At 43.7% G+C, this 288,358-nt stretch overlaps 5 protein-coding genes and 1 long non-coding RNA gene across 10 annotated transcripts in view; 2 read left to right on the forward strand and 4 right to left on the reverse strand.

The window, feature by feature from the left end:
• ERI1 (exoribonuclease 1) overlaps positions 1-2,855 on the reverse strand; it is a 9,533-nt gene extending 6,678 nt beyond the window's left edge. Inside the window, exons 1-2 of one of the 3 annotated variants that reach the window (XM_038135181.1) lie at positions 2,668-2,855; positions 1,785-1,960 (exon numbers count right to left, since the gene is read on the reverse strand). In XM_038135181.1, coding sequence (XP_037991109.1) covers positions 1,785-1,960; positions 2,668-2,742 — 251 coding nt within the window. In that variant the 5' untranslated portion in view covers positions 2,743-2,855. The remainder of the gene's footprint in view (positions 1-1,784; positions 1,961-2,667) is intronic. The other 2 variants (XM_038135180.1, XM_038135182.1) reach the window with 2 other exon arrangements.
• Positions 2,856-4,699: 1,844 nt separating this feature from the next.
• Positions 4,700-39,787, reverse strand: MFHAS1 (malignant fibrous histiocytoma amplified sequence 1). 2 transcript variants are annotated; one of them, XM_038135177.1, is made up of 4 exons: positions 36,456-39,787; positions 10,319-10,445; positions 8,411-8,850; positions 4,700-6,912 (listed from the first exon to the last, which is right to left on the reverse strand). In XM_038135177.1, the coding sequence occupies exons 1-3, from the start codon at positions 39,646-39,648 to the stop codon at positions 8,847-8,849; spliced, it is 3,324 nt and encodes a 1,107-aa protein (XP_037991105.1). In that variant the 5' UTR covers positions 39,649-39,787; the 3' UTR covers positions 4,700-6,912; positions 8,411-8,846. The 2 variants fall into 2 exon arrangements, with proteins under 2 accessions (XP_037991105.1, XP_037991106.1); XM_038135178.1 differs by having other exon boundaries at positions 10,290-10,445.
• A 7,284-nt stretch (positions 39,788-47,071) lies between these two features.
• TNKS (tankyrase) lies at positions 47,072-177,218 on the forward strand. The gene is made up of 27 exons (XM_038136513.1): positions 47,072-47,620; positions 54,450-54,674; positions 75,327-75,422; positions 113,568-113,604; positions 114,468-114,543; positions 133,277-133,371; positions 136,320-136,386; positions 136,828-137,014; positions 138,979-139,100; positions 141,577-141,668; positions 141,760-141,838; positions 150,351-150,522; positions 151,715-151,794; positions 152,802-152,947; positions 153,920-154,085; positions 156,804-157,023; positions 157,291-157,400; positions 159,918-160,106; positions 161,428-161,665; positions 162,361-162,443; positions 164,180-164,300; positions 164,903-165,000; positions 166,391-166,465; positions 167,668-167,773; positions 168,628-168,814; positions 169,576-169,732; positions 171,752-177,218. The coding sequence occupies exons 1-27, from the start codon at positions 47,131-47,133 to the stop codon at positions 171,836-171,838; spliced, it is 3,801 nt and encodes a 1,266-aa protein (XP_037992441.1). The 5' UTR covers positions 47,072-47,130; the 3' UTR covers positions 171,839-177,218.
• A 74-nt stretch (positions 177,219-177,292) lies between these two features.
• On the reverse strand, positions 177,293-183,039 carry DUSP4 (dual specificity phosphatase 4). Its single transcript, XM_038136514.1, has 4 exons — positions 182,544-183,039; positions 179,665-179,801; positions 179,039-179,258; positions 177,293-178,902 (listed from the first exon to the last, which is right to left on the reverse strand). The coding sequence occupies exons 1-4, from the start codon at positions 182,935-182,937 to the stop codon at positions 178,517-178,519; spliced, it is 1,137 nt and encodes a 378-aa protein (XP_037992442.1). The 5' UTR covers positions 182,938-183,039; the 3' UTR covers positions 177,293-178,516.
• A 61,552-nt stretch (positions 183,040-244,591) lies between these two features.
• On the reverse strand, positions 244,592-260,379 carry LOC119700601. Its single transcript, XR_005256824.1, has 3 exons — positions 260,202-260,379; positions 246,163-246,291; positions 244,592-244,695 (listed from the first exon to the last, which is right to left on the reverse strand). It is a non-coding gene; the product is annotated as an uncharacterized LOC119700601 (long non-coding RNA).
• An 18,615-nt stretch (positions 260,380-278,994) lies between these two features.
• On the forward strand, positions 278,995-284,202 carry SPINK2 (serine peptidase inhibitor Kazal type 2). Of its 2 annotated transcripts, none has more exons than XM_038135819.1 (4): positions 278,995-279,098; positions 279,538-279,575; positions 280,092-280,201; positions 284,038-284,202. In XM_038135819.1, the coding sequence occupies exons 1-4, from the start codon at positions 279,047-279,049 to the stop codon at positions 284,081-284,083; spliced, it is 246 nt and encodes an 81-aa protein (XP_037991747.1). In that variant the 5' UTR covers positions 278,995-279,046; the 3' UTR covers positions 284,084-284,202. The 2 variants fall into 2 exon arrangements, with proteins under 2 accessions (XP_037991747.1, XP_037991748.1); XM_038135820.1 differs by having other exon boundaries at positions 279,078-279,173.
• Positions 284,203-288,358: the final 4,156 nt, after the last annotated feature.

The following is a 288,358-nucleotide window of genomic DNA, read 5'->3' on the forward strand; positions in this document are numbered from 1 at the left end:
TTTCCAAAGCTCAAGTCTTTGCAGATTACTCGTGTTTGACCTCTGGCCCTGAAAGAAGTACTGCTTCACCTGTATTCCCGTGTGCCCTCTACCTGAAGTGATTCATGCCAGAGGCCTTTCGGCATCAGTGGCACAGATAACACAGGATCTCTTTTGAATGCCCACACCTTACATTTTTCTCAATTTAAATTTCAAATTGAGCTTGAATAACTCAATTAAAATAAAGTATTTGAGATTTCAGTTGTCAAAAAACCTCCTGGTCAAGATCCTGCTTTTCAGGAGGTTTGTGGCTATAAATAAATTCACATGGCAAGCAACTGAAGTTACTTACTGTGTCCTTTTAATATAAACATTTTAATGTATGAGTGCATACGCCAGAACTGCCACGTACCAAACCAGAGCTGAATAAATGAGGATCATTTATCCTTCCAAGGAAGTTATTTCCAAAATTATTCATTACAAATGAACTCACAGAAGCTGTAAGAGATATGTGTAGCAAGTGGTATTATCAGAAAAGCAGCCCAGTGATCCACAAAGAACTGAAATCAAACTACTAAACATGCATTTGAGAGCATCAGCTGCTTCTGCAGAGATAACTCTTCTTCACTCTGGTTTATTGGTCTAGTTTAAGTCAATGACCAGTTCATTAAAAGTTGAGACAGTATGGGAGCTGATGGAGGGGGAAATTACCTCTTTCTTTACCAAACTTATTAAAGAAAGTTGAAAATAGGAAATTATCGACTATCACAATAACCTTGAAGGGAAGGATGGTGTGTGGTAATCTGCCCAATACTCTACATTGGAACTGATGCACTATTTGTTTACAGATAAGACATACTTGAATATATTGACAAAAGAAACCTAGCTTGGGTAAAAGAGAAATTTTAGGCTTTCAGCATTTACAACTGAATTAAAAAACTCATCTAGAAAACTTATAACCTAAGAGAAGGCCCCAAACACATCATATACTATTTGAATTCTGCTTTCAATTTTAAAATCAAAGCAACTGTTAAATAGCTATAGAATTCTACTGTGTTTTACCAAAAATTTTCCCAAGTAATGATAAGATTTTTCTCCTCATGAGGCGCAAAATTAATTTAACCAACCGGCTCCCCACCACTACTTCCTCATTCCAGCCACCTACATAAACAACATGCTATTTTTCTCAGCTGACCTCCTTCACAATATCTCAATATCTTGCCTGGACAGAATTATTAATCTTGCAGGTCATTTCCAGTACAGCAGGAACTACACTATACTCCCTTGCCTCTGCCTCAGTGAACACAAATCCAGCTCATAATACATTCATTTTTTCACATTTTTCTGGCACACGTATTCAGAGTAGCAAACTCTCCATCTAAAGGTACTTCTGCTCTGCAGAGATTATATCCTGAGCCCCATCACCAGAGTTTGTAGCAAGTGTCAGATCTGCACTGGCACAGTTAATAAAAATATGGATGTTCTGAAGCAAGTTGCTGTATGATGAAGGTCTGCAGCACCACCTGAGAACCACAGCAGTTCTTCTTTTCCCCTTGACCAAAAAGAGATGATAAGTACCTTACAGCTATGTATTCTTGCATTTCTTTGGGTTGCCAGTTGAGACAGCACACATTAAGCAGTTTGCATTAATCCTACAACAAAAGCTGCAACAAGATTGTACATAAAACAATTGGTGTCTGGTGCTGTGTCTGCTTTTCACTTTGTGCTGAGTTTCTAAACTTTAAAATAATCATCCCTCATGACTCTACTGCTCTCAAAGATAAATCAACATGTTTACAAATCACCTGGTTTCCAGCTTGAACTCTGCAAGTTTACTTCTGAGCTCTTCTCTGGTCATTCTGTTGATACAACCATTGGTTATAGCAATTTCTTTGTAAATGGGATCACTGAAGTCGTTTGAACTGGCAGCTGAGGTTTTGCCATTAGTTTCTTGGTCACTGATCCTACAATGCTGTCTACCCTAGAAGAAAGAGAAATCAGGGGGTTATTTAAGAACGTCAAAACAAGATGCTTGAGCATTTCACAGCTCGTTTTGGCACCAGAACGCAGTAAAGCGTCACACTGTTACACTTGTGATCAAACTGAGCGAACTAGCTTGTAGAAAGGTGCAGGAATCAATGCTGAAGCCTGCTCTGAAACAGTGTTTTCCTAAACAGCAACAAACAGAATAAAGGGACACTAATGCCCGTGTCTTGAGCCATGTGGAACAGCAGCTCTTGGAGACAAAACTTGAATACGCATCCTAATCTCAGCAGAAAGAGTTCTGTGGTGCCAACGGGCAAAGCCTTCAGGAGCAGCGAGATTTCTCTCGACGACTGAATTAACCAGAATCCACACCGACGGGGACACGCGGGCCGGTGCCCGATGCGCGCAAGATAAACAAAGCAATAAAAGAGAGGAAAAGCTACGGGCACTTCCCGGCTCCTGACCGCTGCTCGCGGCCTGCATGGGGCCCACACACGGCGCGACCGCGGACGGGCCCGTGGCACCGGCGGCGCCCCTCGGGAGGGGATTCCCGGGCAGCCCCGGGGCAGGGCAGGGCAGGGCCGGGCGGGCCGAGGCCCGAGGCGGGCGGGCAGCAGGGCCGCCCTGGGCGAGCGGGAGCGGGGCCGCGGCCCGGGGCCAGCACCGTCCGGCCGCGCCGCCCCCGCCGCCCCGCGCACTCACCGGCGGGCGGGCTGCGGGAGCAGCCGCCGCCTCGTCCCGGGCGGCCGGCGGGCGGCTCTCTTTCTGCTCCTCCATGGCGGCGGCCCGTCGAAGGCGGGAGAGCGCGGAGCCCGCCCCTGGGCGGAGCAGCGGCCCCGTGGGAGACGAGCAGCGGCGGCCGCGGCTCCCGGCGCTCCCGTCCGGCTTCAAACGCTGGGGTGGGCGTGTGCCGCGCTGCTCCGCCGGCCCTCGGCCCTGCCCCTCTGCAGCACCGCCGCCACCTCCTGCGCCCGCTCAGACCTCCAGGGCCTCTGCCCAGCCGTGCCCCCGGCGTTTGGGGTCGCGGCAGCTCGCTGGAAGCTCTCTCCGTGTTACGGGAAACACACACTGAGCAGACACCTCTTTTATGCCTCCGTCCTCCTTCCCGTGGCACTGATTTAGCACAGAGCACCCGAAACACGGATCTGGGACATCCGCGGTGTGTTGGGTGCCCGGTCACAGCCACCAGAAGGATCCAGATGACACCCAGCCCCTTCCTGCCAGGGAATTTGCCGTGCCTGCTGTTTCCCATATGCCTTAATCCACAGTCAACAAGCGGGGTGAGGTGGGCGACACAAGATGTGTAAAGTTCTCTGGATCTTCTTGGCCAGGAGGTGGAGGCAAAGCGATGAAGTCTCTCTGTCCATCACAAGCCAGTTTATTTTCCGCTGGTGCTTCCCACAGTCCTGAAATGCCGCCCAGTATCCTCAGTGATGGAGGCTGATGTGTATTGGCACCCAACTACAGCAATACCACGCCAATACCTCCACATCTGCCAGCCACTAAACAGCCCAGAATCTTCTCTCTGCCCTGCTGTGGCTGGGGCCCCAGCACCCACCCTCAGCCGGGCCTCCCATCTCTGGTACAGCAGCATCTCCTTGCAGATGATGACATCCCCTCCCCCAGACCTGCTGCACAGCGTTTGTCATCCTCGTGTGGGTGCACCACAGAGGTCTGTCTTCTCCACATGAGTGCTGACAGAAGTGAGATCACACATGTGCTTGGGGCTATATGTCCTGCATTTGGCTGGGACAGTTAGCTTTCTTGGAGGCTGCTGCAGTGCTGTGCTTTTTGGATTTAGTATGAGCATATTGTGGATAATACCTGATGATTTAGTTGTTGCTCAGTAGTGCTCATTCTAAGTCAAAGCCTTTCAGCTCCTCGTGCTCTGCCAGTGAGAATGTGCACAAGCTGGGAAGAAGGATGGCCAGGACAGCTGACCAGAACTGAGCAGAGGGATATTCCATACCATAGAACATTTTGCCCAGTATATAAATGGAGGGAAGAGGAGGAGTTGACTGGAAGCTGCTGATGCTCATCCCCCATCACTGGGGGAGGGGCTGGGCTCAGTCAGTGAGGGGCAAGCAATTGTACTGTGCATCACCCATCTTTCTTGGGTTTTATTCCTCTCTCTTTCATTGTAATTACTGTAATTAGTATTATTATATTTACTTTGCTTCCATTACTAAACTGCTTTTAAGCCAGGAGTTTTACTTTTTTCCTATTTTCCTTCCCACCAGGAGGTGGTGGTGAGTGAGCAGCTGTGATGATGCCTAGTTGCCAGAGGGGGTTAAACTGCAGCAGTGGGAAGGCATTTGCTCCCATTTTAAATTCATCCTCTTGGTGCTGCCACAAATGCTCCAGTTGCCAAGCAAAGGACCACCTGCCTTACTACTCTGCCTCCAAAACCTGCTCTGAACACGAGCAGGAAAGCTTTTAACAAATGCAAACAACATGGTATCAATGAGAGCTATTGAGCTGGCCTCACAAACCCATAAAATACTTTAAAAGGTAGTGGGTAAAAAAGCTGTTCCCCAGAAATCACCTGCCTTGCTAAAGCGGGCAGTGATTTACAGATACTAAATAAGGGGCTCCATGCTCAGATTCACTCAATGGCGAATCTCTTCATGACTTTGCTACAGCACAGATCCACAGCTAGGTGCAGACCCTTCCAGAGCTAGAGCCCAAGGAGGCACTGAAAGAGGAAAAACAAATCACACAGCCAGGACTCTCCTGGAGATTGAGATCACTTTTATTTTCAGTCATTTTGGCGAGGACGTGTGGGTAAGTGTGGGTGTGGTGCGTGTATGTCTGGGCATGCATGTGTGTGTGCGCAGAGTCCTGCCCAGTGATGTAGATTATATGAATACCTGCAGTTACAGTCCATGAACTGAGCCATGAAGCGTGTCGTGAGAGCTACACTGAGGCCCACTTGCTTGCCTCTTCTTGTGCTTACTGCAGTGCAGCATCTCCACCTCCCGGCACAGCTGTTCCAAGGATGCCAGCCCAAGATCCCATCCAAAGGGCGCGAGGGGAACTGAGCTCCGGGATCTGGCTCTGCAGGAGTGAGCCAGTGGATTTTCATCTCACTTAGTGAGTTCCTAAGTAACATTTGCAGTTCCCTTTGACACAACTGTATCTAACTCCTCACCGTGAGGAGCCTCAACTGCTTGGACAAACTTTAGCTGCCTCAGAGGTACAATGGGAAAGAGAACAGGGACCCCACGTAAGTTCCAGTGCTAGAGCACAGCCAAGCACATCTTGAGTTCCTGGGAAAGCAGCACCCAAATAGGCTACTGAGTTTTTACAGCCACTATGAAACTGTGGCATGGGGGATGCTGCAAGGGAGATGACCCATGCTTCTGCAGCCCCCAGTCTCTTCCATCCGATCTGAGAGATCATAAGGCAGGGTAAATCACAAACTAGCCTCTGTTTCAGTTTAACTTTCTAAGGCTGAATCTCCCAAGCTCAGAGCAGAGACAATGCAGAAAGAACAGCACTGCCATGAAAGGAGACTAGTCAAAGGGATCCTGGTCTCGTGGCGGACTGGAAACAATCTTACTTCTCTGACCGTTCTGCTTTATAGCAAAGTTAAAACAGAGATGTCCCATCACCCAGGACCCTCTACAGCTGCCAGAAGTCTCCAAGTACTCCTGTAAGCCCTAAAATGACCTAAATGTGCAGCATCACCCTTTGGGCTCACTCTCTCTCACCTCTACCTAGTTATATGCTGCTTAGGGACATGCAATTCCTCACATTACATAGACCCAGAAGAAGGCAAAGCTGCTATCCTGGGAGTTTGACTTGGACGGATGCAGTTTTGAATCCCAGGTTTTGCTTCAGAATGTAACACAAGGTACTCCAGGACATCTTCCAGCTGCTGAAAGTCCTGGAGTGCAAAGCAGCTCGCTAACTCTGGTTCCAAATCTGTCAGAACCAGTTTCAGCAGGAAATCAAAAACCGGTCAAGCAAGGGGTCTGCAAACCAATAAGCAAAACCAGTACAATCGTCTTGGGTGAAGTAGGCATCTAGGAGATTGCCAGGAGATTCTCCTCCTACTCCAAAGGAGTTAAATTCTTTGTCAGCTCCACAGGGAGACAGCTGATGCCCCAGTCCTTTCTGACCTCTTTATAATACATCTTCAGTAAAGGCTGCAGAGTGCTCCACAGAGGCCTTAGTAATTTCTAACGGTTTGGTAACTCTGAGCAGGGACAAGAACTGGAACATAATACGTACTCTGAATTCAGGTATCTGCTGTTAGGGCACTGCATCAAGCCCTCTTTCCTTGTGGCTTGATTCATGAAAAATGACAGATCCTTCAAAAATACAGGGCCCTCATCCCTGGGGCTGAAGGGTATTAAGTGAGGTCTGAGGCAGGAGCTCACCAAAGGGACACTGTATGAGGATCCCAGGGTGCATCCTTAAAAGACAGCAACAGCAAAATCAAAAGTACTATGAGCTGTTTGTTTGGTTCTCCTGCATGGATCTCCCACCTGGCAACTGCAAAGGCGAGATGTTTCTGAACTGCATAGAAAATTAAATGGCTTTTGCATATTAAAAAAATTTGGATGAAAACACAGTTACACCAGTTACTAAACAGTGGGTGGATGAGTAATCACCGTTTTGTATTAAATAGACCCAACTAGATTGATCTCCATACTGCCACATTCCCGGCATTACGGCTTCAGTGCACAGCAGCAGCCTGAGTGCCTGCAAAGGCCAGGGAACGCTCCCACGGAGGTGGCACACCCCGGCAGGAGGGCTGTGGTCCCAAGGAGCAGGCTGCAAGACGTCTGCTCTGTCCTCTCATTCCTTCAATGCTCACGCATCCCAGACCAGATGGGCACACTGGGAAACAGGCCTCCGGCTGGAAAAGGATTCCAGTTTGTGGTTTCTTTACAGTGCGGTTTCCACGCAACTTCACAGCAACAAATCGCTAGTTTCTTCCTATGGAGAACGGAAAGAGAGGTGAGTAGCAGCAAAACAGGAGGAGAAGGCCGCTCAGCACGGGAGGTGACAGTAGGGAATGCTCTAACACAAGTTCTGCCTGTACCAGGCATGGTTCATGGCCAGCAAGACTCAGGACAAGGGAGTTTCCTAGCATTATTCCTGAGCACCATTCAAAGATCTCACCTCCCTTTCACCTTCTCCAGCCACACAGACAATTCTGAGTCTCCAGTTTATCCACAGCAATACAGAAGCACAATCAATTAATGATTCTCACTGACGTAAGGTTCATTGCCAGAGGTAGCAGGTCAACACATGAAATCTGAGCCCAAGCTACCCTCCCAAGCTGGCATGGTACCCTGAAGAAACAGGAAGCTGACTGAGCTGCCAGCTTTTATTTGGCCGCTTTTCCCCCTGAAGTAAGGTACATGGCTTGATTTCTTCTACCTGGCCTCTGGATCTCCTCCTGGAGTGGATTCTGCCCTGCTTTCCCAGCATTAAGTTCTTGTCAATGGGAAGATTTACAGCCTTGTGCATAAGGCTGGCATTTGAAGGATCAGAAACCAGGGGAATATCATCTGTGCAACTGCAGCAGGTCCCAATAGGACACATCACTCTCTTGCAGTGGTTGCAGGCCTGGCCAGCTCACATCCTGGTGGGCACTGCCTGTATCACCCATCCCAGGTCTGCCATCACAGCCCAAAGAATTAAGAGCTGAATATTAACACAAGTATTTTAAGTCCCTCATCTCTCAGACCTCCCCCAGCATCTGATGAAGGGATTCTGGCTCTGGAAATGCATGCCTCCTATTGATTTACATTAAATAAATATTTGCATGGAGCAAGACTCACATAGCACAGTTACCAGGGCTCAGCTGCTGGGCACAAACTAACAGCAACATCTTAGAAGTCCTCAAAGCCACACAACTGGGGGAGAAACCACAACTTTGGTACCAGTGCTCAGCCTGCCCTTTTCCACATCTGGAGAGGGAAGATGGCTGCTCATGAAGCACGGCTGCCAGGGGCATCAGGATCAGTTTGTACCACACAGCCACACACTGTTCACCAGATGTCTACACAAAGATGCCTGGGTGGCTTTCCTAGGAGGGTGACCAAGATCTATATTTTTAGTGCTCCAGTGGACACAGTGCACAGAGAGTACCGCAATGGCAGTACCAAAGCATCCAGCCATGGCAGACCAGCAGCTGTTCAGGGATAATGGTTGCACTAGGGATAAGAAATAGCATGTGCCAGAGGCACACTGACTGCCTTGCTTTTGTCCCTGCAGGATCACAGCACATCCTCACCACTTCATGGCACAACAAATGTGAACGCACAGGGCAGGAAACATTTCCCAGCCTGCTTCTCTGCCAGCCTCCACTCAAGATTGCTGAATGGGACACAGCCAACTTTTTTGTGGTGGAGCAATTTTAAAGGCTTTGCAGTACCAACCCAGCAAACTCCCCAGCAAAGCTTTGGCTAACTGCCACAAAACTCACTTGTCCAGGAACAAATCCAGGGAATCCCGCTACAGCTCATTTCAAGAGACTTTCCTCCAAGCAGGTCTGAATTAAATGGTATACCAAGAACATTTTTACATTCATCATGAGATCCAAATGGGTTTTCAGCACGCGTTCAATGGGTCCACAGAAGCCTATCCCCAGTGTTTTCCCTCCGGCCAGAGGCCCTGACATCTGCAGCAATCATTTTCCTTCATGCCTTGTCATCCCCAACCTCCAGATGACTTCATCCACTCCAGCCATGAGGCCCCCACCTGGGAGCTGCCCCTGCCCCACAGCATTTCTTTCAGGGTCCAAAGTCCAAAGTCCCATTGATCCCCGTCAGCATCAACTCCACAACTGGAAAGATGGGAGCACTGCAGAGCATCGGCCATGTTCTGCCCGGTGGAAAACCTTTGGCACCAGCACTGACGGTTTATCTGGAAGAGGAAAGGATAAAGAAAAAAGTAATATAGCAGGGTTCATAGCGCTTATGATGAATAACATAAGACACATGATTTTCTCTAGGCTTCTAAATAGGGAGCGTGAAGTGAAGAAAAAGTAACACAGGCTTTTTTGAGAACACAAGTTTCCAGCCAGCAGAGTGACTGTGAAACTGGGACACAGTTAACAGACGTTGTGGAAGGCAGGCCAGAGGACAAGGAGGATTGGAGGCATAGCCTGACAGCACAGTACAATAAAAACGGCACCTGCAGGTTAGAAATGCACTGTGCCAAATACACACACACACAGGAGAACCAAATGAATAGGCAGAAATAACCTGTGGCTCAGTATCAGAGCATCTTTGTTTTCTGCCCCAGGTGGGCACTTCAACCTCACCTTCACACACAGCTCAACAACCAACCATCATCAGAGTTATTCTCTACCAGGAGTGGTATTTTGGAATGGGAGGGTACTGAACAGAGAGAACAGCATCTACAGCTACTGTCAAGACACTGAAGTGAAAGTAACAGGCATTCACATACAGCAGCAGACACCAGCAAGACACTCAGCTGCTCCTCTAAGCTCTCTACCAAATTCCCTTGTGCCACTCCAATTAGACAGACCCTGGCTGAATTTCTGTTTTTCTGGGAAACCCATGCATCAAAAAGCCAAGGCACTGTCTGCTTTTGTGAGTGTTGTTCCACATTTTTTTCCCATCACAATACAGCTCTGTTTTCCAAGCACATTCCCACTCTGTGGAGTGAAGTACATATAGGCTATAGATACACAAGAGGGTAGGGCTCCTGTCCAAGGGGACCTCACCAAGTTGGAGGACTGAATCAGCAACGGTGCTGTAAAATTCAACAAGGACAAGTGTATAACTCTACTCCTACAACAGGACAACCCCATGCACCACCACAGCCTGGAGTCCTGCTGGCTTGGGATCTGGTGGAGAACATGTTGAACACAAGCCAGTAATGCATCTTATGGCAATGAAAACCAAGTTAATAGAATAAAATAATAAGGGAGCCTCAGATGGAACAAAAGGAAAGAAGTTCTGTCCCAGAATAAAATCTGGAGAGGTGGTAGCACCTCCATCCTTGTCATCCAAGGATGACACCCTCATCTATACAAGGTCCCAAGGAATCTGACTTGCCAATGAGAGTGGTTCTGCTTGAGAAGGGGGTGTACAGAAATCTCCTGAAGTCCCATCCTACCAAAACCCACCTATGACTGCATTATCTCCTGATCTTACATCTGCCACAACACAGCTCAGAGAACACCTCAGCCCATATCACTGTACTTCTTATCCTCTGAGTGGGTTGTCTATAGCCACAAATCATTAGAACAGTCCCCAGGCTGTGGGGCTGCTACCTTCCAGAAAGAAGTGCTTAGTGAGGGCATGTTTTATGTAGGCTTTCTGGTGTCTACTGACAGGGGAATAGGTCTGCTTTCTGGTCTCACTTGGAACAAGGGCTGATCACAGTAGGAGTGGGGGGGTAAACCAAGGCAACATTAACTCGCTCGCTGCCGTTCTTGGGACAGATGATCTCCGTCAGTCCCTCTGGTCTCGGCTGACTCAGCAGTTCTCCTGTGAACAAAGGAAAACAATGAAAATTTTTAAGCATCAGCAAGGCAATTTTTGCTTTTAGTATGCCCTTCCTGACCCCCTCACCAGGTAAGCATCCATGAGTGACGCAGGTAAGCACTGCAAGAGGACTTACTGGTCCTGCAACACGAGCAGGTCCCATACATATAACCATGGTGAGTGTCCTGAGTACAGCTTAAGAGACATGCTGCTCCCCACACACATAACATCTGCCATCTTTCCACTCTCTGCTTTGAATCACTGCCTTGAGAGCTCCTCAGGGATTCATAGCATCTAGATGGAAGACTCCCCAATGCCTCTCTCCCTGGGTGCATTTGCCACAACTGCCATGGGACTGCTGCTGTATCCTGTCAGGACCCTTGGCTATGCTATACTCTGCTGAGCATGCAAATCCCAGCTCCCAGCTGTCAGCTCTTCCATATTGGAAGCCATACCAGCTCTGTATTGAGTCACTAGCAGTGGGGGGCTCTCACAACGCCTGGCATCCCTCTGTGAAATGAGTTGCATCAGCTCCACTGTTCAAGTGCCAAGTTGGCAGCTCCTCACTGCTGGCACCCTTGCAGAATGTAGTTCAGGGCAAGACACAGGTCAGCACAGTGAGAGGGGAAAGCCATTTGCTGAGATGTGCCCAGCCCTGGGGAACACTCCCCAGCAGCTTGCTCAGAGCAAATCAAGTTTCCTCCTGGCTCCATTCCACACATGACTGGCCCCAGGAAGGCAGATCCCCCAGCCATCAACATGCCATCTCCTCAGCGTAGTCCATCTACAGCTTAGACACCCAACAGCACCAGAAACACCTCTTGATAGCTGCCTGGGAGGTAGGGTCAGCTCTCAAAGGCAATATGGGATGACCAGCAAGGGCTCAATTCTTCTGAGTTGGCCTGCATGGGTGCCAAACAGACCTACCCAAAGCAGAGGCACCAGGTCACAGCTGGCTTGATCAGTGACTTTCTTTAAAGAGGCAGGCCAGCTGTAAGTGGGTCGCAGCCACAGGTCCACACAAAAATCTCAGGACCCACCAATCAAGCAGCCACTGCGAGTTGTCCCCACTTCCACTGAAACACTCAAGACAGGTGGTCCTTGGACTCCTCTATTTTTAAATGCACTTGCAATAAATTCCTCTACTGTTAAAGAACATCAGAAAATGTCTCTTTCTGTCTAGTGTCTATTGCTGGGCACCCCAGGAAAAATAGAAATAACACTTCAAAGCACTGCTCAGCCTGTGCAGTAATAGCACAACAGGCTGCCCCGTCACAGGGCATGCAACCCTACAAATGCTGCTTCCCTCTTCTCCTTCCCTCTTCTGCTTCTCTTCTCACTTTCAGAAAACAGCATGTCATTTCATATCATGAAAACAGAGGGGAGGGCTTGGCAAGGAATATGCACAGTTGCCCTTGAGAGATACTTGTAGGGCCAGCAATTCCAGTTTGCTCCCATAGTCTGCAGTCTGAATTCACATTTGGTTGGAGTATCTCCCCTCACCTCACACCTACACTTAAACCTGAACTGGCAGAGCAGCTTTTGAGCGAGGAAGATGCGTCTTCTAAACCAGAAGAAATGTGATGGCATTTGCAATTCAAAGTTAAGTCTGCAAGGCAGCGTCTTCAATTACATGAGCTGTCATATTTGCACCCCATCAAGCATGTACACCACAGGGCTTCAGCTCCCAACAATGCCCAGGTTTCCAACCCCAGGCTGACTTCTGAACTGCAGTACTGATAACTGTACTGAAAGCACCATCTCTGAAAAACGAGTCACAAAACCAGTGCACCATTATGCACTTTAAAGACAGGGCTAATATCCACTAAATCTTAAATCAGAGGAGTGCAATAAGACTGGTCTGTCTGCTTGAGCCTTCATGCCTATTTCCATCTTCCCACTTCAGAAATACTTAGATGGTGATTTCTCACACAGAGGAGATTGCTGCAGGGTAAAATAGATGTCTGATTTGCAGGCAAAACCCTTGCCCTGGCTCTTCAGTCACCCTCCTTTTCTTCATGGCTTTATCTTCCTCCCTAGGCTGTCTCTAGGATAAAGCTCACCTTACCCTGTACCCAGCCCCAACAAAATCTCTTCCAGCCCCACTCCCATTTCCTGCTGACATACATACTGCCCCCCAGAAGAAAGACTTTTCTTGCAATTTCTCAGTAAGACATATCATTCACCAAGTGGACAGAAGGTCACCTATGTGTCCTTACTAGTCTTCCCCCTTTCAGCTAAAAGATGTCCTGCTGCTTTACTGTACTGTTCCCATCCCCTTCTCACTGCAAACTGGTCATCTTTGCTGCACAAATTCATCACAATACTAAACTAGATATAACTATCTAAATCACACCTCATATCATTTACTGAATAAAATCCAGTGCAAATGCCATTGCAATATGCACTGTAATGTATGCTATAACAAACTAGCAGTGAGACACCCTGCTTGGATACAACTCTCCAGGCCCAGAATCTCTTGGAGGTTTTAGAAACCTCACATTTCTATTCAGAAATTATTCAAACTAGGAGATTATTATTAGATAACAAAAGTCCTCAGGGCCACAGCAGGATGGGAAAGAGGAGATCCAATGAGATATTGGACTGATTGATACAAAAGGAAAAGCTAAGTGCCTGGCATGGGGAGCTGTTTGCTTGGTTTAATTGCCAAGTTTAAATGCAGTTTAAATGTAGCACCTTGTGTTTGCAGTACTTGTTCTGCCCCTCTGTACAGGCTGTATTTTGCATATTCCCCTGTGAGCCTGTCACAAATTTTACTGGAAACCTCAGTTTTGCTTGCCCTCTCTGAAAGGTGCCTGCAATAGCACACACACAACCATGAAGCTTATCTTATGGACTTAGTTTTAATGTTAACTTCCACAGAAGCCAATAAGGTTTTAACCAAAACTCCAACTACTCTGTCTTAAGGCTGAAGACTACAACAGTAAAGTGTGTGAAGAACAACTTCATTTTTCAGTACACAAATCTGCAGACTAAGATTATTCATCTGATTTAAGAGCATAAGCCCTATTTTTAAAGGCACTTTAATGCTGAGTACTTGATGATCAAGGCCTGATGTTTAGATGCACCTAAATCCCACATCAGTTGATAGTAGAGAGGCACCCGACAAGCCTGGTTAAAAGCACCTGCAAATGCTTGAGAAGATGCTCCTTTGCTGCCTCTCATTTGCAATGGCACAAATGGTGCAGAAAAGCTGTATCTGTTCCATGGCCACCCTCCTGGTGTTTTGGCACAGAAATTGGTCTCCACAACTTGGTAAAATGTGCTGCCCAGCAAGTTAAGGTTGAGGCACAAACAAAACCAAGACCCTGTCATGAAACTACCATGGTCAGTTTGGCCGCTGCCATAAGTCGGTTTGTAAACTCCCCCAGGCAGATGAGCTGAGCGAGTCATGATGCCCATAACATTTAAAAGAAATGTGCTACACATGGGCAGTACAAAGGAAAGGCAGGAACAAACCTTCACCCTTTCCCAGCGCTTTACCAGAAAGGCCTGTTTCCTTTCAGCATTAGCCAGCTCACCTGAAGCAGTTACTTCTATGTCAGCAAGACGTTCTTCACTGCCACTGTTTTATCCCAGAACACACACAGGGCACAGGCTCACTCAAAGCTCATGCCAGTGATCAGACCCATGCATGCTGCAAAGCACACTTCACTGGCCTTTAGAAAATACCCGTGAAATGCCAGATACCCGTGACAAATCAGAGAGCTAGGAGAGAGACTGACAGCAAGAAAAGCGAGTACTTGTAGCAGTGTTTGGTTACTCCATGCTGGCAGCCAGACAGTGTCAGCTGTAAGCCTACTTGGCTGCCTAACAGAGAGGAAGGCTTGCATGCAGGAAGAAAATCCCACCTAGAGCACTTGCCTTCATGCAGTTCCCACTTGCAGTGGCTGTGCTAAGTGGGCCAAGGTTCCCCATTCATGTATCAAGAATCTGCTGCAAGGGCATAGGGATGAGATACTCTAATCCAGCCTGTCATGCCATCTCCTCTCCCTCAGAGCTCCCAGGACAGCACATTTGCACAGTATCAACATGACCATGTTTATCATTTTCCTGCTGTCAGGATCTGGGCCCCATTGGAACAAACAGCCAGAAGTAGATGAGCAGGACCTGGTCCCAGCTCTGTAGTGTTGCTTCACCTCTCTCTCTTCAGTCTGCCAGGGACCTTGAGGATATATTGCTCATGCTTTACAATAAGGGCATGAGAGCCAAAACCAAGCTGCTCCTACATCTTGCCCTGCTTCAGCACTGACCCACTTACTCCATCATATATCCTAGAGCTGCTCCAAGCAAGGACCCACTGTTTTTTGCAGCCTCAGTGCTCATATGTTCTCTTACCCTAAATCCCTTCTCACTCCTCCTCCTTGCTGAAGGCCTTCCAATACAAACCACTGCAAGTGTGGTTGACTAGAGATAGACTTTACATCTCAGCCTCAAGTGCTTCTCCCTCAAGCCTCCTTTGACTAATCTTTGCTTGTGACATCTCTCAGCATAGTACTCAGCAGTCATGCCTTCAGAAGAATAGAGAATAGAACACTTCAACACTGCCTGCACACCCAAAGCACGTGCCTCATGCTTGGTTTCTAACAGCAGTCAGAAAACTGGGCTCACATGAAAGCCCTGGCTCTCAAAACACCCCTCTGTGTTGCATGCAGTCCCATCCCCTTTCATCCATACAACTGCAAATAAATTGGGGCTGGAGAAGCTACAGCTTCTGTGCTTGGCTGTTTGTTGTTTTAAGGTTCAGTAGCTGGAGCACGTACACAATTACATCAAAGCTGTCACAGAGGCAGGGTGAGATGAATACCCGTGTGCACAGATTTCCCCTTCTGCTTTAAGCGCAGGAAATGCTCTCACACACTGGGACTTTACAGCCAGCTTTACAAGAAATCTTCCAGGAGTATTGGCAGAAGGAAAGGGAAGGAGATGGTGTCTCACAACAAGCCTGTATCTACTCCACACCATTTAAATCTTCTCTGCTTAGATGAAACTAATTACTTGCTTCATACAAATGTTACTGTGCATGACACACAAGCTTATTCTCAAGCACTGTGCACAGAAAATACTGCTCTGTACTGGTATGAATTTTTAATATGCTCCTTGCAGCACTGCCTACATGTCACGCACAAAAATATTCCCCAGAAAGATAGAACACTGCACTTGATTTATTTCTGGAGTCCTGAGCGACCTGATCTACCCGGCCTGCTTGAGGCAGAGGGCTGGATAGAGACCTCCAGGTTAGGATTTAATTTTTTTCTCACTGAAGGTCATTCTCCTGGCCACAAATCAAACAAACAAAAACAAAGCAAAACAAAACAAAAACCCCAAACAAACAAACAAAAAAAAACACCCAAAAAAACCAAAAAAAGGAAAAAAGGGAGCTGTGCAGGGTGAAATGCACATTATGAACAAAAGTTTCATAAGCCTCATGTTGCAGTCTCCAGTCTGAGGAGCTTAGAACTAGCAAACAAAATCAACAACAAAACTCCCAGTCTGTCAAAGAGCCCTACTGGGAGAGACTGCTGTGCAAAAAAGGCAACAGAGAAGAAAAACTCTGTGGGTCAGTAATCATCACAGCAGCAGGCCGGTGAGCAGAACCACCCATCAGGTAGAGCACATGCCTAGGAACAAATGAGCCTGGGATTTGATTTGGTTTAAAAAGAAAAGGAAGGCTTGAAAACAAAAAGAAAGTTTGCTCTGGAGATGTGGAGTGGGAAAGGCAGCCAGTTGCAAGGCAAAGGACTAGAAGACTAGGACTAGGTGAGTCCTCAAGACTAGAAGCTGACAGCACAGAGAAAAGGGTGCAGAGAGCAAGGGTCAGAGCTTTCCAAACATGCAAGAGGAACCAATTTCTCCTTTGAAGGGTTCAAGACCAAAAATACCAACAACTTCCTTGAGCACAGAGCAGTCTCTTGTGCCTGCCCAGCTCCAATCTGGAGCATTACAACTGTTAGAGGGGCAGGCTCAGCCTTGTTGTCTTGGCTGATCCAAGCACTGGACAACTGTCCAGCTCCTGCATTCATAGCATCAGCTGACTCTCGAGACAGCCCCTCACCTCCAGGCCTCACAGCTCTGGCTGTGGACATATATATGGCTCACCTTGCATACTTCCCTCAGATGGCTGCACAGCAAATTGTTTTCTCAAGGCTCTTAAGTCATGTGAGGTGAAGGAAACACAAAACTTTGGAAACAGACAGCAATGCTTCTCAGCTTGGAGCTGACAGGTCAAGCTTCAGAAACCAGAGCTGCATTTCTCCAGGCCAGGAACCCTGGAGGTGCTGCAGAAGCTGGGTTCTGCTCAGCTCAAGCCTAGGCAGCTTTTCCCCCAGCAGCTGAGATCACCCTGCACTTTACCTCCTACCTAAGGAGCTCCCAGGCTAATTACCCTGGCAGGAAGTCCAGGGCTGTGCCAAAGGCTAAGGTGCCCTGCAAGGCCTGCTCAGGAGACACAGGCAGACAGACGCTGTACCTGGCAATCACTAACTCTATTTTCTGCCACTCAGGGAATGGGAGAGTCACCAACACCAGCTATGGTCTGAAAGGCTTAAGGGGGTTAAATACCCTCCATCTTCCCCAAGTCATTATAGGGTCAGCTAGCTCTTAACGCGCATCGCTGTCACAGCAAAAGAGGACATTGACACACCTGAGCATTTGCAAGAGCTCTGGGGAAGCCCTTGGCACTGGACTGAGCACACCTCTGGGTGGAGAACTTGAGTGGAAAGTGTTCTGGATGTTCCACTCAACAGCTACAGGGGGTTAATTATTCAAATTCAAAATACCAAATTACAACTCACACACTAGTTTTCCCCTCATGAGTTATTTGAGATCATCCCTTACTAGTGTGGCCATACAAGGCTTCCAAGTACAAAACTTGGAAAACTCTATGTTTTCCCTAAACATTAGTTAATTATATTTTTCTCAGCCACATAGAAATTAACTATAGTTATAAATGGAATTCAATTAAAAGCAAATTAAAAAAACCCCTTACATTCCCCAAACCACACAATTTAGTGCTTCCCATCTGCAGACTCACAAGCACAAATGCAGAGAGCAGTAAATGATCAAAACAGCTCCATCAAAATAACTCCAGGAGCAGTCATGAAAGTTTGAGCCTTCTGTCTCCTGCTGGCAGTATGAAATAAGCAGTTCTGGGAAATAAAAGATGGTTGCCATCTAACCTGTTCCTAAGCCAGTGTGGGAAAGTGATTGACCATTAATGTGGCTGCACAATGAATGCAACTTCCCTCTCCTTCTGCAGCCCATGAGATACTGGGTGCACACAGCATGTATGCCAGGTAACACTGACATCTCAGCAAACTGCCATGAGGAGAGAAGGCTGTGACTTTTGGCACTACTGCTCCTTCCAAAGAGATGAGGAAAGGGGATGAATGAGATGCCATTTCTCCACTCTGTTCCATCAAACTCTATATGTTTCAAATAGCATTTCAGCATGAGTAGCCTCTCTCGTCCAGCTTCACCTCTACCTATAGGCACTCCAACTCTCTTCTCCCTGTGCAGCAGGGAAGGTGGGAACAAGCCATCTCTTCCCATTAGTGACCAGAGTAGAACAATGGACAAAGGACATGACCAAAGGGGACAAGCAAACAGCACAGCATAAAGTCTTAGAAAAATGAGAGGGGGCAGTGGGGAAAGACTGAGAAAATAAGACATCCTTTAAACTGCTGAATGTTTTGCTGTCCTTCTAATATCTGAAAAGCTTTTTGAATTGGCAGGCTGCAACACAGCACTTTCTGACAACTGCAATACAAAGCCATGAAAAATTGATTAGCTTCATTAACATTTTAGGACCTTATTAGCTGGAACGAAATTGACTGTCAAGGCATTTTAAGGGAGAGTCATGGTGTAATGAGCTCAGTGCGAATTATCCTCATCCCAGAATAGAAACAGGCCTGTCACTGAGTAACCAAGCCCAGAATCTACCTTTTGGTTATTTTTAATTCCACTCCTTCAGCCATATCTGCCATAAGCACTTTTTCAGTTTGCCAAGACAAGGCACCAGCTGGAGAGAAAGCTGCAGCCAGCCCCAACCTGTCTGTTCTCACCCAGTAACAGCGAGGGACAACTGCAAACGAGCATCCACCTGAACACTAGACACCACTGGCTGCAGACAGTCCAGACAGCAACAATTCCCACCAGCCCCAGCCCATCTTTCTAAACAGTCATTTCAAAGCTATTATTTCTCCATCACAAAGGAGATGCTGACCCTTTTTTTCATCTAGATGATCAGCACACTGCAGGTCCAAGGAAAGAAAAGCAGTTTAAAGGAGTTCTCAAAGCCATTACTATTGATAAACAGTTAACAGGCAGGGTCCACTGAAGTCCACAGGGAGTACCAGGACTTGTCACCATCCTGCTACCTCTGTGTTTAGGTCACAACACATTAATAGGTGGCCACGTGAGAAGCCAGCCCCCAGAGCAGGTTGTACAAGACTCAGTCCCACTGACTTCCAGCCTTATGCAACGGATGAGACAGAGCCCAGACTCTGCCTGCCCTTTTGCTAAATTCAGATAATTAGTTACGTCTGTGAGACATATTTCCTCACAATAGTCTAGCCACTAATATTGCACCCAGAACTGGCTGAATGTTTTCTGCCTGCTCCAACACAAAAACTAGAAAGCCTTAATGCAGGTACTACATGGTGCACTTGAGGAAAAACAAAAGGAAGCACCTGATGCAGACTGCAGATTGCTGCAACACAAGGGTTCATAAGCAGACCAGACTACTAACTGGCAAAGGGTCCTTAAGCATTACTAAAGAGACAAATCTGTGTGCTGATGTCATCTGCTGATGACAGAATAAGGCTGGGAAAGGACTTGAGACAAGTCTTTTCCCCTGTTGGCTTGCTCCTTCCTTGCAAGATGTCCATGCATGCCATGGCTGAAGGTAGGATTCTGACTAGGAAGCCCCTCTTCTAGAACTTTACAGGTGTCCAGCTGGTAAGTGAAAAACTTGGGAGTTTTTCCTTGTAGTAACCTTTTACACTCTGCCACAACATCCTTTCTTTTCTTCTCTTCCTTTTTATTTTTTTTTTTTCATTTACTTACCTTTTGCCAGCCAAGAAAAAGGAGAACAAACCAAAACACACATGCAAGACTTGCATCTACGTGTTCTGCCCAACAGTTTTCTCTGAGATTAAGTAAACTCCTTTCTGGATAAAAGTAAATTGACTCTGTGAGAATTGCTGTTGCCTTAGGGCCAGTCCAAGGTTTCAGTGTGTTTTGCAAACTGAACTGGAAGGAACTGTATTTTCAGACCTGTAGAGGTAAGTATTCTCTCCCAGATCACTTAAGGTGAGATGCATGCGCAGTATTCCCTCTGTAAAGCTATTCTGGTCACCCTAAAACACTCGCTGCTCATCAGGACAACCACAGAGCTCACTTAAACACAGGAACATTTATTTTTTACCCTGCAACATCGACTGGTCTAAGGAGAAAAGTTTACACCAAAGGTCTTACTCATATTCAAATGTTAAATCAAGTGTTTTACCTGCTTATTGAACCAACTTGAGGTCATCCCTGTTCTAATCTATCAACATGACTTTTTATTGAAGTATCTTTACTGGGGAATTTGGTCTATGCAGGTACATCACAAAATTTATTCTAGGCTCAAGCTTAATTGGAACAAAGTGCCTCCTTGGCATTTTTCCTTCAAAGCTATCTACTTTCTACATAATAACAACTAACTCCACACTACATGCTGTCCACAGGTATGGCTTTAGCTGACCACAAAGCTGCAGGATCAGAGAGGTTTCCTTAATTACAAGGACATCAGATATAACTTCCTTCTTGGCATATATTTGTTTCATTTACATTCTAGTTTGTTGAGTACATCCTTAGTCAAGTGTTTCTTCCTTATGAAACAAAGTGTGATGAAGATTTGCATCAAGATATATGGCTAAAATCAGAAGGAGCAGAGCACCGAGACCAGCCATTTCTCCTTTTGGAGGAGGAGAATTGCATAAGGCCACTATAAAAGCACTGCTGGCACACATGGAAGTGCCCAAGCAGCACTCCACAGAGCTCCGAGCCCAAGTCTCCCTATGCCAACAGAGGTGGAAACCTGACTTTTGTTTCAAATCTGCTCTATTTATTTGGCTTAAAGTATCTTTTGTTATTACCAAAATTGCAGTCTTCAAAGTTTGAGTGACCTGCTGGCTTTCTCTTGCTCAATGGTAGAATAAAGCTCTGTTTGTTCTTTTACTATTAACAGCTTTTACTTGCTCCCTTTTCCAGAGGGGATGAGAACTAATCTTTTCTTTTTGTGTTGATTTGTGATTCCTCAACACTCCAATAATTTAACCAGTCTTTTCTGACCCCTCTCATTCCCTAATATCCAAATAGATGACAGACAACTAAGTGCCGTAAATCAATGCAATAGCTAGCTTTTTCTTACAAATACCTTTTTCCCAGTGAAAAGTGCTTGTTTATGAACCTAATATTATTATCTCTGAAAAGACCAATGCTTATTGCTTTTTATTCTACTATTGGAATGCCTCCCAGTGAGAAGTCATGTGAATACAGAAACAACAGCTTTGCTACTTAACTCTTACAGAATTCATTGCCTGCTAAATGCCATCTGGTCTGAGTTCTCAGTGCCCAAAAGTCACCTGCAGCACCCATCTTTGCTGTTTAAAAATCACTTCTATGGTAGTCACATTTGTTACTGTAACAGGAAGGAGCTCTGGGGCCCAGAAAGAACTCATCAGCATCCCAGGGAAGCAGCAGTGCTGCCACGAGAACATATAACTTCTCCACAATTTCTTCTACTCCTTTGCACCTTTCTCTCATAGGGATTTCTGTCCTAGAGCTGAGCTCTCTCCTGGTACCCTATTCATGCTGTAAACCAGTATTACTTCTAGGTTTCCACCAGGTAGGTAACTCTGGGGTACTTACTCACCCGTGTCATTGTAACACAGCCCTGACCCCCCGTCCCTTCAGACGTTTCACCAACTCACTTGAACTGCAAGCTTTCTGGCTCTCCTCTGGATGGATCTGTCTTGGGGATGAACCACCTTAAAAGTTCCCAGTCATCAACTTACAATGATCAAAGAGGAGACTCACGGATATCTAAAGCGTACACTGGAGGTATCCCAAGAGCGAGGACTACTGGGATTGAAAAAAACCAGGAAGCATCAGCACACTTGCTCTCAAACGCCAAGTGCCAGAGTCCTCAGTCAGACTTGCTCTGAGGGGTAGTGAAGCAGGTGTAGCAGCTCAAGGGAGGCTACTGCCAGAAAAGTGGAAACAGGATACATTCCAGAGCCACGTAAGAGTTCACAGGCTGTTTTAGTCAGTGCACTTTCTTCAACACAATGGCAGAGCAACAGCCAAAGAAATAAGGTCAATCACACACACTGTATGCCATTGCCATTACCAGAGAAGTAACTGCTGCCCTTTGTCCAGGACCACAGTCTATTCTGACATGCAGGAGGCCCTAGAGGACTACCAACCAGTGTTTTGGACACAGAGGGTTAAAAGAAGTCAGACTGGACTAGACTGAGCCTTTCCTTCTCTCCGCCACCAGAAGTCTGCTCTGACAGTGAAATATTCTGAGAAAGCACAGACATACGAGCTGTGTTGATCTGGGCACGTAAGGATTTTGCATGCTTGGTGCCACTGGAATGTGTCCCACAGTTCTGGACTTCACCAGCAACCACCTGGGAGCCAGACAGAGGCACCTGCCTCCCTCCTCCTCAGTCTCCTGCATTTTGTTCTTAAACACTCAAGCCAGGAAAACAGTCCTCCAAGCAAGGCAAAGCTTTATTAAAAATGACTCCGATTAAAAAGGGGTTTTAAATCCTTTTGTAATGATGACCGGATTATCCGCATCACGCTGCATTACGCAACTGAGAATAAAGCAGCACAGTGCAAGGGGTGAAAGAGCTGTCTCCAGCAGAACCATAACTTTGTAGGCAGCTCTCAGTTCCAATGCTCACCTGCAAGGTTCAGATGGGATCGGGTGCACTTGGTACATGCCAGAGAAGCAGAATCATGCACAAACCTTGTTTGAGGCAGCAGCTGCAGAGCAGAGGCTGTTTTGCCACACGGCTTTCAACCAAAGGTACTATTTCAGGGTATACTGATGCTAAATGCTTCAGGAAGCACAGCTATGAGTAATAAACTCTGACCTGAAGCCTGGGCATGGGTCTGCCATAAAATGTGACAACTTGTGATCCCATACTGGTGATAAACCAGAGGCTGGTCAAGAACTGCCTTCAAGGTGCCCAACCTCACTACAAGGACCATGCTGCCAGTATCCGCCCTGGTGCCCAGGGGCAGCAGCAGCCATGCAGTAAGTGAACAGCCACACTGCTCAGCTTCCCTTAGCCAAAGACACCTGGCCACACTTGCACAGCTGCCAGCTTTTAATGGGAAGCACTGCAAAGTGCTGGGACAGAAGTCTAAGTTACAGATTCAGAGCACTTCCCAAAATGTCCCACTAAGCATCTCCTCTCATCACACCCTCTTCAGCACAATGGTTGGTTGTGGAGGTTTCTTTATTTGTTTTAACTTTTTTTTTCTTTTTTGAAAATTAGATCCTGTCTGAATCACTAAACTGAACATGATCTTGCTGTGTTCAGCAACATTTTCTTAACATTGTGTTAAACTTCACTGTAGGCACTCAAAAAATGTCCATGTGTGTATGTGCATACCATGCTAAACACTCTTTTGTCAGAGAAGTAAGATGTCCTTTCAAAGAAGGACAAAGAACAAGTTAAAACTAACAGACAGCTTCAAAAGCTTTGTGGTAGCTTTCCATTACAAAAGACACAGGAGAAAGGTTTTTTTTTTTTTTTCTGATTCCAACGGAAGGTGCCCAAACTTTTCTTTCATCCAAGGAAGTCTTTAGTTTGGCTGAGCCTTTGAGGCACAAGCACATTGCTTAGGAAAGGACGCACACAAGACTCAAGTCTTGATTGTTTATTTCAGCACCTCACCCTAGGAAGGCTCCAAGCTGACCACAGCAGCCACTTGCCAAGCTGAATTATTTGCCTATGCAAGCACCAGTTAGGACCTTTCCAAAATCCAGTAATGATCACTTCAGAGCCTGTAGGGCTCCCTCTGGGCACACACATGCTCCTTTGAGAAACTACAAACTTCCTGCTTACTCAAGCTGCCATGAAAATGTCACCAGGGCTGGATCACAGCATGACCCTTCATGTGACAGCATGAGTGAGACTCCCTGCCCAAAACTCCTGACAGTACAGGTTCAGGTATGCAGATCTGGCTGGACCTTTTAGTGAGGACAAAGCACACTGGGGTTTCACTCCCTACATAGCCCTCTGGCACCATCACGAACCTGAACAAAAGCACTTGGAGATGACCAAAGTTCCAGAGTGAGGGTCACACTGCCTCCATTTTCCACTGAACATTTTTACACAATTGTCCACCAGAAGCTTAAAATTATGATAAAGTAAGAAAAAATTCTTGCTCAGCAGATTTCTGGGATATTGAGGTCAGCAAAAAAAGGCATCTCTTCCCAACATCCCAGATGTCTTCCTTCACTCCGTCTCAATATGAAAGCAGGCGGGGGATGTTCAGAAACAAGTCAGAAGGCTGCTGAAGCAGAGCAGTTAGCTATAATAAAATATGAGCTTGAACCTCCACAGAGAAAGTTTTAACAAAATAGATGGTTTAAAAAACACCCAAACAACCCAAACAAATAAAAGCCCCAAACCAAAATGAGTAAGAAATTTTGACAGCTTGAATTACCTATTCCTGACACCAAGAGCTAAAGGTGCTCAGCAGGGCATGATTCCACCAGTGCATCTTCCAGGCAGGGATGCCTCAAGTCCTAACAGTGGTCCTTAGAGTGTACATTGAAAGATCCATGTATTAAAGAGACCTGTGAAACCAGAGGCATGACTAGTTCCCACGTAAAGTCCCATTGCATCTTCTACTTTTCTGCCAGTCAAATATCTTTCCTATACCGTCCTCCTTGAATTTGGAGGATGAGTGAAAGTACCGGGAGTGTGTGTGTTAAAATCCATCACCACTGCCACTCACTATATCGACAAGATGTTGAAGAAGTTCAGAGCCAAAGTTCTGAGCCCCAGAGACCCTCTACTGAGCAGGCAGGGCTCAAGCAGGGCTGTAAGGGGACCCCGACACAGCACTGGCACATGCTCAGCATGAGCAGGCTGCCCTCAGAGCCCTGAAGCTGCAGCACGGCCACCTGGCTTCACAGAAACAAATTTCTTCTTTCACACTGTAGCCATCACTTAGTGCCCAACCAAAATAGATTTAAGCTGTTCTGTAGTAAAAATAACAGCGACCAAGAAACATAATGTCAGATCACAGGAAGGGGAAGCTCTTTTTTGTTAGATTTTCTAAATTTAGGCACTTTGATATACCAGAGTCATATGGATATGAGACTTTTCCAAATCTAGTGCATGCATCACTGTCTGAAATAAGAGCATGAAAATCTCTCGGACAAAGAAAGAGGCTGCTCAAAAGGAAGATTTAGAGAAATGCACAGGGAGCTGAAAACTCATTTGATTATGCAACGAGTGTAAGTAGGCCTGGTGCTTGCTGCTGACTCCCTGGTTTGGAAACCTGCCACCAAGCATCCTCTGCTTCATTACATTCAACCCCATCCAGCAGTTCTGCCTATAAAATTGTGGTGGGTTAACCCTAGCTGGATGCCACATGCCCACCAAAGCCACTCTATCTCTCTCTTCCTCAATGGGACAGGGGAGACAAAATACAATGAAAGGCTCATTGAGATAAGAGCAGGGAGAGATCACTCACCAGCTGCTCTCATGGGCAATATAGACTTCAGAAAAATTACTTTAATTTTTTTACCAATCAAATCAGAGAAGGATAATGAGAAATAAACCTAAGTCTTAAAACACCTCTGCCCTACTCAGTCCTTCTTCCTGGGCTCAACTTCACTCCTAAGTTTTTTCTCCTAATTTTGCCTACCTTCTCCCTCTCCAGTGGCACAGAGGGTCATGAATGGGGTCTGCAGTGAGTTCATCACAGACTGCCTCTGCTGCTCCTTCCTCCTAAGGGAAGGACTCCTCACACTTTTGCCCTGCTCCAGTGCGGGGCCCCCTCCCACAGACCGCAGTTCTTCATGGACTGGGGTCCCCCATGGGGTCATAAGTCCTGCCAGCAAACCTACTCTAGTACAGGCTCCTCTCTCCATGGGTCCACAGGTCCTGTCTGAAGTCTGTTCCAGCACAGGCTTCTCACAGGATCACAACCTCCTTCAGGCATCTACCTGCTCCAGCTGCAATTGCTGCTGCAAGGGCTTTTGGTTTTTCTCCCCTTCTTATATGTTATCCCAAAGGTACTACCATCATTGCTGAGGGCCCTGGCCTTGGCCAGTGCTGAGTCCATCTTGGAGCCATCTGGCATTGGCTGTCAGAGAGATGGGAAGTGTCCAGCAGCTTCTTACAGGAGCAAACTCTTTAGGGCCCCGCTCCTGCTACCAAAACCTTGCCATGGAAACCCACTGCAAAAATACAGCCACACACAGCAAGGGTCTAAGAAGCACTGTGCAGATCAGGAGAGGAAACAAAATCCTCCACCTCTTCTCTTCACTGCAGTAGCACAGATATATAAAAAGGATAAGTTTGTCCATCTTCCCCTGCCTGGAATGCCCTGGAAAAGAGGAGAGGTCCACCTGCTTGTTTCTCTCTGAACACAGCATGCTGGCTTCCTGAAGATACAGTCCAGATGAGGCTTCCCCAAGAAAGTCAACCCATCCAAAGGACTACCCAGGGAATACTTTGAGCCAGAAGTGATTATTCCAGCTCTCACTGCTTGTTTCTAGATGGGGTGCTCAGCAACACAGAGGTGCAAGATAGAGTGATTTAAGAAGTTCAACAGTGGGACAGAGGCTGGCTGGCTGAAAGCCCACGTTAAGGGAGTGGAGGCCAGTCCAGCAGCTGTTCTCTCAACCTACAGCACACTTTAAAAAAACATTTTAGACCCAGAAACAGCTCTCATTAAATGAGAGTTTGTCACCACACAGCTGTTGCTGAGTCAGACACCAGTTTGTCTGGATTTGCAATTTCCCATGCCCTGTGGCTACTCCCGGGTGCGTCTGCAATTTGCAAGGCACGTTCTCTCAAAGGTGTGCAGAGCAGCCCGACTGCCACCCTACTGTCACTTCTGCTCCAGCTCTTGTGTGTCCCATCATGACTAAATCCCCCTGCAAAGGAAGGTCATTGCTCCTGTGAGCCACTCAGCTTCACAGATGAAGAATTCCGAAAATAAGGGGACAACTAAGTTATGTAGTTGCCTCTTGTCCCCCTTTGGTCCCATGTAGACAAAGTCCCAGCTGTTCAGCTCTTTTTCGGAAAAAAAAAAAAGAATTTTACATAAACAACTTGAACTATTCCCTATCACACATCACAATAAATACAGCTGCATATTATTATACATTGAGGATGTAATCCTGGAAAGTGCAAAGATCAGCAGTTTGTTAGACAATCATGCTTTTTTCCCCATAATGTAGTAAAAGAGAATATGTGTACAGACTGATGAGTTAGACATGATATAAATATAGAGAGAGGGTGGACTGATAAATATTCAAATATCAGGAACGTCAATATGAGATGACTGCTTCTCAGAATGGATCTTTATCACCAGCCATTACCCCATCTTTTGGTACTTCATTCTTTATTGATCTCAATTTATTTGAGATTTTTAATGAGAGATGAAAATGCAACTGTTCAGACATGGGAAACAGGAATATTTAGAATACAAGATGATGTCAGGCAGCCAGCCTCAGACAGAGGTCCCTGCCTCTCCATCCTCCACACCGTACAGCCTGTGCATTTCAGCTCGGCACACTGCTAAACTCTTGCTTTCTAACACTATCTGTTCAGAGAAAAACTGCTAGCCATCCATACCTGACTGCTGCTTTTAGCAAAGAGGCCAGAAGGAGTGGACAGAGGTACTAAATAGCCAGCAACAGAGTTCCACAACATCAGCTAGAGATGCAGCAGGGAGCTGCTGCACCATGCAGACTCATGGTCTGTACTGCAGGACAATTTTGCAGTTCTGCTGTGTCCATCATAAATTTTCAGAAACAGCATGATACAGATTCCTTTTTCTTTTGCTGAAAGAAGCTCTCCCTCTGTATGCTGCCCATGCAGCAAATGGAGGGGGGGGGGGGAGGGGAGTCTTCCTAAATGTGAGAACACTTGTTTTGGGATAGCCTAGGGACAAATCAGCCCTTCTAGCAGTCCTCTGCTGCCAACCTTGCACTGCACTGATACAGAAGAACCAAATGCAGCGCACATGTATCTCAAAGTCAAGCGAGACCAAATCACTGTACACCTTCATGGGGCAGAAACTGTTAGATGCATTGGAAGCAAATTAGGCCAAGCAGCCCTGTCTCAAATCAAACCCTGCAGATTTTGATGCTGTGGAAATCACGGCAAATTAATTTTTCAGGAAGTTGATAAACAGCCCTGCTGTATGGCAGGATCTGTGCCTTATCAGATACCATTGCTCACTGGGTATTGCTGGAGAGAAAAACACCTGCCAAAAATGAAGGTAAAGAACATGCTCCAAGAGAAATTCAGCACACAGACTGAAAAGTTACTACGTACACATCAAGAAAAAAAACTAAGTGTGCCATATTCTTGTATTCTGTTAGGACAAAAGCCTACAATATTAATTTTATCACCAGTCATTTGTGGGCTTGAGGCACGTAAACCCCTGTCCTACCACTGTTGTACCTTTGTTTTGTTCCTGGCACACTGCAACAGGAAGAGACTGAAAACTCTACAGAAAGTGATGGGTACCATGAAGGAAGGAGGAAGGAGCTTTCCCAGAACAGTGTAGGTTGTCTCAGATAACACAAATAAAAATGCTTCTCTAAACTGGACACTTGGCAAACATCATCCTAAAACTGGATAAAAGAGATATCCTGGTATTGCTTTCATAAAGAGTCTTGCAGAAATGCACTTGGAAAAGCTTGCGAAATCCTGCCAGTAAAAGCCCAGCAGAAGTCTCGCATCATCTTATCAGCACAATTCAATGTATCCTAGATCAACAACACTGCAGCTGCTTCCTGGAGTGTTCAAGCACCAAATCCGAGTCAGCACTTGGCAATACAAGGCAGGTCTGAACAGGATTTGAGACTGAACTTTATTTTGTGCTGAAGGTTACTTGCTCTCAAAGTTCAGTCTTGTCTGATCTTCACAAAGTGCTCAGTTTAATGGCCTTCCCAACTGAAGCACTTTGCTCATCTCAAAGCTGTTGTTTGGTTAATGCAGAGCTTGCCATGCTCAACTGCCAATTCAAAATGAATGCTACCTTGTGAAGTCATTAGGCCATTTTCACACTCCTCCCCCAGGAATCCACAGCTAAAACCAGTAAGGACTGTACTCGGTACACCTTTGGGTAAAGCTCAGAGCTCTTGAAAATAACCACTGGGAAAACAAAAAAACAAATCTGAAATTAAGGTCCTGCTTTAAACCACAACCAACTCAACAGGCAAGTACTCCAGCAGTCACAGCTCAGTCTGAGCACAGCCTCCATGCACTGGCCACAGACAAGTCACCCCTAACCACAGAACCTGGTAAGTCTGAAACCACAGTACCACTGACCATGTTGGCAACCCGATCAGTGTTGTCACCAAGCTTTGGCCAGGAAAATACCACAAGCGCAATATGTCTTTAGCCTCCGGCAGCCTCCTGAGCAAGAACCATAAGCCCTCCAAGGTGGGGGTGTTCAGTTCATCTGAACATCCCAAATTTAATTTCTAACAGAGCCACCAGCCATTTTATTTTCACAGGTCTTGCACCCCCAATCTCAGCTCTTACATCTGGTTCTCCAGAAAGAAATTGCTAGAGGACAAAACTCTCCCACCTGGTCTAGCTGGAACTAAGGCCACATTCACACAGGTGACCTTGCCATCCAAGACTGTAAACTTCATCCATGCAACAGCTTCCAAAAACACCATGGCCTCCTCATCCTCTGTATAAGACAGCTCCTTGCTGTGGTCACCAGAATCCCATCAGCTCTCCTGATGTAGGCAAGACCACCATATAAAACACCATGGAGGCAGGCTGAGACTCCTGTAACCCAAATGCATTACTTTCTTAGACACAGGTAAGTTCTTATCTAGTCAAAAGCACTGACAAATTTTGTTTGCAGCAGAGGAATTTGGTGGTTATAATTCACACTGTACTTTAGGCACTCCCACTCCTTGTCCCTACAAGGAGCTCCCTGAAATAGGTATCCCACAAGCTCCAAAGCACCTGAGAAGAGGTGATCTTGCTTGGCACCAGCCTGCTTACTCTCACAGTTGTCCAAGCACAGGTACCACAAATAAGGAGAGGGAGGTAAAAGGCCACAACTGATGATCTTGTCCTCAATCCCCAGAACACAATTTTCCGTACATATCTACAGAGGTTATTCTTCCTCTGTTCACAATGGGGGGGAGGTAGAAAAAACAATTGTACACTGATAACTTCCAAGAACTCAAATCCCACACAGGACTTTTCACTACACAAATTTTTCCCCTTCTTCTCTAGCAAATTGTTTTCAAGAGCCAAACAAGTAGCCTGCACTATTACTAGCAAATGACTAATTGGAGAGCATGCTAGGCTATCACAGTTGCCTGCTTAATTCTGCAAAAAACAATGGACACCACAGCATACAGGAGAATTACCTACCAGATGCACTCTTATTTTGTTTTTAAACTTTTTTTTTTAACACCTCTATCCCAATGTCAAGCAACATGTTCACATCCCCAAATGACAACAATTCAGCACTGTTGGTGCTTTCCCACCATCCTCTCCTGAGATGCAGAAGGTGTAGGCCCTTGTAATACACCTGCACATGGATCGTTCACGTGCTAAATCTCAACTAAACTTACACGGGAAAACTTTTCCCACTTCAGTGCTTGCAGAAGCAGGCATCATATCACTAGATGCGTGAGCACACAAGACAGGGCAAAGCATGTTTCATGACACCTGTGTCCACAGCATGCTGAAGCAGCATACAAATCAGTCCTCATGTAATCAACTGACCCCAGAGAGGGAAAAACCTCCAACCACAGCTTATCTCACCCTCACAGTCAGCAGCTTTTAAACAGATCTCACGCAATGAAACAAAGAATCATTTGGTACCCCGCAACTCTTTCATAGGTCATTTCCTGCAGGGACAAATTTCAGCAACTGTAATAAAAAATACAAACCAAAAACACAAACTAAAAAAAAAGTAATGCACTGAAGGCCAAGAACTCTGCTTTGCTTCACTAACCAAACCAAAAAGATCCACTCAACCAAATCTAGCATCTCCCTGGTTCAGTGGTGGCAGATCAAAGTCCAGAGGCTCAATGCCCAGAGATGACCCCCATGGGGAACAGGCCAGAGCAAGACAAGTTGTTAAGGGACAAACCAGAAGAGCTTCCCTGTACCAGAGCTGACATAGCAGGAAAGCTTTCTTTTATCAGACATGCATAGGAACTTCTTGAGTAAGGAAGAGGATTCCTTCATGCAAGAAAGAGGATTTCTTCATGCAGTGTTAAGTGTGCATGTTGCCATTCTAATTTCAAGTAATTTTAGCAAGTTCTATATTAAGAGCTTAAAAATAAAAGCCCCCAAACACACACAATATGAGTAACCAGACACAGCAGGACAGCTGTAAGAAGGCAATTCAAAAACCTCAGCCTTTCTTCTGGCATCCACATTCCCTCCTGTTCCTGCATCGTCCCAAGCCAGACTGTCAAGCAGCAGCCCAGGTCTGCACTGACTACTTCAGTTCCCTCCGAAGACTGATTCCCACATCCATACCCCACCAGGAACATGTCCTACGGCAGCCACCCACTCTGCATACCACTCTCTTCCTCTGGCAATTTCTCAGATTTCTCCAAGACCAGAAATATTTGTTGTTCCTTTCAACGTGTTGTTTAAATCAGAAGATGCCTCAGCCACGAAAGAAGAGGACTTCAAATACTGACCTTGCAACACACAGGTTAACATGAAGGAAATCTCTAAAAATCAGTGATGGCACATAGGCGACTACTGTGTTCCTACACTGTTACCTACAGCAAGTCACACCAGTCAAGACTGTCACTTCAACAGCACAGAAATCAGGTCTAGTCAGTAAACTTAATTATCCATACTAGAGCCACAGAATAACAGTAGCTTCTCCAAGTCCAGCAACTCATCTATGCTCTTCTCTTGAACCACAGGGCCCTGTTCAGCTTCATCCTGCCACCCAGAACATCCATGTCCAAAGCTCACATGGTGCTGAAGTCTTGTCCCGCTGTCTCCAGTTAGTACTCTGCTGAGTACTCCGCTGAAGCCACAGCCTGCGGGATAGTGTGACAACAGCCCCAAAACAGCCATAGCATCTACTTTGAAAGTCAAGCAAAAAAGACTCCACCTGCAAATGGGGAAAATAGAAGGCTGCCTAATATTAACATCAGGCTCTCTAACAAGCAGGTGTTGCTCTATTGCAATTGTCTATGAAAAGAACCCCAGCTACTTAAAGCATGACTACGAAGTGGAATTAGATACCTGACATGAGCCTTTCACTGAGCAGCAGCTCAGATTTTGAAGCAACTTCAGAGCCCTTCTGACAAAACCAGTTTCACCTGCTCTTGGCTTACCTTGCATGGGGTGACTCGACAGCATGACACACCACAGGATCCTCCAGCTCTCTGTCTCCTGACTCCATCCCAGCCACCAAGGGAGGTCATAATAGCTTCTGACTCCAACTCAGGGCTGGTGAGCATGGTTCACTTTGAATCATGTGCATATGGTGGCCTAGTTAGCCCTACTCTAGCCATGACAGAGAGACTTACAGGGGAACGACACTATGATACCTCCATCTGTACCCCTTAAGGCGACTGGCACTATGATCCCTGCTTCTGCTCACCATCAATGTGGGAGACAGACAGAGGAGAGGCTTGCGATCTCCTCCCTGCTCTGATACCTCAAGAAGGGGTTAGCAAGGAAGGTGGCAGATGTGCACTTTCTCTCCACAAGAGACCTCTTGCTAGTCCTCCAGAGCCTTTCAAAGCTCCCCAATAGCTGTGGAGCATCCTTTTGAACAGGGGCTGCTAGGCTCACACAGTATTTTTGCCCATGGCTTTCTATTTGTTGTCATGTTTTTACTCTGTGAAAACCTGCATCACCTCATCTTGCCCATCTTCTGCAATGGACACAGACCCTGGCTTTCTCATGTCTACACTCATACAGACCCTTCACAAGGCAGGAATAAAGGAAAATCACTGGTCAAACATAATCCCTCCCAGCCCAAAAACCAGAAGAATCATGCATAGGACATCAGGACACCTTGCACAAAAGGTGCACCTAGTACAAAAGACAGTCTGGAAGACCCCGTGGTGACCCAGACCCAGCCTAGCACAGGGCAAGGGGAAACAGCAGCAGGGCAGTTAGCAGGTGCATATGAACGCAAGCTTGGAAAATCCAGTCACATTTGTCCAAACAAAGCACACGTGTCTACTATCAGACAGATGGCAAACCACCTCCACCCTCCAGTCCCAAGTCACTTAATAGCTTACATGACATGAATAACCTAAGAGCTCTTCAGTCCAGGGGCTAAAAGAACATCACATACAAATGAGAGCATTCCACAATGCCTGTGATGACCCAACTGAGATCTTACTGTCTTGGAGAGGTGAACCATTCCTTTTGGTTACTTGAAGAGAGATATGACTTTCTTAGCCTGGTAGGGACACTTTCATTCATATATCATACAAATGTAAAAGAAAAAAAAAACAACAGTTTAACACACTGAGCTGTTATCAGCCAAGTGGATGACTGCAGCCTCAAAGCATACTGAAATTCCAGCTCAGATGCCAATTCAGTTACTATTTCGTCCAGCTACAAAACTGTTTCAAACACAAAAACTTCCTTAAAAGGACCCTAACAAGGCATTTTTATATCACTTTCATTCACTCTTTGCAATAAACCCTCAGAAAACTGAATCCAGAACCTCAATTTTTATTTACCATTTCTACGCACAGTAGCCCTATTCCTAGAGTATTTCTGTGTGTATTATCAATGGAAGCTGCAGAGTGCAGGACAGAGAGGAAAGGGAAGGAGAGGAAAAGCAAAAATTAATCCTCAACTCGTGAACTCCCTTTTTAAAAGGGATTCTAATAAAAATTTTGGATGACCAAAGAATGCACCATCAGTTTCATGAATGACGACACATATTGCACAACCACACAGAGAGCCAGACTGCACTTCCATTTTTGAGCACAAATTTGGCAGTGCCTACACAGAAATATTTCCCTTATTAAGGTCAACTGGCTGCAAAGCACTTCTTCAGTGCAGTCCTAAAAAGCCCACAGACCTATTTAAGTATTAGGAGTATTGTAATTGCCAGTGATTTCCACTAAAAGAGCTTGGAAAGAAACACAGACATCTCCCTCACTACATATTTTCGTAACATTAGACCCCTCTCTTTCCTACACCTTGTAAAAAATGACACCATCCATGATTCACTTGCATGACAGCAAGTTTGGCAGCATGACTTAAACATGCATGCCTCCTGATCAACAAAATCGGGAGGAAAAAAAAGTCTTGAGCTTCACGATTGCCACATAGGGGCTCCTAAACAATCTTTTATTCATAGAGCAAATACATAGCAAGGAATCTTTTAGATTAAATGCAGACATACAGGCCTCCCACGTCAAATCACAGTTCACATTTTTCATATAGTCCAGATCAAACCCAAGCTAGATTGAAGCATCATCCATGACAACAAGCAGGCTTCTCAATAAATTGATTTAATCACTCTTCAGCATTTCCACAGATCAGTTCTGCCTTTTAAACCTGTCTGTCTGCTGTTCTCCCAGCTAGAGTCACAGAGTATCCATGTTTAAAAGAGTCATTCCCTGCCCCAAAGCAGGGTCACACCTGGGATGCTATCCTGTGCCCCTGATAGCAAGGCCTGAATTCCCTGCTGGAGTGCCTCAAAAATGTTGCAACGCCCTTTCCACAGGCAGCATCACCCAGGTGTCATTTGGAGACCTGGCACACAAGCCCCAGCTTCTCCCATGCTTAGCACACTGCTTACCTGGGCCTTCCCTTCCCAGCACACCTGGCCTGGCTCCCAGGCGAGATAAATCCTTTCCCACCTCTAAGGAAACATACGTGGCACAGCCAAGTCCAAAGGAAAAGGCCCTTCAATGCCCCTCTCATTCTTCTGAACCTGCTCTGACCATCACTGGGGTCAGCAACAACACCAACTGCCTGCAGACAGTCTGGCTCCTCTTCAAATTTCCCTTTTAAAGCATCATCTACTCACAGGGAGAAAAGGGACAGCCACAAAGCATTCACCAGTTAAAAAAAACAATAAAGGAGATGCGTGACTGGAGACTGGAATTCACAAGCTAAATCTTCAATAGGTGCCCATCATACTGCACACTCAGTCTGCTGTCTTGACTAATTTTGGAGGGTTTTTAGGGAGGGTTGTTGGGGGGGGTTTCAGGGGTTCTGTAGCAGATTTGGTTTTTTTCAGTTTCCAGAGATTTTTTTTGGAAAGCAGATCACATTGCCCTACGCACCATGTCAGCAGCAAGCTATCACTCAGCACGTCTCACAGCATGGGTTCACCCCCCAGTCCAATGGCTCTTACATAAGTGAGCAGTTGGAGGGAGATACAGCTGATGGAGCCAGGACTCAGGCTGAGGAGCAAACTGCACCTCCTTATTATTAATGTCCAGAGGGAAAAAAAAACACAAAAAAACAAAAAACAGGAAACCAAACCCCAAAACAACCCCCAAAACCCCACACCTTATTAATCACATTTACTTATGAACAAATTCAGCACCACTGCTTGCTCTAAGTCAAATCATGCTACAGTTCCCTGCACAATTTCAGGCTACCTCTTAATGTTCCAACACACCTCCAACATGGTTGTTACAATGCAGATTTCTGGAGCATTGCTCACAGTTCAGAGTGCGGTTTGATTTCATGCAGATTTATACATCAAAGCACCTTTCCCATGGCACCCTGCAAGCCGCAGAGCAAACCCAAGCGGAGCAGGGAGGACACTAGTTAGGAGGCAGTACTTGCACACACAAAGTAAAACAGATGCTGCTGGAAAACATCACCGATAAAAATCACAACTTTAGAGGTGACAGCTTTAAAAAGCACCACGACCAGTCACGTTCCAGAGGAGAGAGGTTATGCTTTTTTCGTTTAAGGAAGGGAGAGAGAGGAAGGAAAATAAAATGTGCTTGAAAACAGCTCCAAAGGCACAGTTCGGGAATCACTTCTAGGTGAGACACTTGAACAAAGAAGATGGAGTATCCTTCTCTCTTTAGTGAGGAATGCTTCCCGCTAGAGACAGGGCTCAAAGAAAGCTCAGAGAATGCTCTTTTTACACAGGGCTATGGAGACCAACACACCCATTGTCTACCAGGAGGAGCTTTCCTGCATTCAGAAAGACCGCAGCACAGGCCAGGTTTTGGGGGTGGAGGGTTGAAGGGGGACACGGAGGATACCTGCAATGTTTTAGGCATCTCTATTCGTGTTTACAAATAGCTCCAAGGAAGTGGGAGCTGCAGGGAACTAAGGGGAGAAAGGAACTAAGGGGAAATAAAACCCCAACACCATTCAAAATAATAAATAAAACCCCAGTCCCATTCAAAGGAATCAAAACAAGGAGGACAGGTCAGAGACTTCTCAACAATGGCACTGCCAACCCTCAGGGCCAAAACCCAAAAAGCAGAGAGAAAAGGTGCAGACAAAGGGGGATGTAACACCCCCTCTTCTCAGAATAGGGTTATTTTAAGCCTGTCTCCTTGGAGCTACTCTAATATTTTCTCTCATGACTCAAACCACCAGGGAAAGGAGTTAGAGCAGAGAAGAAAAGAAAAAAGAAAAAAAAAGAAAAAAAGAAAAAAAACCAAGAAAAAGAAAAAAAAAAAAAGAGCTAGGGCTGACCTCATAAGACACCTTTCTAGAAGGGGCAAAGCTCCAAAAGAGATGAAAGGCAAGCTGGGCTGTGCCTTACCTGGAAAAGTGTGTGGGTTGGGTGACCCTCTTTTAAGGCACTTTGAACAGAGGACATGCACAGTGTAGTACAGGCCCGGCCATTCCTGGAGCAGGACATTCAGTTCTTCCACTAAAGGCGTAATAGCTTGCCAAGCTGTCCAGATATTTGGTAGGGACGCATGACTCGCGATAGACAGAGTGTCTGGCTGCAGAGCACCCCTGGCAGGCCGGTAACTCACCACCACAGGCACCTTTCCCCGGTAGGCATAAATCTGGTATTTGCCATCTGACCGCTGAACCACGTGGCTGTTAATCTGGACACTGTAGCGTGCAAACAAGCCGGGTGGGAAAATGAATGGAAAGCTATATTCAATCTGCAGCTGCTCAACCACGAAGGACTGTCCGCTCAGATTGGTGCCGTTGATCCATGCCTCTGCATGGGGCACCTCGTTTTTCACATAGCAAGGAAACTTGTACCAAGCAGCCGCCCCATTTAAGGGCTTGCATTTGGGTTTGTTGACACAGTAACATAGCCCCATCTTCTCCAGCAGCTCCAGAATGAGCTGCAGATCCTCTCGACTCTGGACGTGGGGCTTAAGAAGGAGACGGATAACGTGGGCAGGAAGGAGGCCATGCAGCAAGAAGCCCTCCACGTAATGATGGAGCTGAGTGGTCCTCAGTTCGTCAATCTGGGTGTCGCTGAGCAGTTTCTGGAGCAGCACGGTGGCATCCCGCTGGCAAAAGACATTGAGGATGTCTATGAGCCGCGGCAGGTTGTGGAACACGTACTCCCGCAAGGTGAGATGCTCCTCAAAGTAGAGCAGCTTTCCACTCTCGTGCAGGTAGGACAGGGCACTCTGCAGCCGATCCTCTGTCAGGCCTGCCTGCAAGCCCAGCCGGGCAGAGTCCCACCAGCTAAGCCACAACTGCTGAGCTTGAGGCTGGAAGTGCAGCTCCTCCAGCACTTGCCAGGACTTGGGTAACACCCGGTGCAAGTTTGGGAAGATATCCCGGTGCTCAGCCACTGAGAGGAGCTTGTCCCGCAGGCGACGCACCTGGCAACGGTCCTGGCAGCTGAAAGGCAGCACTGGAGACAGGATCTGTGGGCGGTGGTTGAGAAGATACTGAAACTGGGCTTTCTTTCGCCGCAAGTTCTTGTCTGAGACCCCGTAAAAGGCAGCATGCGGGCTGGAGCAGCGCAGGTCAAAGTCCTGTCCCAGAGCCTCATCCACCTGCTGGACTAAGCTCTGGAGTCCCTCAGCATCCCTCTTCTCCTGCTGAGCGATCTGGTGATGGATGTCCAGGCACTTCTCTTCCAACTCCCGCTCCGCACAGAGGTCAGCATGTGTTCCCACCATGCACACTACAGCATGGGGCACCTTGGAACTGAGCCAGTGTAAGAAATAGCCCACAGAGGGGTAGAAGTGCTGAGGGACGTAGGCACTCAAATTCACCACCAGCACGTACAAGGCTCCAGGGGAGAGGAAGAAAGACTGGATCACATCATAGCTTGGGTCCCCTGCCAGCTCATACACAATGAATGTCAGGCCCCTCTCTGCATCTGCTGTCCAGTCCATCACCTCGATGCCCTTACTGCCTCCTGATAGTCCTAGTCCCAGTGGTACTCGGGGCACATTGGATGGCAGTGACGGCACAGGGGATGTTGTGTCCCCTTTTGCTCGGTGAGAGGGCACACGAGAAGCGATGTCCTGCCGCTCAACAGGGAGATGTTCCACCTGCTGCATGACAGGTACCCGAGTTGAGGAATTGTCTTGAGGGTCTGGAAAGGGGCAACATCCAACTGCCACCCTCCCAACGTCCTGCTGTTGCCCAGGAAACCCTCTGTGCTGGGTGTTCCCTGCCTCCAGGCTTCCCATGTCCTCTCTCTGCTCATTTTCCTCCATGAGGCACCGTCTCAGCAGGGTCTTTCCTGCATCCTTTAGGCCCATGAGGACTAGTTTGAGGCGGGGTTTGAGGGCAGGCTGGGAGTGGGCCAGCTCCTGCTGGTAAGCTGCGATGTAGGGGATGCCTTTCATGCACACCTCATAGGGGGGCTGGATGAGGGGGTTGTCTTTGATCTTCCACAGGGTGACACGGGAAAGCTGCCCGAAGCCCTCAGGCAGGATGGCGATCTGGTTGCCTTGCAGGACCAGCTCCTCTAGGCTGTGGAGGAGCACGATGGAGTCAGGCAGGTAGCGGATGCGGTTGTTGTCCAGCCAGAGAGTACGGAGCTGGTGGAGCTGAGAGAGGTGAGGGGGCAGCACGGTGAGCTGGTTGCGGCTCAGGTAGAGCTCCTCCAGACTGGGCAGTGCCAAGATGGCAGAGGGGAACTCCCCCAGCAGGTTGGATGAGAGGTTCAGCATCTTGAGCCGCTGTAGTCTGCCGAAGCCGGCGGGCAGCGCCTGCAGCCGGTTGCCGTCCAGCATGAGGCTCTCGAGGGCACTCAGCTGGCAGAGACCCTCGGGAAGGGACGCCAGCCCGGTGCCGCTGAGCCAGAGGATCTTGAGGCGGCGGAGGGCAGCGATGCCCTCGGGCAGGGCCCCGAGGTGGCGGTTGCCGGAACAGTCGAGCTCCTCCAGGGCGGCCAGCTCCAGCAGCGGGGCAGGGAAGGAGGGCAGCAGGTTGTGGTCGACGTCGAGGGTGCGGAGGTGCCGCAGACGGCCCAGGCCCTCGGGCAGGCGGCGCAGGCGGTTGAAGCTGAGGTCGAGCTCCTCGAGGCAGCCCAGCTCGGCGAGGCGGGGGGGCAGCCCCGGGCCCTCGGCGCCCAGTTCGTTGTGGCTGAGGCTGAGCTTACGCAGGCCCCGCAGCCCCGCCAGCGCCCCGCCATCCCCCAGGCCCCGCAGCCGGTTGTGGCTGAGGTCGAGCTCGGCCAGGCGGCCCAGGTGGCGCAGGGCGGCGGCGGGCAGGCGGCCCAGCCGGTTGCGCCGCAGGCTGAGCACCCGCAGCCCGCTCAGGGCGGCACCCACCTCCTCGGGCAGCTCCTCCAGCCCCCGCCCGCTCAGGTTCAGCGCCTCCAGCTCCCCCAGGGCCGCCGCCGCCAGGGACGGGAGGCGAGGAGCGGCGGCACCGGGGGGCGGCGGCGGCCCCCCCGGCGGCCCCGCGTCCGGCTCGGGCTCGGGCTCCGGCTCGCCGGGGCCGCCCCGCAGCTTCCGTGCGCGCAGGGCGGCGTCGCGCCACAGCCGCACCGCCTTCGGGGGCTCCGTCTGAGCCATGGCCGGGGGAGCGGGCCCCCGCCCCGCCCGACCCTACCTGCCGCCGCCGCCGCTGCTCGCCATGGGCGCGGCCGCGCTGCGCGTCGCCGCCGCCGCGACGGGCTCGGGGCTCCCCGCGGCTCCGCGCCGGCACTGCCGCCGCGCCGCCCCGCGCACGTACCGCCGCCGCCGCCGCTGCCACCGCCCCGCCGGGGGCGGGACGCGGTCACGGCCCGGCCCCGGCAGCGCCGCGCCGCCCCCGCGCCGGGGAAAGCCGGCCTTGCCTCTGGGGGGACAACCCGCCCCTGCCTGCCGGGCACCGGCCCCTTCTCCCCGAGAAAGAAGGGTCTGCGTGCTGGCCTGAGGCTCCCGGCCTGCGGCTCCCACCCCCGGCAACGCCCGAGAGAGCGGCCCTTCGGGTGCCCCGGTGGGGTGAGCCCGCCTGGCCCCGGAGGCGGTGGGGCAGCAGCAGTGGCGGTGGCGGCGCTTCGCCGGGACCCCGGTGTGTGACAGCCGCCGTCCTGGGTCTCGCCCTACTCCTGGGCTCGCTGAGAGCTTTGCGAGCCGCCCGACTCACCACGGAGTTACGGCAAAAGCTGTCGTGTTGTCTCGTGTCATTTTTTCTCGAGGCAAGGGCTGATTTTTCATCCAGCCCTGCAAAAAACCGAGGTTAACCTTTCTTCCCATTCAGTAAATGTTCTTCCGTGTTGAGAGAGTGCGAAAGCTTGCAGCCCTCTGGTTAATCGGAGCAACTCTGCCACCTTCCTGCCGTGCTTTGTTTCCTATGCTGCATCCATCTGGCCAGACCCTAAACACTGCCTTCTTCAGGTTCCTCAGTCAAGCTTTGCTCCAGGGGGTCGCAGAAATAGGCGTGGAAATTTCCACCTCTGCTATCGAGGGGGAAGAGAGCCCCTTTACAGCGGAGCTGCGAATCAGGGTGACGGGGGCTGTGGGCGTTCAGTTTTGCCGTTTTCCCGAGATGTGTGACCTTACTCTTACAAATGTCAGCGATGCACCGTGGCCAAAGGTTCAGATTTTAAAACGTCATTGTCTTTGTTCGGCACTGGTCACTCCAGCGTGCCTTGGGGGCTTTGGTGCTTCTTTTCACCGTGGAAGCAACCCTTCACCTTGTTGTAACAGCTACCATTAAAGTGTGCTATAAGCTATTGCTTTAGACCCACGAAAAGAAAAAGAAAAAAAGGATTTGCAATGAAAAGTAGTCCACAGGGAAACCAGGTTCACAGCCTTTATTGTCTTCCTTATTGTGGAAAGCACTCACAAGAATGACACCTTTCCTTTTGGGTGGCCTTGTGCATCTGACTGCACCTGGAGAGGAGGAGAGAGCTGAACCAACTTCGTGTGGAGCCGTAGTCACTACACTAAATTATTAAATTTACAAATTACTAAAACTACAAGATTGCAAAGGTTCAGATTCAGTTTCTTTGTTTCCTATCATTAGCAGACAAGCAGGGATAAAAGAATTTTTCAGACCCTCTGAGTTCTAGGAAACCTTCACCAGGTTTCTGCTAAATGCCTGAGAATGACATCACTCTGTGTAGGGAAAATCTTCCTGTGTTGGCTTGTAAAGCCAGACAAAGGACACAAAGGACAGGGAGGAAAGTCCATGCTGAGAGAAAGTGTGGCTGTAAGAAGGTAAAACTGATCTCTAAGTAGAATTCAGGAGCTGCCCAAAGCCTGCAGAGGCAGTCCTGAGGGCTGGGCTCATGTTTTGGCTCTAGGGCCACTGTCTGACTTCTGCTGGAGAACAGGTATGCAGGGATACTCATGATCCATGAGACTCTGCTGAGAGGTCCTAAACCTGGGGATAAACTTCTTCCAGATCCTGGCCCTGGGAAACAGAAATACTTCATGGCCTCTTGCTAAATTGTGGCCATCTAGAAGTAGTTTCCAAGCTTGTACTAATTTATTTTCAGAGCATCCCTGCAGTGGGTCAATACATCTTTTATTTGGGCTAACCTAGTTTTTGTGTCTTTGTTTTTCTGAGGGTCACGTGGGAAGTAGCCCTTCTCTGTGCTCCAAAAGGAGCACCCTCCTTCCTCAATTTTAAAGTGGCACATTCAATTCCTACTGGGGAAAGAGTCATTCTCTTCTCCCATCCTCTTGTCCAATAGCTCTTGCTGAAATGAAACCAGGTTGATGGTTTAATTTCCAGCCCTCTACATGCAAAACCACCCAACCTGTTGCTATCAAAATTACATTTTTAAATCAAGACGGTGTTTCTAGAAACAAAAAATCTCTGCAGGGAAAATTGACCCTGGCTTCAAATTTGCAGCAAAATTTCTTCTTTCCACTGCCTTGTGCAGGTAAAGACAGCAAAAGCAGCATCATTATTGAGGGCCACCCACCCCATGATTCCTGTGGGCACTGCAGATGCTCTCTGAGGCCAGGGCAGGCTTCCATTTGCCATATGACCTGCAGCAAGTGAACTCAAAAGGCTGCCACTGCATTATCCTCTTGCTTCCCATGGGAAAACTGGAGGAGCTCCTCCACTGGGGATGCTCCAAGCAGCTGCTCCAGCCAGCTGAAAAACACCAGGGAGAGAAGTACTTATCTCCATCTGCCTGCTATTAGAGGTCATAGCCTGTATTAAACATATCTTTCTGGCAGCATGCAAGGACAGACAGGGTAAGTTTTTTTTCATGAAGCAGGGAAAGTTTTGACTGTCAACCTTCCTATCAAAATATGCAAAGCAGCAGGAGCTGCATTCCTCCCCATTGAGAGGGAGAAGTCATGCAACACTATTCAAAATTTGATAAGCTCCTGTAGGTGATGAATGACGCTAAGGCAGAAGAAACGTGATGAACAGCATGCTGACACAAAGACATCCCCAGTGCTGCTTGAAGGTTGTCCAAAGAGGAAAGCTCTGCTGCTTTCCTATGAACCTTACACTTTATCCCATTATGTCTGCATGAGTGTGCAAATCCGTGATGGTGTCAGCCAGGGATGGTTTCTCTTGGCTTTTTCAACACATTCACCACAGTCAAAGCTGCCAGTAGGGAATGAGATAGGTAGTTTCTGGGGAAAAGGAAGATTTTGTTTCTCAGAAAATGTGGCTTTTGGTACAGACCTAGATGATCCCTTATCTTCCCATCTTCTTAGGCAGAGGAGACATATTTTTCCAAACATGACTTCCTCATTTCCTCTCAATTTACTCATCAGTTTACTAGAGGTCCATTAAACATGAGCATCAGCATTCTGGATGCTGGTTTTGAAGCCATTTCCTTATTTTCGGAGGTTAAAAATACTCAGAAACCACACCAAACCCCTCTCTTGCTGCTCAGGACCAGCTGAGACTTACAGCCAGGTGGCTGTAAGATTGCCAGGAAATCTATAAAGCATTTTATGTATAAAAAAAAAAATCCCATTTCAGTGGGTTCCATTATATGTCAGAATTGCATTTGCAGTTATTAATTTTAAATAGTAGTCCTGCAAAATCCTATTGATGGAATTTAATTATTCAGATGAAATCTGAAGTGCTTCCACTTTACTGAGCCCTGCACCTGCATCATTAATAAGATTTCTATGTAAAGCACCTTCTTCCTGGGTCAGGCAAAAGGCACTGAGTAATCAACAGTATTTTAGGCCCTCGCAGGACAAGAGGTGCAAATGTAACCAGCTGCTTGTGACAGGACATGAACTTAAATCAGAAGCACCAAGCTGCTGTGGTAAGCGGATGCAGGGTGTGCTGTGGGCCAGTGCAGAGCTCACAGGCTCTGGCAGCAGCAGCGAGCGAGGCTGGCAGGCCCCTGGGAGCCTGCATGCCCTCTGCAGCACCAGACACGCAGCCCACTGGTTAAAAACCCCAGGGTCCTGCTTTAGCACCAATTCAAGAAGTCCTGTTTCCAAGGGCTCAGTGGCTGGCTGGGGAACAAGCAATAGGTTGACTGACTCCTTTCAAAGATCCTCCACATGTTCCTCCTCAATCTTAAACAGAAGCCCTGTGAGGACGAAATTTTGCCCAGAACTGCATTCTCCACACTATTTTGCCCACCCTTTCTGCAGGAGTGCTATGAATCTACCCCAAGGCTTACCAAGCCATACACAAATGGTGATGGCAGCACTTGAAGAGATCCTGGACATGCTTTGGGCAGGAGAAAGAGAGGGGCTGGGATGAACAGCACTGCTGTTTGTCTCAACCCTCTGTAGGGGAGGCGTGGAGCTGTACTTGTGGGGCAGGAAGACTAAGGAGAAGTTTGGGAATGCGATAGGATAGGGACCCCCACCCAAACGTGGAGTCTGAAGAGGAGGTGCATCCTCAGAACTGCCCCATGTAACCCACGACCTGGCCCCACTTCCCCATAGGTAGGTCTCATCCTGTGAATCCTAATTGCTTTGCTTGTTTCTTCCTAGGCATAGGAATTCCTTTCATAGAATCACAGGAAGGTTTGTGTTGGAAGGAACCTTTAAAGATTATCAAATCCAGCCCCCCTGCCTTGGGCAGGGACATCTTCAACTAGATCAGGTTGCTCAAAGCCTCATCTCACCTGGCCTTGAACACTTCTGGAGGTGGGGCATCCATAACTCCTCTGGGCAACCTGTTCCAGTGCCTCACCACCCTCATGGTAAAGAATTTCTTCCTAACATCTAATCTAAATCTCTCCTCTTTTAGTTTAAATCTGTTCCCCCTTGTTCTGTCACTACCTGCCTGTGTAAAAGTCCTTCTCCCCTTTTTCTTATAAACCCACTTTAAGTAGTGGAAGGATACAGTGAGGTCTCCCTGGAAGCTTCTCTTCTCCAGGCTGAACAACCCAGCTCTCTCAAGCTGTCTTAGTAGCAGAGGTGCTTCAGCCCTCTGCTCATCTTTGTAGCCCACTTCTGGACTTGCTTCAACAGGTCTAGAGGACCCCAGAGCTGGATATAGTATTCCAGGGGGGGTCTCACAGGAGAGGATTAAATGGGAAGAATCTCCCTTGATCTGCTGGCCATGCTTCATTTCATGCAGCCCAGTACACAACTGGCTTTCTAGGCTACGAGTGCACATTGCTGGCTCATGTCCTGTATTTCATCCACCAATGGCCTTCTTTTGAAGGTTGACCCAGAGTATAGCATTCCCTACTCAATCCTACAACCAACAATTAAATTTTAAGGCCACCATGGATCCCCAATTTAAAAAAAAAATATTACTTGCATTTTTAAAATTCTTTCAGGAAGTAGAATAAATGTTTGCATACCAATACATTTCATAAAAGTGATGTCTCGGTTTATGGGAAATACAGAGAGAGCAAAGGAATATGAGTTTTTTTTGCCACTGATGCCACAAAAGCAATTGGAAGATGACAAATAAACTGTGGGAAGGCAGTGGTGAGCTGAACAAGTGCATACTGTTGCTCTGGCCTCTTAAATACCTTACAAAGCTTGGTTCGGACAAAGGGGGACGTTGCAACTAGCTTGCAAAGTCCTTCTTGAGTTTTGAAATGAAAGGCATCTATGAAGCAGCAGCTGTAGAGATTAAGTGCCAGGAAGGTCTTGCTGAACTCTCTCAGTGCCTGGTCAAGGCCCATGCCTTCTAAGTCATGGGACAAACAAGAACTGAGCTGGGCACATTCAAATGGATCTTCTTTTACTTCTCCACTAGTCATGGGGACTGATTTAATGCCCCCCTTCACATTACCAGCAGAAAGGTTCTTAGTAGCACTAGACTAGATCCCAATTTCTTCTGATTTCCTATTTTCTGATTTTCTGTGCTCCCAGCACTAGACCTGTCAGTGCTTCTTCAGCACATCACATGGTGCTATGCAAACACTTCCTAAAGCCCTTTTGCTACCAAACAGCTAAGGCAGATGTACTTGCTAGGATGAGGCTGGCTGGCCTTGGCCATATTCACTCCTTTTAACAGGAATTCCTCATCACTCTTCCCATCTCTGTCCTGTGGCTGCTGCCCCACCAGGTGTACTGAGAATTTTCCAGAAATCGTTGCTGTTGATATTATTCCTGTCAATGGAACCCCCCTTTCCTCACAGATTAAAGTTAAGTGATCTCTCAGTAACAGCTATTGGAGCTTTCAGACATAACTGTAACTGGTGTTTATATCCTCCCTAGATATCAGAAAGCCAGGAGAACTGTGATCTCAGCTTTCTTCTGCTTTCCAAATCCAAACCAAAATCCTTATTTAAATGCTTCTGCTTATGTTGTTCAGATCTGCTCATTCTTACAGAGGGCATGTTTTGGTCCCTGATATCCCTAGATTTCTCTTCCTTACCTTTTAGCACTGGTTACCCTGGGTAACCTTCTGCCTGGCTGCCCCAGCTTCCTGTTCCACCTCTCCACACTGTTGTTTCTGAGCAGATGGAGTGTTCCCCACTAGGCCTCTCTCCACCATTTGCTCCGTGTGGCTTTTTAGGGACTGCCTTATTCTGGCCAATGGGCTCTGCGGCAGCACTGCTTTCCTCCCTGGAATGCGTGAAGAAGTGGCCTTTCAGCTTAGCTAATCAACTTTTAAAGAACTGCCAGGCTCTGCTTAGGTTTCTCCATCAGCTTTCTCTCCTGGTCTCATTTCCTGGCTTTAGGAAAGGAGCTGTACTGGAAGGAAGCAGCGTTCAAAGCCAGGTTGGATAAAGCCTTGAATGGCCTGGTCTAGAGGGAGGTGTTCCCTGCCTGTGGCAAGGGATATCGGGACTAGATGATCTTTAAGGTCCATTCCAAGCCCATAACATTCTACGATTCTGTGATTCCATGAAGCCACGCTGCTGGCTGGATCACCTGCAAGGGAAGGGAGATGAGCATCAGGTCAAGCGCTAGCTACCCCTGGGAGCCAGGCAACCCACCCTTTTCTGGCGTGACCGTAAAGGAGTGTGATTTGTTTGTCACTGATGCCATAATAGCACCTGGATGGTGAAACAAACTGTGGAAAGCCGGCGCTGAGCTGAACAATTCGTACCCATGCCTCTTAAGTACCTCGCAAAGCCTGGATATGGCAAGAGGGTGTTACAAGTAGCTTGCAAAGTCCTCCTGGAGTTTGGACACGAACAGCGGCTGTGAAGAAGCAGCTGCCCAGATTCTGGCGTCGCAGCCGCACCGTGCCGTGGAGGCGGAAGAAGGCTGCCTCGCCGCTACAGCGGGCTCCGCAGGGCAACACCGCCCCTCGCACTCCCCTCCCCTCCCCTCCGAGGTCACGCCAGAGGAGTTACCGCCCGTCTCCGGGCACCGGCAGCCGCGGAGGGGACGCGCTTCCCAGGCGGCGCCGGCTCCGCCCGGGGCTCCGCCCGGGGCTCCGCCCGCCCCGCCCGGGCTCGGTCCCGCCCGCGGCTCCGCCCGCCCCGTCCCGCCCCTCCCCGTGCCCCGCCCCGCCCCGCCGCCGCGGCCGGCAGGGGGCAGGCTCGCCCCGCGCGGGGCGGTGCCGGGGCCGGTGCGGCCGCGCCCCGCGGGCCCCGCGCGGGCGTCACGTCCGTGCGCGGCGCTCAGGGTTGGCGGGCGGGCGGAAGCGCGGGCGGGGCGGCGCCGTTGCCGCAGTGACGGGGCCGGGAGGGGCGGAGCGGCGCGAAGATGGCGGCGGTGCCGCCGCGTCGCTCCCAGCACCACCATCACCACCACCACCCGCCGCCCGGCCCGGCCTCCCCGCCGCCCACCGCCGCCTCGCCGCCGCGCAGCCCCAGCCTGGCGCCGGCCGCGCAGCGCCACAGCCTGGCCGGCCCCGAGGGCGAGGCGCCCCCCGACGCGGACCGGCTCCCGGCCGCGGAGTGCGCGGAGGGTTCGGGCGCCGCCGCGCCGGCCCCGCCGCCGGGCTCGGGCAGCAGCTCCAGCGGCTCTTCCTCGTCGTCGTCGTCCTCGTCCGCCTCGTCGTCGGCGGCGTCGAGCCCGGCGGCGGAGAGTCCAGAAGCGGCGGGCCCGGGCGCGGCGAGCGGGGCGTTCCGCGAGCTGCTGGAGGCCTGCAGGAATGGGGACGTGACGCGCGTGAAGCGCCTGGTGGACACGGGCAACGTGAACGCCAAGGACATGGCGGGGCGCAAGTCCACGCCGCTCCACTTCGCCGCCGGTGGGTACCGGGGCCTCCCGTGCCCGGCCGGGGCAGTGACAGCGAGCGCGACAGGCAGGGTTCCCCTGGGATAGCTTCGGGCAGGGGACCTCCAGCGCCTCGGTGACTCGGGAGTGGGCAAGCCTGAGCTGGAAGAGTGTGAGAACACTCTCTTCCCCGGCGGCGTTTCGGTACAGGCTGTTAAATCCCCTTCCTCTGGGTGAGACGAGTGAGAGAGGAGATCCTGGGAGCGTAAAGAGACTGTAAGATCTAAAAGTATGGACTTTTAAAAGTGATCTCTGTGTTTGATATCCATGGGCTGCTGCAAACTTGTGCAGTGGACTTAGGAAGCAAGAAAACTGAGATTCAGGACAGAGTTGCCTTGAAGTAAGGATTTCACCTGTGTTGTAACAGCTTAGGGACTCACTCCTGTGATGCACATGCACTTCAAGGAAATCAGTTTTGATGCCTTGTACTTTGTAACTTCTTTGATTTTGGCATGGTTGCTGGTTGATGCCTGCATTTCTTGTGGTCTGAGTAGGCTGGGGAAAGGGATCAACTGGAACAGCTGAACTGTGTAAGTTACAGATGCATCCAGGAAAAAATACACCTCTTTGTGCAGAGATGTCATTGTGATCAGAACCAGTGTTATAAAAGCAGTTTAGCAGTAAGGTCCAACAATGTAGAGTAACTGGAAGTAAATATTGGCTTTTGGCAAATAGAGCTGTAACAGATTACTGCAGTTCATACAAAATTATTTCTTACCGGGTGTATTCTTCACTGGGGGCACAAGGCACACACAATTCATGATAAAAGTAAAATGAAGAAAGTCTTTTAATTCATTACTCCTAACTCGGTGCTTGTACAATTGCTAGGTCTGTCGTCAGTCTGAGAGCTCTCTGAGGTGTGCCACAGTGTTACAGAATTGGACCTTATGTAGTGAAGTGCACAGATCTAGCTTGAGCTTTGTGGTGCACTGGTACACGTAAATTTAGATAATTAACTAGTATGTATCGAGTGATCAGTGTTCAAATGCTGGCATGTGGCTCTAAATCACTGTGGAAATCAGTAGCAAAATGAACATTTTATGGCACAGTGTTGCCTGGCACTCTGAATAGTGCCGTACAATTTATCAGATTACACACCCTGAAATTGTATGGGTTTGTTTTCATTTTCAAAGTATAAGAGGCATTCGACAATGCCCCTGAGGGAACTTTAGGTCCTGAGCTGTTTCCTTTTCTTTCTTCTCTGATCCCTGAGATCTACTGCTGAAACCGGACTTAAGCAAGTGGAGTTTAAAACACAGCAAACTTCTGGGGTATGGAGATGGACTTAATTTTGATGAACCCTGAACATAATGCTGGTACCAACTGCATGTGTGCTTATGAAGTTCTTAATGTTTTGGAAGGCTTGAGTCTGCTCTTCTAGTTTTAGATTCAGACTTAAAGTTAGATCTTGCTGCTTCCCCTAAAACTCTTGAGATGTCAGATTGTAACTTCAGTGCCTGTACAAACTGTAGTGCTGAAGCTGCCACGGGTAATGTCTGCTCTGATCGGAGAAGAAATGGACAAAACCTTTCTTGAGGGGGTAAGGTTTTGAAAGTTGATAATGTTATTAAGATGTTACTGTAATAGCAGTGGAAGGTGGTTGTAGCGTGAGGAAAATAGCAAATGCAGTTCTTGTATCTAACAAATTCCCATATCTATTTTTCTAGATTTAAAGACTTTCCTTAGATACCATACCTACTTTATCTCAAATTGCTGCTTGTCTGGTGCCAGGGGATTAGACATGTAAGAGCATTAGGCAGATTTCTTATTGCATAGCCCTTGACATCCTGCATTTTGGAAAGGCTTGTAAGCAAGCATGTTGTTTGAATGCAGCTGATCTTAAGCAGTGTATACCTGCCAGTGATGCAGTGTGTTAATTTGATCGCCTTTGTGGGCCAAAGGTAAAATAAAACTTGTTTGCTTATGAGCATAGCAGTCTGCTGTGTATAGGAAGCTGTGTTTTGGATAATAGCCCATGTTCATGAGCCATACCTAGGTGTGAATTGTATGGCCTTTAGTAGGGGAATGGGTGGATAAGAGTGCAGGATGTAGTGTTTTAAACTGCTTTTCCAAACTTCTTGAACCTGAACTCTTAGATGAATAGAGTTTCATTTCTGATGTTGTGATTTGTGAAAGAGAAATTCTTCTAATTTCTTCTTTATTTCCCGTTTTTGGGACTGAATTTTTTTTTTTTTTTCCTTCCCCCTCCCACCGGGTACTAGACTTCTCAGCTGTTTTTTCAGATGTCTATCTTGGCAGCCAGGCAGATAAATTCTTTTACTGTAATAGGGAAGGATAACTTCCCCGGTTATAGTTCCTTGTAAAAAGTACTAAGTTTGGGTTTCCTTAAGCTTTGTAAGGTTTCTGATTTGAAAATCACCTTTACGTCCTTTCTTGTGGCAGGACTATAAAAAGAGAGACTTCTGAGAGCAGAATCCTTGGCATAGGTGTAAGCTGGAGGTAAGACAAGAGCTGGAATCTGTTACCAATTATTTTAAAGGCTGGGGATAGGTCTGAATCTGTTTCTAGGAGCTGGAGTCACCTGTCCTTTATTCACTTCCAGATTAATTGTGCATGGCCGCATCAAATTGGAGCAACAGTTTTATCCACATTTTCTCTGTTTGGGTTACCTGAAGTACCAACTGAACTGAATAAATGGTTCTTCAGCTCTGTGTTGAAGTGTCAGGTAGTGTGCTGAATAAATCTGACCTGCTAGCTATTAATAAAGGAGAAATTAATACTGCGGTGATATCACAGTTATAGAGGCCTCTCTTGCAAGCGGGAAGAGGTTGAGCAAAGCATAATTTTCCTTTCATCCTCCTTGCTTGGAAAGAGGAAAACTAAGTACTGTCTCAACTGCTGTATGGATTGCAGGACATTTGTGTCTCTGGTACCAGTGCAGGCTTTGGATATTGTCCAGCAGCACCCAAAAACCAGGTTTTAAAGACTTGAAAGTGATTGAGTGGCTTTCAAACATGTACCAAAAAAAAAGAAATTTGGTGGAGGTATTACTGTATGCATAGCTTTTACATTCAGTTTATTTCAATAAAAACTAGCTTGCCAAAAAAAAATTAAAAAGCAACTGTGCTATGCATGGACAAAAGTATGTTTGGCTTAACTTTTTATTCATACTGGTGGCCAAAAGCAGATAGCTAGGGAAGAGTTATACACTTACCCTCTTCATATGATACTTCTCTCTTGCAGTTTGTAGCTTAGCAATTGTGTGAACAAAACCCAGTTTTTAAATGTTATCAGAGGGTCATCCTGTGCTAAGGAATTCGTTAAATAATTGAGCTGTTAACTTGTGCTAGAAGTAACTTGTTTTCTCTTGCACTTTGCCCTCTCTTCACTGGAATATTCTGTGTTCTGCTTAGTGATTTTCTTCTTCAAACTGGGTTGAATGAGACAGACTTTTTCACTCACTTGTCTTTCTGCTGCATTCCTTTGATCTAAACATGTTACCTCTTTCCCTTAGAGAAAGATCTTACTTGTCATTGTTTATTTCACCAAAATAAGAACATCTTTACTGTACTATATGCCCCTCAGTAGCTGAAAATACTTGTAACGGCAGTGCTTTCTATTCTTGTAAACTGGCATGACAATTCTGCATTTGATGGTGTTATTGACACATAGTTGATAAAATACCTCTTTTGCCAGCATAACCAAATGATTTGGTTTTTCTGTGTGTATGTGAGAGCTGGATTTTTTTTTCCTGTTGGGAATGCTATTGACTTTTTTTTTAATGGTTGGGTGATTTTAGTCTGTTATGAGGGTCACATTTTAGGTACAGTTTGTATGGGATATGGTGTGCCTTTACTTCTCAGTGTGAGATATATCCTGTACATCATTATGTGGTTTGTGAGTTGGAGTGCCTGTGTCGGTGCATTATGTTTGAAGCAGGCTGACAGTGGTGCATTCATGGCTCTGTGTGTGTCATCCTCTGCGCAGAGCGCCCACATACCAAAGCTGATATTCTGTGACTTTTCTACCATTAATATACCTGGATGGGGAGGATTCCTGTGAGCATTTGTCTGAAATCTGAGCTTTTTCCTACAGCCAGAGTGGAAACAGGCTTGCTTTTTCCCTTCTGAAACAAGGTTGAGCCCTATAAGATGATACATTTGTATTTCCTGCTGACACCTTGGTTCATATGTTTTTAGACCTAGTCCTTGCTGGTAAATCATTAATAATAGCACCTCTGTCAGAAGTGACTAGGTGGATGGACCTGGTAAAAATAAGCTGAGTCCTGCTCAATTTCTTCATATAGCCACAGTCATAAGCTTGTCCAGTTCCACACCCATTTAAGGGGAAGTTAACCTTTTTTTTGATCAAGAAGTTAGCTCCTCACATTCTTGTGCAATACATTCTTTTAGCTTTACAGGTGTTCTCTTTCTAGTGTTTTACCCAGGGATATAGAGAGTACTGCTAATAATTGCTGAACTGTGGCTTAATGACCACTTCTGTACCAAGAAGAGGTAGAAGCTTCCAGGAGGAGCTTTTGGAAGTTATGGAACTGGGATCACGGAGTGGAATGTTCTTGGTCTCACCAAAACTCAGGCTTGGAGAAACCTGATTTAAGGTGACTTGTTAAAGCATCGGTGATAGAGCTTGTTTTCTTTCCGCTTATGTGTGTAGTAAAGGCCAAAAGCGGTTGGGGGAAGCAGTTTTTTTTTCTAGAGCATGCCTTTGGTATCACTAGTAGTAACTGTTGGAAGTCGAATCACTTTGTGAAGGCTAGCATAAATAGCTATGCTCTAGAAAATTTCTGGAGTATACAGCTTTAATCCTGAAGGCAAAGGGATCTCACTTGGGTTGAAGCAGCCAGTGGTCAGAGTTTGAGAGCTGATCAAGTTGGTTTGTCAGCTAGCAAGCTGTTAATCATAAAAATACAAGCTGCTTTGACATATATGAGTAAGATAAGCAACTGCAGAGGCAGAGCTGATCTAAGTAGCGACTGAGTGTTCCTTGAGGGAGAGCCAGGAAATGGCAAGAGGTAGTTGGTAACTTATGACACACTTCCACTCTGCAGAGACACCTGAATCAAGCACTCCACCTGTGCTGCAATTCAGAGCAAATTAGATTACATTGCTCTGGAAAGCTTTGCTTGAGACATCATTCTGAAACTACTCTGACTCAACTTGTTGCAGGTGTCCCCTGCAACATCTATCTTTGTCATAGAAGAGATGTCTGACCTCACACAGGTGTTTGTAAAGCCAAGTCACTGTTTAATTCTGCCTTGTGCGACTTAAAATGGGGTCAATAATTTTCAGGTGGATTCATATGGATACACTGAAGAATGGAAATTGTGTAGTCAATTAGAAAACATCCTAGCTGTCTTACAGCCTCAGAGCCTGCAAAATGCACACATTTTCATGTAGAAAAAAAAGATTAATTGATAAATTACTGCTCTTGACTTTGAAACTTTTTCTTTTATGTTTTTGGCAGCATTTGTGGTACATTAACTCTGTTAGTGTCACAAGTGTATTACTTAGTAGAAAGTTTCAACTTGCTTTGTGACTGGTAACTTGTTCTCTTGAATTATCTTCTAATACTTTGTGCAGTATGTCTCCTTCCCATTTAAAATTTTTTGAAAGGAATTTACAAGAGGATATAAATGCAAAATCTTAAACCTTCAGGAATAGTACACCACTATTAGTACACCACTATAGTGCACTTTTTCCCAGCTTGAAGGCTTTTCAGTTTACTTAGTTAAATCACTCAGTTAAATTGTTTTCTGTCTAGTGAAGTGGGAGAGCTGCTTGGGAACGTCTTAGGGGAAAAGTCTGATCCTGCTGTGAGCTGTAGTAAAGCAGTGACACACAATGACTTAGCCTGGACTTCTTTCCCCCTTTGCCTATAACATAAAACCATTATGAAAAGGTCATGTCTCTAAGCGTGCTCCTCTACCTCAAAGGCTTCTATTCCCATATAAACTGTGTTTAGTGCTCTCACAAGTGGGATTACATTTAATAAGAGCATCTTTCCAGCTTTGCTTAAGATCTTGGTGATACCTACAGGTGTGCTTAACCTGTGATTATACACTTCTGCAAAATTTAACTCCTTTTGGAGTCTTGTTCTTAAATCAAGGAAGTGAAAGGAGGAGGAGAAACACCTAATGAGAATCATAAGTCTTCTGTGTCATAAGTCAAACTGTGCACATAGCAGCTTTGCAGAGATTGGACTTGGCATTTGGAAGAGTTCCTGCTATGTTGTGATAAAGTGTCATAAATTGGGTGGTGGGTGAAACAGTTCAGCTGCACTTAAACTGATCAAACTGGCTAGTTGATGTATTGTACTCACCAGGGAAAGCATTCTTCCAGCTCTTAAGGGAAGTCAGTTAGTTTTTTACCAAACTTTCTGAAAATTTGGCAAAGAATTGTGTCTTTTGTGAATATTAGTAATTAGGTTGTCTGTTTACTATTACCATGTGAAAGGTTTTGACTAACTGAAGGGAAGTTTAAAGCGGAAATCCTAGTGGGCATATGTAACAGAGGGTACAACTGATGCTCCTTTTTCCTTTCCTTGCATGCCTCTCTCATGATTCAGTGTGCTCAGCCTTTGTAGAATGTCTTGATGAGATAGAGTGGCAGGCTCTGATAGAACACAGTTCCATTCTGTCACGACTGTCAGTGAATTGTCCAGCTGTTGTTTGAGCAGGTGAACAGAGTCTGACTTTATGGTGAAATTACCCGAGAAGTAGATGAGGGACATGAATAATGTACAGTGAACCAAGAGTAAACAGGTTTAGGTACTAAATCGTGTTGTTTTGCCAGAAAAATGAACAGAAATGTGTTCTGTTACAGGTTTTGGAAGGAAGGATGTTGTAGAGCACTTGCTGCAGACAGGAGCCAATGTCCATGCTCGTGACGACGGAGGACTGATACCCCTGCACAACGCCTGCTCCTTTGGTCACGCAGAAGTGGTCAGTCTGCTGCTGTGCCAGGGGGCAGACCCAAATGCTAGGGACAACTGGAACTACACTCCTTTGCATGAGGCTGCTATCAAGGGGAAAATAGATGTGTGTATTGGTAAGTGTTGAAATTTTACCTGATTATGTTTTGTGAAGCTGTAATTATTTATGTGCTGAACTTGGGATGAAAGCTATTCCTTGTTTTAAAAGTGAACTACTTTTAATCTAGCAGGTAGGTATAGTGATAGTAGTTTAACTTTTTCTTGGTTTGTAATACAGAGTTTGTGGAACTTACATCAGAAAAACTATCCTGGAGAGATTGGATGAAGTCTCCTTATTTGTTAAATTACAGTATTTAAAACCTGAATATGTAGGTTTGTCTTTCTCTGTTTCTGTCAGGAAAACTAGCTTTACTAGATAGTCTTTGGTTTTTTTGGCTGCTCTATATGTTGTAGTAGTGGTTAAGAAGATGGTAAACCTTTCATTCCATGCAGTATGGGGAAACAACTCGGTCCTTTGGAGCTTTCCAGTACAATTTACAGGACACCATTGTTCAGTGGTGATCTATCTTCAATATGTGTTTTTTAGCCTGGAGCCAAAGCAATTTCAAATAAAATGGAACACTTCAACTGTTTAAAATTTGTTGAGAGCATACAAAGAGCTTTTCAGTCAGGATGTCTTTAACTTCTGTGGTTTTTTTCCTGTACTTAGTAGTACTTTGTTTCTAAATGGGAACTTCTATTTTTATTTTTTCTGCACTCATAGCAGTTTCTTGAGCTTACACTCTTTTAACATCTACTAACCAGAATAAAATTATCTGCTCGCCATTTCTTTTTAATCGAACATGTAAAAGAAAGCCTGATTTTTAGGCACTTCAGTTAAGATTATGAACTGTATTTTCTATGTATTATGCAGATGACAAGACACAATTATCAGGCTTTCAGATAATGTCTTTTTTTCTGAAAGTTTTATTACATAGAATTCCTTCATATACAGCTACAAAACTTACAGAATGAAATCTTGCATTAGCTTTATTGCAAAATTAAAGTCATTACTTTAAAATAAACACCATAAATTGAGTGAAGGAAAATTGGAGGAAACACCAGAGTATAATTTTTCAGTCTGTTTCTTCTTTTTACAAGCAATATGATTTCATCTCTGTATGCAAGGTAAAACATGGAGAATATTCTGTAGAAATCAGATATAGTTGATTATGCAGCAGTATGTGGGAAGAGATCCACTGATATAGTAGGTTCCAGTAGCAGTCTACTGTGACAATTTTGAATAGAAAAGTACGTTTAATTCCAGTCAGTAACTGGAGTGTAGTATGGGACTTAAAGGAAGTAATTACTTTGGTCTGTTTCATGCTGGAGTCAGCCTGATTTTGGGAACTGCTGACTGAAAATCCAAATTAAAGGGAAGAAAGTTTGACAGTAAGAGGCTGTATAGAAAATTGATCTTTTGCTTCGGCAAAGATTTGTCTTTTTCAGTTTTTGAAACCTTGTATTAGAGCAGGAAAGGGTGCAGCAGCATACTTTTGTCTTTATAGATTGGTTGTGACAGAGGTTTTAGGATTTGGCAGGGCAAGGCAGCAGGGGTAGTGTTCTTTGGGTGGTTTGTCTAAAGACTTTGATACTCTGGAGGAGTTGGGGTAGGTCAGATGAAGAGGCAGATTGTGATACATCCATTTTGATGAACAATGCTGGTAGAGATTTAAGCTATTTAGATATAAGTTCTGTAATCAATGAACTGATGGTACCTATCAAGTTCACTCTTAATTCAGCAAAAAGTTGTGGACTTGGTGAAAGGAAGTACATGATTAAATTTATGGCTTGTGTTACACAGACCTTCATTCTGTACTCTGTGCACAGGGTAGACCTGTGACTGTAAATGTTAATGCTAGGCATAGGGCATGATCCATGTATATGTAAATGTTCAGCATGTAGTACTTGCTGATCAAATCCCAAGGCTCTCCTGCTGTCTGGAACAGTTTTAGAGTTCCTTGGAAGCAGTGGGCAGGCTTGTAGCACTACACACAGTTCTTCTCCAATCTGCCTGCAAGTAGCTGTGGAGGAATTTTGGGGCATTTTTTATAATTATTTTAAACAAACAAGCATGATGCTGTTGTGCTTGGTTTAGTTATTCATGTATGTTGTACTTCAGTCAGATATTTCATTTGTCAGGGTGAGAGTTCCTACTAAAGGCAGTGGCACCAGTCACCAGATTATTATGTACTGTAGTATGATGCTACTTTGGGATTTACTTGATTCTATAAAACTGATAGGACATGAGTCTAGACAAAGAAGTCTATTCTTTCATGTTTGTAGTGATTTTGCAATTTATATCTAGCAGGCAAGCATGCTTTGCTGTCTTTGGCAAAATTCCTGGTTTCTTTCTAGCAGTTTTATATAAAACTTACATTTTAAGGTCTTCATCTTTAATTTTTAAGTCTTTTGAAGGAAAGACACCAGGATAATGCAACAATGTTTTTAGGGCATGAATTGTGACTAGGAGTATTTTAATAGCTTTTTGGAATGCATTGTACAGTACTGCCGTTTAGGTCTTAAGTGTATGCTGTTGCATCTGATATGATGGAAGAAACTGGTCTGTTAAGAAAAAAATAAAATTCAAGGAACATATCCTCGGAGCGCTTCTTTTTAAACAAGCAGGGTGTGCTTTTTAAAAAGCATTGGTTGAAGAACGGGAAATTCTGACATAACCTGGAATTTTTTGCTGAATTTGGATATCTGAAAAGTGATAGACTGTGTAGAAATTAGTCATCTAACCTCATTTTTGGCTACCTACTCTTGGCATCTTCTTCTTAATGATAAAATGAATGAGAATTTTCCACTTTACCTTCTCTCCTTTGCTTCTTCTTTGCCTCCCCAGCCTGCGTATTTTCTGTATCACATCTAGCATAGAACACTTTTTTGGGTTACTTTGCATGTTAAAAAGAGAAAAAGTGATAACTGAACAGAGTGTGGAGATGCAGCACATTAATGAATAATGATTTTTCTGAGAAAAATCTGAGACACTGAAGCCTAGTAGGAAGACCAGCAAAACACACGTAGTGACTCCAGCAGTAGAATACTCTTCTGTCTACCACAAGTGTTGGAATGGAGTGCCTGTATTTGTGCTAAAGTTACTGTAGGTGCTCAGCTTTTGTGCTGAGTTTAGAGTAATAGGAACAAACCCTGTCCCTGGGGGAAGCTTGTGTAGAAATAAGAAATATACACGAACTGATGAGAACTCACCAGACTGTGCATCCAGGAAACTGTAAGAGAGCAAATAGCTAATGTCAGTTCTTTTTCTTCTGTTTTACTGATTGCATATTGCAGTCATAGGACAGTGTAGGGAGGGATGCTGAGTATGGCAGAGGTATTGGCTCTCCTAGGTGGCAGTTGCTTTTGTGTTCTGCTTCTGGAGGGGAAGGTCTTGGTAAGCAGTACTCAGCTGGTTTGCTGACCATCTCTTGCAATGTATTCAGTCACTGCAGATCTGTTTAGTTGCCAAGTAATTACACTTGAAAACACTGTTTACTTTATGTAATCAGTTTTTAGACTAAATTTATTGAAGCATTGGAACCAATCATTAACATTCTTCAATATTTATGACTTCTAGGATTGCTTTATCTGTCAGGAAGATGCATTTTCAATGTCTGTGAACTGCTTCTAGAGCTAATGAAAAGTGGTTTTGTATCTCAGTGTTGTATTTTGTCCTGGAGTAGTGGATGAGTGGTGAACTCTGCAATGTGCATTTGCAGGAATGCTGTGACGTCAGGGTAGTGACTGTTCTGCATGTTGGGCTGTGGAGAAAGAATTATCTTTTTCTTCAGTCTGACTGCAGCATAGACTTTCACATGAAGATCCACATATCTCATTTTTTTTTCCAGAAATGAAGCTCATGATGTCAGAATGTAAAAAGCCTTGACTGTATCCTTCTTTCCCATGGCAATCAGCAATTTAGGAACTTGATAAAGAGGCTGCATTTGAACTGTGTTGCACAGCAATTCACGTAAAGAATTCCTGAAAGCTCTAATTCACTTCTTAAATGCTGCTGTCATACTTTTGGCTTTGAAGGTGTTCTGTGGCAAGAAAATTTTGCAGTTTAAAAGTCTTGCTGAAAGAAAACAACCCTTTCTTTTTTTTGAAAAGGAGATTATTCTTGATTTCTTGATGACTTTTATTGCAAGCTGTTCAGGACTTTAGTGAGAATTAGTGAGCAGTCATTTCTGTTTGCAGTTTGTATGTCCTTTGTGATTTTATAGATATCTATTTTTTTTTTCTGTCAAATGTCTCTTTTCCAAGCTGAAAAACATAGTCTTCTGTTAAGTCATCCTGTGGAGTATTCTGGTTTTTCTGCCCCCTGCCTTCCTTCACCCCCAGCCATTTTTTTAGGGGTGAGCACTTGGTGTGGGGGATATGGATGCCAAAAACGGATGAAGTCAATTTATAGAGTAACCTATTTTTTTTTTCTGGTTTGGTTTTCTGGTTGCTGAGCCCTGCATGGGAATATTTCAAGGTAGTTCCTATGTGCTAACAGCTCCTTTAAAACTATTTGCGTAGCACAGTTGGTTTTTTTCTTGTTAAAAAAAACTAGGCTAAAAATAACCTTAGAGAAGCTGCGCTTATGCAGTTTGTCTGGGTTTGCTTTGCCCTCCAGGGCGTTTGTTTCTGCAGAAGCTGTTCTTGCAGAGATTTTTTTTTTTCCATGTAGATCTCCAATTAAGTGTTGATATCTGTAGGGCTGCTGGGGTAAATATTATCTCAGGTGTCATACACCTGCTTAGGTTTTAAGGGCATCCTTCAAAATATGCAAACGCAAGCATATCTGTGGTGACGCCGTGATTTATGGATCTGAACATGCAGAGCACTGTAGTAATTTTAGGGAAATAAAAAATTCTATCTAACGAAAAGCTCCCTTCATCACTGTACAAAGCTGCAAAAGTTTTTAAAAATCGCTTTTAGTCCATGCAGTGTTAAAAGGATCCACCCAGAATTACTTAATGTGACTTGAGACTAGTGTTTTTACTGGCTTCCTTAGGGTAGTTATAAAATCTACTGCAAAGATCCTGTGGTATGATGAATTTACTGTTCCAGTGCTATGAAGTAACCTCTAATGGTACTGCCAAGGTGCATTTGTCTCTTTTTGACCTGAGAATTTCTGTGTAAGTTGATTTTTTTTCTTTACCCTTTTTGCACTTGAAAGATACAACAAGCAAGCAAGCAAAAACTTTTTTAAGGTAACAGCTTTTCTCATGTATAGGTTGTGCCCTTAATATAGGGATCACAATTATTTAAATGTCTCTTTGTAAGCATGTCAAAACATTCCTCATCCTCCTGTGCTTCCTCACAACTGAGGAAGGAGAAGAATTCATCAGTTATTACCTTCTGCTAGTATACACATTTTGACTGAAAGATGTGGAGGGAGTGTTATGTGACCCCTTTCTGCAGGGCAGATAAACCTTCTGTTAGGATGAAAAAAAATCTATGAAAAGTATTCTTGGGTAGAAGCAGCTCACAGTAAACCTCAGAGGAACTGTAGGAGTTGTAAAATCATTGAACTACTAAAAATCATTGAACTACAAAAATCTTTGAACTACTCGTTTGTTTGGTCACCTTGCAAATAGTGAAACTATTGTGGCTTATGGTAATTTTGTCCTAAGAGATTTTAGAATGCTTAGAGTGCTTCCAAGCAGAGGAACTGTATTACTGTAAAAGTTAAAGCACTGTCTAATTTTACTACCTAAAACAGTAATAAAAAAATAATAAGAAATGCTGTCAAGGAGCAAAATTGTATAGTAGCCAGTCGTTTTGGAGGTGGGGTAACAGGGAGAAGATTTGGTATCTTAACTGAAAAGTAATTAAACTGACTTAGATTTATCCACTGGATAGACAGAAGCCTGTAAGAAGACTAGTAGCTTCTTAACAAGAATTAGAGGGGATGTTGGTAATTGAGGGATCCCTCAGGGATCTGGTTGTGCATGGTCGTGGGAGAGATGTGCTGAATTCCTGAAGACTCTCTTGGAGAGCTGGTGTTCTAGAAGGAAGCTTAGATTCGAAGAGGCATCCTGGATATCTGATGTTCAGAGGCTTGTAAAATAATTGGAAAATACTCTCAAGTAAGTACTTTAAAATGTAAAATATTTAACTGTTGCTGTTTATATCAGAAGATTCTTAGTATTGTTACTATGCCTGCTTTGACTTTTGAACTACTGGAGTACTACTGTTACTGACTGTTCATAGTGTGTTGTGGGGAGACAGTGACTTGTATTTGAACTTTAAGTTGCAGAAAAATTTAAAGAGCTTTAGACTGTTCTTGTGTACCAGAACTGTGAGTTTTGCTCTATTAGGAGGCCATGAATTAATCCCTACAGTGTGGAGCTTTCCTATCTGTTAGCTGCAGTTAATATTGATATGAGAGGAAAGATATTTTGTATTTGATAAGCTTAACCACAAGCAGTCCTTGTTAACAGCATCTATCTCTTACATGTCCCAGTATGCAAAATAAAAATCCTAGCTATTCTTAGTAGTATTTATTATTCAGATACTGATCAAAGCCAAATCAGTTGTTGTGGAAGCAGGCTTGTCAGACTATAAGGGTTAGGAATTATTTTGGTCTGTTTCTGCCTGTGTAGGTTACAGCATTTGTTTGGAACCCTGCTTCTTTGAGTAGCAAAGTGGTTTTAAATTGATGCATACTTAGTGACTCAAACACCTAATATGCTTCTCATACTGTTTCTTTATGGGGCCTTTCTCAAAGGAACCTTACGTGACAGACACAGGATGGAAGTTTCATGTTTTAGCTTGAGTGGAAGAAAACTTTGGTTGTCTCAATTAAGTACTTGTTCCTGGTTTTAAATAGTTTCATGTCCTCTAACCACTTGTTTAAGCTATGTTAGCTTCTAAATGTCAATATTCATCACAGAAATGAAAGCCTCGAGGGCTGAGTCTCACATTTTTTGTATCTACATTTTTTGTATCTCTATTGAAAGAGACCTGAGAATAAGAGTGCTTTCTCTGTGAGCTGTTGGGGGTGGAGGAATCCACGACTGAAATAATACATTGGTAATTGGGAGGCATTGTGATACTGTTGTCATAGTTACAATGGACTGGAGTGTGAGACAACAGGGCGTTTGTCAAAAGTGACAACAGAAGATGGTTTGGGGCATTCTGCCATGGCATATACAACTACAGTGCTCCCTGGTGGACTTGGGCAGAAAGACACGAGGGAAATGGATCAATTCCTGTATGAGAAGGATACCTCTTCAGTGTGTGGCATCTGTGTGCAGATGGGTCTGTTATGGGGTGTCGTCTCCAGGAGTTACTGTATGCTGGTACCTGTGCGTGTGTATCTGTGATAGACACTTCTGGAAGAAATCTCTGAGCAGTGTCAGTCACACATATGTACCCAACAAAGAATGGTCTTGGAGTGCAAGGAACCTTAAGTGGATCATTGATGCAAGGTGGAAGTGCCAAACTACAACATTTTTTTACGAGCACCAAACATTGAGCTGGATTAATTCTCAGGTTAAATCCTCTTCAGGAACAAAATTAACAGTAAACTTTATAGCAGAGAGGATGATGCTTTGTACAAATCAGCTGGCTTGTCTGGGATTTAATGCAATGCATAACTTGAAAGCTGTCTTTCTTTCTGTTAGGTTTAAATTGTATTGACAGTTAATATGTTAGGACCTGTCTGGGTTTTAGACTTTTCCCCAGTCTTGTTTCTTTTTCAAAATTCAGGTGTCAAGAAAACAACTTTTTTCCTTGTTTGCTTGCTTGGCACAGGAGGATCTGTGGAGAACAGAGTAATTTATTTTATGATCTTTCTTTACAAGTGCTCGTCAAATCAGAACCTGATTTCTTGCAGTGAAGGAGGTGGTACAATAATATGCAAACACTACTGGAAAATTTGCTATAGGGTCTTTCTGGGAAGTTAAGGTCTTCAAAAATACTGATGTTAGCTATTTGCAAATTGAGAGGGAGGGGAAGAAGTTGCATATCATTCAGAACAGAGTAATGAAACAGATGTTCCTCTTGCGGACACTGAAACTGCTTTCAGATGTCCAGTATGAGTTTAGAATGGCTTTCTAAATATCTTGCAGAAATAATTAATGTTATGGGACAATGCTTCTGATTACTGTAGCAATATCTGCTTTTAGCTTCTCAGCGGAACCATGTGGTCCTTAATGCAGTTCATATGTGGTTCAAAAACAATCTGTAGATATATGTGTGGATGTTAAGGGCACAAATGAGTGGAGCACATTCCAGCAGAGGTCTCAGATGCTTTCTTAGTCTAATGGAAAACATTGATTAAAGTATTACTACAGGATATAAAAGTCTTGCTTTTAAAAATGTGTAGGCAAATAAATCTTTGTCATATAGTGAATAAACACATCTCTTTTTAATGATTTGGTTTTTCTGTAAAGCGTGTAAAGCAAGTGTGCAAAATATACTGGGTGCTTGAAGCCTACTGAAAATACTGAGCTCCTGCCTCTTGTTCTGGGTTGTCTTCACTTCAGCTATTCATGCAGCTAGGACTCGTGATTGATAAGCACAGATTCCTGTAATTCATTGTTTCACCGTGTTTATACAAATGCACCATGCAGCAGCAAGGCTGAGGTGTCTGATGTGAATCCGGCTATTCGTGCTGCTGTGTGTAGTCTTCATGTTTTACTGATGTCTTGTCCAAGCAAGCAATACTGAGCAGTTCCTTAGTTAGGCACAGTACTCTTGACCTAACTATAGTATTGCATACTGAATGTATATGTTGAGGGATGCAAGAAGAACATTTTGGTTTTGTATTCTTGATTGGGGTGGTACAAGGATGGCACAGGACATGGGTGACCCAGGAAAAGAACTCAGACTGATGTAACATGCATTGTTCCCTAGCGTGAGACCTGTAGCATTGACGATATCTCACCTGACAGACTGAGGTTTTTACACTGCAGTATATTTGCTTGTCAAGGACCTAATGTTAAATAACGCTAAGACTTGGACTGCTCTGTATCAATAGGCCATGCTGGTGAGCAGTTCTAGGGCTGCAAGAAAAAAAGTGGATATAGCGCTAGACTTTAAAAATTGACAGCAATCTTACTGTTTTACTTAATAATGTGATCTAAGGTAGTTGCTGGGGAAAGTTTACAGTTCTGATACACGTAGTCATTTGCTAGTAGAGCTCTAGGTCTGCTTGAACTTAGTATATTCTTAGCTTCCTTGTTTTACTTCCTAAACAGAATTTTTGAGAACACTCGTGTCATCTGGCTAACCTGTAGCTTTAACCACATTTTCATGGACTGAACAACTTGTTATTCCTAAGATTTCATATGTTACTTGTATCTCTTAAACATTTGTTAGCTGTGTTATGGACTAACAATGAGTTTACAGAATTGACATAAGATTCAAGTTTATGCAAAATATGTGAAAGTTATTTTACATTTTGGGGCTTCTTTAATCTAAAGAGTTTCAGGTCTTAATCCCATCAAAATAGCACTCTATGTGTGCCATAGGGTGTGTGTCTAAGACACCATCTATGTAGTGTTGGACTTGTGTACTGTTGAAGGCTGGTAGGCACTGAAATTCACCTCTGGAAAAGGAAGAATGTGCTTGTGGAATATGACAGTTATTCCAGGGTTTCATGGTTGTTTTTTTCCCCATCTTGTGCTCGTCTCACTGAATGGTGGCAAGAGAGCTGCTGCTAGGGTTTAATTCTTTTCAATTAATGTTTCTTCATATGCTTTTCTGTTTTGGAAAAATGATAGATCCAGAACAGATTCCCATAAGCTTTTAAGATCCCTTTGTCATGTTGGTTCTTGGGTGTTAGATTTTGGTTCACTGGCACATAGTGCCTTCTGATAGCCACACAGCTAGTTTCACGTGCAATTTGTAACTTGACTTCCACCAAGACTTTTTTCCCCTCAAACTTTATTGGGAAGAAATGGTTAGCTTATGCAGGAGACTGGAGTTCATCTTTGGTTTCTCTTAACTCTCTTCAATTCCTTTTCTTCCTAGGATGTTCTTTGTTGACCTAATTTGCCTCAGTGACTGCTTTTGCTTTTCAAGGACTCTGAAAGCAGGGCTCTTAATCTGTCAAGTGGGATGTCAGGATTATAGCTGACATTTATTTGAATAAAACTTGAAGTAGAAAGGTGAATTTGTTCAGAGAAAAGTTAAATTGGGACCAAGCAATGAAGAATTGTCCTTAAAGCAGCTTTCAGCTTGGGATATAGGGGAAAACATAAATTGCTCAGACAGTAGGGCAGCAGTTCAGATTTCTAGCTGTTCAGTATGGTATATTAAATCAATTGCTTGAAGCTTAAGTAGTTGCAGAATTGCTGCTTGCAAGAAAAGGGGTTGTGATTTCGTTGTCACATAGTGAGTCCACAATCCATACCATCTACAAATGAGCGAAATGGTTTTTGTTAGGTTTTTTTGGACATCTTTTGATTAAAGGGTCTGCTCTTCCATTTTGCACGCTTAACAGTATACATGTTCCAGGTGACTACTCAAACACACTGAGATGTGATTCTTAAGCCCTTTGTGAAATGGCCACAAATCAAAATGTGGGATGTTTCTTCTGAATACCAGGAAATACTTTTTGCCATCAGGACAAGTAATCATTGGTCAGCCAGAGAAGTTGTGGAATCTCCTTCCTTGGAGATACTGAAAAGCCATTTGGACAGAGTCCTGGGCAACTGAGTCTAGGTGGGTCAGCTGCAGCAGGGAGGATAATCTGCAGAGGTCCCTTTGACTACAACTGTTCCACGATTCACTGTGATTCAGTGTTAAAGGAGTGCATGTGCATGGCTACAGATAAATGGGATTAAATAAATGCTTAGTGTACTGTTTTTCATTGCTTGTTAGATAAATGAAAGGTTTTTCAGTTTGTGTTATTTTTTTCTTTTTTCTTTCTTTTTTTTTTTTTCTAGCCAAAGCTTCTAGAGTGCTTGCATTTTGCAGGTTCATTGTGGAACTCCTAAAACTTCCTTTACACTACACAGCTTTTTGTGCAGATAGTATTCTTGGGGAAAGTGTTTTGGAACGGCAGCACTGTCTCTTACATGATGTAAAAAAACCACAAACAAAAGAACTGCAATTGCACTTAGGTTTTGAGGTGGCTTTCTAGAAGACTGATTCTACATTACGTGTATATACTTTTGTTCTCACTCTTAGCTGGAATGGAAAATTTTAGCTTGAAAACTGCTACATCAGAAAAATGAAACAGGGATATTTAGTTCATTATGTCCAGGCAAGATCAAGGCTTTGAATTGCTGTTCATGTAGGCTGAGCAATCTACTCTGGCTCTTTCTCTGAGGGCAGAAGGATATTATGAGCCTCTGCTGTGCTGCCTACGGGCTCTGGAACCTTCTGCATGTTCTTTCTTTCTATGCATATTGAATCACAGGTAGGCAGAACTGGCATACCAGGGAGCAATTTTGTAGTGCTTCCTACATACAGAGAACTAATCATGGTTAAAATCACAGTATGAGTAAGGTTGGTAAGGACCATTGGAGGGGATCCAGTCCAACTTCCCTACTCAAGCAGGATTCCCTAGAGCATGTTACTCAGGACTGTGTAACTCAGGATGCACCTACTTATGGGGCAAGACTTGGAGGTAATCACAGAGGTAGGAGGGAGCTTTAAAAAAAAGTATCTTCTTCCCCTACTGGAAGAGCTCTTGTTGTGGCAGTGATACTTGTGGTTTTGGTTGTCTGGTTCAGATCCCTTCCCCCCACCTTGCTTTGATTAGATAAATCTGATCTCTGCAACATCTAGTGCCAGCTTAAGTCTAGAATGCATTGAAGTCTTGCAGTACATTGAGAAGTGAGGTTTATGGTATGTAGCTATAGACAAGAGGTCAGGTTGTCTTGCTAAGCGGTTGAAGCTTCATTAAGCGAAGTCTGAAAGTACTTCTGGGGTGAACAATGACTGAGACACAAGAGTCTTCCTGAAAAATTAGGAGTTAAAATAAGTTAAGATCCTTTTCAAAGTGATGATGTGTAATTTCTTTTTTTTTTTTTTTTTTTTTTTTTTTTTTTTTTTTTTTTTTAGATCCTTTTTTCTCTTCAAAACAAACAAGCAGAAAGGTGATACTGGGAGACCTTGTTCACAATGCTTTGTTTTCTTACTGCTACCTTGAAGCTTCTTTCTGTGAATTGCTCAAATAAGCTGAAGGACCCTGATCTCTAAGTGTTGTTTCCACTTAATCTTTTACTGGGCCTCTGCTCAATTTGGTATTGCATCTTGTAACTGTAGGAAAGAACTAGTGCAGTTTCCACAGAATATGGGGTCATGAGAAGCTGCCTTTTAAAGATCACATCTGTGTCCATCAAGGGAGATACTTCATATGGTTGTCCTCTGACCCTGCTGGACCTAATGGTCATTTTAGCTGTAAAGCAAGAAATGCCTCTACTAGCAGAGCCATATGTGTGTGTGTGTGTTGTCTTGTCCCACATACTGATGCCCCTAGCAGTTGCTGCAGTTATGTATCTAATGACAAGGTAACAGAAACATGCAAGCTGGTGCTGTATTTATCCAGATCACATCACATTTAGTCCAAGTAGCATTTTTAAATGAGCGCTAGCTTTCTTTTACTTTTAAAGGGACCTTTAAAGATCATGTAGGCCATATCCCCTGCCATGGGTAGGGATAGTGTTCACCAGATCAGGTTGCTCAAAGCCCTGGGGAACTTGACCTTGAACACTCCAGTGATGGGTATCCACAACTTCTCTGGATGTTCCAGCTTTGCAAGAGGTTCAGGTGGATGACATCTGTAGCTTTTCCTCTGTCAGCTGATGGAATAATTTCATTGTGGGAGGCTACCAAATGAGTCAGGCATGATCTGCTCTTTCTGTCTCTAAGCAGCTCCCTGTCTTCCACATGTTTTGATGTGTCTTCCAGGAGCATCTTCCATGATTTTACTGGATGTGGAGTGAGGCTGCTTGATTGGTAGCTCCCAGGATCTTCCTTTTTGCCTTTTTTCAAAATGGGTCTGATGTTTTTCCAGTCTGGGGATTTGTCTTACTGCTAGAACTTCTCAGATGTGATTGAGAATTGCTCAGCCATTTCAACATCAGCCTATCCCTTCAGAACCCTGGGATATATCTCACTGGGTCCTATGGACTGATGTATGTTCAGATATCTCAAGTATTCTTCAACCTGAGCTTCACTTAGAGGGAAGGGGTACTGCAGTCTACAGTCCCAGCCTTGAGGTTCAGGGAACTGAGAGATGTGGGAAGAGAGATTCATATTGAAAGCTGAAGTGAAAAACTGTTGAATAGCTCAGCCTTCTCTATGTTGGTTTTCGCTAGTTCTCATATCTTATTTATCAAGAGGGGGTATGTTTACTTTATTCTTCCTTTTTCTAGCCAGTGTTCCTGTAGAACTGTGCATTTCTTTCTTACACTTCAGTTTGATCAGGAGGTCCTTAGTTGGTCATGTTTATCTTCTGCTTCCCTTGCCTGTTTTCTTACTCATAGTGATTGAGAGCTCCTGGGCTTTATGAAGAATGTCCTTAAAGGGCTGCCAGTTCTGTTCAGCTCCTTTGTCCCTGAGGGCAGCTCCTGGGGGATCCCATCCATTAATTCATTCAGCAACTGAAAGTGTGCTCTGAGAACTTGGAGTCCTTACTCCATTCTTCACCTGATCTGCAGGGGTCTCCTGGACTGCTTATAGTTTACTGTGCTGCAGATGCCAGGGTGATTGGAGTCCCCCAGCAGGATCAGAGCCTGCAAACATGACACCTCCTGTAGCTGAAGGAAGGACTCATTATCTACAAGCTTCCCTTGATGAAGTAGACTGTAATAAACACCAGCCATGAGGTTTCCTTTGTTGGCTTAGCCCCTAATTTTTACCCATAAGCTATTAACTTTTTCATTGCTGTTTTTCCAAGGCAGCTCTCTAGAGTCAATGCTTTTTGCTGTTGTTTTGGAGGGCAGCCACCTGCTTGCTTTTCCTTCTTGCCTGTGACTTCTGAAAATTTTCTGGTTGTCTATTGCAGCATTCCAGTTGTGTGGTCCTTTGCATGATGTTTCAGTGATAGTGGTTAGATTGTAGCTTTCTAGCTGCAAAGTGGCTTCCAGCTCCTCCTGTTTGCCCCCTGTGCTGTGTGCATTGGTATGGAGACACTTCAGCTGTGTCACTGACCTTACCACCTTCTTAGAGGACCGTGCCATAATTCCTTTGAGGCATTTCACAGGTGTTTCCCTCCTAGTTCCTAATATCTCGGCAGTCCCTGACTTTTCTCTGTTGCTCAGAACTTTATCACTTTTTCTCAGCTGTTTGTCTGCTGCTCCCTCCTGCTGTCAGAACTCTTGTTTCTGGCTAGACTATTGGGGAACACCGCCTAATTCCCTTTAAATTTTTTGGTTTCAACATAGTGGAGCCCCACATTGCTTTTGTAAGCTCCTGCTTCATACTACTGTAGTCGGTGTATTTGACTCTTGCTCTGTCTGGCCCCAACAAAGAACAAAACCAACATGCTGGTTCATTGGGAACAAACCCATGTCCGGGATAATGGGAATCTGGAATGCCCTGAACAAGGGAAGTAGAGAAGGCAAAATGATGGGAAGCACTAAGCAGCTCACACTGACCCAGCAGGACTTTGGCTGGTAACGTTAGATGTACTCTAAACTAGAAACAAAAAATTACTCTTTTAACCTCCTATCGCTGGCATGTGTCTCTGTGCTGTCCTTGTTTGTGCCAACCAGAGCGTGTCATGTTGTTGCATGAGGCTTGGGCAAGTGATGGCTTCTCTAATCTGCTTTGTTGCCTGACCAAATGTTTGCAGCCACAGCCCCCCAAAGCAGGGTGGGCAGCACAGGGCCAGGTGTGGCAATTCTGCCAGTGTGGTCTAGGTGAAACAGGTTGCCCAGACAGGTTGTGAAAGTCTTCTTGTCTGGAGATATTCAAAAGCCTTCTGCACATCCTGTCCCTGACCTGCCACCAGATCATGCCTTCTTGCCAAAGATCTACCTGTAGTATTTCCAGGTATGTCTGGTTATTGCCTCTATCCTATCCTGACTCTGAGGAGTGTGCTTTAGTGTGCTTAGCCTTTCTACTCCTTAATCCTCTCTTCATTCAATTTTGATGGCATTCACTATAGAGGGGCAGTCAAGAGCATAGGACCTGTCTCTTCTTTTTTCCATCTCCTCTTGACTGAGCTGGCAGTGGTGTTTGAGGCTGTGAATGTCATCAGGTCCAGTAGGGATACGTAAATACTTAGAGCTCTGTGCAGCCTCTGTAGTGATACTGTCTCTCATGTTTTTTCCTTGCAGTTCCAATGGCTGATGGGTACTGCAGCTTGTTTCTCCATGACACAGACAAGACTGGGTTTGCTCACAGAGGTGGAAGTTAATCTGTGATACAGTGGTGGTTGATTTTATTACCCCTATCTCATGAATTCAATTTTATAAAGCTAAGAGTAGGGTGCTACAACTTTTGTTATATATGGTCATTTAGCAAAAAGGCTTATGTATCTGGTAACTTGCTAAAATTGAATTATTGGCTCTAAATCACAGAAGTATAATATCTAGGCAAGAAACTCGTGTTCTTGTAACATGAGAAAAGCTTCAAAACTTTAGTGGTTTGATTGACACGCACTGGTAGTTTGATTTACATGTACTGGTAGTTAGGGGGGAAGATGCATTTAGCATTGGCTGAGAAAAGTTAGTACTTAGGATTCCAGTGTGTTGTCTAGATGTTTTCAGAATGTGGAGGTAAATAAGCATGTTATGTTTCTTGTTAGCTTGGAAACATCCTACATAAGACTTAGACTGAGAGGTGTGTATGTTCCTGGGACCTAAAGTTAGTGTGAGATTGACCAGCTTTAGAGGTGTCACTTAGAGAAATGGAAGATAGTGCCTATGTTGTAAATCAAAAAGAGGCCTTTTTCTTAGGCTGTACACTCTGAACCTTGATTCCTCAGGAGTAAGTAGATAAAGCTCAAGTAGCATAGTTTGAAAGAAACCTTTGGAGATTGTCTTCAGAAGTTGAATTTGAAAAGGGGGAAGAAAGAATATATAGTAAAGCTGGGGTAGCTGGAAGGGACGCTAAGCACAAGGCAATGGGACAGTGATAAAAAACTGGTGGGGAGAGAGTAGGCAATGGTAGAGCTGTGAGCAACTCTTGAAATATAATTAAAAGCAGTAGGCAGCTTGCACTACAGCACTACAGATACTTCCGGGAGGTCTGCCTTTTTTTCTTGCATTTTTCACTCAACAGTCAAAAATTTGGATGTGCCTTTTTTTTTTTTTTTTTTTATGCATCTGATTTGAAAGCAAATGTGAACTTTTCCCTTTTCCATCAGCATTCTTGTAGGGACAGTCAGGAAAATTTCGGGCCTAGAGAAGTAATATCTGAACTATACTGATCTCTGTGCTAGTATGAACAAACATGTATTTTTATCCCTATTCTATTTCCATTGTATTTATGTCTTTCAATCAAAAGTGTTTTCATTTGGTGCACTTTCAGCTGTGGGAGTAAGAAGCAGGAAGGACTAAGTACTTGGGTGATGGTTTCTATGTAGACAAACTTCCTTCCCCCCAGCGCAGTAAAAACACACTTGTTGCTTATTGATAGCTACCAGGGAAGTTTTTGCCATACCTTGTGGGTGAAAATGTGAAGGTTGAAAAGAACAAAAGTAAAAATGTTCGCTCTTGACAGCCAAGTAAGGTTGTGTTGGTTAACTTCACAGTTCAATATACCTATGCCAGGAGGCTGTGGGCCAAGTGTATCATTTTAGGAGTCATCCTGTTGTAGTGAGTTGACAGTAATGTGAAATAATTAGTGGCTGTAGTATATTCTCTGTGCAATACAGTAGCTTTTAAAAAAATATGGTAAGACTTATGGCCTTACTTGTCTCTAGTACTGATCCGATATAATAGCAGTGTAATTATATAAGGTGTTTCAGATAGTGTGTGAAAATCAGAGCCCTCAAGTATTTTAGCAGTTGCAGTGAGGTTAAAAATTATAACTCCAGACCAGTCTATGTTTGTACTATAGTTAATGTTACAGGGTTTTGACATCTATGTGCAATAGGAAGATTCAGTAAAAAGGAGACCTTCTTTCTACTGTTTGTACAACATGGTCTGTAGAAAAGGCAGGGATAGTCTGTTAATGGTATTGCTATTATTAAGGGCACTGCCTCCAATACAGAAAAATAATACACCCCAATGTACCCATTGTCCAGAGGAAATAAACCAGCATTTCCAAGTATGCTAATTAACAAAGCTTCAGGAGTTAATTTTTGTGCACAGCATCCTTACAATACAAGGAACAATTCTGTTCCTTCCAGAACTGGAACAGAAGTTTCTTGATAGAAACTTATTTCCACATTTCCCTTTTCAGGCTACTCAGAAACCATCCTCTAAAACCAGTGTGCAGTGTTTGAAATCCAAAATAGCTACAATTATCTACAACTTGTTCTGTTGTATTTCTTTATAGAGGGAAAGTTTTTTTCCCTACAGAGGAGGTATGTCTTGCCATTTTTACACATCCCTAGTGTATTGAAAAGGAAATCTAGAGAGACACACTGTGTCTAGATCTCAAATGCCCTGTTGTTAGAAGAGACTTTGTCTTGGGCTAGAGTGTTGAAGGTTTTGAAGATGCAGGAGAACATTCAATTAGAAGTAGCCTGGGGTTCGCCAGGTATTGAGGTACAGCTGTGTTATACTGATAGCCTAAACATCAAATGCTGGATTTCTCTTGTTAATTCCTGTTGATGACAACATTGCTCACTGGGATATCTTTATGTGAAATTATGTACTTAAAAGGTATAGAGATGTTAGAATAAAATAGTCAGTAGAGGAAATAAAAGAATAAGATGGTCTTTGTGACCCATTTGCTTCCTTTACTCACATTCATTCTAATGCAGTCTTTATTTATATAATTGTTTTCTTTTCCCAAGATGCCATTGCCCTAATTTCATGGTGTAGATGTGTTTCTAGGCCTGAATAAGGGCAGTATCTGCAGGACCATACCCCTGGCTGTTGGAGAATCTGGAAGATGAGTGGGATGAATGATTGTAGAGACAAGAAGGATGAGTCTCATGGTTACAGCAATTAAGTTCTGATAGGTTATTTTTCTGAACCTCATTTGGTCACTTTAAATGTGTGTTCCACAGGCAGTCAATAATTCCGGGGTTTGCAGACAACCAGCTTAAGCCTTGTTAGTAAATTTTTTATGTATTTGCCTAGGTTTTAAAAAGCCTAAAAACTGGACACAGAAGTTTTATGTTGTAAGCCTTGGCCAAATCCTTCATGGTTCATTAGTATGACTGAACAGGTTAGATATACTGCATCATCCTTTGTAATTTTACCAGGAGAGGAGCTGGAAGCAGTTGTCATCTGTGTGTGCCAGCAGAAGTAGCAGGGAAGCACTCTTGATTGGTTTGCCTAGGATGGAAGAATCAAGAGACTCGAAAAAGTGCTTCTGTTTTTACACTGAGCTCAGGCAGTTGCAGATGCCTTTGAGAGTTCTACATCTGTTACTTGGCATTTTTTAAAGTCATCTTTCTTGCCCAAACCTGCCTCACCTTGGTGTCACATGCTAGTCCAAACCTCCAAACGGGTCAGATGCCAATCATTCCTCTCTCTTGGTCTTTCTCCATGGACTTTTTTTCTGGGCTATTACCTTTTCCCCTGCCACATCTTTTTTTTCAGTTTTCTCCCCTAGCTCTTTGTCTGAGGCTTTTTTGCCCTGTGAATCCTTTGTTGCCTTCTGGTCCAGTCAGTGCTGTGTTTCAGTATTTTGTACTGCCTGCTTTCTCTTAATAGACAATTAGTTGCTGGTAATGTCTTTCAGGCTACTACTCCTACACTGGCGCCTCTTGGGACAAATGGCTTTCCCTCTTCCCAGGTATATAGAGTCACTAACAGGGTCCAAGGGAAGAGAGATGGGATATACAGAATCTGTCTCTCCATACTCAGTTTCTATACTGCCTGTTGTGTTTAAAAAAAATCTGCAAAAGGTCTTGTTTGCCTGTGTCTACTGGAATGTGCCTGAGTGGCTTGAGAGGCTGGCTCAGTCTCAAACCTGTCCGTGAGTAAGATCTCTCAGTGGGTGGTGGCATGTATGGCACAGATGGCGTCTTCAGAAACGTAGGTGCTAGATCCTAACAAGATTCAGTGAGCACGTGCTAGCTGTTTTTTTCTCTCCCGCCCCGTTTTGGTGTTTTTGTCTTGACATGGGAAGAAAACCCCACCACCAAACAAAAAAAGCTTAGGTTTTTTCATAGGCTTCCTACTTGGGTCTTCTTTCAGATATATCAGGCAATTGTGCCTTCTCGTCCGAGTGTAAGATAAGCCAATTTACTTCACCGAAGCACCAGACTTCTGCAAAAATTCAGCTTGGGGGCAAGCATGTAGCATTGCACACTGTAAGTTAAAAAATATGAAGTTTGGCAATGTTAAAAGAATTTGAAGTCAGAAATGTATAAGAAAAGATGTTTGAATAAAAACAATACTACCAGTTAAATTTTTTTATTTAGAAAAAAAGGTTTTCAGAAAAGTGTTTAATAGTTAAAGGTTTTTTAAAAAATATATATATGTGTGTATATGTATATATATACACACAGTGTCAGTAATTAGTTTTGTTCTGAATTGGGTTATGTTTTTTCTGGAGAATTCTATGTGTGAGGTATTTTCATACTCTTAGTTACAAAAACTGTTTGCAACTATTTCTTTGTCTTGTGTTCTTCAGTCCAGCTGTATCATGACAAATGTTGTTATGTGAGCAACCATAAATGTCAGCTGTTTTTTATTACTCATCTCCATGACCTAAGTTTCTGTATACTGTCCTGTTATTCACACTTGTATAAAATAAGTGTGTTGCTCTGAATTTGTAATATGTTGTGCTTATTTTGCATGACATTTGGGGCCTTTTTGTCAGGCCTCTAATGCTGCCGTGGGCTTTGTTTTCCAGTTCTGTACAAAATGTCTTGGTGGTGATCTGGTTTGCATCATGTTGTTTCTAATCAAAAGGGTTCACAGGTGAAATACTGGGATTTTTTAATTGAACTTTTCTAGTTGATAGTTTATTGTATCAAGGCCTTCCTAGCCTTTTGGTTGTATATTGCATTGTAAGTGTTTTAATGTACTTGAACTTGCATGTGTTTGTAGGCTTAGTAGGGAAAAGAAGTACCAGTGAGTATAACAGCCTCTGAGAACGCAGTCTGCAGGGTACCAGGTTACAGATCTTACCCTATTTGTTACACTGCTTGAAGGTGAGCTGATATGCCATGGTTAAGATTTCCTATGCAAGTGATGAGCCACTGAAAGGCTGGAGTATTGCTGACTTACAGAGGCGGGGTAACTTGGAATATTCAGCTGGGAAAGGAACAGGAGTGGTAACAAGCAGCAGCAGTGGTAGTAAAGGCAGAAGCAGGTTCCACAGCAGAGTTCCCAGTGTGAGTCAGTGAATGCACAGCATACCAGCTAGCTGCCAGGAGGAACCCAAACCTGACTATTGCAACAGAGTCGGGGTTCATGTTTATCATGCAAAGTCATGTGGTCTTACTATATCTTAACTTGCCAACTTAGCCTTAGTCCGGAGAAGATCCTTTGCTGCAGTGCTTAACAAAAAAAAAAAAAAAAAAGAAAAAAAAAAGAAAAAAGAAAAAATAAGGAAGCGAGAGGAAGAAAAAAACAGAAGGAAAAATAAAGAAAATTGTGCAATGTTTGTTTATGCCTTCATCATGCCGAGGAGACACTTAACAGTCAATAATCTGTGTATACCTGAGGTAAGATACTGTTTCTGCTTTCCCTGCACAGTGCTGCTGCAGCACGGAGCTGATCCAAACATTCGGAACACCGATGGGAAATCTGCACTGGATCTGGCAGACCCTTCAGCAAAAGCTGTACTCACGGGTAAGATGCATACATCTCTCAGCACTGTAACCTGAGTTTATTTAATGTGTATAAGTTCAGCATCAGAAGAGCCTTCTGCCTTTCCAGATTTTCTGTTGTGTAAGAGCATTTTAAAAACTGTCTTTTTCCAGATTTCGTGTTGATGTAATTGTTGTTAATCTGCTGTGCTGCTATAGGTTTGCTTATTCTACTTATGCTAACGCTGTAATTTTCTGTTCCAATATAATTTGTTATTTACTGTATTTCTCTGGGTTTTTTCTTTTTAATTGATACTCAATAGACAGATTGAACAGGATCCCCTAGCCTCTGAAAAATAAACAGGAAAAAAATTCAGGTCAATTGTTTTAAGACCTTCACTGTTAGGCAAGCAAGGACGTTTGTGTAACTATAAAAGTACCTGTGATCTGAAAGACAACCTGCTACTGATTGCAGAGATCAATACTTACGTTAGCTTTTGCTGCAGATTCACATGCTGCGCTTTCCTTCCTCTTCCTTGTTAGTCATTTTGGGTTGAACCCTTTCTCATCTACCAGTTTTTTCCTTTTTTAGGGGCTGTTAGCTGCAAAACAATGTTTCATAAAAATATCCTACAGATATAACTTTGTTTTTACAGAGCTTTGATTTTTTTATAAATTAACTGTTGTGGCATACCAGTGAGCATGAAAAGTATAATATAGTTGCCTGTCAAATCGGTATCAAGAAATACATGGTCCTCTGTGCTGATTTTGTCATCTAGGAAATAATGCTTAAAATAAAGTAATATTGGATTTTAAAATATATACAATTAGATTTATAGAAAGGGATTCAGCAGCTGAGGTTCATTTGAAGGAATAGCTGTTTTTCTTTTGCCTTTATTTCCCCTATTCTCTCTCTCTTTTTATTGACAGCTTAATTGATGGGTTATGTGCTATGAAACACCCATATTCTTTCTTCAGATTATGTTCAGAGCACACCAGCTCCCTTCACTTTGTCGAGAACATTTCCTCATCGTCTTTCTTCAGTGCGCTGAGTGCTATACATAATTACCTACAGTGCTGCAGTGATTGGAGAGTGCCTTTGGAACAGTGTTCCTTAAATACATATGATTTACTTTAATTACTCTGTGTCAAATTTAAACATGTTCCTACAGTGTTAACACTCATGTTAGCTGTGCTGAGCAGGTTAATCTGACTTTTGGCTGTTAATGGGTACAGTTGTACAGATGCTGAAGATAGAGAGGGCGACAGGGAGTCAGTGTACCTCAGAAGTGTTAAAGGATATATGCCATTTACTTGTGGGGAGCTTGACATACCTACAGTGTGGGGGTATTAGGAAAGTCTGTGACCTCATGTCTGCTTCACTGATTTCTCTGGGTGCTGGATCACCTTGTGCTTTAGGCAGAGGAGAGGGCAATGTGTCATAGCAGACAAGTGGAGATGAATTTGAAGCAGCCCTCTGAGAACATCCTGTGAAAGGCAGCCAGCCCGTCTCTGGGCTCACCCCCAGTGCCTCACACACATCAGTGACTGAAGCTGTCTGCAGCCAATGAGTGTTACCAGGTTGTGCATGGAGACACACATGATGCTATAAATATGTTTAGTTGCTCATAAGAAAGCATCATTTTTGTATGTGTTTATTCTTCCCAGCAAGAAAATCAGCTTTTGTTTTATCAGCTTTGTCCTCAAGGTGGCTCTTGGCTACGCAGGGCTCTCTGCTGTGTACCTGAGTTCCAGGCTGTGCAAACAGGGCTGTAGCTGCCATGTGATGCACAATAACTGAAAAACCTAACACTGGAGATGTCATTTAAATGGGGACTAGCTATTAAGAGCTGTATTTTTCTGGGTGTTGCCCTGTTTTATACTATCTCTGTTAGGCTGCTATTTCTCGTGCATTTTCCATATGTTGTTACCTTCAGGTCTTGCTTCATCCCTCTGCAAGAAGGAGGCTTAAGGGATTTCTTAGGATCTATCTGGCTGGGGATAATCTTTAGCTACAGCAATGCTTTGCAATTAGGTGCATCAGAACTTAAAGGTATTACTGGATTAAGGATGAGGCGGATATATTAACTTGATTTTCAGTATTTAGTATTGAATGGTGGGGTTTTAGGAATGCTCATATTTCAAGATTTTGGAAGTGGAGCACAGTCTGTAATTTGTTACTATATTTGCATCTTTAAGCAGCATGCATGTCAAGGCTGCTCTCGTTGTTATTTTTGATTCCCTTTTCTATCTGTGTCTATCATAGAATGTCCTGGGTTGAAGGGACCTTAAAGACCATCTAGTTCCAACCCCCCTGCTGTGGACAGGAGGCACCTTTAATTAAACCAGGTTGCTCAGAGCTCCATCCAACCTGGCCTTAAACACTTCCAGGGATGGGGCATCCACAACTTCTCTGGGCAGCCTGTTCCAGTTTCACAGTAAAGAATTTCTTCTTAACATCAAACTTAAACCTACCCTCTTTCAGTTTGAATCCATTTCCCCTTGTCCTATACCTACACTCTCTTGTAAGAAGTCCTCACCATCTTTCTTGGAGGCTCCCTTCAGGTACTAGAAGTCCACAATTAAGTCACCCCAAAGCCTTCTCTTCTCAAGGCTGAACTGTTCCAGCTCTCTCAGCCTTTCCTCATAGGAATCATGATAAATCATATGGTCCTAATAGACTTTTCCACATTGCTGCTGTATTGGTTGTTGAAGGACACAGGTTCTTCTTAAAACTTTTTTTTAACCAAGTATTTGCATAGGTTGGTGCATCTGTGTTAATTGCTTTGTGAATGAACTGTGATTACAGTGTCCCTTTGACCTCCAACACAGCAAAAGTAAACAGAAAACTTGTTGGTAATTGATTAAAACTTTTCAATTTGACAAACAATTCTGTATGTGTTTTAAAAGGGAAATTCCTGCTGCATAAAAAGGATTTCCGCTGTTCTGGCAGCAAATGCTCAATCCACAATGACTTGTTCTTTTCTGTCTTTCAGACTAGAATAATGTATACGTTCCTTTTCACCTAGATTGCAGGAAGGACATGTAATGCAGTAGCTTCTGGCACAAATTCCAGCCATTTTCCTGCAACATCCTCTTAAAATATGTGTTTTATAAGGATACATAATGCAGATGAAAGTCTTAATATTTTGATGGAAATGGACTTTGAAAATTTCTTTGTAGAATAAAAGGAATGATATAGAAATTAAAGACCCAGTACCATCTTCTTAATAAAAAAAAGTTACATAATTGAGGAATCTGCTTTTTACTACCTAGAAAGTAGCCTATTTTCCTCCTTTTGCAGGATAGCCAGTGTTTGTGTGAACCAAGCACTTCATGTTTGAGAAAGTGAATATTTTGTTTCTTGCTTAGCATCCCATACTATTCCTGAATCATATTGTCAGGAAAAGGATTGTAATCCTCTTTTTCTCTGGGCTGAAATGGTACTACAGGCTCCAAAAGCATATCACATATAAGAACATCTAAGAACTGTTAAATACACCAGATTAATATCCTACTTTATTTTTTTTTTTTTAGTTTGAATTGTCTTTGGGGGATGTGTGGTTTCTGAGATGGGAACTCATCTTTGTTGCCGTACATAGCGGTGTGTCACTCCCATCCAAAACAGGGCCTTTGGGAGCTTTTGCACTGCTGCTCATATTAGTCTTCATTATTTCCTTACCCTGATTATCGCCTCTTTAAAGATTAACATCCTTTTATGTCTTCCCTGTACAGTATATGACGAGCCAACACTATTGTTAATTATGTGAATGATATTTTTGTTTGTTTTTTTTTCCACACAGTCATGCTTTCTTGCCACTTATCCCTTATATTATCTGCTATTCAGAAATGCTTTCTTTATGTGAATAGTTGTTCTTTGTACTTGAGCAGTTTCCAAAGGTGCTGTTAGCAGGAGCTGAAGGCATTTTTATTGGATAATATATTTTTGTCTGCTTCATGCCAGTGTTTTGTGGGGTTGGTTTTTGTTGGTTTCAAAGATTACTCCCTTGAAAAAGATCAAAATTAAGAAAGTCTGAAAACTGCTGCATCTCTAGATTAAAGGAAGATTTCTTGGGTATGGAATAATGTCTTGTTTGTTAATAGAATCAATTTTCAAAGTTAAACAAGACTGATCTTCCTGCTTACTATGGAAATAATGTCTTTTACAAACAAAGTGCTTTAGGTCCTATTGAGCATTTCTCACTTGAGTTTTTTGGAGGTGAAGGACAGCTTGACGAGTGAAAGTATAGCTGGGCTAAGGTTACTAGAGGTGTTAATGAGGAGTCATGTTTTCATCCATTTGTCACGTCAACTTTTTAATTTAAGCAGGAAGCATAGTTCATGTATTGAAATATATTTGCACAATTCTTTTTGAAGTGAACTGCCATTTATGTGTAATTTGCCTACAAGGAAAAGAAAGATCTGATATTTCATTACAATAAGTTTACTGAACTGCAGAGAATGGAAAATGGATTTTAGGTACAACTTACCCATTTTAAAAATAGCCGTAAGAGAAGAAATTTTAGTTTGTTAATTTTGTTTTTCCTATGGCACCTTTACAGCTTGATGGTCTCAAATCCTGAACTATTTTGGGTTGGTGTTATTTCCTTCTAGGTACTCTTGAGAGACAGTAGCCCTTCATTTTGGGAGGTGCTAACCTTCTCCAGCTTTCCTTTAATTGATCTAATTCTTACGTAGTGGGTACTAAATCAGATCATTTGGACAAGGTTTAGCTTGTCTTTCCAAAACTGTATAATAAACATCAGTACAAAAGAAAAAGTGATTTCATGGTAAGAAGAGCAGGTGCTGCTAGAATGGTTTGGGCCACCCACTTGTCCAGCCCATTGTCCTCTCTGACAGTAACACTGGATCTGCTGCCTTACAGAAAAGAGCAACAAATTCCTCTGTTGAGGAATTGACCTGCAGAAAGCGTTCACCTTATTTCATATAAGCTGTTGGTACACATCTTGCAACTTTTCCAAAACTTGTTTGAGCTTTGAATGTTTGTTTTTGTGATTGTTACTTGTTTAGCATTCCGGTAGGTTTACTCTTCCTTTTTACCAAGACCTAAGAGGAGGAAATAAGCCATATGCTCTAGTTCACTGGTATGACTGCCATATGATGATTTTACATTTGGAGTCCATCGTGGTCTGTTACATTTACTTCCTGGAGCATTTAAGCAATATCAGCGTTCCTTTGGGAATGCTGGGACCATTGCTCTTCCAGTCTTTGGAAAGATATGGGAAAAAGGTACTTGTGGCACAGACCTGGTGCATAAAGTCTACCATTTGGGTGGCCCTCATCTAGAAGCTCTAGTTCTATAGATTTTAAATCTCCTTTTATGTTTTTTAGATAATATTATAATGATAACTGTCTTGATGTATTTATAAATGTATAGTTTTAAAAATCTCATTTAATGTGTGGTCTAGTTCCCACTTTTCTCTTTGAAGAAAGTGCATAGCAAGCCAGGAGTGAAATGCCATCTTCTCTCCATTCTGACATGGTAACATTTCAGTTCTAAAACTGAAAAAAAAAAACATTTCCTTTTTTTCTCATTGAGAGGAACGTGGAAGAAACAGTTCTCTCTTTGTTCTAGACGTTGTGTCCTACTTGATGTGCATTTCTGCTATATTTCTTCTTTGAGAAGAGCAGTTCTTGATGTTTAGAATGTGGACATACGAAGTTTCACCTCAGTTAAAAGAGGTACTGTGCTGTGGTGGTACTGCTGGAATCGCTGATTCTCTTTCCGCTTTCCAGCACTGCATTATTATTTCAAGATAGTGTATCTTGGTTTGAGCACTGTGCTCTGGTACATACATCCCATTGACTTCTGCAGGGATGATTTAATAGCTTTCATGGCATTTTGTTATTCCAGGTTTTATTCAGGCTAAGTTTGTTTTTTATTACCTCTCTGATTGCAGAAGAGCTAAATGGTTTATGGGAGCCTCTAAAGCAATTCCGAATTCTGAAGTCTGTGGTTTATATTCCAGTGTAATTCTAGGTGATTTATATTATGCATACAGTGTTTATTGCTTTGTCAGTTCTCCATTTTGTTTCTCATTCCCTCAATTTGTTTTAGGTCCTTCTAGCTTCTGCTATTTTTTCTCTGGTAATTAAATAACTTAAATAATAAAATAATTTAAATATTTCCTTCAGTGTGGTAGGTTATTTAACACAAGTTGCAGTGTATTTTATCCTAAAGGAAATAAGTTATTCCAGCTTTTAAGTGTCTGAAGTATTTTGGTTCTGGCTCCATAAATGTGTAATTTCTTTAATCTCTTATTGAGGGACTTGTTAAAGGATTTGTGTGAGCTGATGCTATGTTCTGCTGCCTAAAGTCCGTTTCCATGCCTTAATGTGCTTAAATTTCTTCCTGTTGTAACTTCAGCTCTGGATGCTTGATTCATAGGGCTTAATTTTAGGATAATGAGAGCTTGTCTCTTTCATCCTGCTCCATATTTTAGAGTTAAGTGCTATTATCCTTATCTTTTGTTTAAGCTTAGATGTGTATCTTGAAGTGGCTTCTTTGGAATGTGGGTGTCAGCCTAGATCAGGCAACTTTTCATTTGTAACCTCAATTTAGGCAAGGAGTTAAAAGTCTGTAGTCTGTTGTGTAGGTAGTCAAGTAACAAGAAGCACTGTGGGATTTAGGATTGGTGCTTTTATGAAAAGCATGGTTTTGATTTACACCATCCCCCTAGCAAGGATTTTCACTCTTTTTTTTCTTTTTACTGTTATAACAGTTCAGTAGTATTTACTCTTCAAATGGAATCAAACTCTAAAGTAGCCAAAGGAACAAATTATCTTTTCAGAGTTTTCACAGAACACCTAAATCAGGTGTTTTGGTTTTCCATTTCTCAGTTCTGCTGTTCTATAGAGTTGTGGATGCTTTGAAAGATTTCAGAAACCTAATGTACAGAAATTGATTTGGCCTATACTTCACACTGAAGTTTTACAACATAAAACTGAAAAAAAAAAATTTCTTCCCAGGGTTTGTTGTTATTCATGTGGACAGAATAGCGAGTAATATCTCCGTAGCTTGTAAGTAAAGAATACAGAATATATTTTTCTATGCTGCACTAGGAAAAATAATAGTAGAAATGTGTAAGAAGCCTTTCTGTTTCCATAGTGCATTAGAGGACTCTTCTTTTTGTTGCTCTGCCTTGAGCACTGACCTATCTTATACTTTATTGATTTTTTTCCTTCTCTAAATGTTGATTAGGTAATTTAGTTTGTTGCTAATTTTAGGCTTTGTTTGTTGGGGTTTTTTTCATATTCTATGTTGTATATTTCTGATTTTCATAGCAATTTCTGCCAGTCTTAAGTAGAATTTTGATCTCTACTACATTTTTCCATTGTCCATGGGTAACCTTCCCAGATGATTATACCAAAATGGCCTTTTCACACTGTATACTGCATGTGATAATAAGCCAGGTGCAGTGGTAATAATTGAGTGGATGGAGAATATTATGTCATACAGCTTCTCATTTATTTAGTTCTGTTTGTAAGTAGGATAGTCAGGCTGCAATTTTAACTATTTTAATGTAGTTTTTGTGTATGCTTGATTCTAATATGTAATGTAGCCTGTAAGCAAGCATAGAACTCTTAGGAAAGAATTTTTAGCTAGCAGGACAATTCCTGCATACAAAAGCTCCCATTGCTTTTATATCTTGTGCTGTAGCTTCTAGAACAGTCTTTGATACTTGTTTTCTTTGTTTAAATATTGAAAGCGATGAGCCGGTCACAGCTGAAATCTGTGGGGTCTGTGAATTCACGCACAAAACATTTAAGTTGATGTTTTTCCAGATTTAACAGATGAATCTAAAAGAATATTAATATTGTGTAAGGAAAATATATGGACTAGGAAATGGGAGAGGAAGACAATCTTAATTTCACCTTTTTATGCATGTGTTAGGACAGAGCCTGCTTATACGACTGCGTACTGTTCCCCACTGCCTCATTCGACAGGAGGGATGACTGTGCTCTGGGGAGGAATCAAGAATGCACACTGTGGCTGTGCTGGGCATTCTTTCTGTACAAAGCTGTTGCACCAAATTTGTTATGGTGGGAGTTGGGTGTGTTCTTGCCACCTGAGAGGTGCTCCTGCTGTCATGGGAATTGGACGCAGGATGCAATTCAAGTTCTCTGCAGCATAGGGCACTGTGTTGGATCAGAAACTGGGTGTCCCCTTTAACTTCACTACACATGGGCTTGATGTAGTTTAAGTTCAAGTGTAGGACTTTGCCAAGGAGTTAATACTCTTGAAATTTAAACGGACTTGAAAATTCTCTCGTAGATCAGACAATTTGTACTGAAGACAGTAACGGTGCTCTGTGCGTTTGTTTGAAACTCTTTGCAACTTCCATGCCCCAGGTTTTGTTCTATGCTGGGCTTGAAGCACACCATGTGTATTTGTCTTGGATATCCCATTTCACCGTAGGATGCTCTGTCATAAACTGATTGAGGATGTGCACTGGATTCTGCTGCTGAGTTGCTCCTTCCAGCAGTTTCCATGTGGTTTCCCATTTATAAATAAAGCAGGTGTCCTGCAGATAAGATTTAGTTTGTTGTGCTGTCCTTATTCATGATGCTGAATGCAGAGAGTCAGTCAGGGATCCTGTGAAAGTGGTATGGTCATAGTGGAATGCACATACAGACAGGTTGAGTTTAGCATGCGTGGAAAGTCAACCAGATATTGGAGGGGAATATGTTTTAATATAAATAGACTCCTGTAGCATCACCTTTTTGAGACCTTCCCCAGAACTCTCCTTTATTTCTGTCCCTTATTTGTGTAAGTATCTACTCACTTTTTCCCTGGATCTGTGTAATCCTAGCTGTAGTCTTCAACAGTTTAGACGTATGGGCTTGGATTTATCAGGTTGGCCATACTAGGCATTTCTTATAAGTTAGAAATGTGGCAGAACTCTTGGGTCAATCAACTCTCTCTTCTAAAATATCTAGATATTAAAGTTTCTTCTCAAAGAGAGTAGAAGCGTTCTGTATTGTATTCAGATACATAAAACATTATGTATGAGCTTTGTGGACAGCACAAACACTCTTTGTCTTACAGATGTGGTGAATTTATAATTAAAAAAAAACTAGATTGAGATAAGCAAGAATTTCAGCCTGAAGGATTAAAAGTTGGCAGCATTATGATTGGGAACTAGTGTTTGAATCACAGTTGTTAAGTGTAACCTTTAGTTTCCTAGCAGCTATCACAAATGCTACCAGCTCTATCTACGATTGATTTATTGTAAAGAGACATTTCTTGAGTGAAGCTTGTTTTGCTTTCATGTGGTGCTGTGCTTAGACCACCTACCTTGAAGTCTTTCAAAATTAATTGGCATAGAGAACTTTTATAATTGTAGAAATATGTAATGGGAATGGAATTGACCCGACTTATTTGATGAGATGATCTGATTCAGCAGGCTCAGATGCAGTTTATATTTCATATGGCTATGGGTTAGATATTTCTTTGGTTTACAAAACTTTACAGAGATGAAGGAGGTAGGAGAAGCTTATTCTTAGTGCATGTTACTTATACTATCACACAGCCAAGCACCACAGGTCTGATGTGCATCTTTTGTGCCACAACACAAGCCCGGTATCCAAACACTTGAGGCCATCCACACGACTTGTTCTGTTGGAGGGGCAGTACATTGAGGAGAGAAGGGAAGGGGGGAGGAAGGTAATCTAAAGCAAATGGCTGTGACCTCTTCCTTATTGGACAGGTTGCAGAGAATAGTTGGAACCTGTAAGAGACTCTGTTTTCTTTCTAGAAATATTCCAGAAACTCCTCTAGAGCGGACTATGGCATCATATAGAGTGTTAATGTGCAGTCTTGATACATGTATCTCCCCATAAACAGTGTCCCACTTACAAGAATGAAACAGAACTGCATTGCTTCTGTTGTATTTTACATATGCTTTAAAGTCTGGAGAGAGTTTATGTTGTTTTATACTGGGGCTGTATGTGTGGGAGTGTTGTAATTCTCATGTGCACACACAGATGTGTGTGTATGTTTATATTATCAACAAAAATGAGGCACTTCTGGGGTTAGGTAATGACAGTATTGCTTTTATGTAGTTGAAGTCACAAGTATTATTTTTCATTGGTGCATGAAGAGGCCTCTAGAAATATGCTTCTCTCTGAGCAGATGTTTTAGTGGTACAAGTTTATGAATAAACTAAGAAGTTTCTGTTAAATTAAGGAGCCATTTCACTGACTAATTCATTAAAGCTGTCACAAATGATATAAGTATTGACTACTAAGTTTGAAGTCACAGGGTTTGGAATCTGGGGAACGTTGGCTTGTTTTATCTTTCCCTTTTGCAAGGGTGAAAGAAAAAGCACTCTTGATGACTGAGAATTAAAAAAAATAAATTGTTTAATTAATTTTTAAAATTATTTAATTGTCAAATAAAAATTATCCCCAGCTTACCTGCACTTAGAATAGAATGTAGCTTAAAAATGCTAAAACCTAAACAAACCAAACTATATTTATATCCTCCTAGGAGGCTGCAATAAGAAAGGGAAAAAAAACACTTCTATACTGTTTGTCTAATTTCCTAATTTATCATTGAAAGGCAAACAGATGCGGTGGTGGATAGTGCTGATGCATGAACTTGAACATTGTAGAATACAATGTATTTTCTATTGTACAGGTAGCACTAAAAAGATATCTTAAAAAAATTGTTCAAGTAGCTGGGTGTTTCAGTTTAATTTGTGTGGTGCCAATATGTGGATCTGAAGAACATGGAAAATTTAGTCTAAAATGAAGAAAATTGGATGGAACTGTTTTTGAAAACTTTGAGTACTTTTGTTTGTAGAAAATGTCAGGCTCAACAGAAGATTTATTAGCTTCATTTCATGCTTGCTAACTATTCGTTGTGATCATTAAATAACAATCAAGGCTCTTTCTGTGTGCTGAGAGATCACTTGTTATACTTCAATTTTCACTGGGAAGAATGAGTATTAGCATTTAAATGGAAATCACTAATTTCTTCTTTCATATCCTTAGGTCTCAAACCTGCCAGATGCTGAGCCACTCTAGCTATGATTCAGGAAAGTTCTAGGGTTAAGCTGGGGTTTATTCAGAACATACTGAAGCAGAACCACAATGCTCTCACCATATCAGGAAGGGAGATGGAGACCATTCCAGTGAAGGTCTCAGTGGGTGCTGTTCTCCTCTGGGCTAGAATGGGTAACATGAAGGCAGTGACTGTAGTCCACATCTTGTGAGGAGACAAAGCCTTGTTCCAGATTTTATAAAATGCAGCAAGTTTCTTGTAAAAGTTTATTTTTTTAAAATTTGTTTTTGTTTTTTTTTGTTTTGTTTTTCCTGCATGCAATTATTTAGAAGTATGATATGTGGGTATAAAGGAATAATGCAAGTCAAAGCAGTATTTCCCATCAGAGTAATGAACATGCAGATCCATTATTTTGCATTTTCCATTTTTAATGTCTTCATGAACAAAGAAACAGAGTGGGTTTTTTCTTTAAAAATGGAAGTTAAATTTCTGAGCTGTAGAGAGTGTGGTTGAGATTTTAACTAACTTTGAGCATTATCCATGATGGTTGTTTATGAAAATGTTGTGTTAAGATATGAAAAGGCAGAACTTTCTCTTCAAACCATATGTATTGATGTGAGTCAGCTTCTTCTTTGTGTCTGTCCAACATACTTCTTAGCTGCAAGATGTTTGGCTTGGTGCTTCCTGTGGAAATGGGGCCTTACATGTCAAATCCTGGGATGAATCTTAGATCTTTTTCCTCTTTAGCTTTAGCTTTGTCCCACAGCCTCCTGCAGTCACTGCAGTGCAGTCTTCCACTTGGGACATGTGGTTCCTCGTGGTAGCATTGGCAGGAACCTCTGATAATTCAAGGGCGTAGCACAAGCCTGGAAAATCTTCTGTGTTTATTTCTCCTCACTCCAAGCAGCACAAGGAACAATAGCCTTTTCTCTCACTGTATCTTTGGTCTCTTTTCAGAAGAGATTAGAAACATTGCTGCTTTTTCTTTTCAAAGTTCTTGAGTTCTTTTTTTATTTTATTTATTATTTCCTTATCTCATGGCTAGAGTTATGTCTAGGTGGCAGATGAGATTTCTTCTCATACTTACTGCTCGTCCTTGCCTACTTGATGAGGTTAATTGCTGCACTTTTGTTGTTGTTGGTTGTTTTTTTGGTTTTTTTCTTTTTCCTGTTTGTTTTTTTTTTTGTGTTTTTTTTTTTTTTTTTGTGGAATTTTTTGGTTGGTTGGTTTTTTGGTTTTGTTTTTTATTGTTTTTCCAAGGATAGGGAAGTATTTTATAGGTAGGGGGGGCTCTTGTCAGTCTCTTGTGGATGTATGATGAAGATTGTTACTGAGATATAGGAGTTTTCTCTAAAATTGGACTGAATTTGTCATTTGTATGTGGCTGCTTATCAGACTTGCATGAAGATTCAAAGTTCATAATAAAGCAAGAATTAATTTGCTATCAAGCTTTATGCTGAACCTCTATGTAATATTTTTTGAGGTGATTTTAAAAAACTTGACCTCACTGGGAAGTGAGAAGTCATCTGTGTCTTTGAAAATGCAACAGCTGTGGTCTTCCTTTATCTTTACATCTTCCATACATGGAAGACAAACTCTGGCTGAAAAAGACTGTTTTTCATGTCTCACAAGCCCATTTGTTTTCAGTGTGCTTTAGAGACATTTTAAAATTACATTTTTTATGATTTGTACCCAATTTAGTTGCATTTAATCATATGCTCCATAACTTCCCCCTGTAGTGCAATGCAACTGTTCTTATGCTTAAAAGAACTGTGTGATTAAGTGCTTTACTTGCTTGGTAGCCTTGAACAGTTTCTAATTTTAACATAATAGTTAATCTATTGTCAGTCTTGCACGAAGACACAAAATTTTGAATTGGTACCACATTATTAATGGAAATCTTTCATGCATCTGGCAAGCTATATTGTAAGTTAAGTAAAACCCTTTTGTTTTGGAAATGCATTGATAAATCATACTCTGTCGTGTTGCAACACATGCAGAACTAGAATTGTAGAACGGTAGACCATAAAGTATATGTGCTGTGCTATTGATTATCTCTCCTGAATAGTTAGTATGTATCTGAAACCTTTGTTTTCCTCAGTGCTTTTTCCTGTCCCACAAAGACAGATACAATTTTGTTCAGAGTAGAATAGTAGTTTTCAATGCTGATTTAGAGGCAGGGTCCTGAGACTTGTTACATGCGTTATAGATCCCATTTACAGCCATTGGAGGTATTTTTACTTTTCCTTGCAACAACTTACAGGCCCAAAACTTGGACAAAAGAGGTTTTATCCTGTGTTGCATTTCATGTAGTTTAATAATTTCATTTCTATAACAAAAGTGGGCTGTGTCTGATATCTTATTAGTCTAAAACGTTTTAAGATTAGGCTTCCCTCTTTATGGTTAATAAGCTTATTTCTCTGCTGCTTTGTTTCAGACTCTACAGATCCTGCTGCTTTGGGTGATAAGTGTTTCCATAATGTTAAGCACTCATTAGACCATAGGTGGCTCATGTATTTTTCATTGTTGCATGTATTAGTCCTTTAAACAGCTTGGGAAATGAATTTTGGGAACAGAAATTGTGGGATTAGGTCAGCTAAGTTTGATCTTTGAGAATTGATCAGAAGAAGCAAGTTGCAGAGTTAGAGCCTAGATTAGAAGCGACAAAGGCAAGCTGTCTCAGTGAACAAGAACTATTTTATAAAATAAAATATAAGATCAGCTCCCTCAGACTTATCTAGTAGATAAAAAGGAGTATTAAATACGTCCCCCTTTCTCTTTGAGAACACAGAAGAGAACCTGTGAGTTAAATCTTCCCTCTTCAGTTTTCCCATGCTTCTGTGCATGTATAATTGTTGGCTGAAAAGCACTTTGTCAATGAGCAAGCTGGTTTTAGCTGTCTCCTTTTAGCTTCTCCTTTTAGCTGTCTCCTTTTACTTCTTTGTAAAATTGTTTTCATATCCCCAAACTTATTCCTTTGGAAATGGCAATTTATATAGCTGTGTCTGTGAGAGTTAGGACAACTTAGGTGTTGGGAGGGGTACCCTTGGCAGAACATGGGGCCACAATACTTGTGTTAAATCTGGACAAAGTGTTTAGAAGTAGAAATGAAATAGCGCTGGTATTTAATTGACCCATAAATGTAATGGGCCATCTCTGCAAACCAGCTGCATCTTCCATTACTAAAACCTCAGGTCAGTTATCTTTTATGCAGTTATTCCAAGGAAGTTTCTACAAAGCTTTGCTTGTCAGTAACTTCCTTGTCAGTAAAAAGTTGCACCCATAGAAATTAAACTTGCAAGCACTGATCATCCTAACAAAGTCCAGACCTCAGAAGGAAGAAACTGACAGTAAAAGTTCATGTCACTGTGTCTCTCCGCCTGCACCTTCCTCAGTTCCCTACAGTACCTTCATGGTTTTCACAGCTTTCACTTGGTTAGAAATTGCAAGAGGGCCCTGAGGATATTCCCTTCATCCCTTCTTTTTAATCTCTTCACTTTTCTATTTGATACACCTTGTTTCTAGAGAATGTTCTCGATGGACTGCATAGTGGATGGATATCTGCTCTGGCACTGTGGGGAGAATCTTCTCTGGCACCTGCAACACCTCCTTCCTCTTCTTTTTCTCTGACCTGTGTGTCTGCAGGACCGTTTCTTTCACAAGTTCTCACTCCTCTTTCACAGGTGCTGTGCAGTGTTTTTAACCCTTTGTTGAATACATCAGCACAGAGGCACCGCCAGTGCCACTGATGGGCTCAGCTTTGGCCAGCGCTGGGTCTGTCAGAGCCAGCTCTGAGTGGCTGTGTCCAGCACAGGACAAGCCCATATCCTTCCTCACTGGGGCCACCCCAGCAGCACCTCCTGCTGCTCAAACCTTCACACCTGCACACAATGCATGCTGGAAGCTACACAGACAAAGTCTCCTACTGCCCACATTGAGATTTAAGCTTGTTAAAAGCACTGCTAACTTCAGCTCCCCAGATGAGCCTCTGTTGTAATGATTGACATCTGCTGTGTACCATGGATACATTGCTGTCAGGCTAATTTGAAATACAGCCATCTGGAGTTTACCCTCAGTTATTTAATACTGTCCATTCCAAAAAGGCCATTGGGTCCCTGGTGTGAATGTATCAGTCATTCTGCTTCGGTCCAGAATGTGATTCTTCTGCAATGTATTTGTCATTTAAAAAAACCCCCAAACCCAACATACTGATGTGAAGAAAGGTTCTCATCTCTTCTTTTTCACAGTAAAACAGCCTAAATTTGCAAATGGCTATCTTCATATTAAAACTCAGAATAATTGGAGATAGTGCAAAAATGGGTAGACCTCCACTGACCCCAAACTGTGCAGTTTACCTTTTGAAATTTTACATGTGGTCTTTTGGTAACATTTTTACAACATGAATTTGAGATTTTCTCTTTTACATTCTTAACTGTCTTGGAAAATACTTTGCCTCTACAGAAGTAAGACATGAAATATTATTAAATTTCTGTGATTTGAGCTTTCAGAAGAATGAATATGGAATGCAAGTAATGATACTATTTACTCAAGCTTTATCTCTCCTTGGAAGAAACATATATTACTCTACAAAATTTAAATAGATCCTTTCTGCAATAATTCATGAGATTTTCTTGAGAGTTTTAGCTGTAATTAAAGACACAGTTTATGTCATTATGAGTAGCATGATCTTTCAGCTCCTCAAAAATGACATCAATGTAGAATGTAATAGTAATTTGTCAGTGTGCATGAAGAGGAGCTGTAATTTTACATTTAGCATTCAGCACGTACACATTTTGACTACTGTGAATTTTAGTCATTTCTATTGCATTATGCTTTACAGTCTGGTAATAATTTAAGAATATATCTAAATTTCATTTGGCATTGCTGCAGTGATGGTTGTTAGTACTTACGTAAGCAAAAACATCTATAATGTTATAAGCAGAATTTTATGCTAATTAGGATAGCTCTTTCTATTCTAAAGAAAGCATTTAGTCCTCCATATAGAGCAACTCTAAATAAAGCGGAGATTATTAAGTATTGCATTCAGTAGGTAAGGAAAATGTCATGGTATGTGACTACTTACCAGAAGTTTTATTTCCTGGTATTTATCCTGTCCCAATACGTCTCTTAACATTTTCCAGAGGCTTCACAGCTAGTACGTCAGCTAATAGGTTTTGGATTTTGGTATCACAGCCAGAATAATCATTTAGGAGTTCACAAATATGCTTCTAAAATGTCCCTCACCTCCCTTTGTCCAAGAGCTGTCACTAGGAAGCACATAGTCCCCTGTCTGTTGTGATGTTTCCATGTCCATTCTGTTTTTCAGGATTAGTATGTATAGAGCTGATCATGGGTATATACTGTAATGGGGAAAGCACAGGGGGATCCACCTGTGCCTTTTTCTGGAGCAAGAAGAGACCAGTGTATTTTAACAGATTCCAGAAGGTGGGATCTGTTAAAATATATATGCCAGTGTGCCAGAAGAAATCCTAACCTGAGAAGCAAACTGTCATCTGAATACCTCAGATATCATTAAGAGTGCAGAAAGGGAAGTTTTATTCTGAGGCCCAGCTATCAGGGCTTAATGTGGTGCTACCACTTGTGTTTTTCCTTTGTGCTAGAGTATCTTGCATTTTTTTCTACAGTGGCATACTTTACCAAGAGGTTACTCCTTTGCCCTCTGTTAATGGTGTTCTATAAATCGTGTGTTAGGTCTGGTAAATTTGCTTCAGAGATATTCAAAAGTGTTAAGTCTAGGAAGTACAGGGGAGTGGTTTTTTGCCTCTCTTCGGTGTAGGTAATTTAGTCTTGCTGCAGGCCATGTGCACAAACCAGTAAATTTGAAGATTCACTACAAGACAGTTGTAGTCAGTTTTTAAATCAGACTTAGGTGAGCTAACTCTTACCCAGGGTGGTCCTTCTGAGAACATCATGGGCATGTCAAAGACATGATTTGGTATGACACTGCTGCATTGTATTCATGCCAGCATGCTGCATGACCTACAGAGGTGCATTTTTGAAAGGCTGCTGAAAAATCTCTTCTCAGTTTGGGCCTGCCTGTCTTGTTGCTGTAATGTTCTTCTTTTGGTTCTGATTGTTGATCCCAAAAATGCTTGTCCTGGTTTCCCATATTTGAAAGGAAGAGCAAGGAAGTGTTGTCAGGCTGTGAAGTTTAAATGGAAATTTGCTATAGGTCTGTTCAGAAAAGTCTGCTTAAATTGAAGCACTGAAATTATTTAGTTCAACATTTCTGCTTGATCTCATTTCTTCCTTCTTATTTGTCACTTGCCCTTGGGTTTAACAGAGATATGAATTTGCCTGGGAGCCAGAAATACCTGAGATTCATTTATTGCTGTTTCATTTAATCCTACTGTTAAAGTTAATGGGTTTATATCCTTATATCCTTTTTGTACTGTATAGTTTGAATATCTGAGATCTAAAATCTGGTCTGGTGTCACAGAATTGCAGAAGCTCTAGGGCTGGGAGGGGCCCCTGAAGATAAGTCCAGCCCACCTGCTCAAATCAGGGTTGACTGGAGCAGGTTGCCTAGGACCATGTGTGGCCAGGTTTTGAAAAGTTCCAAGGATGGAGACTGCAAGTTCTCTTGCCAGCCTGATCTAGTGTTTGATCATTCTTGCAGTTGAAAAAAAGTAAAAAAGGTTTAATGGCAACACAATAAGAACAAGTTGTTTTCTCAGTGTCTGAAATCAAATATTTCTGTTGAATTGTTTTAATATATCCATGGTTGGTGCAGAAACTTCAACTTTGGCAGGTGCCTGTGCTGGTGTGCCTTTAACTGCCCCAATGGAAGTCCACCTCAGTTTGAGTGACTGTAAGTTTCTGAAAAATTTCTTTTGCAAAACCTCCAAAGAACTTACTCTCACGTTATGGCCAAAAGCTTTATTGCTGCTGGAAGTATTTGTTCCTGTTGACTTCCTGAAGGTACCAGCTATGCTCCAGAATATGCTAGCAGGTATTAAAATGGTGGGAAATTGAGGAAACAGTGCAAATACACGCCAGCAAGCTTGACCATGAGCTGTTAAAGACCTGTTCAAATTATGAGGTCATTCAGTGTAAATAGGGTGTATAGAGTTAAGTAGTTGTTAGTGAACTGCTTTGACCACTTAGCAAGGTGACAAAGCAGCTAACAAGGATGATTTTTAAAAAAATTGCTGTTGTCAGAGGCATATTCATTTCAAATTAAGGAAGCAATTAACATGAAGCAATTAGAATGCTGTTGTATGTGCTATGTAAACTCAAACTGGGTTTTAGCTTCATTTACTTTGTATCTCTTTCCTGATAACAGCTAGGATCTTCGCTCTTGAAAAAAACAAAATAAGCTCTGTAAATTATATTTCTACGATTTCATGATTCTTCTAAATAAAACCACCAAATGTTGCAAATGACAGTTGGACAGTCACAGCATTTAGTAACACTTCTCCAAGACTGCTGCTTGTTACACCTCTGCTCTGGAAAGCGTGTAATCTGCCAGTGGGAAACTATATGATTAAAAGTTTGTCTGTAGCTTTGCTTTGGTTGAACCAAACTCAAACTTAGTGAAGTGCATATAGGAATGGGGGGAGGTAGGAAAATTGCAGAAATATCTTAGGGCTGAGAGTCAGATGTGAACATACTCAAAAATGTCAGAATTGAAGTTGCACAGGTAACCTGGGTCCAGGTCTTGGTATTTTTTCTGTCCTAGCCAGTAATTGGGGGTCATTATATGCTCATGGCTCCAGATCTTAGTTAAGGTAGAAGGACTTGTGTCTAGAGTGTAAATCAATTGATGAATTGTAAGTTGTAGGATTTTCACTTTGATTTAAGACATAGCTGAAGTAAGAGCTACAGTGGGAAGCATCACCTCTTTTTTTAAGTAGCTAGACTTTGTAAATATGGTATTGACAAAGGCTATTAAAATGTCAGGGCTGCTGGTTTTGTCCCTGGCATTTTGTTTACAAATGCTGGTTTCAGCATTTGGAAGCATCAGATTCTTCCCAATCCTTGCTCCAGGAAGCTTACTGAACTGTGTTAGAATGGGCAGGGAAGGGCAGCTAAATATTGCTAGACTCCTGGCACTGATATGCTGAGTGGAAGAATACTATGGGAGAGTGTGGGATAAAGGTTAATTTTCTTAGTCCTGGGAGACAACTTTGAAACAATCCCTTAGCATACTCTGCTGTTAGCGTTCTGCAGTGTCAGAAGAGCTGGCTTTAAGCAGGCCATACCATCCCTCTCTACATACTGGTGAAGTCTAGTTTTAGCCTCCTCTCTTAATAAAATGCTTATTTCTCTACTTCCAGTTTCTACTACAGGGTGAGATTATATAAAATACTGAAAAGTTCTGTCTTCTGTTGCTGCTTTGCATGAAAATTTAAAATGCTAACTCTGTTATTGTGAAGACGTTCATTTTTCTCATATTAATATGCCTGGAAACAATTGTCTTTACTTTTTCCCTGATTCATGTTCCTTCACCATTTATCTTTTTTCTGTTTTCTCCTCTGCTATATTGCTTTTTTTTAAAGTTAGGTTTTAAAATACTGAGATTTTGTGTTGCCAGGCATAACAACAGTCAGGTTCAGTTCCCTGCTTTGGAAATACAAAACCTTAGAGACCTTTGCTATCTCTCCTGTCAACAACTTATTAAATATAAGGGTTTTTGAGTTTTGTTTTTGGGTTTTTTCCAGTGTAGGGTAGCTCTGGTCTGGTTCAGTCCTGTGGACTTGGCGCACACACTAGCAGTTACTAAGTAAGGGTCTATAGTGCATTCTTTTGAAAACTACCAGAAGCATCTATGTGGTGCCCTCCAGGACTGCTGCAGCATATACACAAAACTGCAGTGAGTCAGGATTATGATTACTTTGAAAGCCCTCTCCAGATGTAGAATTAAATGCTTATGTAGATATGCCAGAGTTCAGAAGTAACAGAGACACCTTTGTCAATCTGTCTTGTTGCAGCCCTCTGGTTAAACTATTCTAGGTCATTGAACTAACCCAGACTTTTACACTAATTGTATGGATTGGCATTGCCATTGGCAGAAATAAGGGGAGGTGTTTCTGTCTGTGGCCAAAGATACTTTCTCCTTGGAGGATTAGGCTTTTTCAGTCACTTTGCTTTTCATTCTGTTAATGCCAGATTTATTGTCCCTAATTTATTTGATCCTGCCATGCTATGTTTAATGCTGTTCTTTGTTATTGAAACAGTCAAAGCTTTTTTAACAAATTGAAGAATGGCATCAGTATGAATTTGCTGGCCTTTGTGTGTTGCATAAGCACAGCTGTATGCTGCAGGCTGCAGTGTTGCTGTTCCTCTCATTCCTTCAGTCTTTGCAGGTGCTTGCCAAGCAAACAGAGTATGGAGAGGTGATGAATCTTCCTATTGTTTTGAGGGGTGAAGACTTTGAGGAATGTCACCAGGTCCTGAATATATTCACCTTACCATCTTGTTTGCATGTATCACAGCTGTCAGGTGAATGTTTTTAAAAGCCCTGCTTCTCAGTACAGTCTTGGGAGAAAAAGACGGCCTTGAGCAAGGCCTTACTGCTGGTGAAGGTAGTTTGAAGAACTGTATCTGTAACAAGGCAGTATGTCAGCAATGGCCAGTGTTTTATGACTTCAGTCCAGGGTGTCTTAAATGTTTGGAATGGATTTGGATGCAAAATCCCCATTTTTACTATTTCTTCTGTTTGTATATATGCTCATGGTATCCAGTGAGGTGTGCACCAAGGAAATATTTATACACCTTAATTCACCTGGAGGATTCTTAATGTCTCTCTTTGTCACTGTTGAGTAAAAAAGTGGCACAGGCTCCAGGAAGGCTGGTTTGCACAGCAGCAGCTTTAATATGAAAAACTCTCTTTTATAGACTGTTCTTATACATTCCACCTGATTGGTTAATTAACAAAAACACCTTTCTCACAAACAGTCCTTGAGAAGAACAGGAAAACAGAGAGCAGGAAAACACCACCTGCAGGTTGTTTATAATAACAAGCTATCATTGTTTCTCTACAACTCCCTAAAAGTCCGCAGTGAGAAAACTTACCTGGTTTTCTCGCTGACTGGGGTGTCACATCCACATCTCCATCTCTTGGTATTAAAATAGTTCCTGTCTGTAACTTTTCTTTCTGTTGTCTGAGACCAGCTCTGTCTTTTTCCTGTTTTGCTTCTTTTCCATGACTCTTATCATCTCTAGAACAGCTTCTTTCTATGTTTCTAAGTACCTATATACTTTGAGAAAGTCATGTCTGAAACAAGTCCTTATTTTTCCCCTTGTTTCTTCCTCCTGTAGTGGTCTCCAGAGGGTTGAAGTATACCTCCCCCTGCTTGGCAGTCAAGGAGAGGTTGGAGAGTTTTAAATGAAACTGCCTGAATGAATTGAGTCTGTATCATATAGAAGTTGAAAGAAGTGCATTTCCTAGCTTGTCAGAAGAGGATTTGGTACTTGATGCAAATGCGGGAAGAGTCCAAATTTTCATAATTCAGTACTCAGAGTTGCTTATTGTTCCCATAGACTGAGTGCTTTAGATAGACTGATAACTCTATTGCTGTTATTGTGTTCCTCCACCACTGTACAATGCATGTGTAAAACATTCGAGGAAGGAAGGCTGGCTGTGATAATGGCACCAGACAGAGCAATTGATTATGTGCTTGAGCTGAAGAGTAAGGCATTTCTTTTTTTGTGGTGAAGAAACATGATAGCTTGTCTTTGTAGCTCCATTAGACATGAGAATATCAAGGTCACTAGGACTGCTCACATGCATGCTTAAAGTTAAGCATGCTTTAGTGTTCTAACTATATTATTTTGGGGACCTGGAATTGTAATTTTATCATCTAAGCTTCCCAGTAGTGGAGAAATATAAATAAAATTTGAAAAGTTTGGATGAAAAGGAAAAGAGCTGAATTTAGCTTGAAAGACTGAAGCTAGAGGGTGCAGGTAAACGCAGAGTGAATTGATTTTTAATTTGTTTAAAATCATCTTGCTACTACTTTGGTGGTCTGCGAGACCACAAATCTGACCTTGATGATTCTTTTACCCTGCAGAGCAGAGTAAAACTTTTCTTCTTCAGAAAGGAAAAAGATACGGCACTTCAGTATAAATATGCAAAAGATGTGAGGACTAGTAAAGAATTGTGATGTACAAAAGGCTTCCTGGCCTCCTGCATGTTTGAAGAAAAATTGAATGAAGTAATGTTGTGGTTGTATATCCGTGGAGCAGAATTCCCTAACGTTGTCTGGCCTGGTCGAGTTCCTTCTATAGGCACAGACAGTGTGGTTGTTGATGGCTCTGTATCACCTGTCTGTCCATTTCACATCACAACTTTATGGATTTAATTGTGTTCATAATGATTTTTTTTTTTTTAATCTTGCGGTTGTAGTTCAGTTTAATGGCAGCCTTGATATTGCCATGATTATTGTAGTGATCAGCCTTGCCAGAGCACTGCATGGACTTGCACTGAAGTTAGTGGGAATAAGTAATTCAAACCACAAAGTAGTCTTCCACCTACTTTTGAACTCAGTGGTTTGTTGTGTTTTTTTTTTTTTTTTATTAATTTTTTTTTTTTTTAAAGATAACATGATTTGTCTGCCGTTCAGGTTCTTTGTTGTTCTTACAATACCTGTATTAATCCCCATCTGAACTAATAATTCCCCAGTTATCTCATGGATAAGGTATCCTGTGTTTTCCTTTCAACCATTGAATCAAAGATTTGTTTAGGGTGATTTACCTTTTTGATGCTGTCATATACTGTGTCTGTCATCTTTCCTTGAGAATTGTTTTTGACCAGTGTACTTGCTGTTGAGGTCAAGCGTGAGGATCTGCAGGTGCTTGAATTGATCTCGCCCCCTTAAAAGGAGGCACTGAACTAGCGATGTCACCTGTTGTGGTGAATTTATGGCAGTTTCTTGCCAGGTCTTCAATAAAAATGATGTACTGCTTTCTTCGGTGTTCTTGGGGGATACACAGATAGGCAGGTGCATGTTCAACTCTCTTTTACTTTTGTGATGTTGTACAGTTTCTATTTCTTCATAGTACTATTTTTCTTTTGTCTCCACATTCTGTATTGCTATCCTGATAAAAAACTGAGGCAAAGCTGGTGTGAAGAAAGCCAGTGCTGCCAAACAGAGAAGAATGTTCTGTCTTCAGATAGTGTTCAAGGCAAGAATGAGTAAAACATTAAAAGCACATTATTTATGCACAAAGGAGTATGTCTTTTCTATCCATAAAATGCAGCTGGTCCGCAGCAATGAAATGTCTGTAGAGCTTCACAGGTGAAGCATCTTCGAAGAGCAAAATGAAGATGGTGAGGTACCAGTCTAGAGTAAGTGAATGAGCCAAGGGAAGCTGAAAAACTGACTGGTGCTTGATGGTTTCCTTTTTGGCAGAAGAGCTACGTTTTATGTTCCAGAGAGAACATCATGACTTTTTAGGGGTTGGGATAATACAGGCATGGAATTTTACTCTGCAAAGAGTACAAGCAGTGATTTGAGGCTTTTTGGAGAATGCAGGGAGGAGGACTGGTTATATAAATGTCTCAGTATATAAGGACTATTTCAAATAATTTACAAACACAAAAAAGTTCTCAAAGGTATCTCCAGGAGACTGTTATTCATAGATAATGTTCTTTTTTTGTCAAGTATCTATTATTTGAATAGAAGCTTCATTCTGTGCAGTACTGCACTGCATACTGCATTGAGATAAGAGGACTGACTCTATAGCATTTTCAAGCATTTATTTTAAAATGTTGTCTTCAGAGCATATTTTAAATAGCTGCCTGTTCTGTAGGGTACAAATTTTGGGATGGCATGTTTCCTTTCTCTAGACCTGTATTTTCCTTTGGTCACCTAAAAAGTAAGTACTTTACTCTTCTGAAGGCATTCCCTTGTGTTTTGAAATTAAACCTTCTGTATTTTCTGCTGTTTCAGTAGCATTTTCAGTTCATAACTTAATTTGATTATTTATTTGCCGTAGAACATCATGGTCCGTATCCTTCTGTGCTCTGCAAATTTGTTTCTGCTTGCCTTTTAGGAATACAATGTTGTACTTGTCTGTTTGATGTTTATTTTGTATAATGGCAAGAACATTTTGGCATAAATTCACAATTCAGTTTGTTCTTTCAGTCCGGGCTGGCAAACAGCTCTGTCCTTACACAAGTAGCAAACTCATGGCAGCTTTCATCTGACTGCTACCTTCAACAAAGTCATTACCTCTTGCTGTGTGGATGTGTCTGGCGTGGCCAACCCGGGTGATAGAAGTGACTGACAAGGCTGCCAGCTGTTCTCAGGAATAAACTTAACAGACTTGCTAGAGGAGCTTGTCTCTATCTGAAAATTAGAGCTCCTATAATGCATATCAGTACCTTTGAATACCCCTCAGTTCCTCACATCTACCACTGTCAGCCCTAAAGTAGCAGCTTCTTATGATGAATGACTGATTCTGTGAAGAATTCCTTCATTTTCTGTATGCAGTCTACTTTTACTTTCAGGAAGGTAACATGGGAGAGGGCATAAGTAACAAAAGCCAAACATGTGATGTCATCAAATCCAGGGAAATTGGGCTATTCAGCTTTTGAATAGATTTATGTAGGGAGCTGGACTCAGTAAAATATGCACCTTGCCTTTACAAGCTCTGTTCCTACAAACAGTGGAAAAGAAGGGCAGAGCCTTGAGAATGTTTCTTCTGAATAGCTGAGAACTTAGAATCTGATTAATGAAATCCAGCCTTTACAAATATTTTTGTAAGTAATTTTGGATGATCATATTACTTCTGCCACTTCATTATATTGATAATTACTACTCTAGTAGACTCTACTTAGACGATTAAGCTCCATGACTTCTGCAGCTAAATACCCTTTTGCAGTCACTGACTTGCCCAAAGTCAAAAGGCAGGTTGGTGTGTGTTCTGCTCCCGCCTGATCTCCTGCTGTGAGCTTCCCTGGAGTGGTAGGCTCTCAGTACTCTGCTGAGGAGCGAGGCAGGGTGTAGGCTGCACTGGCATCTTGACTTCCATCCGCTGTTGAACTGGGCAGTCAAGAGCTCACTTCCATGTATGCTTAGTCTGAGTTAACCTTCTTCAGGACAGACTTCCTGCTGTGGCCAGGCCTATTGCAGGAATGAATGCAGGGAGTCTACATTTCATCTACCTTTGCATGCAAGGTAAATCTAGCACATTAAAGGCAATTTTGTGCTGAAATCGAACAGATAATCTGATGCTGACTGCTGCCAGTTTGCGGAACCATCCAAAAACCTGGATGTCTATTGTGCCGTTGTAAACAAACTTAGTTTTTTTGTTCTTGTTAAGCAAGTTCTTGTTAAAATGTGTGCAAGGCAGATGTGTGTGAAGAGGCATTATTTTCTCAGTAATATATTGTTTTATTTGTCGCTCTGCTGGTTAGTTTCTTGTCATCTATTGCCCTGGAAGTGAAGGATTTAGTCTATCTGGCAGAACAGGCAAAAATAACCTTTCCTTTGAAAGGAGGTGTGCAGATTTTATTTACTTTCTAGGAGTCATAGCTAAAAATCTTTTGTGAGCAACCTTTCCAGTAGAGAAAGATAATTTCTTTCCTATATGCACAAGAAAAAGGAATTTATTATAAAATTAGAGGGATGGAAAGAGCAAAAAACCCAAACCAGCATTGTATATAAGATTAAATAAACTTGTCTAAGAATGGAGACAATAACATTTCTGTGTTTGCATTGCTGATCTTCCCCACAAATCTAAAAGGTAAGTGTTTTAAGTGATGCCCTTTCAAATGGTGCATTATCCTCAGGGAGCTAGATGAGAACTCTGATCAGTGTTCTAGAAATTGTTGGTCTAATTATCCAGTAAATCTTCTTTTCATGGATCTCTCTTCTCTTGAAATCATGTTGAACTATGCAGGGAAACCTGTTCCTGCTCACTGGCAGGGCAAATGTAGCTCCATCTCCAGAATCTGCCTACTTTTGTCTGCCTGCACTAATGCAAGGCAGTAGGTAAGTGTTTTTCTCCTGAACAGCTAGCAGATCAGAAGGAAAATAATTTATGACTTGTGTGCATTGCAGCTTTTTACTGTATGTGGCTGTAATTTCTAAATAGGATATTCTGTCTTTGCTGAGGCTAGGAGCAGCATCTTGGAGAAGATAAGAGAAAGGGGAAGAAAAAAAGGAGTGTGGCTGTTTGTTGAGACCCTTCATAACTGCTGGCTAGGAGTCCCCCTGCCCAAAATCTGAAAGTATCATACTTCCAAGTGTGGTTTGAGTTGCTGAAGGACACCACTGAGGGAAATTTTCTTGTGAAGCGCCATCTGTATGCTCAAGAGTTTATGCGGGCTTCTATATCCAAGCAGAGCCCTCTATTTGGACCAAAATGGTAACTGTAAAATCTGTCTGACAAAAACCAGAGGCAGACTGACATCTTGGACTGCTCAACTCCTAGAGAGCCCGCCCCAAGGGTCAGGGCTGCTGGTGTGACTGTTGAACGGAAAAAGAGAATCCAGAAAATTTTTGTACTCTCTCTTGGACCTTGTCTGTTCCTTTCCTCGTGTCCTTCATCTAAATCCAAAACCATTTTGATTGCAGTAAAGGATGTTATGGCTAGAAGTGTTTTATTGGCACAGTGTGATCCAGCAAGAGCTGTCCTTTCTCTGGGCATTTGTTCTTCCTCCCTGCAGTTTTCGTTGTGCTGCTCTCTGAAGACAGACCCAATTCTCTTCTAACCTGTCTTTGCTCTGGTAAAGGATGCTCAGAGGATGGCAAAAAGGAGAGTCAGCATCAGGAAGTTCTGTCAGTGAAAATCTCACCATTTCCTACATCAGTAAGTGGGCTTTTATAGAAAGGGATAAGCAGGAATCCTAAACTGGTGTTGGGGAAGGTACAGTATGATTTCTCTTGATGGTATGTACTCTCTGGGAGGAGTGTAATACTGAGTTAGCTCCTGCTGAACTAACACACCTGCTGAACTAACACACCAGGTTCTCTCCACAGGCACAGTGGAGAGAACCTGTGTTAACTCTTGCATGGTCTTTCCTTTTAGGTTAAATGGAGATTTCAAATACTACTTTTTTGAAAGATTAACAATGAACTGTATCTTAGAATAACTTTGAAATAAAGCCATTGGAAAAACAGACTGGTTTATGAACTGCTGGTAATCACGTTACCTAATAAGAGAATCACTTAAACATATTTTCTTTAGTATTTTTAAGATCATTAGTGGTTGTGATGAATGAGGAATGTAGAAATACTTTCTGGCCAATTATATTTTGTATTATTTGAGGTAAGCAGAGTCTTTAAATCTAGATAGCTTTCTGAAAGTGAGTGAGAAAGCAGTATTTTTTCCTTCTTCATGAAGAATACAATATAACTACCTTTTACTGCAAGTTTACACAGAAACCTGCAGAGTTGTTATGCTGAAGATACATGCAGTTTATGTATTTCCTTTCTGTCCAGCAGCAGAGGAACACCTGTTTTGGAAGATGCTTTATTTATGGATATATCTGTGACAGTAGAGTTCTTGCACTTACTTTTCCAGTAGCAGTGAAGTGTGCATGGTGTATCAACAGTTTCCGTTTGGGCAGGGCTGATGACTGGTGTCCATGGTCACCTTGCACAGGACATGTCTTGAACAGACAGCCCTGTACTGCATGTGGTGAAACTTGCTGGGTGTGAATGGAAGTTGAAGAAGGATTGTCCCCCTTATAATGACAGCAGTCTGGTAAACTGAAGCTCTTTAATTAACGAGCTAGTTCTCTCAGACTTTTTTCCTGTGGTGCTATTTAGTTTCCAGTCTTTATAATGAACTATATTGTCATTTAGGGCAATAAATTATTCTTTTGAAGAAATCATATGTGTAATCCTGTTACTTCTGAGGGGCAGCTAAGGAATTTGGGTTTGTATAGTTTGAAGAAAAGGGGGCTGAGGGATGCCCTCACTGCTCTCTCAAGTTTCCTGAGGAGGGGAGGTGCACAGGAAGGTTCTGAGCTCTTCTCCCTGAGATCCAGTGCCAGGAAGCATAGGAATGGTTCAAAGTGTTCCAGGGGAGGTTTTTAGAGTGCATGTTAGCATTTCTTCACTGAGAGGGTAGTCATACACTGGAACAGGCTTCTACAAGATGTGGCCAATATCCCGAGCCTGTCACTGCATAAGAAGCATTTGGACAATGCTCTTAATCACAAGCTTTAGCTCTTGGTCAGCCCTGAAGTGGTCAGGCAGTTGAACTACAAGATCACTGTAGGTCCCTTCAAACGGAAATAGTTTGTTCTATTATCCATTTAACCAGTAAAGCATTTAAAACAATGAGGTTTATATAAGGGACTGAAAATGTTTACAGAACTTGAGTTGTGTTTAGTATTTAATTATTCTTTCATTGCTGGTAAATAATGTAACCCTTCTCAGACCTCCAGGACATTGGCAGTAGGTACTGTTATTGCTGTATTTCTGTCTTGTGGTATGTTATTCCAACAGGAATGCCTGAGTGAAAATAGAAAATTTATTTTTTCCCCAGCTGGTGTTTTAATAGTTATTTTTTAGTGAGGATAGCAGTTTGCAGGTTTAGATTTCAATCATTTTCTGTGAACTGCAGCTTTCTTTCATCTTAGAATATGCTCTTAGTCACATTAGGGCACAGAGCTGCTCTTTGCCTTAGTGAATATGCAGAGACCCTACCATGGCTCAGATCAGAAGCTTGAGTTGAGTTACTGTGACTGAGCACTACTGCTGCAAATGTCTTCAGAAAAGATGTTAAAATATAACTTTCAAAAATGAGGCAAAACCAATGGAACTGTTGTATTTAAGTCAATAATATCTTTATCATAAAATCTGATGGGGAGGATAAGGGAGGGGAAGAAAGTTCCAAGTTAAGCAGCTGCTTTTTACTCTGGGATACTGGCACTAGTTTCAGTCAGGGCATTGTCTCCTTTCTTCCCCTGATTTGTAGCAAACTTTCCCTTATTTTCAAACTGTCTTTTGACTCTTAGCTAGCAAATAAAAATCCCTGAAGAGGGACAATTTGCCCACAGCAGGAACGCAAATGGGTTAATTTTGTGGAGTTACTTTGTTGCCATATTTTTGTTGCACAGATATGCATGCTTTCCAAAATGTTTAAACTGAACTGTTGACAGATCAGTTTTGTGGTTTTTGCCGTGACAAAATGGTTCATTATAACAAAATCTATTGCCTCTGTTTTGTTATTCTTTTATTGAGGACTTCCTTGCTGTACTTTGCTTAAGTGTTTCATAAATATGTTGGCTCTTTCAGTGCTGTGTGTTTGACAGGTTTGCCCCATTTCCTCCAGTATAAAGGAGTTCCTCCCTTCTGCTCACTACTTTGGGGCCCAGCAGGCAAAGGAAATGTTTTGTATTTTTGTCTAGGAGCTAGAGGAGTGATTTAAGGATTTGAGTTCCTTCCAGGATGTGTGCTGCAGGGCAAGCATGGCAACGCACGTGCATTTTTTTATGAGGTGGCAGCCTGTGTTTCTTCAGGTTTGTCGAGTAAGTTTAGATACACAGGGCAGCTTCAGACATACAGAGGAAGGATTGTACTTTGCAGTAAAAAAAAATACTTTGGCACGTGTGTACATTTTATGTCTCCTGTTCATTTTCTAGCAAACATTAAAAACCCCCACTTCTTTAAATCTGTACAATTTGTTACTACAAAATCTGTCATGTTTGCTGTAGCTAAGAGAATATAGATTTTTTGCTTAAAATAAATGCTTCAGTTTTAAATCCAGCTATGGATTTTCAGACACACTGTCCCCAGCTTGCTAGCATGTTTTATCTACAATGGGAAAATTGGAGAAACTGCAAAATTTAGTCTGCCTGTATTTACTCTGGAGTTCTTTTCAGAGAAAGATGAAATGTTGAAGCATAATTTTGGAGCTTGCCATTATACAGTATGGCTTTCCTGAGGGTTACATTTTATATTTTTCTTGCTAGTTTTCTTCCATGCTTTATGTAAGTTATGTAAGGTATTTCTGTGGTCTCTCTTTAGAGAATATTCTGGGGAATTGAATGATTTACTTGTTTGTGGATATTGTTTGGAAAGAGAGGGTAGGGAACTGGCTTTTGAAAAAGATTCAGTAATACGAGAGCAGCTTGACTATCTATCCACTTTTACTGTACTTAAGTCTTGGACAAAGAGAGTTTCTTAGTCCTTTGTCTTCCCCTGGAAAGTTTTCCTTGAAATCCTGGAGAGAAAATGCATATGTGGGCATGTTACAGAAATGAGAAAGTAATTGTGACTGAAAAATTGAGCAGTTTATTAGTTATTAATATTGAGCATGGCCAAAGTAGTGGGAATTACAGTGGATTATTGTTTTTGCTGATAGCAGGAATTAATATAAGAAATGAAGGGGAGAACCATGGGAATGTTGCTTTTGCTATAGGCATGAAGGGGTGGATAATGGAGAAGGCTTTGTAAAAAAAACTGTCAAATTTATTTTCCATATCTAATTTCACAAAAGATGTCATGAGTATTGAACTTTGGTGAAAAGATGAGCCTCAACCCCTTCAATTTTTCAGTCACACCAGTGTGGTTTGAATTGCTGAAGGTTTGGGTTTTCTTCCCAGTCACTTGACATGATATTCTGCAGTATTTTTAAGTCTGCAATCTCAGTCTGAAAACATGACAGACGAGAGTGGTGGTGTCTTCAAGATAAGTACAGCATTCTAAAATAGTACAGTTGTAGTGAAAATACTAATTTTTTCACACTAAGAATAAAAAATGGATGTGTGCCTGGTGTTTATATGAGTAGCATGCTCTGAAACTACTTGTACAGGTCCACTAAACAGGTTCTAGAATGTTTGTCGGATTTGATATTTCAGCAGAAACTGTATGCTAAACTTGTAGCATGTGGTAATATCGTTGAAAGTTGTGGGGTTTCACCCCCGGATTGGGATGACCCCGAAAGATGGAAAAGTCCCTCCTCCAACCCGTGCCTTCGAAGAAAGACTCAGTAGTCTTCTGTTGTCTGTTCTCAAGGTTGTTTATTGTTGGTTATCTACAAGATTCTTCTCCCTGAGCTGCTGTGGCCCGTTCAGCAGCTCAGACGAAGGCACTCTGCCCTCCCAGGGGGCTGGTGCTATCTTTTATATCATATATTACGTACTACATGTTTATGCTTTCTCTCCAATACCTACTATCTATATTGAATGGTGACTTTCTACTCTAAACCAATCTGTGAGTGCCAACATCACCAAAGACATGGAGGCTAGGAAGGAGAAAGAAAGAGGACAGGGCACACCCAAGTCCCTCCATCTTAGAACTCCTGACCCCCATGTACAAAACCTGGACCCCTGCGTACAAGGCTTAAAACCCCCCTGTACAGCACTCAGAAATCCTACCCTTTACTTCGTGACTACTTCTACTATACTATCTAAACTTGTGTGTGTGTGGCTTGTAATTCTTCATACAGAGTTAGTAACTTGCTCCATGGGCTAAGATCAAAACCCCACGTGTGTCTTTGGCTGCATGCCATGGTCTCAGAGCCCCCTGCCAGCGGCTCTGGCCATCCAGGGCACCCAGAGGAGAGTCCTGGGTTCCGACAGAAAGTAAAATTATTTATATGGATTACCACATAATGGGTGGTTGTAGGGTTTTTTCAGGTTTGGCTTCATCTTTGATTTTGTCTAATGATTTAAAAGTTAAGACACTTGAAATCCTCTGACAAAGGGACTTTTTTCATCATTCCGCTACTTTATAGGAAATCTGATAGCATTGTTTTAACAAATTGGCCAGCACCACTGAAAAAAGGTGTTCTGAGAAACAGAATTGTTATATGTCAAACGTGAATTTACTGGTGCTGTAAGTGCACATGCACTGAAGACCCATTTTGATACACCACCTAATCCTGCTTAGTGACCAAAACCCTAATGTGCAATGTGTGTAATTTATGGCTCAATATGGAGGCAGCATTTGGTAACTGCAGTATCTTGTATTTGCTTATGTAATAGATGTGCTTTGAACTGATGGCTTAATAGACAAGAATCTCTTCTATCAGGTAAGACCCTGGCAGAGGTTTTGCCAATCTGCACTATATAAAGCTGCAGATTTTTTTGACGTAGAGCTTTCTGCCAGGCCTTAGAAGAGGCTTCTTTCTCTAGAGCTGTAAATCAGGAATGCTCTGCATTTGAGCTCTGTCCAGTTAACTGAAAGATGTTCCAGGTAGGATGCTGCTAGCTCAGTGGTTTGGTAGAGTTGTGGCCAAAACTAAATGATGCTTACTTATTTCTTTAATTTCTACACCCCCTTTTAAAACATATCCCTGAAAGACTTCACTATTAGCTGAGTCATTTTCAGTTTTTAAATTTCAGCTACAAATGTCTGATTTGAGTCCAAATGCACAGTGCCTGACTCATCTCATAGAAGAGGCAGAGTTAAGGTGCCAAAGCTTTCCTTCTTGCTAACATTCCTCCTTGCTGGAACTTGTTCTTGAAGGCATTATCTTCTGAGTTGCTTTTCTGTCACTTGCATATACTAGTGTTGCTTTGGTGTTTTTCATCTGTGACAAGAGCTTAAAATTAGGATCTTGCTGTGTTCCTGGTTGAACCTATTTAGACAGCTTATAAAATCAGCCCATTTACTTGTGAGAGACTGCTGAGCAGAGAAGTGCAAGAGGCATAAAGAAATTAACCCTAAACAAATGGGAAGTAAAGTATAATATAATTATTAATAAAACCTGAAATTGTTATTTTTTGCTCCTCTTTATTCTCATGTGTTTCTCAGAGGACTTAGTTAATATTGTTTGGGAAAAGGGATCTTATTTCAACATATCTTTTTTTTGTTGTTGACTCTTTTTTGGCAGTTATTCCGTCAACCTTGTGCTATTTGGATGGTTAAAAACCTTCTTGCTCTGATTTAACTACATATTTTAGTGTCACCTGCTGGTTTACATATAATAAAAGTTAAATGGGGAAGAAGGAATTGATGAGTATTTTAATGGTATTTTTGGCCCCTTCAAAAGCAGCCATGTTGAAAACAAAATTTAATTTTGCTAAAAAAATTTTAAAATTTAAGAAACCCCTAACCCCAAAATCTCATCCTCTCCCAATAACCTTAGCAGTCTGTCAGAAGCCCATAAAGTCTTGTGCTCTGATTATAACTTGAATATTTGTTTTAAATACTTAAATGTTACTGTGAAGACCTCAGAGGATTGAAAAGGATGGTATATGTGGATGCGTATCATTGATCACTAATAGGTGTGTGCAGGCCTGCAGTGTCAGGGAAAAGGTATATTTTAATTTACTTCTATAGAATTTATTTCTTTGCTGAGCTCTACATTGCTTTCTTTGTAGCAATGGCAGCCCAAATGTAGAGTTTCCATTCCCCTCCCTCTTGTTGCAGCGCCATCCTTGTTCAAGGTCTTCATTCTCAGGGACCTGTTTTGGTCCCTGGCCATGGTCTGAGCTGGATGAAGTAACAAACCTGATAAAAAAACAAGTTCTCAGCCCTCCCAGAAGCATCGAGACTCCGTTGTTTTCCCAACAACCCCATGAATTCCTGTGCTATATAGTTGGAAAGGCACTAGAAGCACTTCTAAATGAGGGAAAATGGGAGATTTTGATGCCTGCTGTCTCTGTTACTCTGGAGGAGAGCCCATGTCCTCTGCATTGCTGGGTAATCATGAATACTTGTTTGAAAAAGAAAAGAAAATAATTTGCTGGATGCTGACAAAGATCTTGTCAAGCTTCTCATGGGATGTATATTTTGAAGAATGGAAACTCAGATTTTCAGGGCAGGCAACCAATAACAAGTGTCTGATCTGCACATGGTCAAAAGTCAAATGTAGAGCTGCCATGTTTTTTAACAGAGCAAGATTTCTCCCCTGACTTCCAGTGCTGCTGGACCTGAGCTGCCAAGAGAGAACAGGAGGTCCTGAGGAGATGACTTGAGATTACCATGAAACTCAAGGTGTTGAGCTCAGTGGGACCAAACACTGGCACAGGTTGCCCAGAGAACTGGTGGAGTCTCCATCCTTGGAGAGATGTAAAAGCCACCTGGACACAGTCCTGAGCAGGATGCTCTTAGGTGACCCTGCTTGACTAGAAGGGTTGGATGAGAGACCTCAGAGGGCTCTCAATCTCAAACATTCTGTGGTACTCATGAATTTTCCTTCCCCAGCCTGTGGCTGTGGTTGCACATTCATAAGACTTGTGTTCTTTTGTCACATATCAGAAGCAGGGGACCATTGGCTAGCACAAAAATTTTCACTGTGTTTAAGTATTCTGGGGATTTAAATTTATAATTGTGATTCCATATAATGTACAACTTCATATGGAAAAACCTCTTTAATTTTTCAGTTTGGTTTAGAATATGTTAATCCATTTTGTTCCCATTATATGTTGCCATTGGATAATAATGGCTTGGTTTAATTTGTGACATTATTTTTTTAGGAAATTGTCTTCACTGTGGAAAGCTGACGTGATATTATGGTGAAACAAAACCTGCTATGTCCAGCTTGACATTTTAGGTCTGGCTGTTTTCTGTATTGGCTGATGTGTATGGAGGGAAAGGAAAGGAATTCACCTTGGTTTTGAGTGTAGATGCATTGAAAAAGCACTGTTGATTTATGCCATACATTCAGACAGGTTTTTCAGTATTCCATTGAAATTTCAAGACTTTCAGGAGAGAGTGAAATAGGGTTATTTGTCTGTAAAGATAGATTCATTATGTTATTTTTTCACAGCTTCCCGCTACTGATCTGCTCAACTGCCAGGTGCAAGCAGCCACTGATGTCTGATAGTTAATAAGCATTTGCTAATTTGCTAATCAGCTACTACAGAATGCAGCTAGGGCCAGACACAGTAGTGACAGCATAGCAGCAGCTGATCAGGAGTCTTGGAGGTAACTGGTTTTCTCCTGGGAGGGGAGCAGAAAGAGGGCTGGTTAGCTGCCTGATGGTAGCTGTGATCTGAGACACTGATTGTCTGTGGTTAGCAGTGGTGACTTTCTCATTCCAGCATAAATGGAGCAGCAGTGGTGTGATCTGGAGCTGAGATCAAGTAGAGAACTCCATTTAAAGACTTCTGAGCAAGCTGTAGACAATGAACTTGATCAGATGCAGTGAATACCACTGAGTGGCTTCTGCTTCCCTACTAGCTTTTGTCTGATGAGATAGAACAGGGACACTGCTTTGCTACGGTGCTCTCTGCTCCCCATTTCACACCTTGTCTTTGCCTTGAGAAATTCCCAGGCCAGCTGTCTCTGGGCTGTCTGGCATGCAGATGCCCTTTTGCAAAACTATGAATTCGAACCTGCCCAGAGGAGCTCTTTAAGAGATGTTATTAGCTTAGTTAAAGTCAGTTTGACATTCTTTGAACAGACGTGTTATGAGAGGCTGATGGTCTGTATTCCTGTACTTCTGCTTAGAACTTGAAATTCATCTCTGCCCATGCACGCATGGTTTGTTTTCAAATGCTCACAAATGAATATTTTATTAGGTAGCTGTGGCCAATTGCTGCAGGATGGCCTTTGATAAGCGGCGTGGCCAAGCGGCGTTAGCTGTGTTGGCAGAGCCCTCTGCTGGGAGCACAGCCTGTGCCAGCAGCAGTCGGTCCTGCGGCCAGTGCCACCCGCTTCTCCCAAATGCCATCAGCCAGACCCCTCTCGGCTCTGTGGTGTCCCACCAGCTGCCTGCTCCAGTGGCCAAGGGGTTTCTCTTCATCCCACAGACCCTGTGGAGCTCACTTGACTTTTTTTTTTTTTTTTTTTTTTTTTTTTTAGCAAACCTGGTGGTGCGCTGTAAATGCTTATGTGATTTTAGGTTTTGATTTGCAAAATACAGTGGCTCTTTGAGACTAATAAAGTTAGCCAATTACAAAATGTTTTCCTGATCCTAATCAGCATGGGAGAACCACGATGAATTTCAAAAATTGCATGTATGGATTCCAACCCTGCATGTAAATATATTTTTAAAAAAAGTACTGCTTAGTAAAACTAACTGGTCTAATTGGGCATACAGGGGGACATTCCTAAATCAAGAGCCACAGCTTTCCTTTGTCATTGGACAGTAATGCTTCTGCTATTCAACGTTTTAGAGGAAACAGCTTTTGTGTGATAAAATACTAACTTATTGAGCATGAAGGAAAAATGTTACTACTCTTCTCTAACCTATTATGTTCAAAAGCCGGGTAAGGACTACTAGATGCATTGCCAAACCAGAATGTGCAAAGAGATATTTTCATCTGGTTAGGTCTCTAAAGTGTTGATATAATACAGGCCAATAACTCTACTGCAGGAAATCCAGCTGTTTGAGATTGTTGCACAAACAATGCAGTAGTAATAAAGGGTCTTTTTTTCTTCTTCACATGCTGGCCAGAGCTTTTCACTTACCATTGATTTGAAACACTCACAACTGTGCCCAGTATTTTATCTTCATTAAAACAAAAAAGGAGAACATGTACCATGGCTTAGAAAAGGCTGTTGCCTGTGGTGGACAGGCCCCCCTTCTGATGAAGCTGGAGAGTGGTAGCAAGTCAAAGGTAGTCATATTTCTGTGTCATGTGATTTGTCTCATGATGAAGCTTTCCTTGACATAGACATATATTTTTTCAAAAGCTAGATTAACCTTCCTGGCCTATATTTGAAATCACCAGTTTCACCTTTGCTTTGAACTTACTTGCTCAATTGCTGGGGTTCAGCAACACAAAACAGCTCTGTTAGGAGCCCCACCATGTGAGTGGCATGATGGAACTCCTTGCTGCAGGTTGTTGTGTATTCCCAAATATTATTCAGAAAGCAATTAAACACACTTGTGAAAGGAAAAATCACCAGTATGAGGAGATGTAGATATTGCTTTTGAAAATTCCCCATCTACATCCAAGGGAATGGGCAGGACGTGCATGGCTGTGTCTATTCACCCTCCTCCTCCTGACCCGTGTGTGAAGGCAGGATGCTGAAATAAAGGGACCCCTTAAGGAAAGGTCTGGTTTTGTTGTGGTTCCTGTCACCCTCTGCTGTTAGCTGGAGGAGCTGTGGTGGGGGGAGGACCAAGCTCTTGGTAGTGGATGGGGAGTCCAACCCTCCTCCTGCACCTTACAGCTGTTCTTTAAGGGATGTTTTCAGATGAACCTTCCATCTTACCTGCCATCCAATCTGGCATTTTCCATGGCCCAGTGCCTTTCCTCACCTGTAATGAGAGTTTCACTGGAGGCTTATTACAATTACACATAGGAGGCAGCACAAAGGGTTTTTTTTTTCTTCTTTCGTGACAGCTTCTTCTTCCTGTTTTTCTTACAGCATTTTGGTTAGAGGCTTTAATTCTCTGGCAGATGGTATACAGTATGTTTTTCAAACCCTCTACCTTTTGGGTCTAGGATACACTCTGTTCTCTGACTGCATAAAGCTGCTAAACAGCTATTTTTCTGATTTCTGACTTGAAATTCCATTCCATTTGTATTGCATAATGTCATAATGATTCAGCTTTGTAGAATTCTCTCTTACTTCCATAGGTTATCTTGTCCCATGCTTTTTTAAAAATACTAACATGCAGTTTTAATCCTGTGCTGCATCAACCCTTGTGAGTTGTCTCTTTTAACTTAGAGCTTCAAATATAAGTGTTGCTTTAACATTACTCGTGGTTATCTCTAATCTCAGAGTCTCGTAGCAAAATCTGTTGCAGAGTTCATCCTCTTTTGTCTGTGCTTTTTATTTCAAGCGTGTATTTCGTTGCAAAGTGGCAGATGATATAATACCTGGATTTTAAAAAATAATCCGTGCTTTTCTAAAGAACTTAGTGAAGTGTAATATTACCATTCAGACAGGCAGGTGAGAGCCTTGGAGATCAGTAATTTGTACCTTTACAAAAGCCGCACTGCCTTGCTTTGTCTTGGAATTTATTATGCTTCCCAAGTATAATGTGACATACTGAATAGGGCAGGGGGTGGGGACATTGTCTTCAGCTGACATGCTGTTATCAGCGGGACTGTGTTTCTGGACACAAGATTTCGCAGTCATTGGTTGTCCAAAGAAAGCCTTTCCATCTGAGGATTGGACAAGAAGATGCGTCAATTTGCTGCCCGTCTCCAAGGTACTGGTGATGCTGCCTCCACAAGCTGGCTAACGTCACAGCTCCATCACCCAGCGGGGTGTGGGCTTTTTTTCTCCTCTTCTCTGTTTTAATTCTGTATTTGCTTCCTACTGCATTTCTTAATCTGTCTTCTGCCAAATGCTAACAGCATGATATTTTGCAATCATTTAGGTGAATACAAGAAGGACGAACTCCTGGAAGCTGCTAGGTGAGTGCTGCTTAGAATATAAAACATATTTTGGGGGTGGAAGCAGGCGAGGAAAAGAGGTTTTTAAAATAGTACTGTTTTGTCATTGCCTTTCCATGAAATGCTGCAAGCAAACCACTTAATTAGCATAAATCTCTTCAGACTTTAGTCTGGTACAAATGTAAAAGCCTGTTTATGTAATTGAAATCCCCCACTATGGTGGTTATAAGGTTAATATTGAGTTTTTGGTTTAAGCTGCTTAAATCCTCTTTATTGTTTTGTGACTGTTCTTTTTAGGGGCAATTTAAATATTGGAATCTTTCTTTTCTTTGGGCTTTTACTGCTACCGTAGGATGTATTTTGAAAATAGGTTTTATCAGAAAAGAGCATAAGGAAGCCTATACAAAAGGTGTAAAGTTCAATTGTAAACCAAAAAAGGTGCTTTTCATCCTTCCTTCTGACTGCACAAGACCATTTTATATAGCCTGTTAACCCTTCTAAAAAAATTTCTGGGTATTGCTATATAACTGTTTCAAATGTTATGGGCCATATGCGATGAAAATATGTTAAATTCTGAACATTTATTTTGACAAATGGCTTTCAGAGGATCTGTAAAATTAGAAAAAGGAAATGCGAGGTTAAGGAGAGAAATTGAGGTGGTTTTGTACGAGCTTTTGCAACACATTTAACTGCTAATGTAGTATTCTTTTTTGTATTTACCCTTGGTTTTGAAATGTTCAGAAGATTCTTTAGCCATCCAATATTCTCCCTGCCACAGTACAAATTTCAATATACTATACTTTGCAAAATACTTGCTAAGGAGATGGATATCAAAGAGCTCTGCCCTTTTCCCACCCTTTCCATAATATTCTCCTCATTTACAGGAGTGGTAATGAAGAAAAGCTGATGGCTTTATTGACTCCTTTAAATGTGAACTGCCATGCAAGTGATGGGCGTAAGGTAAGTTAATACCTGCTTTATTTTTCAATTATTTAAGAAAGGCCAATTTAAGCATAGATGTATAAACTAGGAGAATGTATGTGGGGGGGGGGGGAACCTGTGATGCCTTTTCACCATGAAATTAAACATTGGTATACCTGACACTGGCAGCTGTGACAGATTAAGTCGGCAGACATGGGTTTTGTGTGTATCTTTTAAATGTCAAACCCTGGTCTACATGTAAACAAAACTTTAAGACCTTTTGTAAGAAAAACAAAATGTACTGTTGCAGATTGATAAAATAACTAAGGGAAGAAAGTTATTATTTGTATTTGAACATTGTCTGGGTGAGGTGCTTGGTATTCAGCTTAGCTCCTAATACACTGCCACGTAGACTGGCACTGTATTGCTATGTTTAACACCTTCTGCATTTTCTTAAATTTGACATTATTGTTTTGACTTTCCCTGGCAGAGATGTTTGAATGAGTTAAATTAAGAATTAGGCTGAAACTGGAGGAGGGAAGAACATACGGAGTGAGAAGTAGATCCTATGATTTTGATGTTTTAGATTTCGAGATGATAGTCTGTCTAGACTGTTGATTTACAAATGTTGGGTTGTTGGTTTTTTGGTTTGGTTATTTTTTATTTTTTTAACTGTGTACCACAGTGTTTTTAATATGTATCTGTTAAAGTGTTTCACCTGTAACAGTACATCTCATTTTTGGAGAGAAAAACATGGGAGTGTTTTCTTTTATAGTTTTTTAAAATTTTTGATGGAGCGTGTTGGAGTATAGTATTAATCCCTGCCCATCCCTAACCTGTTGTGGAACAGCCCAGTTCCACTGAAATCGGTAAAGATGGGCTAGTTTACACTTCTGGTTAAAAGGCATGTTGTTACCGAATATAAAAAAAAATACAGCTCCGTTGTATAAAATTTCCTGGTATTTATACACATTTTTAAATGTTTCTCAGTTGTAATGTCTACCATACGTACTATGTGATGGAAAACCCAGACAGTTTTTTGCTTATTTACATTTATCACTAATTGAAAGTTGATGTATCTTCCAGGTTTCGAAAGCAATTGATTTTATGAGCTGAGGACAGGCAATTGAACAAAGGCTGTATTTAATTTAGCAGTGTTGAAACTGATGAAACACTCCCCATATTTTAAGATTAAAGATATTGCCCATATTTCTTGAATTTCCTTCTCTTATTTCAAGACTTTGCTGTTCAAGTAAAAGTGTATTTAGGTATTAATAGAGCCCTGTGTTATAATTAAATGGGGTGGTGTACAGCAGTGCATTACTGAATAATTCAGCCCCCATCACTATTGATCTAAGGCCAAATGCAGAGATGACTTCTGTCAGCAGGGCAAAGAATGAGCCCTTGCAGATGTTTTCTTGAACATTTTTCACTTCAGTGTAAAAATAAAAAAAAATTACAAAGCTTTAAAAATTCATATTGAGATAGCAGAAAGTGAGATAGCAGCCTCTGAATTAGTTAGAAAATTTATGCCGAAAGCTTGGAAAGCATATTGCAGTTAAAGCTCCTGTGTGTGGACACTTGGAAAATATGTTTGGTTGGTTGATTGGTTTTTGGTAAGTGCACTGGTTTTTGAAACACCTTTTAAGATGCCTTGCCATTGATATTAATTAGCTTTTTTAAAATTATGTCTACCACATAGGTACAGGAAGGTTGGAAAACCTTCCTCTAAACCTATGGAAGGTTTACTAATGCTTTGTAGTAAGCATCCTATATAACTTTTAAGTATTTAATTTGTAAAGCAAAGTGTTCAGGTCTTGGTCTAGTGCAAGATCATTTGATCATTTTAAGCTGTGCTGCAAATTAAGTGAGCTTGTAAATGGAAGTCTCCATTGGTGTAGCTGCCTGTAGTTCATCTGTGGTGATTTACACTAACTGAGGATTTGTCCATTTTGGAAGTTGCTTTTTGCATTCCTTTATGCTTTTAGTAATTATTTTTTTGCAGATCTTCTGAACATTCAAGCCTCAAACTTAGGACAGCATAAGGCCACAGTTTTAATGCAGCTCTCAGGGCCAGGAATGCAGACTCTGCGGATTGGCCCGAGATTCTCAGCATCATGCTTGTTCTGCAGTACAGCTGTACCCACAAACTCTTCCCTCAGTCTGCTTACCTCTTTCTTCAGTCTGTGCATTCATTGATTGTCTGAGATGTCCAGCTCTAGTCCAGTGATAAGGGAATACTTAGCTGTGTGGGTGAAGAAATTGAGTTCCAGTACTGAATGGGTAATAATTTTTTCTGTATTAGCAGATGGTAATATTTTTTTCCCATGCTTTGGGGTGCAACTGTATGCAGTTTAGTTTTTTCCCCCAGGGGGATTTCTCTGTGTCTCATGCATACTAACATCTGGGGTTCTGGATTTCTCAAACACCACCTGTGCTGTGAAGTCATGCTTTATAGAATGGGTAAAAGGAGTGGAAAACTCTGACAGTATCTTGCTTTTTTATTTCCAACCTTGGCTGGTTTCAAAAAAGATTTATTGCATTCTGGGTGCTGCTTGCAGCTTTTTTGAAAAGTATTGACAGCCAGCATCTGATTCCTACTGGACAGGATTCCATGAAACTAAACCATTTACATCTGGTGCTGATAACCATTGCTCCATTTGTTTATTTAGGATAGAGGTCAAGACAAATAGGAATGAAAACTGAACTTCCTTCTTCCCCTCCAGAGTCACAGTTTGGGTAGGTTATGGTCATTGTAGAAATGTTCACATTACTGAAGATTTTCAGCTGTTGTCTGAAGAGGGAATATATTCTGTGTGGCTTCTCTTTCCATTATCTTCTGGAGGGAAAAATGAAGAAGTGTGCAAAATAAAGAGCAATTTTAAACATCAGCTGAAGTCCTCCTGCATACCAAGGATCATGGTAGTTTTTGGGAGTTTTGATGACCAAGAAAATCAGCAATAATATCTCAGGAACTGCGATTTCATTGAGCTAGGTAATGATTGATTTTTGTGCAAGTACTGGCTTATGGGCATATTGAGTGTCTGTCAGGGCACAAATAATGTATAGTGCAGAGCTATATGGTACTGTGTAAGCAAATGAGTATTACACAAGGGTGAATTTTACAAAACCTGTTTTTTTAAAACTGTCTTATTTGTTTACTTTTTAAAAAGCAATGCTTGAGCTGAAATATAATAGTGATTTTTCATGGCAATTAGTCCTGCTTTGATGTTGGTGTTTTTTAACAGGAGACTGGAAATTTGCACAGTTGTTACGATGTGGTGTTGTGTGTAAGACAATATTTACATGTTGCATCATTTCTGTTTACATTGCCTCACCAAGTATCAGGACAGAGCTTAGACATGGTGCACAGCACCTGCGTATTGCTGTGGGTCTGAAATTTCCCTGCATCCTGCCTGTGAGTTCTGCTGGTCTCCTTGGTCTTTACGTTATCTATAGAAGTAATGACTTCTAGAAGACAAGCTTGTGGTGTTGGTGTTAGCAGATGGTAGTAAATTTCACACTGTTAAGCCGAGGCATCAATTTATGTGTCTATCTGTGTAAAGGTACATAGGCTTTAGAGCCCCTGTTATTTTCCCTCAAATATTTTCCTCTGGGGTTGTCTTTTTCAAGACTTAGTTATGAGTGAATTTCCAAAATATTTTTTTGGACTATTTAAAATCACCGTGTTCCTCTGCTGGAGATTAATGCTGTCTTACTTCATCATGGAAGCTGGATTTCTGACTTGTTACAACAGTCTCTGCTTGCCTAAATCAGTGGCAAGAGATAGGTTTAAAATTGCACATATAATGGTTGCAGGTTGAGTAGAAGCACTTAGTCCATCTATTTCCTTCAGGAAGCTGATGTGAACACTTGAAAGCTGTTTAAGGAAGAAATTGATGTTGCCTCCATTTTAAAAATGCAGAAGTATCTGAGCTGATAAGAAGGGATTGGTTTCAGCAATTCAGATAAGAACTCTTTTCTACAAGACACTTCCCACATGACTAAACATAGCTTTCCAAAGTGATCTGCATCCAGCTGACATGGTAGCTATTAGCAATAGGAGGTTGGATTTTTGGTTGTACATAATATCCTGCTCCTGCACTGCATTATGCACACTCAGATCATGTTGGCACTAAAATACTCAGGTGTTGGTTGAATAAAACCTTTTCTTATGCAAGGGAATCCAACTCCTCTATTTAGGAGTTACCCAAAAACCAGTTTGTTGGGTGGTCTTCTCGAGGTGCATCTCTTGAAGTGGAGCAAATAGCTAATATTTTGAGGTCGTAGGACCATAGAAAAGTCATTAACTGAAAAATAAAACACTTGCTTTGTACCTTGAAGTACAAAGTTTCTGTTGCAGCTGCGTTTTCTATTTACATTTTGTATCAACCATATGTAAAACAGAGAATACAATGGCATTACCTATGACAGCGTGATCTCAGGTATTAGTTCAACTTGAGACAGGAATCGCTACCAGAGGGCAGCACAGAATGCAATTCCTCCACAGCTGCATTGTTTTCTGTCCTGCACCTTCCCTCCCTACTTCCTTCTTTGGAAACTAGAAATATTATTTTTGCAACAGGTGAATCAAGGATCCTGCAACAACGCACTTCAGTTTTTCCTTGCATGGGACCATCCAGTACTGTGGATAATGTAGTGATCCCCTGGGAAGAAAAATAGGCAATTAATTAAAATGCCATTTCTATCATGCATGTGGTCCTACCTCACTTATTTGCACTGTTGCCTTCTGACTTGTAGTGTTTCTTTGTTTATTCCCAGTTTTCGGTCCTTAAGAGCTGCCAGTACCAGTCTTTGGTATTTTGCTTCTGCAGTGCCTTTGTTGTTACCTTTCCAAACTAGCTGTAGACAAGGCTGCATCCAGAATACCAGTAACAGGCCTTTTCATTAAATTTTATGAGTCACAGGTGACATACTTGCCTCTTGGGTTTGACTGAGGCTGTTGCTTCAGCCTGTTCTTTCCTGCCATAGGGATATTGGTTTTTCTCACGCATGGCCTCATTCTGGTTCATTGGCACAGGGTTCAGATGTAAGAAATCCAAATCTGAGAAGGTCTGCAATGCAGTGCTGAGAGGCAGCATCCTTGGCCTGAGGTAACCACTGCAAAAGATCTTGAGAACAAAGTGCCCCTCAGCTTTTGCTGTGGGGCATCCCTGATACCAGGTAGCATTGGTAGTAAGTCGTAGTTGGATAAAATTGTGGATTCTTTCTCTTGCTTCCTCTCTGTCTTTCTCTCTATTGAGAGATCAGCCTGTAAACAAAGGGCTGGTAAAGAGAAATTAAATTCTAGCAAGATCAGGTGAGTTATGTCTCCTCTTACCAGGGAGTCTCCAATTTGCTGCTGGTAAGTGAATTTGCCAACCCTTGTTCCACAACTCCGGTTGTTTGCAGCCATTTTCAAGAAAAATCCTGCACTTGGAAAGAAAATTGGTATACCTTCCAATTTCTGAGTCTGTATGGAACAATCGATCCACATTTTCACAAGCTTTCCCTTTACAGTTATTAAGCTTACAGACTTGGGTAGAGGTTTAAATTCCCTTATAATATGCTTGGCTCTAGGAGCTGAGGGTTGAAGAAAAATGCCACATACTGCAAGATGTGAACACATTGTGTGCTGGTGAAACTGTAACCCTTCAAAATTATGTGCATTTTTCTTGTGCTGTGAAATAAAAATAAAAATCAAAACTAATACCACATAAATCCATAGGTCTGTTTGTTCTGTAAATGTATATTGTAGAGATTATATTCAGATAGGTGTGGAATATATTTTGGAAGAAACCATTTCACATACAATAAAAAAAGTTGTTGGAGTATTGGGAAAATCTACTTTTCTACAGACAAAAGCTGTTTTTTTGAGCAAAAGGCTTGTGAACAAATAGCCAATGTAAGGCCTTGTCATGCCCAAGGGTATATCTGAATGTCAGTATGGACATAACATGTTTGGTTTTTTGTCACACATAGTATCTTACCTAGTTTCACAATTTGCATTTCATCTTTCTCAAAGTTTTATGAATTCTCCTGCTGGTACACATTGTTTGTTTGTGTGGCTTGTAAATACCGTCTCTACTCTTAAGACTTGTCTGCAACAAAAAAAAACAAAACTAGTGCAAATGGCAGGAGCAATGGAATCATCCAGAAAAATAGTTAACTGTGTATTATTCTTGGTTCAGAATGAGTGCCTTCTCCTTCATTAATCTAATAAAATGAAAAGATTAAAAGTTGTTTAATGAAATGTCATTTTGTTTCAGAAAAAAACTAGCTCCACAAATCCAAAACAGTTATTTCAGAGTAACTGGATAGACAAGCCCTTGCTAAATCTGCTCACTTTCTGCTTGCTAGTGTAAATGTCAGTCTGGTTTTGATGAAATGCTTTAGACTCAGTTTTGTGGGTGGGGAATGTGCAGATTTTGGTTTGTACATTTGTGGTCCTGCAAGGATTTGCCAGAAGTTTCCTGATGTGCAATTACAGCACTGTGGAACTGCAGTTATCAAAATAAGCAATAATCACGCAGGCTGTTAGCTGATGTTGGCTTGTGTAATGCTGGCTCTGGCTGATGGCTTCTGGACACTGCAGCCTTTGCTGGCACTGATCTTGTGTGTGTTGCATGAAACACATGTGTAGCAAGGTTATATCTAGGGGTGGGAGCTAGTAGATTGCTAAATAGAATCACAGAATGTCCTGGCTTGGATGGGACCTTAAAGATCATCTAGTTGCAGCCTCCTTGCTGTGGGCAGGGACACCTTTCATTAGATCACGTCAAATATTTGAGTCAAATATTTTAAATCAAATCCTGCGCACAAAATTGAAGATATTTTCTGGATTTAGTTAATGGTGTACTGTAAAAAAAAAAAAAAAAAAAAAAGGGTGATACTTCCAACATTACAAGAAGATTACAAAGCAAGTGTCATAAGGTTTGTGTTGTGCCTTGAGCAGAAGTGCCCAATGCCATATACATACAAAGAACGTTCAAAAATGGTCACACCTGTGTTTTGCCTTTAAAACACTTCTTATTTGTTATTAAAAGATAGTTCCCAGGCTTCATGCATGTTAGAAAAAGTGACAAGTTATGCACTTTGTTATGCTGTGATCCTATCTTACTTCGTCAAGCATTATCAAAGTGGGTAACACAAGAATGCCTCTGCAGACTTTGTATGGTATAGATGGCTTGGCTTAATTTCTAACCCTGGTGTTGCTTAAAACTTTTTATATCCAAGGATGATACCTTTGGAATAAAATGTAAAACTGATCTACTTGCTTTAACTTTCTGTTACAAGATCCTGAATATTTTCCCTAAAACATTTCAGTGAGTATTCCTTCTCATATTATTTGAAGTGTACTTTGTCATGTCCACAAATAGAAATTGTGCACCAAAGTACTAGAAAGAAATTGTTCACTCGTCATCATTCTCTTTGTATTGTTCTCTAAAATTCAGGAAACCTCTTTTGTTAGATCTTAATTAATGTGCTCTTCAGGAAGCCTCAAATGTGTTGAAGGCATGGGGGATTTTTATACCTGAACTGTTTTCCCCCTGATGATTAGCTTCACACAGGAGATGACTTCCCGCATTAGGCTGTTATCCATCTCTTGTCAAGAGAAAACAAGTCAAACTGGCAGATTTGGGCAGAGCTGCCATGTAATATTTTATGCACATTAACTAAAAGCTGTGTTCTGGATTTGGCTCTTAACAGCTCACAGAGCATCCAGAGGCCGAGTACCGATAATATTTCTTCTACTGTGATCCTAGGAGTGGAGCCCTTTCCTTCAGAGCTTGCTGGGATTGTTTTGAATTGAAATGCAGCAGCTCAATCCAGGGACTGAGTGCATTTGACTTCTGTATGTGGTTGACTGTAGTGAATACTGTAGGTGATATTTCTGTGCTTGGTGTCACTTTCCTTTCAGAATCCCTGCACGTGAGCATAAGAAGTACTGAGAAGCAAACTGATCTGCTTTCTTGTTGCTTTTTGCTTTGGAGTGTGCTTTGTGGCCTCCCTCTGTTGTGACATCTATCATTTTGTTGTTCACTGTTTCCCATCTCTGCATGCTGTTGTGCAACCACCTGAGGACCTAACAACATCTTCCTAATAAACCATTGGTGAAGATTTAGTCAAAAAGCTCATTGAGTCCCTATTGTAACTTGTATCAGTTGGCTTACCCTTATACATGTTACCCTTATGCTTGTGGACTACTTCAGAAAACCCAAGTTTTAAATGTAGAACTTCTTTTAACAGTATTTGAATCTTCCCAAGCAGGTTGTGTTTATGCAGGTGTTCACTAATTCTAGCTGTTATTATATTGTATTTTTGCTTGCACAGATATCAAGATTACAGGCCTCTATGTAGTTCCCCAAAATGTGTGCTAATGATTGGTTTGTAACTTCTGTGTCTTCACATACCAAAATAATCCTAAGTGAAGGTCACGTACAGCTAGTAATTCACCTGTTTTATTCTCCTGTGCTCTCTAGAGTGGATCCAGTTTGGTCCTGGCAATTTGTTGATGTTCATTTTGGTTATGGGGATGGCTACCTCTTCTATGCTTAATTTAGCTTCAGAGAGATCCTTTGCCAAGCGTCTCCATGCTCCCAAATATTACATGCTCACTCACCAGGATTTTGGAATAAGACTTACTGTTTCTTTTAAGGTGTATATCAAACAAAAAAAGTTTCTTCAGTTCTTTGCAGTGCCTTCTTGCCTGTAAGATCTCCATTTCTTGCCCTAGCATCACCTTGCCCCACTGAACTGGCTGGTGTGTTTTGTGCTCCTAGTTGGCTGCAAGAAATTGTCTGGTTTGAATCCATTTCACTGGTTACTACTTATACTGTTTTTGCCTGTCTACTTGCTTTTTTTTTACCTCTAAACTACTGGAGTTTGTGGTCCTTGTGTTTTTCTCCAGCTTGTAAATTCAGCTTTTTGAATGTCCTCTTAATTCTAGTAAACTCTTTGAGCTTGCTGTTGGTCATACTGGCTTCTTTCACTATATCAAGCCCTTCCCAGTAGAAGGTATGTATTAGCCAAATGTCTCCAGTATTAACTTCACTAGTAGTTTCTGTGTTGTCTGTAAGGACATAATTTTATTACTTACCAATTCTAGCTTATTTTTAAAAACTTGGCATTTTTTTCATAGCTCCACTTTATGAAGGTTGGTGCCTCATGTTGGGTTATTTTAACAAGCATTTCCCCTGTAGATGAGTTGAATCTGAGTGTGTTATCACTGCTATTAAAGACAACTTCTACTGAAAGGTTTTGCTTCAGGGGTCACTTGGTACCATCCCAGTAGTTGCATTTACCCATGTGGCATTCCAAGCCACTTTCTCTGCAGGAGAGTCACTGATAGCATCCAAACATTTCACCTCTTAGGTCACCCAAAGCCCTTGTGTTTTCTGCCCTTACTGTCTCTCTGATTTCTCCCAGCGCATCAGTTATCACTTGCTCATACAAACCTATAATTGACTGCAGAGGTTGTATGGATAATTTAAAGTGATCAGTTTAGTTCTTAATGAAAAGAACTGCAAATACTTATGTGCAAGGAGAGATGTATTTACATAACCATTTTTAAAAGTATTGTTTAAGTTGACTGAGCAGGCAGCAGATGAAGGATAAAAGGGAAGGAAAATGTCAAAATGCATTGTAATTGATGATGGATGTGTCATAGATGAACAAGAATATTGAGGTGATTTGATTAGTCTTTTCCAAGTAATATTATATGTGACTACTTATTAAAAAAAACTTATTTCTTACAAGTGAAATACTTTAAAATATTCATATTCTAGTAACCGTTGCTTTTCAACTGGAATTACAAGATAAATCCTCTGCCTTTTTCCCTGTATTTTGCAAGGCTGCTCTTCAAAAGGAATGGTAAAGGCTATTTGATTGGATTATAAAGTAATTTAATTCTAAAATTTGCAAATTATCACTGTAATGCAAAAAGAGCATTTTGTGTATTTAGTTGTATTCATTATTTTATATTTCATGTTTTAATTAAATTCCAAAATATAAGGTATGTTTATTTCATACTCAGCACTGGAGCTGAAATGCAGTCACTATGCAAGTGTTGCTCATAACAGATTATTCTGACCCAGGCTTCAATAAAATGAGTGAAGTGCTGATTTGACACAGAGAATGGTCAAATTAATTTATTCCGTCTTAATAATGTGAAAATATTATGAACTGCAGCCCAGAAAGTTGCTAGTTGGAAGGGGAAGGTAGGGAAGCAAAGTAAATACATCAAAGAGAAGTAGTAAAAATAACAAGATAGGTAAAAAGAATAAAAGATTGTTAGTTGATTATAGTAGGAAAAGCATTGATGTACATACAGACTGGGGAACGAGAGGCTGGGGAGCAGCACTGCAGAAAGGGAGCTGGGGGTCCTGGTCCATGGCACTGAATGTGAGTCACTGAGCCCTGGCAGCCAGGAGGGCCAGCCCTGTCCTGGGGGACATCAGGCACAGCCAGGCAAGGGGGGGGATTGTCCTGCTCTGCTCTGCACTGGGGCGGCCTCACCTCGAGTGCTGGGGGCAGTTCTGGGTGCACAACACAAGAAGACACTGAGCTGTTAGAGAGCGTCCATAGGAGGCCAACAAGGATGGCAAAGGGCCCTGAGGGGAAGCTGGGTGAGGAGTGGCTGAGGTCACTTGGTCTGCTCAGCCTGGAGGAGAGGAGACTGAGGGGAGACCTCACTGCAGTTACAAGTTCCTGGTGAGGGGAAGAGCAGGGACAGGCACTGATCTGTTCTCTGTAGTGACCAGTGACAAGACCTGAGGGAATGGCCTGAAGCTGAGTCAGGGCAATTTAGGTTTGATATTAGGAAAAGGTTCTTCATCCAGAGGGTGGCTGGGCACTGGAACAGCTCCCCAGAGAAGCGGTCACAGCTCCAAGCCTGACAGAGTTCAAGAGGTGTTTGGGCCACACTCTCAGGCGCATGGTGTGACTCTTGGGGTGTCCTGTGCAGGGCCAGGAGTTGGACTTGAAGATTCTTGATGGGTCCATTCCAACTCAAGCTATTCTATGACTCTATGGAAGATTTTGATAGTAAGTGGTAAAAGAAGAGATTGCAACAGCAAAAAAACCTGGCAGTTTTGGTTCTCTTGTGATTCAGTGTGCATCTTCTTCAGATTGCCAAAAATGGCTATGCAGGACACAATAATACTGTGAGGAGTTTCTGTGTAGTGTTCCGCCGTATCTTTCAAGTCAGCATAGATCTCCTTTCAGTGTTAAATAACATCAGCCACATTCCTTTAGGAGAAGAGAGTGGATCTTTACTGTAATTTTTTCCTTATGTAGCTCAGCAAGACACTATTCCCTCAGCTGTCAGTATCTATCACCAAAGAAACAGCATATACTCCTCTGCTGCTCTGATAATCCATCTCAAAGTTCCTCTCCCTGTGTCATTGAGTGCTGCCAGAGATGTATTCTGTGCTTCTGAATCTGGGAAAACTACAAATGCTACTTCGTGGTGAAAGCCCCAGAATTTCTTTTTCTGAGAGTTACTGCAGTTCCATCCCAAACTACACCCTCATCATATGCATGTAGAAATGGAAGAGATTCTTGTAAAGATCAGTCTTCTGAGAATACTATGATTTTGTGAGAAGTGTTACTCAATTTTTCTGACACATCCTCTGTGGAACTGTTTTGCCAAATGGTGTCTGAGATACTTGCATATACAGAGGATTTTCAGGGAAGGGAGGAGGTGTTGCATTTTAGTTCTTGTTCAGGAAGAGGTCAGAGATTACTAGTGCCCTATTTATGGGATCTGCTGTTTGTGAAATCCTTCAGAGATCAATGGTGTTCCTATTTAAAGATTTAAGTGTCTCTCCCAGTTCTCTGCCTTTTTCTGCTTAGTCTGTGTTTCTAGGTTTGTTTCTGAAAGTAATGACAACCCCCTGCAGCACTACAGGCTGAGGACAGAGTGGCTGGACACGGCCAGGCAGAAAGGGGCCTGGGAGTGCTGGTTGGGAGCAGCTGAACGTGAGCCAGCAGAGTACCCAGGTGGCCAAGGCCAGTGGCATCGTGGCTTGTATCAGGAATAGCGTGGCCAGCAGGACAAGGGTGGTTATTCTTCCCCTGCACTTGTCACTGGTGAGGCCACACCTTGAGTGCTGTGTCCAGTTCTGGGCCACTCAGTTTAGGAAGAATGTTGAGGTGCTGGAGCAGGTCCAGAGAAGGGCAACAAGTTTAGTGAAGGGTCTGGAGCACAAGTCCTGTGAGGAGCAGCTGAGGGAGCTGGAGTTGTTTAGCCTGGAGAAAAGGAGGCTCACAAGGGACCGTATCACTGTACAGCTGCCTGAAAGGAGGCTGTAGCCAGGTGGGGGTCAGTCTCTTCTCCCAGGCAACCAGCAACAGGACAAGAGGACAAAACCTTAAGCTGCCCCAGGGGAGGTTTAAATTGGACATCAGGAAGAATTTATTCACAGAAGGAGTGATTGATCATTGGAATGGGCTGCCAGGGAGCTGGTGGAGTCGCCATCCCTGGAGCTGTTTAAGAAGAAACTGGATGTGGCACTCAGTGCCATGGTCTAGTTGACAAGGTGGTGTTGAGTCATAGGTTGGATTCAATCTCAAAGGTCTTTTCCAGCCTAGTTGATTCCATGATTTCCTGTTCTACCTTATTTTAACCTTGAGATTTAGACACTCCAGTTATTTCTTTGTCTGCCCCTGTGCAAGATCACGCTTGTCATCCTGTTGGTCCTTCCCTACGCTAGGCACGTAGGTGATTGAAAAAGCTTGTCTCTCATAAATCTCCTGCCCCCTTATTTGTCAACACTTAGCCCAAGTTGCAGTACAACAGGGTCACTGTGTTAATGAGTGGAACTGATGCCAACCCTTGTCATGTGGTCTTAGAGGTTCAGACATACAATCAGAAAATTGTGTTGTCTCTCAAAGGTCAGATCTACTAGAGAAGCATTCAGTAGTCAGTAGTTTGGACAGTACAGCCCCCTGAGAAGGGACATTTTTGAAGACTCACTGGATATGAGGAGCTGGTCTGTCACCCAAGCAGACCTCTTCCAAATGAGGCCTTATTCTGCCAGTGTGTTTGCAGTATTTCTAGTCTTCTCTTTCTGTGTTTTTTAACTCTTTTCCTCGAGTTTATGGGAAAATAAACTGGATATTTGTGGATATTCTTGCCCATTGATGCTCTGCCCTAGCACTGCTGTGTCTGTGCAATCAAGCTGGTTTTGTCTTTGCTGGTTTACAGCTCACAACAGTTGGTTCCTCACCACCACCACTGCCCACCTGCCAAGAGATCATCTGATATACCAGACCTCTAAATTAAGATACTGTTTGCCTTGCAGATTCTGAATTGGTGAGCTGTTCAGTTCATTTTCCCTGTCATTAGCTGTTAGAAAGCAGCATGTGAAATCTGTGACATGATGTTTTTTTTGAATTTTACTATGCTAAGCCTGTCCAGTTCAGTAGTCTAATTAATTATTACTGTCTGTATTCTGAAGATGAAGCAGTTAAATTACCACTGGAAACAGTGGAGTGAGAAATGTCTTCTTTAAGCATTTTGTAATTCTTGTCTTTAGGAATTTTGCTTGTTTGTAGGGGTGTTGGTTTGTTTCTTGTTTATTATGGTTTTTTTATGTAAGAAAAGTAGTTTAAGCTCTTCATCTCTGTGCTTATCTCCAGAATTGCAGCTAGCTCATCTACAGTCAGCAGTCTGACATGACTTGTTTTCCTGAGGCAGCATCTATAATTTTGTCCCTAAAGCATAATTGTCAACCATGAATTTAAATAAATCAGTACTGCTATAAAATGACCAAGGAAGCATGATTAGGGTGACAAGTCATGTGGCTGGTGAACAGAAGCATGGACCCTTTCCTGCTCATTAAAATCTTAATTATTCAGTCAGGGATAGGGAACTTAATTTCTTTTGTACCAAATGCCTAAGAGCATTATAGCATGCATATAAAATAATTATTTTGAGTTATTTGAAATATGTGTTTATTGAAGGAAATATTTTGTGTCTAAGTCCGGTCTTGGCACAATACAAACAAATGTTAATGAGCTATTTCCCAAGAAAGCTTTCAAATTCATTTAAAATGAAGGTGTAAGATGGGTGCACTGGTTAAAATTAGAATGCAAGTTGGTATCTGAGCAGCAAAGGAAAAGCCTTATTGTTTCCACAGTGGAAAAGTTTAGGAATGTGTCTGTAAGATTTTAGTGTTGTTGCAACTTGTTTTCTTGCCCCATTTATCAGAATGATAAAGTGGTGACAGGAGGTACTCTGCTTGCATCCGGAATGTCTTCCTGATGTACCCTCATGATTGATGTGGTTCATTTTAAAGATGTCTGCAAGAGAGCAGCATCAAGCACAGGCTACTGTGATTGGAAAGAAAGATTCTGTCATAAATTGTAACACAGTAAAGAGAAAGTTGTTTGCTTTGCTAGGAGTCAGGACATCTTTCAAAACAGTTTTATTCAAAACTATGAAACAAAGGTCCCTTCTGTGATTAGAAACCCCTGTGCTCTTCCCTTAATTCAAAAGAGGTGAAATACTTCTCTTAAGGGAGTTTGTATGACAAGCTACAAGAGTTTTAAGATATTTTTATTGCTGTTTTCTAAGGGCAGTATGGTGTGAATGCTAGAAAAGTTTTTTTTTTAACTACATTTGTTAAATGGGAATTTGCTGCATACCTGCAATTTCCAAATCTACTAAACCTGAGGATAACTACAAGCATGATATAAAAAGTCACAGATATTTAAGTCTGCATGAAACATTTTAAAATCCCTCCCTCTTTTTTGTGTGTGTCCTCTGTCAGCAGGGTGTTGTAGAAGAGTTAACAATAAGCATACAAGTATCCTTAGGTACTTTTTTGCCAAGCTTTACTTGTTTCCCCATGTGTGTAAGAGCCACCCTTACTGGTGCATATCCCTGTGGGATGAGAGGAGCCATATGTCAAGGCCAGAGCTGGCCATCAAAATCAGTGTTGCCTCTTTATTATGAGAATGCCCTTCCTGCAGACAATTCAATGAATCTATGATAATTCTAAATCACTGTATGTTGATGTAAATAAGATGTGTGATGAGGCCTTATTTAAATAATAAGATTGTTGATGTTAATACCTTTGGGATGGCAAGTTAAGAATGAGAGAAACACATAGATTAAGATTTTTGTCAGCCTCATATAAAGATTTTAGCAGTATGAAACAAGAACAGGAGATACTACTTTTTAAAACAGTTCCTGCAGCTGTTATTAATCATGCAGATAATGCATAATATAAGATGGTTACATAAGATCCCTTGGTTTAAAATTGCCCTTAAAGTGTGTAATTTGAGTCTGAAATGAAACTTCTGAGGCAGTGGCAGCATTACCGTCTGAGGGCTGCTGAAGACTCTTTAGCAAGATAAGGGAAATGGATGGTGCTTGGAGCTGGAGCTCCCACATTGCCTATGGATACCTTGTTGAAATAAATTTTCAGATTTTAGCAGAAGCTGCTCAGAGCCTGCAGTGCTGGAGATCCCTCACAGCCCCTTTTGTTTGATGCAGGTGAACAGGGGATGGCAGGTCCAAGGCAGCTGACCTTGAACAGGGGTCATCAAATCAGCTCTTGGTAACAAAGCAGTGCAAAAATACCTAAGGCTCACTGAGAACAATATCAAATCTAAAAATGCATTTCTTGTATTCCCAGGCAACACATTATCAAAAAGACTGCAGGCAAAACCACCTACCTTACTATAAATAGTAGGTATATAGGTTGACAGCGATTGCCATCTTGTGTACAGTGATGTTCCTTAAAGTGCTCTCAGTACCTGCTTTGGCTCAGTTACAGCTGCCATAAAATTTTCAAATAATATGAGCATCTTGCATGATGGTCTACTTTACTTAATAAAAATGGAGTTATATCTTTTTAATTATACTAGCAAGTAAGCCAGTATGATTGGCCTGGTAACTGTGAATGTGAGTCTTGGAAGGTAAGTGCCCTCTAAGGATTTTTGTTAGTAAGACTTGCCAAGTTTTGCAAGATATGGGAGGAGGGGTTAATTGATAGCTTTATTAAATCTGTTTTCTTAATATTAAGTAATTAATTTGATATACCTTTCAGGTGCAGTAGACATTGCTGTCAATGGTATTTAGTTTTTACTTCCTTGATGCTATATAAATAGCATGTTAATTTTAAGAATATACTGCCATAGTTGGCTTTTTTTTTTTAATAAGGGCTCATAATGTCATCTAATGAGTAGTTCATGTAGCACAATATTATCTTTGAGTTACCTAGATTCTGTAATTAGCATACAAAGTTGTAACTCCAGATTAGTAGTTTTACCTATTAAATCTATAGTGGGGATGAATGCTCTTTCTTATGAGAAAGGAAGAGAAGTTTTTAAGACTCGTGGAAACAGCATCTTCCTGCTTTCTCCTTCCTGAAGCATCTGTAAGCACAACATCTGTAGGAGCCATTTAGCCAAACTAATGAGCAACTGGCTTATGGATAAAGAGGGAGCAGCACTCCAGGTTGTCTGTTTCTGCCCTGTGTGTGTGTTCACTTATTCTTGACCATCAGTTGGCTGGTCTCTCTGGCCCTCGGACTCCCTGCCTCTCCAGCACTGGGTGTTTGCAGTTGCAGAGTTGAAGCATGCTGTGTGGTGGAGATCTCAGCCCCGTCTCCAGGATGGGCACGGGGAGCATCAGTTGATGCTCCTTGGAGAGGTGGCCGCAGCATGGCACACAGCTTCGCTGGTGCTGCTGTGGGCCACAGGGCAGCACACCCAATGTCAGGTGCCTGGCTGCAGATAAATAATTCATTGTGTGCTGGACAAGACCAGATACTATGTATTTCAGGCGTGGGACTGGGGTGTCTGCATGCTCTTGCTCTAGAGAAGGAGGTAGCTCACCTTACTGAAAGACAGGGATATAAGTTGTCTTAAGATGTGGGTAAATGCTGACCATTTGCTGTGCAGCTATAAACTTGAAAAGCCTTGCATTTCTTCTCTAATGAAGTTATTTGGCAGATGCAGATCTATTAACCTTAGAAATACAAAGTGCACAGTCCCGGCCTGAGTCATAATAGTTTTTCTTTTAATTTTAAGGAGTGAGCAAGACTCTGGAGTTGTGTGTCTTTATTGAGAACATCTCTGTTAATAACGTTTCCTATTAGTAAAGCATCATTTTGGAAGTTTGCCATCATTGTTTTAGAAGTGGCGCGCAAACAAGAAAGGATGTAGTTTAATTGTAGTGAGGTTAAACGATCCTGCAGTGTTCCAGACATTTAATGCTTGGCTCCAATTTTTCTGGAGTCTAGACCTTTGAATGGACAGTCTTCTCTGTAGTCCATTTCAAATTAATTTTAGGTTTTCTGAGTTACTAATTCAATTGATAAAACTGGATTTAGTAATCAAACCAAGGCAACCGTCAGAAAAGATAGTGCTGAGGTATTCTGCTAGTGTCAATAGCAGCATCATCCTTATCCATATTTTCATTGATATTTATGATATGCAGAAGACAATTATCTTATAATAGGGGCAGATATAAATGGAATATATTGCTTTTTAGATCAGTCTGAATTGTTAATTGAGTAATTGTTAATCTTGGAATCACTCGGGGGATCTTCATGTTAGAATGTTAGAGGTCCTTATCTTCAGTACAGGTAATTTTGAAGACAGGTCTTATGGAAACTTGTACAACTACTTCCCTGAATTTAGGTGTTTTTGTAAGAGATACCCTCTGCTGTCATTTCTGACAGTACAACCTGTATCCTCAATATGATACACAGGACACTTGGTTGTTGTCCAAGTGGTTACTCTTTCTGAAGCCAAGTAGCAAAGTGTTGAGGCTTTGGTAAAATGTAATACAGACTGCTCTCAAGTTATGGACATATTAAATGTGTGTTCCTGGAGATCCGTACTGTTTATGGATATACAGTATTTCTTCTGTTTATCACAGATGAGACCATTTATCTTGATTTTTTTGTTTTTTAACCTCTTGATAATAGTGAAATGTGACATCTCCCCTTGTAGTACTGTATAATGATGTTTTAATGCTGACAGTAAATCTATACTTGGCATAATACAGTGAGATATGTACGTTTTCCCATGTTTCAAGCTGCTTTATGGGTGGAGTTTTACTGTGAGAAAATGGTATCATTTGGTTGTATGCCACAAAATAAATTGCAACAAAGATCCCTTTAAAATCCTCTGCTTCTCAGCCTTGGGAAGGAGGAAACAGCATCATCCATTTCTGTAAGAAAGCAATCCCCTCAGGCTGAGACAGCACACAAAATTTGTTTCATAATAAAAAGCTTTTAAAAATAAACTTCAAGGGGGATTACTGTTGTCAACTCAACTCAAAAGCTTTCAGTTAAGATTCATATGAGCTAGCCATGGAGAAAGGTGTTACTACTCTGTTATTATGCAGCAAGATGCATTACTGATGAAGACCTGTATTTTGCAGGAAAGTGCAATCTGCATACAATTTTCTCTTTGTCTTACCTGTACAGAACAGTACAGAACAAATATGGATACTTTTTTGGTGCAGAGATGATGATGATAATGATTTTGAAAATTAGCTTTAAATTAAGAGGCTGTTATTGCCTTAGGGGTGCCTGTATTCTTACTCACCTTAAGGAACGTTTTTTTTTGGTTTGACAACAGGAGGGGCCTGCATGTGCTGTGTATTTGTTAATTCAGCTAATCACAGAAGGGGATTTTAACTTGTCTTGGTGCAATGTATAAGAGTTACTGAGAGTATTTCAATGGCAGGAAGTACAGGACTTCAGATTGATGTGGCTCCCATTCTTCATCTTCTTTTGTTTTGCAGTCCACTCCTTTACACTTAGCAGCTGGCTACAACAGAGTTCGGATAGTCCAGCTTCTGCTTCAGCACGGTGCAGATGTACACGCAAAGGACAAAGGGTATGTAAAATTAATTCATTTATTTCCTGTTTGCAGCAGTGGTTTTGTATTAGTCAAGATATAGAATGATTTCTTTGGTTCATGTTGCAACACAATCTCAAATAGTTGTCTAAGAATGTGATGTTTGCTTCCAAAATCTGAGTGTGCTTCAGATTAGTTGTGATTGCACTTGTTTTAAGGCTTCTTTTACACCTTTAAATTTTTTTTCCATACTTGGAGCTTTACTTCCATTTACAGACTACCCTTTAAAATTAGAGACTAACAGCATTGTTTTTGGAAAGGTGATGGGGAGAAGATACAAGGGCTTAGTGAAAGATGTGCATTAAAAAACTTATCTATGGTCTCATTATCTTGTTTCACATATATGGATGTAATTCCAGGTAACACCACTAATACTTATGTGCTCTCAACTAGTGGTCCTCGTAGATCTATCTTCGTTGAAGCTGACAGCAAAAATCAAGACGTAGTAGAGGCTAAACTATTCTATTTTTGCATTAAGGGTGGTAGCTGTGTAAGATATCAGCAAAGTGCACAGCAGTCAGAAATCTGAAATGATGCTTGCTGTGTGTTGTTCTCAGTCATACATTTCTGATCTCTGAGATGATGATTTTCATGATGGTTGGATTGGAAGGCTTAGTCCTAACATGGTAGAAGTTGGGCCCCTAGTTGAAGGCATGCATTTTGTATTCAGAATCCACAGAAGTAAGATATGTGTGTGTGCTGTCTGCAGCAGCAAACCTGAGGCACTTCCTGTATTTTCATTTTCTGCCAGTGTTGGAAGTGATTTTAAATTTTCTTAGCTTCTTTCCTTTTTTTCCTTTCTCTCCAAAATGTACTTAAACTCTTAAAGTTTGACTAATTCTAGCTCTTTCATCTGTCCATTTACCCCAATGGCTTTTTAAAACAGTATTGTTGTTAAATGCATAATGACATATTATGCAAGTCAAAAAACAGAAATACACCCAAAAAAACCCCACAAAACCCACGGAAAACCAAAACACACCACAACCCCCCCTTCAAAAAAAAACAGAAAACACAACAAAACACCTTCTCCCCACCCCTCAAAAAAACCCCACAAATAATAAGCTACGAAAGTCCTACAGTAAAGCTCCATATAATACCTATTTACGTATATCCAGCATTATTTAAGCAGGTTGAGGTCTTTTGTACCTTTCCAAAATTTCAGCATCAGTTGGTAGAAAATTCCAGTGTAGATGCTGTAATGAGTTTTGAACAATTTGCTTGGGATGTGTGAGAGGTAGGTAAGTTGAACTTGAACGGGGGGCTGGAGCAGGAGGGAAAGGAAAGCAAACAAAGAAAGGAAAACCTTTGAATACTTACTCTGTACGGAACTTTGAAACAACCCAAACGTATTTAGAAACATCTAACATCCTAGTAAGCTCCCTGTTATTTAGTGGCACCACACATTTAGAATCAGTGTGGTGTTTTGTTTTACCTTGCTGTTTCTTATTTATACATAATTTATAAGTAAATAGGCTATAAATAACTGTCACTTTTCATTTAAGGCGCTAAATTAGGCTACATTGATTTTATAGAACTCTCTTCAATGGAATCAATTCAGAGAAAGTGCTTAGGAATTGTTCTGTATTTTCAAAATGGTCACCACTTCTAGTTACTCCCAAAGAGAAGCCCAGCCAAGGAAGCAGCTCTTTCTCCACTGGTCTTTCCTTTCCTTTACTGCTGTTGTGCTGGAAGATGGAAGGGAAGGGGACGCTGCAGAAGTGGGCAGGTGCATTGCTTCAGGATTGTCTTTGCTGACAGTCCTTAAAGCCCTCAGTCCTCTGAGATGACCATCATTTTGGAAGGGGGCAGGTTTTTTGAGTGCTCTGTGGAATAGATAGTCTCTCTCTGTCTCACACATGCACCCATAAGTTGTAATTCAGAAAAGTAATGATGGAAAAAACAGTCTGAAAAATTTTCCCCAAACAGATTTTCCTCTCCTGTGGCAAATGTGTTGCTGCTTCTGAGACCATCCACCTTAAAATTAAGTTTATTTAATTACTGTCTACTACGTGCTGTCCTAATTATATCTGAGTTAGTTTTGCAGTCCTGGGAATTACCCCCTGTATTTTTCATAGGTATTATGGGGTTAATTATGGTTTTCATGTATTGTGTGTACTGATCTGTTGAGCCATAACTAGCGTGTCATGCTTGGCTTGAATTAAACTCATTTTGTCCTCTGCAGTAATTGCCCATCTTGCATCTCCTTTTCAGCACGTGACTTTTATTACATCTTGTGCTTGTGACTAAATCCCTATTATTTACTTTGCTAGTGTCATTTTTTAATTATGGCCTGCAGTAATTTAACACTACAAAAATTACAGGGACTCTCTTATATGTATCTTGAGCAGTTAAATAGGTTGTACTGTAAAAAATGGAGGAAAATCAGGTCATTCCACAGTCTAGAGCAGCAACTTGAGTCTGCTTTCTACGGATATTTTTACATCTTCATAAAATACCCAGGAGTTAGGTTAGTGTTATCTGGGGAGTTTTGCCTTTCACGTAGCATTTTAAACAGGAGTTCCTATTTAGGCAGAAGCAGAACGCTGTTGAGGAAATTGAACGTGGAATGGGACTTTTCCCCCTCCTTAATAGCTTCAAGAAAGATCACGTCAAAGCCAGTTAATGCTAGTCTTAATGGTAGATTAAACATCTGTGGCCTGTTAAGGCAAAAAAAAACCCACAACAAAAAAACCCTCCAAAAACCATGCAACAAAACCCCAAGTTTTAATGCCACTCCTAAGTAATGTGTTGTTTGTGGAAGTCAGATTTTCTCATCAGTTTGTAAATCCTAAATTTTAAATGCTTAACTACTTAAATATTTTACCTTTAATTTGATCTTTTCATCTCAGTTGAGAGAAAATTGTTCCTTTCTTAAAAATGCCACTCTAAAAAAATTTTGTCATTTGCCTTCTTCTTCCATGCAGTGGTCTTGTGCCTCTTCATAACGCCTGTTCCTATGGACACTATGAGGTTACAGAGCTGCTGCTTAAGGTAGGCAGAAGGATGGGAAGTAATTACTGTTGATTTAGATGCGTTAGGTGAGACATGAACTGTTTATGTCAGAGTTGAAAAGTAAGATTATTTTTTTCCTGATAGTAACGGGTTTCAAACATCAGATTGTCATTTCAGAAACCTGAAACTGTAGGTCTTTGTTGAAACAGTATATGTGTTTTTTTCTTTATTTAATTTCTTTGGACTGATAGTAGAGTTGAATCTTTCTGTTCAAAAAATAGCTCACCTAAAAATTCCAATTATTTTTTGCAAATTCAACAGTATTTTTGTATATGCTGGTATTTTTAATTAAATTTTGTATGTGTGTGTGTTCATACATGACTGATTTGAACCAATTTTCATAATAAAATGAAAATTGGTAAGCTTTTCAGTTGTTGAAGCTGATTTCTTCCTAATCCAAGGCTTTTTTTGCTGTACTAGCATGGTGCCTGTGTGAATGCTATGGACCTCTGGCAATTCACCCCGTTGCACGAGGCCGCTTCCAAGAACCGTGTGGAGGTCTGCTCCCTCCTGCTGAGCCACGGCGCCGATCCCACCTTGGTCAACTGCCACGGCAAGAGTGCGGTTGACATGGCTCCAACGCCTGAGCTCAGGGAGAGGCTGACCTGTAAGTGTTTCCAGACTGAAAACACTTGTTGGTGGGTGGAAAGGGATGCTTTCCTTCCAGGCCAACTTCCTTGAGCTTCAGAAGTGGATGCAAAGCAGCAGAGTAGCTGCAGCTGTGCATGTGCTTTGAAATGCACAGGTACCTCTGATACATTGTTTGTCATATTGCCTGAAGTTTAGAATTATTAAGGCACTGCTGAATCAATGACTTTGGGGTTTTTTATGTTTAAAGTCCATTTCAGTCACACAGGAGCCTCCACATTGAGACTCTGTATTGCATTTAGAAATTTAGAGAAGGTAGGTAGCTTTGGTGTGCAACCTTGGAGATGGAAATTCCATCACCTTCTTTTATGGCAATCCTTATGCTGTTTACAAACCAATATTTCACCTCTAATTTTAATTTATATGTCTTTGCTTTCCCTCTTCAGGGGATTTGTTTCCTGACTCTTATAAAATGTAAAAGATAATTAAATGAGACATATATGGAAACAGAGCATTATGAAGTTACAGAAAACTTCTTGAGAATTAGAATCTCAATCATAAATAAGCTTCTGGGTTTGTCTCTCATCTTTCCAGTATAGCAGAAGCCCCCAAACACTAATAATGTGATCCTGCACTACTCACAATCACAGCTAGTCAGGTTTTAGTCTAGTCACTATTCTTTGCAGGGGAAGATGGTGAGATCATGTGCAGCAGAAACCTTTGGTCTAGAAGGAAAGAGGAGGGCATTAGTATCTTTTAGGTACTTCTCTGAGTCCTGGGCTATAGCTTCTGGCTCTGAGGAAGGTTAATTTAGCATTTATTTAAATTAACAAGCCAAAAAAAAAAAATCGGTTTAAATTTCAGTGTGTTTCTGTGTTTAGAATTCCTCAAGAGCAATGAGGGAAAATTCATGTCCATTAATATCCATTGAAATTTGTAAACAAATGTGAGAATTCCATCAAATTTGACAATATCTTGATGGGATTGCTTGTATTTGCATCCCAAAATACCATCGTTTTATGTTCTTGAGTTGTTTTGCCTTATACTTTGGGAATAAAGTTACATTATATTTGTTATTTCAAGGTTTATTTGCACTTGTGCTTTGAGTAGTGCTTTGCTTACAAAGAAATTTAAACCAGACATTAAAACAAAGGTGGGAGAAGAAAGCCCCTCATTAACAAACTTAGGATTCCAAGCTTGCTTATCAAACAAAAATATTTATATTTTTACTGTAATTGAGGTATTTTTTTCTAGTTCCCAGGGTCAGATGTAATTTTTGCTAACCTGCCTTTCATCTGAACATTTTGAGAGAAGCACTACTTTTCAAATTCAAAGTTATTTGAAACTAAAATGAACTAGTTGCTGAGCTAAACAATATTTGGTAATAGCAAAATTAGCCATCTGTACTTGCAAAGATATACCTGCTATCAAAACTTGTTTCATCTTTTGAGCAGACTGGCTTCAAATGCTTAGCTAGTTAGCTTTTTTAAGACCAATAGCTTAGTATTTTATATTTAAATTTTATATATTTATTATTGTTGGTTTTGTTGCTATTTTTTAATAATTTTATAGACGTTATATATACTTAAGCTTTACAGTGAATTCTTTGTCATGTAAATCCAATAAAATTTTTGAGAAACAACTGTAATGCTTTATTTTCTTAAGAATAGCTCATAGCATTGTGCTTATTTGAACACAGACATGGGTAATGTAGAGGTCACATATGCATTTCATGTCAAGTGGGTGGAGGATAAAAAGGAGAAAAGCTACAAGGACTTAACTCAAGCAATAGCTTCCCCTATCCTTTGGCATATCCCTTTGGTTTCAGCAAAGCTTCTTTCATGTTCTGTGTCCCAGGTCAGCTGCCACCCAAAGACATGCAGAAGCACTCCTCTTAACTGAGTATAATAGCTGTCTTTCTGCAATAACATTTATAAATGTGACATTTTGCTGAATATTAAATGTGTCTTTTTCCTCTAACAGATGAATTCAAAGGACACTCTCTACTGCAAGCAGCCAGAGAAGCAGACCTAGCCAAAGTGAAAAAGACACTTGCTTTGGAGATCATTAATTTTAAGCAACCGCAGTCGCATGAGACTGCACTGGTGAGATTATACAGTCAATCCATGTGTTTCGTGATAAATGTGCTGGGAGCCTGGAGTCAAGGAGTTTTAGTTCTACACTATGAAAATACATTCATCATCTGAGATAGAGAATTTGGCATTGAACACTTTCTATGCTTAAATAAAATCAACACTATAGAAAAAACATAATATAATTTATTTTATCACTTTTTTCCTTCCTTCTGGTAGATTACAGAAGCTCTCCAGCCACTCTTCACTTTTTCACTTCTCTTGCATTTTTTCCTATAAACCTCTTTTTTGTTGCACTGTTGCTGTGGTTTTTTATGGGGTTAAATTTTATTTCTGTAGCCCAGTGGTTTCCTTCATGTTTTATGTGAGCAAACTTTGATTACAAATTTTCTTCATAGGATACAAAAAATTGTGGTGAAAACAGGTGTATATCACAGGGTCTTACAAGTTTGGAATAGTACTGACAATGCCACATTAGCTGTAGAAACAGGATTCTTTTGAGACTTTGCTGGCATTATCCTGCTCTTATTTAATTGTTTAAAGAAGCAGTGGAAGCAAAGAACACAGCCAGTATCCCAGATGTAGTGAAAACTTTGAAGCTGAGACTGATGGTTTTATTAAAACCACTATAGTTATGATACTTTATTCCAATGGAACATTTTCTTCCCAGTGGCAGGTCTCAGCTGCAGGCATGAACTGAATATTTAGTGTTGGAAACATTGTGATTGTGATCAGAACATTGTGTGTTGGGTACCAAGCATCCATATGCTCTGTTTCCTCTGTGGAGGACTCGGCATCCTCGCCTGAAGTTAGAAGCAAGATAGAGAAGAGAGGTTTGATAGGCTGAATATGAAGACAGTATGAAATTTGGGATGATGTTATCCTTTTCTTTCTGAGTGTATCAGCTGCTGCGATGTGGCATCTCTTTAGCTGTGTAATGATCACTTCATAGTCCTCTGATGTTCTTTGCTCTTTTCTGCCTGCTGATTCTGCAGAGGCAGCTGGACCGAATGAAATATTTTAGGTCTATTGATGTATTTGGTTCACTCTTCACTAAGTGCTTGACTGTGATTTTTCAGTTTTTGGCTGCTATACATGAGCTTTCCAAATCGTCACCAGTCCAAATGAAAGGACTTAGCTTCCAGTATCAGAGGAGGTTATGTGTAATCTAACTGAGCTATTTTTGCCCTAAGCATGATAACATTTTCCGTGGGCCACTGGTGTCTCTGCTGTATTAGCCAAAAGGCCAAAGCAAGCACCTGACGTAGGTTTTAGTGTTGCTTTGAGGTTTGGCAATACTTCAGCATTTGTGTGTTTTAGGGCTTGTTTATCATTTAGGCAGGAAATAGAGACAGGATATTATCTGCAAAGCCTTAAAAATGCTGCCTCACTTCACAGCAGAAGTTGATCTTAATGCTTATTTACAAAGCTTGCCTTTGCAAAATTTGGATGTGTCCTGCTGATTAACAGCAATGTGGAAGCTTGAGTGAAAGTTACTTCATAATGAAGGCTGAAACTGGACAAAAGATGGTTTTTGGTACTAGTGCTACCTGTTAGCATTGGGTTTGGGGTCTGTCTAATTGTAAATGCTATCATTTTGCTGTTGGAAGGTTAGCAAGCTCTTCCAGGAGACTTTCTGCCTTTTATGGGTTACTGGCTTAAAATGTGGGTAAAGATATAAAAAGAAAAATCGGGAAGTTTCTCCTCTTCTCATTCATGGGCTATCTTGAAATGCCCAAACTTGAAATAAGCATTTCTGGACTTGATTTTAAAGCTGGGTATTTAATCTTCTTTGGGACCATGCTGGTAATTCCAGGCTTCAGGAATGTATTGATAGGGCCACTGTTGAGAAGTCAACAGATGCCAGCCACATTTAGGACAATAGTTACATCCAGCAAAGGGCTTTGTGGTCCCACAAGGGCAGGAATGGGCATTGAGAAGCCCTCTATTGGAGGCTGTATCTTTATCACAGCATGGGAAGAAAGATACTTTTAAGAGAAATGTATTGCCTGTTTACTTATTACATAATCTGCAGCTGGGTGCATGACACAAATGGCCATTAACAAGGTCAGTACACCTTGGAACAGAGGAAGAACCAAAGTGACGTTAAAGCCCTGTCAATTTACAACTGCAGCAGAATCCTTACAGACCCCTTTGGAGACTCACTGTAAAAAGTTAGGCTGTTTCAAACTCTTTGTCTTTCCCTCCTTTGTTCATTATGTGTCAGTTTTGTCCTGATAGCTGGTAATGTAGTTGGGACCATACTGCTTTTTTCCTAAGTGACAAATAGCTTTAAAATTAAAATACTTTTCTGAGTAGAATAATTTAGCATTGATCACTAATCTGTATTTTGTTAAGTATGATGAATTCTGTTTGTAAATTTTGTAGTCTGTTTTTAGCATAATAATTAAGTGATGAAGTTATGTATCTTTAAAGTTCTTTATTGTCTGTGTAGTTGAAATATGCTTTATATTTACTTCTTTTGCAGCACTGTGCTGTTGCTGCCGTGCATCCGAAGAGGAAACAAGTTACAGAACTATTGCTCAGGAAAGGAGCAAATGTAAATGAGAAAAACAAAGAGTAGGTTTCTGAAATGTTTTGAGTTTTCCAAAGGCCTCTGTCATACTAGAAATGTAAAAAACTAATGCATCACTTTTTTCCCCCCCTCTAGTTTCATGACACCTTTACATGTTGCAGCTGAAAAAGCTCATAATGATGTCATGGAAGTTCTGCATAAACATGGAGCAAAGGTAAATATACTTGCATGTATTTTATTTAAGACAAATAGCAAGAGGAAGGGTTATGTTGATGATATACCACGTAAGTTTTTGTGATAGTTGTTGCTTTTTATTCTGCCTTGTGCTTCTTGTGTTAACCTTGAAGTGTGTTTTATCTGAAATAAGTACAGGATCCTCAGGAATCCCATCTGAACAGTACTACTCTCCAAGTAAATGACTAAAGGTTTTTAGTATTTAAAAATACTCATTTTAATGAACCTTGATATAATTTCTAATACAGTTGTCTAGATGCCTCGCATTGCTTTATCTTGTTGGCTTCAAAATATCCAATGGCTGAGAGTACTGACACTGAGTTTAGTATCCTCATGCTGAGTATTCCTTAGCCCTTGCTTGCTTCTTATTCTTGGGGTCAGATTGTTTTGCTGTGCCCTTTAGCTATTGATAGGTGCCAACCTAAGTAATTTGTGAGCTTGTGAACACATTGCTCAGCAAGTTATTAAAGACAGAAAAACTAACTTTGTTTAGAATGTGGTTTAACCATCTTTCAGAAATGTTTTGGAATGATCTTTTCACAAGTTTACAGCAGCAAACTTAGTATTCATAGTAATGATATACATCAGTACTTAATTTTCTCAGAAACTCTTCTTGATGGATACTTTCTTTGCATTGACTAAAATGTAAAATATGTCATTGTTTCTGCTTTGAGTGGGGCTCAGATTACTCTTTTTAACTCTTCCTCTCCATTCAGGGAGCTAGAAATGAAGAACACATTGTTACAAATGATTACCTGTTATATTATGTTATTGCCTGTAATAGCAATCAAGTGTCACTCTTGCTGTGATAGGAGGTATGAGCAATGTAGTTGTATACACAGTCAAGTGTTTGTATTTTGAAACGATGAAGTTTAATTTATAAGCCTGTGTGAGAGCTCACTGCCCGATTTTTTATTCACTTCCATAGTACTTTAATGGATCATAAAATAGCTTAACAGCAATACCACAGCAGAGTTGATTGTGTTTGAGAGTCCTAATGCACTGGTGACTTTTAAGTTTTGCCTAAGGGAGAAAGCAAGGCCAAAGTTCTTGATTATGATCATTAAAACTGTTAGTTATTATTTTCCCAGATTCACTCTTAGTAGCATACCTATGCACTGAAAGTAAAAAAATTCATTTTGCCATAGGAATAGATACCTCATAACTTTTATGGATCTGCTTTTGCACAGGAATTCAGTACTGATGGTATTTGGGTAGGCACTGAGCTGGACATGCTGGAGTTTCAAATGTGCTGATACCAAAGTACTACCTGCTTTGAAATACAAGAAGCTTCTGTGTGCTGCTACTGTACTCTCTTTATTTAAATTAGTGCTTCCTTGAAAATCTATCTCAGTTGTAGTCAGGTTTAGGAGTAAGCTTAAAGATGGCATCCGTACTAGAGTGGACTCATTTTGTTTTCTCAGTAGCACATTCTGATGATAGCTTGTAATTCTTTTATCTGGTTCCTAAATTGTGATCCACGAGTCACTTGTGGACTGACTAATGGTGCTGAGCGGTGCACAGTTATCTACAGAATGATGCTGAGTGGTGTGTTCTGTCTTTTATTCCATGAACAGTATGCGAATAGAGGTACATAGTGATCATTAAACCTCCTTCTTCGTTCATATCCCATATCCTTTGTTATTCTGAGGATAGGCCATTCAGGTTCCTGATCTAGCAAAGCACTTAAGTGCATGGCAGGAGACTAATCAAAGTTAATATTAAGTGCATATTTCCATAGTGCAGTGGATCAGTGTCCAAAGTTTCTTAGCTGTAGAACAGTAAATAACACACCCATAATTTTCAATGAGGTAGATCATTAAGGCTTTATGAGGCACTTTGATGTTCCCAGATGGCATATGCTCAAGAATATTAGTTAGTTAACTAGGCATATTTAATCACTCTGAAATGTTTGTCTTGCTTATATCTTATCATTTGACCTGTTGCTCATGCTTTGACTGTAGGCATTCGGTTCATCAGATACTCTTGACATTGGGATTTCTTTGTTTCTGACTGTTGTGACATGGCAGCTTTCTTTCCTGAAGCATGAAACAGGTTTTGATGTTTTTCTTTTGTTGTGTGTTTGGAAGTTTTTCCTTTATGTTTTCTCTTTTTGTGTCTTGAATTTTAGTTACCTCATAAGATGTAATCAGTTATATTAAGCTCTTTGACCATGTCTGGTTGTATTTTTTACAAGAGAGGGTTCTCATGAGCTGGTGAGTCTAGTGTCCCTGCCATAGCAACCTCCCAGTGAAGATCCATTTGTTCTTTGAACTGCCCCCGTCTGCTTTTTAAATACCTCTCTCCTTATTTGATGCTTCCTTCAGTGAGGTATTTACATTGAACAAACTGATTCTTCTTAGCCTTTGTTTTGGTAGGCTAAACACCTCTAACACCTAATCTTCCCTCATAAGGGAATGTTACCTTTCCTATTCATCCTAATAACCCATTCTCTTTACTAGCACCAGAGGAAATCTTGGAGTTCAGGCAAAAGAATAGAATTGATTCCACCACTGCTTTCCATGATGGCTCTTCTGTAACTCTGTTGTGCGTGCCTGACTGATGCGTACTGGGATCAGATTTGCCTTTTTAATAGACATGAGACAGTGGTACTCAGATCCTTCCTGTAATCTTGCAGTGCACAGAGAATCTTGATTTTGCTAATATTTTATATTTGTGCCATTCAGCACAATTCTCCTGTGCCACTGTCATTAATGCAAATAGTAAAACAAAATTATCCCACAACCAGCCACCGAGCAGCCTTCCCCTTTTCAAAATATTCAGTTCTTCCATCAAACTCTATTTTTTCAATATAAAATAAAATAAAAATTTCCACTGTGATCTCTTAGAAAATGCTTACAGAAGTGTGTATGGATGATATATACCATGTAGGGTTTTTTCACTTTGCAGTCATTTCTTCTGTCAAAAGAGAGGTACTGTTAAATCCAGCTTTAATTCCCCTTCTGGAAACCACTACTGATTACTGAGAGAGTAACAATTTGAAAAAGATGTGTAATTCAAAGAAAGTAGAACTTTTTTCTTCCGAAATACTGTGACAAAAGGCAGACAGCTGACCCACAAAATAACCAGCGATAATAGCTCTAGGCAACAAAGTCATATGAAGTTCTGTAGATAGAAAATAATTTAGGATTGTTTTAGCATTTTATAGGAAATTCTTCTGTTTTCATGAGGAGCAGCTGTGTGAGACAGCAAAAGTGAGTTCACATACAGTGAAGTATGTGTGTGTAGCCTTTTTTAGTTCAATGGAAAGGCCTAAGCATAATAAAGACTGCTTTAGGGCATTTGGGATGAACAGAGGATGGTTTGTGGTCTTGGAGCTGGATTTAATTATCCATAATGTTATCGCTGTGTAAATTTGCTGTTTGAAGTATGTTAGATGATAATAAACACTGAAGGACTGCTTGAGTAACATGATCAAGACTTATTTTACAGAAAGAACGTCTGAGAACATCGATCTCTACACCCTGGTGACCAGTGACAGACCCTGAGGGAGCAGCATGAATTTGTATCAGGGGAGGTTTAGGTTGGAGATCAGGAAAAGGTTCTTCACCCAGAGGGTGTTTGGGCGCTGGAACAGCTCCCCAGGGAAGTGATCACAGCACCAAGCCTGACAGAAGTAAGAGGTGTTTGGGCAACACTCTCAGGCACATGGTGTGACTCTTGGGGTGTCCTGTGCAGACAGGACCCATCAATGATCCTGATGGGTCCCTTCCAACTCAAGATATTCTGAGATTTATATTGGCAAGAATTAACCTACTGGCAAGCAGTTAACCATTAATTGCTTATTTGGTGTGTCTTGCTGGCCCTTACTGACAGGACAGACTAGGGTCCTGATTTGAGCTGTGAAGAAGTCCTTGTGCACATTAGTTGCAGGCAGCATGTTGTGTCTAATCAACACACATTCCATGGAAGATGTTTTCATTAGCTTGGTACTTGAGTTTGCAGAAGTTGACTGTCAATTTAAAGAACAGGTGAGAAACCTTGGGATTCCTTAGAATTTTCGTCAAGAATGTTGATCATAAATATTGGTGGTTTTAAATGCCAGTTTTTTATTGTTTGCCTGCCCTGTTTGTGTGAGACAGCATTTCACACCACTGCTTATTTGATGTGGAATATTCTCAAAGTACCATATGAAAAATAAAAGCAGAGCATCTTCAAAGAATCCTCAAACATAAACAATTTTTATTAGACCCATAATGAAATCTTCAAATGCCATGATTTTGTCTTTGAAGATGATAAAAATCTTTAATTTAAAAAATGATTCAAAGGTGGTGATCTAGTGAAAAAGCGTGTTTCATCCTGTTGGTGTATTTCTAGACAGTTGAATATTTCATATGACTAAGTTGTTGTCCAGATTTATAGACACATGGGAAATTAATGTGTTCAGAAAGACACTCAGCATTCTAGCAGTGCAGAAGTAAAGGATTAGAGTATTTTCTGAACTGGAAGGATTGTTGGAAAGAAAGAACTGCAAGCATGCGACTTCACTCATGTCTTGGGCAAATGCAGAGATGATGATGAATGCTCTTTAATTATGATATGCCTCTCTTCTGCAAGAGAAAATGAGCCTTTATAAGGTCATGTCAGAGAGACAGTGTCCCTGTTCATGATGGTAGCAGAAGTTAATTCATTCTGCTCTGCTGGGAGGATCTTGCTGAGTGCATCTTTGCATAATGCAGTTATTTCTGTGCATTGGAGTAGCATGTTGCCAGCCTTTCATGATCATGGATTTGTAAATGTTCACCATCTATCTAGACCCACACAACAAACTGAAATGTTTTTGAATAACCTTGTTGTGTAACACATTCACTTCCAACATTTCAGGGAGAGGTATGATTTTCTCAGGGAACAGTAAGAATTGAAAAATTAAATTGCCTTTCAGCAATGCAGCAGATTCTAGACTATGATGGGTAACAACATAAAGACCTGTGTGGTCTGTTGTGATTGACCGGTTCAACTTTTCTCACTGCTTAGACATCCAAACATCCATCCATAAGCTTTTATGAAGAAGAGGTAATTGTGGAACATCTGACTGGCTCCTATTGGAGCTTTCAGAGTGAAACTGACCCTTTTTCCCCCCTGCATTTTTCTGCTGACTGAGCTTGAAATTGTCACCAATGCTGCTTCACTCCTATATTTGTTGTTGGACAACGTCCTGGTTTAGAACAAATTTTGGAGGAGACCTCTGCGCTTCTTTTCTCCCCGCCTTTGCTCTCGGAACAGGTCTTAAGGGTGCAAAACTTATTTCTGGGCTAAACAAATGAATGGGGATACAAGCATCATTAAATCACCCCAGGACAAACAACAAGACAAGACATACTGCAAGCTTGTCTTCAGAATTAATGCAGGAGGAGAGCAGTTAGAACACTTGCATTGCAGGGAAGCTTACTGTGATATGGAACTGCTGGCAGAGCACAAGATTCATGTGTGACCTTTAGAATGTACATCTTCTAGAAAGATTTCACACAGAAAATCGCAGTTCTTGGAAGCTGTTGCTTTTTGTGCTGCTGTTTGTAGCGTCAAGGAGCAGGAGGGATATTTAGGGCATTTGATCTTCATAGAAAGCCAATGTTATTAGGAAGTATTGCAAAAAATGTTTCCTGAACAGATCCGAGCTGTTGAGCTGCTGCAAGTGCCTGGCAGCCGAGGGAGTATTGCCGTAACTGTGTACACTGCTCCAAGAGCAGCAGTGAGGGAAGGGCAAATCTCAGTAGTGTCTGATGATATGTGACCATTTCCATTTCTCTACTGTGTCTGTTCAGGATGGAGAAAAGGAAATTAAAGGAGAGAGAGTAAAGAACAGAAGGAAGTCTGCATTGGGTAATACTGAATAGGACTGTATCTTTCTCTGAAAACACTTATTTAAAAACTCTTTCCAACTGATAACTGTATTCTGCTTTTACATTGTGTTTTGAGCAATGGAATGACTGCTTCCATGCTTAAAGGTGAAGAAATTGGATCCACAGCCAGTGCACTGTGGAATAAAGCTGTCAAACATGTCATTTTTAACTCCTTGCAGAAAACTTGTCTGTAAAATAATCCAGAGTACAGCCTTCTAATTTCAGACTTCTTATAAAGGGGACCAAATTGATATTTATCTTTTCTTTAATAAGTGCAGCTGGAACAATCTGGGTACTCAGAGCACAGTTAAAGCAGTACACCTTGCATATTTCGCATGTTGTCAAATAGAGTTTAGAGTTTGAATTTGAAATGGCATGTGATTTTGGACCTGGTATTGAACATTGTTTAACCAAGGCATATGTCTTACCAGGTCTGATTTTAATGAGACTTTAATCTCAGTTTTGTATTCCAATTTGTTGTGCTTAAGTTGATTTTCATTTGGAAGTAAGTCCTCTTGCTTTAAGCCTTATTGGAGTATATTCTTTGGTTGGTTTTAGAAAAGTGATGCCTTATTGGTGAGCGAAGATCTTCCCCAAAGTGAAATTCCCAATGAAATTGTCTTGCAAAGCCTAACTCTGCTCCTGAGGTAAAGAGCAGCTGCATTTGGTGCATGCATCTCTCTGTCAACTGCAGCCCTTTTTGTCTCAGAAAGAAGCAGGTATTTCTTCAAATGGCTGATGTTCCTCTGCCAGAAGAATTGATTGTTGGGAAAGATAATGGTTTAGAGGTGAGAGGAGACCTGGATAAGACATTTGAGATGATGTCTCTGATGACTCTGATAGTGTTCTTTTCAAATGAATATTAACATTTTTTCCAGGGACATAATCAGTATCAAATTGTGCACAGTGAATGCCTTGGTGCTATTGCTTCTACACTTTGTTCAGTGCAGGCCTGTTTAACACAGGAAGTCAGTATTAAACAATGCATTGCTTCTTTGAGAATCCACAAATTTAATTTCATTCTGCTTTTACCATTGCTGAACTTGTGTAGCCCCAGAGTTCTGCTTACCTCTGTGCCCTTATCGTGGTGAAAGGTATCCGGTGTCCTGAAACAGATGACAATCGTCATCTGAACAAAATGATGGATTTGGGACATACAGCATCTAGTTAATATCTATGATAGCAGTAAGTTTTTTATTTGAAACAAAACTTTGAGGGCAATCCCATTAGATTGGCATGAGCTGAGCACAGTTAGAAGAAAGCAGACCTATTCCCCTGTCCATCTTGCTGCAAGAGAGGTTTGTGTTCTGAGAAATTCCTACCCTGTCAGTCTGTAAAATAATTTCAGACAATATCAAATTACACTCTTCTTCATTTATTTGGTTGTTCTTTGTTCTTTTTTGTGACTTGATATTGCACTATTGCAGGTAACTCACTTTTTTTTTTTACCCTATCTGGTAGTAGATCTTCACATAGTTAATTTCATATAGTTTTAGTTAAATTTAATTTAGTTATAGAATAAGTGTCTTAACCAAAATGCTTTTTCACTGGTTTCGTGGAAGGGTAGTAGGGTTTGCGTGCTGCATTTTAGGTGAGAAATAACAAGCAAAACCTTTGTTTGCTGTCACCACAAAGATTTTGAGATGGTAAAAAGGTGTATTTTATACAGCAACTAAGTTTATTATGCATGCAGTTCACAGCCTGCAATCTGTAGGCTTGGAAACAGATAACAGGTTCTGAGTTGCTTGCAGAGACTATAGAGTAGTTCTGTATTTCATAAAGTGGTAAAAAAGCTGCTGGGCATTTGCATTTAAATTTGTCATGAATTGCTGCTAGGTACAGAGTATCTTCTTGAAAGGTTATTTTCATGGGGGTGTTTTTCCGCTTTTTAAAGCTCTCTATTATTCTCTTCCTTTTTTTGATAGCGCACTGGGAGAGATGCTTCTAGTTATTTAGCTGCTCTGTTAGATCTTGACAGATGGATATGTTTCCATTATATCATACTCTTTGAAAATTATACTCCATTTTGCCTGTTTATACAGCCTTGTATTGAGAAGAATTATATCCAGTTATACTTAACATTCATGTAAAGGCACAAAAAGTGAGGAGGAAATATTTGTGTCCAGCCCTCCCCCCCCCCAATAGAATTCTTCTTTTGACATCTTTGTTTTGCATTAATTCTTGGTACTGGGTAATGTTGTGTTATTCTCCTTCTGACAATGACAGATGGAAAGTTCCTTAAAGCTGTAAGATCTTTGAGTTGTTTGGTAACAATTTATGTCACTGCTGTGATAGTGTTTCTTTCCTTGCACAAGGTCAGTCTTCATCAAATTTCTCAAAACCTTGATCACTATTTAAAGTATGGTTCTGGGGATCCTGTATTGTGTGTTAGCCAGGCAGACAAATAACCTGTGTTGTTAAAAGACAGGAAAACATCTGTGGTAAATTATTTTTCCTTTGGAGTGTTTGCCTGTTTTGTCATTTGGTTTTGTTTAATTGCAGTGCAGAAGAATTGATGGGTAATTTGTATGCTGGAAAATTCTTCTTATTGCTCTTTTTGTTAAGGACAGGGACAGGTGCAGCCTTTTAATTACAAGAGTGTTTTATTTTACATTGCTGCTGCTTTTTCAGATGAATGCACTGGACACACTTGGTCAGACAGCGTTGCACAGGGCTGCGTTAGCAGGGCACTTGCAAACCTGCCGGTTGCTGCTGAGTTACGGCTCTGATCCCTCCATCATCTCTTTGCAAGGCTTCACAGCAGCACAGATGGGGAATGAAGCAGTGCAACAGATCTTAAGTGGTGGGTAAAAGTAAAGGCCTTGTGTATTTGAACTTCAGCTTCTCCCTTTACAGCTTTGAATCTTGTTTCTCTCTCAGTGCAAGAGACTTGAAGTAGTTTTCTCATCTCTTCTTTTTGCCATCAAGTGCACACAACTACAGTATGTATTGTGTGACACTTGCCAGAAAAGAAAGAAATAGCTCTGCTCAGTTCAGTGATTTGGTGCAAATGAGGAAGAAAATAACCACCTTGTAGATCTAGAATATGCTGGCTGTACAAGGAGGTTGTAGTAAGGCACATGTAGGGAGTTTTGGGATTCTTTTGGTAGCAAGTTCCAAGGCAACTGGAATGTTGCTGAGCATGTAAGAAACCTTTTTCCCTGCAGCAGCCAACCTGTTAGGTACTCCCTACTTCAGCAGTCAGAAGCAGAGTGTTACTGGCAGAAAAACACTGATAGTTGCTAAACAGTTTGAACTTTTACTTCAAATCTCTTGCTTGTCCAGTAGAGAAAGATTTTATTGTGAAAATGCCCTGGATAATGCTTAGGTAACAATTTGTTTATATCTTCTATTAAAAAGATGAATAGATGTTTGAAGGGGGTGGCACTGTTTTTCATGTAAGTGCTTAAGGGTTTGCATCCTCTTACCCACGTTACATTTGAATTTTTGCAAGTACAGAGAAGAATAATTGCATCAACAGCTAGTAAAGAGAAGTAATTCACCTTACAGTGAGATCTGCAGATAGTCAAACAAAGGCAGATATCCAGATAGATGAGAAGACATGTGGCTAGAAACTCCATTTCCTCTAGTGTTTTCAACAATATTGCCTTAAAACAGGACAAAACAAGGAAAAAGCATTTTACAGCAGTGCAAGGAAGGACTGTTTTGAAGTGTACCCACTCCTGAGATGTAGCTGGTTGCCTGGGTAGTGTTACCTGTTAAATGTGCACATGAATGTGTGTATGTGGATTGAGAGAGAAGAATGTTGGCAGAATCATATCAGCTTTAGAGTAAAAATCTGACTGATTTGCTCTAAACCTAAAGCTCCTCATTCAGACATGTTGGCAATATGAACTTGCACATCACAACCCCAGCTGCATTTTCAAAAGTAACAACAGACCAACTTCACTCCCCAGCTTTGGAAAACATGTTGAGCACAAGTTAGTACAACTTATGTATCCTAAGTAATCCTAAGCCATCTTTTCCCTATGTAGAAAGTACACCTGTGCGCACATCCGATGTGGATTATCGGTTGTTAGAAGCGTCCAAAGCTGGAGACTTGGAAACTGTGAAGGTAGGTTTGAACCGTTCATGTGAATTTTCTACTTGGCATTGCTGTGCAAGGCTTGTGGGAGCCTCTGCTAGATGAGTTGTGGAAGCAGTGCCCAGTGGATGATAAATCATAAAAAATGGGAAGTCATGGATTTTTTTTTTTCCTTCTAGAAGGTAGTACATTAAGATGTACTGAGGTGTGTGTCTCTTGGGCTTCTTCTTGTTTATTCTGCCAGTCCTTTACACAGTCATGTCTTTGATGGACTCAGATGTAGCCATAATTCTTTGAAGCAGACCCTGTGATTCTGAGAATCATAGTTTAGTAGAAACAAGCCCTCAGGTGCATGATTCAATCAGATGGCAAGTAAATACTGTTAACAGGTAGCAGACTTAATATTTTAAACCATCCTTAATCTGAAAGTGAAGGGGTCAGGCTGTGGAATCCCACAGGAAGGTTTGATCTTGTTTTTTATCTTTGGTCTGTGGACAAAACAGCCTGCAGATGGACTGTTGTGCATACTTTCCCACCTTGAACTTCAGCATGATATACATTAATATTCAAACAGCAGCAGTTTTGTGAATCAGCAGTTCCTTTGACTCCCAAGCTAAATATTTCTGGTTTTCTGAAGGCAGTATAGGCTAGAAATGGTAAAATATTTGGACAAAGCTACATGGCCTTGAACCTGGTACTTGATGATACAGAAGTTCACCCTTTCTTATACATTAGGAACATCTTCACACTGCTTCCAATATTTAAATCTAGTTTGTTATGGAAGTACTTTCAGCTGTAAATTTAGAACTGCTATTTTTTAAACTGCATAAGTGGAAATAAATCTCCTGATAAAATCTCCTGAAAAAATTTGTGTAAGTGGATCAAATTTTGTGTTGGGGGTCTTTGAAAGTGGTAGCTTAGTTATTTGCTTTTGGGTTGGTTTGTTTCATGTTTTGTTGTGGCTGTTTGGTTTTGGGGAGTTCCTTATTTGTTAGTTTTAGTTCTGTACTAGATTTTGTGTTCGTTTGTCTCCACAGCAACTTTGCAGCCCTCAGAATGTGAACTGCAGAGATCTGGAAGGCCGTCACTCAACACCACTGCACTTTGCTGCGGGATATAACCGTGTATCAGTGGTGGAGTATCTCTTGCACCATGGAGCAGATGTGCATGCCAAAGATAAAGGGTACATTTCATTCCTTGATACTTTCTGCTGTTCTCTATTGATGTGAGACTTCTATCCTTATATATTCATTTTGCTTCAGATTTCAGTGACCCTTGTGTTTTTCTGTTGAAAATTTTTCTCTTTCCTCCTTGTTTTGTTGTTCCTGTGCTGTAGGGAGGTTTATAGACCATTACAGCATACTTTGCTTCCTGGAAAAGCCTTTATCAAGTACATGCCTGGAACTGTAATACAAGATGCTTCTCTTCCCCTTTTTATCCATTTTGGAGACTTTGTTTTGCTTAAAAACAGGCTTTAACTTGTTTTAGGTGATCTAAATTAGTTTTGAATAAAATGGGTAAAATACCAGGCTTATCTCTGGGCATTTTTCTAATTATGTTAGCTTTTATTATTAATTAATTACTTTTACAGTTTATATTCAGTTTAATTATATAAAGCATTTACATTTTTTTCCATTAGTTGTGAAGCAGCATGGTTATGTTCACTCTTTTACTCCATATATTAGTTCAGGGTGGGGGATAATAAATTTCCAATACTGTGTTTTAAGGCTTACCCTGGAAGAAGTGTTTGGATCTCTTTCTGGATCTGTCAGATGTGCAATACTTACTAATGACTGCACTTCAAACACTATATAACGTGTTATGTCTTTCTTGAAATTTGCACTCAAATATCCAAACTCAGAACAACTGTGAGCCTTGCAAGTTTAGTTTTTTGTCTGTTATTTACAGAAGTTTATTAGCATTGAAGTTGCTTGTGGAAGCTGTCACATTGGGGCTTGCTAAATATTCAAAAGTCTTGTGGGTGAGAACTGAACGAGGATAATTAAGTTTTAATTGATTTTTTAATAGAGAAATAAAACCATGAAAACTTGAAAGACTGAAAGATAACAGTAATGTCTGGTGAAAGCGGGAGTTTTACCTACTGATTGCATATAGGATTTTATTCTCTAGCTCTTAATGCTTTCTCTTTGATTAGTGGCTTAGTACCCCTGCACAATGCCTGTTCTTATGGACACTACGAAGTGGCTGAGCTCCTAGTGAGGCATGGTGCTTCTGTCAACGTGGCAGACCTGTGGAAGTTCACTCCTCTACATGAAGCAGCAGCAAAAGGAAAATATGAAATCTGCAAACTGCTTTTAAAAGTATGTGCTGTAGATCTCAGATGTGTCTTTAAATGCATATATATTTATTTTTTCTGAAGATTCATTAATGCAAAGTTAATTGCATTCAGTGAATTCTTTGTGGTATCTTTGAATAGACTTTTATCTTGCAATTGTCATATGGTTTCTTGTGTAGTATCATTGACTTAAAAAGAATCATCTGTACAAGTACTGTTTCCAGCATGTGTATTAATACTGTTAGCCAAGTAGGACAAGACTCTGAAGCTGAAAAAACCAGCTGAATTCATGTGAAAATGACAACTCTCTATCTTATCCTATCCATCCCTCTCTGAAATAGTTACTGCATTTAAGTAAATTTTGTTAATACTTATGCAAGAGTGTGTTACAGAGCTATAGCGGAAGGTGGGTCCTAAATGCTGTTTGGTATGAGAGGAATTCAGAACTGTTATGTTAATGTATAATTTATCAAGCTCCTGGAGGAAATGCATGTTAATACACTGTGGCATAAATATTCATTATACTTAGAGGAAGAACCTGTAAAAAGCATGAGGTAATGCAAAGATATTTCCAGTGAGAAACATGAGTTTGAGAAACTTCTTAACATAAGGTCAGATCCTGCCCTGAGAGGATGAAAGGGGGTGCTAGAGTAGAATTTTTTGCTAATCCCATTTCCTCTTTCAGTCTTGCTTATTTATGTCCCTCTGAAGCACAACATTTAAAGTAGGAGAAAGTCAGAATATGGATAGTCTTAAAATAATGAGGATCTACCCCAGCCACTTTTCATTTGCTGCTGCAAAGCCCCACTATTTTGCTCTTATATCATTAATTATTTCACTTGATTACAAAAAAAAAACAGTCAGAGAGAGAAGAATGATAGTTTGAAGCACATCTACAGCAGAAACCAGGAGATTTTAAGAGATGTCTGTGGAGTAGGCATGGTGGTGGCCTGGAAATAATACCCTAATAGAGATGTTAGCTCAAGCTATAGGAACACCTGTAATCTCTCAAGCACAGTGTTGCATTATAGACCCTGGAGATCTCTGGCCTTTTCTGATCATTCCACAGGGAATTTGCCCATATTTTGTCTTCAGAGGATCCTGAATGGATGTACAACAGGAAATAGAAAAGTGCTATAAATAAAGCAAATAGAAAACAGGAAATAGAAAAGTGCTAAATAAAGAAATTTATTTTTTTAAAATCACTCTTTCACAAGATAAGAGCTAAATATGCCCTTAAGGTGACACAGATGTAAAGTCTCAGGGTGTCTGTGGATATGTGCTCACACTGCAGTTTACTCAGGGTTTCTCCTGCTGTGTCTCCTGTGCCAGCTGGCAGTGTTGTCAGTTCTGCTGAGTTGTGGATGTTGAGCTTGACCCCTCCTGACTTGTGCTCCTTCTCTCCTGATCTGCTTGAAGAAGGAAACAAAATAAACAGGCATTTTGGAGACAGTGTCTTTTAAAATCACCTTTCTTTGAAATGACCACCTTCATTTGTTTCTATGCCTTGGAAGGGATCTCAGAAGACACTGCTTCTTCATTCAGATATTTATATTGGGGTATATTTGAATAGTTCCAATTCTGATGAGTTTCAAATAAGGGATTGCAGGTCCTGTCTTAAAGAAGTCATTGTAGTCTAAACAGCTTTGCATGAAGAGTGCTCTCTTCCTAAAAGAACCACAGATGTGGAAACTGCTTCTATGTAATCAGTACTCTGTCCTTTCTGTCCCTTGCTCTTCATCTTTTGCACCATGAGCACAGTTGTACTGCTTCCAAATACAAAGCAGTTAATTCCCTCTGTTCTCCCATTGCTGTTCTCCCATTCCCAGTCCAGTGGGAAATGGCAGGGTAGACTTGATGGCAGGGATTGGAGCACTGTGTTTGACTGTTCTGAAGAGGTCAGCCAGAGAACTCTAGCACCAGCAGCTGCCTCTGCTTTATCTATCTTTGTTTTTTCCCACTGCTGCTGATTGAATAGGGAAGGAGCTGTCCTCCCACAAAACTGAATGTGGACGTGACTCACACCATATGCTCTACATAGTTGTATGTTCGCCTTCTCATCCCCTGATGCTCCCGTACTGTGTTCTTATCACTGCCTGATCTACATGTTTTACCAGCACAGATACACTCAGCAGTCATCCAACTCGACTTGTCCACAAAAATTTTTTTTCACTTCTTCCAAAGACCTGTAAACTGCTTAAGATGGTGCTTTTGTCTATTGGAAATTGTAGACAAGATTATTTTGCTAGTTCCCTTCTGAAACAAGTGCCTTTCGATATCGGGGTGACATTTTGTAGAACTCAGAGCCTGGTTTTGCTAGCTCAGAAGGCTGTGCTCAGGAAATACCTCTGCCAGCCATTTGATTCCTGCCAGTTTTCAGGAGAAGGGGAGGACTGGCAGCAAGACACTTCCAGTTGACTTTCCTTTCACACTGCTGTGACAATGAGAAATAGCTGTATGCAGGAAATGCTCCTGAACATACTTCAGTTGCAAGTAGAGCAGGTACAGCTCTTGCAAAGGGCTGCCATTCTTGCCTATGGAATTGAGATTCACACAGCTGTATTTCAGACTAGTGCTTTTAGGCCTCAGATTTCTCAATTTATTTTCTTGTGCCTACTAATCTGTACAATTTTTACTTCATTATGGTAGATCTACAAAATCCTATTTTATTTGGCAAAATAGTGACACAGGTGCACTGCTCTGTGCATGACTGTGACACTAGCATTCCATTTGCTCTTTGCAGCATGGAGCTGATCCAACAAAAAAGAATCGAGATGGGAACACTCCTTTAGATTTGGTGAAAGAAGGGGACACAGATATCCAGGACTTACTGCGAGGAGATGCTGCCTTGCTAGATGCTGCTAAGAAGGGGTGCCTCGCACGAGTGCAGAAGCTGTGTACTCAAGAAAATATCAATTGCAGAGACACCCAGGGAAGAAATTCAACACCATTGCATCTTGCAGGTGGGTAACATGCCAGGTTTTCAAGGCTTGTATATTTATGGTAGGTCTGCAGATGTAATTTGCCAAAATCAGGATTGGTATAGGAAGAGTTTCACAGAGAATTGTCCTGTACAAAGAGTTAACTAGGGCATCTATTTCAGGAGGTAATACAATTACTAGGGAAGAAGAACTTTTGCAGTTGAAAAATTGCCTTAGCTTTTCTGTTGAATATTTTTCTTCAGTTTAGCTCCCTAATACCTAATTTCTTTTCCTGTGCTTTTTCTACAGCTGGTTACAACAATTTGGAAGTAGCTGAATACCTTCTTGAGCATGGTGCTGATGTTAATGCCCAGGACAAAGGAGGATTAATTCCCCTACACAATGCAGCATCCTATGGGGTAGGTGCAGGCAGTCTTGCCATTAGTAGAACAGCAAGGGACTCCTTGAAGTCATATCCAAAGCCAGTTATTTTGCTGTTTTCACAGCTGTTTTGCTGTGAACACAGTTCAGGTTTTGATGAAGTATTTGTCAGGCTAAGTTGCTGTTGTGAGTCCTATTTGCAGTCCTACACATTAAATAGGACACAGATTCAGGTGTGCTGTAGCAGTTAAATGCTGCAGTTTGGAAAGATCACTACAATGTAGCTTTTATGCAGGCAAGCAGATGTGCAGGATTGAACAGTTTGGGGTGATATTCCAAACTGAAAAGACCTCAAGTTGTGTCTGAAAGACTTAGATGGAAGGAAGAGAAAAATATCCAGGGATTGTATGCAGATGATGACAGGGAAGTGGAGGTGTTTACAGCTGGTGTTTGGTGGGAATCTATTGCTAGAGTTGAAGGACAACTGTGTTTGTAATGTGGTTGTCCTCCAGGGCAAGCCATCTGCTGCAGGGGGTGCAGTGACAGATTCAAACCATTTTAGATGAGGTAGAGCCTCTTTCCTCCATATAGGAGTAAGCATCTGTGTCCCAGTTGCACAGTTGCCTAATAGATTGCTTATAAGCAGTTGTTAGTTGTGGATTGGGTGAGAAAGAAGTCTCTTGTAAATAATGGTTCAGAGACAGTGCTTGAGAAGCTTCTAGCACTGTGCTTACAGTCAGAGAGAGAATCTGAAGCTCGTGAAGTACTGGGTTTGATGGTCTCATGCTTTATCTGTTTCTTACCTGGCCCTGGAACAAGTACAGCAAAATCTGGGACAGGTGACTCTAACAGAACCATGATTGCTCTTGTTTGAGAGCAAATGAAATAAAAACTGCAGTGTTCACCTTGTTTTTAAAAAGAGCATCAATGGAACTCAGTCTACGCCATTTGGATTGGTTCTTTACATCGCTCTGGGATCCCAGTGTGCCAAAGAGCAAAAAGCCCCAAATACTGGTGAAAGATGAGAAAGCAGCACAGAATTCTTTTATGTTGCAGGGTCCTATTACCAAGTAATATTGTTTATCAGCATCTGCCTTTAAGCATTAATTCCCAGGATGTTGCTAAGATCTAGAAATAAATTCTGTTGGAAAGACTATGTTCTTTTCTTAGGCATGAGAAAGCAAAACATATTTTACACAAACCCAAAACATTTCTTATTGGCATAGAGAAATGTCAGACATTGGTTTTTGCTGATTATAATTTCTAAAAGTCATAATGCCAATCTAACCCGGTTACCTTGCTTCCTCTAGGAAACATTAAAAAGGCAGCGTTTGGTGCTTTTCCATCAGCTTATTTAGTTAAGAGTTGCTTCATACCTTTCCTGGCATCCCACACTTCTCTCTGAGCTGTCATCAGCCTGTTCAGATCTCTCTGATAGGAGGTAGAGAGGAGAGGAGTACTGGTTTCACAAGTTCATAGCTGACAAGATTCACAGGCTCTGCCTTTTCCTCACAAAGTTTCTTCAGTTCTCCCACCCAGTGCTTCATGCTGTGTGTCCCTCAATAGGGCTTTCTGTGACAGAAAAATCACAGGAACAGCAATTGCTTTAAAAGTTTGGCAGAGAGGAAAAATAAACTTGGCAGTATTTCCAAACCACACTTGTTCAGAGACCAAGCTGTTTTATGAGAGCTGCAAAGAGTCACTTAATTGCCATTGAGGGGAAAAAAGGAAATCCATTGGCAATTCTTTGTGCCTCTGCTTACAATTTCAGTGTTTCGTGCTCCTACCCATTCATTTTGACTACCTGCTTTTTTTTCTTTGCTGTCTTGCACAAGAAAAATCTAGTGGTTAGAAGCAGGCAAAAATTTCATTTGTCAGTTTTCTCTGATTTTTACTTGGGAGACTTCAAGGACAGTATATTGATGGAAGCATGGGGTTGTAAGTTCATTACTTTTATAACCCATGTAAAACAGCTGTTCCTTGTGACACTCATAATACATTTTATCAATTACAGCTCTCATAAAGCATGAGTGAAGATAGAACAGATCTGTGATGCCACAGATGAGTTCAAAGTCTTGCAAGAAAGAAAGTACAACAACAACTTCTGTGTACAAACGGGGGTGGCTCAGTAGCACAACACATCGATCTTCAGAGCTTCTAGTATTGTGTCGCAAAAGTTGCAGCCCAGTAAATTCACCAGCTCAAATTTGTCCACAGATAATTTTTTTATGCAGGGTTAAGTATCAGATCTGCTCCTGCAGCTGGCACAAACTTCATGCTATGTACTTGGGGTGATTTGACAGAAATCTGCTTCTGTGCCTGATCCCAGTTCTTCTGTGCTGGTGAATGATCTGGTCGTGCACAGACACAGATGACTGTGGAGCTGCAGTATGAATTGATATCTGGAGAAGTGTGCTGCTGCTGTGACACAGGAAGCAGAATGAGTTACAGGAAAGAGAATCCACAAGAGTCTCTAGGCACCATTACCTCCAGCATAAAAAGGACTGTATGTTTTATCAGTGTCATGTTGATTAAGATGTTCTTGTGTTTTCCAGCATGTGGACATAGCAGCACTGTTGATCAAATATAATACATGTGTAAATGCAACAGATAAATGGGCATTCACACCTTTGCATGAAGCTGCTCAAAAAGGAAGGACGCAGCTCTGTGCTCTGCTGTTAGCTCATGGAGCAGATCCAACCATGAAGAACCAAGAGGGTCAGACACCACTAGACCTGGCAACAGTAAGTTCATGTTAGCCAGCCACAGGCTGCTCTGGAGGATGTACTGTGCATATTAAATTCATTTATATGGCTCTGTGGCATGAGCAGTTCTCAGCTTCCATTGTGCTGAGGTGGAGAGAAGGGCATCTCCTGGATGCCTCTTTGTGGCTTTTTATCCATGGGACGAGGCATTTTCCTTTGGTTGAAATCTTAGCATGGCTTGTGATTTAAGGTTTGCTTCTCCTTAAGTATTCACTCCTGGGCTCAATCTCCTCATTCCCAGAAATAAAACTTTCTGAAATGTCTCTGATGATGGTCAGTGTGTGTACTGTTGGTGATTATTTCTTTGAACCTAGAAGGAATGCCAGATGGGCCTATAGAGGAATGGGAACATTTGGTGGATTATTACCTCAGTTCCTTTTTTTAAAATTAACTCCAGAAGAACATTCCAAAGAATTCGTTCTACCTCCAAAATTTGTAGGTGGCTATCAGACTTTTTCTAAAACTGGCTTCTGTAAACTTTCTTGTAAATGGTTTTAAAGCCTAATAAGGTTATATGAGCATGTATGCCCCAGTTTAAACAATCTTGATGGAATAGATAATGCAACCAAATCGGATTCTGTGTCTGGTCTCAGTGAAAGTATCATTTAGGGTTATTGATTTATTTATGGAGAGTTCAAGAAATATCCTCCAGAGTAATCTGAGCTCTAGAAAACTTGCTTTGTGATCAAGGATATGAAAATTATTTTATTTCTCTGAGGGAAAATAAGGGTTTCTGAATCATGTTCTACAAGAATTTTTTAAGGAGAAAGTTCTTGAAGATGAGGGTGTTGCTTAGTTAAGTCAGTAAAGACTAAATCCAGCTGTTAGCTAACATCATGCTTCTCCTGAGCTCCTGTCCTTTTTTTTTCTATTCTAACACAAGAAATGTGATTATAGCAAAGGCAGTGGTAATCTTTCCACTGAAACCTCGTTCCAGTGCACCTGAAGTTGAGCCTGACAGAAATTAAGAAGTGGCATTTCCTGTCCTAGGTTCTGAAGGATTTCAAATAAAGTTGCTGCATTGTTCTCCCTGGCTTTAGCACTTATAAAGCCATTCTGCTAGAAAAGAAATAGATATCGCTTCTTATATAGCTTTAGAAATGGGGAGAACGTGAGTCACCTATGTCTTGAGTGGTGAATCAAAATGTTCTTGCAACCATGAATTCCCCTGTAACAGAAGCTGGCAGTTTTCATTCTAAGGGGGACCAGAACAATCAAATAGAACAATTAAAAATTATTTCCAGAGATCAATGACTTGTGACAATAGGAGCTCATGTTGGGTGTTCTTTCTGTTTTTCAGGCTGATGATATCCGAGCTTTGCTGATAGATGCGATGCCTCCAGAAGCTTTGCCTACATGCTTCAAGCCTCAAGCCACTGTTGTCAGTGCCTCTGTGATCTCGCCAGCATCGACACCGTCCTGCCTGAGTGCTGCCAGCAGCATCGATAACCTCACGGGGCCACTGGCAGAACTGGCCGTGGGAGGGGCATCAAATGCTGGGGATGGAGCAGCAGGAACTGACAGGAAAGAAGGAGAAGGTGCATTTGCTGCTGGACAAGTTTACATTGCCAGAAGTACAGTAGTTTAGTATCAAAATAGGCATTGATTTATCTGAAAAGCATTTCTGACTAGCCAGAAAATACTGTGCAGTTTGAACTGTTACCAGTGTTTTAAAGTGTCTGATGCTTGTTAACTGTTCACTGTTAACTGTTCATCTGTGTTTGCTATCAGTCATTAGGTCTGACTACAAATGCAGATCTGATTAGGTGCCCAGATGTTCATTGACTTCATAAAAAAATCCAATGAGAATTATTTTGATGAAGGAGTTATGATTGTGATGGTTGGGGATTTTGCCAAGGCTTTTAAAACCCTTTGATTAGTATCTGGAGTCCATGCTTTAGGCCAGAATCTAAGAGGGGGGGGTCACATAGCAAAAATATACCCACCCCTCTTTTCCTTCTCTTTGCAGTATGAGCCTGTATTTGTCACAGATGGTTTGTGCTTTTAATAGTTGATTCTGAAGAGGGAATGGTGATGAGCTTTGCACAGAGCTTTGACACAATGGAAGTAGATTGTTTATTACAGACATAGACAAATTCATTATAAAAAGAATCAGAGTTTGGAATTTAAGAGAATCAGTGGTATCGCTTGATTTTTTTTTTTTTAAGGTGGTTGGTTTGGTTTTTGTTATTTCAGATGTATAGGATGTAAAGACTTGTTTCTTCTCTTACAGTTTCTGGTCTTGACATGAACATTACCCAGTTCCTAAAAAGCCTGGGTCTTGAGCACCTTCGGGACATCTTTGAGACAGAACAGGTAAGTGGCAAGCCTCATCTCTATTTCTGTGTTTAGGAGATAAACTAACGTAATAAATTTGAGTGACATTTTCATTTTCTAATTGAAAAAGGGAAGGAAAAAACCCACACTTTACATCTACAGAAAAACAAGTGTGTTCAAGTTTTCTTTCAGTTTTCTGCAAATGAATTGCTGATAAAATATGGTGAAGTTGCAAAACTTATGAAAATATCTTTTCTGGATTCAGGTGGATTCAGGTGTCAAGTAGTTTTCACTTACACATACACTGTGACTGCCAATTTGGCTTGTACTCTGAGTTACTTTGAACCCTGTGAACTTTGAACATGATGACTATAACGAAGTTGGATTCAAATGTCCCCTGTGTTTGTCCTTCAGCAGTCTTGACAGCCAAACAAGCCTTTCACCACCTCTAGTACTACATGTGATACTTAGATCTGGGAAACCCTCTACTTTGAATATATGCTGAAATAAAAATCTAGCATGGGAGTCGTCACACTACAGAATGCAGAAGCTACATTTCCTATTAGGTTAGGACCATGGCATTAACTGGGTTTTGCCAGGCTAACTTTCAAATGTCATTGAGAACTAGGGGAACAAAACCTGCAGATTTATCAATAATTCACAATATATGAAAAGGGTACAACTAATGTAAGTTTCTCAAGCTTACATTACGTTTTACAGCAGAAGTACCTGTAATGTATTTGTAGATTCCTTTTATGTACCATTTCTTAAATTTAACATGTTGCAGTTAAATAGATCTGTTTACATGACTGAGGGGGATGTACACATGGAAGTGAAAGATACAAGTGCAAGAGACTGGATTTGATGATTATTTTTTCCTCTGGCCTCTGCTGCTAATCTTTTATTGAGGAATTGGGAAACAAAGTTTGAAATATAATGTGTTGTTTACAGTTCCAGCTGTTTCTATAAAATGTTCAAAGATAAAATACCATAGAACTTTTTCCCTTCTGACAGATGAAGCATAAGCTCTTCTCTTTAATTTGGAACTCCTATTCAGAAGGAAACCAACCTGAAGCCAACCTATATGCTTCTCAGATTTTCTTAATTTTTTTCACCCCTTCCTGTTGCCTAGGTGGTCTTGTTCTGCTTTTGCTTCCTTAACTCCTAACCTGTTAAGATCTTCCCCTGCTAATAAGATTTAACAATGTGAATCGGATTCAATATATTCATCATTTTGAAATCATCTAGCTCTTCTTGAAGTTTCTTTGTAGAAAAAACAAGCTTATCTTCTTTAAGCTTATTCTTTTAAGCTGGTTTTCCAAGGACTACCTTCATGCACACTTTTTTCACCTTGGCTCATTTGTTAGTAAGGTTGTAGAATATTAATTTCTGCTTGTGTAGTGAAAGTAATGAATTGTACAATGCTGTGAAACGTTGAATGCTTCAAAAGCGCTCCCATATTTGTGCCAGCATTTCAATGTATCCCCCTTCTACCTAAGCAAAAATGTTTGTGAGAACCTTCTTCAAGAACCAGCTTTTGTTAATTGGTGTGAGAGAAGTGAAAGTTTTGCACAACTTCAGGCTGTAGCAGCCGGGTATGGTCCTGTGATAGGGACGGGTTTGCCAGAAGGTGGCAGCAAGTAGAAGTGAAGCAAAACATTATCTACCTTTATGCTTTTGGTTGCACCATGAATACTTTCCAGTTTGTGAAGTCTCCAGCCTTGAAAGTCAGGTCCGGTTTGACAAGTGATTTTTGTGATCTTTCACCTTTCCAGATAACCCTGGATGTGTTGGCTGACATGGGGCATGAGGAACTTAAAGAAATTGGGATCAATGCGTATGGACATCGCCACAAATTAATAAAGGGTGTGGAGAGACTTCTAGGAGGTCAGCAAGGTAAATATGACACTTCTACTGGCTCCCATAAGTCACTTTCTCTAAATGTAGGTGTTGTCACTAGACTTGAAAGAATATGAATGTCAGGAAAGTGTATTTGCTGCAGACATGGTGGCTGAGTGGGTTGTGATAGCTAAAGAATATATTAAGGAGATAGCAGACCAAGTGATCACTTGCCTTTCCAGAGAATGGATACCCCTGAGGCAGTTTTGGAAGCTGTTCCCATTTCTCAGGACCCTGTTTCACCCAGAGAGGAGCTTTTGTATATGATTTGCCCTCCATACCTGCCCACAGGCCAGTTATATCCTGAAGGATAGACCTGATAGAGTTTTAGCTGCCCCATGCTTCTGAGGTGTTTCTATGGAAAGAGGAAGCAATAAAGGGCAATTGTGTCCCACATGCATTTTTCTCCTCTCTTTTAAAGCCTCTGCTGCTAAAGAAAGCACTTTTATCTTTTTGAGGTTATGCTTATGCCTTGTGTTTATTTTGCATTGCCTGTACTGGGGTTGTTTAAGAAGAACAATGATGATGATGGATACAAATAGAGCCAGTATTGGTTTTTCCTGTTGATTTTTGCTCCTTTTCATTCCTTCTCTTTGCAGGTACCAATCCCTATTTGACTTTCCACTGTGTGAGTCAGGGGACCATTCTCCTTGACCTTGCTCCTGATGATAAGGAGTATCAGTCCGTAGAAGAGGAGGTAATCCAAATCCTTTCTTAATGCTTCAGGGGCTGTATATTTTTCTTTCCACTGATAACCTGTCAGAGCTAAAGTGTGCAATACATGTTGAAAGTGCTAAAATAGGCTTTGGTGTATGAATTGCATAGATCTGATATGAAGTTTAGGGTTCTTAATTTGTCCTTTCGTATAGAACAATGATAGAAATTATTTTGCTATGTCCTGCCAATTTTTTTAATAAGTGGTCTCTGCTCACTTAGTGTTATTCCAGTTTGATTTTGTTGTTGTGTTTTGGATCTTGCCTTGGATATTTTCTCATAGGGAGGGTTTGCACAGCTTTCTGTAGATAGGTGGACCTGTGAGAATTAAAAGGTGTGTGTGAAACCAAGGCATCAAGGCCTTGCAATTCTCTAAGCATTTTCTGTGAGCCAGCTTGTTTTCTCTTGTCTCAGTGGCTTAGTTAATCTGTAACCCAGATAAACAGCTCTTGGACAATTGAGAATTGACTGTAATTTTGCCTCCCACACACACACACATGCTCTTTTATTTAAGTAAACTACAGGCACATACCATTTTGAAAGCAAAAATCATAACAGAAAAGAGACTTCCTAAAGAGTTGTGCTTGGTAGAAACTCAGTTTTATTGTGCATTTGCTGTTTGTGTCATGTTCCTACACTACAGCACAGAAGTGTTCGGAGTAATTTAAAAAGTCTAAATCATCAGGATTGCTGCCAGCTTAGAGTAGCATATTTTTTATCATTAACTTCATAAACTGGTGTTTGTGCAGATCTTTTTAATAAACTTTTTGAAGGAAAGGGTCATTTGTCTGTCATAGTAAATTGGAATATTTATTTGAACTATTACAAAATATTGTTGCTGTAGCTATAAATACTTCTCTAAAAGACACAATGAAACTGTTTCTGAGGGAATAAGAAATGCTCTTCTAATGACATAGGAGAATTTACAGTGCAGTTGTTTCGTTAATACTAAGAAATGCAAACTAAACTCATTAAAATCATATTTATTATTACTGTGAAGTGATCTTTTTGTATATTCTCAAAGACTGGAGTTTTTTATAATTTTAAGAAGATGTTCTAGTTGTATATAATTTTGATAGCAAGTACCATTACTCTCTTTTTTCTTATGTGGATTTTTATTACAAGATTGGATAATTGCATCATCCAGCTTCCCTATTGTGGAACAGCATAATGTGTTGGGTGCTTGAGAAATTAGGGTATACCTCAATTTAAAATGGAGACTGATTTATTTATTTATTTATTTTTACACCTTTTAATTCATTTTCCATCAAGACTATCTGTTGTTGCCAGTGATATACTGAGATGATGCATGGATACTTTGCCTTGCTGGGAAGGTTTATGTGCTGAACATTCAGTGTTGTGTTTTTATGTAGATGCAAAGTACAATCCGGGAGCATCGGGATGGTGGAAATGCTGGTGGAATCTTCAACAGATACAATGTCATCAGGGTAAGTTTCAAAACCTGTTAGTTTTCTGTGGTGAAGTATGTTAGTATTTATACCACAGGCAGAATCAGTTTAATGGTTTGCCCTTTTGTATTTAAAGTTCTTTGTTGAAATGATATTCAGAAACAGAGTTCATGCAAGTGCTAAAATGAATGTGTGCTCTGCACAGGGAATGAGGGAGAAGTGTCCACTTGGGCTCCTAAAGGAGTCTGAAGGACTGATGTTGAAGACAGAGGTGGTGAAGAGCCTGACTGAATTTCAGAGGCCTGTATAACTTCTGTGTTTGACCCTTGCAACACAGGGTCAAAATCTTTTTTCTCAGTGTAGCCTTTTCTTGCCATTTTAAAGGAGATTTGGGGTATATGTGTAGGAAAGGATGATCATGACTTCTAATAAGAAGTTTCTATGTCCCTTTGCAACTTTCCAGTTTGACACCACCTCCTTTGCCCTTGCCAGCTAGAAAAATGCATTTTCCAAGCCATGGTATTCTATCAAATAGTGTCTTTCTGAGGGAAGGTACGCTTTCTGGTTTCTTTTTCTGGGGAGAAGGAAATAAAGGGAATCAGAACGGAACTTGGTTTCTGAGCTTCAGCAAACCTGTGCTGCCCATCTCTTTGAGAAGTAAGCCTGTGCAGAGCCTTTGCAACTTGATCCAATAGATCAAGTGTCCTGAAGTAAACTCTTCTTCCATCCTGCTCCCAACCAAGTAAAGTCCTTTACAGAAACCACTGTGGTATTAAAAGCATGTGGCTGAAATTATAAGAATAGATTAAACAGAACCAAAAGTTGGTTCTTTTTATAAAAAATAAACCTAAACTAGACAGCAAGTTTCAAAGAGCTAGACGAGATCAGTCAACAGAGCTCAAAGCAGAGAGGGAAGGAGTTTCAGACAGTTTGTAGTTCTTTGTGGTATTGCAGGCTCTGAAGCCTGAAAGTAGTCCTTAAACCTGAGGGCTTAGACTGCAGTTTCACAGCAGTTTCAACTATTTGTAGGAGTGGGCTACAGAGTTGTTGGAGAGACTTCAGCCTTGCATGCGGAACAGCCATGGGGTTTCTTCATGGCGTTCATGTGTCTTCTGTCAGTTTCCCTGTCAAATTAATGTGAACTCTGTGAAACTAGATTTCATTTCAATTGCAATTCAAATACGTGTGAGAGATTGAAGTGTTATGGTAACAGCATGGTTGGATCTGTTGCTCTACTGCAGATTCAAAAGGTAGTGAACAAGAAGTTGCGGGAGAGATTCTGTCACAGACAGAAGGAGGTCTCAGAGGAGAATCACAATCATCACAACGAGCGCATGTTGTTTCATGGTAAGGATGTAATGTCTCTTTGTATGTATTGGTATTTAACAAAAAAACCTCAAACCTTGCAAAGACCCACAGGCTATGTTATTGTTGCTGTGTCACCATCCTGTGCAAGTAATTATGTTTCTACACTAGAAATGCAGGGGGTGCATTGAGGGTGGGGGGGTGATGGACTTACTCTGTCTGGTTACTGCAATCTGAAAAGCTACTCTAGATAAGAAATACTTTTAAGGTTTTTAAGAAAGAGGAAGGTTTTTTTCTAAGCTGTATCTTAGTCATTTCCAGTAAAGCTGCTGGGATGATGTTACATTGCTGTGAGAAAGACGTGGTGCCTTCGAAACGAGGGAAGCAGCACACAATAAAAGTGTTTTACCCTGGTGCTTTAGGCAAGCATCAGGGAAAGGAATCAAAACCAACCATGAGTTTCAGCAAGATTTCTCTAGAAATGCCTGTAAAGGATAATTGCCTGAAGGTCCTTCTGTCCTAGATTCTTCTGTGATTTTGTATAGGAAATTGGTTTTGGGTATGATTGTCCTGACACCTTGCCCCACCTTCAGCAGTGCTGACTCCTGGAGAGGGTGTGCATTGACAAGATAAATTGCACTGAAATGTGAGTGGGGGGAAAGCCATTTAATGAGATCTGTGAAATGAGTAAGAAATGAGTCACACGTGGGATTTTGGTATATAATGATAAATCCCACACATCACTGCATCCTGCTGGGTATCGCCCCCTTCCAGCTGACTGAGCACACTTTCTGGTATTTAATGGTCTATTTGAGGCAGATAAACGCCTCTTGACATTGAGTCTTGTATTACTATACAACTTAACAAGTATGTGTCTTTTTGTGTCACTGTTCTAGGCTCTCCTTTTATTAATGCTATCATTCACAAAGGATTTGATGAACGGCATGCATACATTGGAGGAATGTTTGGAGCTGGAATTTACTTCGCTGAGAACTCCTCAAAAAGCAACCAATATGTGTACGGAATAGGGGGTGGAACTGGCTGTCCCACACACAAAGACAGGTCCTGTTACATCTGCCACAGGTAGGATTCCAGCAGAGTTCCCCACACATAATTCTGGCTGTCCTGGTTTTTATGATCCTGGCACAGCGTGACATGCAGGTAAAGAATGGCCACTTGAGCTTGGTCATGGCAGGAAAAATGCAGTTTTCCATTTGTCAGGGTTGAACAAAAACAAGTATATATGTGGCAAGTCCCACAGGAAGGTCAAAAATTACATCTAAGCAGGCAGTGAGTATAAATCAAAGTGAGCAGTGGCTCAGGAAAGAGGCTTGAAACAGCAAGTTTGAAAATGAAGAGTCAGGGGAAAATAGCAATTAAACTCCAGGCACTCTCATGACAAAACTGCAGTGCAAAGTGGTGGTCAGCAGTACAGTGTGGTACTGTGGATCAGATAATTTTGGAGGTAGATAATTTTGGAACAGGACTTAATCGCAGCTTTGTTTTGTCCTGGAGTAGATCAGTGTGTTTCTCACACTTTGACACCGGTCCATTCCCTGCTGGTAGGAGCACAGAGAGTTTCAGCTTCTTTCAACAGCTTTGTATAAAATGAACTAGAACGGGCTTCCATGTGAGGGCTGAACAAACTGTGTTTTGCCTTCTGAGGGTCATGAAAAATTTGTGACAGGTTTTATACAGTCTTAGAACCGGTTTCTTTAAGTGTTTCTCTAAAAAGCCTTGAGAAATTAATTGTAATGAAATAAACTCAAAAGATTGAAGTCCTTCTGGAAGCATACAACTCCTAGTAAGATATTTGAAAATGATACTCTCTTTTTTCGTTTTAGACAAATGCTCTTCTGTAGAGTGACCCTTGGCAAATCCTTCCTTCAGTTCAGCACAATGAAAATGGCTCACGCCCCTCCCGGGCACCATTCTGTCATCGGCAGGCCAAGCGTGAACGGACTTGCTTACGCCGAGTATGTCATCTACAGAGGGGAGCAGGTACGTGGCTTAGCTGGGACTGCCTTTATGCCAGGACAGAGCTTGGAGCTGGAGATGGGGTGTGGCTGCTTTCCAGACCTAGCGTGCTGTGATAACGCTGCTGATTAGGTTGTTGGGTTTTCTTTCATTTAAATGGGGAAATAAGCAGTGAACTGTTATCTAGACAGCAAATGCTACTCCTATCCACTGATCTACTCTGATTTATGCCATGCAGAATTGCCTAACTTCCCCTGTGCAGCACTGAGGGAGTCTATGAAGAACTGTAGCTTCTCTCAGTAAGCTGTCTTTCTCCCATTGCTTTTTAGTGGCATTACTGCAGCATCAAGGTCACATGCATTTTTGGGGCTCTAGTACATCTTGAGGATTCTGGGCTTTTTACCTGTAGATTCCCAGCAGTGACAGAGGCTACTCTTAAATGGTAGCTGGAGTAGCACAGGAGTCTTCAAAAGTTGATTGTTAATTTTGAATAACTCAGCTACACCTTGATTCTGTAGAAGTGTTTTGCTTACTACCATGGGTGGCTCCCAGATCACCTGATCAGACTGAATAACTACAAATTTGTGATTACAAACATCCCAAGTCCTGAGGGAGCTGGCTGATGGTGTTGCCAAGCCACTCTCCATCACACCCTGAGATTTTCTCGGTTGGTTGGAGCATGTTGCTAATAATACCAACATCATGGGTTTGATCCCTGTAGGGGCCATTCACTTAAGAGTTGGACTTGGTGGTGTCCTTGCAGGTTCTTTCCAACTCAGAATATTCTGTAGTTCTGTGGTATTTGAAAAGTTATGGCAGTCAGGCAAGGTCCTCAGTGAGTGGAAGAAGGGAGACATCACTTGGATGTTGTAAAAGGGAAGAAAAGTAGACACAAGGGAACTACAGACTCTCACCTCTGTAGCTGGGAAGATCATGGAACAGATCCTCATGGAAGGCACATGCAAGACCAGGAGGTGATTCAAGACAGCCAGCACAGCTTAAGTAAGCACAGATTGTGCCTGACCAGTCAGGTGACCTTCTATGATCGAGTGACAATTATGGTCTCACAAAGCCTTCTCTTTTTTGATCAAACAAGCGCATCTCTCTCTCAGCATCTTCTTTATCCTGTGCTCTCTGCCCCTGACTATCTTATTGGTCCTTTGCTGAACTTGGCTCCAGCTTGTTGGCATCTTTCTTGTATAGAAGAACCTAAAAGTTGTGTGAGGTTTTCTAGGTGTGGTCAGGGAAGTACTCAATAAACAGCAGTCACTGCTGCACCTGCTGATTTACCACAGGGTGCTCGTAGCCTTTACTGCTGCCAGGAAAACACTACTGATCCTGCTTTAGCTTGCTGTCTCCCAAGGACCCCATCATCTTTTCAGCTGAGTAGCTTCTCATCCTGCTGTGTTACAAGGAATTCCTCTCGGGTGCCTTTGCCCTTGCTGGATTCCATGAGGCTTCTGTAGGCCCAGTCTCATCTCATCTGTCGGACCCATCGGAGGTTCCTGCGAATGGGGCCCTGCCCTCCATCAACTTTAGCTTTGTTCTGGGACTGAACTGGGTACCAGCTGCCTCCAGGAAACACTGGACAGATGGACAGATGACTTACTGGGCCATGTGCTTTGGGTGGGCCAAGTATTTTACTGCCAGTAAAGGCCTTTGCAGGTTACATTGCAAGCTGTTGTCCCTTTTGAGGTCAGACTTTATCAGTCATCCGAGATTTTTGAGTAATTTAACAGGCACTGGCCGATTTGTAGGATTAGCTAACAAGGAGAGTAACTCTGAATTCCTATTGCACACAATTTCTGGCAGTGACTATGTGGAAGAAACATCTATTTGTGTATTAACCAAGGTGTTAAGTACATCCAGCAGTTCCACATAGTGCTGGCTAGGTTTGAAATATCCACTTTTTCTTGCGTGCTGTGAACATAGAGCTGGTTCTTGTGCTGTCCTTCCTGGTCACTGTTTAGTGAAATGCAAAAACCGGAACTTACTGAGTTACCCTTGCATAAACCAGGGTTTTTTTTCTTACTTTGCTTTCAGGCATACCCAGAATATCTCATTACGTACCAGATTGTGAAACCAGAAGCTCCCTCACAGACAGCAACAGCGGCAGAACAGAAGACCTAGTAGCTTCAGAGCAGTGGAGAAGGATGTGACTTCAATCTTGGACTGATGGATACATGTTTCAGAAAATCAGTATCACATAAAATTCTTAACAACCTGGAAATAAGCTGTATGTCTTTTATAAAGTATTGCTGTCTTGATGAAAATGATAATGAGTAACTCTTGCATACTCAACTGCTACTGTTCCTCTTGAGGAAAGTTTACAAGGGACTGCCTTTTAATAACATATCTCAGGCTCCTAGTCTCTGCAGATACCATGTGTAAAATAATATTGTTTTGATCTAGACCTTGGGAACATTATTGTGCAAATGGAAATCTTTATTGCTGCCATCTCACATGTTAAAATTTCAGACACTACTTTTCTAGTTATTTTATTTGCAGATAAATTACATTAAGCCCATCATTTTCTTTTCAGCATACACCATTCATTTCCTGTTTTCAAGAGATCCTATTTATTCTCCTTTTGTATTCTGAAGTTGAGCCAGAACTTTCTTGAAGATATTTTGCACAAAGTCAAGTCGACTAAAATCATTAACAATGCAATATAAATTTCATCTGAGGAGGGGCTAGGTCAAGTTATTCAGTATAGGGGTTTTTTTTGCACACCTCTGAGCAAGCGATAACATGAGTGAGTGTAACTTTAGAGTGGAAACAAACTATGTCAGTTTGCTGCCTTGTCTGTGTGAGTTTTCTGGGGGAAGCCCTGGGAAGTGTTTGCAAGGGTGGAACCAGCTCTTGTGCTTAGAAGAACTTCATGAAACAGGTCCATGCCCTCTGCTGGCATCCCTAAAAGAACATTTTAGAAGGCTCCTGTTAAGTACATGCAGCTTTTGAAATGTTCTCCAGTTACAGCAGGGTATGGTTTTGCTGGGAGAAGCAGGTGAAAAGTTAGATGATTTCATACAGGAGGGTGTATCTGGTTCATGTCCCTCTGTAAGATGAGACCCAGTAAATGGGTTTCGGGCTGGTAAGGGAGAGAGTGTATTACAGCAGTTTCCTGTCACATCTTTGTGTGTGACATCACAGTTGAAGAGCTTAAGGGATTTACAAAAGTAATAATTTTTTTAAAATATCAATTTTACATTTTGATGAGAACAAAATTTTAAAGTATCAGTTGGCAAGCAGATTTGTTTGCAGGTGTACCAGAGAACAAAGTTAGGATTTATTCACTTAATACCCTTCTTCCCAAATTCCCAGGTTTATTTTGCTGGGTAGGAGAAAGTTATTTTTAAGCATTGCATAGCACAGCATCAAACAGTTTCAAAAGTCCCCCTCATGGTGGATATAGATTAAACAAAAGTAGAAACTGTTTCTTTTTTATGGTGTTTTACAGTTTCAGAGAAGGTTGAAGATCAAGACCTGTTAATTTTTTTCCTAACAACCAATACCAGGAGATGTGCTTCAGTGTTGACCATGTAGCATCCGGAGGAAAAAAATGTTCCTTTGGACACAACATGTGGTACATTACCCTATCAACCAGCACTGTTTACTACCTGATGATCCAGTTCATGCATTCAGATTTTATCCCCCTTAAAGCAAGAAAGCAACAGAATAGTGTGCTCTTAGTTCATAAAAATATACGTGCTCCCCACAAGTGGGATTTTGCTAACGTGTTTGTATAAAACAGACTTAATCCTGAAGGGCATTTCACTTTCAGCATTAAGACACAACATTCTTATTTTTAATGTTAAGGCATTAATGTTGAAGCAAGTCATCCTCACAAGAAGTATCACTCACTGTAAAATCAGTCATTTGATGCAAGATGGCTACCTGAACATCATCTGTTTGTAGTATCTCTAAAGGAAACCTTAGAAATAGCAATACTCCAACAGAACTTGAACTCTGAGTTTTACTTTTCTTGAGCTGACAGTGGATATATGGTTCTCGCTTCATTTTGTGACCTGATTAAATATGTAGCTTTGAATTCCCAGCCAGGCTCTAGCCTAGTTGTCCTTTTAAACAAGTTTCATTGATAAAATTGGGTGCTTGTATTTTGGCTACTTGTTTCATAGTGTTAGAGGATTGCAAAGATCACCACTAGGCTTTGAAGCTTTGTATTCACCATTTAAGTTTGGGGTTTGTTTTTCGTTTAGTTAATAACGGAGTGAGGGGATGTGCCTGTCTGCTCTAGGGTTTCAGATAGCGGCCAGAGCGAGTGCTGCTCTCCATCCCCAGTTAGACATAGTTTTAAATGGTGAAACAGCTGTGCTGCTTAGGTGAGAAAAATGGTTAATGTGGGTGTGAAAGTTAAAAGCTTTACATCTTTCAAAAGCAAGAACAAATCTAAAAAGGAAAACCCCACCAAGCCCACACCGGATGCTGTTCTTGCTTGTTGTTTCCTATGTGCTGGTTGAACTAATGGCTAGTCTGGATTCCTTTTGCAGTCTGAAACTTCTAGAAGATAAAAATAGCCTGGAGGAGACTGAGGGGAGACCTCATTGGGGTTTTCAACATCCTCACGAGAGGAAGTGGATGGGCAGGTACCAGTATCTTCACTCCCATTACCAGTAACAAGACTGGAGGAAACAGCATGAAGCTGAGTCAGGGGAGATTTAGGTTGGGTATTGGGAGAAGTTGTTTTCTCCCAGAGGGACCCCAGGGAAGTGGTCATAGCACTAAGCCTGATAGAGCTCGAGAAGCTTTTGGACAGCACTCTCAGGCACATGGTGTGACTCCAGGGGCTGTCTTGTGCAGAGCCAGGAGAGACTCAATGATCCTGATGGGTCCCTTCCAACTCAGCATATTCTGTGATTCTACTTTCCAGTATCTTTGAACTGCCAGTGTTGATGTTTCTGATGTTCTGTGCAGAGTAAAGGTGCTGTGTGAGGAAATCATTTTGCAGTGGTTTTTGTCTCGTAATGACGTGATCTCATATCCCTTTGTGGCCAGACACAGAGGAATACCCAGGCCTGATGATGCATCTGTGTGTTATAGACACCTGTGCAGGAGTAGCATACGTTGTCATAGCTGCTCTTACAGTTCAAAGCAAAGTGAGGATCTGCCCATCAATACCAAAGTTACCCGTTAAAAACCCGGTGGGGGTTGTGGTGCTTTTGGCAGGCTGTTAACAGTACAGACGCTGCTGCTTCAGCTGGGAGGGTTAACTACAATGGGACCTTATAAATGCTGTGACCCCCTAACCAGGCAGTTGCTGCCTCCTGAGAAATGAAGTTTTTAACCTCCTGACAAGAGCAGTCCCCTGATACAGGGATGCTCATTTTGAGCATTGGATCACCAGTGGGAGGCACGGTAGGAGCTGAGGACGTAAGAACACTGGGCTAAGCCCTCATAGGCTTGGGAGACCAGGGACAGAACTTGGTGTCTGCTGGCACAAGGGACAATGTGTCTCTCAGGCCTGGTGTCTGCTGGCACAAGGGACAATGTGTCTCTCAGGCCTGTTGATTTTTGTCAGTGTCCCTTTGAGGCAGCATTTTGAAACTTCTGTGTAGTTTCGCAGTGGGACCTTAATAGGCAAAACAGAAAGAAAAGTCACCCCCTAACAAAGGAGGGAGGGTTCTGCTCTCCATTGCTGAAACTGTTTCCATGAGACTGATGACTTAGATACCTGGTGCAGAGTGACACTGCTGTCTGAGTGCTGTCAAAAAACTTTTGTTAGGATTAAAAGCAGACAGTACAGTACCTTAATACGGTATATTTTATTTTTTCATTTTTATCTACCAGTTGTGTTTGATCCCAGCTCCACAGAGACTGTTACAAACCTCTTATACTAGTTCCACCATGTTGCAGTCACTATTGGTTTTCTAACCTCTGTTTCAAGTGTTTGCATGAGATGCAATTGAATCCCACTGCATTATGTAGCAGGAATTTATTTTGCCTGCAGACTTAAACTTTGCTTGTTTGTTATGAGAGTACCCCAAAAGAAAATTCTGTACTGAAGCAGAGAGAAAACCCTGCAAAATGTTCAGCACTGTGGTGGCCAGCAGACGCAGAAAAGGGATGTGGTATATGGGAGGGAGTAGCTCCTAGAGAAGGGCACTTTCTTGGCTCTGGAAACCAGCTGCTCCTACTGTTTGTGCTAGGTTAGAGGAGGTGTCTGCTCCCTGTAAATGTGTGAGGTGCTGAGGGATGCTAACATGTTGTGCCATTGCATGGCCTGTGAGAGCTACTTAAGACAGTGGTAAATCTCAAAAAAGCCTCCTGCATCCCTGCAATGACATCAGTTTCTGCACAGTTCATGCACTGCCTGCAATTTCCATATGGGACTGTTAACAGAAATTGCCCTGAACAGGATTTTTCAAGATGGATATAAGGAAGGGTCCAGCCACAAAACACATTAGTTTGAACATTGCTAATCATTCTCAGAAGCTGAATGTCAGGAAATATGTGAATTTATTTTCAGTGGGATTTCTCTGTTTCCATGCTGCTTTGCTACAGAAAGTCTGACTCAAAAATCGAAGAGGACGTGCATGTAATGCATGCTTCAGTTACGTTAAGCTGACTATTTGTGCAGCATTGTAAGCTATGCTGCAGCCTGCATAGGGAAGACCTAGGAAAGCACATACTCAGTTCTTGCCTCATGTAGCAACTGGCTTGTGAACCTCCAGAGACGCGAATCCATTGGTGATCAGATGTGGGGGTTTGGCACAGTCCAGAGCATGTTCTCCTGGTCTTTCCGAGAATGGCGGGACAGATGTGCAGAGAGGGAGTGGCAGTGTTCCCACCTCTCTGAACACAGAGTAGATGTGAAACCCAGGGGATTAGGGAACACTGTATGTGTGTTAAAATCTCTGAAGCAAGGTGAATGAGCCTGGGAATCTGTATGGAACATGGGAAGCAGATGCATTTCCATGACACTGACACATATGCCTGTCAAGTCACATTATCTGACTGGTTTTGATGTATTGGTCTTGCTGAATGTGTTGGTGGCAAGTTTTAGTGCTGGTCCCATTAATTACTAATGTAGATTATTAGAATCTCTGTTATTACAAGATAATTTTGACACTTTCTTAACATCTGCAGAACTTGCTTCAGCTTTGGAAATTGAAATGGGGATTTTCTGTGGTGCGGTCCCATGAGCTTGTGCTTTGTCATTCCTAATTGCTTTCTCTGGCAACCCAGATGGCAATGTAGCTGGGGGTTGAATTTCTAGACCTTTTTTGTGTAACTTGTTTTCATAACTAGCCCTGTATTTGTCCTCTCTTGGTTGCCAATTACCTGGAGCTGGGATATCATTTATTTATTTCTTCTTTTACCTTCTCTCTCAAAGTTGAAGATGATGGGCAGTTTCTCAGCCTACCTACATGGTGGACTTTAGGTAACATCTCTGTAACAACTGAGTTTGATCTATAAGTGTGCTTGGCTAAATGTCTGATCTGCAATACTTGTAATAGTTTAAAAGTCAATAAATACATTTTTAACAGTTGCTCTGTGAAAATGGAATGTGTGCACAACCCGCTGCTCTGTCTTGGTTTTAGGACAAATTTGCTCCAGCCAAACTGTTGAAAACAGTTTTATTTTTATTTTCTCCAAACAATGTTTTCTCCCTCCCTCAGGCAATAAATAAAAAGTTAATTTCTAGAAAAAAAAAAAAGAACAAAACCATACATATGTACATCAGCCACACAGGCATCTTGTGTGTTGGACTGGACTGGAGGGAAGGACAGAGGTAGGGTGGGAAATAAGGCTCCAGGTGGGTTGAAGATGAGGCATTTTCAAGGCTTAGACCAAAAGCTGCAGAAATGTTGCACAGGTGAACAAGACTCAGCACAGGAAAAGGGCTGGTCATGAGGTGGGAGAAGCTTGAAAATGCTGGATGAATGACATCTCTGGGCCTGTCTTCCACCCCACAGCTTCTTTCTTCCATTATAGCCCACCCATGTCCCATCCTCCTGCTTTTGGAAGGAGAGCAGTGGGACCAGTGGAGAGGAAACTGAACAGCATAATCAAAACCAGCCCAGACTGCTGCCCCAACCCCTTCTTTCTCATCTTAAAGCCACAGGAGATTGGACCTAAGTTTTCTAGAAACCAGTGATCCACAGAGGCAAGAAAAGAGGCATTTCAGACTACATCTTTCCCTCCAAACCACTTCCCAACCACAGAGATTGCTCCTCCCCCCCCCCCAGAATAGGCTCAGCTGGTGACTTGCAGGTGCCTGCCAGCTCCTGCCTCATCTCCCCAGCCACTGGCAGGGCTGAGGTTGAGTGCAGGCAGCCCTGTGCCACCACTCCTGCTCGCTCCAAGGCCCTGCCTGCAGCTCTGCTTGTCCGAAGTGTTCCTGGCTCAGGTAAGCAGCACCCACCACACACACACAGGTCTCTCTGCAAGGGGGAAGGCTGCTGCACAATAAAAACAGGGAATGCTCCCTTGTCAACCTAGATCAGCTGGGGCCAGAAACATGGGGAGAAGGGGAGGTGTAAAAAAACAAGACAATAAAATAGGGATGGAAACACGTGAAGACCAGGCACTTGAGGAAACCCAGTATACTATTTTTTTCCTCCCCCAAAGAGCCTGGACAGTGTCAAGGTTTGTGGCTTTTACAACTTCGTGCTTTCAAAACATAACAATAAAAAGCAAACAAACCAAGATGAGGTAAGAAATTTCTCTACGAAAAAGATGGCGAGTCCAGGGTGAATGGCAGTGTCCGGCACTATTGCTTAACATCACAGGGCTGTGCGCCCCTGCACGCCTGGCACTGCCTGCCCGGCTGGCCTCGGCCCTGAGCTAACAGCTGGGCGACGTGGTGATGGGGCTGTGCAGGTAGGGGAGGCTGCTGGGGGTGGCATGGACACCGACAGACACTGGGAAGCTGAAGACAAACTGCGAGGTGGGGGTGGAGGTGGCCTTGCCCCGCTCCCGCAGCGTCCCCGAGGGGCTGACGGCCTCCACTGTGTATGAAGTGGCCAACACCTGCGACTCGAACTGCAGCAGCTGCCCCATGAAGCTGAAGTTGGGGGAGATGATGCTCCGGCGCTGCTTGACAAACTCGAAGGCCTCCTCTAGCTTGACACGCTTCTTCATCATCAGGTACGCCAAGCAAATGGTGGCTGAGCGGGAGATGCCAGCCTGGCAGTGCACCAGGACACGGCCACAGCACTCCTTCACCGAGTCTGGAGGGCAACAGGGGTGAGACGTGAGACCCACACCCTGCCACCACGGCCCAGCCCCTCACTAGACCTGCAGGTGGCGGCTGACCTCCCTCCCACCAGTGCCACCAAAGGACACAACATCTGCGCAGGCACTCACCAATGAACTCAATTGCCTCCATGAACCAGGAGCTGATGTCAGCTTTGTGGTTATCCTCCACAGGGATACACTTGTACTGGTAGTGCCCCTCGAAGTGGTTGGGGCAGTCTGAGGAGACGTTCAGCAGGGCTGTGATGCCCAGCGCATCAAGCATGTCCCGCCGGGCTGCGTGGTAGGCACTGCCAAGGTAGAGGAAGGGAAGGATCTCCACAGGCCCACCCTGTGACAGAGGAAAACAACAGGTTGACCAGGGGACAGTGGCAGGCAGGACACACATCCAGATGATTTGGAAACATCGAGCTGCGCAGTAAACTGGCACCTGATCCAGGGCCCGCAGCAGAGGGAGCAGAGGCTGCCTTCCTGAGGTGCTAAACCTGTTTCAGCCCTTGCTCTCCCTTTGCCCTGTTCAGAAACAGGCAGGTGTGGGTTAACAGGATATGGCTTGTCCACTCAGTGGACAAGCACCCTGGGCTTAGGAGGACCACCATGCTTTCCCATGAGAGGAGAGGAAGCAAGGCCCTGGCTCTGCAAGCCCCAGCTGAAGGAGAGCAGAGAGACTCCCATTGGAGAGGCTGCAATGCTGGAAGGGCAGTGAAGATAGCTAAGTGCTGGGCTTTTAGACATACCTGGTCATGGAAGGGGGTCCCACAGGAACTGCAGCCCAGATCCAGGGGCTCAGCGCTGGTGGGGGGTGACACATTGCTCAGGGACTTGGTTTTTGCGCAGAATTCAGGGTACTCCGAGGAGAAGCGCTCATAGCCCCCTGCAAGAAGAGAGAGGCACAAAGTGTTATCCCAGACCGCATTCACAGGACTGCAGAACGGCACAGCCGGAGATGCCCTTGGCCACTAGATGATGCTACAGCGATGGAGAGTGGTCTCCTGCCCCAGGAGGAGCAGTCAGGCTCTCGGCAGCAAGGCGGGAATCCCTGAGACCCCACCATTCCCTTGGAGCAAGAGCACCAAGAGCAATGATCTTGGCCACCCAAAGTCTGTGTCCAGGGTTCAGTCCCCTGCATACTGCCAGCCAAAACTACAGATGGAGGCCAAGGTTGCTCTCTGAGACAATGAAGAGAGGATTTATTTCCAGCATACTCAGACTTGAATGGGAAAAGCTGCTCCAAGGCCAAAGGCTGTTCAGTTCTCATCTTCCCTTGACACATAATTTTGTGAAAAAAGACAGGCAGGTCTCCCATTCCCTGCTTGACACTCCAGCTCAGAGCTCCCAAAACAACAGGCCAGGAAAGCCCTGGCTCTGGCCAGGTACAGCCAAGCTGACCCCACAGCCAAGCTGCCCTCTGAGAGAGGTGTCTGCTGCTTCCCAAGGACACAGGTGCAAACTGAACGTGGAGCAGCTTGCTCCTCTGTCCTGCTGCCAGGGGTATAAGCACAGGGGATGTCAGGGCTTTGTCACGGCAGGCAAAGCAAGAGCAAATCCCACTGAGTTCCCAGGACAGGGAAACTGCAGTGTTGGCCTGTCGATAAAACACTTCTGGTGAGATTTCCTTCTCTCATTCAAATCAAACCAACAACCCTGACATCCTTGTAGGGTCTGACTTTGAGCCTCGAAATCAATGAAAATCAAGTACTTTACTATCACCACAGGACTCCAGCTAGATCAAGCCCTGACTCCCAGGATGGTTCCTGAAGACTCAAGCCAACTGCAGGACCTATGCCTGCAGATTTTGGCTTACCAGAGCATACAGCAGGACACATCCTTCTTATCCAGCCTTAGCTCTGAGACTGCCCTGAACAAGGCTGGATATTCAAAACAATGGATGCAAGAGTCTCAAGCAGCCCAGGAATCCCTAGGCAGCTAGTGCCCCTCACTGCCAGCATCCTAGTGTCCTCTGTGGTTTCCTCCCCCTACAAAAGGAAGGGCTCTAGTACCCTAAAGCAGAACCGTGCAGATTTATCACTGCATTTGCATTGTCCCTCCCATGCAGCCAGGACAGTTTGCAGAGGCTTCATTTCCCTGGCCTGACATCCCTTTACAGTCCTACTGCTTCGATTTGAAAGAGCATCCAAAACCAAGTGCCTTTGTTAGACAACTTCCAGGGATCTGGTCCTAAAATCCTTGGATCTACCACATCCCACTCCAGTGGTCATCGTACCATGAGAGGGAAACGCTGCCCAGGGTGATGGGCAGAACTATCTTGGAAAGAATGGTTCTTGGAAAGAAAAAGAGACCTTTTCAAATGCACCCCTTCAGTGAATCTCATCAGATTCATTGATCCAGCAGCTCCTGGCTGTTCACGCCAGCCCTGCCTGGTGTAGGAGCCAGGCAGAGCAGGTGCCCGTGGCCAAGCAACCCCCAGCCAGGCCGTTTCACAGGGAGCCTGGCAGCAGCCTGACCTGCACAAAACACATCAGGATCTTCACTGTGACCTGCACCCAACAAACGTGCACCTGGGCATGCACAGCTCTGGGTTAGTGTAGCTCTCATGGAATCTGAGCAAGATCATTTTAGTGGCTCTGTGGAACACAAGAAGACCGTAGTGCTGAGACTGAGTCTCTCGGAGCCCATCCCTTAAAAGGGCTCCCATTCCAACCAGCCTCCCACGAGAACCACAGAGCCACCAGAAGCTCTCAGCTGACAAAGGCCACCCTTGAAGCAGAGCAGCATTTCCTGCCACATGCGTGGCTCCAGCACCACGCTGGCTCACGGGGAAGGAGCCTGCTCCTGAGCGAGCCCTTGCTGTGCAGGCACTCCCGCAGCAGCACATCGTATCGCATCCCTGGAACAGCTCCTGCTGCTTTTACTGTAACTAGTACAACTGAAGTGCTAGTTCCTCCATCTATCAAACCTCTTAATGGATTTGCTACTCTGCATACACATCCTCACCCCTGCTGTAAGCAAGCCAAGGAATAAATTGACTCTCAGGCTGTAAACAAAAAAGAAAGAGCCCCGCGGAGCTCATCCAGGAACCCCAGCTGAGCATCCCCCGCCCCTAAATCATCTCACAGCAATTCTCAGGACCAGCAGCTCCAAATGCGCGCAGCTTCCCATTTAACACACGGCAGAGGGGGAAGCCCTGATCCCTGCTGTAGTCGCAAAGGGAGCACAGAGGCACCCCCGGGTTTTCTGCCCGCTGCAAGGGGGCGTCGCAGTGACAGCAGGTATTTGCCCCTGCACAAATACCTCCTCTGCACCGAGGGGCTGGGTATGGACTCAAACAAAGCGTGGGGGAATTTCCCCCACACACTCACTTCCCTCAGGTCCCGGGCAGGGCCACGGCGCCCGCTCGCTGCCCCTGAGCCGGCTCAGACCGCCCGGGCACCCACGCTCGGGGCTGACTGCCGCGCTGCGACCGTCCCGGGACCCCGGCTCCGGGGCAGCGCGTCCCCGCAGCGTGCGGCCCCCGGCCCTCCCGCCGGCTCCCAACTTCGGCAGGACGGCCGGAGGCGGGAGAAGGCAGCGCCCTGCGCGGAGCCCCCCTGGCGGGCGGGGGCAGCTGTCCGCGCCCGGCTCCCCCCGCCGCTCCCGGTGTCCCCGCGGGCGGTACCTGCCAGGAGGCGGATGTCGGCGCGCGCCGTGTCGCGACGGAGCGCGCGCACCACGAGCGCCACGGTGCTGTCCTCGCGCAGGGCCTCGGCGCGCGGGCTGCGCTCGTCGTACACCACGACGGCGGCGTAGAGCCCGGCCCGCAGCCGCGCCCGCACCTCGCCCTCGGCCGGCAGGATCTGCTCCAGGCTCACGGCGCCCTTGGCCCGCCGCCGCACGATCGTGTTGCAGCGCACGTTGAGCGCCCCGCGGATGTGCCCGGCGCTGTGCGCCAGGAAGGGGCGGCAGTCCAGCACCAGGCACCGCGCGGCGCCGCCGGCCCCGGCCTCGTCGCGGCCCACGAGCCGCCGCAGCGCGCTGCCTTCCATCTCGCGCAGCCCCTCGGTGGCCACCATGGCGGGGGGAGCGAGCGAGAGCCCGCCGGGCCCCGCGCCCGCCGCCCGCGCCGCTCGCGCACCCCCGCGCGCGCCGCGCGCAGCCCTTTACTACCCGGCGGCGGCCGGCGCGCGCCCCGGCCCCCGCCCCGCCCCGCCCATCCGCCGCGCGCCGGGGCCGCATGAATGGAAGGGGGGGCGGCGCGCGGGCCCGGCGACGTCACCGCCTCCATTCACAAAAAAAAAGAGAAAATCCGGCCGCGCCGCCCGTGAATGGGGCAGAGCGGCGGGCCGGCCGCGCCTTTGTCACCGCGGGGCAGCGCCGTGTCACCCCCCCCCTCATCCCCCCGGGAGCCCTCCGGGTCGCGCACACTGCGGGGGGGTCACACGGGCGCACGTGCACATGCTGCGGGGCACGCGCCCGTCTACACAGACACACAGACACACAGACACACACACAGACACGCAGACACACACACACACATACAGAGACACGCAGACACACACACAGACACGCACAGAGACAGACACACGCACACAAAGACACACAGACACGCAGACACACACACATACAAAGACACACAGACACGCAGACACACACACACACACACACACACACACGCTGTCAGGCACACGCACACAGGCCGGGCACACGCTGCGCACATTCCTCCTCCTTTATCCCCTTGCTACTGTCTCGCTTGGAGACTGCTGCCGCGGCGGGGGGCGCTGAGCAGGGCCCGCGGGCGGCTCTGCAGGGTCCCCCTGGGTCCTTCTCATTCCGTATCTTTCGCGGCCACGCTTCCCCTGTCAGAAAACGGCATCTCATTAGCTGCAGAGCCCTGAGAATGCTGCAGCACCCTGCCTGTGATGCGACTCTGTGGAGGGGGCTCTTCGATTTCATTCCTCACGCAGAGGAGCTCTGTTTTCGCCTAAAAGCCTAAGGAGTAAACGCACAGCCCTGAAGCGTCCCAGGAGGGTGTCCCCATAATCACCGCCCAAATGCTGAGCCATCTTTTCACCCCAAAGACCCCTTTTGGACTGCTTTCGAACACAAGCAGTGTGGCAAACCGCAATGCCAGCAGCCGTGCTCAGGGCATTTCCTGCAAACTGATGCCGGCCAGTCCCGGGTGAGTCTGCTTCAGAGCCCTGGAGGTGTTCAGCTATCCCGGTGTGGACCTGGATGTGGTGGGAGTAAGGTTAGGGGCCCAATGGTTATTCAAGCCCATCTGCCCCGTCACTGCTTTTCACAGAGGGCAGCTCTTGGAGAGGCAGCTTGACCTGCCCTCCCCTGCACGCCCGCTCGCTGTTTACCTGGGCACGGCAGGGGAACACCTGGCCGTGCGTGCCTGCCTGGGAGGAATCCAGCCTGGCACACACGTGCAGGACCTACAGCTGGTGACACTCCCGCATCCTTTACACTCTGCTCTCTGACCGCTGCTGGATTCTCCCCTCGGCCTGCGTCAGCCCGATCTTTGCTCCTGTGGCTTCCGCGTGCCGTGCCAACCTTTCGCCGGCCAAGCCGAATCCGAGGGGCTGTGGGGGAAACGCAGCTGCCATTTGTGTAATACAGCCCACTCCAGGAATGCACTAGAGCCTGTTGCCTTATACAACAGGGGTGGAAGGCTAATCATCTCCCATTCCAACCTGCATCAAACACAAGAATAGCAAAACCCTATTTCTGCTGAAGTAAAGCAGACCCTGGGTGGCCAGTGACATACCAGAGACATTCTTTCTTCCTTTAGAGAAAGCTGTCGGAGACAAAAAACTCAAACTGAGAATTTGTTCACAAATTAATGGAAAATTACACCCTCATACCACCAGCACTTGAACTCAGGTTGGATCATCAAAACATCTTAAAAATTTTGGGCAAGGCCTGATGCCAAAATATGTTGTTTTCTTTGTTCCTCTTGGGCAGATGTTGGCCACCAGCACAGGATAAGCTAGCCTGGTGTCTCCGATGCCCTCTGCACTATCCAATCCAGCTTTCACACTAAAATTGGATAACCAAGGGCACAAAGTGTATGTCCTTGGAGGCAGGCCTATCATCCTGATTTTTCCCTCTCTTGTCCAGCATCTGACTGGGACAAACTGATCTGAGGTGGGACAGGAGGGCGATATTGTCAGGGGTGCAGGAAGGGGCATTTGGGCTGATGTCCCTGGACGTTTGCAAGAGCAGTGATGGAGGACATTATTTCAGGGTGGAGTGTGGAACGATGTGTGTGCATGTGCATCTGGTGGAGATTTTCAAGTAGTTCCATGTGCCTGAACCCTCTTCCCACTCTTCATCCCTTCCTGCTGCCCATCTGGATGTGGCAGGTTCTTGGCTATTTCTTCCTGGAAAATAAGCTGCACCCAGCCAGGCTGCTGGGAATCCCACTGTGCACCCACACTGGACATTGTCACAGCTGTGCTCCCGGCTGGTCACCTCTGGGGCTGGTGCTGCGCTGGGGCTGGTGGCTCACAGACGTGGAGAAATTGAACCCAAAGTCGAGAGTGCCCAGAATAAACCAAATCAAGGCCAGGATACACCGCTGGAGGAGAAGAGGGATCTCCCTTACTGCAGTTAGCTCAAGAGGAGGTCTAATTAACTTTATTTATAGAGGTGTTAAGATGAGAGTCACCAAAAATGCTTGCAAGGCAGAAGCCACAAGTCAAAAGAAGCACAGCTAGGTGGGGTGGAGGGGCAGGGCGTATGGAAAGGATTGGGGAAAGGGGGTGGGGATTGGAGGAGACCACACGGCTCCATGGCTGACTTGGTAAACCCAGAGAAATGTGAAAGCTAATATTCCTGTCAAACAGCATCCGTATGGTGCAAACTGAAATATATCCCGCTGGAAAACAAACAACCAAAAGAAAAGAGAGAGAGAGCAAAAGACATTAATTTCCTTTGCAGCAGAGTCAAGGAATCATCTTTTATAGGGCCCTGGCCAGAAAAGGCAATTGTTGAAAGGGTTGAAGGGAAATGAATTGTCAAAGGAGGCACATATTTGGATGATTAAATGTCAATATGTACCTTGAATTAAGAAAAAGGAATTTACACCTCATCTCACTGTGGCACTGAAAACCAAATTAGAGTCAGACTGTAAATTTGTCAGCCAATAGATACCGATTTGTTGGGCTACCTAAAGGGCTTTTCTGCCCAGAGAAATGTCAAAGCATAAGTTCCCCTGGGTGGGCAATAGTTGCTGTGGGCAGCTCTAAGCTGCTGAGCTCTGTGAGCCCTCTGGGCTCCTCCAGCCTTTCCTGGCTCTGCTCCCCTGGCTCCTGGCCCCAGCGTGCACTCAGGGAGTCCTGATGTGCTGTGTCACGCTGCAGGTCTCAGCTACCTGACAGATGTGCCTGCCTCTGTGCCACTGGGCAGGAACACCTGCCAGAACTTTGTTATGCTGGAGTTTTCCCAAGAGCTTGACTCCCTCCATCCTCCTGGTCAGCCAGCGCAGCTGTGGATGGACAAAGCACAGAGCTACTGTGCTCCTCACTACTCTTGGCACGTGACAGAAGTTGCAGCGTAAAGATGCTGCCACCTTTCCCTGGCTGCTCCCAGCAGCTGGCCAAAGGGTTGAGTGGTTTGCCCTGGCATGTGCAGGAAGCCTTTGGCAGAAATGAAAGGCAGAATCAAGGTCTTAACAACTTGCAACTCTGCATTTACCAACAAAACCCGACCCTCCCGGAGTGCCACAGGGGCATGGTTCCCTTCTGTCCTCTTGGAGCACCTTGTGGTTCTCCTTTCATGCAGTCTTCCTTCCTCACAGCTTTCCAGTCTGGGGAATGCACCCTCCTGTCCACAAAGGGAAGTGCAGCAGTGAAAGAGTTAAAAGATTCATGTTAATAAATTCAGGCTGTCTTTTCCTCTAGGGCATATTTACATATTAATGGATGGGAATTGTAATGAACCTGTCTAGGGAGGCTAAAGGGGAAATTATGCAAGGCTAGCTGAGAAGGTGGAGGAGGGGAAAATGTTCATTTTCAGTGCCTTCCAACCCCTCAGCTGCAAAAGCATGTGACCAGCCTGGGCTCCAGGGCAGCGCCTTGCCTGGCACGGGACACCCCCAGAGTGGGCACAGAACCAGAGGGCAGGAGCTTTTCGGGCCCACCTGCCTCCCTCCTGCACTGGCTTCTCGTAGCTAAGCTTCACGCTGTCCCAGATGTTATTTTAAGCCCAGGGTCACAACAGCATATTTCAGCAAGCATGTCCCAAATCATCACCCCATCCTCCAAGGCAGCTGGAGAAAAATGCAGCTCTCGGTGGGCAGTCACAAGAGCAGCTCAACCACAACTAGTTTGCAGCAGACAATCTCTCAGGGCTTTTCAACAACACTGTGAATGCTTGGAGCAAGAGGCAAGGGAGCCAAGGAAGGGGATTTGTTCCAGGCTGGGCTGAAGTGCTTCCCCATCCCATCCCTGCTCCTTCACACCAGCTTGCTTGAACCCTGCCACAATCTTTGTTGCCTCAAGCCCCAGAGCTCTCTGCATGCGAACCCAAAAGCCTTTGACAGCACATGAAAAATGCCAGGAGCTTTGCCAGGTCTTCTTTCTCTGCTCGCTGCTGAGGCCTCAGTGTGTAATCCCCACTCCAGCCCTACAGATTTTATCTCGAGAAGAACAAATAATCTGTTACTTTTGCCCTGCAATATCAGATAGAGCTATAAATCACTAGATAGGAGACTAATTACTGGGCCTCTGATCTGATTTAGATTGGAAGATGGAAAAAGCAGCCTTTATTCCTGAAAGCAAAGGAGCACTTCTTCAGAACATTGATGGGTTCTCCGTGTACCTCAATAACTACAAATGGTTTATGCCCATGCAAATGAGATCAGGGCAGAACCCACTCAAATTAGCAGGATACAAAGTGGTCTGCAGATTTGGTTTCTCCCCCCACTCTCTCTCTCTCTCAACCCCCTGCTTTTTGCCACTGCTTTATCTCTGCTTGTGAAAGTCAGTGCAGCTCCAGTTGCTCTGGGTGAGAAACGTGAGGTCTGATCCAGCACGGTCAGTGAATGGTAGCAAGATTTTAAGAAGCTTCTGCTAGGTGAGGGTTGCTCTGTTGCTCTGCAAAAGGCCTAAATGCTTCCTGCAGAAACAGGGAGCCTTCCAAAATCCTAGGCTATTTCTTTTTGACCTGCCTGGTTTTGGTGGGAATTGTGAGGGAATGCCAGCTGCAGGGTTTGGAGGTTTGCTGCTGGTGGGACTCCCGAGGACTGGACGGTAGGTAAGGGCACGCAGAACTCACGCATCCATCACTCCTGCTCTGAAGGACAGAGAAGCCCAATGTTCCCACAGGTGTGGCAGACTTGCCCCTCAATATCACCCCTCAATAGCACCAGGTCCCAGAGCCCAGCCCTGATTCAGGTCCTGGCAGGTGCAGATCCAGCCTGGCTGTCCCCTGGGCACAGCATCTTCCAGCAGGTGCTTCAGGCTGGGGGGTGGTTGGTTGGGTGACTGCTGAATGTTTCTGCAGCCTTGGTGCACCAGGGTAGCCCACACTGGGAAGCTTCTTCCTGACATAAGAATCTGCACGGGCTATGCTTAACATTTTGTCATTTTTTTATACAAATGTGGTGCTGTGCCCACTGTCAGACCCCACCAGCACCTTCTGCCAATCCCCTTCCCTCTCCTGCCTTCCACAAAACCCTGAGGCTTTCCCCATTCCAGGTGTCAGGACACACATGGTCTGTGGTCATGTTATTACAACGAAGGATTTTGAGGCAGATGTATGAGAGGTGGATAAAACAGGCACATGGGTCCCTTAATCCCAGAATTTTAAGTGCCACGGGGATTAGTCTTATATCTTTGGCTGCAGGATTTGGGGATGCAGCAGAGCCAGAGAAGTGAATCTGTGAAAGCAAATTGATCCCCTCCTCTCAGTTTGCTGTAAGACAAATGCAGTGTAAGGGATCTGCTTTGAGAACTAGACTGGAGGCAGTAAGGGATGTGGCATTTTAACCTTTACCATAGCCTGTGACATTTTGCCTCTAACACGCATTATATCCCCCATGGCTCTGAAGCCAGGAATCACTCCTGAAAACTCTTCAGCCCTGGTGCAGTATTTAATCATGGGCACAGAGATCCTAGCAGCTGCCTTCTTTGGGGACATCACTGTTTTCAAGTTGAAAGAGAAATGCCTCGCTTGAATTTCCCAGTGTTTGGTTAAGCATCCGGCCGCAGTGATAGGATTGAAGCTGAGCTTTGAATGACGTTTTTTGCTAGGAAGAAAGGGCTGGGGAAGAGACATTTCTCCCTTGGGCTTAAGATCATAAATAAGGCAGTGTTATATAAGTGTGACTATAACCTATTTATACATAGTGTCAGACTCATACACTCAGGCTATGAATGACAAATCTCCCACTAATTTTTATGAATGTAGCAGTGGTACCTGTATGAGTTTTGAAATAGCAGTGGAAATGCAGGTTTTTCTGTGCCAGCAGTAACTGGGACACCCCTCCGAGTTACACTGAGGGAGGCATGACTTGTGTCTGGCACTTCTTTTACAGACACAGAGGGTGCAGTTGGCTTCAGGCAGCTCCCTTGTACCCATTCCTGATCCCCAAGTGGCAGGCACCAGGGGAATGGAAACCTGCCCCTTTTCCTGGGACAAGCTCGGTCCCTTGTCCCTGAAGCAGTGGGCTGGGTGGGAGCTGGCCTCCTCAGAGGCTCTCTCAACAGGACTGTGCCCTCTTGTGAGGCATGGAGATGCTGAGGGTCCACCCAGGTGGCAGGACATGGGAACCAAAAATGTCATCTGGCAAGGTCAAATCCACAGAAAGAGCACCAGCTCGCACGAGTGTTAACCATGGCAAACACCTTGCTGCAGGCCCTGGGCATGCTCAGAGTTTACAGGGCGTCAAAAGTAAATGGGTAAATTCCTGGAAGTTAAGCACATGGGTGGTTACCAAACACAGGGAGATTGCTGAGCTGGAACTGTTCGGAGGCCAGAGGTGTAGCTGAGCTCCTCCTGGCATACACTAGGGCTATTTCTGTGTATCTGTGCCTCATACTGGTGTTGCTCAGGGAAAAGTTGCTGAGCAGAGGGGTTGGAACCAAAGTGGCCTCATGCAGGCCAATGCAGCCTTAGCCCTGTGTGTCTAACTTGGCTGGCATGGCCTGATGCCTGCCTGGGACCAAGACAATGGCAACTGTACATAAAAAAAAATCAAAGGAAGATTTATACCCAGAAATTACTCCTGAGGCACAGAGAGTCAATCATCGTAATTGTGACAAGACAAAACCCCAAATCAGCTTCAAGTTTAAAGACAGGCTTTTTCCTTCTCCATTGCCTCCCAGCGTGGGCTCTGCCTTGGGCGCTGTCTCAGCACAGCAAACAGTCACACATCCCTCTCATGGGCCCTGTGCCAGCAGCCATGGACCCCAGAGACCTGAGCATCACAGCCATCCACAGGAGGCTGCGACAAGAGGAGAAAGTCTGAAATCCCTCTGGGGCTTCTTTGTGCCTCTGGTTAATCTCCCTTCTCTGCTCCACAGATGATCTCAGCTCCCGCTGTGACCTGATCACACGAATGTGGCAGGGACACGTGGCCCTGGCTTGTCATGTCCTGCTGTCCCCTGCCGGAGATGAGGCAGCCACGGGGTCAAGCGTGGATGGCCCAGGGGGTCAGAAGTGACCACAGCTGCCGTGATTTTTCCCCAGACACCCCCAGCAGAGCCCTGTGACTGATTCACCTCCTGTCTCGGTGCATCAGGCATTGACTCACACCCAAAAGTACGTCAGATGATTGTGTCCGTGAAGGTCTTCGTGGACTTGCCCCAGGCGTCCCCACTGAACTTTAAAGCTGAGCCTTCTTTGAGAGGTGCAACAGATGGGAGACCTTGGCTGGCCATGCTCTGTGCCTCCAGAGGAACGTGAAATGAGGCTGGACAGCTGTCCCAGCCTCCTTCGATTTGCTTCTCAGTGGTTTCCTGTGCCAGTGTGAGGTCTCTCTTGTTAAGACAAGCAAAAAAAAAAGACCTTATCTGAGAAAGGCCTGATCCTGCTGCCTTTGCCTTGGTAGTTCCATCAGGAGCAGAGGCAGGCAGCAGAGACCTCAGGCTCTCAGGCTGCTGCCAAACATATGCTCTCAGGGCTGAAATCAACTTCTGCAGCAGCTGGCACGCAGACAGATAGGCACATGCCACAGCCTTGCTGGCAAGAGTTTATGCCCTTGAAAATCTCTCCCAGAAGCTCACTTTTTCTGCACTCTGCTTTGCCCAATGCGTTCAATAAAGGGAAAATAAAACCCCAGCAGAATAGGAAACAGTCTGACGGACTACGTGCCAGCAAGAACCCACCACTGACCTGGTGACTCTCTGAGCAGCCCTTTCAAAGGGCTTAGACCACCCCAGGAGTGTTGTCAAGCACCAGCAGCAGAAATACAAAAAAAAAACCTCAGTAAAGACAGTAAGTAGTACAACAGCAGGAACACCAAGACCAGTAAAACTGTGTGCTCAATAGTAGATGTCCCATCCAGTCCAATAACAGGGGGAGCACTCAAAGGATGTTCATACTCCAGCAATAATAAAGAGATGTAAAAAGTCCAGCTGGATCAATGACCTGGCTGCAAGGGCAGCTAACCTGCTTCAGGCAGTTTGGAAGCAGCATGAACCTGGCAAGTGAGCCAGTGCTTCCCAGGCGACTCTTCCCATCCTGTGCAATGTGCCTGGGGGACTTCCTGAGCCAGTGCTGGGATCTGTGCCCCTAATAACCCCTAATAGGTATTTCCTCCATGAATAGGCCTGGGTGCTTTTTGAACTCATGCAAATGTTCAGCATCCACAGCATCCTGCAGCGAGGAGTTCCACTGCTTCATTATGCCAGAGCCATTTCCTTGGGCTGGCTTTGAACTTGCCACCCCCTTGTTTCACTGCTCCTCTCCATTTCTGTCCTGCAAGAGACAGTCATCTCAAACCCATCTCCTCTCAGCTATGGGAGCAGAAGAAATGGCATCTTGCCGCCCTATTTGGGGACATAACAGTATTGCACTGAGCTACATGATAAAATCAAAGTGTAATTCTGCCCAGCAGATTGAAAAATATTGCTCTTTTTGCCAGGCAACTCGCTTTGTCACACGAAGGATGCATTGACCTGCTTCAACTCAGCATTTGTAGACTGCTCTTCTCCATCACGACCTGCTGCATAATTGTGTCAGGAGATCATCTTTGAGGCTGACGGAGTAGAGCACCACACTTCTCAGGGGGATGAAAACAATTTATGCCGGTGAGGGCTCCCCAGGTTGCTGGTTACTCAAGCTCTGTCATTCTGGGCTCTGAGCTCCAGCTCAGCGAGCTCATGGGGTGTAACACGACCAGCAGAGAGGAAGTTGTGTTTTTGTAGAATGTGGCATGACATGGGAGCCCATGCACATCTGGTCTGTGCTGCCAGCACATCTCACCAGAGGCTGATAAAAAGGGGAGACGTGGTCAAACAAGCCCCTCTGAAGGCAAAGATGAACGCACAGATAGGCTCCAGCAAGTTTTGCATAGGAGGCAAAATATCAGGGTGTGACAAGTCACAAACATACACAAATGGGTATGTCAAGTCTGGGGGTTGTTCTCACCTGTTTTCAGCATCACTGCTGAGAGCCTTCAATACACAGCTCCAGAGACAGGGCCATCTGTTTGGCCACGACAGCTGGCAGCTAGCAGAGGCCACTGTGAATAATCTGCCTCCTCTGGAGTCAAACTTGCTAAGAAAAGCAATTTCAGCCATGTCACATGAAAGCCACCTGCTGCCCCAGCTAAAGGCATGGCAAGTGTGGGCACCATGGCACCAGGTTATCCCAGCTTCCCACAACATCTCTCTTGTGCTGCAAGGCAGCAGGATTCTGGAACAGAGGAGGTTCCCAGCAACATCTCTTTTCACTCTTGCATTTTAGCAGGGAGAAGCTACAGTAGAGCTGTTTGCTCTGGGTGGACTTTCCCTGTTTCTTTGGGGTTTAAAATTTTTTCTTTTGAAAAATGGAGGGTTTTCCTCTCTCTCTCTCTCTCTCTCTTCCAGAATCCAGCATTGCTCAGTGGTTGAGAGAGTGTGGTGAGTAATGGTACTGGGCATGAGGAAAGACTGACATAGGAAATGAAGTGTGGAGAAGGAAGGGGTGCAGACAGTGCGGCCTCACAGGCTCTCCAAAGGGCAGAGTAATGGTGACAAAGTGCATGAAAGAGGAAGCAAAAATAAAAAAGGGGAACTGCCAGGCCTCCACTGGGCATCCTCTGGGGAAGACATGCAAGACAAAGTCCCCAAAGTGAGTTATGCAGCAATGTGTGGCCAGCTGTCACAGCTGCCTGCTCCAGTGTTGTGCCACCTCTGGAAGACTTCTAGGGAGACACTGACCTTGCTACACCACAATCCCGAAGCCCCCTTTGGCTGGTGTTGATTCCATATGCCTTGCTGCAAGTGGAGAGGGGTGGTCTGTAATCACAGGGACCCCTGGGGATGGCCCCTTCCTTCCCAAAATTTGCTAGGCTTCCTCATGCAGAGAAAGGACCTGGCACCCCTTCTGGGAGACACAGCTCCAGCTGCTGCCTTTGCAGCCTCCTACAACCTTCTGAGTGTCCTTGGGGCTCTGCTGAACAGAGGAACACCCAGCTGGTGGGCCTGGCCCAGGTCTGAATGCACTGCTTGGAGAAGTTAATCTGAATTATAATTTCAATGGTTGGCACAAAAAGATGGCCAGATACTTTTTAAGAGAAGTAGTCTTGAGACTACCCCACTAGAAATAGGATATTTTGTGAGGGAGGGATGGGCCCATCTGTCAGCACCAGTGATGGCACCAGGAAGCTTTGCAGATGGGAAATTGAGACAATTTTCCTAAAAGCAAGGACCTCAACAAGGTTACCACCACATTAAGGGAACCTCATTGATCAGGAATAGGGCCTGGGGTTTCCTGCTGAGGTAAATCCAGAGGTGCAATTGCAACCAATGCAGTCCATGGAGCTCCCTTGCACAATGTCTTGGTCTCAGTCCCACCCAGACTCCTGGGCTGATGTGTGTCATGTAAGCCAGAAGAGGAAAGGAACATTTCCGACACAGGGGTTTTTCAGAGCTGTCCCTTGGGTTTGTTTGGCCATGTAAAAAGTCACTTTTATCTGCAAGGAAAATTTCTGTAAATGTGATCACACAGCTACTTCGCAAAAAAACTCTGAGGGCCACAATGGCATCTCTCCTGCAGACCTCCTGGGCCAAAGGAAAACCTGCCTGGCTTCCCTTCCCTGCATTTGGAGAGCAAATTAGGAGGGATATACTTTTACTTCCTTGCATGAGGGCTGGCCTCCCTCGTTCTGCGTGCTTGGAAAAATCTGCAAAGGTCTCAGGACAAAACTGAGCTTTCTGATTCTCATCAAATCTGTTGCGATAATTTTCACCTTTTCCTCCCTGAGTTATACATGTCCCTGTCAGCTTTGCTGCCCTGTCCTGTCGGTTAGGACATTTCTTATACCACTCATTCATTTTTGCTGAACTTCCTTGACTGAGGCTATCGGAAGAAAAAACAGCTGTGCCAAAGCATTAGGGACTGTAAAGAGCTTAGAAACACCAGAACCTTGACGGCAGAGCATCTTTCTCCCCTGCAAGGTGCAACTAGGGCATGCAGCAAGCACTGACATGCACATGCCCACTGTGTTGGGGTCTCATGGGGAAGGGGACTGGGATGAATGAGTAGTTTTAATTGTACACACAACCTTTTGCCCCAGTCTCACCAGCTGAATGCTGGTTTGGGGCACACATATGCTCAAGCATCGCCGGCGCCTGTCGCACGGGGAGCAAAGGAACACTTAGCCAGCATGGATTGGTTTTGCATTAGTCCATTTCCTTTTCCCTGACACAGGAGAAATTTGTCTTGCATTTGTGTTGTTTCCTACCCACTTGGAAAGGAAGAAGTGGGTGGTGGCCACATCCCCTTCCCTGAAGGCCGTCCCTGGTGCAGGGGGCCCTGGGCCGGAGAGGAGGGAGCGGAGGGGGCCCAGTTCCTCATGGCATCCGCTCTAAGCATCCCAGACTGAGCTTTTAACCTGTCATCACACAGCCAAGGGTCAGCTCTGTCTGCCACACACCTTCTTCATCCTCATCTGACCATCACAGCAGCACAGATTGCTCCTTGCTGCCCAGCAATGCCGGCTGCAGACCTGCTGCCCCACCACAGCATCTCTTCCTTAGGATGAAATCCCTGGCAGGCCAAACGTCCTCTTTGTCCCCTTCTCCCCCAGAAGCTATGCCATCCTGCATTGTTCATTGCTCAGTGGGAAGTTTTCTGGCGTGACTGCAGGCACCGGCAGGGAGGTGGTGTGGCTGCTGTGGCTGCTGGCCATGAGACACAAAGCCTCAGCAGGGGAGGCTGGCCAGGCTCATGAATGACCGCTGCTTGCTCGATGTAATGAGCAAATATTGTTAACAAGCAGCTGTAATCTCCTGGCTTTGTGTGCACTCCCCCCTGCTGTTACACACACAGAGGTGATGTCAGGGTGTCAGGGAAGACATGTCCTTCCTCGACACCCGGTGTGCTTCCTCCCTGGGGTTCAGCAGAGATGCTCTCTGGAACTACACCAGCCAGTAGTCCCTTTCCACCTTCCCTTGGCACTGCAGCCTCTGGGCCAGCATGTGATGGTGTGGGGATGCATCCATTTGTGCCCAGACACCCACCTACCCACCCAGGCCAATTGAATGCCGCTCTCACTCAAGTGTGGGGTAGGGGTGAAGGGGGCAAACCCTTCAAGTCAAACAGATATTCAGCCTTGCTGGCATATTTAGGCCATAGATACTCCCTCTGAGGGACAGTGCTCTTTGGCATTAAGGGCTGACTACAGCATTATCATTTTGTTGATGGAAGAGATGTTAGGATTAGGGGTAGAGGAAAGAAAGGGATGGAAACGTGCTCCATTTCCTAGAGACAGCCGCTTTTTTTCTCCTCCCAAATTGCCCAGCCAACCACAAGATGAGTCACTGGTCTCCCGCATTTCCACCTGACCCACTTTTGGCTTGTCAGGGCTGACTGCAGAGCTTTTGTTTCTGGGATGCACATATGCACAGCTGTGCAACTGTGATGCTTTGGGCTTCTTCTCTGTGAAATAACCTGGAAGCAGGGAAGCTTTTCAGCCCTGGGCTTCCCTTGAAGGCACAAAATTATGTCCATCCCAGGCCACCACCATCCAGGCTGCGCTAGGAAGGTCCTGGGGGCCTTGCCTGAGCTCTGCAGGGAGCTTTGATCCCGGCAGCTCCAAGCTGAGCCTGGGGGTCCGGCGCTGTGAAGCCGTTATCCCATAGTTAGGTTTCCCTCTGGGAATAGCTGGAAGGAATAAACAGCAGATGGGACAGCTTGTTCTGCTTGCCTGCTAATGGGTTTCAGTAGGCTGTCCCCGATTTTCATGTTCCTGTCTGTGAAAAGGTACTATGACGTGTCAGGACACTCACACAGCCCAAAATAAAAGCACCTCAGAGCTGCCCAGGTAACTGTGCCCACCAGGTCACTGTTTGCCTCCTCAGTGCTGTCCCTGGCATGGACCTCTTCTTTTCCAAAACCAGGAGCAGCACTGTGTCGAACCACAGTCGAACTGGAGAGATGAGAAACCCAGATTAGTGGCAGAAAGTAGAAATAGCATTCCAGGCACAGGAACAGCCCTGGGCAGCAGTATAAATAGTTAGATGCTTGCTCTGTTTTGTGCATGGTGGTGTCATTTTTTTCCACCACCCAAGGGAAATTCCCAGGGGTGAAATGTCCATCCCAATTGTATTTTCCATGTCCAACTCATTGTACTTCCTCAGCCTTCACATCTTGAATGATGTTGCAGGGGACTTGCCTTGCAACCAGATCACGTCTTGCTTTCACCTCCCTTTGCTGGCCAAAGGGATGGCTTGTTCCTCTGTCCTGAACCATGTTTGTGTGCCTGTCTCTCTCTGGCTCCTGGTGCAGAACCTCTGTGGCGGCTTGAAAGGGCCCCTGCCCGGCCTCTGGTACCTGCAGCCAGTCCCTGGCTTACTTGCCTCTCACCATGCTTTGTTGCAGTGTTTTAGGATCTCAGATTCAGGTAAGTGTCTCAACACCTCTAGCCAATGGCTATGGCCCTCATGGCTCAGGTGCAGGGCAGCAAAAAAGTCCAAGCCTACCCACAAGGCCTGGTGGGATCTCAGGAAAAATCTGCTAAGAGAGGCAGCGAAGGGGAAGGTTGTGCTTATATGGCTGCTAAAGGTACGAGGAATAGTTCTTCTACCTTTGGGCTGCAAAAGCCCCATTTAATTCAGGACCTATCCCTCACACGGCAACATCCAAATTATCCCAGACCCAATTCTAGCTCCACTTGTTCTGAATGGAGGACATTTACGTTAGACTGAAAAACCTTCCTTAGCTAGCTGCCGACAGCTGAAGGAGGTCCATGTGCATGCACTGTCTGTTGTGTACCCCAAAGATGTTCACAGCCCCACTACAGCAGGGCAGCCATAAAGTGGCACCTCCTTTTGGCTGTCCCCCACCCTTGGCAAACCCTGAGAGCAACAGAGCCAGCAAAAAAACCATGCTGTTCCTGCCCACAGGGTGTAAAACGTGGGAGAAGGAGCCCACACATCCCAGCGAGCGGCTTCCCAGGCATCTGACCACAGCGAGGGCTGAGGGCCGGGCGCTGATGAAATGGCCTGTTTATGTTTTCAGAGCACATGGCACTAATTACTGGTGTCTGTGCTCTAATCCATGCTCTGCGGGCAAGTCAGGAGGTGAGGCTGGGCACACCTGCCCTGTGTGTGGGACCCAGCCCTGGCAGGGTCCAGCAGGGTGGTGAGGTGCCCGTGCTCTGTGTGTTCAAGGCACCTGACTTCTGCCCGGGTCCTGGTCATGTCCACCATCCCATGCAGCAAAGCCATGCTGCCCAGCATGAAACCATCCAGAGCCACCCTGAAAGTCTTGCCAAGCCCTGTCTCTCAGATTCTGGAAGGATTTGGGGTACCAGGAACTGGTACTGCCTGTGCTGGAAACGTGCTGATCAGGGCAGGGCTGGGGCTAAACCCGTGCAGGAGCTGGCTGCACCCTGGCTCCCATCCGAAGAGGTGGCTCCCTTGGCCAAGGTACACTCCTCCACAAATGCTTACAATATTTGGCACTGGCTGAGTCCCTGACTCTCTGCGCCAAGATTTTGGGTGGTGTGACAGCTATTCGTTACACCCTGGAAAAGTGGGAGACTGCATTTGTTTGGAAATCAGGGGTTGTTTATTCAACTCTTCCCATGATCATCTCTGACAAATGAGAGGCTGTTTCATGAGATTTTTTTCCTTTTTTTTTTTAAATGGGAACTACAATTTCTGACGTGACAGTTCTCAAATGTCAGATTTCTCAACCTAGTACCTATGATAAACTGAAGCTACTTGCAGCCTCATAACCCAAAAAGAACGAGATCCTTTTCACGCCTTTCCCTCTGCCACCAAGATCAGCTTGTGTTAGAGTCCTACCACATCCATTCCATTACTTTTCCTTCCACTCCAGAGCGTGGCACACAGACTGCTGACCACGTTTGCTTCCCAGCCACAGCCTGACACTGTGCCCCATTGCTGATGTCCACATCTGTGAGACTTGCAAGGATAAAACCCACTCCTTGTTTCAGGATCTGAAAGTACACAGCAAAGTGTTTGCAGGAGGTGCAGACCTACCTGGGGTCACTAACATACAAGCCACTGCACTCAGCCAAGTCTGGGAGCGTTAAGGAATGCCTGGATTTGCACTGGCACAGCAGAGCAAAATTTAGGCTTTGATTGAAAAAGAAAGAAATAAAGGAAATCCCACATAAATATTTTAGGTTTCAAAGGAACATGATGGTTTTTCAGTGGTGAGAAATATAAAATTGTGCTGGAAGTCAATTAAGCGAGCAAGTCGTATGCTTTTCTCCAGACTTCAATTTGGGAATCACATAAATTTGCTAAATCTCCCTTTGGGAATGACTTTTAGCTTCACTGTTAAATAACATTACTGGAATTGCAATGAGAAGAAATCAAAGGAATCCACTGATATACAGACCTGACAGAAGAGAATGGGGTTCATCTGAAAATGTGGTCATAATTCTTCTCTTTGCATTATTTCCCCGCTTCCTGCACTTTCCTGCTTCTCTCATTGTGCTAAAACCCTCAGCTCAGCTCAACTCCCTCAATTGCAGCAGGAGCGGGGCATCTCCACAGAGACAAGTCAAAGAGACACCCAGGAGGGGGACTGAGCAAAATTTGGGCTGAAATCAACTCCTGGGGCTCTCCTCAGTCTATAGGGCATAGCTGTTGAGTAGCCATCACTTAGCACAGCCCCCAGACCCTGAGGTGCACCCTGCCTGCCAGTGTCTCAGCTCACTCCACTCACCCCATCCTCGGGATGATGCCTGCAACACCCAGCTATTACTCATTTTTGGCAAGTAATTTAGCAGCCCCTGGTTGCTCGTAGTGCAGCGAACATCCTGTGAGTGCCAGAGGCGAGGGGGAGACCACAGGATGTGAAGAGCAGAGCTTATCAGAAATGCCCCCACAGGAAACGCAGTGATGAATATAGAAACCTGATCAAACCGCAGCCGGAAATGGGCTGCTGAAGGCTCAGGGAGATGCTGAGCTCTCCTGTGACCTGCCAAATAGCTGTCTGCTTCCTTCCAACAAAATTAAAGGAGGGGTAGCATTATCTGAGGAGGAAAGTTGAACACACACGGGAAGAAGGTGTCCGGCCCAGCAGAAATGCGTGTGTGTGCTTTTGCAGGAGCCTGCTGAATTTTAACCTTCCCTCGTTCACAAACCAACTGTGCTTCTTGGCTAGCTGCTGGGTCAGGTCCCCAGAACGGGAGGCTATGAGTACACCTCCAGGGCTGGCCCCAGCCCCAAGGTGCTGCACCCCACTCCCACCCATCTCCCACAGCCCATGCAGCCGCCTGAGCTCCTCCACGTGCCTGGGGCAGGACCCACTCGTGTTTGGCAGGGATGTCTGGAGGCGGTTCTGCCCCACAGTGGGTGTCAGCTGGTGACCTTCCAAGGCCAGTGCCTCGACAGACTCCAACAGGTGCATTGCTGAAACACAAAGAGTGGGACTGCCTGCAGGAATAACAGCCTCAGCTGGCATGCAGGAGGGCTCTGCTACCATGCCCCTGCTCGCTGAGTCTCTGCCTGACTCCACAAGTGGGATGTCCATCACAGCACCTTCAGTCCCAGCAGTTGCCACTGAACCAGCCCACCTCATTCGCCCTGAGAGCCCTGGACTAGAAAGCAAAGGGGAAAGAGACATCCTGGCAGTCTGGGCCCACAGGAGTCCATAATATGTCACTTAAAATGTCCCCCCCATCTCTGGGGATAGTCTGCTGGTGTTGAAATTCATTTGTGTTAACTATTTCAAGTGCTGGCCTCTTTCTCCAAAAAGCCCTGGAGCTGGAAAGCTTCTTGAGTTACCTCATGCACTGCTCCTCTCTGGCTCACGCCAGTTCCTAATACTTTCTGCCTCTCCAGTAAAACAAACAGGTTTTGCCTGCAGATCCCAACTTATCCAGTGCATGCTGCACAAACAGGTTGGCATTTGTCTTGCTCGCAGTGCTGTCTCTGCTTCCGCCATGGAGAGCCATGTTGTGAGCCCCCACACTTATTCACCTGGGCCTAGTAATGAATGAGCTTGTAAGGGCAATGGTTAAATGGCACTCAGTACCATACACAGGCACATAATGGCACAATTAAATCTCCTGAATAGATGTCAAATTACTTCCTTAAGGTAGCTGCTAAGCTCAGGCAGTTCAGAGAGTATTTAATACCAGATGCTAATGGGCTACGCTCAAATATAAGCCTGGGTTAATTAAATCGTGCCATATCAATCAAGAATGAAAGCAGTCTAGTTGGCATTTCCAGTTTATTGTTAATATGTGACCCCCAATAGGCCCAGAATTAGTCAGTACAACCAATTATTCTGCCCCTGCTAGTGACACCAGTGCTCACCAGGCCCGCTCAGGCAGGCACAGACCAAACACAGGCTGCCTGGTCAGCGGGTGCTGCCTCTCTGCCCCAGAAAAGCAGAGTGAGAGCCTGCAGGGCTCACCCTCATTTGGGGAGGACCTGGATCATGCTTTGGGGACTGGCACTTTGGCAGCGGGGAGGGGCTGGAGGGAGCCTGCCTCGCCAGGAGCAGCAACCGGGGAGGAGGGCGACCCAGGGGACGCAGCAGAGACGGGCAGAGGCTGTGTTCTGCCAGAGGATGGGAAGCCACGTGTCAGCAGGCCTTTCCACACGCTTGTTTCCCCATCTGTAATAAAATAAGTAAAATAGCACTTAGTTGCCTCATAGGGTGTGTGAGCTGTACTTAATTGATATGTGCAACCGATTTAAAGGTTCTGGGAACGGGAGAGCATTGAGAGGAGCTAAATGGTACTTCTGCTCCTGCTGTGTCCTTGTGTACTGCACCCTTCAAAGGGTGAAGTGTGCCATGTACCACTTCCCTTTAGCAGTAACCCCCACTTTGATGCCAGGCAGAGACAACCTGCCCTGTCTTGTCTCGAAACACGAGATCCCTTTGTAACTTTGACACATTGATCATCAACATGCAAGGGTCTGTCCTGACCCAGGGAGACAGGTGAGCTTTTTGAATGCACAAAACCACTGCAAGCTAAGTTGTATTTCAAAACAAAGCGCCTCAAGGCGCCAGAGCAGGGGGTTGGAGATGAACCAAGAGAAAGTTGGAGGGAACCTGGGCTTACAGAGTGCTGCTCCTCTCTGCTCTGTGCTGGTGTCATGAGACAGTACAAATATATCTCCATTTCTGGGACGTGGTTTTTAGTTTCCTTTGCACCGATGCACTGGTAATGCAATTCAAGAGTCATTCAAAATACAAAATAAGCACTCTTCTTCAGGTGTCATGGTATTCAGCCTGTTTGCTATCACTGTCTTGAGCTGCACTCTGAGGTGTGTTAGGACACCGTTTTTTCCCATGTGCTCCATCTCCCTGCCTCTCTGGATGATATCAAAGTTTAATTTTCCTTTGATTTGGCCTCATCCTGGCCTCCAGCATAGGTTGTCTAAGGCACCAGAGTTGCTGGCTGCAGGCACACCTTCACAAGGCATTCCTTGAACACACCAGCATCAGGTCTATCTGCAGCAGAGCAGGCTCTGGTGTGCCTGTGTGACAGGTAAGATGTGCAGAGGGACAAAACAGAGCTTTCAGGGTCCTTGCTGCCATGGCTCTTCCTGCCCAAAGGAAAACACTTGTGGGGATAGACACCACTGCTGAGACAGTCACTGGAATAGTCTCATTGGGGTGATGGGAGAGCTGCTCTGAGGGCTGGATCAAGTAATGACCATAAGAGAATCCTGTAATGAGATAATGGGCTAAACGAAGCAGGATTGCATCTGCCAGCTCCTTATGCAGCATGGAGCCACACAGTGACACATGGCTCCTCACAGAGCAGCTGTGAACCTCGAAGAAACGCAGAAGAAGAGAAAAGAAGGAGAAGGTGATGAATTAAAATAAAATCAGCTGAGTCAGCTTGGGCCGTCCACAGGCAGAGTCAGTCCCTGCCACAGCACCGACACAAAGATGAGCAAGTGAAGGGACAGGGCTCCTGCCATTGCTCTCCTGCAACCAGCCAGTCATCAAACTCAGGCAGGATACTCTTTTTATACACATGCAGGTAATTAACTCAGATCTCTGAAAGAAGTCACTGAAGAATTACTGCTCCCTTAATTAAAGAAAATAAAATGCTTAGCCATGGCTAGAGGTGTGCAAGCACTGGTAAAAGCCCTGCGAGATAGAGAGCCCTCTCAGTCCTGTGAACTGTTGGTATAGGAGTCAATTCATCTCTGATTTTATGCTGCCTTCCCTTCAAACCCTGCGGGGTGCTATCCCTCTCTACCCTAGGATGGAAAACACAGCATGGGAAGAGATCTCAAGGCAGTACCCAGAAATCAGTGATGGCTGGTACCTCTAGGCTGCTGTTGTCTTGCAGGGCAGCAAAGCATAGGTAGTTCAGCCAGTGTCTCAGGAAACCAGCAAAGCTCCATCAGTGGACACGGGGGACACTGAAGGCCACCTCACAGGTCATCTCACAGGCAAGAGAAAGAGACCCAGCAACTGCCAGCCAGTGACTCATCCTCCTAAGACTGCTCAGATGAATCATCTGATGCAGATATCTGCTCCTCTGCATCAGCCGCAACAGGGCTTCAGCTGTCCTGCTTTGAGACATTGGCTCTTTGGTATTACCTATCTTATGTGAGACCTTTAGCAAGATCAAGTCTAGATTTACTAAGTGTCTAAGGAGCTACTGAAACCTGACCTTCCCCACAGGTCTTCACACCAGCTTAAGGGTGTTGAGCCCTGGGCTGGGACAGAGGGTTTCTGGTGTTACAACAGCTTAGCTGAAGGTTTGCCTTTAGCATATCCCAGTTAAGCACCACCACTCCTCAGTGAAAGAGGGTTGCAGGGTGAATGGGACCTGGGCTGGAGGTGTTACTCAAGTCACAAGCCACATTGACCTGCCAGGGAAGATGGGCTAGGAAGAGGTGGCTAATTTAGCATCCTTCAGACCAGAAGAAAATTAATTCACTTAACCAACACTTTGCTTTCCATGCAAGCCTTCTTTGAAAGTTTATTATTAATGCAATTAAGCTGGCTTCTCTGGCTACAGCTGGGGTATCTCTACCACTGCTGTGTGTCACTTTGGGTTAGATAACACTATAAATAGCCAGAGTTGGCTGAAATTAGAAGTCTTGACTTGTTTGAGGGCAGCAGTATGGCTTGCTGGGTGCTTTCAGGTAAGTCATACCCTGAGTCTTTACCAGACTTTCCCCATCTGTCCAGTAAGGGCTCCTGCTTCAACTTCAGAATCCTCACATGACGATTGTCTTTTGCCCTGCCCTTAGGAAGAAAAAATCTCCAAACACTGGTTTTAAACTTCATGAGAGCTAGGCAGGAGCTCAGGGGGGCAGGAGTCTCCTTGAGGTGCAAAATGGGCACATCAGCCTGGTCAGAGTACAAGAATAGGAAATTCCCAAACGGAATGTCTTTTGTTCTCCCCACTATAGCTCATCCCATCTGTGACACTGTTTAGTCAGCACAGCACTCACAAACCTATTGGAAAAACAACTGAGTCATAAAAAAGAGAACCTAAAATCCCTAAAACTCAAGGCCACAAAATGCAATTATCCTTGCACAGCTCTCTCAGGCTTTGGTAAAGGGCCTTGTGCCCATCAGATTTAACATGCAGCTAAGATCAGCAATGCCTATGGAGAAAATAAACAACCTGTTTAGGCACTTAAAATGGAGAAAAACCCACCACTGTTCCCACAGCTAATGCCACTGTTAAATAAAAACATAAATGTTTAAATAGTTATGGTGCAGGTCACCATACAGTGGAACAAGTTGTTCAGTGAAGTGGTGGAGTCTCTCCCTCGGGACATATTCAAGAACTGTCAGGACACGATCCTGTGCCATGTGCTCTAGGATGGCCCTGCTTGAGCAGGGAGGTGGGACCTGATGACCCACTGTGGTCCTTTTCAATCTGACCCGTTTCTGTGGTTCTGTGAAAATGCGGGCAGCTGATTTGTACATAATGCAACCAGTCAGAAAACCTCACAGAAGTTTCTTGCCATTTCTGGGCATTAATCATGGGAGATACTACAGACACATTCAGCAGCATGGATCCACTCTTTCCTCTGCAACTAAGAGAAATAAAAAAGTGCAGGTAAACAGGGCCTGATCCTTGAAGGTGTCTGCACAAAGCCCCAAAAAGCTCATGTGGTCAATGAATCATCTTCAGTGATATGGTAAAGGCTTCTGAATTGTGCAAATGGATTAGGATTTACAAAATTTCTTTTTTTAAAACCATGCAAATGTTTATAAGACAATGAAAGGGCAGAGGAACTGTGTGGCAAGCAAGCCAGGGACATGGAGGACATCAATGTATTTAATAAAGGCTACCTGTGAATGCCAAGTTGATCCTTTTAACTGCATTAAAAAAACTACCTTTTCTAAAGAGAATGGATATTTAGGCTTTTCGAGAAACTTCCTTCTTAGGCAGGTCTTTCCCTTTGCCTGACCCTACCCCTGATGAGTACAGGACAGGGTATTGCAGCAGCTCAGCTGTGCAATTGGCACGCAGTGCATTGCAGGTAGTGCCCAGGGCTTGCTTGTGTTTGATGGCACCAATAATGTGTGAGGTTTAGTCTGCAAAAAGAGGATTAATGCATAATCATAATCATTATCCTTATCAATGATTTCAAATCGCCTACCATGTACCTTTTCAATCAGCAAGCCACGGATGTGACAGCTCTGACTCATGTTATAGCTACGGTTATGGAGTCTGCAAGTGACCTACGAGGAGTCTCTGTATGCTCCCAGACACATGGCCCAGGAGCAGGGCTTCCTTCAGAAGGGATTGTTCCTAATAAAATGTTCCATCAGAATTCAATTTCCTTCATGGCTCAAAGACTGCCTCTTCTAGTACCTATAAATATTCTGGTGATCCTGTCCTTGACAAGCTCATTCCACAAACTGATTGCTGCTGCAAAAGCTGACTAAGGCAGTAAGACCACAAAAGGAAAAATTTAGACTCAGAGCTATGCACAGTCTTAGCACTTGACTGAATCACACCCACAATGGGGTCCAGCTCCAAAGCTGGCAAAACTGATCAATTGTCTTAAATTGACTTTCCTTACCATATAAAAATTTATCTTGGATGCCGCAGAGTTTCTTGTGTGTGTGCTTGTGGCTAATCTCTTGAAGGAGAGTAGGCAGGAGGAGTGCCACAGGGAGGAGCACGCCTGGGCCTGTGCTCCTTGGCTCACATGTTGACGAGCTGGATGGAGCAGGGGTCGGGAGAAGCAAAGGACACCGTCTGACAGGTCCCAAAGAAGGGACATCTTTGCACAGTGCATAGTTAGAGCAAGGACACACTGAACCACAGGATGTTGTGCATGCTAAAAGCTCACACAAGTTCAAAGAGCAATTAGACAAATTCATGACAGAAAAATCCATCAAGGGCTATTAATTGCAAAGACAGAGCCTCTGCTTCAGGAACTGCCTCAGTTGCACACACCTGGAGGCCAGGACAGTACCCTGGGATAGCACAAAAACATGCTAGCCCCGTGCTTTTACTTCTTGCCAGGCATTTGTTTTCCAGCCCTTAGTAGAGGACGGGCTGAGTAGCGCTGCTCTCATGCCAATTGTGTGGCCAGTTGTGAGGTATTGGCCTGGGAATACCACAAACCTACACAGGACTTCCTGCCTGTAAAGAAAAAAGGTAGTGATACATGAGACTACAAACAAAATTGCACAGAAAAAAAAAATCTTGTTTTCTTGGAGGGTATCTGTGAGCTCTATGGAAGTCCCCAGGAGCAAGATCTACTGCTAACGGGAGGAGGCAGAAAGCGATGCCATTCTGGCTGAACTGCCCCTCTGATTTGAAGGTACCACCCCTACCTCGTGTTGATTTTTTCTTCCCGGAGGCTAAAACGCTCATGAATCATTAACAAGCTGGTGGAGTCCATGCGTGCTATCATAGCTTGCGTAATTAATCCCGAGCCAATGTGATTTGGTGAATTAATAAAGCTGCTGTTGCTGGGGTGGAAATTCCTGTTACCTGCAGCAGGGCTGTATTTGCTGTTCATCTGCATCTGCACATTTGCAGACGCCTGTGATCACAGCAGCAGGAGATATATAGAGGGTACATTGACGGGAGAAATATGCGCAGAGCAGAAGAGAATGGGAAGAAATGCCTCATGATCCATGGTTTTAGTGTCTCTGCTTTCCAAGAAAGAGGGTTCATCATCACTCCTGCACAGGAGATCAGCTTTGTCATGAGGAGCTTGGGTGTCTATGCACCACCTCCAGAGCTTTGGAAGAAATCTCCAACACTTTGGTCTTCTGCTCTTTCTAGCTATTCCAGCATGTTTTTTTATTTAACATCTTGTCTTAATCACCTTTATCTCAGTGATCCTTCTTGAGAGGGGCAGAGAAAACTAGCCTGGATAAGAGGGAGTAACTCTGTAATCCTAGGCAGGAGAGAAGTCCATGGCCTCTCATCTCCCTCCATTGTCCAGCAAGTGGATGAGATGCTCAGGTTTTATCTGACTTCCAGAGCTTGGTTTGATTTCAGAATATTCAGCTTTGGAAGCAAGTTGAACATGCTCCAGACCCTTAGTCTTATGCAAACCCCTCTTCAACGCTTGGCCTGTGATTCCTCCAATACCATTGTCCAGGTGAGCTGTCTGCATTTGGCCTGAATTTAAGACATTTCTCTTGTTGAATCCAAAAATCTGTCCACAACTGAGAACATCAAGACCCTGCTGACCACCTCCTCCTGAGGGTAATTTTGTTAATTCCTGCTTGGTAGCTGCTAAGGTACAAGTCCTAGTCCTGCCAGTGGTCTAACCAGGTATGAAAGCTCTCAGTAAAGTGCTGAGGATCTGTGTTGGAAATGTTGAATTTGATGATACCTCTCTCTCCCCATACGTCTAGGGCACTAGGTTAGATGCCTGTAGCTTTTACTGACCTTTTGTTTGATCTTTCTTGACAGTGAGCAGACAGAAAGTGTGTCTGGCACAGGCCGAGCTGCTCTCCCCACCCTGGGTGCAGAGCCCACCTGTACAACACGCGCCATCCCTGCTTTTCACACCAAGGCAGCTCTTCTGTGTCAAGAAGATGTTGTGTTTTCAGTGAGTGAGCAAGAAAGGAGTCATATAAATACAGTCACACAGCTTCCTTTCCCAACACAGGCTTCACAGACTCCTCGGTCACCATTTGCCAGATATGGTCTGTCCAGTCAAGCAGGAAGGTCTGAGTGTACACAAATCTTTTTCCTTTTTTTTTTTTTCTTCCTTTTTTTTTTTTTTTAATACATTTTGGTTTCTTTTATAGTCAAAAGTGAAACCTGGGCTTGAAGTATTGAAAAAACAGCACAGAAATGGAAAGCTTACAGAAAACCAGAGTGGTGAATTTTCTATCAGTGCTAGACTTCACACTGGTATTTGGTAATAAAAAACTCCACAATATGTCCTGAGCAGGCTTTTGCTCACCATCAAAGGAAGGAAAAATGTTATTTGTCCTAAACAGAGATGTGGTAAAAATAGAAATCAAATCCTAGGCCCCATTTAGCATTTCAATTAAATGACCTCATTTTTAACAAGCGTACCTAGATGATTCACATTTTAGAAAAATCAGGCTATATGCAGAGCTGTCCAAATGGGAAAATTTAGCTTGCCCAGATAGAGCTGGAAGATTAAATGCATCCTGGGATCAGATCTTCACTCCACTGACCATGGATTTTTCCGCCATTCCTTGCTTCTGCTTTTTCCAATAGATGTGGACTACAATCCACCTTGTGCTATGACAGCTTCATAGCTCCTCTCCCCAAAGTTAAGAGAAAGGAGGTGAAAGGCAGCCCTGCCAGAGCTGCTAGATCTAGAACAAAAGGGAACAGCACATGCTTGAGAGGCTAGCTGAGATCAGGGCAAAAACATGAAGTAAGGCAAACACTGACGAGGTAGGAGGAAATAAATCTGCTGCAGGAGAGCAGGACAGTCCTGGATGAGGCCTGGAGGCATGATGGCATCTCCATCCTTGGGGACCATCCCCCATCAGACTTGACCTGGCTGTGAGGGTGTGAGGGAGAGAAGGGGCAGAGAGAACCTCAGACCTCCCTTCCCACCTAAGTCTTCTGTAATTTTACAAACCTTACAACTGTCCCCATCTACCCCAAAGGCTGGGGTTGAATGCATCAGAAAATGAAACCTAGGAAGCAAAACTTTGGCCCTAAAATTATCACGGAAGTGTGCTGTGGAAACAAAATGATTGTATTAGGAGATTGACTTGAGCTTTAGTATAAGCCTATCATTCTGTCTGAATGGAAAAATATTTCCTGCAGAGTTAATAGAGCTCTACGGGGTTGCTCTTAATAGTTGTTTATTTTATTTTTCACTGTTCATAATAAACCTCTGTGCATCTGAAAATAGCTCTCTCTAATTACTGTGTGAGTACCTGTGCATTATCAGGGTGAGCATGGGTGTGTTTGTGTGTGCTGATGACAAATCAGGCATGTGTAGAGAGCTACTCAGCTTCATTGAAAAATGTGTATTTACTAAGAAATCTGAAATGTTCCTCGTACACAAGAGTTTCACCAAATCCAAAGCTGGGTTAGCACATGATTGAAAACCTTGGCATCCGCTGCCAGACATGGGACAGTTGAATAGAAAAATCAAAAATTTAGGGGAAAAAATGGCTTGCTGTAATTCATACCAAAATCAACTGTCAGAAAAAATGATGGCTCCCCTGAACATGAAGCCTTGCTGTTCTTTTACAGAAAGACTCCACTCACATGCTCTGCCACCTCTCTCTTGAGATTTTTGTCTCAAAATGCCCCCCTGATAAGATTAAAAATCCTGACATGTAAAACGAGACAAAGAAGATGGATGTGGTGGGCTGGTGATTTCCAACAATAAATCTTGGTGCTACATGAAAGTGTTAAGTAAAATATGGCATGTCTTCTTAAGGAACAAGTTGGTTTTCATTTTGGTTAAGGCATTTCAGTTCATTGAGCACCTGGACAACAGCTGGGCTGACTGAGAAGTAACATGTGCTCAAAAGCAGGATTGAACTCAAAAGTGGTCAAGGGGTGGGATCACCTGAGTAACAACAGACAAATTTGACCCAAAGCTTTGCACAGAGTTTGGACCATGTAGAGAAAACCAATGCTGGGGAAGGAAGATGGGTGACTGCTCATCTGTGGGCAACAAACAGGGAGCGTGGGTGCTCAACTGAACAAGGACAGATATTTTTAAAGGGAGCCTGGCTGAACTCCACACCTTTATTTTTGCCCAGTTGAGTGCAGCTGAAAAAGTAGCCGTGGACAGATTTGCACCTCATGAATCCCTGGGAGACTACACCAGGGACTGCCTCCATTCTGAGTAAAAGCAAGTTAAAAGAAGCCTGGGCCAATTTACTTCAAGATCTTCTCCAAGTCCAGTGTTGTCTTTGGATTTTATCTCTAAGGCCACCTTAAAGCTAGACTACCCCTTAAAGCTAGACTATCCACTGCATAGCATTAGATGTGCTTCTTTCTTTCCATTGCCTTTTTATAGGTGACTTACCTCTGGAGCGACCATCTATGCTGGGGCGTACTGCCACCTCTGTATTTTATCCAGGGATGTCAGTTGCAGCATGTTTTCACGTTCTTGAGTTCTTTAAAATGAAGTCCAGGACTGGAAACAATGATGCCTGCTGAGAAATGTGTGACCAGCTGACTACATTATTCAATGTCACCTTTGTTGTCTTTTTTCCCCTCAGAATTAGGAATGTGAGGGTAATGGATCCATCAAAATGGATGACTATTTCGTGGGATAATTCTATCCAGCTCTGAAACACCCTTATTTCTGTCCAAAATATCTCTGGCCTTTGCGCTGTAGCATCAACATTTCCTTCCTAGTGGAAATATTCAGAATTTTTTTTGGAATTGCACACATGGGATTGAGCGTGTGGGTCATATGTGCTGTCATTTGGTGATGGGGCAAGTCTGACAACGCCAGGGACATTGTTTCCTGTTCAACAAGTTTCTGAGGGTGCACTAGTGTACCTGTGAGAGAGAAGACTGAAAAGTGATCCTAATGGTGGTGGGGCCGGACACCTTCCACCTCTGTAGCGGGCTGCAGTGTGGGCCACAGGCTGCTGTACAAAAGTTGTCTCTTGCACTGCCTTTTCTCTGGCTGATGGGCTTTAAGCACCACCATTGCCAGATCCCGTTCTCTAGAGGAAGCAGAGAAATACCAGCTCTGTGCAGCCAGCTCAGCATTCAGGATAGGTAAGAGCATCCTTGTTCTCACTAGACTCAGGCAACTGAAAGCCAGAAAAGTAAAAAATAAAATAAGTGCCATCCAAGTCCCTATGATTTGCAGGCAAACACGGTTCAGTGCCACTGTGCTGCTGGCAGGGCAGAAGAGAACCCATAATTCAGCCCCAAAACCTTGTCTAGGAAATCAGCAAAAGTGCAGGATGCCCAGCTAAAGCCTCTATAAGGAGTGGGTACCTGAAAAGAAAGGACTTTTCAAAACAAAACCAGGAGCGTTTGCCTAATGTGAGATAACAGGAAGGTTTCTAAGCTTTGAAGGATGCAAATGGACAGAAAGAAAATCACTCCTTCACCTGCAGGAGTGGTTCATCTGTGCCCAGAAAGAAGGCTAAACCCCTGCTTGGTGTGATGTTTCTCTTCCTTCTCACCAAACAAAAGAAGTTGAGCTGGTGTCAGTCACTGCGAGTGCGTGTCTTGGGTCTCCTGCACAGCCTGGAAGGGGATGGCAGAGGAAACCCAGGGTCAATTTCTTGCTTTCTCTCTCTCTCCCCCATCCCAGTGCTGAGAAATCTGTCATCTTTGCAGGAAAGCCACTGAATGGAGATGAGGTGTTTGAAAGAAGAGACTGCCACGGCAGCACCAAACCCACTGAGATGCAGAAGCTGGCTTGTTTTTATGTAAACCAAAGCCACACAGGAGCTGACTGATGAGTTTGTAGGCATCTTGGAAATCCTCTTAGAACATGACTACCAGTCCAGTCTCCTGAAATCCACCTGGCTGGAGGCACCCCCAAGTACTGCCCCACTTCCCATGGGGAATTGCTGCCACTGCCAGAACACAGGGCAGAGCAGCAGCCATGCCCCAGCCTCAGGAATAAGGTATTGGGGAGGCAGAGTGGAGACGAAATTCCCTCTGACCCATTCGTGTTCACTGCCAGTGAGGGGAAACCCAGCCCTTTGCAAGCAGCTCCCCAACAATACCAGCTTCTCAGATTTCATCCCTTGGGATCTACCACTGGCTGGTCCAAGCACTGCACACAAAGATACAGATATGCAAACAAGTGATACTACCCAGCTCACAGCTGGTACAGCACCTTGCTCTGTCCTGCACTTCCTTGCAGAATTGTGTCGGGTCAGTTAAGCACCATTTCTCCTTTGTGAGTCTGTGCTGATTTCTCCCGACCACCTTCTTGTCCTTCATGAGCCTAGAAATTATTTCTAGGATTAGCTGAGGTAAGGCTGGCCGGCCTGTAGTTCACCATATCTTCCTCAGGATAGGAGTGGCACTTGCTTTCTTCCAGTCTTGAGCAAATGCTCCCACTTGCCATGATAGCTGACACACCAAAGTTGGGGGAAGCAGTGGACAGGCCCTGGATGTCATGCTCAGCAGCTCCTCACCTCTTTCCTGGTATTTCCTCTGCCAAATTACACTAAAAACCAGGGCTGCTAAGATATTACACAGTTTTGACCTCTGATACTGAGGATTTCCTTGCCCTGTGTGCTGCTTTCTCTGGAAAGCAGAGAGCGATGTGACATGCCACTCCAAGCTTTGTTGGAACAGGGTCTGCAGCTCATTAGAGCATGGGTTTGTCTTTAATTGCCCAAGATGCTTAAATTTAAACTCATAGTTAAGGACATTACTGGATCTGGATCTAAAGGAGTGAGAGACATTGCTGCTGTAAATGATCCCACTGCTTCTCCTGGCCACTTCTGTGGTCTTTGTTCTGACCCACACTCCCGACTGCCTCTGCACATATGTGTGGCCCCCTCTGCAGAAATAAGAGCAGCACTTTAAACCTTTAAGGTAATTATTGGTTTAGCTTCAAAGCATATACGTCCTGCCTAAAATAAGAGTTTTGCACTCACACCCAAAGCAAGAAAAGCCACATGGGGATCTCTGGAAGAGCTGAAGGAAAATTTCTTTAAAAGCCTCAGGTTTTGAGAAGATGAATAAACATAGGAAGTCAGCTGTTTGACATTCACTCTGGGCTCTCTCTGTGTTTTCTAAGTGCCTACCAGCCCCTGAGGATGGAGCAAAGGCTGACGCGGCTGGAAGGGTTGCTGAAATGACGAAGCTTTTACCTCTGCAGAGAATTACAAAGCTATAGGGCCATGGGGAAAACAAACATGGGAAGTCTAAAGAACAGGAAAAAACCCCACAAAATTTGACAAGAAAGCCCCCTTCTATTTTGTATTTTCCATGAGCCGTGATCTTCCATATTACTCTTGGTCCCATTTTTGGCATCTACAGGTTTCTGATTAACTTTACAATCCTCATTCCTCCTGTCAAACCAAATCAAAGACCAAATCCCAGTCCTACCCCCCAGAATTCCTGGACTGGACAGATATTTTGAATCTGAAAGCAGATCTATGGGCCACGGAGCTTGGGAGGCTATGTCGGGTCTCCTCTGCACGCAGGGCAACACGTGAGGAACAACAGGGCCCTGCCAGGGCTGGGCAACAGGGAAGGCATGTGGCAGAAAGACAGTCTCCGTGACCCATGTGGGTGGATTTGGCTCCTTTCTTTGGAAATGCTATCGACAGAGGCAGACACTCCCTCTGGATGCTACGAGCCAGGCTACCAAACCACCCTCACATGTGCAACGTGGCTCTCTCTGCTTCTGCCAGCCAGAGGCTCCCATGGGCAATTTGCCAGGTATGGAAGGGACAGGAAGCAAAGGTGGCATTAGGGTCTTCAGTATTGGCTCTAATCTATGGGGCAGCACCTTCAAAAAACATGGAAAAAGAAAGATCTGGGGCTACCTTTTGCTCCATTCCCCACTGCAGGATGATCTTTGAGGGATTTTGTGCCCTCCTGCCAAAGAACTGGGAAATCTTTGGGAAATATCCCTGCACTACACTGCAGTGTCCAGATGCACAATGTTCAGAGCAGCATCTGCCAGGATGAAGGTCCCTCATGGCCCTCTGATCCCCCAGCTAGGATGTGACCTCACCTTGGTGATAGAGCCAGCAACACATGTGTTGAAAAGCCCCAGCAATTTCACCCGTGGGAGACAGCAGTGATCACCTGGGACAGGTGAGTGCATCCTTGTGTATTTGCTTTCTTTCTGAAACTAGTCATTAGAGAGGGTGTCACTTGCTTTCAGCTGACAGCAAGCAAGGCGTTGTTACAGGAGTCTTCTTTGCATGTCAGAACTTTCTCACGGTCAGAAGCGCTCCTGGGCATGGGAAGGGTAGAGGAGGGAGTGGTGTTGCCCTCTGAATGTGTGTCTCATGCATTGAGGAAACACTCACACAAGCCAGGAGGAACAGGAACTCTGCTGAAGTGATTGCATCAGGTCTTCTACATCAGGATCTCACCAAAGCAGCCATTTCTGTATGTCTTTCTCACCTTAACTTTCTTGTCTTCCTGCGGATTTTTCAAGCTCTGCTCCCTGCTTACAGGGCACCTTGTGTTTTGACTTGAACGAGCCTGCCAGGCCCCGTGGTACCCTGGGAGCTGGTCTGCTTCTAGGTATTTCTGACATTTCAGAGCAATGGGAGCACCTCACAGCTGATCTGGAGAGGGCAACTCCAAGGGACAAGTCACTGTACTTGCCTCCACCACATGCAGCTCTCCCACTTAGGGTACCAAGGACTTAGTCCTCCTCCAATAGCTCTTCTTGCTCTGCTGTGAATCCTGACAAGCTGTCTCTCTGTGGAGCCAACTCTTCTTTCCAAATTCTGTTGCATTGCTCCCAGGCTCTCCTCCCACCTTCCCTCAGCACAGCACACCTTTCTGGCCAGAATCCACCCAGTATCATCATTAGAATGTTTGTTGATCCCCAGAATAACACCTGCACGTTCTTTAGCAAGCACTGAATTTACTTCATGGCTGTTTTGCCCTACGTGTATTTTCATTGAGTCACACTCTGCTTGCTGACTCACAGAAAGCATTGAGGTGGAAAGTGGCAAGAATGGTAGGATGCAGGCTGGATAGACTCTCTCCCAGTGGGAGGTGGATGAGGCTCATCTGTTTAGCTTAGAAAGAGACCACACACCTCTACATGCATCCATATCAAATGGAGGTTTCTTACATTTGAGATTTATGATTTTATAGGCAAACACAAAACAGAATCTGGAGGTTGGACATGGACAATGGACAAATGCAGGCTGAAAGAAGGGAGAAAGGCACACAAAGTACGAAATCTCAGAAGCTGCCCTGCCATGTAATCCTACTTAAATCTTCTTCCTTCCTTGTGTTCTGGTCGAACATTGCTGCTTTACCATAGACATGGCTCCTACGCTCTGAACCACTCCCAAAGGGGATAAGGCACTTGCAGGACTCAGGGTACACCAACCCTACAGCCCTCCATCCACACAGGCATCACAGCTCTACCAGGAGTGAAGAAGAAAAACACCTCTGTCCATTCACATGTACAGAAGGGACTGGCAGACTTCTTGTGGAGTATATCTGTGGCACTCCAACAGGGACAGGCCAGTCTGGGGCTGCTACTGTTCTCACAGTGCTCAGTCTGGGACTTTAGCACTGTAGCATCTCATGAAAGTTCCTTCCTGACAGGGTTTTGACATGACAGGACAGCCTCCACCAGAACGAAGGCTGGCGTGAAGACCAGATAAAGAAGGTGGAGTGATTTATCAAGCTGGAATAGCTATTTCATAGTTCCCGGCTCAGCCCTTTTGCATGGTGTGCAGATATTCACCGTGGGTGTGTGTTCCGAAGTCCCCTGTGCCTGCAGAATATCCATGCAGCTTTAGGGAGGTCCTTAATCAAAACATGAGAAGCAAAGCAGATGTAATTTCCCTGGCTAACAGTGTTGGACCCTGAGGCCTCTGCAAAACTGTAGTGAAGTCCCTACAACTTCTGGGATGAGTGAGGACCACGTTAGTGGCACTGAAGGGGTGACAGTGAGCTATGAGACTTGCTGGCTGCACGTGTGTTTACCTCATTCATTCACATCTCACATGTAGGGAGCTGTGGATTCAATTAGAAAATAATACCCATTTGCAGTTGATTGCCTGAGACATCAGCTTTAATAGCAGCTGGAGAGAGTTAGACGCCTGAATTGGTTGTGAGCTGCACTTCCTAGTTATTATGCTTCTAATTATGGCAAACCTGCTATTTGTCAACAATGTTTTATCAAAGGTGGGGAGACAAGACACTCATCTTTTGGGAGGTGGCTCAGACTTTCTATTAGGTATTACGCAAGATGGAGTCGGCCATATACCTGTTTGCCTTTCAAAGAAGCATCTGAGCCTTTCTTTTTGTGGCAGTGCGGGTGTGCAGAGAGCCCTCGAGCTGTCAGGCTGGAAACTTTGTGGCATCCGTGTTTCTCTTCTGATACACAGGGGCTTATGCATGCTCCAACATATTTTTCACTCCATCTGGACCAAATCTGCAAGATCTGTTCTAGAAGCCATTAAAATTTTCATTCCAATCAGGTCAGCAGACAGCTGTGAAATGGTCTAGAGCCCAGGACAGAACTTTGCTGATAGGTTATATGTGTGTAATGAGGGAGCAAACGGTACTTCTTGTTCCTGCTGCAGCAGCTCAGCAAGGACTGGTCAGTGGATCTTGGTAGCTTGGTCTTGGGGATGCCCCAAGACACAACCTTTTCTGGTGGAACCTGATTCAGAAGAGCTGCACTTGTCCATTACACAGGAGTTTGATATGTACTGCTTGGTTTGATGTAGAATGTAAAGCAGGTGGCTACAGAGCAATTCCAATGCTCTTAAGCAAGCTTGTCTACCAAATGGACCCACACCAAAAGCAACAAAAATCCCTACTCCAGGAAGGCAGCAAGATGAAGGGTTTTGCCAATGTCCTCAGGGCCTGCAAGGGAGAGAAATTTGGTAAGTGGAATTCCCATGGGTGCCTAGTAAACAGACCACATCCCTGTAGCAGAAAGCAAAACAACAACTAATCCACCCAGCCCTGCTTTTGCTATCCAATTTACTTCAAATGCCTCCCTGACTCCACATTTGATTGTCTGTTTAACTCCAGTCAAGACTTACCAGCTGGACACTTGGGAAACTTGCTAGCATCCATAGAGGCATCATCATCCTCCATACTTCACTGCAGTCAGCCTTCAATGTTCAAGCAATGTGTGTTCCACATCTTTCTTTCCAGCACTGGCTCTGCTGGCCTTTTTCCTGCGGCAGTCCTAATTCTGGCCAGTGCCTCAGACACTGACAAAGCGTATCTCAGGACATGCAAACACAATTCCTTTTGGAGTGTCCTTGGTAGTGTATCCCTCATGAACTTAATGATGAACAAGCATCTCACTTTTGCAGAGAGATATGAGCAAGTCCATTGGTGATACCAGACTCTTTTGGAAAAAAAGAGACCAAAGATCCCCAGGAACTGGAGCTTCAAGATAGCAGCACTGACATTCCCCAGAAAGCTCTTCCATGGAGAAAAAAAATGCCCTTCCTGTGAAAATCACAGGAACCAGTTCTGGTCAGGGCAGAGGCATAGTAAACAGCTTTCCCCTTCCTGTGACCCTACTGCACATCACTGTAGCCCATGTGCAATATATTTGGGATATATAGTAATCCCACAAAGAGCAGATGACTATAAAACCAGAAAATAGCAAAAGGCATGTAGTTAAACTATAAGCTTAATTGTTAACATGTAATGAGGTCTTGTGGTATTTCCTACAACATCTGAAACCCTGAGGCCTCAGGATCCTGTGGCTCTAAAAAAAAAAATCTCAATACTTTACTTAAAATATGTCCAGAAGATAGATATTTCTTCCCACTTCATGAAAAAAAACAACAACTTGAGTTTGTTCTGATGGCAATTGTTACCTCTTTTAGATCTGAATTTTTAGGGGATAGTAATACATAAGCCATCTTGTTCATCAGCTGGATTTATGAGACTGAGCATACTCTCTCCAGTTTCAAGGATGACTCCAAGCTGGGGGAAGCAGCTGATGTTGGCAGGAACACAGGGCTGTGATTCAGGGGGACTGCAGTGGGCCAGAATGCTGTGCCAGAAGGAACCTCACCAAGTTTAACCAAGGCAAGGGCAGACTCCTACACCTGGGATGAAGTGGCCTTTCACACCAGGACAGGCTGGGGACTGGATAACTGGGAAGCAGCTCTGCAGAAAAGGGCCTGAGGGTCCTGACGAACAAGACGTTGAGTGTGAGTCAGCAGTGTGCTTCCACAACAATGAAGCCCAACTGCTCCCTAGTTAACATTAGCTAAAGCACAGCCAGCAGACTGAGAGAAATTATTATTCCTCACTGCTTCACACTTACAAAGGTGCGTCCGAAATGCTGTGTCAAGATTTGAGCGTCTTGAGTGCAAGAGAAGTTTGAAAAAACTGGAGCAAGTCTGGCAGAGGCCACCAAGGTGGTCTGGAGCATGTGCTGCAGGAGGAGAGAAGCTGAAGAGCTGAGACACTTGTCCTTGTTAAGCATGGAGAAGAATCTGACTCTGTCTTTCTTGTAATTCCCCATTCTGCAGAGATGGACAGCAGCTAGATCGCTCCCCTACACACATCTTTCTCTTCTCCAGGTTGAGCATGCCCAGCTCCCTGAGCACCTCCTTGAACATCACCTGCTTCTTCTCATATCCCAGCTGGCTTCCCCTGCTCTGCTTGTGAGAGCTGCCAGCACTGAGCTTGTGAGTGTCTCCACGGGGCAAAGAGCTGGGGACTGGGGTACTAAGGGAAGAGGAACAAATGAAATCATCAAGAAGGCTGATGGTAGTCTTGCACCAGGGTCCCTTTGCTTTGCAAAAGCTGAGAGTTATGACTAAAAGAGTCAGAGAACCCACACTGCTTCCTCCAGCCCCATCACTGATGTGCACCCACACAAGTTGCCTTTCAGAAGACAGTGAGGTTTTTTTTTCACTGTATTTCAGGCACACCATGAGCTATGAGCAATCATTTGGACTGGAAGGCTGTTCTGCAATCCACTGCCTACTCTGGGGGATTAGAGTACCTAATGAGTCTCCTGCCTCTTCTAATTGTTGCCCCTATACAATTACTGAAAAACCTGCCTCAACATGACCCAATATTCTCTCCCTGCACTTGCTAATTGCCACAGGTCCTTAGTGTCATGCACGTGGCTGTAGCTACTGGGAAATGTTCTCTTGCTCAGATAAAAATTGTAACACAGGTATTTAAACTGGGTGGCTTTGTTTATTCATTCAGCTAGAAAAAAAAATAGCTGAGGGAAGAGCCAGCTAAGCAAACAGCATTAGATGAGCTGAGACACCAATGTTTGGTTTAGGCCTATGCCATGCAGTGGGGTCTAGAAGACACGTTCCTAGTGAGGGGCTCCAAAGGAAATCAGTCCTAATTAACCTATCTGTGGTCTAAGAAGTGGCCCAGTTTGGGATCCTGAGTCTCTTGGACTGTCTCCAAAAGAGCAACAAAACTGTAGGTGTTAAGTTCCTCTGAATGAGCCTAAGGGATGGCTGAATCTACTTGCGGCTGAGACATTGGCATGACTGAGAGAAGCTGGAATAAGTCCTCGAGGTCCAACAGAGGTACTCCATTCACACAGGAACCTCTCTTAGGAATTGTTTGCCATAGCTCACTTCCATTCTATTTTGTCTACTGATCCACCTGCCCAAATTCCTTAGACCTGGCTCTGACCAGTTGCTCCCCAAGGCTGAGAAGTGAGAAGCCACCTGAGATACATCCTCTTTCAGTATCCTCAGATGCTTCTGCAGCCGCAGTGCTGAGTTAGAGGATTGAAACAGGGATAAGGTTGTTTGGTATATACATTTAATTTTAGCCATGGGAAAGGACAAGGACAGGAAATTCTTCACCTACAACAGATTTGCTGTTGGGGCGAGCCAGGTCCCTGAAAAGATGGAAGTTTACAGACACCACATCCTACAATGCCCCCTTCTCAACAATAGTTATGTTGACACCAAGCAGCAACCTTAGACTGCCGACCCCTGAAGCCAGGTAGGATGACCCCCCTCTCCTGGACCTGCATCATGAGATTTATGTGAAACTGAATCCATCTCCTGTCTCTTTTGTTTTGTTTTGTTTTCATTTCATCCAAGCTTTCAAAGGAAAAACAGTCAACCAGGTGTACCACCAGGTACCAAATATATTTGTAGTGTACCATCCTAGAATCTTGCTCTGATCCATCTGAAAATTTCTTCTTCTCTCCTAACAATCTGGATACCAATCAGATTTGGTAGTACAAACATGAGGAGAGGCACATATGTTTCAGATACTAAGAGGAAGCAACCAAAAGATGCTTATAAAGAGGAATCACTGAATCTCCATCACACATGGATATGAATCTCCCCTCTTTCTACTTCAAAGGATTGGAAACTTTTCCACAACAGGCCACAAGCTCAGAACGTGCTGCACCTTGAAAAGCAGGATGAAAAGTACCCATTTTTTATCTGTTTGAGCCATATTGAACACTTCAGTGTATGCTGGCCACCCATGTATCTCAGTAATGACTGTTCAAATTACACCTTGAAGAGAAAGTAGAGCCACAGAGTATGACTCCTACACTGAACAGGCTGCATCTAAACACAGTAATTAAGGTATTGTGCAACCTCTCTGGTACTTAAGTGTCTGTAATAATTATGCACCAGGAAAGTAAGCCCAGCATATGCTCACAGTCTTCTCCTAGCATATGGATTGTTTACACATTCAAGTTCCCATCTGATCTTGATAGGTTAGGAGAAGCAGAAGCTGAATATGAGGCCACTGATGATGCCATTTAATTCATAGCTTTTGCAAAGGAAACAGGAAGCTAGGTTCAAGATTCAGATATGAATTTCTGCACTTGTACATTCCACTAACTACCAGCATTCCATGTACACCAGCATCAACATCTCTTGCTGGTGTTTTAGTCCAAGTCTTGTGCTCTTGTTTCCCCAGTGATTGTCACACTTGCATTCTCAAGTGAGAAGTTCCAGGGATCTGTCTTGCAGACTCCAGGATCTTTCTGTGAATCAAGTCTGGAAAAGATGGAAAAGTCTTGCCTTTCTGTGAGAAGGCTCAGTCATGGAGAAAGAGCAGCCAAGAGGATACAGAGACTGGGCTTTTATTCAAGACATGCTGTGGGCAAACAGAAGAGCCATAACTAGCCCAAACCAGCTGTGACTGTCAACTCAAGTCTGCTCAGATAGCTGGTCAGGGTTAGCCAAGGAATCCTACGATTGATAGCCTGGAAGCTGACAGCTGGTACAAACAAACAAAATTTCTTCCTTGTTTTAAACATGTGGTTACCAAGGTCCTCCCATTATCACCTCTCTCTCCTGTTTGTGATTTCAAGGTCCAAGATTTAACACACTATTTTAACATGGGAACACACCCAAAAAGATCACTAAGAAAAGATTACTATATACTGCACCAAATTACATAAGGCCTCGAATGACAAATACTCCTGAGGTCCTTATACTGATCTTTAAACATTGTTCTCTCCTTCACACACCAGTTATTTAGTTCAAATTTCTTATGAATCTTTTCCATTTCTTTTTCAAGACTGTTTCACATAGGTGGATTTATGCAATGCTGTGACCAGGGCAGAAGGCAAACACATGAAACATGGACTGCACTGTTTAAGTAATCAGGAAGACAAGGAATGGGGCTTGCTGAATTCCTTACAGCATAATTTCACCAATTTACTGCTTGTGAATTACCTACAAAGCTATCTTTTTCTTCAGCCCAGTATCTGCTGGATCTATCTGTGTCTGCCAGTGGACCCTCAACTTCATCTGAGTGCTAATGCACTTGTTATTGAGCTGTATGATTGGTCATTGAAGTAGTTTCATAATTTCTTCCAGCTCACTGCATAGTAATAAACCACAAATAAGAGCAGTTCCTGCTGAAACAACCTGAGCTTGCCCACAGACCTGAGGTTTTTCAAATAAGACAGCCTGTCCTCGGGGGATACTTGGTAAGCTATGACCAAACCCCTGCAAGCTGAACACTGAGTATTTTGATTTTCCACAGTGGTAATGCCATAAGCCTGAGCCACAAGATTATAAAGGAGGAAACCCTTCCTGGAGAAGTGGCCTCTGAAGAGATGGTAAGGAGATGAACCCATGTCATGCCAAAAAATGCACCTGTGTTTTGGAAGGACGTGGCTTTTTCTGGGCTAACATTTTGTGTAAGTTTGGGCTTAACTGTGAAGTCTGGAGGTCAAAGGTATATTTATGCTTAGCTATCTCTTCAGTGTCTAGGTTATTAAGAAGGAAGGAGAATATTTATGTTGTCTGAATTTTCATATTCTTGTCACCATTATTATTGTATATAAAATAGGAAAGGAAGGATTTCATTATGATTTTCTCTATTCATTGCTGCTGTTTACAACATCAATGGCAAGCTGGAGGGAAGATATTGCAATATTTTATTATTTTGGTGAATTCAAGATCAACTCAATGTCCCTGGGATGGCTGCTACCACCCTCTTTGCTTGCTGCATGTTCCATGCTATGTGCTGCCTCGAAAGCAAGATGGATTGGCCCCACAGAGAGGATGCAAGGTGTCCCAGACAAATCCAGATAAACTACCAAATTTGGGAATGCCTCATGGAGCCCAACCCACATTCCAGAACTTGTTGAGGTGCACTCCTCTTGACTCATAGCGCAAAGCTGACAAACTACCCACAAAGGGCTCTGAATTCTCTCTGTAATTAATTAGCCACAGGAAAACCTCAGAGAAGGGAGAAGGGAGCAATTCAACACAGCTCTCAGGATGACACAGGATGCTGAAATGCTGAAGAGTTAACCTGTCCCTTCTTCTCACCAACCTGCCCCTTAACAAGGTCTCCCAAAGGCTATCCCTCTGAAGGGAAGGTCCCTGCTCCAGAGCAGATGGTGATTCTGTGGTTAGTTTTCCAAGTCATGAGAATAGCTTCCCTCCAACCTTACAGGTTTTATACTGTAGATGACACAAACAAGCAACATTACTCAGTGGAAACCTTGCCACTAACTTCCATGGCAATTGAAAGAGGCCTCATCCTACTGCTCATCTTCCTGAGATGCCACTGCTGAGATATGGTCTGTCCCTTTGCTGCTTCAAATGCCTCCTGATGTCTTAAGATCCAGATCTAGATAACAACATGTCTTGTGTGCTAGACTCCCTGCTTTTCCCTCTTGCCTCCATCCTATTGTTTTATTCATGATACTAGTTTGGGACATAACAGCTGAGCTTTTCTTTAACAATTCTTCATCCACAGGCATCCTTGATCACATCATCCTATTTAGTTGGTATTTCCCCCAAAAACACCTGCTTAAAAGGTTTGAGAAAAGAGGAAATAGTAAAATGAGGGGAATTCCTCCTCTCCCCTTCAGCCTGTCTCTAGTGAGTGAGTCCACCTCATTCTGGGCTTTCATTTGTAACCATCTGTGACATTTAAGAAAAAGCTGAATGAATTCATCATCACAACATGGTGTGCAGCAAAGAGCTCATAATTTCCCAGTCATTTACTTAAATTACTACAGAATAAGTGAACTAAACTAAATTACAATGTGGAGAAATGAGAAAAAGGCCTTGTTGACTTCGATTTCAATACTCCACCTAAATGCCAAATTTACTACCTGATTATATCTTCTGCTGTGTTCAAGAAACAGGAAGGAGAGCAACATGTTTACAGTTTAATCACTTATCTAATCAAACTTTCTACTACATTTAGAGTGGGAAGTTTGGGAAAGAAAATATACATTTTCCCTTCCCAAACTCATACTGCTAAAAGGGCACTTGGTGTACAGTGCCCTCCTGCCCTAGACCATTCTCCTATCACCCAGGTGTAAGCCTCTTCTCCATGGCTCTGTAAGTCATCCCTCAGCACATCCTTCAGCGCTGTCCTGCCATGGTGAGGAAGCCCAGACAGTTCAGCCAGACATCCACCTGTGCCCTGGCTGCTCAGTGAAACCAGCCTCCAGAAGAAAAGGCACCAGGACAGATGTGGCCTTGCTGTCTGGGCTGTGAACATAAAACTTCTGAGGCGTGGCTCAGGTGTGGAAACAGAGAACTGCAGCCAAACCACCGCGGAACAAACAGCAGGGTCTTCACCCTGAGTGGTTTCTTTTAAATTTCCTGTGTACAACCCCTGTTTGCAGCACTCTGTTTGATTCCCCTGTCTCACCCAAGCCACTCTGATTCTTCTGCTGTCCTGACACGCAACAGCTGTGTGGACACCCAGCTGGTTTGGTATTGGTGGATTACTCCAGACCTTTGCCAATATATTGCTCCAAGCCAACCTGATCTCAGCTGCCTTTCTACAGACTTCTGCAATTGCGTAGAGCAGCTTAAAGGGCCAAACTAGAAGGGCACAAACGCTTGTTGATTTCCCAGAGCCCTCTGGTGGCAATGAGGGAGAGCCAAGGAAAGGCCCTTGCCTCCCTGAAAAACAAGAGAATTTTGGGAGGTGCCCTGCATGGGTTTTGCCATCCTACAATGGCACACCAAGGGCTGAACCCAGAGCTGACCTCAGCAGACACATCTTTGCTTGGCTGGAGCAGAAATATTTACACCTCAAGCTGGCTGATGCAAGATCCCAAACAGTCTGTTCTGGGTATCTGTTGCTGTCCCTTTCTTGCTTTAACAGGGAAGACGTTCTAGATGATGATGCCAATGTCTTTTCATGGCTTCACATTAGAAAAGGTGAAGCAATCCAGTAATTGTGAATGGGTTGGGATCTTAAAGAGGCTTATAAATTTTAACAGAAATGCCTCCTTTGCTAAATATGGATTGTTCACATTTGCAGGTTGACTTACGTGTCAGCCAACTGGGATTCAAAGTTTACTTCAGCCACCAAACCCAAACGACATCCCAGATTTTCATCCAGACTGAGATGTGGCATACCATACCTCGGGTGAAAAAGCAGATCCAAGACACTGACATCAGCTCCTGGAGCTGGTACCAGAGTAATATTGTACAGCAGTCACTGAGGGCATCCTACTGCTCCTGCACCATGCTTAGGAGCCTTGCAGGTCTGGTTCTCAAGGGAGGTATCCATTCATAGCTCTTCCCCACCTCAAGACACAGGTCTGCATCCTGCTTTTCGGCAGCTTACACTAAAGTGGCTGTGGGTTTTTTTTAAGGTTTATAACTGCTGTCAGAAGAGGCAAATTCTCCATTGCTAGGCAAATAAAGCAGAAAGCAGTGGTCTTTTGCTCCAAAACACAAAATGTCAGTGTCACAGGAATTCCTGCTCTGCCTCATTATTATATCTATGTAATGCCAACCAAGAAAAACATCTTAAGCAAAGTGGTCCAGAAAAAAATGTATGTGATTAAAAAATACCCTCACAGCTGCCACAATCCTGCCATTTTTGTACACAGAAAAGTTTGATCTGCCAGGAAAGGTACACACATCACAAGCTGCTATCCTTGCACTTGATTCTGAAGAAATCTCCACTGCAGGAAGACCAGAATCTTCAGCTGGAGCTAAAGATAAATTCTGTTTGGTCTTGACTCAAAAGGTCTACAGGACAAAGTGTCCTTCAAAGTGTCCTGTACTGGTGTGGTCTTCCTGTGAGTATTTAAATATCTGTGCTCTAAAAGATGCAGGTTTGCATTTATTTTTATTGGGCACATGAATTTTTAAATAGGATCCTTGTGATTTTATATTGCAGGATTGGAGACATGTGAAGACATTCTTAATTTATTCAGATCAACCTCTGTAAGCCAAAGAAATCCCATCATCATCTGATCTTGGGAGGAGGGAAATTTTACATTTAATGGATATAAAAGGATAAATTTTCCAAGCAACATGTTACATTCTTCCTCCTGAATGATAGTTTCTCTTTCCTCTGCCTCTTCAGAAACACTAGGTAGGAGACAGACAATGGTGCTGTTAAATCATCTCTGAGTCCTGCCTTGTTTTTACAGCAGGATCACATTGACAGCTCACATTCAGTCTGTGTTCTTCTACAACCCCCACATGTTTTTCTGAAGTACTGCTCAGACAGTTATTTTCCATTCATATGAAGACCATAGCTCACACATTTACAAGGTTTTTAATTCTGTCCAGCTAGCATGGCATTGGGAATTCAGCTTCTGAAGTGTTTACCTGTCTTTTATCAAACTTTATCTCACTGATTGCAGATCTTCTCTCCAGTTCAAGAGATCATGCTGAAATCATTGCTGTCAAAGTTCTTGTAATTTGGCCCCACAAATTAAATAGCATGCCACTTGCTATTTAATATGTCCAATTTAGTAACAAAAATTTGAAATTGTGATTAGACTGTGAAGATGGATCCTTGAAGGTAGATCTCTAAAGCCCTCCCAGTTTGACAGTTGCCAGCAAACTACTGGTAACAACTCTTTTTATTTTATTATTTTATTTTATTTTATTTTATTTTATTTTATTTTATTTTATTTTATTTTATTTTATTTTATTTTATTTTATTTTATTTTATTTTTCTAATAAAGACGCATGAGGAAGGCATATCCAGTAGGGAGTGGCTTTGGTTTGTACAGTTTAGAGAAAAGGAGGCTGGAGGGTGACCTCATTGCTCTCTACAGCTTCCTGAGGAGGGGAAGTGGAAAGGGAGGTGCTGAGCTCTTTTGCCACAGTGACAGGAAATGTGGGAATGGTTCAATGCTGCACCAGGGGAGCCTCAGACTGGATGTTAGGAAGCATTTCCTTACGAAGACAGCAGCCAAACAAGAGGTGGTCAATGCCCCAAGCCTGTGAGTGGTTAAGAGGCATTTGGACAATGATCTTAACAACATGCTTTAGCTTTTGGTCAGCCCTGAAGTAGTCAGATAGTTGGCCCAGATGATCATTGTAGGTACTTTCAAATTGAACTATTCTGTTCTGTTCTATTCTGTTCTGTTCTATTCTATTTTATTCTATTCTATGCTATTCTGTATTTTTTAAAATAGTCTAACGTGTGCTATCATTCCTGACTTGATTGTGAATCTCTCACCTGGGGCAGCATCACAACATCTTCTGTCAAGGCATATCACACTGATGATGTGCCCTGATTTGAAGGGCACCTGACCTACTATAGGGGAAAGTTTGGTTTAACTGGATATAATCTCCCAAAGTAGCCACAAATGTATTGGCAGCACTGAAATGTCTCCACAGAATTTCGGTTTCATACAGCATTTGCTGTTGATGGCTTTTGATAGTCAGACTGCTTTTCAGTGAATGCTTTGGTGGAAGCACAGTTTTGGATTTTGACCATGTCCATTCTATAGGTGCATTAAATGGTAGGACAGAGACAGAGAAAAACACATTATACATTTGGCTGCCCACGTGATATCCACTTGTTCTCACTCCCCATCTCAGAGGCCACCAACAAGAATGTCCCCACAGAAAGGTGAGCAGCTGTCCTGTATAACATCTGTGGCCACTGCAGGCCAGCAATGAGCACAGTGATTCTCATCCCAACATTCTTCAAACTCACATCAAAACCACCAAGAAAATATGCCTGAAAAAAAAATGTAAGCTTGGTTATTTTCCCATGCTGCAACACTTAAAGGCAAAATGATTTTCCTTTCCCGTGACAGATGGAAATAATTCCTATGGTTTCCATCTGTTAGTGAGTGATACTGCCCTGATAATGCACAAAACCACTCCAAGACAGAGGCATCGATTGTACTGAGAAGTACTTCTTAGCAAATAAAAATAAAAAATGTTTCCCATTTTTACGATATAATTAGAGCATGAGGGGAAGTGGTTTCTAGTCCTGCTCTGTGAATTAGCTTTTTCCATTTTCTGCTAGATTCAAGGAGGCTTGGGAAGCTGTTAGCATGCAGATAACTAAAAAGACAGTAATTCCAATTTGATTCAATCTGATGCCTAATTCTCAGAGAAGAAGGAAGAAGCTGCTGAGAGCTTTCCCAGATGTCAAGTTGCCATTTTTCCTGCCCACATATTTTGAAACCTTTATGACAACTGTTTCAGATGTTTGCAATAACAAAGCCAAGACCAATACAAATTCAGCCATTGGCCAGTGTTAAAACACTCCAGACTGTCTTCTGAAAATTCCACCTACCTGGTTATACTTTCATTCCTTCTGCCCCAGCTCATGATGTTACTGAAGACAATTTGCCAGCCAAATCTACATGGAGACTAGGAGAAGAAAGTTCTTTCAGAGCACTTGAGCACAGAGATCTCCCAGCAGTTTATACATCCAACTATCTTTGGATGTTTTTTTCACCACCTTCCTTAAAAACTGCAAGTTGCAGCAAAAACCTTAGAAGTTTTTAATTTGCTTTTTAGCTGAGGAAAGACAGATTTTTCCCAGAGGGGTTCACAAGTCCTGACAGCAAACCTGCTCCACTGTGTGTTTCCCACAGGGTCACAGTCTCCTTTGGGCATCCACCTCTTCCAGCAAGGAGTCCTCCAGGAGCTGCAGGTGGATCTCTGCTCCCCTGTGCGTTTCCATGGGCTGCAGAGAGACGGCTCCTTCACCATGGTCATCACCAGGGCTGCAGGGGAACCTCAGCTCCAGCAGCTGTCCCTCCTTCTGCACTGACCTGCATGTCAGCAGGGCTGCTCCTCTCGTGTATCCTCACTCCTCTCTCCGCAGAAGTTTTTTTCCCCCACTCTTAAATATGTTATCTCAGAGTGACTACCAGTATCAACCTTGGGCAGCCATGCATCCATCCTGGAACTGGCTGGCATTGGTTCTGTCAGACATGAGGGAAGTTTTTGGCAGCTTCTTACAGAAGCTACCTCTGTAGCCCTCTGTCACTACCAAAACCTGACCTTAAAAACCAAATATGCTCTTTGGGCAGCTGCTGGTACCTTTTTTCTTTGAAAAGATACAAAATATTTTCCCAGTAATTTGCTCTCAATTTTTCCAATGTGGGGATTTAGTGACAAGGAATTTAAAAGACAGTTCAACTCTCAGTGATCAAAGGCTGGCCCCATGACCCCCACACTGCATTTGGAGTTCATGGCAGCCTCACAGGATCACATAATGTGTAGGCACCACAGGGACACTCCCTGTTCACTTTGTGCACAATGTGGGCAAGATCTGATCCACTTTACTTGGGAAACAGTTGCTGAAAGTGTGCCTTCAGTCTCTGCCAGCAGGTACTCAATGCCCCATCTGCTCACGAAGCTCAGTGTCTCTTCAGATGCACCACTTTTTCATCACCTGCACTTTCGTCATTGCCTTTTCCATGAGCAATTTCCAGCCTTTCCAGGGAGCTACTGGGTCTGTTTGCCATCTGTCCTTCTCCTTCCCCTGAGAACACTTGGACAATGTTTCATTTACTGCTGGTTTTTTTAAGTAAGTTGAACATCTTTTGATAATAAATTGCTCTTGGTATCCCTTGGAGCCACTTACATCTCCTTTGGTGACCTCTTGCTCTTTCTGTGCATTACCATGTCTTAATGTACACTTTTGCCATTTCATTGGTCTACATCTGACGCCAGAACAAGTCATGATCCTGAGTCATGATCCTATTATTCTTCTGGAGAGTGCTTACTACTACCCAGGATTATTTTTGTCCTTAGCATTACTCTTTTCTTTTTTCTATGTGTGTGTGTGTGTGTGTGTGTGTGTGTGTGTGTGTGTGTGTTTTCTCCATTTCATTCCTTGATATTTCCCATCTTTACTTTTGACACTCCCCTTTCTTTTGCCCTTCAAAAACAAAGATAATTAAATCTATTACAGCTTTCTAGATAAGATTTTTCCTCCTAATTAACTTTTTATTGTTTTTGTTTGATTGATAGAATAAAAAGTATTTGTGTATGAACTGAACACAGAAAGGAATAAATATGGATAAACTTTAAGACTCATCTAGGTTAAGTTAAGGGAAGAGGTGGACAAAACTATGTTTAAGGTGATGCACAGAGAAAGAGAGAACAAGAGCAAATGAAAGAGGAATCTGGGAGTGTTTTCAATTAGCCAGTTTTTACAGACAAAAATAAAACAAAGCTCTTTAAATCTGATAATAAAATAGAACTGGGCAAATATATAACTTCATCTAAGACTGAACTTTGCCGCTCTGTTTTTTCCCAAGCTGGGATTGACAGAATTTTCCAAATTTCCTTTAAAATTTTATTTACTTAAAAACCAAACAGACAAACAAAATCCAGCCCACTAACCAACCAGCCAACCAACCAACCACCAGCTGAGATGTTCTCTATGAATGATAGCAGTATACAAACAGGAAGTAGTCTCATGAGATTTCTAAACTCCTCCTGGTTCCTGGACTCCCCCCTTCCTTCTTCCACTTTCTTTTCTTCAGAGGCCTGCTCCTGGCTTTTTTTTTTCAATGGAGCTAGTGAGAGCTATATGGCTTGAGTCTCTGGGAGCCTCCAATGTCCATGCTGTCCCCTCCCCTGGGCAACCCCCTTGCCACTGAGAGCTGCTATCTCCTCAAGCAGCAAGCAAAATTGAAGCAGGCTGCCCAGGCAACTTTCCCAACCTCCTACACCAACACAGCCAAAACTGTTCCCCAGCTATTGCATTTCAGTAGGGAATCCCAATAGTATCTGGCATTTTTTTGTTTGGGATTGTGACAGGGTGGGTTTTTTTACAGGGTGAGGGAATACAGCCTGTAATTGTGTATTAGTATTCAAGCACTGAGCTGGTGAACTCCTTCTGGCTCAGGTGAGTGACAGAGAAATTCTGACTCATTTGCAACCAGGAAGGAAGCAGAGTATACTGTGTGCTCAGAATTAGGGACAGCCGGGGAGATTATAGCTGGAAAGGCTGCCTGCTGAGAGCACAGTGTATTTAGAAGCATCTAAAATTATTTGTGTGACTCAGGACTGTTTTCCTAACACTGGCAGCAGCATGTGGTAACTCTCTCCCTTAGGATGCTCTTTTTATCCTCCTTGGTTTTTAACTTGTGGGTGAGGAGGAGGAAGAAAAATGAAGAAGAGGGAGACTTTCTCTGCTGTTTTTCAAAAACAAACAACACTTTGCACTTCTCCAGCAATTCAAGGTGATTTGCAGATGAACTTGGAGGTGTTGGACTTGGACCTGAGTCGGTATCACATAGTATCTGCTGTTGTATACAAGAGCAAAGTTGTGTGATTATCTCTGAGCTGTTCTGATTGAACTGAAGGGTTTGTTGTCCTGGAACAAATCCTTTCTTTTCTGCCAAAGACAATTTTACACAGTTAAAACCATGTCAATGTGTGGGTGGGTACCACTGTGAAATCTGGAATGTTTAATACATCAATTTGAGGAGCCAGGAGGACCCAACAGTAGCAGCACCAGGAAATGCTATAGGGAGATGCTAAGAACTCTACTACAACTTATTCACCTTTGTATTACAGAGATCCTTGGTGATCCAGTACTACCAAGTAGTGCTTGATTTTCGTCCTGTTTATGCCAGTTGCTCAAACACATTCTCCCATCACTCATAACAGTTTGCCCCTTCAGAAACTTTCATCTAATGGCATTATGTAGAAAGTGATACCTGTTCTCAACCTGTTCTCAACTCAAGGACTTTGAAGAGTCTTTCACATGAGCTGTCCCAGGATTTAATCTACTTCCCAGGCAATAAAGCTCAGTACCTCCTGCTTTCCCTAAACTGCTTCACATCTTGATCCAGTCACTACAGTTGCCTCTGCCTATTGGATCAAGCAGCACTTGGCAGTCAGGAATGCTCTGCAGGTTCCCAGTGGTTGGAGATCATGACTGAGCTACCTCTCTGCCAGCTCATTTGTGCCCAGAGCTTTCTGGGAAGCCTAAAGGAAAGAGAGTTTCATGTCACAGTGTGTCTCTGCAGGTCCAAATGGACCTCATGCTGGGCGGGTGAGTAGGCACAGAAACTGCTGTGCAGTCGTGATGATAACACGCCAATGCCTGAGCCAGCTATTCCCTTCAGTGATTCATTCTTTCCCCTCTTATCTCCTTCCCTAACCAGCTTTGCTGACAAAATTAGCAGCATACCTGCTGTATGCTTAGCGCTACTGTTCACAGCACAGAAGAAAATATTAATTCATTATAAATAGAAGCAAATGGACTCGCATTAGGCAGAAAGCAGCTTACACTTTGTATTACTGAATCGAAGTGAGTAGTATCCTTTGACTCATCTAATGGAGGCCATCACAGAGAAGAGCCTGCTAGGCAGAAAAGAGGAAGTCCAGATCTGCATGAGAAAGCATCTAGTGACACCAGGAGACATCCCTAAAGCTGTGCAAGTGTCAGCCACAGCATGTTTCTTTCTTCCAATCCCCTTGCACATAGTCATGTGGCTATCTGGAATGGGGCTCCCCCTGATCCATCCAAACCACAGAAAAAGCAAATGGGCCCACAGCAAGAGACATCTGAGCCTTTCCCTTCTCCATAACCACCTCTACTTGTACTCTGAAAACTAAAACTGAGGAAAGCAGAAGATCCAGTTGAGAAAGAACATAGACTAATGTGTGAGTCATGCAAGCAAGATACCCCACCTGACTTCTTTTGGATTCTGTTTTTGTCTGGGTACTTGCCAACCACCCAGGATCTACTAGTTGAAAGAATCTACTCTCCATTCATGGAAAGGACTCACTCTAGTTGTAGAGATAAATGAGTACTATTTGCCAGCAGGGAAATGAGGTCTGTCCATGTATTCAACTGCCTGCTACACACTCACAGTCAGAACATCTGCACAGAGATCATTGCACCAGTCAGTTCCTTTTCCAGCTGTCTTTCCGTCATACTGTAGAGGACACAGGGAGTCAACTAAATGCTCTTCTTTAGGAGCAGACATACATTGATGAAACAATTGTTCCACATCCAAAATGTTGTTCCCACCTTTCCTCCTTTCCCTAAATTGCTTTCCCCAAATTGCTTTCCCCAAAATTAGCATCCCAACAGAAGCGCATTTCAGCCCACAGAGACAAGCTCCAGACATGATGGACTTTCCTCCTTCTTCATTCAAGGTCAGCTTCAATCCTAAGGCACTGGCTTATTTTTTTTCAACAAAGCATTACAAAACCATGGTAATGGGATCGACCTCTGCCTGCAAGCTGCTAATGACTTCCTGGGTGAGCACCCAGGGAATGGATCCACTCTGGTCCGCACGCCGCTGGGGGAATTCATTCACTGGAAGAGCATTGCTTAGCTGACTTTCAGCACTTCCATGTAAAAAAAAAAGGGCTCGGCAATGGCTGGCTGAAAACTACAGCTTGCCAGGGGGGCTGGCTGTTGTCAGATGTTGTTAAATCTCACAGTGCTGCAGAGCCACGGCATGTCCCCAGCAGACAGGGTGTTTTCGTTCAACAGTTATTTGGGAGCAAAGTGCATCAAGTACCTTAGGCAAGCATTATTATTAACTCCGGTTATTCATCACTGGTTTTGCTATTACTCTACACCTAAGAGAGGGCACAATGACTCAGGCCCCAGAAGGCCAGTGAAGGAATGCACAGACCACAAAGCAGGCATGAGCTCATGTCCCAGGCAGGCACAGCAAGGCAGGTATGGTCCAAAGATCTTGCATGCTGCCTGTAGTCCAGGGCTGACCGCAGAACCCTCCCAGGGCATAAGGCAGGCATGTGGGAGGAGGCTGCATCCCTTGTTTCATATGATGCAGATCACTGAAAGAAGAGAAAGGGAAAAGGGTTTTCCTGACAACAACACACCACAAATGAGAACGAGCCAGACTTGTGTGTTAAGCTGCATTGTGAATAAGGTCTAGCACTTGAATTGTTTCTTCAGAAAAATAAATAAACGAAATGCATGCTGAAAACAGGCCTGTTACCATTGGCATTTTGGACCCAGCTCCTTTCTGAGCTCTAACCTGCAGAGACATTCTGTAAGTCCAGAGGATGGAGGAGATGTTTTAATTGCTCTGAACAACATGATGTAGCAGTTAGGGTGGGCCTGCTTGATGCAGATTTTGGAGGCAAATCTCCAGAAGTTCTGTTCCACCTAAATTGCTTTATGATGCTATGATCTTTCCTGCTGGAAACCACACGAAGGGAAAAGCACAATTCCTCCAAAGCTGCATACTTTTTTTTTTTTTTTTTTTTTTTTTTTTTTTTTTTAGCACAGGTGTCTTTAGCCGTTTACAGCCAGCACAGGCCTCTCAGGAAGGGTACTCTCCTCTCCAAAGAAAGATGCATATGCACCAAGCCTTCCATCACCGCTCATTAGCACCTTTTGAATGCCCTGTACTTTCCACAATTACTGGATAAGCAAAAAATCAATAACAGTTTCTCTTGTCCTTCAGCTAAACTCGTAGAAGGATCACTTTTACAGTGGAATGACTCAACTGGCTTTGCAGCCATCCAGCTGCACAGGGATTCCCAGGGACCTACAGAGAAGATCCAACTTGAATATTTCAAGTCAATAAATACAGGGATTCAGTGCACTTGATTTTCAAGTTTCCTGCTTTATTAACTCAACAGTGTGGTCCAGCTGCCCAAGAAGAGGGCTGTGAGCCAGGTTTCCTGACATGTCAAGGCCCTGGTTGCATATAAACGTAGTCACAACCAACGCTTCCATTTAAGCGCAGCCCTGGATTCTCCTTTCCTGTTTAAGCTGTCCTATGGTTCTGCTCAGCCACAGCTATGCCTGTTCCTGGCCACAGACCTGTGTGTCTGGCCTCTCATCTGCAGAACAGTCTCCTGAGTTGACCTAGGATGTGTCTTGTCACCAGGAACTTGACTGATGAGCTTCACTCCTGGCTGAACCTGGCCTTCATCGAGGCCCACCTTGCCCAGGTGCTGCGGGTATGGAACTGGGGTTTAGTTTTGTGAATGAGCACCAAATGTGTGGCTTTCTCATAAGAAAAAGGATCAACTTTAAAAAAACCTCAAGATCACAAACCTGGTTTTAATCTTGCTTCAGCGTTCAGCTCACCAGATAGTACCTCTCCTTCACAAAGAGGTGGTGGGCTTTTTTGGGCATTGATGTTAAATTTCCCAGGGCTGGCAGATTCCTCCCAGAGTTGACAGCCCTGTTCATCTTTTCCCCCATCAGTGAAGTCAACATTTACAGCTGATGGATTTTTCAAAAACAGAAAGAAAACAGAAAAGCCAAAACACAGATTGCTATGCCAGTGTGACAGCTCTAAGTTTGTAACATTAGATTTGCTTATGAACCTTTTCTCTTGTGTCTGATGGATCATCTGACATGCATGCATCCAAACTCAGGGAGCTGATGTAGCTATTTCCAGATGGGCTTCATCTCATCCCAGGATGGATGTATAAGCTGCGTGGATGATTCATTCTCTGCAGGTCTTTACAGTCCCATCATAACCTTCAGAAATGGTGCTTTGTCCTGTTCCAGCACCTACTGAAAAGAAGCAAGCACGAAAACAGTAATGTCTCATTGCAACAAATCAAATTTAGATTTGAGATCTTACAGCAGGGAAATGTAGGTGTGCTACACTGCCTTCCTTCTGCCACTCAAAAAGTTGAACAAATCAGATTTTAATGCTAACATAAATAGGAAAAAATCCTCACTGGAAGGAAGGAGTTAAATTCTAGTGGAGTCATCCAAAAAGAAGGACCAGGGTAACTTTTAAACAGGTTTGTTTTTTTTTTTTTTTTTTAATCTTCTTTCCCCAAACCTTTCCCCGAGTCTCTCTTTCTTCATTCCCTTGGAGAACAACAATCTTTTTTTCTTGGTCAAGGAAATAATAGCAAAAGCAAAGAACTGCCTTAAATTGCTTGGGCAGCAGGAGTGGTTGGTTCAGTTAATTGCCTTAACTTTGCAGAAACACCTGGCATGCTGTTTACAGCCTGTGAGAAGCAGACTTCCATTAGGAACAGAGTAAAGAAGATGAATGAAAATCAGCAAGGACTCACCTGCAGACTTTGGCAAGCAAAAGATCTTTAGCCTAGTCCTGCTGAAACCACCCTGCAAATGCATCTGCCCACACAGGCTGAAAGTCACGGTAATACAGCTTTCAGGTGCTTACAGGAGCTTTGATCCCAAGAATGGTGGCAAATGGGGATGATAAAAAGACTAATTATCCTTACTATGATGGCAGGGAGATGATCTAACGCTGGAAAGTGCTCCTGGACTTCATCTAGGTATGTTCCAACAAGAACGCAAGGACCAGAGACAACATGTGCAAACTGAACGACAGGCTCATGCAAAACCTGGACCTCTGTGAGCTCACTGAAATGCATGACCAGCAGGGCACAGTGGGCAGAACAGCACTGCTCATCATCAAATGGAAGGGATGATTTCTAAAACACAGTGGTGCTTCAAAAAGTCAGGCCAGGTTTTCTGGTCTTCCATGTGAGTTGGTATGCACTTGGTACTCTAAAAGGTAAGGTAACAGGCAGGTGAAGACCTTGGCCTCTCTGACTGATAGAAAGCTCTAGGGAAGGTAACTGGCTGGCTCAGAGACCCTTACAGACCCACAGCACATAAGCTGGCTCTCCATTTTTGAAACCATTTGTGAAACACACATTGTCCCCCAGGCTATGGATGATACAGCTGCATAGATGCGGCAGGAGTCATTCTCACACCTCCTAACTGTTCGAAATTCCTCATGCTCAACATTTCCAAGAGGGCAGAGAGGGAGCAGATCTAAAAAAAAATTTAAAAAAATTGTAAATAATTTGTTTACCAGTGGAGGGACTTTCTCCCTGCATCTGGCTTTGCTATTATCCTGAGCAGCCCACCAGCACAGAGCAAGCAGAGATGTGTAGCGTGGGTGGGTTGGAAAGACTTAGCTCATACATCATCCTCAGCTCACTGCTGGGACTGAATGGGGCTTGCTGGCTGCAGGAGATTTAATTAAGAGGAGATGTATGTTCCACTGGGGACAGGGCTCTTGCCTTGGCATGCTGTGTTTCTATTGCACACTTTTGACACGGAACATAAATGTTTTTCCTTCTTCCTAACATCAATTCTTATTCCAATATAACCAATGCCTGACTGGTCCTGTGAGAGCACAAGTCCCAATGTATTCCCTTAATGTGATGGGGAATCCATCTTGAGACTCTCAGACCCCCTTGTCCCTTTGTTTCTTGTCAGGAAGGCTCATGCTGTTCCCCAGAGCCAGCTTCAGGACAGAGCAGCAGGGGCACAGTGAAGCCTGCTGAGGTGTGGAGCCCTGATGGGAAGCCCAGGAACACTGCTTGCTGGGTCACAGCCACTGCCTGAAAGCCACCCCTCCAGCAAGCATTTGCTTCCCCATGTTCCAGTGCACTCCCACACAGGAGCATTCATCACGTGCAGGCAGGAAAGCCGAGCTAAAATTAGAAAGAATAATTTCTGCTAGATAATAAATTAAGGGTGTCTTTTGCAGGGCCTTACCCGGTGCATGTTAGAGGGTATTTTGGCTTCCATTTAGCCATGACATATCAGTCATCTCACCTTGTGCCTTACCTGATATTTTCCAGCTCTGCCTTCTCTGTCTTTCAGACTGCTCATCCACCTTCTTTCATTACTGTTATAGCCTAATTCAGTCCTCTTTCTTGAGGAGGCAGCTCATGTGCACAGTTTCTTCATCTGGCTTGTGTAAATGAATATTCAGAGATTAAATGGTTGTTCTGGAGTGAATACAGGGTAGTGACACCCTGAGAGGAGTCTGCTGACACCAAACACCGAGGCCATGGCACACACAGCTGGAGAGCATTAGCAGAGCCCATTCAGAGGTTTGCCTCTCTCAGGGCTGGTTTCTGTTCTTTTTATTGGTGGTAAATTACTTTCCAAGCTCCCCTGTGAACTGAGGAGACACCACTTAATTTTAAAATGATAGATTGTTTAATGTCTCTCACTTCCTCTCTGCTCCCTCCCACAGGAGCAGAGTGGAAGCCCCAGTGACCGGCACTTTGAAGGCTGTGTTGGCCCCCACATTAAGGTCTATCTTTATCAGAAGCAATCTCTCATTCTCTGAGTGGACAAAGATCTTCCACTGCCTGGAGGTAATTCTCACTGCCATTTTTAATGCAATCTGTGCTCAGCCAGGGTACGGCAGTCATCAGCTCAAGTTCAAACACTGTCAGTAACACTTCTTATATAGAGAGTCTGTAGCCTGCTCCCTGAAAGGCTGGATCCCAGAACCTCCTCTTTCCCTAAACTTTCAGTGCAAATGGACTGCCACTTTATTCACCAGGGTGATGAGGAGTCTTCCCACCTGCTTTCAGCCATCTGCTTCAAGCTCAGTATTGTGAAGTCCATGAACAGAGTCAGGCTCTTCCAGATGGGGAATCTTTTTCCTTACCTGATATCCAGGAGGGAAGAATTGAACCCCTTCAGGAGATGAAGTATTTGGATTAAAACCCATGCCTGTGCTGTTCTAAGGTACAGATGCCATTCCCTCCAGGAGTGACCTAACAGTAGTGAGTTCCCTCTTTCCACAGTCATCTTCTGGCCAGAGAGTAAAGGATGAACTTTTCTTGGGTTCCCTCAGGTCTTCTCCAAGCAAAGGCTGAGCTCTGGGACTGTTTCAGGGACATGCATTTCACAGGCAGGGCACCAGGGCACCTGAAAAATCTCCACTACTGGAGGCAATCTCAACCCCAATCCCAATCCTTTGGGCTCAGTGACCCCAAGCACTGCTGGACTCCTGCCTCAATCTACTTCGCAGAACTATATAAAACAGAGTCATAATGTATAGCCCAACTGGACTCATCCAGTAATGGCAAACATTTTGGTACGCACCCCTTGGTGCCAGCTTTGACCTCTTTATCTCATTCTCATCAACCCACTTCCTAAAGCACAAGCCAAAAATAGACAGTGGCAGTGACTCAGAAAGGGAAAGAAGAGTCATTCTGACTCAAATACCAAGGTGGGCCTCCAGAGGATGGCACATGGGACCCTGCACCAGCACTTGCAGCTCCTCTTGTCTCAGCTGCCAAAGTTCCCTCCCTAGAGACTGCAGCATGTTGGAAATGCTGCTGCTTATCTCTCCAGCAGCGGAGATGATGCTCTGCTGACTCTATAGTGTGACTCAAAGGCATCACTGCTTCAATAGGTCTTGACCACGGGCTGAAATCTGAGTAGCTTTATCTGGGCTGGGAAATAATGTGGGCCAAGGTTCCCTCTCTGGCCTGGAGCAGCACAGCAGAATTTACATCCATACAACTGAACTCTCTGGTCTGTCTATCCATCCAGTGGGCACTCCCTGACTGTTGTTTCACCTGAACCACAGCCAGGCAGTGCTGCAAGCTGGGACAGCCAGAGCCAAGACAGAGATGTGGATGGGTTCACAACTAAGCTCACGATCCAGTTCTAATTAGGAAAGCCAAGGTTATAGAGCACTTCTATTTAACTTTCCTAAGCTGGTCTGACTCTTGTTAGCACCAGTGGCCTTGCTAACAAGCATCTTGTCTTCAGGTATCATTCCACTGCTCTTCTCTCTGAAGGCACAGCTGAATGAGAGGTTTTTCCTTGGGAAAGAGAAGACAATTTGCAAAAAGATAAGAAGACACATTCCCCTAGAAGGAGAGAGCAGACCTCCATTCTGTTCAGACCTCAGTTCTCCCATCAGGGAGGCAGGCAAGGAAAGCAGGTTCCCAGAGGATGCAACTACATCCTCACCTCTTACAAGAGCACAGTTGGTTTCCCTTGCTTTCCTCACCATCTGAAACACATCCCACAGCAGTGTTAGTTCCTCTGACTGCTTGTAAAACTTCAGGAGAGGTCAGTCCTGGCTGAAGGAGCTGAGGAGTCCTCTGGTTCCATTGATACTCATCTCATCCATTTAAATGTCCTCTTTTTTGCAAACTGGAGACCCTGACTGAGGAAGTATCTGCCCTAGCCATCACCTCCCTCCAGCAGAAGCCAAGAGAAAATTTCTTCTTTGAATTAGCTACAGCAGTACTGAGAACAGTTTCGTGTCCATGATCACTCATAGCTCCTTCAGCCCCTTCCACTCTGGAATTGCTCTGCCCAAAACATTTAGAATCAAGATGCTCTTTGCATCCTCCAAAACACTAAGACATCTGTGGTCTGAGCTGAGCACACTTACCCACTCTCAGACTCTCTGCTTGATAATTTACAGCAGGAGGTTTTGACTCAAAAAAAAAAAAAAAAAAAAAGCTTTGATCAATGCAACCCCTAGTTAGAGCTAGGAAAGCATGACCCTGAGCTGACCTTCTTCTACCAAATATCACATTCTGCTTCAAAGCAGAAAGAGTCTTGAAGATGTCAGAATTTTTTTAATCCATCATTTTGCCTCACCTTGTTCTGGGAAAGAGACAACTCCTCCGAGCTGCAATTTTGCAAGTACATCAAGCCTGGGCCAGGCAGGCACCAAGGACATAACTGCTTGAGTCAATAATGTATTCCTAAGGAACAACTCCATCTTTTAAATGGAAATATCAAGGAAGTACCTGCACCCCTTTCTGCAATCAGACCAGTGTAGCTCTTTCAGGGAAAGAAACTAAACTGCTGCCCAGTTCACTACTCTGTGCAGAACCACAGCCAAAGGCTTTCCCAGATGGCAGTCCACATCCATGCAGGCAATGTGCAGACATTGTAGTGGCTCTCTCATGCTTTTCCTCTCTCAGTTTTCCCTGACTTTTCAGAAGCAAGCAGCATCTAACATATCAAAGATCAGGTCCTCTGATTTATAAAGAGCCACACTTTATAAGTCCAGGGCCACTGTTCCTTAATTTAAAAAGCCATTTAGTGTCTTATCACAACAAATGGATCAATATTTTCAAGGTGCTGCTGAGTAACAACAAAAAAACCTGAAACAACTTGAAATACAGACAGATCACTTTTCTCAGGAAATCAGAGAGTTTCCTGAAGTGTACTTAATTCAGCAATTTTGGAGCAACATTCCTGGTCAAACCAGCAGTGGATATAAGTGCACACAAGTGCATTCCTCTGATTTGTTTCTGACCTTGGTTATGCCTCTGTTAATCCAAGTTTGTCCATTGCTGGCCAGGAGGGGCTTCAAACTGATGCTGTGATTACAAGAGTTTCCTCTGAGAACCTTGTCATCACATAAGCAGCACACAGCAAAACAAAGCACATCAACTTTCTGCAGTGCATTTGTCTCCCCTTCTTGTGACTCCCTAGTTTTGAGCATGAGCCAAGCCCTCATCATGTGTGTAATTGACTCTGCAGTCTATTCAGATGGACATATACTTGCTTTTGTTACTCTTATCTGCAGGTTAACCACAGCTGACCCTTAGCATTTTCCCCTGTGCACAAAGGACTTTCAGCTTCTGTGCTCTGAAACTCTGACACAAAGCTTTGCTGCTAAACAGAAACTAAGCCCGTCACAAGGCTCTCAGTGCCCAAGGGAGCACATCACTCCTTCTCCTTACTCTCCCACTGCACTGGCTTATAATTAGCACAGTCCAACTAATAAAGTGGTGTCTGATTGCAGTCAGGCTTCTGGAGACTACTTATTGGTGGGACCACACCACTAACTGCCCTTCCTTCCCTCAGTCTGATGTTCAATTCACTAACCCCATGCCGTTCCTCATTTCAGCAGACCAACACAAAAAACATGCCTTTGGCATCTCGGTAGGATGTTAGAAAGTGAGAGAGGTGGAAAGAAATCAAAACCTTCTTACTATATGTCTAGGAGTTACAACAACAAGGGCTGTCACTCAAGACATCATGGGTGGGAGGGCTGACGACCCCCTGTAGGTGCCTCTCACAGTCTGGTGTAAGACTTCCTTCATTTTACCCACTGAATGTCTTCCCCAGTCATCCTAGGAAATGGCCGTCACTCAGTCCTGACCCACAGGTAAGGGAATAGACTCGAGGGTAACACACTGGCTGGGGGAAGAACCAACCCTTTGCTCAGTTTATGTCTTTCCCAAGGTTTAGACAGCAGCTGAGCAGGATGGTGGAAGATCTGCCTGACGGCATTTTTTTGTGTCTCTGATCCTCTCATTTCCCTCTTTACTTGCTTGCCAGGTGGAAGACACTATCAGGAGAGGCGAGGGAAGGTAACTGAAGTGCTGAGCTCCCACAATAAAAGAGGCCGTGCCCATAACTCAGGAAAGCAACTTCCCAGCATCTCACATCTAAGGAACACCCCTGAGCCTATTTATTTGCTCCTCACACCATCCCATGCTAACTGAAAGCTTGAGTTGCCATTTGGAAAAGACTTCCTGAGAAAAGACTTTCTGGGCCACTGGGAAGCACCTGAGGAGGCTGCCATTGTTTGTGAAAGCTGTCCTGGCTGAGGCCCTGACATTTTGTTCCTCTTCCTGACACAGAATTGACATACACACAGTGTTGAACCATCATGGACCACCAGCCCGACCTGATACGTGCAGAAAGATGCATGTCCCTGCTCATCCCTGAACCTGGCAGAAAATTGCCCCCAGAAGAACCCAAGGTTTCACTTGCTTTGGAAAAGCTGCTTAATCCTGTTTGTTTTGTGTGAAAATTCTTACCAAAGAAAAGGCCTAAAATGAATTAACTTAAAGCAATCAAAGGCTGAAATGTCTTATATCTCAGGTACCCATAACGCCAGCTGGCATGTGTACTTAATGGTTTTTGAATGTATCAGAAAAGAAAAAGCCACAGCGCTGATATCATTAAAGACAATAAATCCATCCTAGGAAAGACAACAAATTTAATCTGATTCTAACATTTCTGATTAGCTTTTCTCCTTATGAACACTTTGTTTATTGGAATCTTGCCCTTTTACTCACTGATTATTTAATGCAATTAATACTCATTTCAACTTTGCCATTGAGAGCATATTTTCATTTGCTTTTACAAGCAGAAAGCTGATGTCTGCTCTAATCAAAAGATGCACTCCAGGCATGTGAAATACAGTACTACAATGTGCATTACAAGGATCAATGATAAATTACATGAACTCCTTATTCCCAGGAGGGATTTATTACTGAGGTAAAAGGAACAAATGGTTATAGCAAGAGATGGTTTGTTTTCTCTTGCTGATTTATGCAAAAGGTCTGTTCCAGCACTCACTTAAATGAAAGTGTTAAGGAAAGAATACAGCGTCACATTAATTCATATAGAGAAAAGCTGTGCTGCACATAGAAGGGATGCTAACAATGCCGTTTTCATCATTTGGTTTAGTTAGTTGCTTCTACCAGAAAAAAACCCCCAAAGCTGGATTGTTAAATGTGGAGGTAAATTGAAAGAACAATATAAAAAATGCCATAAATTTAAAAAAAAAGTAGAAAATATGTAAATATGTTTTAAAAGCAAAGAAAAAAAGCATGGATTCAAAATTACTCTAAAAAATTTCTATCTCATCATGATATATTTTTCACTTCCTTGTCTCATCTTTAAGATCTTTTCATTATCATTCCAACCAAGTTGCAAGAGAAGAGCAAAGATTCACCATAACCTGGAGAATCATTACCTGATTTCCTCCCCTTGTCGTTGCTGTTCTCAGCAGGGCTTGAACAAGAGCTGATACCTTTGGTTAAGACTTCTACAGCCTTTATTCCCACCATGGACACCCAGAAGAAATCCAACCTCTCCCTCAGCTGCCTTGCACACATAGGCAATGCTTCAGGGCAGTCCTGGTTGTTGGATGCATGTGCTGCAGTCCTGCATTTGAACTGCAGCAAACAGACAGGTCAGCTAACACACAATGACCACAAATGCAGCAGGATACTAACATCTTGAAGAGACCACACCTACTTGTAACTTTGACTGGGGAACATCAAAAATCCAGTATTTTTAGGCTCAATGGAACTGTCACATGTGGTAGGGAAAATCAGTATATGATTTCAGTTCCATCTCTCCGTGAGTCTTCACACGCCTTTCTGAGCCAGCCTGTATTTCTGCAGTGTACCTCATCGTTTTCTGAATACTGGACTGGACGTTCACCTGGGAAGCCATTCCTGGCTCCCTGCCATCATCTTGCAGTAATGAACTCTTTCATAGGAAGTTGCCTCAGCCCCAGGCTGAGGTCTCTCCTGGAGTAAATTCTGCCTTGTCTCTTAGATGGCATCAATCATTCATAGCCTTGTCCTGCTCCATGCATCTGCTTCCCATTCTCTTCCTTAGTTTCCTTCTGATTAATTGATGAAATTGTTAAGTGTGGCTGCCTCAGAAACTGCTATTTCCTTAAGTATTTTTGGCCCCCTTTATGGTAGAATGTCAGAACCCAGGACACCCCTCTGGGTACCCTGGACGGCCTGAGCTGCTGGCAGGGGGCTCTGAGACCCTGGCATGCAGCCAAAGACACACGTGGGGTTTCGATCTTAGCCCATGGAGCAAATTACCAACTCTGTATGAAGAACTACAAGTCACACAAGTTTAGGTATTATGGTAGAAGTAGTCACGAGGTGAAGGGAAAAGTTTTTGAGTGCTGTACAGGGGGGTTTTGACCTTTGTACAGGGGGGTCTGAGTTTTGTACAGGGGTGTCAGGAGTTCTAAGATGGAGGGATTTGGGCATGCCCTGTCCTCCTTCTTTCTCCTTCCTAGCCTCCATGTTCATGGTGATGTTGGCACTTTTAGATTGGTTTAGAATAGAAGCTGACTGTCTAACATAGGTGATAGCTATTGGAATAGAATTGTAAATACAGTACACGTAGTTTTTAGTATAAAAGATAGCACCAGCCTCGTGGGCAGAGAGTGTGCCTCTGGCTGACCTGCTGAGGGGACCTTGGCAGCTCAGGAGAAAATCTTTTAGATAAGATACAATAAACAGCCTTGAGACCGGACGACTGAAGACTATTGAGTCTTTCTTTGACGGCGTGGGTTGGAGGAGAGACTTTTCCACCTTTCAGGGTCACCCTGACCTGGGGGACACTCTGACAGAAGAAAGCAGAAAATCTTCACAGCAACCCTGAAGGGACAGAAAGGTTGAATAGGACTCACCCTTCACCAGGATAACACAGGCTAAGACACCAAAATAAATCCTGGCTGCTCCCAGGCTGCCATGGTGTCTAAGGGCAGAGAGCACAAGGAAAGGAAGAACCATGTGCTTTTCCTGTCATACCCAACATCCAAGTGACAAATACACCATTCTCCAGGCAGTTTGCCCTCAAACAACACCTACAGCAACTTTAAACTCCTACCCATGGCATCATATGGGCAGCATGAAGGCTGATGCAAGTGCAAATGGGCAACATTGCAGAACCACGGCCTGCCCTCTTCTACTCTCGCTGGTCAGCACCTGAAGTCCCTGGCTGCAAAAGCTAGTGCTCCAGGACAGCTTGCATGTGATCAGCCCCTGAAACAGGGAAACTCACCCCCAGGAGAGATGCAGCTGATATGAGCACAACAGCATGGCAACTTCTCCAGGAGCCCATGGCAATGCTTCCTCTTCCAAACAACCCCAGCGCCTGCACAGTGATGGTTTGCAAAGAGGAGCTGGGGGCAGAAACAAGGGTGATATTAAAGCCCATCTTCACCTGAAAAGCTAGGAAAGAGGCCCTGGAGAGCCTGAGCTCCAGGTCTGTGGTGTTTTCTCCTTCTCCAACACTCACACATCATGCTTACTGCAAGGCCCAGGCTGCACCAAGAGAACTCTGCAGCATGAGCCAAATCCTGCCTTCCAGGGTTGCCAGGGGACCTGTTCCATCCAACCTTTGCAAAGGCACCAGGCATGCCTACCCTGTGCTGAAGAATGAGCATGGAGCTTAAGGACATGGTGAGATAACAGACGACATGGAGACTCTATCATAAAACTTGATTTATGGGCAAGGTTCATTACAATAGAGCAATTGAGACAAAAGACAATAAAAAAGATGAGTTCTGTCTCATGGCAGAACTTCACCACTCCTGAGAAGCCCTGTGAACCAAAGTACCTTCTCTGGATGCATTCTGGCTTCACTCCTGCTTGGGACAGGAACCAGTCTCAGGAAGAACCCAGAGCAGATGCAAGCTGGGGACACTCTCTCCTTTAGCACAAAAAGGAGGAGATTTCACTCTGTTCATCTCACTGCTAAGATTCAAAGCTATTAGTGCCAGTGCCTTTCTGCCATCCTTCCTTTTCAGAAGTGTTTGCTGATCATTGACAAAGGCTCATGATGTGCTGTTTTATTAGGCTGACTCTCCCTGATTTTATTTGGCTGAAAGAAAGAGCAAACAACATTCTGGCAGCCTAGAGATACTTATGGTCCCACTAGCTTTCACTCACAGAAGCAGAATAATCACTAAAAATGGGGCTTACTTTCTACTTGAAATTAAAATTAAGTGCTAAAACCACTAGAGGCTGATGAGAGATGATACAAGATAGCAAAATCACTGAATTTTGGTATTAGTCAACAGAGATGTTGCAAATCACAGAATGGGTCAGGTTAGAAGGGACCACAGTGGGGCATCTGGTCCAACCTCCCCGCTCAAGCAGGGTCATCCCAGAGCACAGCATTGTGTCCAGAGGGTTCTCCAATGTTGGAGACTCCACAACATCTCTTGGGCAATGTTACCTGCACAGGAAAGAAGTTCTCCCTCATGTTTCACTGGAAATTCCTGTGCATCACTTTCTGCCTGTTGCCTCTTGTCCTATGTCTCAGCACCACTGAGAAGAGCCTGGCTCCATCCTCTTGGATGTCCCTCACCAACTTTTCTTTCTGAAGCAGGCACTCCTTCAGGAGAACTCCTAGGAGACTTCTGGATGAGTCTCAGAAGGCACAAACACTGGTGAGTCACCTGCCATGGCTGTAAATGGGAGGTGACTTGTACCAGGGGCAAAATCAACTATCTCAGGGGCAGCTCAAATCAGTGGAGAGGGGCCTTGCTCCCCTTTCAAGGGAAGTCAAATTCAGGAGCCTGGTGTATGCATAGGGAGTGCTGGTGTGAGAACCAGGAGTTCAAATTTCTAGTTTTGCCACTCACCTTGGTAGTCTTGGTCTCCTCTTGCAGTCTCTCCCCTGGCTGCTCAATCTTTGGGCTGGGACTGCTTCCCACCCAGCATATTCACTCCCCACAGCACTCTGAACACCGAGACACCAAACCTAGTGCAAACTGAAAACAAATAGGAAAATACATGCCAGAGCTCTCCTAATGCCACGCAGCAGTAAGTGCTCAGCCTAGGGGATGGAGGCTTGCTGAAGGAAAGAACCTGCCTGCTTTAGAGGAAGAAATCCGTGAGAATTCTTTAATGAGGATTTCAGGGGATACAAATTGTTTCCTGGGCAATGGCTAATGACAGCTAATAGGGACCCCAGATACAACTCACAGCGCCTTCTTATTTCCTGTGGCCTTATAATCACAGTGTTCAGCTGTTATTTTCATCCTTTTAAGCAGTATAATGCACAACTGCATTCACATTTCCACTTCCTTTTTTTTTCCCAGAGATGTCACCACTGCTGGTTTTTTTTCTATTAACATAGAAAAGCAAGATTTCTTCTTCCCGATTGCTTCAGTTCCTAACTAATGTAAAGAGGCAGAATCCAGTGAAAAGTTTATTAGCTAACCTCTCTGGAGAATCAATTTAGCATAGTTCTGCATGATAAAGCTTTACTTCTTTTATTTTTCCTTAAATAAAAAAAAAGCTAGGAAAGAGTTGTTTTAAATTTATGAGCTGATGCGACAGTGAGTAATGGTGAATCACTGTTTAATATTTTAGTCAACCATCTGCAAGGTGAGCTGTACTCCCATTTCACATTTCTAGAGCTAAGAAGTCACCTCAAGTTTCATGAATAGAATCAATCTTGCATCAACCCCAAAAAACTGTATTCAGCACCAAACCCGATCATTGTCCACCCAGAGATCTCAAACACACAGCCTTAGAACACAGGAGAAAACAAGCACAACGATAAGCTGAAGTGGGAGGGTGAATAACACACTGCATAAAAGAAGCTGCAAGGATGAAGCTGGCTTTTTTGTGAGCTCTCAGTGATTCTGCAGGCAGAGTTGGAGGGAAGAGCACCTTCCTGGCTGCGCATGGAGGACAGTGGTTATCACCGTCTTTGTGCTGGCTTGCGATTGTCTTGTCTTCTTGTACTTCCAACAGCCTTCCTAGCACTCCAGAGGCCAAACCTCAGGCCGGCTTGGGATTTCCAGCCAGTTTCCCCGGGAAATGGGGACAACACAAGCTTCTCTCTCCAAATACTTCTTCCCCCAGCCCAGTTACATAAGCAGAATGTCTCTGTGTCTCTGTCACAGCCACCCAGGAGAAAGCAGTGCTTGCAGGGAGGAGAATGCAGCGCCGTCCTGTGCAGAGCAGGTTTGTCAGCACTCGGGCACCTGCAGAACCACACAACCAGGGAACACACACCTTGGGCAGCTCCATCACCTGCCACACCTGCAGGGACAGCACTGGAGCAGAGAAGCTGCAGAGTCAGAAGAATTCCTTCTATGGGAGGTCTCCCATTGGGAACAACCCAAAGGTACCAACATCCCAGATGGCTCAGGAAAGCTTCCTTTGGAGCTGCTGTTTCCAAATATCCCCTTCTTCCTGCTTCCAGTGCTGAAATCCTCATCAGCCTCTGTGTCTTAGCTGTTTCTATGATAGCATGGTCTCTCCAGAATGGCTACTGAACTATCTCTCACCCACTGCTCATATCCAGCCATCTGCTGCCATTGACTGGAGCTGTCTCTTGAAACTCTCTAGCATGTGCCACCAGCAAAAACAGCCTCTAGGCCCAGCCTCTCAGTCTGTCTTTCTCCAAGGGCATCTTCAACTTCCTTTCCTAGATTAATGCATGTTAAGACTGACTAATTTCATACGTTCCATCGCTGTAGCTGCTTTACAGTGGGGAAAAATGCAATTTCCTCTCACTTGTCAAGTGCCACGAGTTTGTGAACCATGACAATGTACATTGCTACTGCTGCACACAGCCTTCCCCTCCCCCAATCTAATGGAATGTGAATAGTGGTTTTGCAATAAATGTGAAGTTATTGAATGACTACAGAGAGCCAGTGCTACAGAGAAGGGTACCAAGAGCCTCTGTGACCCTGCAGAAACAGAGCTCTCTGTACAGCCTGGGCAGAGCACAACTGCTCCAAAGGAAACTGTGTCAGTTGCCTTGGGGCTGATTTCTATGGAGAGGGGAAAACCCTCACGTTTTTCATTCCTCTTTTATATCTGAAGGAAGATCTCTTATGTCCCTTATCTTTACATTATTGCAAATGACAGAGCAACTGACACATCCAGCTCCTTCACAGGGCTTCATACATATTAACGAGCAGTTCAGTCTCAATATTGGTTTGCAGACCTTTCTACCACAGCACCTGCTTCAACCACAACGCAGCAAAATGAGACGTCAGCATGAAGTCAATGGTTCTTCCTTCTCTCCTTAAAAACAGCCTGCTTCACACTGTGTTATAGATTTTGGAAAGCTGAGGTGAGCTGCCTTTGACCAGAAAGATGTCTCCCTCACTTTTCATGCCAATGGTTGGCAATGGGTGGTTTCATGCCACCCACCTGTTAAATAGAACACGAGCTTTATTTGCCATAGCTATTTCTCATTTTTTATTGGACCTGACCCTGTAAGCTGAAGGAGCCTTCTGGCATGTAATGTCTTATCTCTTACAACACATGGAGACACCATGTTCAGGTCACCTTCTGGACTTCTCACTTAATTGGTGAGATTTGGCACTGGTCTAGTGCTGAAGAAGTTCCTGATATTGTGGCAGGATTCATGCATCGGAGATATTATATGGCACTTAGAAAAGTGTAGATTTATTTTCTGAATCCTCCGGTTCCTCCATAAAAAATTCAAAAAGCTTGTTCATAAGCTTGAAGGACACATCTTGAAGGACAGTAACAGAACAAAACCAAATATTCAAAGAAGTACATTCTTTTGTGTTTTTCAGGTCTTCCAAGTGAAGCAAAATAAAAAACAAGAATGCTTTCCACCCTCTCAATTTTTCAGACATAGAAGATCTCGAAGAAAGCACATTTTCCTGTTTTTTGAGGAGAGAGAAGCAAAGGAAAGTAGAGAAAAGAAGACTATATTCTCTATCTCTTTAACATGTAGGAGAAAGAATATTATGGATTTTTAAAAATGAACATGAAGCTCTGTTACTTTGGTCCATCACCCAAGTATCCATCATCACCATGTGCTTTGGTGCTTATCACCATCCATCACCATGTGCTTTGGACCTTCTTCTCAAAGTCCGCTACCGATGCCACTCTCCAGGCATTCACACACTCTGTGGTGCACAGTGTGGGTGACAGTGACCACACAGTGAAAGAAGGGTCCCCATCTTCATGCCACAGCAACCCCCTTTTCTCACTGAATCCACTACAAGGCAGGAGCAACACAAAAAAAAAAAAAAAAAAAAAAAAAAAAAAGAGGTGAAAGCACTCTTATAATGCTCCAGTTCTGCCAGGATAGTCCAGCATGTGAGTGGAAAAGACACCCTCCTACCAGCATGTATGGCCATTTTTCTTCCCTGTATTTGTCTGAATCTCTTACTGCTCCCCTTTCTCCACTCATCCGTTGTAACACGCAGAGCTGCGATCTGAGCGTCTCGTGTGTATTCATCAGTGCTTCAGAGCAGATGATTCACCTACCCCTCTTTATAATTTTATCTCCCATCAGTTGCAAAGTCAAAGTCTGAATAATGCACCATTGTTGTTCTCAGGAGCAGGCTTGTCACTGTGACAGGAATGACACCAGGAGAGAGGTATGACTTGAATCAAAACAGAGGGTCGGCAGGTAGCATCCTAAAGCCCCGGAACCAGCAGGTTAAAAATAACAACAATGGAATCCTGTCTCCTAACAATGGGGAGGAAAATAATCATAATAATAATAAACACAATAGCCCTGGCTGTGGCACTGCGTGGGAAGGTGAAGGTGTATTGTCTGTTCTGGGCAGAAAGTAAACAGTGCTGCTGGTTTTATGTCCTTTACCACCAATTGTATCTACAGCCAAGCTCTGCCTCCTCCCCGGTTCCCCCTCGCTGCATCTGAGAGAGCTATTCTGTCCCCAAAAGAGGAGTTTCAAGAGGGGCACCTGCCCTGAGGGCCAGCAGCTGCCCAGCTGCAGCAGTCAGGGACAGGGACAGAGAGTCTGTCTGTGCCAGATCCAGTTCAGGCTCTACCATGGGTTTTTAATCCCTGAAGGTGTGCAGAAGAAGGGATTAGCTCCTACAGCAGGGAAATCTGACAGTTCTGAGTGATGCACCAGAGACTGAGGTTTTCTGCATGTTGAGCAAACACCAGTGGGGTTTGCTCTACATCAAAGTGCACTCCTGTCACAGACGGACAAGGAGCAGCTCAGGTATCAACAGTCAAGTATCAACAGTCAGGTATCAACACTGCCTTGCAGCTCTTTGGTGCTAAGCTGTCCTCCCCCAAGCATCATTGTGCTTTTTGTTTATCTCAGATCATCTCCTCAAGTTCATAGTAATATCATCTTCCGCCAGCTCCAGGTTCTAGGCTGGTCCTTGAAGGTCAGAATCCCCAAAGATGGGCCTTCAGTTTTAAAGCCTGGCCCAGCTCATGGCTTCTTTTGACAATGGTGGCCACTGCCCTGAGATGTATAGTTCTACCCACCATTTCCATTGCATTAATCCTGAAGTTTGTGAGATGCAGGGAGCAGAATCAGGGAAGTGATATTGCTCTGTGTGTAGGTATACGTGTGTATGTAATCAGCTCTCCAAACTATGGTTTGGTAAAGGGAGATGAAGGGAAGCAGGAGAACATAATCAGGGGAAAAGGAAATCTATGCTACTTCAGGCACAAGACCTGTCAAACTATTTCCTAAGTCAGAAAGTGGCCCCTCAGCTCCACCTGTAGTTAGAGGAAGAGAAAAGGATGTATAACAGCTCCCAAGCTGGGCTCTGGCTCAAAACCATCCTCCCTGGAGGCAACATATGATAAACATCTTAAAAGAAAGAGGTGGTGTGAACATCCTCCCACAGTGGCAAGAAATCATTCCCTGCTCTGAGTTGTGGTTCTGCACGGGCTGGATTGATCCATCAGTCCCATTACCATCAGCACAACCATAATCCCCTCTAGTATGTGCCAGCCTTAGTGACTACAAATCCTCAGCAGCTCCTGTAGGCAGCTGCATCATGCACCCCTTGCTGCTCTGTGGCATGAAAGAGAGAGTAACCTGAAAAACAATGACTCGCTTAATTTAACCACCTGATGTTCTTGGAAAATGCAAGCTTTGAAACACAAATTGGCTGCGAAACAAACATCCCACAAGGACGTCCAAGAATTGGCATGCTCCTACATGAGGTGCTCAGGAAAATATAACAGTGTGTTATCCTGCTTCACACAGCCCAAAATTCATCCCGAAAACCAAAACAAATACTACTCTAATAAAACAAGCTCTGAAAGCAGTTTTTCTGGTATAGCCTCCAAAATAGTCATCTTTTAACCTCCTGTGTCCATCAGGATCACTTCCTACCTTCCTAATGATCAACAGAGCAAAGCTGTCGGGTGTATGTCATGTAGACCTGGCCAAGAGAAATCTGAAACAGGCCAGGAGAAGCTCCATCCACTGTTGTGACTGTTGCCTGTTCACCACAAACGTGGCACATCCAAGAAATCACATCTGCACTTATTTCCCTATGAGAGCCACCCTGCAAGACAAACTAGAGCACAACATAGTGTTTACTATCTCCCTTTCTCCTTAAAATAATTTCTCCCTTTGCCCTAAAATTCTCAGCAGACTTCCTCTTATTCTTTGTTTGGTAAAGCCAGTATTTACTGCTCAGAACATACTCTGGCTAAAAGCCTCCCTACACTTCATCACCAGGTCAAAGCACCTCGTAACACCACCATTCCAATGGAGAGCCCATCATCCACTGCTTTCTAAGGTTCCTCTGCCTTCTGGGAGAAGTCTCTGTGGCATGGGAATCCTCTGTAAGGGATGGATCTGTTTATGTTCTTTTGGCTGATGAATGTGGTGCTGATCACCAGCTGCAGTTCCCCTGCAGCGACTGTCTCCAAAAACTTCTGGTTTTGGAAACACAGTCTGCTGGGAGAAAATAAATGGGTTAATTTTTCTTGAGAAGAGCCCACCAGCAGATAAAAGACCTGCCTTAGTTTACTGTCTGCTAATTCACCTCAAATCCATAGGAAGCTCAGCTAACAGCCAACAAAGACTAGCATGAGTACGTGCAGGGTTTCCAAGCCATGCCACAGAGATAAACAGAGATGCCCAGAGATAAACACAGAGCTGCTCTGAAAAGACAAGGATTTTGCAGTTACTGAATGAGCAGGTCAAAGCACACCCCATGTGTGCTCCATTTTCTGCAGAGAAACTCCAAAGCAGTGCTACAAGGTCTTAAACCTTCTCCATCTGCTGCCCGCGATGGCTGCCTGGACTGCAACAAACGTGTTGCCACTTCCAGCACCCAGCAGTGATTGATGCTGTGTTAAGAGGACACCAGTGGTTCCGGGCTATTTACATTTCCAAGGAGCTTGGCTGGGTTTTGTGCTGGCGTTTTCTTTTGGTATACCAGCTGTGGGAGACCAAAGGGGACAAAAATTACTGCGGTGCTCAAGCGAGGAAATGCTACTGTTGAGAAAACATCCTATTTATGCCACATTTTAAAAGGAGCCCGTCTTTAAGAGTTTTAAAGAGCTGCCACTGGCAACAAATGAGGCTGCTAATTTGGCCTGGCAAGCAGCGTTTGCTAAACACCATTTCAGGTTTTAATTCATCACATGTAGATTTGGAATTGGAATTCTCCTAGCAAAACCATCATCAGTGTGTTTTTGCAATTCCAGCTCCCTTTCTTTTCACATCAAGCCTCCCTCTCTCCCTCTGTCTTCCACAGCTGTCAGCTGTCACCAGCCAGGAAGGCAGATGAGCCAGTCACGGCCCTCAGATCTGATCCAATCTCCTGTAAAACAGATGCCCAGGCCCCAGGTCCTCTTTGCTCACCAGCCCCTTGTTTGTCTACAGAAACTGCATGTGCTGCCTGCCCCCTGCAAAGTGGGGAAGAATAATTGACTTCCTGGGAAGCGGACTAGAGATAAAATGCTTTGCACATCCGCTCACAAGAGCCTGCTTGTGCCACTCAGATGAGGCAACTACTGTGTATCCTCCCTTTCACCCGAGCTGCCACCAAGCAGCTCCCACAGGAAGCTCTCCTATTTCCTCAGTCTCACTGCTGTGAGGTTGCTCAGAAAATGATGCTACTGATGCTAGCTTGATTCCAGCTGAGTCAAAGTCATGGCAATTTGTGGGGAAAACCTTGAGGAGTTCGCTCCTTTCTCCAGCACAGATCTCTTCTTCTCAACTGAGTGAACCCTGCCAAGAGCTATGTGGATAAAATTCTGCTTTTGCCCCACACAGCCACCATAACCACAGTTTGGGGGAAGGCTGCAATGGTGACAGCACCAAAAGTTCCCTGTGAAAATAGTTCTGATAGCAAAGAGAGGAAATGTGAGGAATTTTCTCTGAGGAAATGTGGCCCTGTTTGGGCTGTCCTCCTACTCAGCCATCTTGATACTTTGATTGACCCAGTAGCTTTCCCTGATCTGCCCACAAGCAAAAAAAAACCTCCTTAGCACCTACAAAATAGACATAGTGTTGTCCTCTGGCTAGGAACTAGATAAAGGATTCCTGATTCATTCACACAAAAAGGGCCATCCAACACGCCATGCTGTCAGCACCCTGCCTCCCACAGCAGCACCAGTACATCTGTGTGTACAGAGCCTGCGGTGGTACCAGCACAGAGCCACCTCCTGGGACAGAATTTATATGTTTAAAGCAGGCAGTTAGATTTACCTTGCACCAGGCTCCTGTCTTCATATAGAAGAAACCAATTGTTTAACAGGAGAAAAACGGAACCAGCAATCTCTTTTGTTTAATGTTCCTTGTATTTTTAATAGCTATTTATTTACTGGTTTTCATGGCTTGCTACCCTAGAGCACAGGAGATGAACATCACATTGGAACAACTTCCAAACGCCAGACCGCAGCTTTTTATGCAATTGTGCTTTTGAGAATTAAGTGCACACCAAGGAGTGGAGGGTGCCTGTGCCAAGGAACCTGAGCCAGAGGCCACTCAAGAGCAGGAGGAGGGCAGGTTTCCCAGCCTGCCTTTGCTGACTGGGGCAGGTGGGCTGCTGTTCCCAGGGAAAAGAGCTGTCTAGATACAAGAGAAGGAGTCGTGTTTTGAAAACTGCTTTCTGAATGAGTCAGCAGAGCCGTCTCCCAAGGCGCTGGAGCCTGCCAGAGGGAAGAACAGATAGTTTTGTTGTTTTTTTCCCTTCTGCTGTTGAGGTCGATCACTCACTATCTTGAAGTACGTCACCAGCCTTGGGAAGCCTTTTTCTGAGTAGAATACTTCTTGACTTTTCTATTTCTGAGGAAGTTTTCCAGCCTGCCTTGCTTCTGTTTTGTCAAAGCCTGTATGTGACAGCAAGGTCTGGAGGAGAAAACAGAGCAGGCTAACATTTTATCCCTGCAGGCCTGTCCTGAAGGTGCTTTTCACTTCCAGGCAGGGAAAGCTGCAGCCATTACAACCCTCTTCATCAGGACACACTGATCTCTGTCCCTTCAGAGACATCCCCTTCTGCTTCTCTCTTCCCTCCTCTATGTCCCAGGTATCAGACACCTTTTCTTGCAGAGGTGACCTCACTAGTACATACCTAATACGATACTGAGTAGCTTAAGTCTGCTGCTTCTATTTCAGACATGAGGAAGGATAAAAAATGAGTCTTTTATTGAGTGATACCTATTGCTTTAAGAGGGGTGTGCTCTTCCTTCGCTTGTGTTTTTCCAGTCAAGGTAACTGACGTAGATAAAATGACTTTCAAGGGACACAGTAAATGCTTCAGCTCTGCAAGTCAAGAACACTTTTGGAAGAGATGCTTGAGCCCAAACACTCTCTCCTCTGTGCCATTCCTTCATCCTGGCTATGCAGATTTTTACCCCTCAAAAGGTAGGCATTTCTCATCTGCGCCATGGCACAGGGCTCCAAGGGCAAACGTCTCAATCTTGGTCACATTTTGGCCTGTCATTCTCCTGATGATTTTGAAACCTTGGCTGTGCCAGGCACAAATCACAAAGGTGAAAGTCAGTTTGTGAGTAGCTGGTGCAGAAGATAATGTGATCGCTCAGGTCAGGGATATGCACAAGTTTGGCTAGGGGATGATCCAAACGTGATCCAACCCTTTGGCTGTCATGATGACAAATGTGAAATGGTCCCAGGGATGAGCTAGAGCTTTCTCAGTCAGTGTGGGGAGAGGGCAGGGATCTCCTGTAAAACAGATAAACAAGTACACTGATATTCCATGCATCTGCCAGCACCAGTTCAAAGCAGGCTGCAGCCAGAAGAAACTATATCAGTGTACCTATTCTGACACATGGCAAAGTGTGGGCTCTGCATAAGCCCAAAATCTAAAAATCATAACCCCCATAGCATCTAAAGCCATAGACACAATCAGAGATTTTTATATCAATCTTCCCCACCACCTCTACTCCCAGCCCAAAATCAGCTGATATCTAGCCAAAAAAGGCAAGCTACTTCATTGCCCCCACAAGTCAGCATTCTTATCCCTCTAATTGCTTGATTGATTAGCATAATTAAGTTGAGCTCAGAGTAGTTGCTCCTGACCTACCTCCACTTGGAAGAAGCATCTTCATGCCTGACCTGGGAATGGACTTTTGTGCTGGCAAGCCTGTCTGGCCCCTCCCTGGTGTATCTGTCAGCCTGGTAAAGGATAGGAGCTCTTCCTGCAGACCACACTCCAGTGGCTTCCTAAAGCAGGATGCTCGGCTGCCTTTTGTAGGCCCTGTGCCATAAATAAATGTACGTCACTAAGGAACAGCTTGATAGTGAAATGGTCAGAACGACAATGTATGAAAATTGGTGTCTGGCTGCACTTGGCTAGGATTAGCCCCATCGGATGAAGCACGATTAATGCTAATTAGTTGCTGCTGCAGCCAGCTTTCCCACCTCTGTGGGAGTAGGGATTACCACTGAGCTAACAGGACCATCTAAAACCAGCTGTGGCTTGCTCCTGGAAACAAGTTTTACACCCAGTTCTTTGTAGTCCAGTGCCTCTTTCTGTGATCTTTTTAAAACTAAGCAGAAATAATGCGATTCCTTAGTCTGATCTGCATAGCACAAGGCCAGATAATTTTGGCCATCAGCTTCTGCACCAACTTTATTAATTTATGATTGCTTTGGAAAGCCAGCCAGTACCACATTATTTCCTGTAAATGACTATTTTTTCATACAGATCAGTTACTGAGGTGTCAGATACTCTGCACTATCACTCTCCGACTCTAATCTGTACTCAGACTGCCTTGCTTTGGTGTGGAAAAACAGCTGAAGGTGTACTTTTTCCACAATTCCCACTTCCCTGGGCTCAATACACCTGCAGCAATCAGAAGCCACAGAAACAATAGATGTAATATTAATATCCAAATTCCATTATAACAGAAGGCTCCTCTCAGCTTTTTCCAAGTTAGTATGCAATGGAAGTTGAGAAACAATGTCGTTAAAACCCACAGCTAATGCATCCTGTGGGCCACAGAGGAAGGTTCTGGGTACACTGGTATATCTCTAAGGGGTTTTTGTGGGTTTTGTTTTTTTCTAGTTTCTCCTTCCCGGGATAACCTTTCACCCCAGGCTTTGTGCTCTTTGTGTGTTTATCAGCAAAGCACATCCAGATGCCCTTCAAGGGAGAAATGACTCATACCTGACTCACAATCGCTCAAGCAAAGCTGCAACCTTTAGTTCATTTCCTGGGAGAAGCATCTGTTAGATTCATCTTGGAAGATTAAGCATTTCTCACTGTCATTTTACAGATGGAGGCATTTGTGACTGTGACTGGCTGGGGAAGGGTCAACTGATTCTCTGCAATGGATGGAAAACAAATGTCTTTGGGCAGCCGAAGCAATGCCCCAAGGACTGTGAAGATGCTCTTTAGCAAGTGCTGTCAGTCTCTTCCCGGTACCTCTCGCCTTGCAGAAGGACCTCCAGTTCCAATGCACACCTTCAAAAGGGATCACCCTTCCCACAACAAGTGTGTAACTGTGCAGAGCCAGCAGCTGGCACGCTCCCTGCCCACACTGTCCCCTGCTGTCGCTGTCTCTCTCACTGGCTGATTCACTGGCACTCAGGAAATGCAAACTGCCCCCTGCCCGCACCCCGGACTGCAGTCCCAGCTCCTAAGATGCCTACCTGGCAATAAATAACAAACACACTGGGAGACCACTGCAAAAGCCACCTTGTTTCACAAAGCCAGCAACCCCTCACTCCAAAAGGTTTCCCAGCTGTTTCTGCACAGCCAAGGCCCCTTCATAACACGACCTTTCCTTCCCAGAGGACATAAAAGAAGCAGATCTAATAGATCCCTCAAAAAAGCGCTGTGCTGGAAATCTATTTTTTTTCCATCTCCCTTTGAAGAAATCTTAGTTCCCCATTAGGCTAAGTCCTCATATACAAGATTTGCTTCACATAAATTTAGAATTCTAAAAGATAGATATGTATCTTCCCCTACCCTTTTTTTTTTTTTTCATTTTAGAAACAGAGAAAGACCTCGCAATGTCACTTGTGTGCTGTCCTTTGGATGCACAAGTCTTAGGATCAGAAAGAAAATCACCTGTTCCTCCCCATGAGGACTTGATCACACAGATGTTTACACACAGACATCCCAATAAACCCTGCCATAGTATATGGTACTGCTTTCCTCCTTATGCTTCCTAATAGCATGGAAATGCTAATAATAATGTGTAGCCCATGGTGTGCACATTCCTCTGCTTACCACTGTCTCCCTTCTTGGCTGAATAATCACAGATAATTCACTTGTCTGGATATGACTCACAGCTACTTTATTTCACACAAAGCAATTTCTAATTGCATGTTGTATGTCTGTGTTATGAAATCCAGCGCTAACTGTTATTACAAAATTAGTGCAGAAAACTGAAGGGGAAGGAAAACCACAGTGAGAAACCAAGTAACAACCTACAAAGGGGCAGGCCACAACCATGTCCGTTTCCCCCTCTCTAGTACAGAACATTTTCTCAGACAGAGCTAAGAATTTCCTAGTCACTCATACAGTAACTTACAGGCAGTGAGACAACTGGGGTGCTTCTTTTACCCTCAGATGGGCTGAAAGCACTTTGGCAGCCAAATACAATAGAGATATGGTCTGGCTCTGCTTGTCCTCATATCTGTGCTCAACAAACCTTACATCAAAACCAGCACAGCCATGTGTGACAGCTGTGAGCTACCAGACAGGCAGGTCCCGTCCTTTGCCTGGTGTCTCAGTTGTTATGGCACTTTCAGGAAAGTTTTATGCATCCCTGAAAGGACACACAGCCAGAGAGAACACAGAGAGAACACATTGTGGCTGGAAAAAACCACAGTTGATGCAGAGCCCTGGCAATTTTTCACATTTCTGGGTAGGGCCAAGTCAAAAACATATGGATTTTCAATTTTGCTCAGCCCCTAGCTCCATCTGCTTGAGAGACCTCCTTCAGAGCACTGCCACTGCTAAGAGCTTCAGACAAAGTTGGGTGAAGCCTGGTAGTACAGAGACAAGGGATAATCCATCCCATGGGCTAAATTTTACCCCCACTTCTAATGCCATGTCTAGACCTTTATATAAAACAGAGTCAAGGAGAAAGATAAACTCCAGAGTCCCCACCATGCAAACAACCTAACATTCTTACACTACAGGTGTGATTTTGGCCCCTACCAACTGTGTCGCTCCCAATGACATGGCTCAAAGGACAGCACCCACCAGTGACCACTCCCAACACCTATACGGGCAAGGTCACTTCAGGCTCTGGGACCTGTGCGCTCCTCTGACACTGTCCCAACAGGCTGTACTTCCTCACAGTTCTACAAACCACATGCTCTCAATTTTGTGCTATGAAAACATTTCTTTTGACATTGAAACATCCATATTATTACTTTGAATACTTTGAACTAGAAAAACATTCTTCCGAAATTAATACAGACATATCTTGCTATCCACTGAGGATTATTTTCTTTTCTAGATATCTACAGTGAGATGTGGGCAGAATGGTGAGCTCAGGGCAAACCATCAACCAGCCATCTGCGTCCATGGGGACTAGGAAGGATCCAAACTCTGTGAAGAAGAGAGCTGCTAGATGTCATAACAAAGAGCCCACAGGCAGTCAAAGACCATGAAAGAGAAGTAATGCCAAACAAGACTCACCAAGCATGCTGGGGAAGCAGATTCTTAGCAGTGAGGGGTGCTTAAACACCTGGAAAGACTACCACAGCACAAATGTTTGCCATCACAAGTAACATCTATACAAAGATGAGACTTCTTCTGACAAGGAAATCACAGCTCCACCAGAAGCTTTCAGCACAAAGCAGAAGCCATTGGAAGGGATTCCCTGATCTGGACTATGCAGGTGGCCAGTTTTGAACAGCTAATGGTGCTTTCTGGCTTCAGAGCCAGAGGAAATATTGTGATTTAATCAAGCACAGAAAACCCACATGGGCAAAATCTCAGCTCTGGAAGACTGCCAAGGCTCTGCAGTTGGACTGCAAATGAAGTGCCCAGTCCTTCCCTTGCAGCAGTGAAAATGAGAGGAGCCGGTCCTAGGACTCCAGAATAACACAGGTGCTCAGGATAATCAGGATTTGACCTAAAAGCAACAAATGAAAAAAAAAAAAAAAAAAAAAAAGGATGGCTGTGAGGCAGATTTTATGTACACAAGAAAAGCAAAAGATGGGCACAGGGCTGAGTGTTCATTCATGCCCACAAGGTGACAGGCGTGGTGGAAAACCGGCATTATCTTTCCTCAAGTACCTCTCTGCCTAGCCCCATGATTCCCTCTGGTTTCATTCATGTAAAACACAAGGCTATGAATGAGAAACCCTGTGAAGCGGAGAGGAGGAGGGGGAACGGAGGAGAAAGGATTTCATGCTACCAAGGCAACCATCACCATGGCAACTATTTAATTAATGAGCTGGTGATGAACCCCAGCAATATGGCTCTAGTGAAGTCATGCTGTAGTAATTACCAGTGTTTCATTCATGCCGTCCTGGCAGGGGCTGCCCAGAGAAGCCCACGAGCTCTGACAGACAGACGGGAGCAAGCAGCCTGCTGAATCCATGGAAGGCGAGCGCGTGCCTGGGAGCGTGCTCCAGCGCTGCTCCGAGCCAGCTCCCCGGGCACTGGAGCACGGAGACCACATGCCATCCAATCCATCTTCCAGCCCCACGCTGCCAAAGGGCAACCCGGCTGGCCTCGTGCCGCCAACACGGGCAGCATTCACAAGCAGTCTGCAGAGCAAGCAGCCGGCACGGCTACTCCCCCTGCTATGCCTTCAGCCTCCAGAAGATGATACAGAAAATAAACAAATAAGCTGGTGATTTGCCTTCTCTGGCTGGAGGATTTATCTCTTCACCCAGCAGACAGCAGCGTGACAGCTGCATGGGTATCCCAAGTGAAAAAAGAGCTCCTGATAAACACTGTGGGGTTTTGACGGGCATGTATGTACCGGGGACTCTGAGGAGACAAGGAATATTTCATACAAAGGGAGGATAAATAAAATATCACAGGTGAGATACTTAAAGAAAAAGACACTCCTAAAGGTGAGCGTGAGGATAGTTAATACACTTGTTCTCATGACATGAGATGCTCCATGTTGCTGCAAGTCCTGAAACACATCTCACCACTACTCTGTGGTGTTACCTGCTCCACTAAGAGGCTCAAGCTTTGTGGGACATGGATATGATTGACACTGATCATCAGGAGAGGACATCTTACAGTCATATTTGATTGAAAGATGAGGAAGTGTACAAACTCATGCTGCAGGGCATACCCTATTTTAGCACTTGCTATCAACAAGCCCACTTTGTCCACTTCACAAAACACAAATTATTCTGTCAAATATTTTCATGGCAACTGAGAGAAATCACAAGGATATTCTCCTCATTCACCTAAACCTCAGCCCTCAGGACTAGCTTTGCACCCAGGAACTGTCACCACAATAAGAATACCCAAACACAGTAAAGAAATACACAATTTATGAGTACACAGAAATTGTCTGTTGGCTGACACAGAATGGCTGGGACAGAGTGCTCTCCGTTGAAGGAGACCCAGCACTGACTGCCTGGGCAGTCAGCTCAGTCAGATGAAAAAGGGTTAGTTTTTGCCACTCATTTCATTGGGATCTGTATTCATCTTGTTAAGTTGCATCTTCCAATTCCCTCCTGCTTTTTTCTCATGGTTTTCCTAACTTTTCCCACCAGTATTTGCCCACTTGAACCAGGAAAAGCCAACATATCTTTCTGCCCAAAAGGCAAAACTCAGCTTTTCCCTGTGCATTGTCAGCCATGGAAATCAATACCGGTGAGTTCCCAGTCTGCGTTATTATAAAGAATATCCATTTAAAAAGCCACCTAGAAACACCAGTGCCCACAAGGTAGTTCATGTTGTCTCACCACCATAAGAACCTGAACTTCCATTGCTGTAACATCTGTAACTCATGTCTCCCCTCTGAGTTAGGGACTGGATACGAGAGGGGAGTGACCTCACCCGACTTTAGCAGCCCATGTTAGAACCAGACAAAGTGCTCATCCCCCCACAGTCTTTAGGAGGAATTCAGACCACTGGCCCAGGGATAGAGCACAGTAATGGAGATACCTTGGTCTGAACAAAGTAATCATAACAACAACAGAGAGTTACACTGAGCAATGGATGTAGGCAGGCATTGCAATGATTAGGTGGAAATGAAGTGTTACATTACATCCACACTCAGAATCCAAGATCTCTAGCCAGCATCCTTCTCAACCCACTGACATGTAACCTACCTGCCAATCCTCCAGCCTAGCTGGACCACTACTGCCAAATCTGAGTGTGGTTTGTTCAAGATCAGATCTACACCTGAAAACAAGGTGTTCTTCTAGATGATGTCCTGAAAGGTATGGGCAGAGAAGAGCATTAAAAGTGTCTCTACCATGGTGCCTCTCTCCTTTTAGTACTGCACACTGCTGGTTCTTATAGAAGATTCTGGTTGCAACATTGCTCAAATCCCACAGAACATAAATTCAGTTTCCCTTAAACTTCATTTTGGGGCTCTAAATAAAAAAATCTCTGTCCCTCTGATCCTCATCTGGAACCACTGCCTCAGTCTTTAGTTGTCTGGTGAAAAAAATAAAGTCAGAAGAAACCTTTCATCTAGCTTTGAGGATCATTCTTTACAACATTTGAAAATAAGGCAAGACAACATCCTCAAAAATTTCTCTTGAAGAAAGTAATCTTGTCTTTTTACAGAAAACTCTCTCCTCCATGCCAATATTAAAACATCCTTGGTAAAACACTGCATTGAAGCAAAAGCCACCAAAACCCCTCAAAACCCAGCACATGCAGGGTCTGCAGTGGAGGTCTGCCATTTCTTCCCTGAAAGCCCTTCTATTTATACTCATCTTGGCAGGCTTGAAAGTACCTGCCAGATGGACAGAGATAACTGACATCCAGAAAAGACACTCCACCAGCTGCTGTTAGCAGGGGTTGGGAAGCGTGGGGGCTGGTTAATAAGAAACCACTCACTTCCTCATGGCTGCTAGCTGCCCGCTGCCTTCCCGGAGCTTAATGAAATTTGGAGAGAGTATTTCAAGTCAGACCATCTGTCAGCACACCCATAGATCAGCTCAGGCCCAGCACCTTGCCTGCACATCAAGCACGAGCTTTGTTTCCTTGCAGGAATCTTTGCTGGTGCTCTCTCCCTCATCTCTCTGACTCTGGCAGTGATTCCCACAGGGCAGGGCTTGACCATGGGTGGTGCTTGCTGCTGAGAGCTGCTGAGCTGAGACCGTGCCAGCAGGCAGAGGGCTCCTGGTGTGGCTGCAAGCAAGGGGCAGCTGTGCCCAGCGGAGAGGTAAGAGGAGGGGACCAGATTTCACACCACACAGAAGCTGTGAGCCCTCAGAGCACAGGCGGTCCTGGGTGGAGAAGCCCTGGGGATGACAGCTGGATACAAAGCCGAAGGAGCTGGCAGAGCACAAAGCTGAGCAAACTGTGCCCTGGCCTACACTAGATGCGTGGCCAGCAGAGAAAGAGGAGTTGTTAAAAAATCATGTCAGTTATTACCCTGCAAGAATCACAAAAGTTAAAATGCACTCATATTTGGGCATTTTCTGCAGTGTTACTGATTTTATGGTCTTTGACACATCTTAGTTTTGCTAAGCATTTCCTATCAGGCAACACACTGAACAACTGTTCATCAACATCCTAAAAGAAGATTTCTTATACTTCCCTCTGTTCAGTTTTCCCTTTGTAATTTTAAAACCAAACTCACCTTTTTTCAACTAAAGCAAGGAGCGAGCCTGGCATAATCACAGGATTCCAGGAACTGAGGCTTCAAGACCAACTGAACCTTGTGGGAGCCTCCTGAAAGACTCACAGGCATTTCCTAACTAAAGTGAGTTTGACAGATGGACTGATTTGCAGCTATTTTTGCTCTCCATAAACCCAGACACGGGAGCAAGTCTTCTCTTCTGACGCAGTAACGTGGCACTTACCTGTAGTTCCATCACTGCATTTATTTCTGTCTTATTAATACACTTGCTTGCAGAGGAAGAATAAATGGGAACAAACAATTGAGTATTTCTTCTTCTGGGACACGTTATTTCAGAGATATGCCTTGTACTAATAAGACACATAAGTGACAAACATTAAAGCTTTTCTGTATCTCTGATCTCATTTAAAACTAGAGCAATCTTCAGTAACTGTTGAAATCAAAGGAGCTGGTGCTTGGGTCAGAATGCACCCAATGCAATACCAGTTACAGAGTTCACTGCTCCTTGACAGCTGCAGTTTCACTCAGGAGTGTAATTTTTATTAAAGCATCAGATCGCAGAGTCTTAATCTGCTCTTCTGTTTTCCTTTTTTTTCTTTTAATTTCAATCCCATTGTGTTAGAAAGAAGTTTGAGACACTCCAAGGCTAATAGACAATTAACAACAAATTATTGTAGATAATTTCACATTTTCCCAGGTCATTCACCTCTCTGAAGGTGTATTTGAGTTAGGAATTAGCCAGACTAAACCTCTGAGGTGCTGCAAGTCACTAAATCACCACTGCTGACCTGTTGAGAGTAATATTGTTACAGGCAGGGGCATCAATATCAGATACCTTGGACAGCCCTGCAATTTAACAAAGCTGATGATCACGCTTCAAAATTCTTTTTTTCAGTACATTGGGTCCAAAAAAACCCCCAAAGCCATTCTTTGTCTCTCACCAAATCCGGCCTTGAAAATCAATTGATTTTCAATTCCTTTTATCTGAGAGAGGTCAGGGTTTCATTAAAAATCACACACTGGCACTGATTTGAAGCTTTAGTTTTGGTAACCTTACTATGCTGACAAAAGGGGACATGTGGGGTTAAAACTCACTATTTCCTTGTGGTTTGTTTCTCTCACATGTTTGTGTCTTTCCTGCTGTAGCAGCATGACCTTCAAAAGACCTTGCTGCACCCACGTGCTGTCAGAAACCCATTGCCCACATTCACCCCTTTCATGCCCAGGAAGACACTCTGGAGGGTATAAGTAAAGGGCTCCTCACCCACAAGATGTAAAAGCACGTCTGGGATGGCAAGAGCTGCCCTGAACAATATGTAGCTGCCTGCCTGTCAGGGAAATTGGAGTAATATGCAGGTGAGCACCACCAAGTGAGCGATATTCTGGAGGTAGAAGCCAAAAATAATGAAATGTGAGAAAGTGAATCCAGCCTCCCAGCGAGGGGGTCACATTTAAAGGTGGATCAGCTGCAAACAGGCCCTGTTCCTGAACAGAGCTGGCTGAGAAAAAAACCTGGGTTTCCAGTTCCTTCTGACAACATTGGCTACTGTTCAAACTTGGTTTGTTTTTACGTTCTGCCTGTGCTTCTCAGCTGTCAGCACCACACACACTCCTGTACTCTCAGTTCTATTGCCAACACACAGGTCAATGAGAATCTTCCACTACAGTGTCATTCTGGGAAAGATGAAGCCAGAGCTGTAGGTAGTCACTAGAAGGAGGGCATAACTATTAAAAGTTGATGGTTCATATAATTTTCTCTCATTTTTGTGTGAAATTTGCCATAAGGACATCATCTCAAGTGTTCTGGAAAAATAATCTACTGCACTGCAATTCTTGAAGACCTCTTAATGAAGAGAAACACTTAAAATTAATACTTGGCTACTAGAGGAATTGGCCAGTTCATCAGGGCTTTATTACTGTTAACATATTATCTTTCCCACATAATGTTTAATAATGCAATAAGAGAAAAAAGACTGGCACAAGCAGCAGCAAATCCTGAAATGCCAAAAGGGAAGTAAGCCCCACCAGTCATCCCAGACTTGTCCTGTACTGGGATGGCTGATAGAAGGTAATGCCATGAGACAGTCAAGATAAATTTAACCTATTTTTACAACAGTTAAAATCTCACAAGCAATGTTCCTTACTTAGAGAGTTAATATTTCAAAACAGTCCAGTGGAAACACAGTGAAGAAGATACTGAGAGATTATATATCAGTCCTGGAAGATGTGTGCACTTCCCTTTAGAATGTTTTCCATTCCTTTGAATTCTGGAATTCAAAGTAGAAGGATATTCAACACAGAAATGTTTGTTTGGGGTTTTTTAGCAGTTGTTAATTTATTTATGGTGGAATGGTTTGCATTAGTCTGTCTTTTTTTCACTGTCAGTTTGGTGATTTTGGAACATGCTACTGAATTTAAAGGAATATAAATCTATATGTATTCAGAACACTTAATTTCATCATAGAATACACAAGAGTTTTTAAAATCCTGCTTCTAACTGAAGCAAGCAACATTTCCAAAAAGTTTTCAGAATAAAACTTGTATCTCAAAATGATCTCTTGGTTTCTGTGACAACACTTGAAGCCATTAAGGAATCCCTCAATATACCTGCACCTCTCCTTTGCAAAAAAAGGACTCTGGCAGGTCCAATTTCTTCTTCTTGAGTGCGTGCCTCTCCCAGTTTGTCAGTACAAATAAGTGATCAAAAAAGACCACTGCTTAAAACTGCTGCTCAAACTGATTATGTCATTGCCTTTGCAGGAAGATGTGAGCAGGCCCTTTTGTATGTGCGTAGACTCGGAAGAGGGAAATAAGGACCAAAATAAAACCATATGAACACAGAGATATTCAAGGACAGCATGTTGAATGGAACTGTCTGCACTGAGCAACACCCCCAGGTGAGGGGCTAGAGAGCCAAGAGCAGATCTGGTGCCCAGATCCTACAGGCTTCTGCCGACAATGGATCAAGCTTTCAAGTTCTTACTAGCAAAGTCAATGCATTAATCCATGAGAGCAAATGAATTGTATGCTTTGGTTCAAATAGAGATGAGTCTCCTTTACCTATCCCTGAACAGGATTTACACAAAATGCAATTCTTTCTTATGCCAAACTCATAATTCAGTTAAATTACTTGCTGTATTAAATTGCTGAATACAGTGATTTATAGATTCAGTCTTAATTGTGACCTTATTTTCATCCTTGTCTTGTTCTTCTTTAATTAGTTTCATGAAACTGCAGTAAATTAGCCTAATAATGTGCTTGATAAGCATATACTTGCTCACTTTTTTCCTTTTAGTAAAATCCATAGAGAGTACCTGGGGCTGGTCAATCCCTTCAAGTCATAAGAACATCCATTTCTGCCTAATATCTAAAGCCCAAATTCACAAAGCAATTGTAGGAGTCTAAACCCCACGTTAATAGAACTCGCTCTCATTCATTTATTTCATTATTTATCTGAATGAATCAAAGTCTATTGCAGCCTTTCCTGCAAAAGTGCAAAGCCTTCCCTCACTGTAGGGCCAGCGAGCCCAGCATGAAAAAATTAGTGCTGCCTCATTCCACCCAGGACCCCTGCTTGTCTGTTAGTTGAGTTGGCATTGGCTGCTTCCCAGGCATCACACAGAAAGTAATGCCAAGGGCTATTGCATGATCTCCACAGTCACAGGCTGTTCTAGAAAAGGTGCAAGTTCTGTGGGGAAACAGTCCCAGCACCCATGCCAGAACTAGGTCTGAATTCTCTAGATGGGCCCATTATCAGAACAAACCAAAATGCTCAGTCTGCAAGGTCTCTAATTCCCATTATGTCTATGCTGCACTTTCTGCACTAAATCAGAGCAAATTCTGCTAAGCGGGGTCCATGACCAGCTTGTCTTCTTTCCACTTCAACACTCATCACCCAAAGGTTCCAGGACCTCTTTCCAGATATCTGGAAAGAATTTATTTGGTTTCAGTACCTCTTTCCTGATATTTTACTGCACTGCACAAGTACTACACATCATGTCCCTGAATTCCAAAGACTGGGGACCTTCAAAAGGAGCCTGGAACACCAAAACCCTGAAAACATCCTGTGCCCCCTTCCACTTCCACCTGAAAAAATACACCTTCTACTCTGCAGGAAGGGGAGAGTGCAAACATGTCTGTGCAGACAGGCAACCCAGCTCCAAGTGCATCAGAAAGGAAAGTTCAGTGAAGAGTGGTGTTCATAACCATCCTTTATTCTTTGACTGTGTCAGCCTCTGATATAGGTTATTTTCTTTGTCCAGAATAACCAACCTAAATACATTTACAAAAAAAAAAAAAAAAAAAAAAAAAAAAGGGAAAGCTTCTTTAATGAAAGAGAAATCTAGCAAGCACTGTCAGAAGAGTTAAACCATTTAAGTTGCATTTTAAGAAAGGATGGTGTTTATTAGCTTTTGTTCCAGATTTTTGTTGTTGTCTAGTGCCCGAAGGAACCTTATGTCAGACGCTCATACCAGAGATAAAAATAGAGGGCCAATGTTCCCTGCTTTTGCTATTAGTTTAACTCCACTGGCATGTTCTATCTAGGTAAATCCCTCTAAGATCTGTCTCTTCCCCCATCCAAAATGAGTCCTTAGCCTCACTCTGTCTGCCAAGCCGAAGAACAATTATTAGCAGAACGATCCCCAAATGAGCACTGAACAGGAAACAGGGCTCATTAACTGAGCAGAAAACTCCCCAAAGCTCATTCAAAAGTTTTTTTGTTCACTTAGGGCTCTGCCTGGCACCACTGGGACCACCACCAACATGTTCACACCACCCTGGTGTAGGGAGGATTTCTGTTTAGCAGAAGGGAGTCAGACAAGGGGAAGCTGATTCCCAACATAGGTGCAAAATGAGATTCACATTTTTAGTAGTCTGAAATTGCCAGGTGGGTCTGAACACCCTGGAAACCATCACTTGGAGTTTTTGAGTCCAGACTGAGCAGCACACACCCTTAGGGAAATGCCACATAGGGAAGTCTCATGATCCAGACCACTCCAGTCCTCTCAGACCTTCTGATCTCTTTCTGTACAGCCCTCACAAAGCACTGTGGCCATTTTTCTTCTTTTAAAAAGTGTATTTCTCATCTACATCATATTACCTTGTGATGAGAGAACGCCTGAGGTCCCTAGGCAGTGACCACAACCAGCCCTGAGAACTGGACACAAAGGCTCAGCCAATCAGGAGTTTTGCCTTCCAGGCAAAATTATACAACGACAATTTAGCCATTTGTTGCCATAAGCAAATGGTCATCTCTAGCAACAGAATGATCACGCCAAATAGCATTTCCAATTTGTGAGCCTTCCCCACAAATGAATCAATTATCACTTCTAGTTGGGATCATTACACAGCCTTGTTCCCTTCTGCATTGTTTGTTCAGTAATATTGCTGTGTCTTCATTAACTAGCAGTGATTAGAAAAGAAACAACCATAATTCATATTCCAAAAGTCATCCTCCCATGTACCCATTCACTCACCATTCCTAATTAAGTTAATGAAAGATTAATTCCTTAATGGTTATGATTTGTAATGTTAATTAATTAGCTGCTTTTCCATTAAACATTCAAAGGTTTCCAGCATTACATAGATTCCTTAATTAGCCCGTGGCGAGTGTAAAAAAAATAAATAATTCAGTAACTTCTCTTTGTCCCTTAGGCAATTTATCAGCTGCTTGGTCTTCCAGTCCACCTCCTTTCCCAGTCCATGCAGAATCCCTTTCTTTCACTGCTGCAAATGCAAATGTACCTGCTCGGCTCATTCATCTTTCTCAGAGGATAACACAACCAAGGAACAGGCACAGCTGAGTGACCACACTTTTACCCTGGGGAGAAAGTACTTTGATATGAACTCTGCCTCTCTTCAAGTTCCCTAAGCTGTGCAGACCTGAAACTGAAAAGCTGCCTAGGATGTGGCTTGGGATGAGCATCCCCAGGACTGTTGAGCTCTGCCTGATGCCAGAAGTGGGACGGGTATTTACGTTGCAGTTCCAGTTAGCCTGGCAGGAGCTCCCTGCAAATTCAGCTTCGTCACAGTTTCCAAGGCAACTTCTTTGGCTCCTGGTTGTGATAGGTTTTGAGGGATGCCCACAGGGGGTTTGCAAGCTCAGCCTGTCCTCTCTGCCCTGATGGCAGTGACTGGAATCTCCCACAAAGATTACTGAGAGGCTTTTTTTCCCCAGACTCTTCTGGAAGTACAGTGGAATATAGGACTTCTCTCCAGCCCTTCTTACCTTGTTCCATGTAGCTTTGCAGCCTCTGGTCACCACCTGCTCAGACTCAGAACTGGGAGCAACCAAAAAAAGTCAGAGTTGTGTTTTTAGGATGTATCCATGGCCCCTTTCCAAAGCCACTTTTAAAGGTAACCGAACCATGTTCTGCTAACACCACCATTCCCAAAACTTCTCTAGCACAGGGCTCTGGGACAATGTCCATGACCCTGATCACACCAACATAGCAGGCCTGACCCAAAGTAAAACGAATTTTTAAGAGGTCAGAGCATTATAGCTGAGGAATGGTGTAATCTATCCTTGACTTCAGCTCTGCACTTCTCCATACACCTACTCACAGAAAGAAGGCTTCCCACATACTGGAAGCATCCAGGTGGGCTGCTCCACATGCCAGGTCACTCCCTGCCTCTCCTGCAGGTGCTGTAACCACAGTCCTCAGGGGCAACCTCAGCATTATTCACCAGTTTACTTCCAGAGTCTGGTAGATAAACCTGGTAATGTGCAAGGAACTAATGGGAATCACAGTCGAAACAGGAAGCATCCCATCCTGGACCAACACCCCAGGGTGAGGAGCTTGCACAGTTGCCACTTGCCAGCAGGAAAAGCTCCATCCTAAAGTAATAGCAAATAGATGAGAAGGAGGCCACAGCTTCCTTGTCCTTTGCACTTGAAAACTCTGCCATTAGCAACAGTAGTCCATTCCCAAGCTCCCCAGTGGTGTTATCCTGTCATTAGTTACTGCACTGCACTTGGTTCCTACAACAAATTCATCTCATAACTCCAAGCCCTCCACTTGAAGCCCAAAGCAAAATTAGATCTGCTGCAAATGGTGCCCTCTGTGTGATCAACCAAAACGGAAACTCACCAGTAGATTTTTTTACTGTGGTCATTGCCATGGGGTCAGCACCTGCAAGCAAAAGGGTGTCTAAATGTAGGAAAATTGGGATTTGCAGGATCCCACAGTAATGGCGATGTGCCCGCAGGGTACCAGGCCTCTGTGTAGCACACACGTCAGAACCACAGCAAACGTGGAGGGAGCAGAGCTCCCTCATTCCATGACCTGACCAGCGTAGATTGTAGAGGGAAAAACACAGCAGTAGTCTTGTATTCCTCACAACACAGCCTAGGAATTTTTTTCCTAACTAATTACTATCCCATACATTCATCTCTAATCAGAAATGGCAGTGAAAGCCAAAATTAATGGTAAAAACCAATGTTGCAAATCACATATCTCCTTTCTGCTGGAGCTCAGTGAGGTGTAAACCATTTTTCAGCAAACTGTCATCTCCATGCAGGTGCTTTTATTACAGCAGTACATGCTGTTTAAACATGAAGTGTTTGGATCATTTCTAGTACAGCCAGCTAACACTGAAGCAAATGTCCCTTGGGACTGCCACATCAGTCTGATGAGATCCATGGTGGCTAGAGAAGCTGACAGGTAGGAAGTTCTCCTGAAACATCATATTCATCTGCCAGGAAGTCTCCACATCATCTGGTGACAGGGACACAAGAGGATTTGAGACAGAGACCACAGCTGAGCCATGTCCCCAGATTACCTCAGCTGACCTTTCAGTTTAGATGTTTTCTGCCACTCCAAGTAAACCTTGCCCCTGTGTTTGGCTCCCAGCAGGAAAAGCTGAACAACTCCTGAAGCATCTCTCTTCTCTGCTTCCTACTGTCATTATTACTTGGTGACTCACTCCTGAGTATGCCCACAACCTGCTCAGCCACTGCTGCTGAAAAGCCCTGCCAAACACAACCCTGCAGCTCAATCAAGATAAATACCACCTGTCCCCTTGCTCCCCTCGAGATCTAGCACAGGCACACTTCTGAGCAGAAGAGATCCCAGCCCTCCCAGATGGGGCTCAGAGTGAGACATGGTACAGACAGAAAAATCCTATGTGAATTAGCTGGGGAAAGAGGAAGAGAATCAGCTAGGAACGGCCCTTTCTACCTGCTACCAGTCCTTGGTCACAGCTCCTGGAAACCTCTGGGATTGCCAGGCAAGGATCTGAATGGCTGGGTGAGATCTCACATGCCCCAGACATCCTCATGCCTTCATTCCTGCACAGCCCTGTCACTCCTGCAGCACTGACAATGGATGTTGAAGCATGAGCCCGACAGAACGGGCAGTTTCACACTGAGTTATAGATGTCTCCAGCACAGCAAGGAACAGAAGCAGTTCTGCACTGCTGATGCTGTGAGGATGAGACCACTACATTACAGTACCATATTATCCAGCTGACAGTGTAAATGGACCATTGAGCTCTTCACCCTAAAAAAATGCTGCAAACAAAACCAGTCAGGCAAGCAGGCAAGACAGAGCACTTACCGTGTGCAAGGCTGCCACCACACGGTACAAGGACAAGCCTGAAGATTCCTAGAGCCAGAGCAGGAGAGGGAAAAACTATCCTCACACCTCCAGCCAGCCCTTGCCTCACTAACCAGCTACAGCCAAATCGTGATGTCTCAGCTGGATCAATTACTTTGGTCAGGTTCCTCTTGTACCCTTCCATCCACTCTAAGTCACTAAAATCTCTTGTGAAGAAACCACCTGAATCTTGTAAAATGGAGATTCCCAAGACATGGATGAGATCTGGCCATTCTCACTACAGAAAATTGGAATTGAGCAAAATCAATTTAACAGTGCCCCACAGACCAGAAAAGTCTGGGCTCAGCAGAGCCTGAGAGCACTGACAGACAAAAATCTACCAAGCTTTTGCAGCACCTAAACTCACACTGCTCGTGGCATGGAACTACTGCAAAACCATGACACTTCCAATAGTGGCTGGGCAATCTTGGCATCTTGTGTTGAACTACAGAGCAGTTCAGGTAACTGTGGTTCTGCTCTACAGTAACAGAACCAAAACACAAATGTAGAAGCAAGAGGAGCAAGAGAAATCACAGCTTTGTGCTGGAGGAATACAGGCCAACTCAGGCCATAGGATAACAGGGAAACAAAGCTGATATTTACCTGCCTCCATCATCCTCAACACCAGGCAGTGTTTTGAGGATTCCTTACTTTTGAAGGTGTTTCATCCAGCAGAACCACATAGAAATGGTGCCTCCAACAAGTCCCAGGCTTTGTTACCCCCTCCTGCCTTTTGCTGTTCTCCTCTCTTGACCGATGGCAGGTTTCTAATGAAAATACAGAGCCCAAAGTGATGGCTGGCAGTGGTTCAGACAGTGAGACACAACCAGATATGGCAAAGTGGTGCCTCTGTCACTGGCCTTCACAGAGAAGGGACAGCCTTCAGCAGCACTGAGCCCTCATGGCAGTGGTGCCTGCCATCTTTGCAGCAAACTCATCTCCATTTCCAAGCTGTCATCATCTTCCCTGGTGAATAAAGGTCTTTTATTCTCCATTTTACCAGGCAATCCATCAGGTGGACAGGCATGAAAGCCTGACTGAGATAAACCAGCCAACTGTGAAATCCTTATCTGCAGTTCATCCTCACTCCTGGAGACCATAAAATGCATTGAGTGCGTTCTTCAAGATAAGAATACCTTTCTTTATAGGGTCAGAGAGCACAGCGTGCCATGAAACATGGTCAGGGCACAGCACTGCATAAACAAGGCACTGGGAAAATGGAGATGTTGAACATACCTACCCTCCTCCCCTCCACCTGCCCTGTTCATAGCTACTGTCTTTCCCTTTTCCCCAGCATGGATCAGGTAAAATGTCTTCATCCTACAAACCCAGCCCAAGGGTTTTCTGCTCAACTAGAAGTTGGACAGAAGCTCTGCTGGAATAGAGATGGGGACCACATTTCTTAAGTGATCACACCACTCGCAGAGCTTTTTCCTGGAGGGAGAAGAGGGTGTGAGGCTGTCTCTGAAAGCAGATCTGCATAGGAACTGCCCTAGCTGAAACCACTATAAAAAATAGTGGGTTTTTTTTAAGTGGGCATTAAAGAAGATGCCTTTGACTTTTTAAAGTGTCTCCTCATATGGAATTAAGAAAAGTATTGCTGGATCAATTAACTTTCAAGCACTGTACTGATGCAATAGCAGCTTTGCTCCCAGGGTCACCCTCTTCCCTATCACAGATGAAAAGCGTTTCTGCTGACCCTCCAGCCAGGCTGTTCCTCTATAGCTGCAGGTCATCTATGGGGTTTGGGTTTAGCCATAGCACCCAGAAAAAGCTGAGCAGCCTTCTGGGTAGGTTTCCTTAACCTTGTCTCCTTTAACAGCTTAAGCAATTAGAAGCAGCTTTTACAGCCTGTCTTGAAAGTTTCTGCTCTTTGAGAAAACTTTTGATGTAAGAAATGCCCCTGGGACCAACCACCTCCCTCCAAAGGGGTTATGACCCCAGGCAAATCAATAAGACAAAGTGTATCCCCTTCAGCAGGATGGTGGCCCAGCTCTGCCATGAGTCATTTGAACTAGCACACAGAGAGCAGAAGTCAAAGCCAGCACCTGTAAACCTGGCCATGACAGATCAAGTAGACAGATGTGCTTAATTGAGCTGAAAACTACAGCAGGAAAGAACTTCTGGAGGAGAGAGAAAAAAGAAAACTGTGTTGATTTCTGCCCATCAGGACACCCTTCAGGAGTTTTCTGAAGGCTCCAGGGACTCCTAAAGCCCTTGTTCAAGCCTGAGCATCGCAACAATACACACACATCTCTCTGGCAGGCACAAGGCTGCTGCTTTGTGCTGTGACAGTGACTGACAGCATGAGCAGATCCAGGAATGCCTGGGTACCTCCTGCAGCCCCTTCCCCACTGTCCCACAGCAGTCCTGTCCCAAAGCACTGCCCACAGGTCTGCAATGCTCCTTGGGGCACGGAACACTGCAGCACCTGCAGCCACCCGCCCTTCAGCGAGCACCCCCCATATTGCACACGGATGGGAAGCAGCCACGGACACAAAGTGGGCAGCTGGCCAGCCAGTAAATTAATTTCAAAGACAGGCAGGTGATAGATGGGATTCATGTGGGAAACAGGAGAGGATAAATTGCCCATCTGTGACTGATACAGCAGAGAACAGCACATGATGGAGCAAAATGAATGGGCACAGAGGGATCAAGGACGGAAAGACTGAGTGGAGTGTAAATAATTGAATCCCTGAGGCCCAGATCCTGTCTTTGGGACTACGTGGGATTGCAAACGTAGGAGCACAACTGAAAGGAATGATTCATGGGCTGTGTGTGACAGATAGGACCCCCAGAACAATCTCAGTGGTGTGGAGGTGGGAATGCCACTTGACAGGATGGTGAGGGAGTGCATGAGATGAGGAGCTTCCTCCACATCTTTCTATGAACCTTTCAATCCAGCCTCTTTGGAAACAACCTGGAAGGGTCTACCAAAATTAGAGGTGATGCCACAGCTCAGCACTCAGGGCCTGGTCAGGTAGACAGCTTGTCAATGGGAACCAATTCCCTACACACAACAAACCCAGACTAACACCAAAAGCTTCTTGCAGCTCAGTGCTGCCAACTTCTTCCCTGCAGGAATCTTTGTCAGGGAAACTAAAACGTTTAAAAAAACAGCTCTTCTCCCTCTGTCCATCTCTGCCCTGCTGCTGTGCAGGTTCGAGTAAGCAGAATCAGCCAGCAAGCAAGTGCCAAACCATTTCTAGGGCATTCCAGTCTCACAGGAGGCGGGAGCCTCCCAGTGCCTTAGGAAAGATGCTTTCGGCACTGCCACCCCAGACCTGCGTGCCGAAAAGCTGCTCAGAAGCACTCTTGACTGTCCTGTGTTGTGTTGCTTGGTTTTGTCCCTGCAATTACTCAGGTGGAAAGACAAGCTCCTATTCTTATGGCAGGAGACTCACATGTACATGGCACAAGTGCAACTGGGATGTGCCCAAGCACTTGTGCCCTTCTAGACCACCTGCAGCAGCACAGGAACATCAGCTGCACTGTCCTGCTGCTACAGTGGATTTAACATCCTCCTCCAAATGACTGGAGGCTGCAAGAGGACACTAACTGCAGGTTATGTGTGACCACAGCATCCCTCTCACCAGCATCTGCTCTCCAAGAAGCCATCAACAATGGTCAAGAGAAAACGGGAGCAAATGCATACCCAGACTTCCCATGTATCACCTTCCTGCCTGCAGCAGCCTGCAGGAACCTCTTCAAGTGGGAATTTTCACGCTCTTAAGGCCACCTATGGTTTCTTACCTTGCAATTCAATTTTTTTTCTTCCAAGTCTAAACCTTTAGCACCCACCACAACCTGTGGCAAAGAGGATATTTCATCCCACACTACTGAATCATAGAGGTAGCAGGCAATCCAGTTCCTTAGTCCCAATCCTCCTGGTACCTGGACTTCTTCCTGTATCTGTTTTAAGCAGATGAGGTGATAGATAGCTTTTTTTTTTTTTTTCTGAGACTGTGAACAAATTTTATGCTGAGATCTGCTGTCGCATCGCCCATTTCCAACCTGCTATGCCACCTAAACCCTAGGAAGGGTGGCCGAAAGGGACCTTTGGGTCTTTACCCCCATGACACTTGGAACAGGATTACTGGCAACAGTAGATCAACAAATTTATAATCTTCTCTAGCTGAGTCCTGCAAATCCCCTAAGATGGAGATGTCAAAGCCCGCAAGTCTTCAACACATTTTCTTTCCAAGAAACACCAAGAGTATGGGGAAAGTTCAGATTTTCTCGAATAGTTACTTTAAAATGAGCATCAGATTGGGATGAATGGATGTAAAGTGCAGCCCTGTGGAGAAGGACTTGGGGTGCTGGTGGTTGGAAAATTGGACATGTCTTGTCAGTGTGCACCTACAGCCCAGAAAGCCAACCATATCCTGGGCTGCATCAAAAAAGAAATGGCCAGCAGGTCGAGGGAGATGATTTTCTTGCTCTACTCCACTCTCACAAGACCCCACCTGCAGGTGGTCACGATCTGTGCCAATCTTTGCAGCAGGTACATCTCGGAAAGACCTGGCTAGCACTCACTGGAGCAGCAGCAAGGCTGTGGAGCACCAGAAGAGTTTGACTGAAGTTCAAATAAATTCTAGCTTCCAAGCACAGAGGGTTATTCCACTGAGCATAAGGCAGAAACAGACCTTCTCTGTAGGGATGTAACTTCTAATTATGCATTGTTCCCTGCAGCCTATATGCTAGGTTCATTATTGTCTCTCATGTTTGTTAATCAGCTACCTGATTTTAACAAGAAGATATGCAAATAGGAGATATGCAAATAGTTCTGCAATTTTCCTTTCCAATGACTCAGCATTTGCATCAGAAATGTGTTAACAGAATACAAAAGCTATTAAGAAGCTCTCTGCATAATTATACTCTTCCTTGCCTCCAGTTCTTAATAATTTATGAAAGAAAATTAGTATCTTGTAATACTCAATCTTGCCAGAAGAAAAAAATTTTAAGTTATCTTTTCTTCTGTTTAAAATCTGATTTCTACAATTTTCCCTTCTCTAAAGACTTGTCTCTAAAATTTTACTTAAATTAGGCAAAATTAAATACTCTCAGCAGAAAAATATAAGTAAGTGAAACAAAATGCTTTCAGAATAGAGGAGACTGGCACCAGTTCCAAATATGATTGTCACATTGAGAATCAATAGAGCACCTTTATTTTACTTTTCCCTGTTTTCTCCAGGATAGAACAGATGGCTGTGACTGAGTTCATATTACTGTCACAGAAAGACAACTGAAGTGATGTTTACCCAAATGGTCCCCTTCATGCCATTTATTAGGGATCAAGTGCTACACATTGATGATCATGGAATTAGCATTAAATATATGGGAAAATACATCAGTGTAGAGAACGTTTTTAGGGGGCAGCTATTCTCTTAGGAGACACAACGACAGTACACACCCACTTAGCGCTTGTTGGGCAGGAGTTGTTCAGAAGAAAGCAAGCTGGTCTGGGCTACCTACAGGTGGAACATTGAGCTTTTACTTGGTTCATGCTGTTCAGGCTTTTTTTTTTTTTTTTTCTGAGCAAGAGCTTTGCATTTAACTGTTTAGAGGAACTTACAAGATTCACAACCTAAGAGATGATAACTGCTCCCCTTGGTTTTGCTTTCTTCACCTTCCCCATGGTTCTGCTTTCTTCACCTTCAGCTGGCCCCTCTCCCTTTGAAAAATCACACCTTCAAGAAACAAGGAAACCCACCCCAGCACAACCCTCCAGTATTTAAGCCCTTACAATCCTTTCCCCCAGGATGGCAAATCCAGCCACCATCCTACCAATAACAAGGTAACAGAAAGACATTCTCATCTCAAATGGCTTAACAGGCAAAGCTGGGACAGAAAGCTGGAAAAGAGAGGGAAGGAGATCAGGCAGAGAGAAATAACCCCCTGCATGCTTCACCCACCGGCCACAAAACGTTCTGATTAGGCATCTTGCTGAAAACAGCCAAGCCAGAGGCCTTTGCATGAAACGGGCCTTGTCTTGGGTAGTAATCACAAAGGTGTACATAGAATGAAAATCTGAAACTGCAATCAATTTGCAGAGATTACCTGGAGGAATAAGAACATATTAAGCAGATAATAAAATAACCTCCCTATTATGCCATGTAGGCAGGGCACACTGTCAGAAAGAAAAAAAGCCATACTTGAAAGGACTCAGAGGTTGACACACAAGACAGGAAAGGTGTGTGTGATGCCTGTATATATCTGTGTGGGACATATCGAAACACTTGATAGGTCTAACCCCGGTTCACACACAGAAGCACAGGCCATTTTACAAGAAGTTCATATCCTAGATTTTGGGAAACTGTATAAAAACATTTGCAGACCCTGTGCAAAGCCAGCCTCTGGGCCCTGCAAAGCTAACTACTCTTAGCAGTGACTGACAGATGAGATACTCTTTGGAAAGCAGTGCTGCAGAGACTCCCAGCCATGCAGCTAGGACAGCGTGCCAAGGCTTTCCACCCCCCTGTATTCTCATGCCTTTGGAGGCGGGCAGGTTGCTTTACTGCTGGGACAGTTTTTCCGTTCCTTATGTTAGGAACACACTCACAGCTCAGCAGAAGCCATCTCATGTCACTTTATGACGAGACGGGGGCTCTGATCTTAACAGGCGCACCGCGCTGCCGGCGTGTTTCCAACCTCCCTGCGCTGCCCAAGACACTGCAATCAAAGCACAACCCTGACGAGCTCAAGCCGAGGAGGGGAGCCTGGGGCACGCTGGAATCCCAGCCGGCGCCCTCTCATTAACTGCGCTGCCCACCGGCACAGCTCTGACGGGAAAGTTTTCCATCCCCGTGAGCGTGCTCCCGGGGAGCTCCCTGCCGTGGCATCCCGGCCGTGAGCGCGCCCCGCGGCCGCCCCGCCCCGTACCGGTTCCGCCCCGCGCCCCGCGTTGGCTCCGCTCTGCGCGGCGGTTGCGCCCCGAGCCGCCGCTGCCGCCGCTCAGTTGGCGACATGGCCCGGCCGCTGCCGCTCCTGCTGCTGCTGCTGCCCGTGCTCCTCGCCGGTACCGCGCGCACCGCGCCGGGGCACTGGCGGTCGGCAATGGGGAGCCGGTGCCGGGGAAGTGGGAGGCGGGCTGGTACCGTGTCCCCGGCAGTCCCGTCCCGGGGAAGGGGGAACCTGAAGCGGTGCCGTGCCCCGGCTGGCTCAGCGGAGCGGCGGCGGAATCTAAGCCGGGGGTGGGCACCGGAGCCCCCCGGAGGCAGGGCGGGGAACCGGCACGGCGTGGTGCCGGACGGCAGCTGGCCGGGGCCGGGACAGCGGCTAGGCGGGGCATGGCGGGGTCGGACCGCGGCTGGTCAGGGCGTCCCAGGAGCGGACAGAGACTGGCCAGGGGTGCCGGGTCGGGCAGCGTGCGGTCGGTAACAGCCGGGGCCGGTCCCGCGGAGCTCGGGGGGATCCGTGCGGGACCAGGCGCCGTTAACGCTGCTCGCTCTCCACAGGGCTCCTCTCGTGTCCCGGAGCCATGGCCAGCTACCCGGTGAGTGCCGCCTGCCCCGCTGCCCTCCCTGCCTCCAGCCAGGCCTCCCGCTGCCCCGGGCCCCTTCCCGAGAGCCGCGGGCCCCACGCTGCGGTCTGCGCCTGCCCTGCTCCGGAGCCCCGGCCCTGAGCAGGGGTCTCTCCCCACAGCCGAGGCGCCCCGGACGCTGCTGGATCGGCAGCACGCGTGCCCTGGCGATGTACACCATCTCGGTCTGCATTGCCCTTCATGGGGACTCGCTGTCCGTGTGTCCCGCTGATGCTCAGCGGTCGGAAGGGCTGCCCTGTGGCGCACACGTGTGTCCTGACACCACAGCTAAGCCGTGCCAGGCAGTAGGAGCCAAGCCTCAAGAGATGAATTCCCATAAGAGCATGAAAGATAATGTGGCACTTTAAAATGCTGTGCCAGCTCCCGGTGGACACCTCTTCTCTGTGCGTGCCAGGATTCCTCAGAAGCTGAGCAGAAACCCGTTTCAAATGGTGTAACTTTGGCTTTTTCTGTACCTGTCTTACCTAGCCCAACTGCGCCCAGTATGGGAAGTACATGTGTCCAAGGGACTACCATCCAGTCTGTGGCACTGATGGAGAGACCTATGGAAACGAGTGTGTGCTCTGCCTTGCTAACAGGTAGTCAATTCTGTCCTTCCTTCCCTACATGCAAGCAGAACAATCACCCTGACATTCCAGATAACTGATAGGTAATTTACTGGCTTTGGATCATTTGCACTGTTGCACTGCAGTTTGAGCAGTGTCCTCTCAGCTGTAAATCCCTTGCCACAGATTTTATTGTGGTACCTGTAATTCGATTGAATTTGGTCAGCCGGATGTACTGAATATTTGTATTAATGTTTCCTGAGAAGGACCATCTTAAAGGAGCTCGTTTGTCATGTTCATACAATGCCATTCTACCAATAAATATAATGCCAGACCCTTTCACACTTCCCATCAGAAAACATGAAAGATCCCACCCAAAATGCAGCTTTACATATAAAATATTTAAGTTCAAGATCCAATCTCCTGTACTTCTTCTCACTTCAAGATTAAGAATGCCAAATATTAGGAGAAAATAGTATTTTGCCGTTAGGTTGTCTAAAAATCAAGAAAAAGACTGCCTGATACTTGAGAGAGGGTATTTTATTCCTTAATAATTTAATTTTTTAAAAACCAAATTGAAAACACAGAGAATTGGTATCTAATGAGCATTATTACTCCCCATTACAATTGACTGGAAACATTTAGAGAGCAGTCTCTCCGTATAAACTGAGAGGAGCTGCTGTGAATAGAAATTTTGACAGTAAAAGGCAATTTATATTAATGAAATAAAAGATCTTCTGTTTCCAGCAGAAGGTATAAGTGAGAGTAGCAGAACAGAAACAAAATGCGAACAGATAGATCTCAAGAAAGTGGAGGCTGAAATGAGTTTCTGACTTTGGGGCAGAGGAAAAATTAATTCTGACCAGACGATCTACAAAATTCAAATTACCAAGATAAAAGAAACATAGGCCAAAATAAAGAAAGTGACAAAGGTATCAAAGGACACTTAAGATAATGTTATAAAGAAAGTGCTGAAGTGTGTCATGCATATCTACAGAATTTGCTAACGCTTTCACCAGAGCACAGCACAAACAACCCAGACAAGCAACAAATTGCAAAGAGAATTGGTAAACCTATAGTTTAGAGGGAAAAAAAAACCGAACTAATCAAAATTCACACACAGTAGAATCTGTTAGAAGGGAAGAAAAGAGGTTCTGGCATGTTACATATTAGGAGTCTGCCCATCTTTCCTGCCTCGAGTGATGTTGGCGTAAGTTATTAAGTGATTGGCTTTGTACATAGCCAGACGTAAAGAGGAATGTAAGCAAAGCAGATACAGATTTGTCAGAAATAATCCGATTAAATCCATGAGATGTACTTTTTTGGCATGATAACTGGCCAAACAGAGTAGGAGGAAATAGAGGTATTGGTGCATGACATTAATAAGGCAGTTTACATTATCTCCACTTGAAATTCACATAAGCAGACAAATAGTTATTCAGCTGAAATTGTTAAAGGATGAAGTCACAGAAGTTTGAAATGCTGTGGTTCAAAAGCAGTGATCAGCATTTTACATTTGATAGAGCTGGTACATTTTATATAATAAAAATTGCAAAATGGCATGGATATGGTGATCTGTGCAGGATATTATAAAAATTCCCAGAGATCTGGAGAAATGGAGTGAAATCAGTATGGTAAAAGACAAAAAGAAGTGCTGAGTATTGCCCATAGAGAGTGCAAATCCATATTGTGGAGAAACAGACAAGGAGGGCATCTTACAACCTAAACAGTATCTTTGATACTTTCAGAACAGAAGGATGGGCTTTGAGATCCAGCCTTTCTAGGATTTCTAGGATGCTTCGTTTTTTTAGGCATGATTCCTCAGTTCCAGATGGATGCATGGCAGATTCCTGAATACAGCATTGCACACAGAACAAAGGGTTCTCCACTCAAATCTGCTGCTTATTTCAACTCCTTAAGTAATTCCTTAAATAATTAGTGATGGGGCTTATGTCTTTTTAGTATAAGATGTAAAGTACATGTTTTGTGTGATACATGGGATTAAATCAAATTATAAACACGAGATAGAATTTTGTCCTAACCATCTTTTTTTGCTGTCTTCTTACATGCTCAGAAACATGTATTTTGGTCTGAAGGGACATAGGGTGGTCAGATACTCTCCTGATCATTTTTTCTTTTATAGTTCAGTAGTTGGCATATTTGGGGGGGCTTCTAGTTCAGCCTGGAGTTGTTGTTCTAAAGTGTTTGACTTGGCATGAACACAACACGGATAAAACATTTTGCTTTATTGGAGGAATTTCAGCTTTGAAAAACAGTCCATAGTCATAAGCAATGATCATTCCATTCCAAGTAATCTAAGGTACAGTCTGTCACACTTCTTAGGAAGACAGAACAAAGAGATTTTTCTGCCCTATTTAGCAGGCTGCATGACTAGTTGCTGAAATAATGTAATGTGGTGATATAGAAACAGATATAGGGACACATCCAGTACTAAATTACAAAACAGTCACTTCTCAATTAACTTGGAGTGATTCTCAGTTGCCATCTTGCAGGTTTGATCTAACCCATATTTAACCCCATGAAGGGACTTCTTGGAGAGAGTTATACTTCCTGATGGCCAAGACAGTACTGTCCATGAGCTCTTTTAGCCATGAAGGACTGTTTGGGCACCTGGAGAGCCCTGTGTAAATTGAGTGCTGCAGAAGAGCTTGCTGCAGTTGATCCATGATAACATGAGACACCTGGAGCAAAGGTGCAGCACAAACCCTCCCCATCCTGGCTCTGCAGTGAAGCCCATTAATTCTAAGACCAAAGCTGGTTTTCCTTCTTACTTTATTTCTTTATTTTAAAGCTTAGATTTAATCTATTCTTAAGTGGGTGCTCAAATGCAAATCGCAATGTCCACTCAGTGTCCAGTAGCAATGACAACATCTGGTCTTAGTTTAAACCTAATCTGACAGCAACACGTGCTCTTTGGAAATAGATGCAGCAGCTTGGGGTGTCTCTGCAGGGTTTAGTGTGAGGGTGTCCTTCAGCCAGAACCACTCCTTACATCCTCACCAGTGTTTTACATCCCCTAGCCTTGATTTTGCCTTTCATATTCCTGATCTGCCTTCTGGCACTACCTTCTGGTTATAGGATCCCTGATAAAACTATTACTATTACTAACTAGTACAGATTAACCCTGCTTTTGGGTAAACATAAGTCTCTTGAATTTCAGGAGGAGTAAACCAGCTTGATTCTATTAAGATAAGGAAACAAAATGATCATCTGGGACAATTTGCATTTTATTAATTTCTTTTTCTGTCTGAATTTCCCTGGTAATTTGAGATATGTAAATGGAGCACCCTAAAATTCTGTGTATAGGACTTGCAAGAAAAACAAACCAGTGTTCCCAAACTAAGGGGTACTTGGCTAAAATTTCCTTAAAGAAGAATCTAGCATTCAGAGAACCACACATTCAAAATTTAGCGAAGCCTCAGATGCCGAGGTGCATCAGGATGCATACGCTTCCCACTGAATTCCCACGTGAAAGGGGGAAATAATGTAAGCATTAGAACTGGTTTGTACCTCAGAGACTGCAAAGTTTAACTTGTATTAGTGCTTTGTAATGGGCATGTTAGTTCTCATGGTGTGATTTGTCATGTGGTGTGACAGTTCTCAGATTTGCAGATGGTTTCATCAGGTTTTTATAGGTAACAAAGCCTGTGGTAAGTTACTCTGTGTATGTGATTTCATAAATTTTTGCATCATGGTTACTTTGTGGTGATGATTTCAGTAAGTGATGAATTAATGCATCACTGCCTTTAATTGAACACATAGAAAGAAATGAGAGAGTCCACTTTATAAAATGTGTCTGTAAATTCAAGTAGTGTTCCTCTTCTAATATGTTTTTCTTCTGTTTGCAGGGAAGATAATACGCATATAGAAATTGTCCGAAAGGGACATTGCTGATATGACAGATGGCTGCTTTTCAAGAAAATTAGAGGGTCACAGACAATCCAAATGGAAACAATGCCTTAAGTGTACCTTCTGTGTAGCCTGTCTTAATAAACTTGCATATTTAAAGTTTACTGTATTGAGACCGGTGGTTGTAAACATACCCATAGTACAGTTATAACCTGAACCCTGATGTATTTTCTTACTAAAGATGGATCATAAGAAGGGGATGTCCTCACTCTATACCACACTCTATACCAGAAGATCAGTTGTCCAGAGATTGAGTGCACCAAAGAAGGAAATGAGTGGGTACCAAGTGCCATTCCCACAGTCCCTCCTGGGATCAGGGAGGCCCCAGCATCTCTGTTAGAGGCAGTGCTCTTTGGTTCTGGGATATTCTGAGCCCACAGGTGCCAGCAACCCCTGGAGAGCCACTGGAGAGGTTTCCTGTGCCACCAAACTGGTGATGGCAACCTGACATGTGCCAAGCCTCTGCCCCTGGCTCCCTGCCTGCAGGTCCTGCTGGTGGGGGACAGTGACCTGGGGACCCACTGCTCTTGCTGCAAGTAAGGGCTGTTTTGGAATGCTGGAGGCATGGGCAGGGGCCATGCACTGCCCTCCAGGTCCCCATCCCTCTGGGCACTGCTCCATGGGGCTGTGAGGTCACCAGCCTGGCTGGCACCCAAGAGCCACTTCCTGTGGCAAACATCAAAGCAAAATTGGAAAGCTCAAGACTCCTGTGAAGGGGTGCACTCCAGAGTGGCTCTGGTGGGCCTTCCCATAGGGAGGTGAGCAAGAACTGGGATTTGGTCCTTTCCTTGTACTTGTCAAGGATATGGGCACATATCTTAGATTTGTTCTTTCTGTTCCACCAAACAACTGTTTTTTGCATGCTGATTGAAATAAACTGTGTTTGGGTTGTCCTGCAGTGCTTGGTAGTACACAGATGGCTTTTACCTTTGATCTCAGCCAAGCAGCACCTGCTCTCCCCCTGGCTTTGTCAGGCTTTGCTGGGCAGCAGCAGTGCAGGCAGAGATGTACAGCACATTTCATGCCTGAGGAACATTCTCAGGTCAGTGACTTCGGGTCTGAAAAACAATAATGTTTTTGCCTTACACTTCCTTTAAAGGGTCAAAACTATCCTTACCTTCCAGCACATGCCTGCTTTCATTTTCTTTGAGCAAAGATTAATCACTGGAGCGCTGGAAGCAAAAAAATCCAAACAAAAACGGAAACAGTAATGTACCCCAGTTATGTATTTATGAAGCTTTATAGTTCAAAAAGATGGTGAATATTAGTATGATGGGTTTAATTTTTTAAAGTTAAGTCTGTACATTGCATTTAGGACCATGTTGAGAGTATTATCCAAACACTTCTTGAACTCAATCTTGGTGCTTCCCAGGGTTTTCCTAACATCCACCCTAAACCTCCCCTGGCACAGCTTCACAACATAACTTAGAATAACATTAACATAATATGAACAGATTCACAGCATAATTCATAATACAGTGTCATACAGTGTCAGTAACAACATAGATGTTACTGTAATCTTTAGACATTATCAACCTTGTGGCAAGTATTCCTGTTGGCTTATTACATGTGTGTGAGGCTTACAAGGAGTTATGCCAGCTGAATGGCATGATTGTGAATCAAGAAAGGATCTCTTTTCTGTCTGAACTCAGGTGGTTGAAAAATACTTTGATTGATTAGGATTTTATGATATTTTCTAGCTTCACAGGATCAGCACAGCCCTGATCTCACTGGGAGGAGAATGTGCAGCCATCCATATAGATCAAAGGAAGGTCAGAAGATGTCTTACTGCCTTTTGCTAATGAAATGTGCAGATGAATGGCTTTTTTCCCCTGGTTGAGATGCAAGAACAGCATTTTTAAAAAACTGATTAAATTCTCAACTCTCCCTCCTGTGGAATTGTAATTGTTTTTAAATTTGCTCAGGAAAAATATTTTTAAAAGTTCCCTGAACCCCATGTACTGTTGCTCAGCAGGCACAGTCTGTGATGTTTTCTGGGACAGCTGGGCTCCAGCTCCCAGCTTAGCTGGGGGTAGTTTGGAAGTGCTCAGCCCCTTGCTTCAGACACCCTTTGGAGGGTATGCAGGCTTTCTCCTCCAGAGCTGAAACTGCTGAGTAACACTGGTTACTCAGTTTTTTCTAGGTTTTTTCAGGTTACTGTTTTTTCTAGAGGAAAAGAGAAGTCTCTCCTGGGTGACACAGGACCACGAGCAAGAGCAGAAGGGAAAGCCATGTCTGAATCCTGTGGGAGACAGTCAGTACGAAGAGCTTGGATTTGTGGATTTCCAGCTTGCTCTCTAGGAGGCAGCATTTGTTTTCTTTTAAAGCTCCTTTTGTGTTCTCAGTAGGGGGTGTAGGAAAGCCTTTTTATTCACCATTATCGTTTGAATGCATAAACGTTCTGTTCTGTTAGGTTTGTTTTCAACTGTATTATATGATTAGTGTCAGTGATACACGATCAATCTCATTTACTTGGCAAAGCTAACTTGCTTTTTCCTGATCATTGAATCCAAGTGGTTTTTTGGAGGATACTCCTTGGCACACAATTTGGTAGAAACGTTACTCTGTGGGCAGATGACTCACAGATGAAGCTGTGGCATTCATTGCCATGTGTAGGATTGCACTGGCTTCTATCTTAGCTTTGTGATTTTTGAGCTGGTCACATAGCAACTGCTTCATTTTCTAAACTCTATAAACACCTATAGAAGTAGCATAGGTTTCTGGGGAATTCTTAGCTAGATAACCTCAGAGAAAAACCCCAACTTTTCTCTGTGAAAGTGCTTCATCTTTACATTGAGGAAAAAATAAACCCTTTTAAGTCCTTCTTCAGTCAACTGGTGAGAAATTATGCAAGAATCTGGAACATGTGTTTAATTTTACCCTTTAAGCAGTTCTGAATGTTTCTTCCTGACATTAGGAGTTGACCTAAAACTGTTCTTACATAAGCTAGTCTATTCCAGCTTCCTCAGTGAAAAATCCTACTGTGAAGCACTCTGGAGCAGAGAATCGGGCTGGAACTGAGGTCTTTCACTTGCCTAGTAATATCTGGTGTCACTGTAGATTTTGTGGGATGTTGTAGCAAGCCGAAAACTGCTGCACTGGAAGGGCCTGGGTTTTCCGGAAGTCCTTTCTTATCTACCAGTCCCCTTCAACTATTTTGGATATCCAGCAATTTGCAGATGTCTGTAAATGGACACATGAAGTAAAAACCCTCTCTCTTCATTTGAAGGGCATCTGTCAAAGAGGAGTGGCTTCTGTAGGAGGCTTTGGGGCTGTTGTACCTTAGCTATCTGCATGCACACTCTCACCTTCTGGCAAGCTTTGGGAAACTCCAAGGAGCTTCCTTCTCTCTGAATTTCTAAAAATCAGCTTTGCATTTACATGGGACTCACACCTTTTCTTGCCCCACAGTGTTTCTGCCTTCACCAGGCCTGTGGTAAGGGACATAAACACAGCTGGGTGCACAAAGCTGTAGTGAAATGTGAGGTTGGGAATGGGAGGTCACAGCAATGATTAAGGTTATCTGCTAAGAATCATAGAATCATGTAGTTTGGAAAAGACCTTTAAGATCATCAACTCTAAACCTAACGTGACAAGTCTCACTAAGCCTTGTTACCAAATGTAAATCCTGACAATCAAGCAAAACACAAATTGTGTCCCTGGTGCTTTCTCTTACTATGAACTTGCCCTCTGCCCAGAGGATGCACTCAGTCCCCTTGGCCAGATCATTAATAAAGACATTAAACAGACTGGCCCCAACACCGAGCCCTGGAGAGCCCCACTAGTGACCATCCACCAGCTGAATGTAACTCCATTCACCAACACTCTCTGGGTTGTGCCACCCAGACAGTTTTTTACATGGCAAACAGGGCACCCATCCATGCCATGATCAGCCAGTTTCTCCAGGAGAATTTAGGGATCTGCAACCATAACCAAAGTTTAAAACTTGACTATCTATGGAGAATTAGATAGTATTCATATCAGAATCAAATAGGACAAGGCAATAAGCAAATTATCTCTATGGATCAGCCAAAGTAAAGACTTCCTAAACTCTGGGCATAAGGGTCTATAAACTCCTAGAACCACCTGTTGCTAGGTGACTGAGCCCAAAAAGAGGAAAAACCTGCATATTTTAGGCACTTCTTCCACTCCTACACAGAGAAAGAAGGTTATCCTTTTAAAAAGTTGTCAGAAGAGGAAAAGGAGGTTTTTAACTCTGAAAAGAAAACTCTTTGGGTTATGAGGAAGGAAAAAGAATTT

The sequence above is a fragment of the Motacilla alba genome, chromosome 4, assembly GCF_015832195.1.
Source record: "Motacilla alba alba isolate MOTALB_02 chromosome 4, Motacilla_alba_V1.0_pri, whole genome shotgun sequence".
Classification (NCBI taxonomy): Eukaryota; Metazoa; Chordata; class Aves; order Passeriformes; family Motacillidae; genus Motacilla; species Motacilla alba.

Bases quoted from the DNA above. Each gene is read 5' to 3' on its own strand.
- MFHAS1 (XM_038135177.1), bottom strand. From the start codon at position 39,648: ATGGCTCAGACGGAGCCCCCGAAGGCGGTGCGGCTGTGGCGCGACGCC. The intron at 10,446-36,455 runs GTAAGGCACAGC...CTTTGTTCACAG, and splicing joins CAACCCACACACTTTTCCAG to GAGAACTGCTGAGTCAGCCG.
- TNKS (XM_038136513.1), top strand. From the start codon at position 47,131: ATGGCGGCGGTGCCGCCGCGTCGCTCCCAGCACCACCATCACCACCAC. The intron at 165,001-166,390 runs GTAATCCAAATC...GTTTTTATGTAG, and splicing joins ATCAGTCCGTAGAAGAGGAG to ATGCAAAGTACAATCCGGGA. The intron at 169,733-171,751 runs GTACGTGGCTTA...CTTTGCTTTCAG, and splicing joins TCATCTACAGAGGGGAGCAG to GCATACCCAGAATATCTCAT.
- DUSP4 (XM_038136514.1), bottom strand. From the start codon at position 182,937: ATGGTGGCCACCGAGGGGCTGCGCGAGATGGAAGGCAGCGCGCTGCGG. The intron at 179,802-182,543 runs GTACCGCCCGCG...CTCTTCTTGCAG, and splicing joins CGACATCCGCCTCCTGGCAG to GGGGCTATGAGCGCTTCTCC. The intron at 179,259-179,664 runs GTATGTCTAAAA...CCTCTGTCACAG, and splicing joins GGACCCCCTTCCATGACCAG to GGTGGGCCTGTGGAGATCCT.
- SPINK2 (XM_038135819.1), top strand. From the start codon at position 279,047: ATGGCCCGGCCGCTGCCGCTCCTGCTGCTGCTGCTGCCCGTGCTCCTC. The intron at 279,576-280,091 runs GTGAGTGCCGCC...TGTCTTACCTAG, and splicing joins GAGCCATGGCCAGCTACCCG to CCCAACTGCGCCCAGTATGG. The intron at 280,202-284,037 runs GTAGTCAATTCT...TTCTGTTTGCAG, and splicing joins GTGCTCTGCCTTGCTAACAG to GGAAGATAATACGCATATAG.